General features: G+C 44.7%; 35 protein-coding genes and 1 non-coding gene across 50 annotated transcripts; 14 read left to right on the forward strand and 22 right to left on the reverse strand.

The window, feature by feature from the left end:
* Window positions 795–5858, reverse strand: LOC8071077 (AT-hook motif nuclear-localized protein 10). 2 transcript variants are annotated; one of them, XM_021463801.1, is made up of 6 exons: window positions 4643–5858; window positions 3888–3940; window positions 3142–3273; window positions 1672–1833; window positions 1328–1562; window positions 795–1248 (listed from the first exon to the last, which is right to left on the reverse strand). In XM_021463801.1, exons 1-6 carry the CDS (start codon window positions 5208–5210, stop codon window positions 1217–1219), a joined length of 1182 nt encoding a protein of 393 aa, XP_021319476.1. In that variant the 5' UTR covers window positions 5211–5858; the 3' UTR covers window positions 795–1216. The 2 variants fall into 2 exon arrangements, with proteins under 2 accessions (XP_021319476.1, XP_002448422.2); XM_002448377.2 differs by having other exon boundaries at window positions 795–1562; window positions 4643–5855.
* On the forward strand, window positions 7625–9302 carry LOC8071078 (heavy metal-associated isoprenylated plant protein 4). The gene is made up of 4 exons (XM_002446971.2): window positions 7625–7972; window positions 8129–8304; window positions 8515–8599; window positions 8693–9302. Exons 1-4 carry the CDS (start codon window positions 7846–7848, stop codon window positions 9217–9219), a joined length of 915 nt encoding a protein of 304 aa, XP_002447016.1. The 5' UTR covers window positions 7625–7845; the 3' UTR covers window positions 9220–9302.
* Window positions 11853–13597, reverse strand: LOC8060466 (AT-hook motif nuclear-localized protein 23). The gene has a single exon (XM_002448378.2). It carries the CDS (start codon window positions 13133–13135, stop codon window positions 12197–12199), a length of 939 nt encoding a protein of 312 aa, XP_002448423.1. The 5' UTR covers window positions 13136–13597; the 3' UTR covers window positions 11853–12196.
* On the forward strand, window positions 31953–32555 carry LOC8071079. The gene has a single exon (XM_002446972.1). The coding sequence runs from the start codon at window positions 31953–31955 to the stop codon at window positions 32553–32555; it is 603 nt and encodes a 200-aa protein (XP_002447017.1).
* On the reverse strand, window positions 41482–44783 carry LOC8060469. Its single transcript, XM_002448379.2, has 7 exons — window positions 44601–44783; window positions 43744–43879; window positions 42953–43043; window positions 42485–42601; window positions 42287–42409; window positions 41839–41972; window positions 41482–41739 (listed from the first exon to the last, which is right to left on the reverse strand). The coding sequence occupies exons 1-6, from the start codon at window positions 44632–44634 to the stop codon at window positions 41886–41888; spliced, it is 588 nt and encodes a 195-aa protein (XP_002448424.1). The 5' UTR covers window positions 44635–44783; the 3' UTR covers window positions 41482–41739; window positions 41839–41885.
* LOC110436582 (transcription factor bHLH96-like) lies at window positions 51738–54695 on the forward strand. The gene is made up of 3 exons (XM_021463930.1): window positions 51738–52783; window positions 53006–53569; window positions 54361–54695. Exons 1-3 carry the CDS (start codon window positions 52433–52435, stop codon window positions 54475–54477), a joined length of 1032 nt encoding a protein of 343 aa, XP_021319605.1. The 5' UTR covers window positions 51738–52432; the 3' UTR covers window positions 54478–54695.
* On the forward strand, window positions 63124–66549 carry LOC8071080 (transcription factor bHLH96). Its single transcript, XM_021464107.1, has 3 exons — window positions 63124–63792; window positions 64046–64603; window positions 66044–66549. The coding sequence occupies exons 1-3, from the start codon at window positions 63457–63459 to the stop codon at window positions 66188–66190; spliced, it is 1041 nt and encodes a 346-aa protein (XP_021319782.1). The 5' UTR covers window positions 63124–63456; the 3' UTR covers window positions 66191–66549.
* Window positions 70201–73915, reverse strand: LOC8060470 (E3 ubiquitin-protein ligase Os04g0590900). The gene has a single exon (XM_002448380.2). The coding sequence runs from the start codon at window positions 73297–73299 to the stop codon at window positions 72103–72105; it is 1197 nt and encodes a 398-aa protein (XP_002448425.1). The 5' UTR covers window positions 73300–73915; the 3' UTR covers window positions 70201–72102.
* On the reverse strand, window positions 77784–81570 carry LOC8071081 (28 kDa ribonucleoprotein, chloroplastic). 2 transcript variants are annotated; one of them, XR_002454236.1, is made up of 5 exons: window positions 81195–81570; window positions 80959–81057; window positions 79088–79354; window positions 78479–78744; window positions 77784–78021 (listed from the first exon to the last, which is right to left on the reverse strand). XR_002454236.1 is itself a non-coding variant. In XM_021463212.1 (4 exons), exons 1-4 carry the CDS (start codon window positions 81507–81509, stop codon window positions 78589–78591), a joined length of 837 nt encoding a protein of 278 aa, XP_021318887.1. In that variant the 5' UTR covers window positions 81510–81570; the 3' UTR covers window positions 78345–78588. The 2 variants fall into 2 exon arrangements, 1 of the variants encoding a protein (XP_021318887.1); XM_021463212.1 differs by lacking the exon at window positions 77784–78021 and having other exon boundaries at window positions 78345–78744.
* On the reverse strand, window positions 85749–87918 carry LOC8071082. Its single transcript, XM_002448382.2, has 4 exons — window positions 87648–87918; window positions 87342–87542; window positions 86758–86973; window positions 85749–86629 (listed from the first exon to the last, which is right to left on the reverse strand). The coding sequence occupies exons 1-4, from the start codon at window positions 87699–87701 to the stop codon at window positions 86345–86347; spliced, it is 756 nt and encodes a 251-aa protein (XP_002448427.1). The 5' UTR covers window positions 87702–87918; the 3' UTR covers window positions 85749–86344.
* On the forward strand, window positions 102496–103404 carry LOC8071083. Its single transcript, XM_002446976.2, has one exon. It carries the CDS (start codon window positions 102602–102604, stop codon window positions 103157–103159), a length of 558 nt encoding a protein of 185 aa, XP_002447021.1. The 5' UTR covers window positions 102496–102601; the 3' UTR covers window positions 103160–103404.
* On the reverse strand, window positions 104906–105628 carry LOC8060471. The gene has a single exon (XM_002448383.2). The coding sequence runs from the start codon at window positions 105524–105526 to the stop codon at window positions 105116–105118; it is 411 nt and encodes a 136-aa protein (XP_002448428.1). The 5' UTR covers window positions 105527–105628; the 3' UTR covers window positions 104906–105115.
* On the forward strand, window positions 128907–128993 carry TRNAM-CAU. Its single transcript is given in 2 exon segments — window positions 128907–128944; window positions 128958–128993. It is a non-coding gene; the product is annotated as a tRNA-Met (tRNA).
* On the forward strand, window positions 132728–135845 carry LOC8071087 (WEB family protein At5g16730, chloroplastic). Its single transcript, XM_002446977.2, has 3 exons — window positions 132728–133063; window positions 133220–133475; window positions 133567–135845. The coding sequence occupies exons 1-3, from the start codon at window positions 133044–133046 to the stop codon at window positions 135568–135570; spliced, it is 2280 nt and encodes a 759-aa protein (XP_002447022.1). The 5' UTR covers window positions 132728–133043; the 3' UTR covers window positions 135571–135845.
* LOC8060472 lies at window positions 136725–140199 on the reverse strand. 2 transcript variants are annotated; one of them, XM_021464081.1, is made up of 11 exons: window positions 139831–140199; window positions 139369–139417; window positions 138981–139100; window positions 138804–138898; window positions 138432–138637; window positions 138093–138284; window positions 137809–138018; window positions 137451–137604; window positions 137268–137331; window positions 137102–137176; window positions 136725–137000 (listed from the first exon to the last, which is right to left on the reverse strand). In XM_021464081.1, exons 1-11 carry the CDS (start codon window positions 139894–139896, stop codon window positions 136921–136923), a joined length of 1311 nt encoding a protein of 436 aa, XP_021319756.1. In that variant the 5' UTR covers window positions 139897–140199; the 3' UTR covers window positions 136725–136920. The 2 variants fall into 2 exon arrangements, with proteins under 2 accessions (XP_021319756.1, XP_021319757.1); XM_021464082.1 differs by having other exon boundaries at window positions 138093–138281; window positions 139831–140118.
* On the reverse strand, window positions 140784–143585 carry LOC8071088 (uncharacterized membrane protein At4g09580). Its single transcript, XM_002448388.2, has 4 exons — window positions 143196–143585; window positions 141765–142035; window positions 141435–141605; window positions 140784–141327 (listed from the first exon to the last, which is right to left on the reverse strand). Exons 1-4 carry the CDS (start codon window positions 143354–143356, stop codon window positions 141166–141168), a joined length of 765 nt encoding a protein of 254 aa, XP_002448433.1. The 5' UTR covers window positions 143357–143585; the 3' UTR covers window positions 140784–141165.
* Window positions 148862–154964, reverse strand: LOC8071089 (transducin beta-like protein 3). The gene is made up of 14 exons (XM_002448389.2): window positions 154478–154964; window positions 153406–153588; window positions 153102–153251; window positions 152283–152488; window positions 151911–152196; window positions 151693–151827; window positions 151416–151534; window positions 151178–151334; window positions 150579–150825; window positions 150412–150488; window positions 150199–150318; window positions 149774–149904; window positions 149524–149698; window positions 148862–149389 (listed from the first exon to the last, which is right to left on the reverse strand). The coding sequence occupies exons 1-14, from the start codon at window positions 154817–154819 to the stop codon at window positions 149054–149056; spliced, it is 2664 nt and encodes an 887-aa protein (XP_002448434.1). The 5' UTR covers window positions 154820–154964; the 3' UTR covers window positions 148862–149053.
* Window positions 161016–162514, reverse strand: LOC8071090 (transcription factor MYB41). The gene is made up of 2 exons (XM_002448390.2): window positions 162127–162514; window positions 161016–161937 (listed from the first exon to the last, which is right to left on the reverse strand). Exons 1-2 carry the CDS (start codon window positions 162396–162398, stop codon window positions 161217–161219), a joined length of 993 nt encoding a protein of 330 aa, XP_002448435.2. The 5' UTR covers window positions 162399–162514; the 3' UTR covers window positions 161016–161216.
* Window positions 176120–180217, reverse strand: LOC8060473 (pentatricopeptide repeat-containing protein At4g38150). Of its 5 annotated transcripts, XR_002454174.1 has the most exons (4): window positions 179292–180217; window positions 178751–178833; window positions 178134–178226; window positions 176120–176366 (listed from the first exon to the last, which is right to left on the reverse strand). XR_002454174.1 is itself a non-coding variant. In XM_021463089.1 (2 exons), the coding sequence occupies exon 1, from the start codon at window positions 180110–180112 to the stop codon at window positions 179297–179299; it is 816 nt and encodes a 271-aa protein (XP_021318764.1). In that variant the 5' UTR covers window positions 180113–180217; the 3' UTR covers window positions 176120–176366; window positions 179292–179296. The 5 variants fall into 5 exon arrangements, 2 of the variants coding, with proteins under 2 accessions (XP_021318764.1, XP_002448436.1); XR_002454173.1 differs by lacking the exon at window positions 178751–178833 and having other exon boundaries at window positions 178159–178226; XR_002454172.1 differs by lacking the exon at window positions 178751–178833.
* LOC8071091 (S-norcoclaurine synthase) lies at window positions 176632–177810 on the forward strand. The gene is made up of 2 exons (XM_002446978.2): window positions 176632–176911; window positions 177032–177810. The coding sequence occupies exons 1-2, from the start codon at window positions 176722–176724 to the stop codon at window positions 177346–177348; spliced, it is 507 nt and encodes a 168-aa protein (XP_002447023.1). The 5' UTR covers window positions 176632–176721; the 3' UTR covers window positions 177349–177810.
* On the forward strand, window positions 181947–185968 carry LOC8071092 (S-norcoclaurine synthase). 3 transcript variants are annotated; one of them, XM_002446979.2, is made up of 3 exons: window positions 181947–182315; window positions 185122–185385; window positions 185473–185968. In XM_002446979.2, the coding sequence occupies exons 2-3, from the start codon at window positions 185175–185177 to the stop codon at window positions 185760–185762; spliced, it is 501 nt and encodes a 166-aa protein (XP_002447024.1). In that variant the 5' UTR covers window positions 181947–182315; window positions 185122–185174; the 3' UTR covers window positions 185763–185968. The 3 variants fall into 3 exon arrangements, with proteins under 3 accessions (XP_002447024.1, XP_021319683.1, XP_021319684.1); XM_021464008.1 differs by having other exon boundaries at window positions 181969–182286; XM_021464009.1 differs by lacking the exon at window positions 181947–182315 and having other exon boundaries at window positions 182498–185385.
* LOC8063893 (S-norcoclaurine synthase) lies at window positions 186109–187138 on the forward strand. Its single transcript, XM_002446980.2, has 2 exons — window positions 186109–186467; window positions 186567–187138. Exons 1-2 carry the CDS (start codon window positions 186263–186265, stop codon window positions 186860–186862), a joined length of 501 nt encoding a protein of 166 aa, XP_002447025.1. The 5' UTR covers window positions 186109–186262; the 3' UTR covers window positions 186863–187138.
* Window positions 189660–194642, forward strand: LOC8063901 (E3 ubiquitin-protein ligase RNF14). Its single transcript, XM_002446981.2, has 7 exons — window positions 189660–190431; window positions 191164–191238; window positions 191312–191846; window positions 192315–192700; window positions 193216–193430; window positions 193517–193676; window positions 194137–194642. Exons 1-7 carry the CDS (start codon window positions 189985–189987, stop codon window positions 194266–194268), a joined length of 1950 nt encoding a protein of 649 aa, XP_002447026.1. The 5' UTR covers window positions 189660–189984; the 3' UTR covers window positions 194269–194642.
* LOC8063902 (potential E3 ubiquitin-protein ligase ariadne-2) lies at window positions 194745–196140 on the forward strand. The gene is made up of 3 exons (XM_021463701.1): window positions 194745–195121; window positions 195476–195608; window positions 195813–196140. The coding sequence occupies exons 1-3, from the start codon at window positions 195054–195056 to the stop codon at window positions 195969–195971; spliced, it is 360 nt and encodes a 119-aa protein (XP_021319376.1). The 5' UTR covers window positions 194745–195053; the 3' UTR covers window positions 195972–196140.
* On the reverse strand, window positions 197035–200257 carry LOC8071093 (E3 ubiquitin-protein ligase RNF14). Its single transcript, XM_002448393.2, has 7 exons — window positions 199985–200257; window positions 199397–199471; window positions 198716–199256; window positions 198107–198492; window positions 197812–198011; window positions 197516–197666; window positions 197035–197411 (listed from the first exon to the last, which is right to left on the reverse strand). Exons 1-7 carry the CDS (start codon window positions 200255–200257, stop codon window positions 197313–197315), a joined length of 1725 nt encoding a protein of 574 aa, XP_002448438.1. The 3' UTR covers window positions 197035–197312.
* LOC8063904 (E3 ubiquitin-protein ligase RNF14) lies at window positions 208954–213433 on the reverse strand. Its single transcript, XM_021462379.1, has 7 exons — window positions 213101–213433; window positions 212423–212497; window positions 211796–212339; window positions 210794–211179; window positions 209936–210135; window positions 209687–209828; window positions 208954–209571 (listed from the first exon to the last, which is right to left on the reverse strand). The coding sequence occupies exons 2-7, from the start codon at window positions 212492–212494 to the stop codon at window positions 209437–209439; spliced, it is 1479 nt and encodes a 492-aa protein (XP_021318054.1). The 5' UTR covers window positions 212495–212497; window positions 213101–213433; the 3' UTR covers window positions 208954–209436.
* On the reverse strand, window positions 215385–217346 carry LOC8071095 (myb-related protein Zm1). The gene is made up of 3 exons (XM_002448395.2): window positions 217065–217346; window positions 216805–216934; window positions 215385–216650 (listed from the first exon to the last, which is right to left on the reverse strand). The coding sequence occupies exons 1-3, from the start codon at window positions 217201–217203 to the stop codon at window positions 215789–215791; spliced, it is 1131 nt and encodes a 376-aa protein (XP_002448440.1). The 5' UTR covers window positions 217204–217346; the 3' UTR covers window positions 215385–215788.
* LOC8071096 lies at window positions 233233–233986 on the forward strand. Its single transcript, XM_002446984.2, has 2 exons — window positions 233233–233612; window positions 233695–233986. Exons 1-2 carry the CDS (start codon window positions 233402–233404, stop codon window positions 233745–233747), a joined length of 264 nt encoding a protein of 87 aa, XP_002447029.1. The 5' UTR covers window positions 233233–233401; the 3' UTR covers window positions 233748–233986.
* On the reverse strand, window positions 234600–237867 carry LOC8063905 (binding partner of ACD11 1). Its single transcript, XM_002448396.2, has 5 exons — window positions 237721–237867; window positions 236207–236319; window positions 236058–236133; window positions 235581–235664; window positions 234600–235493 (listed from the first exon to the last, which is right to left on the reverse strand). Exons 1-5 carry the CDS (start codon window positions 237724–237726, stop codon window positions 234828–234830), a joined length of 945 nt encoding a protein of 314 aa, XP_002448441.1. The 5' UTR covers window positions 237727–237867; the 3' UTR covers window positions 234600–234827.
* On the reverse strand, window positions 238862–240607 carry LOC8071097. The gene is made up of 3 exons (XM_002448397.1): window positions 239966–240607; window positions 239046–239849; window positions 238862–238945 (listed from the first exon to the last, which is right to left on the reverse strand). The coding sequence occupies exons 1-3, from the start codon at window positions 240605–240607 to the stop codon at window positions 238862–238864; spliced, it is 1530 nt and encodes a 509-aa protein (XP_002448442.1).
* LOC8071098 lies at window positions 243117–244976 on the reverse strand. Its single transcript, XM_021464138.1, has 3 exons — window positions 244338–244976; window positions 243436–244230; window positions 243117–243322 (listed from the first exon to the last, which is right to left on the reverse strand). Exons 1-3 carry the CDS (start codon window positions 244974–244976, stop codon window positions 243221–243223), a joined length of 1536 nt encoding a protein of 511 aa, XP_021319813.1. The 3' UTR covers window positions 243117–243220.
* Window positions 247832–250832, forward strand: LOC8071099 (oligopeptide transporter 4). The gene is made up of 6 exons (XM_002446985.2): window positions 247832–248411; window positions 248521–248618; window positions 248718–249281; window positions 249409–249661; window positions 249764–249946; window positions 250027–250832. The coding sequence occupies exons 1-6, from the start codon at window positions 247911–247913 to the stop codon at window positions 250636–250638; spliced, it is 2211 nt and encodes a 736-aa protein (XP_002447030.1). The 5' UTR covers window positions 247832–247910; the 3' UTR covers window positions 250639–250832.
* Window positions 251486–255401, reverse strand: LOC8063906. The gene is made up of 6 exons (XM_021463645.1): window positions 255342–255401; window positions 253554–253560; window positions 253030–253404; window positions 252527–252612; window positions 251664–252404; window positions 251486–251587 (listed from the first exon to the last, which is right to left on the reverse strand). The coding sequence occupies exons 1-6, from the start codon at window positions 255399–255401 to the stop codon at window positions 251486–251488; spliced, it is 1371 nt and encodes a 456-aa protein (XP_021319320.1).
* LOC8071101 (UV-B-induced protein At3g17800, chloroplastic) lies at window positions 257205–261073 on the reverse strand. Its single transcript, XM_002448401.2, has 3 exons — window positions 260780–261073; window positions 258664–258941; window positions 257205–258246 (listed from the first exon to the last, which is right to left on the reverse strand). Exons 1-3 carry the CDS (start codon window positions 260909–260911, stop codon window positions 257448–257450), a joined length of 1209 nt encoding a protein of 402 aa, XP_002448446.1. The 5' UTR covers window positions 260912–261073; the 3' UTR covers window positions 257205–257447.
* LOC8071102 (protein AE7) lies at window positions 261543–265928 on the reverse strand. 3 transcript variants are annotated; one of them, XM_002448402.2, is made up of 6 exons: window positions 265660–265928; window positions 263207–263376; window positions 262939–263044; window positions 262736–262835; window positions 262178–262223; window positions 261543–262092 (listed from the first exon to the last, which is right to left on the reverse strand). In XM_002448402.2, the coding sequence occupies exons 2-6, from the start codon at window positions 263328–263330 to the stop codon at window positions 261992–261994; spliced, it is 477 nt and encodes a 158-aa protein (XP_002448447.1). In that variant the 5' UTR covers window positions 263331–263376; window positions 265660–265928; the 3' UTR covers window positions 261543–261991. The 3 variants fall into 3 exon arrangements, with proteins under 3 accessions (XP_002448447.1, XP_021319710.1, XP_021319711.1); XM_021464035.1 differs by having other exon boundaries at window positions 265639–265916; XM_021464036.1 differs by having other exon boundaries at window positions 262939–263376; window positions 265660–265913.
* On the reverse strand, window positions 269455–275917 carry LOC8071103 (HBS1-like protein). 4 transcript variants are annotated; one of them, XM_021463475.1, is made up of 11 exons: window positions 275671–275916; window positions 274872–275002; window positions 273943–274092; window positions 273707–273841; window positions 272831–273162; window positions 272611–272721; window positions 272028–272527; window positions 270794–270962; window positions 270261–270500; window positions 270058–270189; window positions 269455–269955 (listed from the first exon to the last, which is right to left on the reverse strand). In XM_021463475.1, the coding sequence occupies exons 2-11, from the start codon at window positions 274996–274998 to the stop codon at window positions 269821–269823; spliced, it is 2031 nt and encodes a 676-aa protein (XP_021319150.1). In that variant the 5' UTR covers window positions 274999–275002; window positions 275671–275916; the 3' UTR covers window positions 269455–269820. The 4 variants fall into 4 exon arrangements, with proteins under 4 accessions (XP_021319150.1, XP_002448448.1, XP_021319149.1 ...); XM_002448403.2 differs by having other exon boundaries at window positions 273707–273847; window positions 275671–275915; XM_021463474.1 differs by having other exon boundaries at window positions 273707–273847; window positions 275557–275915.

The following is a 276273-nucleotide window of genomic DNA, read 5'->3' on the forward strand; positions in this document are numbered from 1 at the left end:
CCTCGTCGAAACTCTAGCCACCACCGTTGTCGTCTTCGTCTCCGGTGCTCACAGATCTAAGAGGAGGAAGAGGCCTACCTTGCCGCCGCCAAAGAGGAGGGAGGGAGGAGCTTGTTGGAGCAAGTGGGGGCGAGTGCACAAGGAGGGCGGGGGACGGGGCGCAGCGGCAGGGATGTCCACGGCCAGTGCCAGACCCAAGACTAGGGCCACTAGGGCTATGGCCCTAGTCTTAGTCCTTAATTGCAGTGGATAAATTATTATTTTTTTCTACAGTCAAGCATAATTAGCATGGATGTCTAATGTAATGGCTCTAGTCTTTAGCTAATCCTGGGTCCGCCCATGTCCGCAGCGAGGATGACAGGCTTGTCGCTTAATAGATTTTCCAGTAATGTAAACACCCATTTCTCAAAAAAAAAAAAAAAAAACTCTGCTGATGGGTCATTGCCGCTTGAAACAAGAGAGTGAGAAAAACGAGCATTTTTGTTTTTCAGGTTACACTATTCCACGATTATCATGCCACTTTTTTTCGCTGCAAGCACATGCCTGAGACTTCATGAAAGGTTGAAAGGATGGAGATGTGCTGTTAGTTGGCTCTGTTTCATACTCCAACTCTTTTGTAGCAAGCTATCCTTAATAACAGTGACATAACTGCCAAAATATGAGGGGATTTGATTTTTGTCACTTTGTTGTCTGAAGTTGAAAGCTGGTGTATTATTTGAAACACAGGAAAACATAACCTTTTGTAGACATCAAGTTTCAAAATAAAAATGAAGAAAACAGAAGACACACTTGCAAATTAAATAAGAGTAAAGTCCGCTTGAGTTCATTCAAATAACAAGTGCACCCCTGTCTAATATATAGTCTATCTAATGCAAAGGCGAATTGGCTTTTGTGTGAACCCCAGCCCCCAGGGGAGAATTACAATACAGCGATGAACAAATGGCATACGGCGATGTGAGCAATACCAATCCATTGATAAGAGAATCGTTGCACTACGCTGATACAGGTAGAAACCAGAAGGAATGCTGCATAGACTCCTGACAGTGAAACCACACAAATACAAACTTTTACTAACTACAACATAACAAGGCAAAGGCATGCACTGGTACTACTTATTACTCGTGATCTACTCATTCCTGAAGGCTTTATCACTCTCAGGATTCCTCAATTATTGTCAGATGCCGCGCCACTGGAGCCGGTGCAGGAAGTCCTGAGCCTACTCAACTAGGTCAACTGCTAACAAGGAAGCTGCGAAACGGCACCCATCAGTCGGTCATCATCTTTAGATCTGGATCATAGCGGCTTTGGTTCCCTGATAGTGACCAACCAGCTGGAGCAAATGTGGAGTGCAGAGGAAGCCCCGCGTTAGTGAATGTGCTGCCGTTTGGTCCCATGGGGCTCCCTGGATCATCAGAGTGCTCGCTTGATGTACCATCCGATGGGGGGCTGGCAGTCGAGGCCGCCCCAAAGCCAGCTGTGTGTGGTGGCACCGATGTTGGCTCGCGTTTCGGTTGCTCTTCTTTTGGCTTTTTACCTTCAGCAATGAAACTGCCAACTACAACCTGAAAAACAGAAGGCTTAGATAGTTGTAACAGAAGGCATTGGCGTCCCTATCCCGGCACATTTGCTAAATGGAAATGAAGGGTGAACAACCATATAGGAATAGAGAACCTGTACAGGTGTCGCTGCCATCAGCATTCCAGCAACACAACCCCCAACTATGCGTCCATCACTTCCAGCCAGTGCCACACTCAAACCACCTGTTCTGCTGCGAGTATCACCATCCTCTGCAAGCAGGAATGAGCCTGACAGAGAGAGTATATCGAAGTGTCCCTGCAACAGGTCACCAAAAAGGAATTGATATGATGTGAATGAATAAATTTATCAGAGTTCTGAAAATAAAAATTAGAATATTGTGGATGGGTTTTGCAATCTGTCCTTGTTGATTCACAACTGAACTGTTGCATTGTATTTAGTTATTTGCAGTGAATCAGAATAAGAAGCTATTCAAACCTGTCATTTAAGTTTTTTTACTGTATCATCCTTCCTAGCTGAGATGGAAAGCTTATAACTAAATACTAATCAAATAGACAAAGATTGAAGGCAAATGGAAACCAAAGAGAAAAAGTAATGGAAACATGTAAAAATTCAATGGATGATTCCATATGATTGTTACTACATTAAGATGAAAATATTGTGACATGCTCTTTCAGTTTGCGCTCAGAGGCACCAATGAATATGCGGTCCTAAGTTCCCTGTTTGATCCTGCCTAGATGAGATGAAAACTTTAAACAAATAGCCATTTTATGATATCGTCTAAAACCAAGTTGACAAAGAAAGCAGGCAACAGCTACCATATATGTGCTTTCCTAAAAAGCAGGGTATACCTTTATATATAAAAAAGCAAGAATGCAGACAAATGTAAACATGTAATAGCCAAGAGAAAAATAATGGAAATATGCAAGTTAAGCAGATGAATGCTAGTATATGGTAGTTAACTTTCTAGAAATTTTATTAGAGCACAATGCAACTGAAAAGAGATTGCTGATAGTTGCAAGGCCTCTCTGGTCAATTGCAGGGTCGGATCCAGAGTACATAGTTATTGATGTCACTAGTGTTACAAACATGATTATTAGCATTGTTTTCTCGTAACTCAACAATAATATAGCCATGAATTTGTAGAATTTAATGCTGTCAAGTGACAGCACAAAAAGACCCTGGTTCTGATGCTACTCAGGGCGTGTTTGGATGCGAGCCACTGCTAGCCACGCCTAAACTGCGGCTGGGTGTGGCGCGCCGCTGCTGCGGCGAACTTTTTGAGCGCCACAGTTGTGGCGAGTTTTACGCTAGAATCTGTGGCAGCCTAAACTGTAGACCCAACCAAACAGCTGCGTCAGAATCTGTGGCTCGCCACTGCTGTGGCGTGGCGGGGTTTGGCCGCAAACCAAACAGCCTCTCAATTGCACAGAGATGCTTACTTAAATGGCATCACAGGAAAAGCCTGCCATGTTGTCCGGCAAAATGTAAGAAACAGAAATAAATCAGCTTCAATTTTAAAAATGTGTTATTGCTTCAAAAAAAAGACCCAGCAGTAAACTAAAAGCATCGCCTGTGCTCCGAGCAGTTGATCTGTGAATATACCTCATATGTCACTATCCCACCAGAGGTTGCTGGTTGACGCAATGTTGCCGTGCACAGAGCGCCGTTTGCTGAAATTATGCATGTAGTGCGCGGGCCTTGTTGAGAAAAGGCCATTATTTTGGACGCAACATCCTGAAAATACAGAGATAATTTCGTGCATAATCTCTCATTAGATTGTCAGTGGTAGTACAACAAAACAGCAGGCTCAAAAAACACCAAGCCATGGATGCCACTAAAGTAGTTGCCAACTGGTAAATATATGATCAATGCAAGTATCTACAGAACATTCTCCAAAATTTGTAAAATTATCCCCTGAGCAATATGTTATATGTACTATACTAATGAATTCTGTAATATGTTGAACAGATGTGTCCTAATTCATTGATGGAACAGAAAACATGGGAAGCTTCACGGCAGTTAACAGCAAGAGAAAAAGGTATAAAAGGATAATGCTAAAAATGCTGAAAAGACCATGCAAGAAATGTTTTGAGCTTATTCTAGAAGGAAAAAAAAGGCATATAGCCCTCTCTTGTTGCTCCATTATTAGATATAAATGTGACTATGGATTATGGAAGCTCGTCAGTTCAGTAGAAAAGCCTGGAGAGTAGCTGCAATTTGCAAGCCAAGGGATAGGCAAGAACATTTCAACAAAAAACAGCATGTCATGAACATCAGTTCACTCAGTCATGAATACAGAAATATTCCTTGAATGTAACTTAGACACATCACATGATGGTTTCAATTACCTCATTAGGCTTCACAGTTATTATGTGGGGAGTAAATGATGTCCCCGAAGATCCTGAAAAGCACATACACAGTGAGAATTGCTGCAACAAATTCTTTAAATTTTAAAAAGATACCTGTAAATGACATTATCATTAACATTCTGGCAATGAAATATGGTGGTGGTGAAAAAAAAATCAAAGTAAAAACAAATATCTACTGCCCTTATCGGTTGGCAAGGGTAAAAGGACAGAGATTACTACAAATCTAAGCATGATTAAATTACAAGGAAAAAAAATATCCATCTTCGGTCGGTATGTGCACATACATGAATCCTTATTGTAAAAAGAAAAAAAATGCAAGCAACCTACGATGAGAAATACAATATTTAAAGACCAGGCTCGTGTTTGAATAGATGCTACTTATCCTGTTTATACAGTGCATAATAATAAAGGCAATGCCAGTACTTCACCCAAGATATTAAAATGCCTGCACCATCTCCATTAGTCCATTCTATTTTTAATTCCTTCAGAATGTGGGGGGAATCCTTTAAAAACAAATTCTTGCGCCCAGTCCTCTAGTTAAAGGCACAAAAAAAGGTGACATAATAAATAAAAATTTATTCCAGAAATCACGTCATATACCTCCAGGGCCCAAGCACCACGTTTTCAATGGCTACAACTACGGGCCAAGGCATGGCCTTATGTAAGCAGTAAGAGAATACTTTTGAGAATTGAGACATAAAAGCAAGGCAGAGAGCTGGTGCATGCTATATTACCCAAAGCATCGAGCTGTTTCTTTTTGCCGGACCCAGGGGGCCGTCCCCTGCGCTTGCCGTCGGGGTTAGAGCTAGACCCGCCTCCACCACCGGATTGGCCGCCCGCCGCTTCAGTGCCCGCCGCTGCCGCGGACTTGAGTCCCAAACCGATGCTCCCGTCCGGGCCATACTTCCTCGGCCTCCCCCTTTTCTTCTTCACGAGCTCCCCACCGCTGACGGCGACGATAGCGCCACCGCCACCGGAGCCTGGATGCTGTTGCTGCTGCAAGCCCGGCGGCGCGCCGGAATCAGCGCGATACATAGCCCCCGGCGGCATGTCCGTGGGCTTCATGTTCATGGGCGACGAGGCGCCCGGCGACGGCGCCATGGGGTTGCTGAAGGCGAGGGGCATCCCGTGCATAACGTTGCCCGCCGAGGCCGGCGGCATCCCGGGCGGCGTGGCGGCGGCGCCGAACGCGGCGGCGTGCTGCATCATGACGCCGCCTCCGGCGCCAGCCTGCGGCGGGGATCCCACGCGCGGCGCCGCCTGCGCCTGCTGCTGGTGCTGGTGCTGGTCCCTGCCGTCCATCTCCCGGCGGGTGGGCGGGCGGGCGGGGCGGTGAAAACCCTAGGCCTGGCCTCCCAAATCCGACGCGGGCCCTCCTCCGCCTCGGCGCAGCTCACCTCACCCGCGCCCGCGCGCCTCGTCGGGCACAGTTCACATGCGCGGGTCGCGGCGGTTGGACGTGACCTTTCTCTCTGCCCTCCTCTCCTCTGCACCCGAAAAACGACCTCGAAATCGAATAAAATACGGCGGAAATGGGGAAAGCAGAGGGGAAAAAGATCCTGCTGCGAGGAAGGGGAAAAAAAAGAAAATTTGGGGAGACGAATGGAGCAGCCGAGGAGGGGGAGGTGGCGAGGTGGGCGTGGGAGGGAGAGCCTGGGAGAGTTTACCTGACCTCTGCGGTCGGATCAGATCTGTAAAAACTGACGAGAAAACGCGAGATATATCGGGTAAAATAAATCGCTGCCTCCCCTCTCTTCTTCTCGGACGGTCGGTCCTGTCTCCTGTGGTGCTTGGACAGCAATACCCTGTCCGGTTCCGTACCTCCAGCTTGTTTGGCGTGAGCACGTGGTCCGAATTTCGTTGGAACAGAGTTTGCACAATTTATCGTGATTGTCACAACAACGAAAGATTTGATTTTGAGGCCTCCGAACTTTTTTTTTGATTTTTGTGTACGGTAGTGTTTTTATTTTTATTTGATAATTATTATTTAATTATAGACTAACTAGTCTCGAAAGATTAATCTTATGATTTACGGAAAAACTATGTAATTAGTTTTTATTTTCGTCTATACTTAGTGCTTCGAGCAAGATTTGATGCGACCAAAAATTTTGAAAAGTTTTCGATTTCTAAGACGTTGTTTTAGTTATAAACACTTTTTAGATTTTAATTTGACACGGTAGCATCATATGACGAGAAATAAAAAAATTATAGTTTTTGTTGGGAAATAAAGACCTAAGATGAATTAAGGCCTTGTTTAGTTCCAAAATTTTTCAAGATTTCCCGTCACATCAAATCTTGCGGCACATGCATGAAGTATTAAATATATACGAAAACAAAAACTAATTACACAGTTTGCCTGTAAATCGCAAGACGAATCTTTTGATCCTGGTTAGTTTATGATTGGACAATATTTTCCACAAACAAACGAAATTACTACAGCAGGAAATCAAAAAATTTCGTGAACTGAACCGGGCCTAAAGTAACGAAGGACAAGCGGAGACCTCGCACCGGCTGTGTCGTGCACGTCCTGCGAGCGACCGACCGAGCGTGCGTGACACGACACAACAAATTAAAAAGGCAGGGGCCCATCAGGCATCAGCGTCGTGCACGGGGACTGACGGGAGAGTACGAGTACGGTGGCCGGTGGGGGGGTCCCGGGCCCCGGTCCAGGCGGACGACGTGAGAGAACAGCGCCGGACCACTGGCGCGGGCGCGGCCCAACGGCTCCACTCCACTCTCCACGGGAGCCGGGCAGGTACCTACGTACCGCGCGTGCCGCCGATCCCGCCGAATCCCATCCCCCTCCGCGTGCGACGCCTCGCACTGCCTGGCCGGCTGGCCCTGGCCCGTGTGCCCTCGTGCGGCTTGTCGTGGCGCCCGGCCGGGCTCCTGCCGTCCTGCGGCGGCACGGAGCGGGGACCACCCGCGGTGCCACAGCAGCTCGTGCCTGCTGATGACGTCGCGTGGGGGCCGCCAATGGCTGCCGTATGATGTGATGTGATGTGACCAGCTGTGCGACTTCGATGCGGGTCCCTCGCTCGCCTGCCGGGTGTTTTCTTGGCCGAACGCGCGCGGTGGGGGCGGCACGGCCGGACGCTGGGCCGCGGGCCTTGCTAGGAACGGTGCGGAGAGGGGTGTCGGACGTCTCACGGCCTGTCTCTCTCTGTGGGCATTGCGTGGCGTGGAGCATGGGCTTAAAATTCGGCCTATTTTTTCGTGGGCCTAAGCTGGAAAACGATTTGGGCTCGGCCTCTTCAGCCTCAACGCCCGTTTCGTGCAGAGGCAGAGCGCTGAGTGTCAGTCTACACGAAAATGACCTGGAATTCCTTTTGCTTCCTACTGTTGGGAATTCTGATATACTACTAGAGTACTATACAAGGTTGAAGATTTCTCGACTCTATCGTGCATGCTGGTCCAAGAGTGGACCAGGAGATTTAGTCAAATTATTTTTCTTTTAAAACACGAATACATAGGACCAGCATGTACTCGCAAAATTTCATATACATCTCCCTCCACATTGACCAACCGGTCAATTTCAACAGCCCAACCACTTTGGGTGTTAGCATGGGTTTGGATTGACGAAGTGAGCTTCCAATTCAAAAGCATAGTACCAAGTAGATCTCCACCTCACTGCTTTTTTCCGGTTTTTTCTCAACCATCGCATTGGATCCGTGAACCACCTCCAACAAATGCCCAACAACCCCCCTTCCCTGCCCATCTCATCTGAAGAGCCACGTCGCAGCAGAGCAAAGCCCCCCATTAACCCCACCGGCCCCCTTCAGCTCTGCTCTTGCATATCAGTTCCAGTGTCGCCCGAGCATATTACTAGCGCGCTAGCCATCTGGTGGTGCTGTGGCGACGAGCCAAGGGGCTCATCGATCAATCGAAGAAGTGAAGTGAGTAGCGCCGGAAATCGTCGTCAGAAATCGGCGTCGGCATGGCAGACAAGAAGAAGGTGGAGGTCAAAGAGACCAAGGTGGAGGTCAAGACGGCCACTTACAAGGTGTTCGTCCACTGCGGCCAGTGCGCACGCGACATCCAGACGGAGTTCACCGAGTTCCCAGGTGCGTTTTTCTTTTGACGTGCTGTACACATGTCGCTGCACTTTGTTGCTTGGAATGGTGCATATGCCAATATGCCGGCCAAGGGTCATATGCATGCAGTGCAGACTGCAGACAGACACAGGAGCATGCGTATGATCGATCATACTGATGTGGCAGGGGTTGAAGAGGTGAAGGTGGATGCTGGGGCAGGGAAGGTGACAGTGAAGGGCTTCGCGTTCGACGTGGAGAAGCTCAGGAAGAAAGTTGAGAAGGGATGCCGGAAGAAGGTCGAGCTGATTCCACCGGCGCCTCCCAAGGACGACATGGTTGTTGACGTCAAGACCAAAAAGGAGGTAAATGGGACTTCCATGTACACCTCTGATAACACAGCATGCATGTAGCAGATTTCTAATCGTTTCGCCTGCCTTCCAATAGATCATGGCGAGCACAGCACGTAGCGTGCAGTGCCTGATCAAGAACACTGCTTCTTAATTATGCTGGGTTTTCCGCGATATATAGCTCCATCGTTCACGCATTTCTTTGGTTTGTTATTAATGCCACAGGAGCTGAAGGTCATCACTGTAAAGCTTCCATTGCATTGCCCCGACTGTGCAGTCAGGGTCAAGGAGATGTTGCTTGAGAACAAAAGTAATATCTCTCACTATCTCTCTCTACTTCTCTAGAGCTGTAATCTCATAATTCCATCAATAATGACATGTTCACACACGCTAATTAATATAGGTATCTACGAGGCCAAGACGGACTTCGGCAAGAACACGTGCACCGTCGAGGGCGTCCTTGAGGAGGACAAGCTCGTCAAGTACATCTTCGAGAGGACGCGCAAGAAGGGCGTCGTCGACAAGGTCGAGAAGAAGGTGATCGTCAAAGAGGAAAAGGTCCTAGTGAAGAAGGCGGACAAGGAGAAGGAGAAGAAGGAGAAAGAGAAGGAGAAAGAGAAGGAGAAGGCGAAGGAGGTCGTCGCGAAGGTCGTCAAGGATGTCATCGCCCCCTACTTCATCCCCTGCACGCACCCGCACTTCGTCGACTACTCGCACCCGGGCCACCGCCACGGCTGCGGCGGCTGCAGCTATTGCTCGCCGTACGACGGCGGTTACGGTTACTGGGGCGGCGGCGGGTACCCACCGTACGGCGGTGTCAGCTACACACACACTGAGCTCAAAGGCTACCAGGAGACGGCGTTCTTGCACTGCACTCACCCCAGTGAATTCATCAGCATGGAGAACCCCTATGCATGCGCTGTGATGTAGACCTTTTTTTGCAGTTGGATTATTCATGTGGAATAATTTGAACACCAAGAACAACGCCAACGAGGCTCAAATCTTTTGCTTCAGCTCAGATTTGTTAGTATTAGGCTATTAGCTTGCATTAATTATGTCTGCAACCAATCTGATGTCTACTGCATAGTACTAAACCAATGACAGTAGCCAGCCAGGAAACTTGATCCTTCTTCCAAGCAAATCTTTCAGGTTTTCAGGTTGAAACGTACTAAGTGGCTTATACCCATGCATGAGTAAGCGTAGTATTTCAAATAGGGAAACTGTGACGCTTTGATAGTATCATTTGTGTATATAACGTTCGGTAGAAACAAAGAAGCAACTTTACCTAGCTAGCTAATTTACTGGATTATTAATAATTGACATCAAACTAATGGCAACCAACATTGTAATTGGAGGTTCCAATCAATTAGATCGGTTTTGTAAACACTCTTTGACTTAGAAAGTTAGGCTCATGACTCCTGATGGATAATATCATAAATTCATAATTTCAGTTACTAGACAAATTAAGTTTCTGTTATAAACTATTGCTGGTGGCTTTCGAAAAGATAAACTATGCATATCATTAAGTTAGCAGAAAATTAAAAATTATGGTCTGACCATCATTTTCATTCCAACTGCTTGAAACCATTTTTTTTTCCAATCAACATCAATCATGAGCCCTTAATCAAATCCAACCACCTCAACTGATAAACAGTTGGATGCAGGGTTCTGGAAATCAAATAGCAAAAAAATCATGACCTGACAGAAATGGATGAATCTTGGAGATTTTAGACAATACTTATTTGTGTTGACTAGTGAAAATGGTCATGTTTAACTAATATTTAGCTGCATTCTAGCCAAAATCTGTTCCAAAGGCACGAAGAGGAAATGAATGAAATATAGTTTGATAACTTTTCACTTTTAGATCAAATGAAAAACTTTTGGATTTGTTTGAACTCTATACTAGACTAAAAATTCAAATTGGACCAAACTTTCTGATTGTTGGTACAATGTTGTTTCGGGCCACACACCAAGATGGATGAATTTTGTTGAAATTTGATTATTCCAAACCGAATCCCGGAACCCTTGTTGGATCTGATTTTGAGTTTCTGACTGAAAACTAATTGGTTTTAAGCACATACAAATTGCAAAAATATTAAGGATCATGAACAGACAACAGAGCTGACAAGAGTAGTTATTACAGTGAGATGAGAGCCTGTAATAGTATGTTATCCAGTAGAGTTCTTTAAAAAAAATATTTTGCTATTCAATTCATGTACATGTGCACAACAAAGGGTTACAATTAAGTAGTTCATCAATCTATTGAAGATATAGTTTCATAAATAGATATATGTGCAGATAATCATGGGAACAACTTGAGAACAAGAGACTTTATCAACACATGAGCATATAAAGAGATGGCAGAGAACATTATAATAGCCATAGACATCTGAAAAGGGCAGATAATTAAGTAATACAGTTGAATAGGTTAGATAGTGCTACATGTCATTTCTCGTCGAGTTAGTCATTGGCTCTTCAGTGAAGTTGATTATTTTGTTCAGGTCAAATTTTCTTGACAAATCTAGCTAGCGCACATAGAAATTTCATGTTGTTTTTGGCTTCTGCCTGCTCGTTTGCTTATGTGTCGCTAATTATAGTAACAAAGCAGCTGCAAATTTGACACGAAGGACTACAAATTGGTTGCAATTTTAAGAACTCTGCAGACTGAAGGAACGAAAATCTCAATCAACAAATATTCATCATGTAAGAAAAGAAATGTGACTTACGACCTGAACATGTTATTTCAAGACACGCTGAAGGCAGTCAAGCTTGGTGCACACAGTGACATAGACACACCATCAAATTAATTCTATAGAAATGGTGTGGAGTGGGAGTTTTAAGCTATTCATTCATATAGCACTAGTCCTCCTAAGCTCTGAACAGGGATGCAACAGCACAATCCAAAGAGGCCATAATAAACACTCGATGACATATGTCATCATATGAAAACCTAAAGAATCTTTGAATGTCCAAGTCCCAAGAACTTAGGGAGACAACCATCTTGCAATCTACGCATATGAGACAACGAAGAACAAGGGAGAAGCATATAGGCAAGTAGTTGGTGACTTTGTGAGGAGTCCCCATGAGAGCTGCTTGCTTTGCGAGATGCAATTTACTATAGCTGAATCGAGTACTAGCTTCGTGATTTTTAAACAAAGGCAAAGCACGCACACGTGTGAGCAGAAAATTGTGTGGTAACTTGTGACGAAGCAGTTCCCAGACTCCCCACAATAAACTTAGAAGAAGAACCAGAAGAAAAACTGATTGATGATACGAGAAATAATTTAGTATGCACGCGTCACTCTAATTGTTGTTGCACACACAGGCAGGTAACACCTTTGTCTAACTCAAAAAACAATTGTGCCCAAAAGTATATATTCACAACACAACACACCTAGCTACATGATGATAAAGTAAGAACTGACAGCTTAAGCCACTAGGATACGCTAACTTTCTCAACACAATTTGGTTGGAGATATATATTATCTCATCCATAGGAACAATAACAATAAGCACAACCCCATGCATGGAAACATCGATTAGCACACTTGCATCCAGTCCCAGAGAACAATTTTTGAATACTACTTATTAAAAGCCAGATTAAAAATTAAGACAAAGGTTACACCACAGATCGATCAAGTTTCAAGAGGCACTTGAGAGGAGAAAAGGAAAAGAAAGGAGAAGAAATTGAAAACACAAAATCAGAGAGACCGAGCAAACACTACACGGAGTTTTACAGAGATCGAGATAGAAATAGATAGATAGAATCCTTGCAAGCATACGTGCGCTAACCTTTTGCAAGCTGCCCTTAACCCTTGTGCCGTTCATTGCTTTCTTCTAGACATCTTCCTGTTCTCTCAAACCTGAATTACACCACGCACCGTACCGGCCATCATGGACTTGCTTGTCAGAACGGCGGCCGTGCACCGGCCCAACCATGGCCGTCGGCGCCGGGCGGGAGCTGCGACCCGCCACCGGCCATGTTGTTGAGCGGCAGGTTGAAGAACGGCAGCCCGGCAGCCGACGGGTCGGGAGGGAACGGCCCACCGCCCATGCCTCCACCAGCGCCATCGACACCACCGCCGGGTGGCTGCATCTGGAGGCCGGGTGGCGCTGCCTGAGCCTCTTCCTCCTCCAGCGGGAGACGCTCGTAGGCGACGTTGGCGAAGGACGCGGCGATGACGATGACGGGGCCTGCGGCGTAGAGCGCACCCACGACATTCCCGCCGACCACCTGCCCCTGGCCCCCCGCGAGGAAGATGGTGAGGCTGGTGGCGCCGGGCGGAGCCGGCGGCGGGAGGAAAGAACCCGAGAGCGACAGGATCTCGAACCTCCCGTGCAGCGTCACGACGGCGCCCGTGGGCGCCGACGGCTGCCGCAGCGTCACGTTGGTGACCACGCCGCTGCCGCTCAGCACGCAGACGCCGCGCTGCCGCCGGCGCGCGTACGTGGAGACGCTCTCGAACACGTCGCAGCCGCTCCCGACCTCCAGGATGTGGGCGCGCAGCGTGTTGGCGCTCTCCCGCGTGATGATCACCGGGGGCTTGGGCTTATTCTTCGAGCCCGGCGGGCGGCCGCGCGGTCGGCGGGCTACCATCTCCCCGTTACCGCCGCTGCCACCGGGGGCGTCTCCGGCGCCTGGGCCGGATGAGGACGACCCGCCGTCGTGCTCACCATACGGCCCGCCGTTGTTGCTGTTGCCGCCGCCGCCGCCGCTGCCATGAGGGTCATCCTCGGAGGGCTCCGGCTGCTTGGCGTAGCTGTGCTGCAGCTGGAGGTCGGGGTGGAGGTGGTGGAGCTGATGAACGTAGCGCGTCGCAGCGGTGCCGAGGTCGAGGCCGGCCATGCTTTTCTGCTAGCTCATGTACTGATGTAGCTAGCAAGCAAAAATTTTAAAACCAGAAAAGCAGCGAAAAAAAGAGAGAAAAATACTCCAATTGCAACAGAGTGGTGTTTTGTTTTTTAGGTTAAAAGGAAGTGTTGGAAAAGGAAGCAATGATTTTTAAAGAAGGGGATTGTTTATGATTCTGCCTGTTTTAAAAGCTTTTGGATGCAGAAAGAAGCAAACAGGCAGGGGGGAAGAAATTAAAAACCCAAAGAAGAGAGTGCTGCTTGCATGGAGAAGAGAATTGGAAGGAACACAGGCACCAATACTGGGCTGTGAGCTAGCTATGAACAGAGTAGGGAAGGAGGAGAGAAAGCAAGAAGCTATAGAGGAGAGAATGAAGGTGAGGCAGGCAAGATGGGAAGAGAAGGGTTCGAGAGCTGCTTCTTCAAACCAGTAGTAGGAGGTGCACCGCATAAAATAATGTGGGGAGGAGGAGAGAGTTGGGAGAACAAATTCTTGTGCATCCTTTGCAGCTACGGAAAAAGACATCAGGCTACAACGCTGACACGTGGGCCTCATGATTTTGGGGCCCACGGGTCAGTTTCGCAGGCGTCCTCCGTGATAGTGACAGCAGGGGCTGGGGAGGCATCGGAGAAAGAGAGACGGATCGAGCGGGAGGAACTATGATGGCCAAAATGTGATGCATGGTGTGATAGCGATGGCTTAGCGTGTTCATCGCAAGATTATGCTAGTTAATCAGGGTTAAGTGCCTAAACCCGTGGTTTAGGACCACTAATCCTGGTTAATGCGAACGGTGTAGAGGTTTCTCATGACTACACTCAGGTGGGGCCCATGCTAGCGCGTGCTGCGCTCGGATCAATTGCATCTGCAGTTAGGTCTAACCCTTCCTGTAGTTTCTTTTCCAAATTATACAAAGCGGATGCTCATGTACATGCATACACTCACCGGTCACCATACAAAACACATATATTCCTATCTAAATTTATAAATACCAAAATAGAGTTACCATATAATATAGTGTAGATTAATTAATTTCTTTCCAGTAAATCAATGGAAACATGAGCACACGTGATAACACAAAGACATTAATTAAATCAGGCAGGCAGGTTCTACCATATGTAAAAAGTGCAATTTTTTTTAGCGAACGTGCGTAGCACCTATTTTATTAAGTAGTAGTAGAGAAAAACCAAATACACAACGAGTCCGAAAAACAAACAAAAACAAAAGGTGAACAAAGGCACGCGTAGGACCAAGAGCCCTGCCGAAAAGTGCAATATTGTTCATCATGTAGCATTGTTCTAAAAAAACAGACAATATTAACAAAACCCTAGAGTTTAACTAATATAATATAATACGCTAAGTACATACCACAAGCCTTCTTTATATATGATCAGTTTAAACTAATTGAGATCGAATTGATATTTGCTGCATGTTTTAGCCTAGAGTTTGGCATATCAAACTAATATAATGCGCTACATACCACTGTAGATGATGTGCACGTACGGCATGTACAGGCATATATGTGAGACTTTTGTGCCTTTCTCTCGAGCATGAATAATATTAATTAGTTTTTTGAATTGATTGATGCTTTTTGTTAATTGTCCAATTGTCCTTTCTAGCATAATTTTAGACAAGAACATATTTTAAAATTTGATTGTATGTAGTTTACTAGTAATAAACTATATCAGGTCAAACGGGGATGACCCACATCATCCAAACTCTTAACTTATTTTTATATGCAATATCTTATCAAATCGTATAACTGTAACAAGCATCCCGGTACTTTCACTGATCACCACGTATGATGAGCTGAAAACACTTTGTTGGAAGCTATCTAGACTACCTTTTACCATCTTTTCAAGACACCAATTAACATGAGTAACACCTCACCCAGTTTGCCCAAAGTTACACATCTTTTTTAATGCTTCTCCTTCTGGATCTTTTGGAGAGATTCGTTCTTCCCGACAAATCAACGCAGTAGTTTTATTTTTCAACTACATGGTGAGACTTGATATGTACGTACATTGAGCTTTTCATTAAACAAAATAGGCTATAATAGTAAAGAGAGAAGCAATATAGTTTATGTTCTCTATCAAGTTGTGTTAGTCTCGCTATTGTTTATGTAACTAAAATATGCCAAGCAATCATGCAACTTTATAACAATGAGTACAGATCGTACAGCCATGCATGGTTAGTGTTATGATATAAGCAGCATTAAAAATCTATACTGATCAACTGTAACTAGCATATGCACTTACAAACTCTAAATAACAAACTGGAAGTATAGCATGCATACTGACAATATTATGTCAATACTATATGATTCCATGATCTACATGAGATATATATATACATTTTTGGTATATACGCACATCCCTCGTCCTTCTTAATTCTATAGTTTTTTTCTGATAGCTTTCATTGTTAATCTAATTGCATAGTAGGGCTTTCCAGATCAGGAAGAGAAACAACTATACACAACTAGAATATGAATTTTCTCCAGTGATGTGGGGTACGGTACGGTTCTCCTAGTGTTTAGCATTCAATATTTAGTATAAGCTTTTTCCCTACCAATGCCTCATAGCGAGGATTCTCATGTGCTACGACTGACAGTAATGTTATTATTACTACATAAAAACACTAGGAGAACTTCACTATTTTGGTAGTGATAGATCACATATTCTATACCATGAAAAGTGGTACATAATTTAACATATAAGTCTTAGATTAATTATTCCTTTCGTCCTCAAATACAAGGTACCCTAAAAACTCTAAGGCAAATTTAAATTTAGGATAAAACAAATTATGCATGTGTTGATGTTTTCTAGCGCCGACTAGTAAATCAAATTTGTAACCATGAATACAGTTCGGATGGCTTGGCACTCAAGGAATCAAGGGTTAGACTAGTTTAGGTAACATGGCCTATATCTATTGTGTGGTGTACGTTTGTGTTGTTGAGCTCAAGTTTGCAATAGGGGTTACAAACAAGAGGTTTGAGTGTTAAGAGTTACAATGGAATGTCTAAGGAGCAAAGAACTACCATGGAGAGAGAGAGAGAAGGGCCCCATATATGATTTTGGGAAGTACATCACTTCACCTAGTCTGACTAGAGCCTTCGATCCTCCTTATCCATTTGGTGGTCTCATGTTTGTTATACTTGTACTTGGAGCTAAAAATTGGGGAACAGTGGCTTCCCACATCAAACACATATCATTGGTTTGTTCTTTTATGGAAATAGTGCCCCACATGTGGTGTCCACATCCTCTATTTCATGTGGTAGTATGCCTGTGGCTATGCACGTCATATCAGGGTGATCGTTTCATACTATGGGACTTGAACCCTTCTGACAAAAGTAAAGATCGCCCAAGTACCCCTCGTTTTATTGAGGTGGTGTCCCCAGTCTCGCAGTGCCTTTGAGCAGGATTGAAGTCGGGGCTGGCGGTACTTAGGGCATAGACGGTTGAACCAATCATGGTTGGAGATCTGTTACCCGAGCCGCAAGTTGAGCAAGCAAAAATATATGTCTCCTTTGTGGATGGAGGAACATAAGCATGGTCCTAAGTAAAGAGGGTGACTATGCTAGCCATGTAGCCTGTTGTGGGATGGAGCTCATATCATAACATGTATATCTCATGATGACGCATTGCCAACTAGCCTAAGATTTGAGGTGTTGCTCGTGTTTCATATGACAGACCATTGACCCTTTTGATGTAGGGAAAGACTAGCCAAGTACCCCTCGTTGTATCAGAAGAGGGTACGGGCAAAAGGGGACCCTAGGTACTATGAGCATGAGTTCTCCAGTTGATTAGTGCCTTAGCAAGGTCGAAGTTGGGGCTAGGCCCCTTAGCTCAAGTTCCCAAGTCCTTGCCCTTGGTTCCTAAGTTCCCATGCGAGGTAGCCACAATGTTCTAGGAACTCAGCACCATACATTGGTCTAATGCCAAGGGGATGAGGGTACCCTTGGTATAGATATTCATCACTAGCCCTCGAGCCTTGCCTCGTGGAGGCAGGACGTTACAACGCTCCCACTTTGCCGTGCTGAGAGCTTGAGAATGAAGTGAGAGCCACGCGATGACACGAGTCCCTCTACAAGTGGGCCCGGCCACGTAGCCCCATGCTGCATGCGCTACAGATCGTGAAAGGTAAAACGGAAGAAAATCCTAACCCTAGGAATGCTCCAAAAGTAGTGATGAGAAAACAAAATTATTGTCGATCATGCATTCACCATTTTGTGAGCTACTCACCCTATCTCAAAATAATTGTGCATCTCCCACTTCGAGGAGTTGATCAAATTCAAATTTAACTAGATTTATAGAAAAAATATATTACAATACATTTGTATCTCTAAGTTGATTCACTATAAAAATATATGACATGGTTAATCTAATCATGTTTATTTTATATCATAAACATAAATATTGTAAATATATATTTGCTAAATGTAAGATGTGTTAACTCCTTGAAATACAACATGAACATTTATTTTGAGATAGAGGGAGTACTAAATAAATCAACTCTTAGATAAAACTATCTTCAATTTCACCAACTCTTTATTAAAAAATAGTTTATTATTATTATTATTATTATTATTATTATTATTATTATTATTATTATTATTATTATTATTATTATTATTATTATTATTATTATTATTATTATTATTATTATTATTATTATAACAAATAAGTAGGTTATAAAAATATTATTTCATTGTAGTACTAATTTGATGTTAAAATATTGGTTTTATTTTCTATAAATTTAGTTAAACTTAAAATAATTTGACTTAGGATAATTTTAGAAGTTGATTTGTTTTAGAATGGAGAGAATGTTCATTTTGCAATCTAGTAGCTAGTAACGCTCTCCTAGAATCACCATAAGTCTAACTATCTTAAGTTAGAGTTTGACCATCTTTATATAAAATAATAACAACATCTATCACAATAAATAAGTACATTATGAAAATATATTTTTATGATGTATCTAGTGCTACTAATTTGGTCTCATAAAAAAATTAAAATAGTTTGACTTAGGACAACTCTACAAATTAAATTTGAACTTGGGACATTAAGATAAGTGTGGACAAATAATCGTCGTACTCCATCAATCAATGCTAGAGTTAGGATTGATGATAGATATCCTTCATCTATTAATGTATGCATTGTTGGCATCAGTTATACAAATGTACGTATACTACAAATATATACAGTGATGATGTAGTACTTTAACTATGAGTATTTCAAGGTTTATATCAAGTATGGGGAACAAAGGAGAAGAATGAACTATATTTTGCCTACAAGATTTTCTTGAGAGTGTTTTTTATTTTCTAGGACACACACGCAAAAGGGCTGGTCACAAGGGTTGAAGACTGCATGATATGTAGTGAGTTGAGACACAGGGACTGCAAACTAGGTATTGATGGTAAGCAAAGATTGTAATCTATTCTAGTGTGCAACTACTGGTGATAAAGCACTAGTATAATTGAACTATTCTTGTCTATTCAAATGGTTCCCTCCTTATGCCACAACTCCAGTTTCACACCCACAGGACAACTTGACACACCCCATCACTGTCCTATTCCCCAAATAACGACGACACACCAACTCTATCACTCTATTGCTTTTTGCAATATATTACCCGTTAGAGCTCCTCAGATGTGTTTCTCGAAGTCCATAGATCATTTGCTCTCGTTTATCATACTATCTAAGCTAAACAACTTATGCTACTCATGAAATCAACCAAGAGAGACGACATACTATGATTACATGTCTATTTTTGTTGATGATCTAGTCACCTCGACTAGGTTCACAACTATGCATCTACTCCTAGAAACTAGATAAGATAAATGAACATCATACAACACACAACACATGTTATTAGAGGTAATAAGATCACAAGAAACATAACTCATGTATAAGTAACTAGATACATATAGATGTCATCGATGGGTTATACCTTGAGGCTAATCTAGATGGTGATCAGAAGCTCCAAATGATCAACCACACAAGGAGATCAACTAGTAGGATGAATCCTTGCACCTAGACAAAGTATCATTAGTGCCTTCCTTTGGTAGTTCTAGATCTACAACCTTCGCGTGGTACAGTACTCGAGGGCTTCTTTCACAACCATCTAGTCATGTAGAAAACGTCTCTAGCTTGGTAGATGTATTCTTATGTCGTATTAGGAGAGGCCGGGGGCGCGCGAGCGCACACACACACACACACGTGGGTGGGCCACCACCGCCCATGTGCCTCCATCCACTGTTCGTAGATAGAGGAGGGGTGGGACATCGACATATTCCTAGGAGAGAAAGAGGCGGACAGAGTGAGAGAGGGGTGGTAATGGGGAGAGGATGGTGGTGCTTGAGGTGAAAAAGGAAGGAATGAGTTTGAGCTGGTGGGAACAGATGTACGGCTTCCCACCTATATAATCAAGGCCAATTTTCACTAATCGTTAAGCTCTAAGAACAATTTTCACCATCGATTCTATTATGAACTGACGTTAATATATTGTGTGCTCAATAATTTTAACAAAAATACCATTGGAAAAAACCATTTATGTAGCGGTAAATGCCCTATAAGCGTATATTCACAACTTGTACAATTCTTGGTTGCTACTGCATAATTTATCTTTCTAGGATTGACAGCTTGTAGCCATCTCAGATTCTCAATATACAAGGGGGTAGATCTGTAACACTAGTGCCTACCTCGATCGATCACTAACACTGCATGATTAGTAACAAGTAAGCAGTTCCATCGTGAGGTTACAAAGGTAGTAATAATAATAATTAATAATTAAGTAATATAAAAAGGAATCAACATTTGGATAAGACGTACGTAATTAAGTACATTACACTTTTTTTTTTGCTTGTCTTCTCACTGCTTTCTGGTATCTTAGATTGTAACCACCACTTTTTTAAGGATAAAATTTAAAAAACCGAGCCTGTCAATCACAGGTGCGTCGTAAATTAAATACTTGCATTGCAGGTTTCATGTTGTCTTGGGCGAAGGTAACGAGTGCCATAAATTAATCAACCACTAATCATGTGTCCAACACTTTCACCGAGTAGTATATGACTATATGTGACACCTTATTAGGTCTGTATGGATCGGATGAGCTAACAACCAGCAGCAGCTAGCTAAGGTGGTCAGTCAATTACCCTTTGTCCAAAAAACAGCAGCAGCTAAAAATTAGCTCTACCTCATCAGGAGGGTATAAGAACAGCTGAGGATCCAAACATGCATATACTAACAACTACTGGTTGAATAATTTTTAGTTGACTTAGTTTTAGTCACAGCTAACAACTAGCTAGTGCATCCAAATAGACCCTTAGTAGCTTTTGATACCCTATATTCAAACACTACTACGATAATTTTAATCGAGACGGATATTTTGTATTAACAGATGCGGATAACGAAAACGCTTCGGACCAAAGGTCATGGTAAATCGGATCTTTTTCGTGGCATTTTGGATGCCCATCTTGGTTAATAAAATAAAAAACAAAAAAATCAGCGAGCCTGTCGATGAGCACACTGAGCCCATCAATGGGCCCGCCAAGCCCAATGTCACCATCGCTGCCATGGAAGCCAGATCCGCGCCATTCGGGGACGTTGAAGAGGGAGCCGTAGCCAGATCTAGACTCCCTGTGCATGTCGTCGCTGGATACGCACTGTCCTCGCTGGATCTGGCCTCTATGCTCACATCACCAATGGATCCGTGTTGCTCGCTAACGACTACGGCCAGAGGAGGAGGCGATTGCGCGCGCACGCCACATCGGAGGAGGCCGCACCCACCGCGCCGAAAGAGACGGCCGCGCACGCCACGATAGAGGAGGGGGCCACGCCTGCCACACAGGAGGAGGAAAAGGGGAGCCGCCGTCGAGGAGGTGACTGGCGCGAGGAGGGGTGCCGCCGTTGAAGAGGTGAGGCCAGCTCCGGGGAGCTTGGGTCCAGCTCTAGGGAGGCCAACTTTGCTGCTCGCATAGGTAGACGACGAGGGGTCGGGGTCTCGGGGAGGGGGCATCGCTGGAGGAGGGGAGGAGCAACACGGACTAAGAGTAGGGGAGGCATCGGGCTGTGGAGTGAGGGGAGGGGGGGTGCTGTGCGGCGGCTGGTGTGGAGTGAGGAGAGGAGGGAGAGTGGAGAAGTTAGTGTTTGTGATTTGGTTTATATATCAGATTGGTAGTGGGTTGGTCTGGGCTAGTGGGCTGGGCCTGATTTGTCGAGGCGGTTGCATTAAAATCAATCGCCTTGGTTAATGATTTACCGAGGCAGTTGCATTAGAATGACCGCCTCCATAAATTGATTAACCGAGATGGTTTTAGGCAGTTTATTATTACCACCTCGGTTAATAAAAAATGGCCATCTTAGCTAATCCCAGACATTAAACAAGGTGGTTCAAATTCATGACCGCCTCCAAGCCCCTTTGTAGAATATCTTGGTTAAGTTTTTTTGTAGTAATGAAAAAATCTTTAAATAATTCCTTAGACATGGTAGCTAGTTAATACATTCTAAATACTAGCTAATTTTTAGGGTATGAAATTGATATCTTGGATTTCTTGCTTACCTTCTAAGGTCTTCACGATAGCTCCTAGTCTTTTACTTGAGATTTATCACTTGATCTTCATCATCGCCTTGCCAAGTACATCCTTGCATCCAAAGGACCAAAATTTTATATACTAGTGCATATAGTTCAATAGATTATATTGTCACTCAATCACCAAAATTATTTAACACCCTGTTAAAATGCGCAGCGGATCCGAACTCGCTATACTATTTGACAAGTCAGAAAACTATCTTGTACTTTCTAGATTGGAACTGCCCTTAGGGCACTCACAATGCAAGACTCTATCATAGAGTCCAAGACAATTAATGACATATTATTTATGGTATTTTGCTGATGTGACAACATATTTATTGAAGAAAGAGGTAGAAAAAATAAGACTCCAAGTCTTATTTAGACTCTAAGTCCACATTGTTCGAGGTAATAAATAACTTTAGACTCTATGATAGAGTCTGCATCGTGAGTGCCCTTAGTGATCCCTAAACCATGAGGACGATGTAATTAAAGAAGGGATAGGGAAGGACCAATCTAAAAGTTGATTTATTTTGAGATAATTTTTTTGCTAGGAGTTAATCTATTTTGAGACATACAGCTCAAGCACTTTGGTACTCTTAACTTTCTACTCCACGTGAAGGAGTATTTGTGTATAATACAGTACATTTAATGCATGTAGTTCTTTATGCCTGGCTAGGCATAGCATTATAGTCTTGTCTAGAATCGCTCCACTCAAGGTTTTCTTCTTTGCTCCAAAAAATTCACTGGAGAAAGAGAAAACAGAATATGTGGAGCAATTTTTTTCTGTTCCACAAAAATGATCGAGCGAAGAAATTTTTTGCTCCATGGACAAAAAAAATGGTGGAGTTGGGGTGCATACTTGGGCATTGGTAGCTCCACAAAATCCGTGCGCGATACATAGAGACTGAAAAGTTTGAAACTAGAGGAGTTGGATCCAAACTGACCTAGCTAGTACTGCTTTTATTCCTAATTATGTTATTCCAATTTTCTTGAAGAGTCAAAACAACTTAAATTTAACAAAATTTATGTAATAAAATAATAATATTCATGACACCAAATAAGTATGTGTGGGGATCTCCCCCACAGTTTTTGCCTTCAAAAAAAGACACCAAATAAGTATCATTGGGTTTTCATTAATTATATATATCTTCGTAATAGTATACCTATTCAATGTCATAAATTTTATAATTTATTCTAAGAAAATTAGAATGACTTATAATTTGAAATAGATGGAGTATTATTGTTGAGATCAACACATGCGCTTCTTGATCTGGTTCTTGAACAAGTCAGGTCGTCTTTATTTTAGAGACTGCCTCTTTGATCGTAATAAATTTCTAAATAATCCTGCTAGAAATATAATATTGCACTTGTCGAATCAACACCACCAGTTTTCCATGTCCACACTGAATTCGTAGTTAATTGGTACAGTAGTATTATGTACGGAAGCACATACGTACTCAAGTGATGAATCGATCGACGGGGCGTGAATTCCACACCACCAGCTCATGGATCGATCTGCCCGGCATGGGCGCGCGCACCGCACAAGCACCAGCCTGCCGCGCGCGCTAGCTAGCTCGAGATCTCCGGCCGGCCGGCGAGCAAATGAGGTGTCGTCGTCGTTCTTTTGGCCGTCTTTTGACCGGTCCGTTGGGGCGCGTCGTGGTGGCCGATCGATCGGTCATCGGTGGAGATGCCCTAGCAGCTAGATCTTGGGCAGCTAGCAGCTGCATGCGACCAGTGGTGGTTCCAAGGACGGTGACTGGTACCCAGTTGCGCTATTTTTAATCCGTGTGACAACTTTATTATTAGCTTTAAAGAAAGCTGGCTTAGCGATCCGGCGCTCTAGGTAAGCAAAGCAAGCAAGGTATAGTAGCCCCCAGCAGCACCAGCAGGCTCAATGGCAATTGTTTAGTCGTCGTCGCTAATTGTGCGCGTCATGGTCCCTAATCCCGACAAGCACGTCGCCTTTTCGCCAATGGCGTGAGGATAAGCCCGAGAGCGAGGGCTACTAATGGCGTGATTAAACCTAACTTAATCCCTCGTCGAGTCCGCGACTACTGCTGCTGAGACCAAAGCATGGCAGCAGCTGGTTGTCTATGCATGCGAAGGAGCGAGGAAGAAGACAGACGCCGCCGCTGCCGCTGCCGCCACACCCCCACCAGGAGGCGAGAGGCCAGTTTGGTAAAGCTAGCTCATGTCGGGACGGAGGCGAGGGTGTTCAGATGGAATTTTCGATGCATGCAATATTTCTGCAGACAGCAGGGTTAACTCTGCTGATTCACACATCAATCAAGCGCAGGTCATATAATTTGGTTTCGTGCCACTACTAGTCTGCGTGTATTGGTTGGCCTGTCGCTGTTCTCCGGCCACACAAGCTGAAAGCAACACCGGGAAAGTCCAACCTCCGGGATGGCTGGTAGCCCCTGCCCATGGTCGTTCGTGATTTCGGATATGTCACCGAGAAATGCTGTCGGCTAGCCGGCCAGCTTCATCCCTGGGCGGCTTGCTGGTTAATTTCTTCACCCTTTACTTTTAATCGAGTACTACATCATCAGCTTGGAGACACAGCACCCAGACCACACGCAACACCCACACGCATCCATATGTTGTCAAAGGACACCTAACTTGCTAACTCATACTCCCTCCATTCCAAATTATAAGTCATTTTAATTTTTTTAAATATATTACCAAAAAAAGTTAACATAACTTATAATTTAGAAGAGAGGGAGTATAATTTTTTTTGAAAAAAATAGAGTAACCATAACATGCTAATATAGAAAAAAAAACGTGTGAACATAAACATATGAATCATAGAAAAAATATGTGGGCTTAATTAGCTTTTGATGAAGAGTTATCTTATCACTCTCTCTTTTTACCAAACAAAATGTTCTATAAGCTATAGTTGTTTTATAACTGTTGGAGCTGCCATTGTACCAAAAACAAAGTGAGAAAATAACTGATTGTGTAGTGTGTATAGTATTCATACCGTAAATGCCAAAATTAGTAACATCTAGAGAGTACGAAAAATGCATCACGAACAACAATGAATGTATGTGCTTGTATATATTGATATAGATGACTTTTCTTAAACATATGTGTACTCTTGGCTATGAGAAGCTATATATGTGGCTATTAGCTGAAACAACATTGTTGTTGTGTGTGATAGACAACAAAAAATGCATTCTACTCCCCAGTTTCGAATTATAGGTCCTTTTGGCTTTTCTGACCAGCAAAATATTTTTTACTACTATACATATATCTAGACATAACATCTAGGTACATAATTAAAATGAAGTTATATGTGGTGTAGAACTGTAGAAGGAGGATTATTAAGACTGTTTACGAACGTATTGTTCTTTGGAAGTCGATCGCCACAATAGAGGTCTTTGTTAATCATGGTTGGATATATATATATATATAGCTTGTGTTTTGGCAACTGATTATGCTAAAGGCAAACATTTTTTTAAGATCTTTTTGTGGAGAACAATTAAATTTGACCGGAGTTTCCCTGCCGCCATCTGTGCAAACCTATGGTAATAAGTATCAGCCGTATGCATTCTTGGATGTAGAGGATGAGATATTGTTTAATTCGATCTTCTAAAATATGTTGTCGTCTCTGGCTTTTTAATTATATATGAGATGTACGTCCTTTCTTACTGATATATACTCTATTTATAGATGCCCAAAGGATTGGAAGATTCCGTTGTTCAATCATCAATGATGAGGATACTACTACATACTTAATATAGTGTCACCAAGAAAGTAATAAGTTAATTAAAGGAATAGAAAATTCTACACTAACTCTCATGTTGGTACTAAAAGTAACTTCTAATTCTAGTTTATCTCTTCTTTGCCGGTTCTTTCTGCTAGCTTTAGTTGCTGTTACAAGTAACTAGTGCAAACAATTCGGCCACATGACCTAACAAATAGTTTATGTTCATTAATTCCTTGAATTAGCAGCTAGCACCATGTGTTGACGTTTATAAAAACACTGCAAAATCTAGCTCCAATTCAAGTCAAATACTAGACTATTGCCACAAAAGTTCATATAACCACGGATAACATTATATATGAGAAGGGTTACCCGTCAAGCAAACTGCATAGAGTTACAGCCTTATGTTTCTTTTTTAATTATATATATTATGTGTCGTTGGTGATACTATCTAATGAGTACACGAGCACCTTGTTTAATTTATGTATACTATGTGTGCACAGAAGTCTAGACAAATCAACTATATTATCTGACTAGGAAGGAAACATTTGGAAAGTTGGTTATCGTTAGACGCTTTTGTACTAGCCAGTACATTATATTAAATGGTGAACAGCAAAAGATCATTTTGTAGGTTACTAGTACTTAAAAAATGTGGTAAGTAGTTAAGTACTACTTGATTACAGCCCAGAACACATCAACATCATTTGTTGTGTCAATCTTTATTTTGTGGTCAATGTGCAAGCAACTTCTTTAATCTATCACCTACCCACGGTAAATAATGGACATATGAGGGTAAAAGTGCAACTTGCATAAAAGTTCATATGTATGAACTGAACGATATGTTTGCTAACATTGGGCAAGAGTTTCCTATAAAAGTAGTGCAAAGTCATATTATATGGTATAAAATAGTCAAAAGAAGCTAGCTAGTATGCACTTCATCAGTAATATATATGCATGTGAACCAGCAAATTAAATATATGGTAATAATAGTTAGATGAAGTACTTAAAAAGGCTTTTGTTACAATTTATTTTTGTTTTGTGAATCTTTAGACTTCTAGAATCACTAATATTTACATATTGAATCTTTTTTTTATAATATTTTTGTATCAAACATACATCACCAGATCTAATCATGAAGCCTTTTGTGTACTAAGGATTAATGTATACAATATGTGAATCATTGTTTGAGTACAACTAGCTAGTGTACAACTCAAGATCCAACAAGGTGAATCCACCTAGATGAGAACCTCATAAATCCAAGAATAGTTTAGATTTAGCGTTGTATTTGTGAGTTGTATAAGGAATGATTATATATATTTGAAGCATTTGCGCCATGTAAAGCAGTGGCCAAAGATGGCCATTAACTTGAGACTTACACGTACGACACTCTAATTAAATGATAAATAAACTGGAATAGATGTACTGTAGTTGTTCAAGATCGATGAAGGCAACAAAACATGCCCCTAATCAGCATGCGCAATAAGCATCACAGAGTGACGAGGATGCCAAATGAGAGGAAAATGAATGAGAGCTCGCGCACATGTACGCACAACAGACAGCCGGTTATAGTTTATTAGGCATTTGGGACAACCGAAATTAATAAAGAAGAGGGAAAGATTCTGCATAGACTTTATTTGCCCGGAGGCGCATCACCTAATCATGTCGCCATTTGAAGCTAGCTAGCTTCTCTCCCTCGCTCCACACCCACTATATATTATCAAAAGCCAATGAGCGATTAATTAGCTTGCGATTATTTTAGGGTTCAACGGCATCTTTGCCAGGGTGGATGGAACCTTTAGCTAAATGGCCACTAAAGATAAGCACTACACCTATTATTAAGACCGCTATATAGTAGCATATGGACGAGACCTTTGCATAAAGTGACGACACTGGACATGAAATGAGGCACGAATGGGAGGATGGAAGCAAATGCGTGTGTATTTTTTTACATGTATAAGGTCGAGAGAAAAATACTAACCGACCAGGAGTTGATGGTGTGCACACACACACACACACCCTTTGTGATTGATAATGATTGATTGAATTGCCACCCCTTTCAACTCCATAATTTAGTGATTTAAATAAATTACTAATATGTCATGTCAAATCTAGCTAGCTAGCTATGTATTCGCCCCTGTCATCTCCAGCTAGATATCCGATCCCTCTCCACACATGACATAGTTTAGATATACTAGCTAGATTTGCACCAAAAATGTTTATCTTTGTGTTGTTTATTTACCTACGGCCGGGAAAGTGGTGTGTGCGTGGCTAGCTAGCTAGCTTGTGCGCGGCTGTGTAGGTAGATGATGATATGGATCGATGCTTGATTCTGCAAACAGAATATGTGACCAATGCAAATAGTTAATTAAGTTGTACTATATGCTCTCTGCATCCCTCTCTAATATTACTATATGGTTAATTAATTTCTACTCGATCAGGTCATCGTCTGTCATGTTCAATCCCCTGTTCCAAGTACAATTGTTAGATTATTACTCCAAGCCAGCGCTTAATTTATCACTTGATGAACCATATAAACACGTACGCAACGTACGCAATTACAAATTACTACTGAGTAGTACTACCGATGTGACTCTTGCCATACAGCTCTCGATCTATACCTCTGCCAGATCCGAATCCGACAACGTACGTTCGTGCTTTCGCTTGGTCATTATACGAAGTATAGTAGCCATCAGTCGATCGGGACCTTGGCTGTCATTTGCCTGTGCGTGTGATGAATCGTCTGTGCTGGCCGTGTCCTGCCGGCAGCCAGCTACAACTACTACAATTGAACCACAGATCGATCGATCCTCCTCCGCCATGCACGTGATGGCATGGCGTTTGTGCATGCAGTCATGTGCGCGCGCGTCCCATGCATCTCCGGACCACCACCTCCCAGCTAGCTCCGCGCGCGCATCCGCGGCTGCCGGCCGGCAGCCCGGCCGGGCGCGGCTCTCTCGAGATATTCGAGCGCCCCCTAGCTACGACCTAAACGCGCGCGCGCGCGGGGGGGCGGGGCCACCACAGACGCACGCATGCGCCCTGGAGTGTCCACGCAGCATCATGTCATGGAGATCGAGAGAGAGAGAGAGAGAGAGAGAGAGAGGGAGGGCCGCCGCCGGGCAGGGCGCTGCATGCCCGTCGCACGTTGCGCCGTGCAGCCGGCGCGACCGCCGAGGCGGGGCGCATGTGCGTGCATGCTGCGGCGTCGCGTTCCACAGCCACAGCAACCTCCCACGCGCCCCGCCATGTTCCGCGCACTTCATTGGCCCTTGGCCGTCGACGCAACGCAGTGGTGGAGGAGAGGACGAACGAGCGTCTGCCCCGGCACAGCACAGTGAAATCATGGTTGCCGCGTAAAAAATGCTGCCTCTCCTCCATCTTCCCCTTTGGCGCAACATGTGGCGTCCTCACAAGTCTGGCCCAGTTGTGTTAGACTGGGCCGTAGTAAGCATTGAGACCAGTTAGTTTCGTGGGCCTGTACATTATGGGCTTCTACCGCCAAAAGAAAAACATTATGGGCTTCTTGGCATTCTGACAGATTTACCTCTTTTTTTTTGGAAAAAATATATTTTACCTCCCTGAACTATCCTCAAAGTCTAGTTTTCCTTTCTGAACTTCAAAACCAGGTAAAGCACCCCCTCAATTTTTAAAACCATTCATTTTACCTCCCTCGTCCGGTTATAGGTTGTTTGGTTTTATCTTTTTTATTTTTTATTTATTTTGGCTAAATTTCAATAAATCATTGTAAATCACAGAAAAATTATAAAATAGAAAAATCCAATTTTATTAGACTCCACATGAGTAAATCTATATAGTAAATATAGAATATAGTATGCTTTAATACAAATTTTTTACTATATCTATAATTAATTCAAAGCTATAGTTTCTATTGTTCAATTGTGATGAAACTGGGATAATTATTATATGGTTGAACTATAGTAAAAATTCATGCTCATTGGATCATGTATAACTAAGTTATAGATTTAGTTTTTTTGCTAGCTAAATAGTTTTAAAATAGTTAAAAGTGCACAAAAATAGAAACAAATATGAAATGTTTACTACCACTAAAGCATATAATAATTAGACTGCCATAAAATTTCACCATAAATAGACCATAGAAACTGCAGTTATGAATTAATTACATAAAAGCATAAATTTAAAGCTATAACAAAATTTTGTACTAAAGCATACCATATTATATGTCTATACTTTGTAGGTAAAACCTTTCAAAACCACCTATAACCGGGTTATGGAGGTAAAAATGTACTGTTGATTTACCCCATTTTTAATAAGTTCATGGAGGAAAACTAAACTTTGAGGTTAGTCTAGGGTGGTAAAATAAACTTTTTTTAATGTGATTACCTCTGTTCTAATCTAAGGCAGCCTGGACCTTTCTTGTTTTTTTCTGTCTTTAGAACTGGGATACCAGTCGGTTTATGCACCTTGGCCGGCTGGCGGCGGATACTTTGGGATGTTCGTGCCGAACAAATTGATCCAAGATGTGTCTGCTACGTGTGGATTCTCAATCTCATCGAACGTCTGCTTATTTATGACGTGTCTGATGACATTTGGTTTTGTTTCGGGGGGGTTACCTAAGTTCAACGCTGGCATATGCCTGGGGACTTGGTACAACAAAAAACCAGAGAAGATGCACCACGCACATACAGTTCTTGGCTAAAAAGTGACAATTTTTTGCCCTAGTTTTGACCTAACATGCAGAAAGCGGGCAAAAATTATTAGTGAATTTAAATAACTGATGACACGGGTATTCTTCAAAAGCAAAAATAGAGTAGCTCTTTCAGGAACAGAATTCCATTATATTGTTAACCAATGGACGCAGCTGAATTGCTGGCCAAAACTGGCCACCTGCAGGTTTTGCACACCAATAGGCACGCCACTAATGTTTCTACTTGACTCTGTCCACTACTATCTCTGAAACTGTCTTTTTCCCTCTGATGAGAGTTGCTAACCTAACTACTTACGTATGCATACATCATGCGTGCAGCATATGTATCAATGTCAAAATAATATCAGTTGATACATATACTCCTCTAATAATAAAAATTCCCCTCGTTTTCTGCTAAAAAAATGGGGATCTAAAGCGGCATAGTTTCGCAGCATATGCCGGCCCCCAAAATACAAATAAGACTTTACAGCTAGAGACGAGGACGACAAGAAGGCACAGGCACTAACTGTTGGACTCTCTCTTCGGTCGACAGAGATATTTTGACCTCATTGACAACGTAACCTTAGTTAACTAGGACTACTATACGCACCTGCACACTGTATCTATATTAGATGAACATGTATTTATATACGCTATATATATGTGCTAGTATATGTCATCTATGTTGGAGGAAATGGAAACAGACATGTAAAGCTGAATGCAACTCAGTTGGAACAAGCTGAAACATGCATTCTAGAAGCTATGTCTGAGGGAGTTCTTGCGAAGACATGCAGGCGAAGTAACCAAAGATCTATCAACAATATAGCTGTACAGGACACTATGTACAGCTTGCTGGATAAATTATTTTAAGAACAGACATGGTTCTGCCTGTGATTGTTATGTTAGCTTAGTTTGTTTACTCAGGAAAGATTCACTCGGCTTGTCTGAAACTTTCAGTCCAATGGCAGCTCAAAAAAGTCCTAGTTTAAGCGTACTGTCAGACTGTTACCTTAGTATTCAGTACTAACTTTTCTTGGATCTTTTTCTTGCAAGTACATGTTTGCAGGACAGGAGGTCATCGTTGTCTTCGTCACTATAGTATTGTATAATTGATCCTTTCTACTTATCTGCAAATTAATACTGGTATTCTGAAATTGCTGTATACGTCGCTGGCACCTGAAGCTGCTGCCCTGGTTCTGAATGTAGACAGCATTATGCCGGACTACCGGATGCTTGTTAAAGGTGTGATTGAGCATTATTATAACAAAAGGTTGCCTTTGCTGAGGATGTATACTTCTTAGTTCTCAACCTTGTAGACTTGTTGTTATTGCAGTGATTCGTGTCTCTATTGATTAGCCATACGGAATAGTAACAAAAGCATAGGGCACCATGCAAGAACAAAATGCTGCTAATACTATTACTGGATGGTGACTACTTTTCAACTAATCAGCGTCAGCATCAGTATCAGCATCGGCAGCAGCCAAATTTCAACTAAACAAACAGGTGCGAGATTCTAGACCTCATTGATCCCAACACAGATGCAAAAGCGTACTGCAATCAAACTGAAGAAGGCAGTGCACCACAGCTGTGGCTGGAGCTCCTACCCTAGCTGCTCCAACGGCTGAGCCCCCAGAATCCACAGGTGATACAACCCATGGCAGTTGTGCACAGCCTTCTCCGTGTCTCACCTATGCAGACAGGAACAAAAGCACAATAACACGGTGACACAACCAAAGCTCTCCTCCTCTGTCTCTTGCTCACTACAGCAACCACTGTGCCAGTATAAATACCCGGCAATGAAACCGCTCGCATGTCTCGTCGCCGTGTAAACTGAAGAAAGCACGAGAGCTAGCTCCGATCCATCGATGGCGCCTACCAGCAGCACAGAGCATGCACACGTAAAGCACATCACGCTGCACCAGTTCCTGAAGCAGCAGCAGCTGCTGCAGCACCGGCTGAAGCCAACCGTGATGTGGGGCTGGCCAGCGACGGCGGCGGCCACCATCGGCCGCCACGTGCCCGACGATGTCGTCGCGGACGACGACGACGCTCTCGGCGGGTCGTGGCCGCCGCGCTCGTACACGTGCGCGTTCTGCCGCCGCGAGTTCAAGTCCGCGCAGGCACTGGGCGGCCACATGAACGTGCACCGCCGGGACCGCGCCAGGATGCGCGGCGGCCACCATCATGGCGGCAGCGCCGCGGCGAAGCTGCAGCTCGGAGGCGCCGCGACGTCGCTGGCCGGCACGGACGAGACGCCCCACGGCGCAACGGCCGCGGCGAAGTACGCGGTGCTGTACCCGATACTGAACTCCAATGCCGCCGGCGCGGTCCTCATTCCCAGCGGCGACGTCCTGCTCTCCGGGCCGGTGGCGCTGGCGCCCGCGCACGACCGGTGCCACGTGAGCGATGATGACGACGAGGAGGAAGACAAGGACGTCGACCTGGAGCTGCGCCTCTGGTGGCCGTGATCGAGACATCATGGAGAGCTGATTTTTTTTTTGGTTGTCTTCGTGATGATGCATGTGTGATTTTTTAGCTGTCTCTTTCATAATTATTTCTCATCGAATAATTAATGGCATGAGATTTGCGAGCTGCCATTGATTGGAAACGAATGCCCAGCGTTTTAGCACAGGGTGTAAGAGGACAAACAGTCCTCCGAATGGTGGAGACAGGAGGAAAGAGAGGCTGGAGTTTAAATATATACCAGTCAAACATAAAAGGGCCCTGGTTGCCTCGATTTAATCAGAGATTTTATTTACATAATATAGGAGTAGTCATCAACAAGCTGGTGTGGTTGCATATTTTTCCGACAGTTTTGAGGCCGCAGCGAGGATGCCGAGCTGCCAACTATGAAGTCTAGAAGCCCAATAAGTCAGCGTATACCTTGAATTGTTTAGTGTTCATGTAACTTAGAAACGGAATTTATATGTATTTATATGTAATAGCTGTATATTTTTATTTCATTTCACTTCGTGGTGTCAGGGGCGGCACACCCTTCGTGACTCAAATAACCTATCCTCGAAGGTCTACCGTACCTGCCTCACTGGGCACGTCACGAAGCAGCTGATGGGCCCGACCTTGCCGGAGGGTCACTGAAGGCGGAGAAGGAGCTGCTGCGGCTGAATCTGCATGAGAAGGCTTGGCCGCCCCGCCATGGCACGGCTGTCCTCCTCGGGGGTGCCCCCAAGCTCCTGTCATGGTTCCGGCTGTGAGTTCTCCTCCTTCCCCGCCTCCCGGCTGATGGCGCCGGGTCCTGTTCTTCAGCTGCCAGGGCTCTCCTTTTTCCCTGGCATTAGCATTCAATCTGAAGTTTGGAATCGTCTTTCCAAGCCCATCTCCCGACCTGTTGTTGATTCGCTTTCCTTTGCGTTGGTCGTTTTCTTTGGGAGGTGTTCTTTCAAGCTTTCACCGGATTTTGTCGGTTGCATCCTGCAAGCCACCATTGGTGGCTCGCATGAGCACTTTCGGGTGCTTGAGCTCAGTGATCGCTGTTTCAAGTTCTTTGTTTCGGAGCGTTCAGTTGGATTCTTCATTCATAATCTCCGATGCTTCTCATGTGATCAATATGTCCTCTTCTTCCACCTTTGGGGCAATGGTGGACCGAACTGGAGAAGCGAGCTTCGAGCGTTCATGGCGGAGGAGGAGAAGTCGTGGTCCTTGGTCCGCAGCACAGCACCCAAGAAAACCTTTGCTGACGCTGTCAGATCCCCCCCTCTGTCGGGAGCTAACCGGGAGCCCATCGGCAAACCAAAAATTTCGAATGCTTTGCGAAACCGTCTCTCCTTCCCTGGTTCTGTCTCGGTGGTGGGGCCAAGTCTGTTGCTGACCGGTCGCCTAACCGGGTTTTCGGTATTCGCTCTGACACCTTTAAGCGTCCCGCTGCTTCAGTTTCTTCTATTTGCTGCGTCCGCTGCCTAATGTTGGGACATATCAGAGCCTCTTGCCAGCGGCCTATCAGATGCCGCGCCTGCTTAGGATGGGGGCACATTGCCATGATGTGTCCTGCCCCGGCCCGATTTCCCGCTGGACAAGTATCTGCTTTTTCCCTGACTAAATCCAATGCTGATAGGGCTAAGGCCACGGTCAAGGCTGGCCATGGGCTTTTTCTTCGGCTGAATTCCTCCTCGCCCTCGACCTCGGCTCCCCCGGTTTTTCCGTCGTTTGGCGCTTTTCTCGGAAGAGCTTCTCGGTCTGAGATTGGGAATGGGCCTGTCACTGTTGTCCCCTGGCCTCTCTCTCTTCCTTCTGTGGCCCAGCCAAGGCCCATCTCGGACGTGGAGTCTTCATTGAATGCGCCTGATCCTTCTGGTTGGTCTCTTGGAGTCCCTTCGCCTTCCCCTGGTCTTCTCTTCGCGGGAGCTCCGCTCCTGGAAAACCCCACTCTCGCTTCTATTCCCTCGCTAGCTCCTCCCGACGACCATCCTGTGCCTTGTGGGGGTCTTTCGGAGGTCATGGCATATCAGCGTGCGGATCCTTCCCCGTTCATCCCGGAAGGCCTTCAGTACCTGGACATTCCCAACCGCCGGGTCATGGTGCGGGCAGTGGCTCCCTTCCGTCCGCCAGCAAGAAACGAAGACCTCGCCATCGTCAGCTTCAACCCGCTCCCCAACAATGAAATGCAGTTTGCTGCGGTAAGAGCTATCCTCAGAGATTTTCTCCGCCATGAAAGGCTTACTGCTTTCCTGGATATTCAGCCCACTCACTTAGGCCAGGCTCTAGTTCAGTTTGTGCATGCTTATGATCGTGATGAGTTGATTGCTCAGAGTCCAATAGTGTTTGGGGATGTTTCTGTGTCTTTCTACAAGCACAACCAGGGTAGAAATTGGAGATTAGCTCAGTTCAATCATGAATGTTGGTTACTTGTGCTTGGGCTCCCAAATGACTATTGGACTGAGCGTCACATCCATGGGGCCATTGGGGAGTTTGCTAGAGTTCTTCACTTTGAGGCAGACCCTCGTAAAAAATGTCGCCTTCTAATAAGAGCCAGAGTCACTCATTTGGAAATGATTCCTCAATTCATTGTCTACTCTGACCCAGACTCAGTTAATGGAGATTCTTGGACACTGCAGTGTGAGATCTTGCAACAAGTTCAGCAAAACCTTCAGCAAGCTCCGCCAGAGGAAGAAATACCCAATGAGCTCAATATGGAGCCAATAATCCCCTTTGATTTCTTTGGATTGGGGCAGCCGATTGATGGTAACAATGGGCTCTTAGACCTGAATCAGAATGTTGCGGACTTGGATGTTCAGGATAACCAACCAAATAATGTTCAGGATGATGCTCAGCAGCACAACTTAGCCTGGGATCCCTGGGCACCGTGGCCAGAAGCGCAGCAGCAGCATCCTCTGGCTCAGGAGCAAGGCCTCAATCTAAATGTGGTCCCTGGAGGTGATCAGCAGTTAAACCTTAATCTCCCAGCAATCCAAGACCCCAACCAAGATCTTCTCCCAGTAATTCTGAACCCTGTTGCACCAGGAGGTTTTGACCCTCAGCTTGGGATGGACCTAGTTTTTAATATGCATGAAGAGCACCTTCCTCAGCTTCAAGATGAGGTTTTCTTCATGAATCCACTAGAGGAGGAACTTGATCAGATTGTAAATCAGGATGCTAATATCAACGTGGGCCTGCAGCTAGTTGTTCATGCTCAGCAGGAAGAAGCCCCCCCCCCTCCCCAATAAATCTCCTTGATGAAGAAATCCCTTTGGATCAGCTTTTGAACCTGGATGGGGAGGATATGGAAGGCCAGAATGAAGTTTACTTAGGGGACCAAGCCCAAATGGAAAGGGCTGAAAATGTACAGATCCAGGGCCCAGCTCAAGAGGTCCAGAGTCCAGCTCAGGAGATTCAGAGCCCAGCTCAGGGGATTCAGAGCCCAGCTCAGGAACTTCAGAGTCCAGTTTAGGAGGTAGCCCAGATTCAGAGTCCAGCTCAGGAGGCTCAAAGTCCAGCTCGGGAGATTCAGAACTCAGTCCAGGAGGCAGCCCACCAAGTTCAGACATTAGAAGTTGGGCCAAGTCAGGGGAACCAGGTGCAAATTCAGAGCTCAGAGCAGGGTAATGCTACCCACCTAGATCATAATCTGACAATGGTTCAAGAGGTGGATGACAACAGGATTAACCTGATTTCTCAGTCTTCTGCTGAGGATGAAGGTTCCCACAGCAAAGACACCAAAGAATGGGCTACCCAGTTCCTGTCTTCTCCTGCTGCTGCAATTATTTCCAAGAACAGTGAAAATCAGAAGGGTGTTCCAGTATGGCAGAGCCCTGTACCAAGCTCTGCTGATGAATCTCAAGGAGAGAAGGCAGGAGACCTGGAGCAGGAGAAAGAGAAGGTGACCCCCTTCAAAAAAAGAAAGGCCACCAGGAGATCTTCCCCCATTGTTGAAACACAGCTTTGTGATCTGAAGGAAGACCAGCTCACAGAGGAGGCTCTGATGACCATCTCCAGCAAAAAAAAGAAGGCTGGCTTGATTGCTAGGAAGGAGAACCAAGTCCAGGAGGTCACTGTTCATAGTGATGCATCTGTAGCCAGCAAGGCAGAGCTGAAGAACATCAACCCCAATGACAATGCAGATCATTAATCCCGCAAGAACAGTCGAGGGGAACTGGCTGAGGTTTTGGGTCTCTGTATTTTGGTGGAAAGCAAGTAGGCATATGTTGATGCCTATAGATTGTAGTCTGGTCAGTCTAAGGGACTTGAATCAGTGTCTGCAAAATGAGGAATCTTTTTGTAGCCCTGGTGCTTTTGCTCAATACTGTAATCAGAAGTTACCATGGTTCCCTGTTAATCTGGAACCTAGCCAGTTTTATCCCTCATCCTGCCTTTATGAATTGTAACAGAACCTGGAATGTTATGTCCTGGAATGTCAGAGGTATAAACTCTGAGTGGAAGTGGGATCCTATTAAAAACAAAATTGCTAATTCCCTTTGTGATATTATCTGTCTTCAAGAAACAAAAAGGGATTCTTTTGATGCTTTGTTTCTAAAAAAGTTTTGCCCTCAATACATTGATGATTTTGTATTCTTGCCCTCAAATGGCAACTCTGGGGGTATCCTAGTGGCATGGAACAGTAACCTCTTCGAGGGGGAATTGATCTTTTTCAATGGTTTTGCTACTTCAGTCCAGTTTTGGTCAAAGCATGATGGTACAAGTTGGATTGTCACTTGTGTTTATGGTCCCTGCACACCAAACGGTAAAAATGCTTTTTTGGACTAGATGAAAAATATAATTATGCTAGATAACATCAACTAGATGGTCCTTGGGGATTTCAATCTTATAAGAAGCCCAGAGAACAGAAACAAACCAGGGGGTGACATCTCAGAAATGTTTAAGTTCAACTCAGTGATCAGTGCTCTGGGCCTAAATGAAGTCAATTTAATGGGCAGGAAATTCACCTGGTCTAATATGCAGCCACAACCTCTTCTTGAAAAAATTGATTGGATATTTATCTCAAATTGTTGGCTAAATAATTTCCCCATCACTACTGCTAAAGCTTTGGATATGATACCCTCTCATCATTGCCCCTGTGTAGTCTCCATAAGCTCTTCAATTCCAAAAGTCAAGATCTTCAGATTTGAAAATTATTGGTTAGAGAATCCTGATTTTCTAAACATTTTAGCCCAAAGCTGGAATTCAGGGCCTGCTATACCAGATAGTGCAATGAACCTTAATGCCAAGTTCAAGAGGCTCAGAAAAATCCTAAGACAGTGGAAAGCTTCAATGACCAGTCTAAAGTAAACAATTCTAAACATAAGAATGATAATCTTCTTTATGGAAGTTCTAGGGGATCTCAGGGACCTAAGTCTGATGGAAAGGAACTTTAAAGCAATTCTTGAGAATAAATTGCTAGATCTCTTGGAGAAACAGAAAGTGTACTGGAAGCAAAGAGGTAACATTAAATGGGTTCAGCTGGGAGATGCTAACACACGCTTCTTTCATGCTAACGCCTCGGTCAGATATAAAAATAAGTTAATCACTGAGCTTCTGTCTGAAGACCAGACGCAGGTTTCCAGCCACAGTGGGAAGGAGAAAATTATATGGGATGAATTCAAGTCAAGGTTAGGGGTCTCAGAGTTCAGGAACTTTTCCATCCACCCAAATTCTATCATCACCCCTTCAGATCAACTACAGCAGTTAGAAGCTCCTTTTACCCATGAAGAAATTGATGCCACTGTTAAAGCCCTCCCCTCCAACAAGTCACCTGGTCATGATGGCTTTAATAATGAGTTCACAAGAGCAGCCTGGTCAATAATAAAAAAAGACATCTATAAACTCTGCCAAGATTTTCATGATGGCAATGTCTGTCTAAAAAGCATAAACACATCCTTCATTACCCTGGTTCCAAAAGTGGATGTTCCAAGATATGTGGGAGACTTTAGACCCATCTCCCTCCTGAATACTTCAATGAAGCTAATTACCAAAATTCTAGCAAACAGGTTGCAACCCAAGGTTATCCCACTGATCCACAAAAATCAATATGGCTTTATTAAGTCAAGAACAATTCAAGATTGCCTTGCTTGGGCCTTTGAGTATCTACACATTTGCCATCACTCAAAAAAGGAAATTGTTGTTCTCAAGTTGGACTTCGAGAAAGCATTTGATAAAATAGAGCACAATGCAATCATTAATATAATGCAAGCTATGGGTTTTGGGCAAAAATGGTTGTCCTCGATTGAAGGCATATTCCAGTCTGGTACATCCCAAGTTCTCTTAAATGGCTCTCTTGGTAAGACAGTGCACTGCAGAAGGGGTGTGAGGCAGGGTGATCCTCTCTCCCCTCTCTTATTCGTTCTAGCTGCTGATTTCCTGCAATGTCTCATTGATAAGGCAAAGGACATGAATCTCCTGAAGCTTCCTATCCCCCTGCAGACATCCAATGATTTTCCAATTATTCAGTATGCAGATGACACATTAATCATAATGGAAGGGGACCCTTACCAGCTATTCTTTTAGAAGACAGTGCTCCAAAATTTCTCTGACTCAACTGGGCTAAAAGTAAACTACAGTAAATCCATCATGCTACCAATCAATATCAATGAAAGCAGACTCCAACACCTAGCAAGAACTTTTGGGTGTGGCACAGGAAGTTTTCCCTTTACCTATCTGGGCCTACCCCTAGGGCTAACAAAGCCTAAAATCCAAGATTACCTACCCCTTGTTAATAAGTGTGAAAGAAGGCTGGGAGGTATCTCTTCTCTGTTAAATCAAGCTGGGAGACTACAGATCACAAATGCAGTGCTATCAGCCCTTCCCACCTACTACATGTGCTCCCTTGAGATTCCCAAAACAGTGGTCAAGCTAATTGATAAGTTTAGAAAACACTGCCTCTGGAGAGGGTCAAGTTCAAATGGTAGGACAATGCCAAAAGCTGCCTGGGAAATGGTATCACTTCCAAAGAAGAAGGGTGGACTAGGGATAATTGACATCTCTATACAAAACCAAGCCCTACTGATGAAAAATCTGGACAAATTCTATAATAAGAAGGACATCCCATGGGTCAGCCTTATTTGGGAAAAGCACTATCCCAATGGAAAGCTCCCAAACCATGTGAAGAAAGGGTCATTTTGGTGGAGGGACCTCCTAAAGCTAATCCCTCAGTTCAAAGAGCTGACAAAGGTTCAAATAAGAAATGGAAAAACCTGTTTGCTCTGGAAGGACAAATGACAAACACAGCCTCTGCAAATAATGTTTCCAGAATGCTATTCATTTGCAAAGAATCTGAATATCTCCTTCGCTGAAGCAAAAGGCCACTCTGACATCTCAGCCCTGTTTCACCTTCCAGTGTCCCAAGCTGCCTTCATTCAGATGTCACAATTGCAAGTCTTGATGCAAAACACACAAGTTTAGGAAGACACTGACCATTGGACTCTACAGGGAAGGACTTCGATCTTCTCTGCAGCAAGAGTTTACAAAAGTCTAATTGGAACTCACAACCCTGACCAAGCTTTCTTATGGATATGGAAGAGTCCCTACCAGCCAAAACACAAAATGTTCTGCTGGCTGCTGCTCAAAGACAGGTTGAGTACAAAAAATCTCCTGAGAAGAAGAGGAATGCTCCTGGAAAATTACAACTGTGAATTCTGTGGCTAGGGAATAGAGGAAACTAATGCTCACTTATTTTTGCACTGCCCTTTTGCCTTGCACTGCTGGGGATTTCTTAATTTGATTACTCCAAACTCAGACTCCATCTCCCAATGCTGTGAAGCCGTCAAAATTCAGCAGAACTCTCAGTTCTTCATGATTACCTTCATCTTGATTTCCTGGACAATATGGACAGCCAGAAACAGCATGATTTTCAACAACAACCAAATGTCCTCTTCAGATTGTAAGGCCTTTTTGCTGAAGGAGTTTAGGCTGGTTCGATGGAGAATCAAGCCAAGCCTCTCAACTCGTTATGATCAATGGATAGAGGACTTAGTACCCTTGCTGGGCTAGTTACTAGTTTTCCTGTTGCTGCTGTTTTAATTTTTTTCCTGACCTTCTTTGTTTCCTAGATTGTAAGCTTCTTCCCCCCTTGTTTGCTGCTGTTTGTAAACCCCTTGGACTGCTTTTTCAATAAATTCCTGTAGGGGCCACGGCCCCTCCAGATTCATCTAAAAAAACCTATCCTCGATGGTAGGTAGTGTGTTGGCTCCATCCACGGATTTTTGCCGCGTTGATGGTCTCGTTGCTTGGGGTAGATGTTGCCTACAGAGTCTAGGCCCCCTTTCATGCAGATGCTTTGCTGCTGCGAGTGTGTCGGTTCCATCTGCGGATGCTTTGCCGCGTCGATGGTCCTCGTGCTTCGGCGGATGCTTTGCCGTCGGGTGTTTCTAGCGGATGCTTTGCCACTATTCTCATCTACGACTTCACTTTACTGCTGGCTTCCAAAGTGTTGTGTTCTTTGTATTTGGTTCAGTTAGCCATGGGGTTGTTAGGTGGAGGGTCCCTTCCCTCATGTTTCTTGCTTTTCATTTGTGTTGGGGACTTCGTTGGTAATCCTTAGATTACTCGTGAATCATTTGTATCGGTTATTTTGCCGTTCTGTCGGCTCTTCTTTTTAATGAAAAACGCGTGAAGTCGCGATCTCGAAAAAAAAAAGATATTTCATTTCATGAAAAAATTAAGAAGTCAGTTTCAATACGTACGGCTGTGTACATCGATGGATAGTAGAGTCTGGAACTTCGTTCACTTATCTAAAAAAGTTTCGATACGTATGATGATGTAAAGGTAACTGTTATTTGATGTCCAGTAGGCTAATTTTTGTCCCCTCAATTGCAAGTCTAGAGTGTCCAGGTCGCCCGAGTTTCAGTAGTATTCTCTAACCTCTAGCACCGTCCTGACTCTGCGCCCACAAACTCATTTCGGGCCAAATAGGGCACCGCACAAGACACAACACGAAGCTGAGAGGCGACAAACATCCGAAATCACGAAACGTCTATAGCATCACCAAACAAATAGAAAGTACATTGACTGCATCAAGCTAATCCATACAACTCCTTGGTTTCCTCTGCTTATCACAGAACTACGACTTCAACACGACGGCTAAAAACTTTAAAGAAAATCGCACTAGTAGAAAAAGGTACTAGTTGCTAATGCGATTCGTTTCCTTGCTACAGTTGGTTAAACATACCATCCAGCTTCATCTCTCCAGTTTGCATCCAGACTTTTTCCCTGGATTTAAGTCCAAAAAAAAGTGCATGCCTTGTCTTAACACTTCTTGATCTGAGACTCAGCAAATTTTGGAAACTCTAACGGTGCATTCCGTCTCACCTGATGAACCTGCAGCTCTATTGCTGCACTTTTTTTCTGCATGATGATCATGTAGCACTTTCACCTTGCACAAAACCATGTTCGTTTACGTTTTCCACAACATGCTCGTCATCGCTCGATGAGGAAATCCCAATCTGCAATTCATTTGAATGAGTATCCAATTAGTTGACATGCAAAAGTTTTAAAAGATACATGCATCCCTTTAAATCGATTTGATTTCTAACAGAATCTCACATGAAAATATTTACAGCAGAAAACTGCAGAATTTACTGAGCAGCTGTTTTTCAATCAAATGAACAACTTGTAAATTAGTGTGTAGAGTTGAGACTCAAGAGCAAAAAACATAACTCAAATACGGAGTACTATGTGTTCAGGGAGTTGAATTTACATAAATAGAAGTTCAGATAATAGAAAACTGAAAAGGTACAAGTTCTTAGGATGGTTCTACTTCTGTTTTGTCTTTCAGTGCCTCATTCTCCCCATTGCCAGTGACACGTTTCAACCGCGAGGCAGCTTTGTCAATCGCCAAGTTCAGTTGGCTTATCTTGTCGCCCAGAGTTTGACGAGTTTTCTGGATGCACTCAGCATATATTAGCTATAAAACTTACCTGTCAAACAAAAAAAGTAAGTACATTCGGGTTCATACCTCTAAACCTTCATCATAATATTGACCTTGCCGTCTTGGCACCCTCTGGAGGTCAGTTTCATCAGATTCGCTATCTTGTCCATTTTCATCCAACAAAGAATCCAATGTTCTGCTAATCTGCTCAAGTATGTTGAGTAGTTAGCAACCATTTTTCAAATTAGCAGTTATATGACAAGAAAATCAGAAAACAATAGCATCTAGAGCAAGATTAGTATAGACCAACACAAATATTTCTTTCGTCAGTTATCAACTATTAGTAAGTAGCTCATATGCACAGCATTTTAGTTAGAAATCTGCCATGGCGAATTAGAAGCATATATTTGAGTTTGTTGAGATCAGAAATTGAGAAACTTTCTTTATGCCTTCAGGAAGACATTGCATCATAGGTGCTAAGCAATTCTACAGGCATCTTTTACAGGGATTTTCTGTACATGTGCCAGTGAACAATACTTGAAGATTGGGTAATACCTGAGGAGCAAAGACATATCCAAGTGTTCCAAAGATTGCTCCCCCTATAAGAAACCCAGCCAAAAATCCTCCCCCACCTTTAGAATCTTCACTGTATAACAGGATAGTTCCACAAATGGTATAAGCATGAAGCTAAAATGCATTGCACACTATATGCGGATTTAGATGGCCCTGATCTAAAGACACAGTGAAAGAAGGGGGAAAAGATCATACAGGAAGATGCTTTCAACACTTCTGCCAAAATGTTACAAAGTAATTGGTCAGACCTAGTTGAAAGTGAATGTTGAACCAATTCAAGATGCTCTAATGTTATACCAGGATCCAAGCTTGCTTGCATTTTAAAGATTCAAGATTGCTTACATTTTAGCCAGACATGAACTGTTCAAGTAGAACGAAACTTCAATTTCTAGTTGGTGTTCAATTGAAATCTGACTTAGAGTAAAAATTGAGCATTGATAGTCACACTTGAAATCAACTAACATGTAGTTTCAGCTTAAAAGACAACTCAACTGGGCAGCATGCACTCTTGTCAAATCAAATGATGTTCAATTGTTATGCGAGTAGAGTGGAAATGAACACTTAAAACCATCAATTCCTAACAAATCAGGCATAATTCCAGCTTAAAAGATAACTGGATTGGGAACCCTTGTGCATCATGCTGTAACACGGCAAAACAATGTGTTGTATCTAAAGACAGAAATTAGGGGTAGCTCTGTCACACCTGTGTCTATGCCTACATTCTGTCTACAAGCATATATGGAGAGAAAAATGTCAAGGGTGAAAAACACAACCTCTGTGCTCTGCAGATGGTTAACTTTCTACAGTAATTTGTACTCTCAGAACTTGAAGGAACTGCAAGATGTAAACGATTTCTGTTTGACTTTAGCTTCTTGTTCCTGCAGACGAATGAATTTGTATGCGCCGCACCTTGGACAAAACACAACAAAAGGAATGAAAAGTTAAAGACAATAAGAGCATGCAACAAATGCACTTTGGATTCAATACAACTCACAAACAAATATTTAGTAACAAGCTCCACCTTGTCGCTAAGCAAACAAACACATCTTGAATTATTTCGTTCAGAATGGGTCAAATTCACTTTATATGACTTAATCAGTGACAGTTTTCTGCAAAGTTCCCCAAAAAGAAATAGCGATTCGCTAACCTTCTATACATAACATACTTTGGCACTTTAAGGTCCTGTTTGGATACACATGGCTAGTAGATACTAGTTGGGGCTAAAAAATAGCTCAAATTAGGTTGGCTAGCTATTTGGATACACTAGAGCAGCAATTAGCCTTGTATCCAAACAGGCCCTAAGTAGCACACGCTTCAATCGCACTTAATTTGTTAACAGACCACGAAAAAAATCCCACCCCGCCACACCCACACACACGCCCTTTTTTCCTCCCTGACTCCCTCCCCCCTTCGCAATATTTTTTCGCTGTGCATCTGTTCCTCACCAGTGAGGACTGCCGATAAAATACAACACAGAGCTAGCAGGATAGCTACTTGAAGCTCTAGATCCTCAGCAAAGAGTGATTTAGTGATTCCTGAGACTGTGGGCAGTGGAGACGGCCAAATATGCCTCCACGCTACGCTATGCAACCTGAGCAATATATGAGCTGCTGAGACTTGGGGCACTCACCGGAGACGGAGAGGGCGGCGGAGGGAGCGGCCATGGCTGCCGTTGGGTTCGGCGAAAGGGAAGCTGAAGCTTCGCCGAGGGAGACGATGAAATCGGCTGCCTATCCTGCTGCCCGCCGGCTTCTAGCTGCATACGCCGTACGTGGCCTGGCCTCCTTCAGTCCTTTCGTCAGGGCCCAAAAGGTCTCTCCGTTACTTCTCCGCGCCATGCAGACGGTTATTAGGCCGGGGCTGTGAAGCTTGTACTCGTTAGGCCCACTCAGTCCTTTCGTCAGGGCCCAAAAGGCCTGCTAAGGTTTTGCTTATAGTACTCGTTAGGCCACTCATCCTTTCCTCTGTGCTTAGAATTTGCTCCGTTCACTTTCAAAAACAAATACGTACTCCATTCGTTTCAACACGTAGGATATTTTAGATTTGTTCCGTAGGATGTTTTAGATATGTTCGGTGTTAGTTTGGTCACTTTTTATGTAAATTGTAACATTATTTCTAAAACTAAACAAATGTACTATAAAAATATATTCAATGGTGATTTTTTTAATGAAAACAAGAGGGGTGCGTTCAAAGAGTACTTGAAATAAGTGTCATTTAGTTTTTTTTTCATTTTGCATATAATGGATGTTCTTTTGTGAAATGTCTCCGCCTCTAGTTTAGAACCTTGTAATAATAAGTTAAAACATTGTGTGTGTTTCCTTGTTTTTTTACGCTCTTTTCTAAGAAGTCGGAAGCTGAGACTATTTTCCATTATTATATATAATAAAAAGGTAGAATCCGTTCAGTAAAACTCATATCTGAGAAAACTCATCTCGTATAATAAAGTTTGATCCCAAGTTCCTAACGATGCGCTATTGGTAGATTCTCCGGCGACGCTACCGTTCACAGCGCACACCATCGTTGTCAGGGGCTTAGGGCCAAGCGCTGTTGTAGAATCGCACTGAGGCCTGCCTGCCGCCTGCTTCGTACCAGTAGTACTAGTACTCTACCCCGGAACGTACGTGCGCCCCGGGGCGCCGGCCGGGTTACACGCCACGCGCGGGTGGCTGGCAGCCCGGGCGAGGTGGTGGGGGACTGGGCGCGCCAGCGGTGCCGGCCGGTGCGCCATGGCACGCGAGCGACTGATGAGCGAGCACCACAGAGTACCTCTGCTGGCTCTGCAGCTGCAAGCGTCTCCATCGACCGCGCGCGCCTGCTCCGGTGTCCGGGCTGCCACTGCCACGCCATCGGGGCGCCCCTTTCCATGCGCGGCGGATCGGCCCCGGCCGGCGGGCGCGCGGTGTCGCGACGCGCGCATTCAATAATACAATGCAGCATGTACATGCTCAGCATTGTTTATCTGGACCATCCAAATATGCTATGAGATTCGTGCTGCTACACTTCTCTCCACTGTGTTCACGCTTCTTCCCACTGTTTCACACATCTCGATGCATATTCAACGGTGCAGATAAGCAATGCCCAGCATGTAGACCTAAAAAACTGCTTCCGCGCGCATTATTGGCGGCCGGCCGGCCGGATGATGTGGCGGTGGTGCACGGCCGGGCCACCAGCCTGCTGCCGGTGCGTAGGTAGGTGCGTCGCAGCTGAGCCCGTTGGAGAGAATCTCCAACGTCCTGCGCTGCGCCTGCTGCCCGGTCGCCGGCCGGCCGGCCGGGCGGGCGGACTGCTGGCCCGATCCATCTCGTCACCAATGCATGGAATGCAAAAGCTGCACCTGGTATCGGGCTCTCGTACCGTTGTACGTGCAGATGCAGATGCAGGGCCCGTCGTCAATCGCATGTGCATTGCTCGCAACTTGCTGATTACACTACACTACACACTACACCAGCTTATTAGTGCTACTAGCCTATTATTAGTAGGCACCACTTGCACGATAGCCACCACGCCATGCTCCGGCGACAACATGCATATGCATGCACGTACGAGGTGGTGTGCTTTTTTGATTCGACTGTCTCAGTTACCCGTGACGCGGTCCACATGACACCGATCCTTGTTCCTTGCACTGGCCGGCAGCAGCTCTGCTTCGACGCAGGGAGGCACCGGCGCGTGATCGAGCTCGCTGGGTTTTTTTTTTTTTTTGACGTTTGTTTTGTACCGCTCTGCACTGCATGCCGAACTGGGCCTTTCTCTGCACATGCACATCACAGACAGATAATTTGCACCTCCCCTGCTCCTGCTTGGCCAGGCAATGGCGTCTAGTCTAATTGAGCAGGTTTAAGTGCCGCGTCTCTGCTGGCCGGTTAAAGCTGCTCAAGCACAAGGCTCGTGTCCGCATGCATCAGACGATGCTGTCTGCCGGTGAGGGCCCCGAGCGAGCATAAAAATTGTCTTTAGAAACGCCTCAGCGTCCGGAGAGAGATTTGGCCATAGATTCCGTACATGCCGATATGGTACCCAAGTCCACTTGTCACCGTTCGATCGCGCACGTGGCACCAAAAACACACTGACTTCCAGTCGTCACGAGCCGCCCGGACGACCCGACCGCGCACGCTGCATAAGCCAGAGGAGTCAAAGATTTTTCTTGTTTTCAAGACCTTATTTAGTTCGGTCTAAAATCCAAAAAGTTTTCAAAATTTCTTATCATATCGAATCTTACGATACATACGTAAAATATTAAATATAAATTTAAAATAATAAATTGTATATTTTACTTATAATTTGCGAGGCAAATCTTTTAAACCTAGTTAGTCTATGATTAGATAATAATTATCAAATATAAATTAAAATGCTACAATATCTAAATTACAAAAAAATAAATCTAAACAAGGCCTTAGACGACAAAGGAGTCAAAGATTGGGTAACTTTTCTTTTGCCTGGTGATTGAAAGTAATAACTGTTGGAGGCTGGATTGGCACTACACCCTCGGTCCCGTATGATCTGTCATGGAGTCATGCACGGAGACCAATGTGAAAGCTAAAAGACATAAATAACCCTATAAAATCAGTACACATGACATGGCATCGATAACGCCTTGTCAGGAGTTGGCTTCGTGGGATTAGGATGGTTTATCATCTAAAATCTTATTTTAACAAGCTTATTCATCGTCTCCGCACATGCATAGGTTATCATCTAGAATCTTATTTTCACAGGCTTTGGTTGGAGTAGCATCATTACAATTAATGCAAGCAGTCACACTTATCAAGTCTTAGGATTCATAGTCATTAGAGTGTCAGGTTCTTCTTTTGTTTTAGGCTGTGTTTTTATGTAGAGGTCAGAAATATGATTATTGATTTCTACATCAACTAAATGTAATAATTGTGAATTAGTAAAAAAAATCATGAAAAAAATGTTGGGGGTACCCTCTGGCCCTCACCACCTAGCCATTGTTGAAGCCCATTGGAAATTCTAGCACTTATGGCCTTGTTTACTTCTAAATTTTTTTGCAAAATATGAATAGTGATACTTTCGTTTGTATTTGACAAATATTGTCTAATTATGGACTAACTAGGGTCAAAAGATTCGTCTCGTCAATTTCGACCAAACTGTGCAATTAATTTTTATTTTCGTCTATATTTAATACTACATGCATGCGTCTAAAGATTCGATGTGACGGGGAATCTGAAAAATTTTGCAAAATTTTTTAGGAACTAAACAAGGCCAAGCTTCATCATCAAAGTGATTGTCTGATCACGCATTCACGCATAGGAAACATGCATACGCATGGTTACTGTCGAATGTTCATCTAGAAGCATATACTCCGTACAACAGATGAAAGCCTCCAGATCTACTTAGTACGTGCAGGCGAGCGAGCGAGCGTACATGAACAGTTAGTAGCTTGGACCATGGCATGGCCCATGAACAAGATTGTGAATGTGCCACGCAGCACACTTTTCCAATAGCCCTCGATTAATTTCGCTCAGAAATAATTACTACTCAGTAGTAAAAATCACAGTTGCTTAATAATGTTGACACAACGTGTACATTACGCTGCAAGGGTGACGATTGTTTCAGGAGTCACGAGTCAGGACCCCAACCCTACCAGATAGCTAGTGTTGATGGCATCACACTGATCATGAGAGCCTCACCTTTTCTCATGCATGCATGGGAAATGCTGAAGATACTTTATTTAGGGATACTAGGATGCAATGGTACTAGCTACGTAATTAGCTGATGTAGAGATAATAGACACAAACAAATATTATTTTATACATTCTTGTATTATTGGATATACACGCTCCTCTCGTATATTTTTTAGACTAAGTAAATTAGATCAGCTATTTGTTCGTCACTAGTGACTACTTTCTCTCTCTTTTTTTCTTGACACATGGGATACTAACTAGTCAAATAGGTAACTATTAGGAGACCCTAATAATGTACTGTTAATATTTTAGTAATACTTACATGTGATCCGACCGATGGCTTTGCCTGTACTAAACGCAGGCAAGACAACAAGAGAACGAAACCACTGCAGCTGCAGAGGATCAGATCGAGATGAGACGACGACGACCCGAGACCTTTACATGCTTCAAGATTAATTTGCGTGTGTGTGTGTGTGAGTAATCAATACGCATATCATATGGGCATAAAGCTGGCTATTGTTATCGAAGTTGTATCCTATTCTGATATTGTTTCTTAGTGTTCTGTGTTGTGTCAGCTAGTTGCCGCGCGCATAGTCTGTTCATCGTGTGGTTGCATCCCAGAAGACATTCCAAAGGGGTATCTGTGTCGGTACTCGGTACTAGTTTGGTACTATTGCTATAGTATACAAACATACTCCGTACATTGCTAATTATAGAATTTGCACATACAAACATTGCTAGGTAGTACGTGCCTATAGAGCCTAGAGTCTGCATCGCATCTACCAAAAAGTTGGCGAGCATGGTGATGACCAAAGGATCGGCCGGCGAGTTGCTGTAGCTACCGTGTGTCCACGACCACAAGAATAATGCTCGAGGCACCTCCCACGGTAGTACGTACGTTTCCATCGTTTTGAGCGTCTTGTGCATGATTTTTGGTGCAGCATATATATACTCCCTTCATTCCAAATTGTAAGTCATTTTAAAAATCTTGAAGAGTTAAAATATTTTTATGTTTGACCAAATTTATAGAGAAAAATACTAAGATTTGTAACGTGAAGTGAGTATATTATAAAAATATAATTAAGGAGGAATCTAATGATACTTAGTTGGTATCATAATAATTATTATTTTATCATATAAATTTGGTCAAACTTAAAAAAGTTTTACTCTCCAAGATTCTTGGAATGACTTACGATTTGGGATAGAGGGAGTATATCCCATGGGTTCTTGCAACTCACGCTTTGTTTTGTACCAAAGCTTGATATCATGATATGCATGGTTATTGTTTTCACAAGTACGTACGTCGAAGAAATGTTACTGTATTCGATCGATCGTGTACTACAATTATAAGACTACATTCTTACTTTTTTTTGTCGGCAGATATGGTCGAGCATCGTCCATGCATGCTAATGTTTGTACGTGTACCTAATCAGTACGTTTTCTCTACTAGTATAATTTAGGAACGAATTAAGCAAGTATGTACATGCATAAAGGTGTGCATGTACCCAGAGCTGAAGCCTTCCTTCTAATATAAAAATGGCTACATTAATTGCTCTAGAGCTTATCAGCGGTCTTGTTTAGTTCACACCAAAAACCAAAAACTTTTCAAAATTTTCTTGTCACATCGAATCTTGCGACACATATATGAAACATTAAATATAGATAAAAATAAAAACTAATTGTACAGTTACCTATAAATCGCGAAACGAATCTTTTAAACCCAATTACTTTATAATTAGACAAAGTTTTTTAAATAAAAATAAAAGTGCTAAAATGTCAAAATCAAAAAAAAATTGAAACCCTGATAAGTGATCTGTCATCAGACGCCAAAAGTGCGGTATAGTACGCATACACAGCGCTTTATTGTGGTCTCCTTGTCTGTTGTCGTTCAGCTCACTGTTAAACCATGTGCCTATGTTTATCCTATATCATTTTCACCTTTCCATACATGTGATGTACTATTGTCGAGTAAACAATTAATTACTAATCACTTATTATATATTAAGAAAACATTAATTTTTGGATTGGATCGCCGGATATATATACAATTCGTTTAGCTTTTTTAAATATATATATACAATTCGTTTAATTACTCACAAAATTAGGGAGTGTATTTTGAAACTCAACACGATGATAGGAAAAAATAGCTGTAAATAGAGCCACATTTAATATTTATTTAAAAAACTCCTTATCATAACAAACTAAGCCTGACAAGGGGCACGCTGATTTTTGGAATGGCCAAAGAGAAGCGCAAATTTAAGATAAAAGAGTAGACAATATGAGGCTTTTGGGTGATGGGGGTAAAGTGGGGCATTGATGGATTTATTAGGTTATTGTTGGGTAGACGCTTTTAGCAAAAGCCTATAATCAATTTGTACGATTTTGGTCTGCTGAAAGAATTGCTCTTACTAAAGGGAGCATGCCATTGCTAATACAGGGGAATGCGGTAGCTTTGGCATTGGCATAGAAAACGCCACTGATCGAGGTGAATCTTCACGGAAGCTGGTAAAAAAACACACACACAGGGGGAACGGAGCACAACGGCCGTAAAAACCACGATAAACTGGCACGAAAGAATTCCGGTCCGCTCATTCTGAGGGACTATACAAGCTTTGGGCCCCCATGCTAACTTCTGCATGCATCCATATCGGTTCGTTTGGTAACTCTCACTTGGCATTTAGCATCTCTAAGGTTTTTGCGTTTGAAGTTTGCATTCGAGTAATTTGCTAAAAAAGCTTCAAGAGAGGTATCCAACGGTTTTGTATTTGGAGTTTGCAATTTAGGCAACTTGGCAAATGAGGGAGCAAATTTGGTAAAAATGCCAAGCTGTGGACGACTTTGCAAACCCGATCGCGCGAACAAAGTCACGCGCGAATAATGGAGACCTTCTATTTTTATCCTTTACTAAGTCCAAATATCAATTACTAGAAAGTGTCTATTTTTATCCTATGCATTTTGTTATGGGAGTTTGTAAATAGCAACAAATCTCAAGTTAATTTTCCAAATCCTTTGAAAATGCTCACACGGTTCTAAAACTTTCATTTGCCATACCAAGAAGGGACGTCGCCACACTCCCATAACGGAATCGAGCTGCGGCGAGAGCAGAAATCACCCACAACGCAGAAGGGATCAGAGGCGCGCCCACTGGCCACGCCACGCACTCCTATGCTACGCTAGTCCATAGAGTGGCAGGGGAGGTGAGGTGAGGCCACTCTTCCATCTCTCTCTCCTTTTGCTTCCCCTCTCTTGCTCACTTTTCAGCGGAGGAAGAGAGGAGCAAAAGCGAGCAGCTCATCCCAGAGAGATTTCAGTTCCACCGCGACGTCAAAAGAAAGCGAGCTTTTGGTGGTAATCCCTTGGAGCATTGCGGCGGCGAGCGAGATCTGCCACGACGCGCCGCCAGCTGCTGCAGCGGCCTGCCACTGCCACTCACCTGCGCCGCTGGCTGAAGAGTCGCCGCCGTCGTGCCCATTGCCTACTGCGCCGTCCACTGTCCCTCGCCGGCGTCTTATGCATGGCCTTGCGACCCGCGCACTCACGCTGGAGAGTAGAGACACGCAGATAGCACCAAGACCAGCATCGGCTGCGTAGCTGCTGCTGCTCGGTGCGGCGTCTCTTCTTTCTAGGGGGCGGGGGAAGGAGGAGGCAGACGGCCAGGCAGCCAGGCGGCAGCGAGGAGGGGCGCGTAGCATAGCGCCGTAGCGGCGTAGAGAAGAGGCCGCCGGGCGGCGAGCGCGTACGTCCGTTGCAGAGCGTGCGCGCGCGAGCGCCGCGCGCTCTGGCCTCCGTGCGACACCATACGGCGCGCGAATCGCCGATCGACATGGCGCTGGAAGCTCTGTGCACGACCACCAGCGACGTCCTCGTCTACGACACCTTCAACGCCGCCGCCGCCGCGTGCGCCGCTTCTGCGGGGACGGGGAGCTTCCTCTTCGGCAATGCAGCACCGGTGGAGGTGCCGCCGGCGGCGGCGATGGCGTCCCAGGCGAACGGGGAAAGCGGCGTGCAGCAGGTGCGGAGGAACCGGCGGCGGCGGCAGAGGAGCGCCAAGAACGCCGTGGACGCCGAGAGCCAGCGGATGAACCACATCGCCGTCGAGCGCAACCGCCGCCGCCAGATGAACGAGTACCTCGCCGCGCTCCGCTCGCTCATGCCGGACTCCTACGTCCACCGGGTACGCGATCCTACTACGCTACTTTTTCTTATAAACCGGCAAAAGAATCTTTGCTTGCGAATCAGATATTCAGATAGTGGCACTGTTACCGTTTGGTCATCCCGCGACTTTTCTTCTTGCCAAATCACACCTACGTGTACTGCCAGTCTTACCACCCCAGCTGTTGCTTTGATTTATTCAAATGTTTTTGTAATAAAAAATAGAAATTTTGATCATATGTAGAGTGATCAGGCGTCCGTGGTCAGCGGCGCCATCGATTTCGTGAAGGAGCTCGAGCAGCAGCTGCAGTCCCTGGAGGCGCAGAAGCTGGCGCTGAACCAGCAGCAGCGCAGCGACAAGGCGGCGGAGCGCGACGCGGCGCAACCGTCACCAGGTCGTGACGACCCAGCGTCCGCCGGCAACAACAGCGGGGACGCCGCGGCGCGCGGCGAGGTGTCGGCGCCGGAGCTGCAGCCGCAGCCGCAGCCGCAACCGCCTCCGTTCGCCCGGTTCTTTCGGTACCCGCAGTACGCGTGGCTCCACGCCACGCCAGCGCGGGAGGACGCCGTCGTGGCCGTCGGCGCGGGCGCGGAGGAGAAGGCGGAGGCGAGCCGCGCGTCCGCGGTGGCGGACGTGGAGGTGGGCACGGTGGTGGACTCGCACGCCAGCCTCCGCGTGATGGCGCCGCGGCGGCCCGGGCAGCTGCTGCGGATGGTGGCCGGGATGCAGGCGCTCGGCCTCGCCGTGCTCCACCTCACCGTGGCCACCGCGCCCGACGCCACGGCGCTCTACACGTTCAGCCTCAAGGTACGACTGCGACACCTACCTACACACTTCCCTGATGAGTATCGGTTGCAACGGCCTCTTTCTCCTTCCGTCCACGGACCAACCGTCATCGTCAATGCCCTCATTACCACTGGCTCGTTTCGTTGTGCTGCCTGAAATGGTGGTGCATCTCCGTGCTAACCTGCACTTTGGTCACCACACACCACTGTCACTGTGCAAGTACATGACCAAATCCTCTGTTGATACGGTTTTATGTAAACATCACACGTCCACCGAAATTCCAGGAGAGGCATTTGCAAGACACCGCACTCCACCAGCGCAGAGGCCATTGTTCATCACACTGGCTTTTGTGCCTGCTGGGCCAGCACCACTGCAGCAGGAGCCATGGGCGCTCGCTTTTGACCACGAGATTCCAGGGCGCGAAAGCTGTTTGCTGCGTTTGAAAAAGCTGTAGCACTGGGCTTTTGACGTCCCTGTACTCCCATCGTCTGAAAAAATCGAGCAGATAGGGGAGTACAGTGAAAAGGAAAGGCCGTGTGTTTTCACCGTTTCTTGGTGAGCGGAGCAGGCTCAGCTAGCCTGACATGGCGAGGAGATCCATCGATATCGATATCGATCAGCAGCGACGAAAGGCTATGGACTGTGCAGAGAAAAGATTGTGTTGTGTGCCGCTGCCGGCCGCCGCCTTTTTTCTAGTATCATGTGTTTGTGTGCCCAGGAGCCGGACACAACGACGCAGTAGGCTTTTGCTTGCCCTTTTGCCTGACTTCACGAACATGTACTCATCGTCTCTCGCATGTGGCGCTCTGCAGGTGGAGGAAGGGTGCGGCCTGGCGACGGCGGAGGACATCGCCGTGGCGGTGCACCATGTCCTCTGCATCATCGACGCCGAGGCGAGCAGCAGGGCAGCCGGGCCTCGAGCGGTCTAGCTAGGCAGGAGAAACCCACCGCCCAGCCTCCCGACGAGGTGGTGTGCCGGCGGCGCAACGCAATGGAGGCGAGCCGGGGAGCATGGACTGCAGGTGTCTGCTTTCGTTTTTCTTGTAAAGTGCAGTGTCGTGCGTGCGTGGCTGCGTGCGTAGCTGGCCAGCAGGGGAGCCTGCTGCCGTATGTATAACGGCAGGCAATACTCACGCAAGTTCGTTTCTGGACTTTGTGGTCTATGGTCACGTTCGTGCATGCCGACGGCGTATGGTTATGCGTGCCCTTGTCGCGTTCACTGCGATCGGGCGGCGGCGTCTCCCTTGCATTGGGCCGGCTAGCGAGAACAAGAAAGCCCAGGCCAGCTGGAATCAAACATCAAACGAAGATCCAAAAAAACCAGATAGGTAAAGTGGGATCACATTAGGCTGGTATTGTTTGGCGTGGATTAGAGCAGGTACAATAATTGGTTTATAGCTAAACTAATGCTGATGTGGAGGAGAGAAGAGCGGAGAGATAATAGTTTGGCTCTTATGTAAGCATCAAGGTGGACACGGATGCATAGCTAGTGGTGGGTCCAAATAACAAGTGTTGTGAGAAAGATTAGAAAAGAAAATGTGTTTTAGAGACAAGTATGAGACAACTTACTGTATAACTTGACTTTAATCACTTATAGCTTATAGTCAACCACTTGACTTTATTATTGACCTTGCTCTTATGAAACAACAGGAGCCCTCCTCACTTTTGTGCACATGCCAAAACAAAGAGTAAAATACGCTGATGGCCCTTAAACTTGTGGCTTTGTGCCACTTACGTCCACAAACTCGAAATCCAACTCCATTAACTTGCTAAGTCGTGCACTGCAGGCTGACTAGGATAAATTTTATAAAAAACACCTTCCTCTTCTTCACCTTCTACCAGGCCACAAACCCGGTCGCGCCGCCAGCCTCCATACCGCTCCTCCTCTAGCTCTCATGCAACGCCTTCGCGTGGAGCTCCCGCGGGGAAAGTACATCCCCACGGCAAGGGCCCACATACTGGATGCGAGCGTGGCCCTGTAGAACTTCATTGCTTCTGTCAATGGGCTAACGTGGAGCTCACGCCTTGTTTAGATCTGATTTTTTTTTTATTTCGACAATGTAACACTTTCGTTTTTATTTAACAAATATTGTCTAATTATAGAGCAACTAGGTTTAAAAAACCCGTCTCGCGATTTACAGACAAACTGTGCAATTAGTTTTTGTTTTCATCTATATTAAATGCTCAGCGCATTTGCCGTAAGATTCGATGTGACGGAGAATCTTGGACGGGGAATCTCGAAAATTTTTTGGATTTTAGGTGAAATTAAACAAGGCCTCATTATCATCGTCTAAAAAAGTTAGAATCCCCGTCAAGTACGGGGACGAATTGGGATCCATTCAATAAAACTCCGTAACCGTAAGGATTTGAGAAAATTCATCTCGTGTAATAAAGTTGATCCTAACGATGCTGCTATTGGTAGATTCTCCAGTGATGCTACCGTTCAAAGCGCACGCCATCGTTGTCAGGGGCTTCGTGCCAGTACCTGCTTCCGTGCTTCGTGCCAGCAGTACTATCTAGTACCCCGGAACGTACGTGCGCCCCGGGGCGCCGGCCGGGCCACACGCCACGCGCGGCGTACAGTACGCTGGTGGCACCGGGCGCGAGCGGTGCCGGTGCGCCATGGCACGCGAGCACTGCCGTGTACCTCTGCTGGCTCTGCAACTGCAAAGCGTCTGCGTCTCCATCGACCGACCGACGCCCGCTGCGTCCGGCACCGCGCCTGCTCCGGCGTCCGAGCTGCCACTGCCACGCCATCGGGGATTCGGGGCGCCCCTTTTCATGCGCGGCGGATCGGCCCGGCCGGCGGGGCCGCGGACCGCGGTTTGGCGGTCGGCCGGTTGATGTGGCGGTGCACGGCCGGGCCCGCAGCTGAGCCGCTTGGAGAGAATCTCCAGCGTCCTGCGCCTGCTGCCCGGTCGCCGGCCGGCCGGACTGCTGGCCCGATCCATCTCGTCGGGTCGACGTCGTCAGTCGTCACCAACGCATGGAATGCAAAAGCTGGACATGGGCCTTGATTATTTTCTTTGGTTTGTGTACTGTTATATTTTTATTTTTATTTAATAATTATTATTCAAGTATGGGCTAACTAAACTCAAATATTCATTTCGTAATTATAGAATTTTTGTTTTTTCATCTATATTTAGTGCTTCATGTATGTGCCGCAAGATTCAATGTGACGTGTAATCTTGAAAAGTTTTGGTTTTTGGGTGAACAGGTCTTGTTTAGTTCACTCTGAAAACTAAAAAGTTTTCAAGATTTCCCGTCACATCGAATCTTACGGCACATGCATAAAGTATTAAATATAGACAGAAATAAAAACTAATTACACAGTTTGCCTATAAATCGCGAGACAAATCTTTTGATCTTAGTTACTCTATAATTGGACAATATTTACCACAAACAAACGAAAGTGCTACACTAGCGAAATCTAAAATATTTTCACATCTAAACAAGGCCTAAGGTCGTGTTTAGACCCAAAAGTTTTTGGATTTTGACGCGATAGAATTTTCGTTTTTATTTAATAAACATCGTCCAATCATGTACTGACTAGGCTTAAAAGATTTGTCTCGAGATTTTTAGACAAATTGTGCAATTAGATTTTGTTTTTATCTATATTTAATACTCAATGCATACCGCGTAAATTTTGATGTGACAAAAAATCTTTAAATATTTTTGATTTTTGAGTTGAACTAAAATCTTCTTCTTTTCCCTCCTCCTACAAGCACATGCCCTCGACCTTTGCCTCCGTTACTAGTATCCATCGGCATCAATGCACCCCCGCCAGAATCAAAGGACTCGCCACCAATGCCCTATCTTGCCCACCATCAGCAACCAGTGTCGCGCCACCATCGGCAGTTGCATCAACTATCCCTGTTGCCACGACCTCTGCCCTCCTCTAATCTCGGGAGGAGGAAGATGTGGACCTCTCATTCCTGCCGCTGACTCCGTCTGCGTCTCTCCGATGTCTCTAGCTGCTCACTTGGCGGTGTTTCACCACCTCGCTTGCCCCCTCCCCATTGTTAATAGGGGGGAACGGTAGCCTTGGCATTAGCATGGAAAACGTCACTGAGATGAATCTCCACGGAGGCTGGTAAAAAATCACAGGGGAATGTGTTAGGCCCTGTTTAGATTGTAGATAATTTTTTTTTATGTTATATCGAATGTGTCGGAAGGATGTCGAAAAGGTTTTAGAAATTAATAAAAAAACAAATTACATAACTCGTCAGAAATCTGCAAGACAAATCTATTAAGCATAATTAATCTGTCACTAGCACATGTGGGTTACTGTAGCACTTAAGGCTAATCATAAAGTAACTAGGCTTAAAAGATTTATCTCTCAATTTTTAACTAAACTGTGTAATTAGTTTATTTTTTTATCTATATTTAATGTTCTATACATGTGCCCAAAGATTCGATGTGATGGATAAAAAAATTTTGGGTGGGAAACTAAACAGGGACTTAGGGTGTACAGCTTGGTCGTTAAGTTTTATGTGCAAACAACTTTGATTTAATTTATAAAATATAATATTTTTAATTTCAAATAAAAATATATCAAAACTAAAACTAAATGTACATCAATAATACTAATTTTGTATTATAATTATTAATATTTTTAAATATAGATTTAGTTAAATTTATTTTTCAAGAAGCGAAAACGATGTACATTAAGAAATAAAGAAAGATTGATCATCATGTTTTATGCACAAACAAACAAGTTTGATTTAATTTATAGAAAATATTTATAATCTTAAATGAATTTATATCAAAACTACAATTAAATATCTATCTAACAATATTAATTGTATATTATAATTATTAATATTTTTGAATATATATTTAGTCAAAAAAAATTTACGTACTTTTAGAAACAGTAGCAGCTGCTGCTGCACACCTGCCCGCGTGCTGCATAAAGATGTCAATGGGGCCCGCGACCCGCGACCCGATGGGTATTTACTCTATTAGGGTACCAATATAGAGTGAAACCAGTATCCATGAATACACAAACGGAGTAAACCCTTCACCCATTGGGTATGCGGGTACGGGGACGTTCTAGTAGTCCCCATACCCATTTACCCATGGGTGAAAAATACCAAGTCCAAAACTAAAGAAGCCTACCAGCCACCAGTCCACCGGCAGCCCATACACTGAAATTCTATGTAGTGCTAGCAAAGTACTACTCTCTACTACGTGATTTGTATGGATAATAAACTATTATGGTGTTGTGACTAGTGGTTGCAGCAGAAATTATTATGTTGCTATTTGCTAGGTATATGGTGAGATGGCTATGTGACGATGCTTGTGAATGGCTATGTGACGATACTTGTGAATTGCTACTACGTGAGTGGTGCTTGTGAATTGCTGATGTTTGGCGGGTATGGGTGACCCGCCGGGTCTAATTTACCCACCTGGGTATGGGTCTGGGGTAATTCTCCCACCCATCACTGTATATGGGAATACCCGTGGTGTCATATTGTTGTCACGGGAATGAGTCTGGGGATTCATACCCGATGGGAATTTACCCATTGCCAACACTAGTGCTGCTGCTATCGTTTCTCATGGCTGCTTTGATGGTTCGAGCCTGACTGACCGCATTGAAATCCAATAATATTAATTTTATATTATAATTATTAACATTTTTAAATATTTAGTCAAAGAAATTTTTACGTACTTTTAGAAACAGTAGCAGCTACTGCTGCTATTATCTCCTGTGGCGGAGTGGTTCGGTCGCGTCGAACATGACCGGCTAATATTTTTTAATATATATTTTTGTCAAAGTCTCTGTTTATTTCCTCATCTAAAATTTTTTTATTTATCTTATCGAATATTTAAATACATGTATAAAACATTAAATATAAATAAAAAATAAATTAATTACATAGTTCGGTAGAAAATCACGGAACGAATTTTTTAAACCTAGTTAGTCTATGATTAGCCTTAAGTGCTACAGTAACCCACATGTGGTAATGACAGATTAATTTTTCTTAATAGATTTGTCTTTCAGTTTCGAGACGAGTTATATAATTTGTTTTTTTATTAGTTTTTAAAAACCTTTTGACATTTTTTTCGACATATTCGATGTGATATAAAAAAGTTTTTCATCTTAAATCTAAATAGGGCCAGAGTTTTTCACATACTTTCCTTGTTTAGTTTTTAAAAAATTTTACAAAATTTTTTAGATTCTCCGTCACATTAAATCTAACGCATGCATAAAGTATTAAATATATACGAAAATAAAAACTAATTACACAGTTTAGTCGAAATTGACTAGACGAATCTTTTGAGTCTAGTTACTAGATGATTGGATAATATTTGTAAAGTGGTACTATTACTATTTTATAAAAAATTTTAAACTAAACCAGGTCTGCTGCTGCACTGCTCTGATGGTTCGGTCGACGTCGAGCCTGACTGACCAGCGAATGCATTGTTCCAGGAGTATGGCCTTGGGTAGGGCTTGTTTAGGCCTTGTTTACTTTTCGAAAAAAAATTTCAGATTCTTCGTCACATCGAATCTTTAGACGTATACATGGAGTATTAAATATAGATAAAAATTAAAACTAATTACACAGTTTGATCGGAATTGACGAGACGGATTTTTTGAGCCTAGTTAGTCTATAATTGGACAATATTTGTTAAATACAAACGAAAGCGCTACTATTTCTATTTTAAGATTTCTTGTCACATCGAATCTTGCGACACATGCATAAAGCACTAAATATAGATAAAAATAAAAAACTAATTATAAAGTTACCTATAAATCACGAGATAAATCTTTTAAGCTTAAGCTTTGTTTAGATATGAAATGTTTTTAGATTTCGCTACTGTAGCATTATCGTTTGTTTGTGGTAAATATTGTTCAATCATGGAATGACTAGGATCAAAAGATTCGTCTTGTGATTTATAGACAAACTGTGTAGTTAGTTTTTATTTTTTCATCTATATTTAATACTTCGTGCATGTGCCAAAATATTCGATGTGATGAGGAATCTTGAAAACTTTTTGGATTTTGGTGGGAACTAAACAAGGCCCTAGTTACTCTATATTAGACAATGTTTATAAAATAAAAATGAAATTGGTACAGTTCCGAAAACCAAAATATTTTCGGAACTAAACAAGGCCTTAGTTCCCACCGAAATCCAAAAAGTTTTCAAGATTGCCTGTCACATCGAATTTTGCGGCACATGTATGAAGCACTAAATATAGACAAAAATAAAAACTAATTACATAGTTTGTCTGTAAATCGTGAGACGAATCTTTTTACTCTAGTTAATTTATGAATCGATAATATTTATAAAAAACAAACGAAAGTGCTGCTGTATAGAAATCCAAAAAAGATTTCGCAAACAAGGCCTATGGGTCGCTTTGACCACTGTAGGGAGCTTAGGCCTTCTTTAATTCACCCCGGAAACCAAAAGGAAACTAAAAAGTTTACAAGATTTTTTATCATATTAAATCTTTCGACACATGCATAAAATATTAAATATATATGAAAATAAAAATTATTTGCATAATATAACTGTAAATTATAAGACGAATATTTTAAACTTTGTTAGTTCATGATTAGATATTATTTGTCATAAACTAACGAAAGTGTTACAGTAGCAAAATCAAAAATCATTTCGCATCTAAACAAAGCCTTAGGCCTAGTTTAGGCCTTGTTTAGTTCACGCAAAAACAAGTTTTTAAAATTCCTCGTCACATCGAATCTTGCGGCATATTAAATACAGACGAAAATAAAAATTAATTACACAGTTTACCTGTAAATCGTGAGACAAATTTTTTGACTCTAATTAATCTATGATTAGACCATATTTTATCACAAACAAACGAAAATGCTACAGTAGCGAAATCCAAGATTTTTTCACATCTAAACAAGGCCTTCACCGTCAAAATCAAAAAGTTTTCAAAATTTTCTGTCACATTGAATCTTACAGCATATGCATTGAGCATTAAATATAGACGAAAACAAAATCTAAGCACATAGTTTGCCTGTAAAGCACGATAAAATTTTTTTGATTTAGTTAGGCCTTGTTTAGATGCACCTAAAAACCCAAAACTTTACAAGATTTCTCATTACATCGAATCTTGCGACACTTGTATGGAACATTAAATATAAATAAAAAGATAACTAATTGCACAGTTTATCTGTAAATCATGATACGAATCTTTTAAGCCTAGTTAATTCATGATTGGACAATATATGTCAAATAAAAACGAAAGTGCTACGGTGTCAAAATCCAAAAAAAATTTTGGATCTAACCAAAGCCTTAGTCTATAATTAGATAGTATTAACACAAACAAACGGAAGTACTACTATAACGAATTAAAAAAAAATTATATCTAAACAAGGCATTAGGTTTTGTCATAGGCCGAGGCAGCCGTGGCAGCTTGCAGCACAGAGAGAGAGAGAGCAAAACCGAGCGGATCACAGCTAGCTCAGCCTCGCCTCGCAGAGAGATTGTTCCACGGTTCCACCGCGACGCCAAAAGAAAGCGAGCTTTTGGCCCTTGTTTACTTTCTAAAAGGTTTATAAAATTTTTTACAATTCTCGTCACCTCGAATATTTAGACACATATATGAAGTATTAAATATATATAAAAATAAAAACTAATTATACAGTTTGGTCGGAATTAACGAGACGGATCTTTTTAGCCTAGTTAGTCTATAATTGGACAATATTTGTCAAATACAAATGAAAGTGATACAGTGTCGATTTCCCAAAATTTTTTAGACAAAAAGTTTTCAAGATTCTCTATCACATCGAATCTTGTGGCACATACATGAAGCATTAAATATAGACGAAAACAAAAACTAATCATACAGTTTGACTATAAATCACGTGACGAATCTTTTAACCTCTTTAATCGAATAATATTTATCACAAATAAACGACTACAGTAGCGAAATTCAAATTTTTTTCACATCTAAGGCCTTGTTTAGTTTTCCATCCAAAATTTTTTCATCCATCTCATCGAATCTTTAGACGCATACATGAAATATTAAATGTACATAAAAAAATAAACTAATTATACAGTTGGTTTGAAATCGCGAGACGAATCTTTTAAGCCTAGTTACTTCATGATTAGCCTTAAGTGCTACAGTAACCCACATGTGCTAATGACAGATTAATTATACTTAATAGATTTGTCTTGCAGTTTCATGATGAGCTATGTAATTTGTTTTTTTATTAGTTTCTAAAAACCGCTCCCGATATTTTTCCGACATATCCGATGTGACATCCTAAAAATTTTTATCTTCAATCTAAGGCCTTGTTTAGTTCGCAAAAATTTTCAAGATTTCTCGTTACATCGAATCTTTGGTCGCATGCATGGAGCATTAATAAAAACTAATTGCACAATTTACCTGTAATTTGTAAAATGAATCTTTTAAGTCTAGTTATTCCGTGATTGAACAATTTTTGTCAAATAAAAACGAAAGTGTTACAGTAGTTAAAAATCAAATTTTTTGCGAACTAAACAAGGGCCTAAACAAAGCCAAGGCCTTGGTGGTAATCTCCTGGAGCATTGCGGCGGCGAGCGAGATCTGCCACGGCGCGCCGCCAGCTGCTGCAGCATCCTGCCACAGCCACTCACCTGCGGCGCTGGCTGAAGAGCTGCCGCCGCCGCCGCCGCCGCTACTGGCCTTGCGACCCGCGCCCACGCTGGAGAGTGAGACACGCAGATAGCACCAAGACCAGCATCGGCTGCGTAGCTGCTGCTGCTGCTCGTCTCTTCTTTCTTTCAAGGTTGCGGGGGAAGGAGGAGGAGCCAGGCAGCCAGGCGGCAGCGAGGAGGGGCGCGTAGCATAGCGCCGTACCGGCATAGAGAAGAGGCCGCCGGGCGGCGAGCGCGTACGTCCGTTGCAGAGCGCGCGCGCGCTCTGGCCTCCGTGCGACACCACCGATCGACATGACGCTGGAAGCTCAGTGCACGACCACCAGCGACGTCCTCGTCTACGACACCGCCGCCGCCGCCGCGTGCGCCGGTTCTGCCGGGGCGGAGAGCTCCCTCTTCGGCAATGCAGCACCGGCAGAGGCGCCGGCGGCGTCCCAAGCGAACGGGGAGAGCAGCGTGCAGCAGGTGCGGGGGAACCGGCGGGGGCGGCAGAGGACCACCAAGAACGACTCGGACGCCGAGAACCAGCGGCTGATGAACCACATGGCCTTCGAGCGCAACCGCCGCCGCCAGATGAGCGAGGCCCTCGCCGCGCTCCGCTCGTTCTTGCCGGACTCCTACGTCCACCAGGTACGCAATCCTTCGCTACTGTTCGTTCCAGAACCCCGATCACTCCGCTGTGGCCAACTGGCCATGCATTTCCAATTCCATCCTCCGTTAGTTTCAATGGGATTCAGATTCTCTAGTGTATGCCGCTAATCCGGCGAAAGAATGTTGGCTTGCGAATCAGATGATGGCACTGTTATCGTTTGCTCATCCCGTGACTTTTCTTGTTGTCAAATGTTTTTGTAATCTAAAAAATATAAATTTTATTCATGTGTAGAGCGATAAGGCGGCCGTGGTCAGCGGCGCCATAAATTGCGTGAAGGAGCTCGAGCTGCACCTGCAGGCCCTTGAGGCGCAGAAGCTAGCGCTGAACCGGCAGCAGCTGCTGCTGCAGCAGCAGCAGCGGCGCAGCGACACGGCGGCAGAGCGCAACGCGGCGAAACTGTCACCAGGCCATGACAACCCGGCGTCCGCCGGCAACAACAGCGGGGACGCCGCGGCGCGCGGCGAGGTGCCGGCGCCGGCGCCGCAGCCGCCTCCGTTCGCGTGGTTCTTCCGGTACCCGCAGTACGCGTGGCGCCAGGCCAAGCAAGCGCGGAAGTACGCCGCCGCCGTCGTGGAGGGGGAGGAGGCGAGCCGCCGCGCGGCCGCGGTGGCGGACGTGGAGGTGGGCATGGTGGACCACGGGCACGCCAGCCTCCGCGTGATGGCGCCGCGGCGGCCCGGGCAGCTGCTGCGGATGGTGGCCGTGATGCAGGAGCTCGGCCTCCACGTGCTGCACCTCACCGTGGCCACCGCGCCCGACGCCACGGTGCTCTACACGTTCAACCTCCTGGTACGACTGCCACAGCTACACACTTTCTGATCTGTATAGCTAGCAACGATCTCTTGCTCCTTCCATCCATTGACCAACCGTCGTCGTCAAAGCATCATTATCCCCTGGCTCGTTTCGTCGTGCGGCCTGAAATGGTGCATCGCCGTGCTAACCTGCACTTTGGTCACCTCACACCACTGCCACTATGCAAGAACTACATGACCAAATCCTCTGTCCTTTATTTACACCAAAGGCTCTCTGATACACACTTGCTAGTTGCGAAATTTTTTTTCGGATTTCGGCACCGTAGAATTTTCGTTTTTATTTGACAAATATTATCTATTTATAGACTTATTAGGCTCAAAATATTCATCTCGTGATTTATAGACAAATTGTGTAATTAGTTTTTATTTTCATCTATATCTAATGCTTTATCCATGTGCTTCAAGATTTGATGTGACAGGGAATCTTGAAAAGTTTTTGGTTTTCGGGGTGAACTAAACAAGGCCTAGATTAGTTTCTGTACTGGTAGTTTGCAAAAAATTTTGGGTTTCGCTACTGTAACACTTTCGGCTTTATTTGACAATTATTATTTAATTATAGACTAACTAGACTTAAAAGATTTGTCTCTCAAATTACGGATAAACTGTGTAATTAGTTATTTTTTTTATCTATATTTAATGCTTTATGCATGTGCCGCAAAATTCGATGTTAGGAAAAATCTTAGAATTTTTTGGAAACTGAATGATGTAGCATCACGTCCACCCAAATTCCGGGAGAGGCATTTGCATGACACTCATCACACATTGGCCTGTTCCCCTGCGAGCCCAGCACGACTGCAGCACGAGCCATGGGCGCTCGCTTTTGACCACGAGATTCTAGGGCGCGAAAGCGGAACTGCTGTGTTTGGCAAGCTGTTGCACTGGGCTTTTGACGTCCCTGTACTCCATGCGGTCTCGTCACCTTCAAAAATCGAGCGGATAGGGGAGTACAGTGTAAAGGAAAGGCCGTGTGTTTTGACCGTTTCTTTTTGACGTAGGCCTTGTTTTAGAAAATTTTACAAAATTTTTTAGATTCTCCATCATATCGAATCTTTAGACACATGCATAAAGTATTAAATATAGACAAAAATAAAAACTAATTGCACAGTTTGGTCGAAATTGACGAGACAAATCTTTTGAGCCTAGTTAGTCCATAATTAGACAATATTTGTCAAATACAAACGAAAGAGCTACAGTGTCGATTTTGCAAAATATTTTGAAACTAAACAAGGCCGTAATAAAGGAGAAAAGAACCACCATGTAGAATCTCTTGGTGAGCGGAGCAGGCAGCTGGCCTGACATGGCGAGGAGGAAGCATGCCCAGGAGCCGGACCCCCAACGACGCAGTAGGCAGAGGCGATTGTCACGAACATGTACATGTACTGTACTCATCTCCTCTCTCGCATGTGGCGCTCTGCAGGCGGAGGAAGGGTGCAGCCTGGCCACGGAGGAGGAAATCGCCGCGGCGGTGCACCACGTCCTCTGCATCATCGACGCCGAGGTGACGGCGCACAGGCTGCTCGCCGCCGGAGCTGCAGGGCACCCGGGCCTCGAGCGGTCTAGCTAGGCAGGAGAAACCCACCGCCCAGCCGCCCGACGAGGTGGTCTGCCGGCGGCGCAACGCAATGCAGGCGAGCCGGGGAGCATGGACTGCAGGTGTCTGCTTTCGTTTCTTGTAAGGACTTGTTTGTATGTTGTCGGATTTACCTCAATCACGTGTGTTGAAGTGGATTGTGGTGAAATTTAGTTTAAGTTTTACTCCAATCCATCCATCCCAACACATGTGAATTGATGCGAATCCAACTATATCCAAACAAGGCAAAGTGTAGCTGCCAAAGTGTAGCTGGCCAGCAGGGGAGCCTGCTGGCGTACTTATGTAACGCAAGTTCGTTTCTGGACTTTGTGGTCTATGGTCACGTTCGTGCATGCCGACGGCATATGATTATGGGTGCCCTTGTCGCGTTCACTGCGATCGGGCGGCGGCTCCCTTGCATTGAGCCGGCTAGCAAGAACAAGAAAAGCCCAGGCCTGCTGGAATCAAACATCAAACGAAGCCCACACTAGGCTGGTCTTGTTTGGCGTGGATTGTGCAACAACGGGGGTCCCTCCTCACTTCTGTGCACAGCAGCACATGCCAAAACAAATAAACGTGTGCAATCTCCCGTCGTTTGGTTGTCCTGCATAGGTAAAGCCGCATTTGGTAAAATTATGTTTGGTACCTAGTCCCTCTATATATATCTAAAAAAAATAGTTTTAGATAAGGTTTGGGTTAGAAATTGGAAATATAAATCGTGAATAACTTTTAAGTTGTTGAGTTTGAAAATATAAAACCACATTAATAAATTTATCTTGAAAAAACTTTCATATATATATATATATATATATATATATATATATATATATATATATATATATATATATATATATATATATATATATATATATATATATATATATATATATATATAATTTCATCGCCCATAAATATTTGAGGGGTCTAACAATATTTATTTTATTTTGATCTTCAATCCACATCTATATCTCTCATAAAGATAAACCTCACTAGCTCATTCCCTTGACATGCAAAGCATCCACATCATCATCCACAAGAGCATTTCACTAACTAATTCTCTTACCATGCAAAGCGTTCACATCAGCATCCACTAAATCATCCACTAATACATTATTATCCCGTCATGCAAATTGTTCACATCATTATATAGTAATAAATCAAACTAACACATATCATTTATTTTGCATCTATGTTATTCACATTAGCAAACCACATCATTTTCTAACATATATTTAGGTGTCCATGCTAGAATACTAAAATTCATCCACTAGCATATATTATGATAGTATAATTTTACCGGTAATTTCCGCAGCAACGCGCGAGGCATTCTTCTAGTTTATAGGTGATGCAAAGCCTTGCACGGATGGGCGTTTTTATTGGTGTTGAATGTTGTTATCAAAGCATACAAATTTTATTATATGTCTGTAATTTTGTTCGAACCTACATACTGACCTTGCTACACTAAACTGAGTAATTGGCATAGAGTTTTTCCATATCACTCTGAATCATATTCAACAAATCTCAGTCAATTTCACTTATGTTTTAAATTGGTCTCAATTTCAAGGTCCGTCTTTTGATGTGCGGCCTGCATATTGATCTAGCAGCGCTAACTGACACGAAGTAGCTCCCTATTATATTGATGAATTGTCTCAAGTAAGATTTAGGCCTTGTTTAGTTGAGAATTTTTTTAAATTTTGATTACTATAGTACTTTCGTTTGTATTTGGTAATTATTATCTAATTATATATTAACTGGGCTCAAAAGATTTTATCTCATAAATTACAGGCAAAATATATAGTTAATTATTTCTCTTATCTATATTTAATGTTTAATGCCTGTGTCAAATTTGAAGGTGTGAACGCAGTGTTTTAAATCTAGGCCTGGCTTTTGAGGTGACGTTCAAATCTATATGTTTTATTATCGAAGGCTCGCGTGTTCAACTAATTAGTGGATTTATTAGTTGGATTGGATTTAAACAATAAGATTATGTAGTAAGACAAGTTAGGAAGAGAATCAATTTGTTTTGGGTTGAGTAAAGGATAGATGAGCTGGAACCAAAACTAGGACGAAATGTACGCCATAGCCCATCCTGGATAACCGAAGCTCCTGCTCGCTGCTGGGCTTAGCCGAAAAGTGTAATCAACTCCGAACAATTATCCAAGGCCTTGTTTAGTTCCAAAATATTTTGCAAAATCGACACTGTAGCTCTTTCGTTTGTATTTGACAAATATTATCCAATCATAGACTAACTAGGCTCAAAAGATTCGTCTCGTCAATTTCGACCAAACTGTGTAATTAGTTTTTATTTTTATCTATATTTAATACTTCATGCATGTGTCTAAAGATTCGATGTGATGGAGAATTAAAAAATTTTGCAAAATTTTTTGGGAACTAAACAAGGCCCAAGTCTGGTTTAGCCTCGGAATCCTCACTCACAGAAAAATGAAAAGAAAACAAAAATCAGCCTGGCTCTTGATGGTGGACACCGAAAAGAGAATCAGCTCTCGGCGAGCCCACGGCCTTTTTGACTTTGCTTTGCTACCGCCTCATTTTTCGAAACAAAGGCGGAGAGCGGGGGGAAAAGGAGGGACGGGCCGACGACGGCCATGGCCGCCCTTGCCGGCGCTGCGGCGCGCCACCAACGGCGTCTTTGCATAATGTAATGTAATGTAATGTAATAGAGGCCTGATCCGCTGTGCTAGCTGCTGCAGCAACCTTATTACAGTACCTAGCGACAGCGAGCAACAAGCCCATGCAAAGCCTAGTAACCTAAGAAACCAGACCAGACGAGCTCTGCTCTGAAAAATTATGGTTGAAAATACGGTTCGCTAATTTATTATGAAAAAAATATACTAATAGTTGATAGAAAAAATACGGCTTATAAGACAAGCGGCTCGAGACCGCATCAGCGAGTTGGAAGCTTCCGAATTTCCGAGTGCAAGTCCAGGCGCCGGAGAAGCGAGAGGAGTCGCCTAAGGCTAGTCTCAATGGGCATTTCATGGGCGTTTCATGCGTATTTAATATAGGGACACATCAGCACAGAAGGAATATTTGCATGAAACAGGAAGGAGAGAGAATGCAATCGTTTCATCCCGGTGAAACGCGGGCGCGCTGTTTCCAAAGTATCGGGAACCGGGTGAAACGAAGTGAAACCAGCGCTGTGGCATTTCATTTCATCCCTGATCCCGTGCGGGCGGGATCCGCGCCGTCCTCGTCGTCTTCGCGCGCGCAAGCTGAATCTCCCGCTCCCCGTCCCTTCCATGCCACCGTATCCAGCCCCGTTGCCGCCCAGAGAGTACTCCATTCTCGCGCGTGAAGAATACGGCGCCGCCGGTCGAAGGGGCCCGCCGTCGGCCGCTCCCCGTCGTTGCGACCCGCCGCCGGCCGAAGGGGACCCGCCACCGTCGTTGCGACCCGCCGTCGGCCGCTCCCCGTCGTTGCGACCCCATCCTTGCGGCCGTCCGCCATGGATCCGCCGGGAAACCTCAGCGGCCTGGGATCCTCACCGCCCGGGGATCCTCAGAGGCCTCGCGGTGGAGGGAAGGCGCCGCCGGTAGGGGACGGTCCTCGGCGACCCGCGCCTCGCAGTGGAGGGAAGGCGCCGCCGCCCGCCATATTTGGAATAAGTTTGGTGGTCATGCACGTAGAACTGGAGTTTGAGATATAATACATGTAATTGTTTTATATTTTTGTATCATTTATTTATATATATGGATGGTATGTCTGAATGCCCATTATCAATTACTTTGGTTTCTGCAGGGTGCCATTGTGGAAGTGATCTCTGGTTTCTGCAGGGTGCGGAGCAAGGTTAGTGCTGGGAACCTGATCACTGTCAATGAACCTGATAGCACTATGGTTGGTTTCTGAAGGGTGCTCGATCATGTCAATGAACAAACTATTTTTTTGTCTGTACAGGATGAAGCAACGATGTCCATCCAATGTGTTCTAGTTTATGGGTTCAACTGAAGGCTATCGGCTGCACTACTATCGTTGCTTTTTTTTTATTTCGAACTGCTCTATGTATCGGTTACCTGAACTGCTCTACGCCTCTACTATGTTTTAGTGACCTGAACTACTATCGGCTGCACTACTATCTTGGTTATCTATGTTTCGGTGACCTGAACTGCTATATATGAATATGGGTTCCTGTCAAAACTCTTTATTTTATCATTGTTCCTATACCGTTTCTGCTGCAGTGATTAACATGCAACGTTTGGGTACAAATGGCTACATGGCCAACGGAGCATATGATCTGATCGTTTGACAGCAATTAAATGCTTTAGTTTGTTTTGGAAATGATGAGATGAAACACTGCATTGTGGAGTATAGTTTCATCAATTATTTCATCCTGTGAAAGCTGATGTGGCGTTTTGGAAACCGTGAAGTGAAACAAGCACTGAGATTAGCCTAATAGTGCAGCAATCCACGTCGCAAATTGCCGAGCAAGGCAGTCACAACGATCCAAATCGCCGGCAAGTGCGATCGCGACGGATACCGATCACCAAGAGGGAGACATACTCCGTACAATGATACAAACGGTGCCAAAAACCAGGCGTCAGGTCCTAGTCCGTGTGATGCATTCCACTGACAGCATCAGACGACCAAACCCATGTACCTATCTGCTACCATGTATGTATGTCCACGCTTCACGGTGGCACATCAGTAGTAGAGCCGTTTCATGGCAGGCAACCCGGAACAACTAAACAAACACCGGAAACACATCGTGGGCTCGTGGCTCCAGCACAAAGTTCTCCTTTCTTTCTTTCTTTCTTTTTTTTAAAAAAGGATAATGATAAATAAAGTTGTAGCTGAAACGACCAAAGATGGCTCGTGTTGAATCGACCAGATGGAGTACCAGACGTAACCTAATCCCCAGCCACGGATTTGGAATATCAAACCACATGTTGTCCAGCCAGGGCATCGCCTAATATCTAAATATTCCAGCATCGTTTCTGTCACAGAAACTTCAAGCATCTGTTTGGGTCAAGGAACAAACTAAAGAAAAGAGAGAGAGAGAGAGGCCATTGCCAGTGGACAGTGGTGCGTCGTGGCCGATAAAAGGAACCGTTTTTTTTTTCCAAAGCAGAGGGGGATCAGATTCTGATCGCCCATCACAGGCTAAGATCTGAGTATGGATCACGCAGTAACACTGCAGGAGTATAATACGAGAGTAACGAAATTAAACAAGTCACTCTAATCCCAGGACCGGGAGTAAAGCACCGTCGGTTTGCAGCTTTGTTGCTTGTTGGGGTTCATGGATGATGGACCACAGGCAACTTCAGAGACAACAGAGCTATAGCACACATGCTTATCTGGCTATGCAATAGGTCCACTACTGCTATGTGCTATGATGATGAGAAATTCCAAACGCAAACGGGATTCCAGCATTTGTTTTAGTGCAAAAGATGGGTCCCTAGCCCATTGCACAGTCGGTTTTCATACTATGTGCTCAGCATTTAGTAAAAGCGAAGGCTCAAACATTGACACGTCAAACAAAACGAGAGGAGCAAAAAAGACCACCCAGAAAATGGCAGGGCAATACCAGAAGGCAACAGAAAACTGTTGGACTAGTCTTGTACTGAATGAATTCACAGTAACAACATGTTAACTGAAATAATGGATGTGGGTCTTCGTAACCTTCGTAATACGTAGGATGGAAGAGCAAAAAAAACATGATCCAAGGCCTACCAACTAGAAGCAGAAGAAGAGGCCTCACCGAGCAATGCAGACGAACTATTGGACCCTGGCATCACATGTTGGGATGAACATTGTCACCAGACGACACACAGACTATGATGTCGGTCCCTGCTTTTTTTCCATTCGACATTCCGTCTTGCAAGCAAACAAGAAAGCCTGCCCAGTAAGCTAAGCATCCTAGGTAAAAATCTGAAACAACTCTGATGAGCTCACATCGGAAGATCTGAATCCCTTCCCCTCCCACTCTTGCTGCTGAAGCACGACCGCCCAGCAGGCGGCAACCGCTTCATCGCCGGTGCGGTGTCCATGGCGTCCTGCGGTGCGCGCCGGCTGTTGCGTCCCCCCTTGCTGTTCTCGCCGGGACACCGTCTTGATGTGCCGGCGCCACCTGCAAGGATGCCGCTCTCCCTGGCTGCGAAGAGCTCGTCTTCCATGCTGGCCTGCAGAACGTCGGCGATGGACATGCGGATGTCATGGTCCGGGTCTGACGACGAAGGCCCTGGCTTGAACTTCAGCGGCGGCGGGCATTCTTCTCTGATCTCAGCCTTGCTGTCAGCGTCGTCCGTTTCCTCCGGACTACCACCATTTGCCTCCTGGTCATCACCATCACCATCACCATCTGTGCTGCCCGCCATGCTCTGCTGCTCGTCGCACAAGATTTCCAAGTCATCCATCACCACAACCACCTCATGGGCAGCGTCTCTCCCAACACTCTCGCCTGGACCACGGCCCTCGGCCTCCTGCGTCGCCGTCCCCATCCCCACAGTGATGAAGGTGATGTTGGAACGGCACAGAGGGCAATTGGAGTGCGACTTGAGCCACTTGTCAATGCACTGCTGGTGGAAGGCATGGCTGCACTTGGGCAGCAGCCGGAGGCTCTCCCCGTCCCGGAACTCGCCGAGGCAGACCGAGCAGTCCGTGGTGTGGACCGAGGCATCACCACGCTTGTACTTGCACAAGGTGATCTTGCTGATCAAGGTCTCATCCAGTCCGGTCGACGGCGAGATGTTCCACGATTCTTGGCTCCTGGATTGCCCTTGGCCTCCGCTGCTACCGCCACCGCCGTTGCCACGGCGGCGGGCACCGCCACCTGAGTTGGAACTGAAGACTCTGCCCCGGAAGGAACCGAAGGTGCCACAGTACCTGGAGACGAAGGTGTAGTAACTGACGAGGAGGAAGGCGATCGCCAGCACGCCGATGATGGCGATGACAAGCGGGGAGAAGACAGGGCCGGAGGAGTCGTCGGGGCTGGGGCCGCCGACGTCGAACGGCGGAGGCGGAGGGAAGATAAAGTAGCACCACTGCGGGCAGTACATGCTGCACAGGCCCTGGGAGCAATCTTTGGTTGGCTCATAGGGGACCCAGGTAGGCTGTCCCCCCGAGATTGCAAGCGGTGACGAGGCCATTGCCTCCCACCACGAGCTCTGGGCTCTGGCAGCAGCAGCAGCAGCAACGGCAGACTGGGAGAAACGAGGCGAGATGGTAGCTACTTCACTCCTCAGTCTGTGAGACTGAGTCTCCAGGTGCTAGGAGAGCATCTCTGTGAGCTTCTGGGATAAATCATTGTGATGAGCAGAGAGAGGACATACTAGGTGCCTTGGATCCATGCTCCTTTCTCGGTGTTGGGAATTGTGAGAGGATACGGGGAGAGATCAGATGACGCTGCTGGCTTTGAGACTTTGAGAGCCAGGGAAGAAGCTTGTTTACAAGGGAAAGTATATGGGAGGGATGGAAGGAAACGTGGAGATGATGGTGGTTGGGACCTCATCTTATTTGCTTTTGTTTTTGGTGCTGCAGCTCTTCTTTCCTTTCTTTTTTTCTCTTTTCCTTTGCCCCTGCTGCTGTTGCTTTCCTCTTTTAACTACGATGCTCTCTTTGCACACTGACAAACACAGATCAGATGAGGAAGACAAGTCCGTCTGATATGATAATAAGAAATGAACAGTAACAGGAAAGATAAACAGAATAGTACACGTCTGGGTCCTGGCACATGACAACAAGATGAAGAAACAGAGCAATAGCATCGATGAAGCCTACCAGTGCAAGCTTCAGCTGAAGAGGGAGCAAATAAAATTTCTTATTCTCTTGACGCCAAAACGTCTTAAATCTTAAGGGTTTTGTTGAGTGAAACCCAATGTTTGCACTCATTGCAAGGTTTTTTTGGTTTCAGTTAGAGATGTTGTAGGCTTTGATCAGTCAAATTCACTTAAACAAATAGTCAAAATGAATATGTGAAACCATTAAGTTGCTATAAAACAAATTCAAGGTTTCCATAAAACATTAAGTTGCTAAATTTCCATTTTGTTTTTTGGTGAACTGGTAAAAATCCACTATCTTGTAGCCCAGCCAATGACAATGTTGGCAGTGCTATTGTTTCCCCTCCAAAGAAAAGGACTGTCCTGTACCATAAACCTTGAAGTCTCTCTTTCAGCAATCAGGTTTTTCTTTCTTCAAGTCAAGTAACTAAAGATAATGATTACTCGCACTATTTCAACAGCTTTCTTTGAATTTACTTCTCTCTTTATGACACTTATCTTGTTATAGTGTCAACATAACCTTAATAGCTTGCACTGGTATGAAAGGGACCAGCCCTCACATTTTATGTGCAAGGACAGTTCAAACCGCAGTTATATGAAAATTACTTTTCTTGAAAACTATGTTTTATGGAAGTTTGGATTAAACGATCAGCATACATCCATACAAAACAATGTAACATTATGACATATGCAAATCAATCTAATGAAGGCACAAACCACATGGTGACGATCATCTTACAGATAAGAAAGGCAGAACAGGTTAACATTTTATCAAATCTAAGTTGGATAGAGAAAATTGACAGAAGTAGTTGAAAATCAGAAGATTTCCCTTTTATTTTGAAAAATCTGATGAAAATTTTCTCCTCTTGTGATTAGCAAATAACTGACATGTTTGTTTTAAAAAAGCAAATGACTGCCACATAACAGGGATAGCAGATTAGCAGTGCTGTCAGCCAATGCATAACAGAAACATAGAGAAGTGACAATTTTGGGACACATGTAGACAGAGGGACCTGTATGGTTCCATTCAAGTAAGCTACGTGCTACCATATTCCTGGCTAACTTACAAAAGACCAGCCAATTTCACTCTTTCCCTTAATTAAGGAAAAACCTTGGAGGAGTATAAATTCAATTGTGATACTTTCTCTTTCAGATTCATGGTTCAAGGGATTTGAAGAGGCTAACGTGTAATGTTGTTCTCATTTGGAAGGCAATTGAATAGTTATGCATCTATAGAACAAATCAAGATGTTAGTAACCAATGTGCAAAAGTTACACAATAATTGTTTGAACAGAACAGACCAAATGGTTTGCACGTCATAAGTAGTCATAAAGTAAACGAAACACAACATGAGGCGAGGTGGAATATTTTATACAAGAGGATGAATGAAGTAGTTATGAAGAATATGGTCTGACATAAACAAGAGCATTGGAGGAAATCATTGATGTCCACCCTGCTTCTGAAAGGAACTGAAACCGAAATGCAAAATGGGCATAACGTATGAGCCTTTCTTTAATAAACAGTGAACTTATTCTGTGATATAAATCACTGGAGACGTCGATGTTATGCTGTGCAGATAGGACAACTTTGTGCATAATATATTACACTATATTTCTCTAGTCATCCAGTTGCTTTTATATATTACTATAAAAAATCTGGATCTCATTTCTAGTGCCGAAATGAATAAAGATGCATGGCACTATGACAGTATTGAGCTTCAAATTAATTTTACCAAGAAAACCAACTCGGATGGTAATTAGTAGATTAATCGTTCAGGGGTCCAAAAGGTTAAAACAAGACAACCAAGTAAGCTGATTCTGATTTCCATCACGAAGGGCGTTCATTCCACAAAAGAATGCTATATTTCCAAATTCCTCTTTTTTCCCCTGTTTGTCAATGGAAATGGATTAATAGAAGGTTTGTAGGAGAAGACAGATGAAGTGGTGGACCAAAGAGGAACAAGATCATCATCCCTTTTCCCCTTAAGAACTAGTCCCACCAATAGGAGTAGCTTTAAGACTTTGACCCCTTTGAGGTTAGAAAGGAAAAAATATATATAAAATAAACCACCTGAGTTTGCTTTCACCTAAAAAAGAAAGAAAGAATTTCAATTTGCATTGATCTGGCCCACTTTAGTCCCTTAAAATTTGAGGGAACAGCTGCTTTAAATTATGCGGAGTAAAATATGCTCCTCTTTTGCCACTTTGCTTCCCCTTGAACAGACACCAGGAAAAGGTAGTGTGTGGAAATTATAGTTGTACCCTTCATCATAACTATCTTATACAACTTATCAAGAGGGCCACACTGAACTCAATTCTAGCTTTTTAACAACTGTTCTAAACAGTCTCACAGCAACAGCTTACACGTATTGTCTGTTTTAATGAGGTATTGAAACAGTTTTTAACATACATTACTTAGAAAAACTGTGTTCAAAAGATCTTTTTTTAAAAGAGTCAGACGGATTTAGTGTAGTGGTTCTCAACAGGCGTCTCTCTCTAGTTCCTTGTTTTGGTTGTGTTTAAACCTATGGTATGTCTGGGCCTTGCATGTTCTTCGCCCGGTCTACTATGCTGCTCTGGCCAGGGCTGTTACTTGTTTGTCTTAAAACTCTCTTTCCTGTCTTATTTGAAAGGAAGAGCTCCTACATCCTACCATTTTACTTCAAAAGGTGCCCATGGAAATGGGGTACTTGAATGCTCCAACATATCTGTGAACATTCTATCCAGCGAGGATTTGTTGAAGCGATTTTGAACAGGTGCCTATGGATTAGAGGAACTGAGGAAGGTCGAGGGCCCCCAAAACCAATGATGGGTTTTATCTTTTGGAGAGCATTACAGAAGCATTGCTGGGGAAAAAAAGAAGTCTATGAAAGTTTAGATGAAGTGATTACAGTGAGATGGAAGTACTGAAATATCAATAACAGATTAACAATCCATAGGGCTGGATTAGAGGAACTGAGGAAGGTCGAAGGCCCTCAAAACCAATCCTGCTGGTTTTTTCTTAGTTTTAGCTTGCAACTGCCAACCTTTTTTGTGCCAATGATTCCATGGAGAATTGAACTTCAGAGCCAGCAGCTCATTAGCAAATGGAAAATATGAGCACTAAGCATGCACTAGGTGCTATGGATGCACCCTAATTCTCTCCAGTAGTTGATATAAATAACTAAATGAGTATGGCTGAGTATAATAACATAAACATGAATACATTGGGGACAAGAGAGAAGGAAGGCAACCCTTCAGCTACCAAGCCGAACACTAGTAAAGCTGAGAATATTCTGTTTGAAGTGTCTTTAGCGTTTATCTAGGTCACTGATTAGTGCTTGTTGAATGATCACTTTGGCTGCACTAGTAAGAGTTGAAGATAATTACTATTGTTCTCCAGGGTGACAGATAAACCTATGCTGTTAGGTTTTTAAAAAGTAAAGGAAAAAATCCACATTTCAACTTAACTATATAACCTGAGAGAAAGCGTAAGAACTTCAACATTTTTGCAAATGAACAAGGAGATACAACTTTCATGGCTAAAGCATGGAGTTGCAATTAGATAAGATATGGCCATCTACAGTAAATACTGAACAATAAGTACTCCCGCCATCCCAAAAAGAGTGTCGTTTTTGGGAGAGGGAGTATATCTTTGGGTGCAAAGCCACCTGTCTTTGGATTCGAGGGTTGAAAGAAACTGAAGCTTTTCAAGGTTGAAATAAAAATCAGGTATGTCAAGAAACAACCCTAGTTACAGACTTAAGTAAAGAACACATGCCAGCCAAGGTTCCCTGAGAGAAAGAGTTGTCCATAAAGAAAGTTGACTGGGAAACTAAACTAATGAGAATTCATCCAAAAGAAGAAGATCGCAAGTGTGTCAACAGGAGAAACTTCATCCATTATGTAATATAAATAAGTACAATATTGTCACAATAACATAACTGAATTTGAATACAATTGCAAGCTACAAGGACATTACTTCACCTGAAGTTTTAATGCCTTTTGTTGACCTTTACCTTAGCAGGACCAAGGCAGACAATAATAATTGAGTGTTGGTTATGATTGCCACCTCTTATTCCGCATCCAGATATAAAAAAGGCAGGCACTAGATCTGAGTTCCCAAGAAATAACACATTAATAACTTGCCTATTAAAATATATTGAAGGAACATAATTTTTTTCTGGATGCTCCTGGTATGATAGTGTATGACCCATGGCAAATTCCCCTCAAGCTTCAAATTTCAATACTATAAGTGAACTGAGCATTATGGTTTTGCTTCCCTCATCATTACAAAAGGAAAATGAGCCTGAAGCTGATTACTAACTGTTCATGCTGCATGAACCTACTCATGGTTGCAAGGTAAATGATAAAATACATAAAATTTCCGAAAGCAGTATTATTCACAAGTAGTGAAGCAAACTACAGCACGTCAAAGATTCCTCAAAAGTGTAAGATCAATCAGAATTGTTCCAATGATGTCGTGGAAATAAATTTTCCACAGAAACAAATTAATTCAAGTACCAACCATGAGTAGTAAGTGCAATTATAGGCACAATGATCTCACGCACCAGGGAGTGTCAGAAAAAAACTTGTAACTGTACAACAAAGTTCCACATCTGTGTTTATATCAATAAGGCGGATGGAGCTTTCTTCCTGTAGGCCAGTATAGTATGTTTGACTATTCCTGTTTATCTTCACCTCCATCTGTGCTGGCATCATCAACGCTTGCTCCTTCAATATTTACAACTTCAACTTCACTGTCGGCCTTTGCAACTTCAACCTTATCATCACCACTTTCCCGCCAATACAAGCGTACAGGTCTTCCCATAAGTTCCTAAATAAAGGACAAAATATAAATCTGATACCTTAGTACCTTAATGTGCTTGTAGTTTAATACTGCATTCGATTTTATAAAAAGATGGAATGGAAAAACAGGACACAGACAGACAATTCATCTAACTGTATGATAACACTATAGCAGGTCTGTTGATGCAAGTCAATGGCAAGGGTCCTCAAAATTATTATAAAAAAAAGAGGAGACAAGGCATGGAGAGAGAATACATTTGATAATTGATAAGACATTTTTATTTTTATCAAGTGGAGGCATGTGTCGAAGGAGGTATGCTGTATATCTTCACCAAAGAAAAGAATGTAAGGCTGAAGTTTGTATGTAACACCTTTCCATCAAGCTCAGTGAGAGCAGCCTCTGCTTCTTCTTTTGTCCCAAAGGAAACAAAACAATACCCAGCTGCTTTTCCATTATCGAATATAACGTTAGCAGAAAGCGGGTTAAACTTTGCAAAGAACTCTTTAACATTGGGAGCCCTTGCTTTCCATGGAAGATTGGACACGTAAAGCTTGTGCCTCTCTATAATGGGAGGAAGCGGAGCTGGTTTTCTGAAGCTTCTTGAAAACTCCACCTTGATTGTCCGCCCCATTACATCCTAGAAAATATTATTCTCAACGTTAGTACTTATTTTTGGAGAAACATTTAGGTGTCAAGATTTTAATTACTAGCTCAATTATCATGACACAAGACTGATAAACTCGGCCCATGTTATAGAAAACTCAATATTATTACAAGTAAATCCATGTCCACATGAGAAAATGGCTATTATAAGACTCCAATCGTTGTGGTTTCTCCTAAATAGGACTGCAAATATTTGTTTCTCTCAAATAGAACTCCAAACATTGTTTATAAGCTCTAATGACATTTTAATATAATTAATCATATTTTAAGTTCTAAATACATGTATTTGGTCATGGCATGACTCTTTTGCCCCCCGAACCTTACTAACGTGGTCTGACTGCCTGGCTGGGCTGGCTGGCCGCCGTGTGTACAGCTTCCTAAAAAAAACTCCAGCACCCAGAGTTGAACGTCGGCGACCACGTCTGGGTATGAGTGGATGGGAGGAATACACACTCGTCACCCATCCTGAGTACCTGCACAAGATCAACCACACCGATCTGCTATCTCTACCAATTTATCTATGTTTTGCTTTTAAAAATCTGCCGGATTGCTCGTCAACGCCACTAATCCAATGTCACCCGCCACCGTCGTCCAGGCATGCCAGGTCTCACTGCATACGCTGGCTTTTTCGAGCTCGGCAAGCCCAAGAAAGGTGACTTCGTGATCGTCCGGCGTCGAGCGCCGTCGATCAGGTCATCGACAGCTTGCTAAGATTGCTGGCAGTGCTGCCACCGACGAGAAGGTCAGCCTGCTAAAAACCAAGTTTGGCTACGACGCCGACGCGGCAGGGGCGGATCCAAAGGGGGGGCTGGGTGGGCTCCAGCCCCCCCTATAAGTATGATTTGTTCATTAAATTAGGGTTGATTAGCCTTAAATTTTTATTGATCTCTAGCTTTAATCCTACATATCCACTATTTAGCCCCCCCTTGGCCTCCATCCTAGATCCGCCACTGCCGACGCCGACGCCTTCAACTACAAGTCCGAGACCGACATCGGCGCCGCGCTGAAGCGGTCCCTTCCCGACAGCCGACACCATCGACATCTACTTCGACAACGTGGGCGACGCGACGCTCGACGCTGCGCTGCTGCAGATGCGCCATGGCGGCGGGGTCGCCGTCTGCGGGATGATCTCGCAGTACAACCTGGAGGAGCCCTACGGTCTGCACAACCTGTTCTGCATCATCCCCAGGGGCAAAAGAGTTATGCCATGGCCAAATACATTTATTTAGGGTTTAAAACATGGTTAATTGTATTAAAATGTCATTAGAGCTTACAAATAATGTTTGGAGTTCTATTTGGGAGAAACAAATATTTGCAGTCCTATTTAGAAGAAACCACAACGATTGAAGTCCTATAATAGCCATTTTCACTGTCCGGATAAAGTGTGAGCCGTTAATATCCACTAAGTTGCTGAAAGCCTCAGTGGAGGAGAATGCAAGTGAGGTCAATGGATGGATTCCCTAAGACGCAATTCAGATATCATCTTCTACTTCACATCTACTCTGTCTATCTGATGCTTAATCGTGAAACTACAGCATGGTGCAAACCAAACGCATACGCATGAAGGCAACCGCTCACATGGGAGTTAAGCTTCTCAGCTGCCGCAGCTGCCTCCTCCGTCGTCGACATCGTCACGAACGCGAACCCCCTGTTCCTGCCATCCTTCCCCTTGATGACCTTCACCAAACAAACACAACAAAAGCTGAATATCGCAACTGGAAAATTCAAACTCGGACAGCCTAAACGCACGCGGGCCTCAACGGCTCGCCAGGGCATGCGGCATTGCGTTCACGGAAACCGAACACGCCTCCCACCTCGACGTCCTTGACGGTGCCGTGCTGCGCGAAGAGTTTCTCGATCTCCGGCGCCGGGAAGGACCAGGGCAGGTTGGCCACGTAGAGCTTCCGCCGCTTCTCCCCCTGCTCCTCCTCCTCCTCCGCCACCACGGGGGCGGCGGCTGCCTGCGCCGCCGGGGGCGAGGATGCCGCGACGCGGAGGCGGAGGCGGAGGCGCGCCTGGCACTGGTGGCGAGGGGAGCGGAGCGGGAGGAGAGGAAGGGCAAAGTGGGGAACCCGCGCGGCGGGGAGCGCCGCGCCGGGGCTGGGGCTGCGCGCGAGCGAGAGCGCCATAGCGAAGCGGAGCGGATGGTTCGGGCTGGGAACTGGGAATTTGGGGAATTGGGGGTGCTGGGCGGCTGGGCCTTTGGAGGCCGTGGACTGGCTGACGATTCTGCCCCTGACCTGACCGTGAGATTTTTGGGCCGGCTTGGGTTTCGTTTCGGATAACGTGTGGGTGCCGCTCGCTGGATAATTGGCGTTGATTGTCTGTGGACGCCCAACACTTCACATTTCATCTGAAAAAAAAAACACTGCCAGCTCTGTTTTTTTGTTCTGCCAGCTAAAAATAACAGGCTTTAACGTTTAATGCTAAAAGACTGAGGCCTTCGGCACTCACAAAAAAAAAAGGCTTTGGTGTAGAGATGACGCCCAACAACACATTGGAAAACGTTGAATCGGAGTCTGAGTTTTCCATGTCATCTTCTTCACTCCTTTCAACCAACAGGTACAATGCGCAGCAGCAGGTCATCTGAATTCAAGAGGAAATACTCCGTATTATTCATCAGTTGGTATACACCTTGAGGGTTCCATCAAAGTTGTTCTTCGGGAGGCAGAACAGGGAGCTGGACATTCCAATCGTAGTCCTCCGTATTTGTTGGATCTTGTCACGTTGGTCAATCTATCACGGGCTCTACTATTTGAGACTCAGAGATCAGAGATGGGCGATTGAATGATCCTTTCTCGGACAAGTGTTACTGATAATAATAATAATAATAAGGCCCTGTTTAGTTCCCCACCCAAAAATTTTCCATCCATTCCATCGAATTTTTGGACACATGCATGAAACATTAAATGTAGATAAAAAAATAAACTAATTACACAGTTTAGTTGAGAATCGCGAGACGAATCTTTTAAGCCTAGGTACTCCATGATTAGCCTTAAGTGCTACAGTAACCCACATATGCTAATGACAGATTAATTATGCTTAATAAATTTGTCTTGCAGTTTCCTGACGAGCTATGTAATTTGTTTTTTTATTAGTTTCTAAAAACCCCTCCCGACATCCTTCCGACACATTCGATGTGACACTAAAAAATTTTCGTTCCCAATCTAAACAGGCCCTAAGGCGCGCCAGAACTGGTCCCTTGTCCTAGTAAATTTCGGTCCTACATACAAAGGTTAAGATTCTCTTGAACCATGCAGCGTCTCTGAATTGTTTTGTCGTGTTTCCTTGAAAAAGATAGGCGCCATTTTTGTGCACAGGTAGCAGGCTAGCAGCCCAGCACTAGCAATAGCAGCATCTGCTCTCTTCTCTACCACGCTGGCCACTATTTATGTCAGTTAGTCCTTATGTAATTGTTTCCACCTACTAGTGCTTTCTAGTATTAGTATCGAATTGGAGTCTTGTGCAATGTGGCAAGTTTCTTCGAGGGAACCTGATGGTGATTTGGGCCCAGAGCTTGAAAAGGCCAAGATCCACTGCCTTCTTCAAAGTAGGAACATGGCAAATACAGAAACTGGAAGCCAACCAACGCGAATGTCTTCATTGACGAGCTACTGACCTCGCTCTGCTACTGCTACTGATGATGTAACGAGGATTTGTGCATGCTTGCTGAGTGATTTTTTAGTGTTCTAAAAAAATCCAATAATATATGCAGGAGAGTAGTAGCGATTACGATGATTGCCATTTGATTCAGGCCTAATTTCGTAGGACCCAGAAATCATTCAACCTTTGCTGCTTTCTTAAGCAAGGAGCTTCCTGGCAGCAAGGCCGGATTCCTGGGACCTAGTAAAGGCCTAGAACCCTTTCAAACGTCTCCTTTTGAACGAGACGCGCACGCACTGGATGACTGGATGGACGAAGAAAAATCTGACACCACTTGTTGGCCTCACTCACCAAAAGTCACACGGCCTTTCAGAATTTTCCTCGTTAAAAATTTCAGATCGAAGCACGGGGGAGAGAAAAAAAAAAAAACCGACCGGTGCCCTGTGATGTGAACTGTGCTGGGACGAAACGAAAGCGATCTCGATGATGTGCCATAAACACGAGGAAAAGCGGCGATATTGCCACCCAGCAAATCAAAAGTGGTTTGATAGGAGTTTCGTTAGGGTTCCATCTGATCCGATCGAAAGGGCACCGATTCGTGTCGTTGTGCATTATACACGCCCTCCCTTTTCTTCATGCTTCCCTCGTCATTGTGGTCCTCGTGGAGATTACTCAGAATCTGTCTCCACACACACACTGAAGCACAGAGTTGTTTATATCGCTTTTCTCTTTTTAGCGAATTTTGTTTTATCGCGTTGCTCATGTTGCTGTTAGTTCCTGCTGCAAACTTATCGGATCAAAAGCGGGTGCTCGCACGACGGCACGAGGCGCCGGAGTGGGGGCAGTACTGACTGTCTGTCACCATACCACTACGCAGCTCCATTATCACGGATTCACGGTGAATTGGAGGGATAGGAAGCAGTGGTGGTGGCCATGAACCCGCCCACTCGCCGATGGATTCCTCTCGCAAAGCAACGGAGAAATGCGCCTCGAAAGCGTGTGCTGGGTGAGCACGAACCGTACGTACTACACCCTCGTGACACCGGGCACCACCACCACCACCGCACCAGGCACTCAAGGCAGCAGCCAGCAGGCCCTTTCCTCAAATAAAATGTGGGTCTTTAATTGGCAGGATGATGTACGCGTCGAGGGGGGCCCGAGCATCGGCCATTGTTTGGCAAATTTCAGTAGAAGAAGGAAGCTCGTACGTACGCCGAACGTTTCGCGGAAAGGAACCGAGCAAGTACGGTGGTGTGGCCCCTCCCCCGTTGCTTTCGTCGTGGAAAACCAGCAGGAACTCCCCAAATATCCCCCGGAATCATGACTCGCCAGCGATTCGATCCAATCCAATCCAATCCACATCCAAATCTTCTTCGCCCAGTTGATCTACGTCTACGAGTAGTAGTATCTACTACCTGCCATGGCCCATCGGAGGGGCCTGGTGAGTCCCACGGTACTCCCTCCGTGCCGAAAGAATCAATTCCTAGAATCCATGTCAAAGTTTGACTAACTTTATAGAAAAGAGTAACAACATCTATAATATAAAATACACATTATATGAAAATATATTTTATGATGAATCTAATAATACTAATTTGATACTATAAATCTTAGCATTTTTTTTAGAAATTTAATCAAAGTTTAAAAAGTTTGACTTATGACAACTTTAGAAATTGACTATTTCGTGGACGGAGGGAGTAATTTAGTGCCGGCCCGCCGCAGACCATAGCTAGGACTGGCAAGGAGGACACAGCCGTCCGATCGCGTCATGGACGGCCGGGTGCGAGGCCGAACCGGGGGGGTCCGTACTCCGTAGCGACGGACGAATGGGGGGCAGGAGGCGAGTGACATCACGCGGCGGCAGAAAGTCCTCGGGCGTGCGTGTGCGTGTGCCTGCGCGTGCGACGCGGGCGGGCGGGCAGCCAGTGGTGGGTGGATGGCGGCGTTGCCTACGGCAGCGCCACGCGCGGGGGGGCAGGGCACGGTGGTGCTAGTGGCGGTGATGGTGGCCCTGGTGGGCGCGGTCGCATTTTCCAGCCACTTCGCCCGCGCGGCGCGCGCGAGTGGCGCGCGGCACGGCACGGCAGGGCAGGCGCCCACAGCAACGCGGGTGCCCGTCGGCCACGGCGAGCATGGACGTGCTCGCCCCCACACTCTCCTGTGCGCTCCCCGCACACACAAATGCCAAGCGCTTTGCGCCAGCATCCATCCCCCTGGGAGGCCGGCCGGCAGGGCCAACCGGGGGCGCGCGCTCCACGTTTCGCCTTTTCTCTCATGGGGGACGGATTCTTTCAAAAGCCCGGAAGCCGCACGTGGACCCTGCCAGTACACGGATCATTGGGCGCCGTACGACCCATGGATCTGGGCTGCTAGATCGATCCGTCTTTATTGCGTCTGACTGGGAGAGGGAGGGCCCTACCGTGGTTGGGCAAGGGCGGGCGGGTGGTGACTCTCTTCCTTTCCGTATGGGCGGAACACACCCAGCCGGCCGGCCGGCCGGCCCGCCCAGCGGCGACGAAATCGGCCTACGATGACGACAACGTCGGCATCGACCGGCGGGTCAACCAGAGTTAGGCAGCGGGCACGGCTCACCTCGCCGTACCGCAGAATCACATTCCATTGCTAGCACCGTTTCAGCCCCCCTGCATGGCACCTTGCACATTTGCACGGTGGATTCTAGCATCCGGCGGTGGATGGTACAGAGGAAAATAAAAGAGGGGTAGGAGAAGAGAAACCAAGCATCAAAATCAAGCAAGCAACACAAGTACTACACAAACCCTTGACATTGAAGGCCATCCAGGAGCAGCATTCTTTTCTTATCCTTTTTATTACAGGCAACAAAGGCAAACACGAATATGAACACTGGGAAGCTACACTCCTACACCATTCCCCCCCATCTGTGACAGTATTATATGTATATGTACATTTCTACTACTTATATCAAGCACCGCCGGTAAAAAGTAAAACTAGGAAAACACCTATATAGGTAAAACTTGCAAAACTTAGTAGTGACTGGCTGATGACGACAAGAGTAACTGCTACAACTACCTCGTTTCCTTTCAGAGGCACCAAACCCAAACCGTTGTTACTAGCACAGTGTGAACTTGCATTATGTAACTGCTATGGAAGTAACCGTACCCGTACGTGCCGCATTGCACCGGCCTCCTCGTCTCGTCCAGAAGCGCGGGCGTGCAGTGGGACCCTTGGTTATTGCTTGCTACTACTAGCTCCTTTTGGCTGGCTATGTATGTAGACCGGTCGATCCGGCAAACACCTATAGATGGTATGTAGAAGTGCGTATGCTACAGTGGTGTACCGCTGTTTCTGGTGGAATCGGAGCCGCGCCTTTGGTATTGGTGGTCTAGAACTCCACCATGAGGTTGCCGAACGGCGACCGGTGCGGCACGCCCTTGCGCCGCTTCCCGGTGCGGAAGCTGTTGGCAGTCGCCGGCGGGGTCGACGGGGTGAAGCTCTGCACCACGCTGCTCTTGTCGCTGCCGCCGCTGGTGCTGGTGGACGAGTCGTCCTCCGACTCCGACGCCGCCGCCGCGCCCCTGTGCTGGTGCTGGTGCTGGGCCTGCTTCTTCTTCTTCGTAACGACGACGTGCTTCTTCCGGATGCGGAAGTCGCCGGAGGTCCCGACGATCTGCGCGGCGCATCGAGGGGACATTATTAGCGCTACTACAGTGCTGCCGTTGCAAACCACACGTGCGAAGCTGGAAGCGGGAATGCTAGCTACAGCACAATGGGGGGCCTTGAATTGGTTTGGCGTACCTTGCAGCCGAGGGAGCAGAAGCGGAAGGTGTCGAGGAGGCTGCGCTCGCATACCTCGCAGGTGTTGGTGACGCCCTTGCCGGGCCTCGGCTGCGGGCGCTCGTTCAGGAACACCACGCGCGCGCTGTTGATGATGTACGTCTGCACGCCGGTGATGTCCAGCACCTTCTGAATCTCAGACACCCGGATCACGTCATGGTAGGAGGACCTCCGTATCTGCACACCACCAACACCAAGCGAACAGAGCATGCATCGCCGTCAGCGAGAAGCCGCAGATGGAACAGGCACATTTGCTGCCACTTCAAGAAAGTCAGTTATTCTCATCTTTGGAATTTTTTTCACCTCTCCTTAAAACGTGAAACGAAAGATTGGCCGTTGCAACCTTGGATTGGATGCAACTAACAAGAAGAGAAGTCTCTGCGACGGAGGAGAGACCGATAACAAGAAGACTCTTTGGATGGAAGCAGGGGCGCCGGCCGGAGCTGCCGTTTCTTTCAAAGAAAGGGCCCGGCGCCGGCTGCTCCAATCCGACGCCAAGAAATGTCACTTTTTTTTTCCTCCGAGGCCGCGGAGTGTGTGCTCACCTGGATGGCGTGGTGGTCGCGGTGGTAGGCGAGGCACTGGGAGCAGAGCGCGCCGTTCATGCAGTCGAGGCAGTACATGTTGCACTCGCTCTTGTGCGCGTCCGCGTGCACCTTGCATTGACCGAAGAAGCTCGTCCCCAGCAGCGGCTTGAGCCACGGCGGCCACCGCTGGTTCTCCGCCCCGTCGCACCCGCCTCCTCCCTGCCGCATTCGATCCGGCGCCGCCATTAGCGCCAGTCCAACAGAGAACAAAGAAACCAGAGCACAACACCGGAAGGAAAAAGGCAAGAAGAGAGTACACGTTACCATGGCGCCGCCTCTGGTGTTGACTCTGAGCGGCGATTCATCGTCGATTGCCATTTCCGGCGATCCACAACCGAAACTACAAGGTGCACAGAGCAGGGAGAATGTGGAGAGAAAGCTAGAGAAAGAGTAGGGGTAGGGGGGGATTTGGAGGGGGAGGGAGGGAAGACGAGAGGAAAAGGCGAAGGCTTTGGAAGAAAGAAGTGGAGGTAGGAAAGCTGAGGTCTTTGTAGACCGGGGGAAAGCAGGCAGCAGCAGCTGCTGCTGCGACAAGTATCACAGCACTGGTATAGGCTAAGCGCTAGTGGTGGTAAATTTTTCAACAGGAAACGATGCTCTGTGTTCGTGTCATGCCCAGTCGAGGCCTCGGAGCTCGTCCTTATCCGCTGCCCAGCCGTTTCCGGGTCGGCCGCCCGCTTGGCCGCGAGACCCGTTCTGCATCGTGCCCTATAAACAACAATTTTTGCCTTCTCACCATGTCAGCTGTCACGCTTCATGTTCAGGAGATGTAACCTGGTCCATCAGATTGCTGTTGCTTCACCGTGACACCTCTGTCACGGTGCTCGATGCAGATATCACAGTGAAGAAGCTCTCACTGCACTGGCACTGGCAGTGAAAATGTGAATCACTGCACGCCAGTCGTGCTGTCGAGTGGAGTTTTCGTCCGAGCTCCTGCAGGGCACGCGGCCATCAGCAGTGACGTCGAGTCGAGGTTCCATCTGGTTGCGGGCACCGGTCAGGCGGTCACAGCTCACAAGTCACAACCTGAGACCCGACCCGACCCGTCTCGGCACACATGCATGTTCTAGCTCGTTTTCTCACCTTTAACGGTGTTGTTTATTGGTCAGAATTACCTGGTGCTTTGTGCGGTTTCTTCGTCACTTGCTCCACCAATGCTGCTGCTGTAGCCTCTAGGAGTCGCCCATCCGTTCAGGGCGGCGGCTAGTGCAGATGTGCCAAAGCACCCAGCCACGATTTTCCCGCGGGAAAAGTTACCACTAGCCACGCCGTTTTCTAGTCACGCCACCGCCAAGCAGATCATCCACGTACGGCCGCACCGAGGGAGCTTCACCTGGCCAGGCGCCCAGGCCAGGGGAGGAGGCGCAACCGATCACCACCACTGTGGATGGGGCAGGAGGAGGGGATCAGATGCTCGCTTTCACATTCTCCAGTGCGTGTGCGTGCTGTCTCGGATGGAAGAATGGAGCTCACTGTTTGGAGAACTTGTTCAGTTGTTCTCGATATGCTCCGTACTGTACAAGCAATGAAGATGCATTTTCTAATGCGCACCTAACCTGTTCATTCATGTGTTGTCAAAAAAAAAAACCTGTTCATTCATGGCTCCATGGCCACTAGCTAGCCCCTTCCATATAGAGACGTCAATAGTAACTGATTGGTCTATGTAGATGCTTTTAACTAACCCGATTGTTTCTTGCCATAATCATCATCACCTGGGTTGGCTGGGCAAGTAATGTAGCAGGTTCAAGGTCAGCAGAAAGATCGCATCTTTGTTTTTTTTAGAAAAAAAAAAGAGTAGATTATCTCTTTTCCCCGGCCAACGTACGGCATTCGGTAGTATTGGTCAACCACCCTTGCAACGCCCTTTGGACTAGTCTGGCCGCTCGATCGCAAGCAAACGCTATGCCACCTCCCACGGGTTGCGTCTCCAATTATTTAGCTTTTTTTTGTTTGAGACTTCTACAATTATCTCTTCTTCTTTTTTCCTTTTTGAAGAAAGACTTCTTCAAAAAAAAATTTGACATCACGCCCCCGGCGCGTTTTTCAGACTTCTTCAATTATTTAGCTGGTGCTGTCACATTGTTCAGCTCAGGTTTACTGTGCGGACATCATGATTTCCATGCCACCGAATATAGTAGTACAATTTATTTGGGTGTTGAATTAAGGATCGGTTACAACAAAGCCCCTGTCGAGTAATTTATTCGTGCTGCGGTTACGCATCACATCGATCGATGGCTTGGCGCCTGGAACCGGTCCTGATGATAACCCCCCTTGCCCGATAACGATGCACTAACCAATTAATTAACAATTATCCGGCCGGGTGATGATGAGGCGATCGAGCCAACCGGTCCTAGCCTAGTCGCGCAAGAAACAAGGGAGGGAGAAAAAATATTGGTTAATTAATTACTGCGTGATAGGAAATGATTTATTAGTATTTGTTACATCACACTGCGCTGCGCTGCTGCGTTATTCACGCACGCATTATGGGCGACGTGTGATGTAAGCCTGATGCATCATCACCATTTATCATCCCCCCTGCTTCACGGTCTCAAGTTACGGGACGAAGCAACCGTGTGCTACGAAAGCTCAGAAACGGCCAATGCGAGTGTGTGTGGAAGCTACGCGAGCCTAGCAAGCTACCATTCATTCGTCCGTCCTTTTTCTTCGGTATACTCCATACTACTACTACTACATGCTACAGGAGTGGAAGCATGGATGGGCACTGGTCTGGCTGGACAGCATCGCGGTTGCGAGGAAAGGCTCCTCGAGAGCTTGCCGCCGCGAGGAGCCTTCGAAAAGGCTACGGCGTGTCTGGCTAATCATGCCGTGCAAGCATATATTATTTGGGGGATCCCGTGGAAGCGCTTTCATAATCGTGTGGAAAGATGCCTGTGTCCTGTTGTTGGTTCCGGCGGGCTGGGACTGGGATGGATGGGACCCCGGACCCGGAGACGGAGAGATCCAGGCAGGAAAGAAGGGCAGCTCTAGCCTGTAATAAAGGAGGTGAATGAAACATGCACCCATGCCCGGGGGCATCCCTCGATCATGCTATCATTGTGCGCCCGGTTCGGAGCATCATCGTCATCATAATGACTGCAGCAATGCGATCCGATGCGGATGCACTGCTCGATCGATCCATTCATTGACCAGTCCCGTTCGAACCAACAGAGCCGGCTAGTAGGATTACAAGATCACGTTCATGGCAGCATAGAGACTTTTGCTCCGGTAAAAAACGGATGGGACGACTCCAAGACTTTTTGTTGCTCTGGGGGGACACGACGAGACGACCATGTCGTGCTGCTCATTTCATGGCGGCTGCTGGGTAGTTGGGTCAACGTCAGTAGTAGTATACGGCCAAGCAAAATCAAATACGTACTCCAGCACTGCAACGAAATTATTCTACCGGCCGCCTGCCTGTCCTTCCAGGACTCTCGTCGGTTGTCGCCAGCGGGCCAGCGGGCAGCACCGGAGGTAGCCGTAGCCGTCATGGTTCAGTGAAGCGTGTGAAACTGGGAAGCAACCAGAGCACCACCTGAGGTCACCGCCGGTTCGCTCGCTCTCGGGCGTGGCTGAGAGCTGAGACCGACTGCACGCAGCAGCGATCGAACAAGGCAACGACAGCAGCGAGGGCTCTAGCGAGCGAGGCCGCGTGACGCCATGATGGCTCCCTTGCCTGCCGCAGGGAACGGCTGTCCTGGCGCCGCGCGCGCGGTGGTGCGGTGGCGGGCCTTGCGTGGCCCCCGGGATTAGTTAACCGTGTCTCCGCCGCCGCGGCTGGCTTCCGGGGAGTTTCCGGGGTCGTCGATTCTTTCTCTTCTCGGCATGGCAAATTCCCGGGCTGGCTGACACGCCGCCACCGCTTGGGTGGGCTCGTTGCTTCGTTGGGCGACTGCTTCACTTGCAAGAGACGACTTTTTTGCCAACAAGTCTCAGATCTGCGACGAATGGCGACGTTGTGCACGCTCCCGATCGGTCGGGACACCGCTGCGGCCTGCGGCGCGGCAACCCAGTCGGCCAGTTGCCTTTTGTCTCGAACGGCGGCTGCGGATGTAGTACGTGTGCACCACCACGTCCTTGTTCGTGTACATGTGCGCGGTCGTAGCTGGTTCAATTGTTTCTGCTTGATTTTATTTGACTTGCACGTATAATGCACTGGGCGGCTGTTTTGGTCAGGTCTCGTGCGATGCAAAGTCCAAACGGGGACCCTGTTCTTCCGCACTAGGATGCGAACTTTTGTTGACCAACACCTGGAAGTCAACTGTCGCTCCAGAGATTTCTGCTCCAGGCATCTAAAAATTAAAAAACTTTTTAAACTTCCTCGTTACGTTAAATCTTGCGGCATATGTTTAAAGCATTACGGTAAATATAAATAAATAATATTTATGTAACACTCTCGTGTTAAGCGAACTAAAACATGACATGTCATCATGAGCATTGCATCGTAAATTCGTTAAGCACACACTAATGCATTAACTTAAAATAAGTTTAAATTGGATGAATGTGTTTAGGAAGTAAAGTGTGTTTATTTTATGTATGGATGTTTGTTTTGGAGTTTAAAAACCTTGGGTGAAAGTTTTTCCGAAAAGCTTAGGGGGGGAAACCCTAGTTTTCAAAACCTTAGATTTGTCCCCTTTTATGCAATTCAAAAACCAAGCAAAATTTGAAGTTGAGTTCAAAAGCAAAGTTGTAGATCTTGTCAAGATGTACAACTTTGGTGTTTTGAGTTTTTGAAGATTTAGTACAAAATCCAAAGTAATTTTAAAAATACAGATTTCCGGAAAGTGTCCCCTTTTCAAACTTAAATCCCCAATTCAAAATCTGTTTGGAGTTTTGAAAAATGGTCAACATGAAAGTTGTAGGGCTTGAAAAGTTGAACAACTTTCATGTTGGAAGTTTTTCAAGTTGTTATACAAAATCAAAAGTAATTTTAGAAATTCTGTTTTGCCCCAATTCAAAATTTTGGAATTTAGCTTGAATTTCCAACTGTTTGGCTCAAATTCATCCCTTTCCATTTGAAATCAGCTTGGGACACCTAAATATGTTTTGTAGCTCACAAAATTTTGCACAAGTTTCTTTTTGGTAAAAATTTGGCTTCAGTTCACTTTTTGGTCGAAATTTTTGCAAAACAGACAAAAGGAGGGGGATATGGTTGGCTACAGTGGCCGATGTGGACCTCGGCGCCCTGTCCATTGCGGTCGCCGCCCGTGCATCGCCGCCTGCGTGCGTGAGGGCACGCAGCTGCTTGGCTGCCTGTGTCGCCAGGCGACGTGGAAGCCGGCCGTTGCCTCCATTCGCGCTGTAAGCCGCGTCACCGGTCGACGCGTCTCCGTTTACCTCCGAGGGCGCCGATAAGTGACAACCGTGCCACCGCGAAATTCGCCGTCGGCACGCCCTTCCCATCTCCCCAGTGTACCGTGTCCGCTTCGCCCACGTCCTAGCTACTTCCTGGATCCCTCACCCCGCGCTCTAACCCCTTGAAGCTCTCAGTCGAGCCTTTCTTCCTCAGCTCCGGCCATCTTCCGTCGCGAGTACCTCACCGCGGCTAGGCCTGCTCCGAGCTCCTCTACCGCCGTCGTTTGCTTCGCTGAAGTCGCGGTGAGCCACCGATACTTATGCGCCATCCTTTTCGCGTTCTTCTTACTCGACGTGGCTGGCGTTGGCTCGGCCGAGGTGGCCGTCCGCCGCGTCCGTGGCCGTGGAAGCTAGACTAGGGGAGAGCAAGTGTTTAGGGGGTCCAGAGGTGCGCCTTGATGTGGGGAACGCGACCAGCGAGTCGCGAAGGACGATGATGGCGCGGGTGGGCTCGGTCGCGCCGTCGAATCGGCCGGCGGGAGCTTGAAGGCGAAGCTGACAGCGGGGGCCCGCTGTCAGCGACGTCCTGAGGGGGGGGACGAAGGCGCGGGCGCGCGCAGTGTTCGCGCAGGCCGTTTTGGGAGTGGGCTGGTCTGCGGCCCATTTTCTGGCTGTCCACTGTGCAGTTCTTTTTCTTTTTCTTTTTGTGCAGTTTATGATATATGTTTGAAATTGTGTAATAAATTAATTGCTGGTCCAAAAATGATGAAAATTTTTGTGTAAGTTACATAAATTTGTTAGAACACAGGAAAAATGTTAGACTTTATTTTATGATAGTTTGCATGTATATTTAAATTGCCTCTATTTAATAATAAATAAACATTCCATGATTTTTAACAATTTATAGATTTATCCAAAAAATCATGAAATTTAATATGTGAGCTTGTGTTACTGTTATTTAGCTTCATGATTAATTTCAGCTCTGTTTGATCAAGTATGCTCTGTTTCTTGATAAAGCTATTTAAAATGCTTATAAAAGAAATAGAAATAATTAATCCCTTTAGGATTTGGGTGATATTTTGGATTGTTTGACAACCATGGTTACTTAGCACGATATGCTCCCTGGTTATGGTTTATTTTCATATAAATAATCTTTATGGTATGATAGATTCACCACCTTGCTTAATGAAGATGATAAAATTTGCTTAGTAGTAATCTATGCTTTGTTCACTAAGTTAGTTTGTTTCTCTACCATGAAGGTAAGTTGTACTCGAGGTAGTTATGTTTGTTGTTATCATCCAAGAACATGTAACCTGTCTTTATCATGTCATGAGTATATCATAATCATGCATATGCACTTTTACGTATAGAATACACTCCGGAAGAATCTGATCCACAGTGGGTTTCTTCCGAGTTTGTGGATCATTCGGGTGTTGTTGAATTTCCGAACGTCCCCTCCGACCAAGGCAAGCCCCGGACATTAAACCCTATCCTTGTATTTTCATAAAGTTATTTATATCACTTGAGTTAATATGATGCATTAGGTGAATAGGAGTTGAGTGAATCCTATTTGCTGCATTATCTACCTTGATGATTTCCATATTAACATTGATACCTGCTTTATGAAAATGCTTAGTATGCTTAGCCTTGCTTATTAGATAAGTTTTCAAATGAGAACGTTTGAAGGGTCGTTGTGGAATACTTTTATGGTTAATAATGTTTGAACTTGAGACCGGTCGGTGGACTTGCTTTAAGAATGGAGTCTTAAAGTAGTGTCTTCAACTGAGTCGATTAAGGACCGTACCGTTGATTGGCCTGTTGTGATTGAGACCTTTGAGTACAGCCCACATGCGCTGGTAAGCCTTACCTATAGCTATTCCGATACTTGAGAACGGCTAACCGCGTACTGGGAGTGGAAAGATGGCGAGAGTAGCGTGTACCCACCTTACGGATCTGAGATGACCGGGAAACATCTAGATTGGCTGTAGGATGGTGGTGTACTGTACTCTCGGGTGACGCTGGACCCGTTCTTGTATGGGAGGATCTATAGAAAACAGGTTGACATATGCAAGATTAAGTTCTACATATGTCGTGTGGTACTGAATCCCCAGCTGGGTTTAATCGATTCGAATCGCCGTGTTTCCTCGGATATGGAGCCTCAATCCTCGTACCATCATCGTAGTAATAAGTGAATCTTTGGTATAAGAAAGAGATGTTTTGTTTATGAAAGTAGGATAATGATCTTGGTTAGTTATAAGTGAAAATCTTGAATTAAAACTTGAAAGTAGGCTTTACTCTTAGTAAGCTTATATGCAAAAGAAATACTTGATCTTGATTAAGCCTTACCTTGAATCCTTTTAGCCTGCATACCTGAGTCTTCATCTCTTTTATAGTCGGTTAAGTCTTGTTGAGTACTTTTGTACTCAGGGTTTATTAACCCATGTTGCAGGTGAACCTCTTGATTATCCTTTTGATGGTCATGGTTATTTTACTCTTGTGGAGGAGAGTGGTGATGATGAACCTGATGTGTGACCTTGGGCAAGTAAAAACTTGTTGCGTGATCTATGGTTTATGTAATATAAAGTTCCGAAGTTTTATGTATCAAATAATTATGGTTTGTAAACTATGAACTTAAGTTTCAATCTATGTTATGTAACCTTTCCGCTTTTACTCTGATTTCTCTTATCTATGAAATGTTGTAATACTGTGATGCTTGATGAGGGAATTCCTGAAAAGAAAGTTACGTGGATGATTCGGGTTTCCCGAGGACACCCGACAGACTTCTTGAGTCATTTGGAACTCGTGCACGTCGATCAGAAGTCTTTGGGACAATGATGTGTGCATGTGGGCCACTTAATTCAGGAGGTTCTGCCACAATTTAATTGTAAAGTTTATCTATAATTTATAAAAAAATAGTTAGTTTATAATTAAATAATAATAATCAAATACGAACGCAAATACTATGACGTTTCCAAAAAGTTTTTGCATCCGAACAATGGCCTTGTTAGTTTTTACAAAGTTTTACAAAAAAATTTAGATTCTCCGTCACATCAAATCTTACAGCACATGCATTAAGTATTAAATATAGATAGAAAATAAAAACTAATTACACAGTTTATCTATAATTTGTGAGACGAATATTTTGAGTCTAGTTAATTCATGATTTATCAAATACAAACGAAAATACTACGGTACCCAAAATCCTAAATTTTTACCAACCGAGGCTTTGTTTAGATGCACCCAAAATACTAAAACTTTACAAAATTCTCCATCACATCGAATCTTGCGGCACTTGCATGAAACATTAAATATAGATAAAAAAGATAACTAATTGTACAGCTTACTTATAAATCACGATACAAATCTTTTAAGCCTAATTACTCTATGATTGAACAATATTTGTCAAATAAAAACGTCGTGTCAAAATCTAAAAAGTTTTTGATCTAAACAGGTCTTGTTTAGTTCTAAAATTTTTTGCAAAATATAAATAGTACCACTTTCATTTGTATTTGACAAATATTATCCAAACATGTACTAACTAGACTCAAAAGATTCGTCTCGTCAATTCCGACCAAACTGTGCAACTAGTTTTTATTTTCGTCTATATTTAATACGTCATACATACGTCTAAAGATTTGATGTGACGGAGAATGTGAAAAATTTTGCAAAATTTTTTGGGAAGTAAACAAGGCCTAAGGCCTAACCTCATATAAAAGTTGCTGTTACTATACGACGAGGCCAGCATCCGAGTTTGACCCGGCGGCGCTGTGCCGGAGCCCGGGAACCGAGGGGGATCGGTGGCAGATGGCTGTTGTCAGTTGCCTGTTGGTGAGGTGACGACGGCCCGGGAGCCGCCACGCGAGGGGCGTTGTGCGGCGTCACGTGTCGCTCGAGCACATGGCAAGCGAATCGGGGCGGCACGGCTCGCGCACCGGGGCAGATGGCTGTTGTCAGTTAAAAAAAAAGTTTAAGATTTTCCGCTTGTGGCACCTATACAAAATATTAAATATATACGAAAATAAAAACTAATTAAACAGTCTATTTATATTTTGTAAGAATTTTTTTTAAGTTTAGTAGTTCGTAATTAAACAATAATTGTCAAATACAAATAAAGATACTACTCCTACATTACTTAAAATTTAAATTTTTTGCCAACTGAGCAAGGCCTTAGTTCTCTCGACCAAAAGTTTTTATATACTCTAATAATTTTATTTGTATTTGATAATTATTTTCTAATTATAAATTAATTATATTTAAAAGATTTGTTTTGTATATTACAGTAAAACAATTAGTTACTTTTTTTAATCTATATTTAGATTCAATGTGACAGAAGTTTTTAGATTTCAGGTGTAACTAAACAAGACCGTACACCTTCTAATACTTATAAAGCAAAACTTCACTACCTATTTCTCTCAACATGCAATCTATTCAACTAGACAATCCATTGTTACATTCCAATATATAAGTTTTCTAACTAAGCAATTTACTATCACATATAATTAAAAATTTACTAGCTCATGTAACTGTAATATCTATATCAATACAAGTTGTCTAACTAAACAATGCATAATTTTCCTTATTTATATTCTTTCTCCGAGAGAGCGGCAGCACATGGTAAATCCTTTTAGTGAAAACACATCATGACCACCTACCGTGGTACTCACGGCTTTGCCTGAAAAGAGGAACAGCGACCGTGTGTTAAACTTTGGTCTTTAGATTTAATTACTGTAGCACTTTATTTTTATTTAACAAATATTGTATAATTATGAAGTAACTAGGTTTAAAATATTCGTCTCGTGATTTATAGTTTTTGTTTTCGTCTATATTTAATACTCCATGCATATGTCCCAAAATTTAATGTGATGGGAAATCTTGAAAACTTTTTGGTTTTTTTGAGGGGGGCTTGTTTTGTTCTAAAAAAATTGCAAAATTTTTTATATTTTCCATCAAATCGAATCTTTAGACGCATGCATGGAGCATTAAGTATAAATAAAAACAAGAACTAATTTTCGAAATGAATCTTTTAAGTCTAGTTAGTTAATAATTGAACAATATTTATCAAATACAAACAAAGTGCTATGATACCCATTTTATATAAAAAAAATGAAACTAAACAACAATCCCTTTCTTTAAAGATCCCGCGGTTCTTGAATGGTCAAGTTGTCCTAGGCTAGAGCCACTGTGCTTGCTGCTTTGGAGGAGAAGCCGCAGGTAGTTATCATCATCCTAGCTCTTTGAACTGAGAAGCGTCCGTTCCCACGCAACCGAGGTTTAACTGTCGCGGTAACGGTACACCACTGCGCTTCAGTGTGAACTTTTTTTATGACAAAGTGTGAACTTTAAGGATCGTCAAAGCTTGATCCTTTTCTTGTGGCTGTCGAGAACGAAATTAGGGGGGGGCAAACAATGAAGGATTCGTTCCGAGGATTGCACCGGCCGATTTCCAAGGAAAAAGGAAGGAAACTCGATGCTATGGATCACCAGTTCGTCATGGTGAACAAAACACATACTATATTCTCCGCCCGGTCCTCCTGTTCCTAGTCCACGCCGAACACGAACAATAATATGCGTACGGGCCCGTCGCCTGGACGGCTGATCGATGCGGGCCACAGGTTCGGTGGGCGAGCGTACGTTGCCGTTGCCGTTGCCGGTGCCGGTGCCGGTGCTGCGCTCGGCGCGCTCCACCTCGTCCTCCCGTGCGCGCACTGTGCACCGCCCGCGGGGCACGGTGCAAAGCGAAGCGTCAAAGCATGTGGCCTGCGTCGATCTGCCGGCCGGCTCGCAGTTCGGCGACGATATGATGCGGGCGGGAGAGGGTGGGTACGAGCGTGTGGTTAGTTTTTGTAGGCGACCGGTTGGGAAAGCGACGCCTGCCTTGTTGTTAGGGGGAAGCCTTTCCCCCTCCTCCCGCGCCGGCGTTTTGTCATCACTCGCCCTGCAACAGCGGCGGGCGGCCACCCACCAGGGTCCAGGGAGCGTTGTTTGGTTCCCTCTCTCCTCGCGGGGGCAGGGGCAACAGTCCGTCTGCTGTTCGTTGGTTGCGGGGCGTTGTCCGTCCGATCCGAGTCTCTGTACAGCTCGCGTTTCTTCATTCCATCACCGCGGGGTGGAGCAATTGACAAGAAATGCATGTGATAGTTTGATGGAACGCTGATTTGAGCAGAGTGACATCTTTGTCGGAATTCAGATAAACTACAAGTAGAACTATATTAAGCTGACACAGAACAAAGAGACGAGCGATGTCAGGTGTACGTAAAGGATAGGGAGTTCTGTTTAAAACTCGGCAATAAAACTTTGACGAGTCGGACATGAAAACAAGCTCAAGTGAACCATAGAAATAAGCTCAAGTGGACTAATTTTCTGGGGTTAAGAACAGAAAAGATAAAATAGAGAGGAAGCGATAGGGTAGTCCTAGAATAGTCTTGTCGGTGGTCTAAAAGTCACTAGTCTCGTTCTCGTCGATTTGGAACAGATCGATTCGGCCCATAGACAAAATGACGTAGAGATATGGTGGCCCAAATTCCATGTGTACCACACCCCCGTAGCTACAGGCCTTTCAAACTGAACTATGTAACCCAAGATGTGATGATGATGGGCTGGGCTTGCATGTTAGGAGCGGACTGAGCCCGTTTGCAGAGATTATAATGCAACACGGGATGCCCTTTGGCTCTTTGGCACAAGCAGCAGCCTCTGCCTCATGCTGAAAAGGTGAGACTCTGAGCGGTGAGAAGATGGAAACGCCCTGAGAAGAACTATATATATCAAAGTTAATTGCGATGCCGCATATGGCTTCCAGTCTGGGAATGGTGGATGGTGCTGCGTTCGGCGTGATGCGGATGGCGACGTCGTTTCTGCGCAACGTGGAAGGGTGGAAGCTTTGATGACCGCTTTTCAAGGTGAGCTGATCGCCATCATTCATGGTACCCAGGCGGTGGCTGATGCAGGTGTAGCCGTGTAGGGCATGTCATCATCATTGAGACGGATGTCGAGGTTGTGCAAGCAGTCTACTCTGATGCCTTTGTACCCAGCGCTGTAACCGATTTGATTGCTCAACTTCGTAGCTTGTTAGACTTCAATTTCATTTCGTAGCATGTTCAACATTGCCCGCGTTCTTGTAACAACGATGAGCTCGCTGCGCGAGGCAGTGTGTGTGATCCGGATGAGGACCATGTTTTAGCCTCTTTGCCGGCAAACATCATCTGTGTACTTGCTGAAGATTCAGGGAAGTTGAATTTCCCCCTAAAAAAAAGTGAAGCACATTAGTACACCATTTCCTTCGCCTCGCACTAGTCACAACTCACACACACACCGTCCGGCGTCTGCTTCAAGTGAAACTAGCATCAAGCACATTAGTACTATATCAAACTAACATCATGACACGTGCAACTAGATCAGCACCGGGCGGCGTCACATTAGCACACCATTTCGTATCATAATATCGTGGGATAACTTAGCTGCTAGTTGAGCAGCTAATAACCACCTAACATGCATCAAATCCCAACCAAAATAAGCATCGCGGCGGCCTGCCTCCTGCACAAGAACCTCGCGGGGCAACGTGGCCAGATCTTCGTTACTGTCATTATGCACAGCAGCACGAGTGGTTTCCTGTCTTCCGGGTTATGGGCTCGTTCTGGAATCTGTATTTGCAGAGGATATGATACGACGTTTGAGCAGACGGCTTCGACCATGGACCTTGTTTAGATGCGAAAAGATTTTGGATTTCACTACTGTAGCACTTTCGTTTGTTTATGACAAATATTATCCAATCATGGACTAACTAGGATCAAAAGATTCGTCTCGCGATTTATAGGTAAACCGTGCAATTACTTTTTATTTTCGTCTATATTTAATGCTTAATGCATGTGTCAAAAAATTCGATGTGACGAAAAATCTTGAAAACTTTTTGATTTTTGGGGTGAACTAAACAAGGCCCATATACATATGCTTAGGCCGACGGCATGTGCCGGTACCCACCATGGATGGGCCCGTGAAACTGCGCCGCCGCCGACCGGGTAACCAACTGATGGCGAGTCAGCCAACATGGCAATCGAGTGCGTATATATGGTAGGAACAGCAAATATACATATTAGTTCCATGTAGGAGTAGTCGATTTTCTCGGGTGTCTCTAGAACTCGTCATATCCAATAATTGGAACTGGACGCGCCAGCTCCGTAAACTCCAAACGCTACGCTCCCTTTTGTTGGATTGGACTATTGGATATAAATATCAAAAGAAGATTGCACAGGAATAAACAAAACGGAGGGATCGATGAACTCTTTCGCCCGTAGCTCCAAGTGATTTCACAGGAGCAAATTAAAAACATCTATTCCGATCTGTTGTTTTTTCCCCTTCGCAGAAGGCCGAGGGCTGAGGCGCCGCTAGTCCGCTACGACGCTACGTCGTGCCTGAAAGTGCAGAAGAGGAGAGAAAAGAACGAGCGACTCCGACGACAGAAGAACCTGGTATGTAGTATGCAGGCGCGTGATTGTACACCAGCCTCGTCGCCGTTCTGATTCGCGCTTTTCTGTTTGTATTGGAAGTTTGGAACGACGCGCTCGGCGCGCGGCGCTCTGCCGCACATCGCCCTCTGTGCCCTACCACCACACGGCCACTATCGCCATCGCTATGCACGTTATGTCGGCTGCCGCTCAACCTAGCTCGGTTGTCCGCGAGCACTAATGTGTAGCAAAAGCGCTACCATCCATTGCTGCCCACGAAGAAGACCATAATTTTGGGGAAAAAACCCTAGGAGAGTTCGCAAGTATTCATCTTTTTTAGATGCTTAGGCCACTTGGACATAATCCTTCTCAATCTACTATATTAAGCATTCTAGTTCAATCTTATCCCCCCTACTTGTCAAGCCTTAAAGTTACGTCGATGTCGATACACACTCTGCATACCACATCGACAACTGGACATGGATCCGGACCCGTTTAGATGACCAATGAGACCTAAATATAGATTATTAGTAAAGGCTTAAAGGACGTAACTTTTAGAGTACGAGGGCAGGCACGACACACCTTGATATTTAAGGACAATAATTTATTAGTACGAGGACTAATATGACACATCTAGATAAAATTTAGGACCAGCTATGAACTTTACTCTCTTTTTATTTATTCGCTTCCAAACTTAGGATGTGGTTTTTTTAATATTTTGCTCTAGTTAATTCATGTGTTTTTATTAGTTTTCTGTTTTACATTCTTACGATACTGTTGTGTTGAGTTGCATTTGAAAGGAAGTTCTTTTATTTAAAGCACATGACAAAAGACGAAGATAAAGTGCGACCGGAACACGCAACCATGCCGTCCTCACTTTTGTCATTGTCTTCCTCATTGCCTCACCCTCGCCTCTCGACCTCACCCCACCCCCACCCTTTGACCTCATGTCCTCGCATAACCACAGGGCACCGGTGAGCTCCGCCGCTCCATCTTGCTGTTATCTCGCCTGCATCCACCGCCGTGTCACAATCCCCCTCCTTCTTCCCCTGAAAGAACTTTCTTCTAATCCTGGTGGTGAATCGATCTCTAACCTCATCGGAACCCTAGCTGTTAAGGTCATCTTCTTTCTCTCCGGATGTGGTGGGTCGCGGCAGACCGTATTAGATGTGGTAAAAGCATATGCGAACCAAAGGGTTGACCCCGTGTAACCAAAGCTGTGCCGTTTGGCCCGTTACTCCCCGACAGTGGGACACCCACACCGTGCTAACCTGAACACACGATGGCTCTATCGTAAATAGTAGAGCCGAAGAGCCCATGCCCTTCACCGTCTCCTCGTTGCGAAGCGCCGTCACTAAAAATATAAAGAGCGACAGAGTCGGGCTCCTCTGCCTCCCGCGCGTCTCTCTCCCTCCCCTTCCCGCGATCGCGAGCGGACGCACTGCCCTCCAATCCAAACCCGCACGGAAAACGGATCGTGCGCGCGCGATGGACGATTGGCGCTGCCGGAGGCACCCGCCGCTGACGCTGCCCGGCGGCGGCGTGTGCCCGCACTGCCTCCGCGACCGCCTCCTCCGCCTGTGCCCCGACTGCGCCTGCCCGCGTCCCTGCGCCTGCTCCCCTTCCTCCCCTTCGTCCTCGTCCTCCGGCGCCAGCGCGATCGGCCGGGTCCACAGCCTCATCGAGCGGGAGCACCGGGTCGCGCGCTCGCGCTCCGTCGCCGCGCACGGATCCGTCGGCGTCGGCGGCGACCAGCGGCGGCCCAAGTCCGGGGTGTGGGGCTGGGTGTCGTTCCGCAAGCCTCCACCGCCACCGCCACCGCCGGCCGCGGCCGCGGGGTGCAGGGACGTGGAGCAGGAGTACGACGACGCGGTGGCATTGGCGAGGTCCAGGTCGGTGTCGTCGATGGCGGAAGCGGCAGTCCCGGAGGCCAAGGGGCCGCCTAATAAGGCGGCGCGGTGGGGGAAGCTCATCCCAGGGAAGATCAAGGCGCTGCGGAACCGGAAGCCCCGCCCCGCCGGCGACTGGCGGGACAGCGTGAGATGAAACCCATCGCGTTGCAGTTCAGGTGACTTTGCTGTTCATTCATTCCACGATCTAGGTGGGTGTTGGCTGATCGAGCGAACGTGCGTGCATCCAGTTTGCGCTAATTTGCTGATTCAATCTGTTGCTTTTGTATTCTAAAGTTTATTTGGTACTCCTGATTACGATCACAGAAAATGTAAATATGCCAGTGGTTCCCAATTGTGCATTTCTCCGCTTATCACAACACATTTTGAAGAAAAAAAAAATCTGACCTTTTCGTTTGAGATGTGATATGATCATATGAATGAATATTACTGTTAAGAAAGAATCCTAAACACACACACACGGGATGCAAAACCTATCTGACGTTCCAGTGGTTTGCGCCCGTGTCTCTGGGGCAGGGCCAGTGCAGATGCTTGTTGTCTTGCACTCCTAGTCCTAATCATGGATCCTGGCGCAGATGCTTGGTTCCCATCGTCTGCGGCTTCGATCCACGGTCCGTTTGATTTGGATCCGTCGATGCGTTCCATGTCCCGTGCGATGGCGAGAAAAACTGTTTCGGTCTCATCAGAGAGCGAAAGCGTTGGCATGCACGTCGGACTGGTCGGGGGGCCGGTTCGCGAGTCGCGACCCTTCCGTTTCGTATGTTTGTGCTTGTCACATCCGCTGCTCCGCCAGGACCGGACGGCACGTCGTACGCGTGTGTGGTCGGCCATTAATGTCGACGGTTTGTACGGGGGAACGGGGAAGAAGGCCTTGACTCTCTGCGGGCCGGGACGCGCGCACGAGTGGTACGGATTCCCCGGTCGTGCGTGATTCGGTCTCAGCGCGTCAGCAGCGACTAGCGAGCAGTGACCGCGATCAGGTCGGCACCACTGCGTGAATTCTTCCGTACCTAGTACATTGGTTGCGTTGCGTGCTCACGTCGAATCACGTACTAGCAAGGAATGAAGGAATCATTGTCTCCGGTTGCAGTTGCAGGACGTGGATTGGATAGCCTCGACAGTACAGGAATCGCCAAGCGTAGACTGACGAAAGCCAATACCAAATTACCAATGGTGCGGTCATGCCAGGGCGAGTATGTTCTTCAGGCCGTGTCCATTCGATGGGTGGTGGAGTGTGTGTGTCTTCTCTGTGTTGTTTCGGCCCCTCCCTGCCCCCTAGGCAGCTGGCCCCGTAGGGCAGGCACGCACGTTCGCGAAAAGAAAAATGGACGAGCCAACTCTCTCGCGATTCTTTGGCGTAGCACGTGCCAGCATGCGACGCCATTTATAAATACCGGAGTGCAAAAAGAAAAGGAGGAAATAGGACCGAAAAGACACCAATGTGGCCCCAGACGTGCTCGTTACGCGACATAAAAAAAACTATTTCGAGGAATTGATGAAATCAACAGATAAAACGAAAGTACAGTATAGTACTCAAGTATCAAAGATCTTGGCAGCGAAGAAGCTGTGGACGGCTGGACAGGGACAACCGATGCGCCAACGCTTTGCGTGGACAGGGAGAGAGAAGAAAACAGGCCGCGGGCGATAGCTGTTGCTCATGTGTTTCGATAGCAACCTCGGCCAGTTTAGATCGTGGGCTACCTAAAATTAGATGTGCCAAGTAGACCACATCTTCCACCTAACTGGGCCGAATAGTATTAGGGCCTGCAGCAGTACGTCACCCCAAAAACTGCCGCGTCTCGTCCAATTTGGATCGTGGGCTCATGGCCATAACTAAAAAAAAATTATGGGCCTAATCGTAGACGTTGGCATCCAAAAAAAACAGCTCACCTCCTGGCCTGATGAAATTCAGTGTTACTGTGTGCTAGCATGCATCTCAGTATTCAGAGGTGCTGAATTCAGAAAACGCCTTCTCCATTTCCGAACCAAACCTTATTTGTACACCAAATTTTTAGCATGGAAGCAACGGAAGGTGCATTCATCAAACCGACGACAAACCCAAAGCCAAGCGCACAGGCACAGCAGCTGTACTTCACTTCAGCACGGCGAAACCGCCCAGTCCGGCGACGATGACCAGTGGAACAACGGACACCCAGATGACCCGCCTCCCCCAGCCGCGGCGGCGGTCCGGGTCCCCCGCGACCCAGAACCCCACGGCCACCTCGACGCCGCCGAAGAGCGCGACGGCGGCGAGCACCCCGTAGTAGGCGCAGAGCAGCAGCGTGGTACCGCCGCCGCGGTGGAACACGCCGCCGGCCGGCGGGGATGACCTGGAGGAGAGAGCGAGGAGGAGCGCGGCCGCGGCCTTGGCGGAGCCGCCGGCGATCAGGGCACGCCGTAGCTTCGCGCCGTCGTGCCCGGCCGCCGTGGCGTCCGCCATCTGCGCCGCGACCTCCGCCGCCGGCGCCGTGGCGGGCATGCTGACGACGCAGAACGAGTCCATGGGTCGTCCGGTCGGGTGCCCGGGTAAGGTGAGCTTCGGAGTGTCTCTCGGATCGTCGCTCGGTCACTGGCACGTACGGCAAGTGCTCTCGGGCTGCACTGATCGCTAGCTGTGTGTGGAAGACGACGTGCTTGAGTGCTTCCACAGTTGCAGTTATATATAATAGGGAGCACCGGCACCGCCCGCCCGAGGCCCGAGCCAGGTAGTGGTAGAGGCAGAGGCAGGCTCACCCGCCCGACGGCCCGAGGCCCGAGCGTGTGGGAGTGGCAGCAGACGACTTTGTGCTTCGGGGCATGATGTGACAGCGAGGGCCCGAACCAGAGCGGGCGAGCCCGAGCAGCCCGCTGGTAGTCTCCGAGTTGTAGGTGGCACGGGCGCTACAGAGTTTTTGTTTCCCGAACGAAGGTACTGTTGACGAAGAAAACTATATTCAGCTGAAAGCAACGGCCCGGGCGCTCGGCATGGATAGATTACTCTGCTTTTGCGCGCTCGGCATGGACAGATTACTCTGCTTTTTGCATAGGTTGGTTCATCGGGCTCGCCCGGCTCAAGTTTAACCTTTTCTCACAAGAAATCAGTTTTCACATATATGCCTTCTACTGTACACAGCCACATGTTTAAAAAAAAAAAGAACGAACGCTACTTATTACAGAGCCACAGTATGTCGAGGGAAAATCATACTATCTGCAGTAGCATTTTTCTTCACAAAAAAGTGCCACGTCAGTTTACTTATTACACCTTACGTCAGTTTACACTTCCATCGTTGTTGCCGTTGCAGTGGTATTTTGATTCATGAAAAGAGAGAACAAAGCATCAGCTGCACCACGGCAAAGCTCAAGCTGTAGTGACTAGTGACAACAGACTAGTACCAAAAACGGCCCTCCGTGGTAAAAAACGATTTGCCCGTAGGTACTCCTTAAAAATCTTGAAGAGTTAAATAATTTTAAATTTAACTAAATTTATATAATAAGATAATAATATTTATGACATTATTAAATTCTTTATTAATTATACTTTCATAATATATCTATTTAATGTTATAATTTTTTATATTTTTCGATAATTTTGGTATACTTTGACTCTCTAAGATTTTGAAATATCTTATATAGAATGTCTAATAGAGATAATAGCCAGTAAATCAAAGCTCATACGGTGCACCTTTGACTCGGTGACACTCTGATAGTCTAGTGGGGAAATCATATGCCGGGCCGTTTTGTCTTGCACCCGCACCCTCGTTGGCCAGTTGATCCCCCACCAAGCCCGTTCGTTCCCTCTCGAATTCCCAATTCATACAAAGATCACGAAACAAACGGATGCAAGTAAGGGACCAAATTTATTTGAAATTTAAATTTTTCAACATGTGTGTACACTCGCTATATATATGGGAACATATATAAATAAATAAAAGCACATTTCTCGCAACTCACGATTCGGCACATACATGGTCCTCCGTACGTAGCGTTCAGTAACATATCGAGACAGCATGGAACTACGCCATTGCCATCCAAAGTTCCAAACAAACCCAAAGAGGCCAACAGAGTGTACGTTGCAAACTTGCAATATTCGTCACTTCAAGACCGCGAACCCTCCGACCGCGGCCAGTAGGAGCAGCGGCAGGAGCGACGCCCAGAGCACGGCGACGCCCACCGCGCGCCGTCGGGGCGGAGGAGTAGCAGGGTCGTCGTCGTCGTCGTGGGAGAGCCAGAGCCCCGTCCACGCCTCGGCCAGCCCCAGGACGACAATGGCAGCCAGGACGCAGTAGTAGGCGCGGAACAACGGCCGGGACAGGAGGAACAGCCCCGCCGGCGCCCTGAACAGCATCATATACAGCGCCGCGGCGGCCTTGCCGACGCCGCCGCCCACCAGGACCCGCCGCAGCTTCGCCACGTCCTGGGTTGCCTCCACCATGTCGGCCGCGGCGGCGACCGCGTCGGTGTTGTTGGCGTTGCCGCCGGCCTCGATGTCCATTGTTCGTCGGGTGGTCTTTGTGGCTTCGGAAGTGGACTGGACTGTGGGAGCTGAGCTGCGGTGTGCAGCGGCTGCTGGCCGGTGAAGTGGAGGACGATGGTGGTGGTCTGGTGGAGGACAGGGGATTTATAAGCTGGCCTTCGGCCCGTAAACGTTCGCCGACGTGGATGACTGGATGGAGACATGGCCGGGCGGGCCTGTAGCTAGCCCGAGGGTGCAGCTGGAACTCTCGGAAGCAAAGCCCGGTTGGATACAGAGCAACAGAGCAGGCACAACAAGGGCGGGTTTGCTGTTTTTTCTATTCAAAGGAAACGATCCCGCGCTGATGTGGAGTCGTGGACGCTGGAAGCCCGCTGGAAATTTCCACGCGGAGGCAGGAGGCAAAGTGGGGGAAAGGAAAATGCGCTGGCATGTCAGTAATAAGAGGGAAAGATGATAAAGCAAATTCCCTTTTCATCAAGGTTCGTATTTCTAGCTTTGAACAGAATTTTCTATGCAAGAAGAATCACCAACGTTTTTTTTACCAAAGGATCAGGAACTGATGAGAGACCTAAATAAGCAGTGAATTTCAAATAACCTGTAGATAAGAATATAATCTATTTTTTTAATCAAACCATATGTTTACGATCCAAAATAGAACAAAGAATCCCATTCACTCTCGCGCAAACATGAGATTTTAATTTCTGGTCTACATGTGTATCCATAATCTAAAAGCTCATCCACATTCCTTGGTGGATGTGTAAACCAGAAGTAACATGAACCATTCTCCAAACAAATCTTATTGCATGGTAATAAGACCCTGTTTAGTTTGAGTCCACAAATTTTAACTCTCGTTATATCAAATGTTTGGACACATGCATAAAATATTAAATATAGATTATTTATGAAACTAAAAACACAACTAGAGAGTAATATGTGAGACAAATCTTTTGAGTCCAATTTAGTCCATAATTGGACACTAATTACTAAATAAAATGAAAAAGCTACAGTACCTATTAAATTTTAGGTTTTTTTTTAGATTTAGACTATTACAATTTTCCAAGTCTGAAAATATACCATTACAATTCGTCTATTTAGAAAATTACCATTATAATTTCATCCCTCCTTCGTTTATGCCATTTTCTACGCCTTTTCGTGTACATGGGCCCATAGTCAGGTCGTACGCATACACCGACGCGTATGGGCGTGGGATCCGTCTGCTCCGTAAGCACGCCAGCGGCGCTCGAGCAGAGCGGCAGCGTTCGCCCCCATAGCCTGCGCGCGGTGCCGTCCCTAACCTCGGTATCGTAAAGAATCTGGTGAGGTCGACGGCATCGTCGAGGGCGGCTGCCGTTGGTACGCACAAGGTCGTAGCGGAGGGCATCTTCTTCGCCTGGCCGTGGCGAGGAGGCTAACGCTGTGCACCGCCCACGCGAGGAGGCTGATGCTGTTCCGCGCCTTGACGTCCCCGTGCACGAGCAACCGCCCGTGAAGGTACGCCAGGCCCCTCGCCACGTCCGCGAGCGAGTTGCCCGGCGCGAACTCGAGGAGCAGCTGGCAGCCCCCGTCGACCGCGGCAGGGGACTGGAGCGCAGACAGGATGCTCCCCTCGCCCTCGCGCCACAGATGCTTCGCGGGCGCGGACTTGACCGTGAAGAGCGCGCCCGAAACGTCGGCGGCGGCGAGCGACACCACCGCGCCCGATGCGCCGCGGCCGAGCGTGCGGACACTCGTTTGTTCAATTCAGTTGGCTCACCGGCGAACAGGGAGGAGTCGTGGATGGGCAGTGGTCCAACTAGCTGGAAGGAGTCAGTTGGGTGCTCGAATCCTTGTATTGTTCCATTTCCAAGCCCCGTACACCCGCTGGGACTGGAGGTGCTCGCGCGTGCGTATTGCTCGACCGCGCGGCCGCGGCGGCGGCTGCTCACGCACGCGCCCGCCCCATCGCTCTCGCGTGCAGGCTGCCGCGGGCGAGCGCGGCCACTCTCCCTTGCGCGTAGGTCGCCATTGGCGAGTGCTCATCAGCCGTGCGTGCGCTCGTCGGTCTGACGGATCGGAGGAGGTGAGGACTTCACGTCCGTACCCGCAAGGCAATAATAGAAATATCGGCGTCCGTATGACTCCCTGTATGCATACGTGCCTGACAGTGGGCCTGGTATATGACAACCATAGAAAATGGTATGCATGTGAGAGAGATGAATTTATAATGGCAGATATCTAAATAGTTGAATTGTAATGGCGTTTCTCAAAACTCGAAGAATTGCAATGGTCTCGATCAAAAAAGCCCTAAATTTTAACATCTCTAACCAAAACACACTCTAAGAAGATAGGCTTTCAATGGTCTTAGGACAAATACTCCCAAAGTCCCGACGTTGAAACTCATATGTCACTTTAACATTGTTCTAGTTTAAAGTTTTCCAACTTTGACCAAACATTTAGATGTCAACAAAAATTTAATGAAACTAATTTTATGTTGTAGATGTCGGTGTATATTTCCTAGAAATTTAGCTAAAACTAGAAAAGTCTGATCTAGAATAAAGCTAAAATTGCTTATAGTTTGAAACAATGGAGTCTACAAATTTGCATTACAACAAAATCCAAATCAGACATAACAATGTTTCTGAGATGAAATTTCATGGTTCTTATTTGTTCATATTTTTTCACGAACATGCCTGAGCATGTGTCTCATTTAAGAGGAAGAGAGAATTAAATCCAACAATGATCCATGATCTAGAAAGTCTAAGCCAAGGATGAATCTGACAAGGATCACGGTTATTGGATCATTCTATATCTTTGTATATAGCGTATAGATTACGATTGAGCTGAAAGGCCTTTGAAAGTAAAATCATCGATCAATTCATCCGAAAATATATTATGGTTTTCTTTTCGTGACCAGACCATTCACTCGTTTTTCATTAAGAGGAGGAAAGTTTAAAAGTTGCACAACATTGACAAGTTCTTGTTGTTCTACGTCCGCTAGCAAGACACTAGCGCACGCGACCAACCAAAAAGCATCGACAACTAGAGCAAGAGTTAAGCAATTACAATATATTCTAAGGACTATATGACACTATATTGTGACCGTGGGTACAATAAGGCTAAGTGTTAGGATCGTTTGGCCTATTCGACGTCCATCACCAGACCATGACGACGACATCTCTCTAGAAAGAGAGCCTCCATGGCTTGCCGCCTTATATGGAGTGTCATCGTGGCGACAATCTACTGAAACTCCTCAAAAGATGCCTCATCAGGCTTCTCTGCCTCGACCTCAAGCCCGAGCTTTTTCAAGAGCACCTTTCTCGCTTGGGCATCCGGCTTTCGATGCTCAAAATTTGCTCTTAGCACCTAAACGGGCGCTGCGCTTAGGGATGAAATCATCATCACCAACAGCTTTGGGGGTCCTTGGTGACGTGCAATTTACACGGTGACACATAAGCGGCTGGTTGAGCAGTAGCTTGAAGGTGTCAATAAAGGACACCATGGCATTATCCCAAGAGGAATCCAATACAAGGCCATCCGTGTGTGGTGACCCACACAGGGCATCGTGCACAGCAGGAGCAGCAAGCATGGGAGATAATGGCCCCATTGTCGGTGCTTGAGCAAGCTGGGTGATAGGAAGCGAGGCAACGACCTCTACCACCATCAGATCCTCGACCACATCATGGTTGATATGCCTAGCATCTGGGCACACAGACATAGATCGCAGTTCAGGGGATCGCTCTCCGCGAGGGCAACAAGCTCGAGAGGTGGTGCTCTAGGTGTCTGAATAACAAAGAGCAAGGCAATGAGCTCCACCAGCATTAGATCATCTGCCATGTCTCGACCAGTGTGCCATGATGGCAGTGATGGTCGGGCTCAAGGCGAGTGATAGGGTAGAACAGGCGGCCTTGGGTAGAGGAGGACATGTTGGGCTAGATAAAGATCAGAGGGCATGGTGGTGGTGGTGTGTTGGGGTCGCAGTAGAAAAGAAAACACACCGAACATGGTGGTTCGAAGGCCACCAAAGACATATGTCATATATCTGGGTGCAAATAGGCTCGATCCATTCCATGTCTACCTAGAACGCTACTTCAAATCCTCCATGGCTTAGGTCTTGACCAATGGATCCAATATAGAAGGTAAGGCCCACATGTTATCCTCTAATGATCCATCTTTGTGTTACATCTTTTCCCTCCCCTCACTTTTCTTCGTGCTCTAATCTAGTGTGGCACCACCTCACCATCGTCAATTCCACCTCACTTCCTATTTTATACTCCAGTACTCCACCTCAAAGGCCATAAGGAGGCCGAAGATTATGCTGCTCCTTAGACAAAAGCAGAGGGTGGATAGTTATTGTGTTGTCAATGATTTTTCACCCTAGTCAAGAATGAGATGTAGGTCAACCACTCTACCTGCAAAGGGAGCAGTTCAACCCTCCGCACAATAAGACCCACTCCTCGTTTCATCCCGTGGACCAAAGCGGTTCGATCCTAAGACAAAAAGGGTCGATAAGGTTCTGAACCCTATGACCCCAATCGATCCTTTGGGTCGCTCTATCGAGACAGTAGCTGAAACGACCTAGATTTTTCCACAAAGGGAAAAATCCACAGATTCGAATTATAATGTGATAGTTCGGAAATTGATCCATCACATTATCATATATCAGCTGTTATCATAGTCATACATCGTGAAAAACAAGATTACAACACATTTACTTTACAACTCTTGGTCAACAAGCCTATTACATCATTTTTCTAGCGAAAACACACGCGAGTCTTTATCAGAGTCGATGTAGCGCGTCAACGGTGAAGGCTCCTCCTTCACGGGCAATCATCAGAGTCGGCGTAGTTGATCAGCGGGCGTAGCCTTCATCTCCGAACCAAACTTGAGCGCAGGAACGAGACCACCTAATCCTTCTATTCTCCGTAGTTATCGTCATAGACCACGTTCAACCTGCTAAACAATTTTCAGTACGATTTGTACTGGCCACTGGCTCCCACCCTATGCTTTTGCGTAAGCTTTGTGGTAAGTGGAATGCAAAGGGTAGATCAAGAGGCCTATATATATGGCTGTAGTTTTTCCTATGCAAGTTCATCAAAATTTTATAATAATAATTCATCAAGTTTTATTCCATCTCATCCTCACATCCGTCCATCCATCCCATCACACACATCTCACCACACTCTCACTCTCTAGGCGGCAAGTACGACTCCCGCTCGTGCCTTGCCTCAACGGCCAACGCCGGATCCAACACAACCCAGGGGAAGGTAGAAAGGACTCCTCTCACTAGTCAAGCAAAGCGGAACATAGGAAAGGTCCATAGCCGAGAAAACGGCATATGTATCGATCGATCAACCAAACTCTGCAGAGGTTTACACTAACCACAAGATCACCATCATCGACGAACCGGCTCGTCTAGGCTGATACCGGGCTGCCTTCCAACTAAATACGATGCCACCCTACCACTCAGGACTGGGGCCATACCGGAGTACCACCGGCATGCTGAGACTGTGAGGCATAGTACCGGGCCCCCAAAGGTCACTACGCTGTCTTAGGAGGGTGTGGGTCCTCATGCCCGTACCTCCCTACACTATCCGCTATCAACCTAGTAGTAGTGGCACCGCACTAGCTGGTCGTACATCCGTCCCGCACCATAATAAGGCGAGTGGCGTGTAAGGCTTCCTACGAACCGGTTCTCAGAACATCTCAGTCCTTAGGGTAACCGAACAGGACATCTTCACGAGGGGCCAGCCGATGCCCCTCTCGACGGGACACCCGGCTACCCCGTGCTAAACAACACCTCCTATCCCGGTGCTTCGTCCCACGAAGACACTCCACTCCGGGACCTCTCCCTGTCACATGTACCCGCCACAGGTACCTCTCGTGGAGAACGCCCAGGTAGCGTCCTCTGGCAAGACTTGTCCCCAGGACTCGTCGTAGATCCTGCTCGGTCGACTCGACCCTCACCACACACCCAAGACACACGCCAAGATCTCCCCAAGTCCATTATCCATTTCTTATCCAGTTATCGGCACCACGTGCCTTATCCACTCACATCCAATCCTCCACAATGCATCACATCACAGATATAATGCGTAGTAGAAGCAGTAGCAAGTAGTATGCAAGCGTCTAACCTAACAGCAGGTGTGCGAGGGTTATAGGTTGCAACAAGGCAATGGCTCACAAGCGTTTCTACCATGCAACCTATCTCAATTTATTTGCATAAAAGTAAAGCACTAGCATCTACATTATTGCATGTCTAATAGGATTCTACGAGGTTGGGTGGGACGTGGCAGCTGTCGTGTGACATTTCCAAGATCCTCAGTTCACTTGTAGTTGTACTCATCCAAGGTCTTTCTCCTATCTGCATGTCCTTCCTTCAACGGGTCCTGATCCGATCAACGCTAACCCCGAAGCAACTACCTCAAAAGCGACAAACACGGCGAAACAATCATACCACTAGACTTAGAAAGACTGCGAAAAGAGACGACAAAACACTGAAGAACAACTACACTAAAAGAGCACCGAAAGGAAAACAACTTAGCCCTCTCGGCGGATGTCCGATCCCCGGGCTAAAAGAACGGGAATGGTTGTTCACTAAGTACAAGCTTGAGTTTTTGCCTAGCCGGTACTTCCCGGGTCGATCATGCCGACCTGTACGGCTTTAATAACAAGGGCGTAGACCCTAACTTATTCTAAGTAAACACCACGGCTTACGGTCTTCCGATTCGAGTGTCATAGAGATCGACAGGGATCGAAAAGACTATGAGCACGAGAAGTTCCGGTCTGTCTCGATCCATACGCCATTGTAGTTGGCGAGAGCCAAGAGAGGGTGGAACAAAGAGAGAAGAAAAGGGGAGTGGTCTACTCCTTCCAATCCACTTGCCATGGTAAGAGACGGGGAATCAGAAAGAGTGACACACAAGAACACAAGTGCTCAAACTACTTGTAGGGTACCACAACCAAGGTGCACTAAATGCACCAAGACATCCCTAGGGTTCTTAGCAGTGCGGTTGTCACCGCGAGAACCAAAGAAATGCTATGGTTGAATAGGTACAAACATACAAGAATTTAAACACGAGGAACCAAAAAGGCAAGAAAAGACACGGGCTTCACTTTCCATTGATCCGCTCGCCAAAGCAACAGCGGGAATCGCAGAACTGGAAACAAAACATCGAACAAGCAAAAGGGGCTCAATCCACATCTTACTGGATCAACGGGGATTGAGAACAAGAGAGAAGAAGAACGAATCACACTCTTTCAACCAACTTGCCATGGAACAAACGTCAGTTGGAGAAATAAACACGACCCCACGAACTACACCAACTCATATCACTTCGCGACCTAGGTGCTTCTGAATCGGCACAAGGTCATTTCAATAGTTCCAGGCAATGTGGTTGTCACTGCGGGAACTACGGGAAATGCCCGAGTCTAGGTGGCATAGGCATATGAGACGGATAAGATAAACATGCGAGAAGCAAGGTAAAGCCCGATGACCATGGCGAAGCGACTCGCGGCCATGAGCTCCACCTAACGAGTTGGCTTCCGACTGTTCCACAAGGTTGCTCCTAATCTGTATCCCACTAGACTAGATCACAGAGGACTCGAAGGTGCGGGTAAGAACCGCGTCGTTATGAATATCGAGTCCGCAATGATCAAACCCTAGGGACGGGGATAGGAGCCAACAACCGTAGTTCAACGAAGTCAACTAAACACGAGGAATGCGTTACGCTCGACATCGCGATCACGGCGGGACGAACCCACGATCTAAATGGTCGAACGCACTACCATTTCCCTAACCGGCTCAAAGGCACGGTCCAATGACAAATAACACACGGTCAACGACAACACGAGAGAAGGGACATGCTTGGCATTACGGCCATGACGAGACAAACTCGCGATCGCAACGTCCAAACACATCACTCCCTCAACCGGCTCGACGGCACGGTCCACAGACACGACAAATACACAAGGAATCACGCCTCGATCATTAATAACACAAAGGCACTATAACAACCCGGAGTAGCACATTTCCATAGCGACCAAAAGAGATAGAGATAGATAAATAAATAATTAGACCGGCGCGAAGGCACGGCACAGGCATGGATATGGTTAAATCATGTAACAAGTTTATACAATGATACGAGAAAGGACTAGGGTTTTGCCGACGTCGGAGACGATGTCGGCTAGGTTCAAGGTTCAACCTTGCTGACCACGAGGAAGGCGTAGACCAGCTGCAAGCCTGCTGCTGGCCGGGATGTGCAGCAGGCATCGGGAAGGCGTCGCATCTTCGACAAAACACAACGAGGCCACTGTTTCCCTGCACAGTGGATGAATTGCGGCACGAAGGCCGGTCTCAGCAAGGTGAACGCAAGAAGGGGAAATCTTCGGTCTTGGCGAGGCTCACCGGTGCTGACGGCGCCACGGGCTCGGCGAGGGCGCGGTGGTCGATGGGGAGCTCCGGGCGGCGTCGCGAGCTCTGGGGGCGGAGCGGTCGGCGTGGCCGAGGACGAGGCGCGGCTGCGACGGGCTCGCCACGAGCTTGGTCCGTGGCGTCGCGGTTGCAGGCGATGTCGACGTCGCGAGCGCAGAGCGAACCGGTGGCGGAGACGGTGCCACGGCAGCACAGCTTCGGGACGAGGCCATGGCGCGGTCGTGGGTGGCTTCGGTGTGGTCGTGCTCTGTGACGTCCGCGGCGAGCTCGTCGGCGAGGTGACGCAGTGGCGCTGGGCGGAGGGAGAAGGAGCAGAGGGAGGTGACTTGCGGCCGCTGGATCGCGAATGCTCCAAGCAGCCGCGTGCTCGCGCAGAGTGGCCGTCGCGAGGCTCGGGCGCAGGGGAAGGGGCGCGGGGGCGAGGTCGCGGCCACGGTCGCCGGGGTTCGGCCGGTTGACGTCGTCGCTGCCATGTCGTGGTGGTTCGTCGTGGCGCCGGAGGTGGAGGTCGAGTTCGCAGCGCGGCGGCGCTGCTTGGGAGCAGAGGAGAAAGGGGAGGGCGGTGGCGTCGCGGGGAAGAAGAGGAGAGCGGCGGCTCGGGCTCTTATAGCGCGGGCGCTAGGGCTTCGGGGTAGGGCGACCATCCTCGGCGTCCGTGCCGTGGGCGGGCCGCGTGGCGTGAATCGCGAGGCGCGCGTCGAGGGGAGAGGGGCAGGTGCGCGCAGAGGCACGGGTGCAGGTGGCGCGGGCGCGCCTCTGTCCACCCCGGAGCGGTGGCGGCGGCGCCTAAGGAGCAGCTGCTCCCTAGGGTTCAGGTGAGGGCGCGCCTGGTGGGCTGGGCCGCGCGCGGGATGGGCTAGGCGGTGCACTTGCGAGCTGGGCTGGCGGCGGCGCCTGTTGGGCCGAGGCAAGGAGGGGGGTAGGGAGCAGGCCAGCTGGGCCGCGAGAAGAAATGGAGGGAGATTCGGCCCAAGAGAAATGAAAAAGGAAATCCTCCATTTATGAGCAAGGGAATTTGAGGGAGATTCAAATATATAGATATGGAATCGGACTCGAAGGAATACGATAGAGATTCGAGAGGACTTTGCTACGGATTTGTGCACTCCAAACCCTAATTAAGACTCAACTCCAAATCGACTCACGAACAAAGGCACTCGTCTACAAACAAATCTTTATGTATGCCATGATTTGTTAGCGAGTTAGGATCGATTTAGACTTAAAAACTATATGCTTCACACGATTACAGGAAAATTTTTTAAAAAGCTCGTATTTTTGGTTTTCGTAAAAAATCTGGGTTGTTACAGTCCACCCTCCATACAGGAATCTCGTCCCCGAGATTAAGACGTTGCTCGGTTGGTGAAGAGGCGAGGGTGTCGTTCCCAAAGCTTTTCTTATTTCTGAGTTGTTTCACTTTCAGTACGATCGCTCCAAAAACCTTTTCCAAAATGGGAGTGAGTCATGTTCCGGGTATATCCAAGGCTCAGTCGTGGGTGCTGGGTATCCAAAATTCGCACCGGGTTTATGAACATCTAGCTCTCAAAGTGTGCAGGGCAGGCTTAAACATAGCTAGGGTTGTTGGCTTTCACAGTTGTTTTTCATGCATCACTTTTTGCAAAAAGCTTTTGAGAGAAAGATTTTTCAGAAAAACAGGCTTCAAAATTAGAGTGAAGGCGCTTTTACAAAGTCAAGTTTTTGAGACTTCAAAATGAAGAGAGCTTTTGAAGAGGGTTGAAATTGATGCAAGTTTTGAAAACCGAATCTTTTGATATATTCTTTTTGAGTGATTTCAATCAGGAGGGTTGAAACTCATTTATTTTATTATTATTATTTTATTATTTTTTATTTTTTTTTTTGAAACTTGTAAGTTCTTTCTATTTTTGCTAAAAAATTTTTCTTTGAAAGGTTGCAACAAAATCTTTTCGCAACAATTTATTTTAGTTAATAAATCAGTTAGAGATTTTTTTTAAGGTAAGGTTGATTTTTGAAAGGAATTTGGCTCTCGAGGTAAAATCAAAGGCCTTTAAAACAAAACTGAGCCAAAATCTTTGGTTGAAAATCCACTTTGTTGGTTGAAGGCAAAACTTTTGATTTTCAGAAGAGGGTTGGTGACACCTTTTGAAAGATAACTTATTTTTAAATCATTTCATAAAAAGAGTTTGAATGAAATTGAGTTGAGAAGGGAGTTAAAGTTGCTTTCTTTTTAAAAAGGAAAACCATAAGAGAGTTTTGAAACACTTTTCCATTTGAAACCAAGATGTTTTTGTAAAAGAGGGAAACTTTTTCAACCAAAAAAGGAGGCAATTTTGAAGATATGTTTTGTTGAAAGCCGAAAGTTGTTTTGAAACAGATGGGCAAGACATGATGCATCAGCTTTACCTTACTTTTAAGTCAGTTAGTCAAGGTCACTTATCTAGTCTCGGGACGGTCTTAGGTTTAGCCGACTAGGTTGAACGGGATCCAGAGTCTTTCCCGCATAAAACAAGTTCTATGACCTACACTCAGACAACAAGAAGCAGAAGAAATGCAACAACATAAGACCCAAGCACTCAAACAGCATTACCACTCCTAATGCATAGTGTTGACTTGAGGCGACTCTCAGACCTTCAAAGTCTCACACAACTATCGATCTAGCGTGGGCGGGTATGGGGAAAGATTCCAACGGTCAACTTTATGAAATAGGAAGTCAGTTAGCAGCAGAATTCAAGGCGGAGGGGGAAAACAAGTGTTAGCACCTATAACTCTACAAAAGATAGAATGTTTGGCTACTAAACTAGTGTTTGGTACTAATGGTCTCGTCCTAGGGTCAAGTATGGCTCTGATACCAACTGAAACGACCTAGATTTTTCCACAAAGGGAAAAATCCACAGATTCGAATTATAATGTGATAGTTCGGAAATTGATCCATCACATTATCATATATCAGCTGTTATCATAGTCATACATCGTGAAAAACAAGATTACAACACATTTACTTTACAACTCTTGGTCAACAAGCCTATTACATCATTTTTCTAGCGAAAACACACGCGAGTCTTTATCAGAGTCGATGTAGCGCGTCAACGGTGAAGGCTCCTCCTTCACGGGCAATCATCAGAGTCGGCGTAGTTGATCAGCGGGCGTAGCCTTCATCTCCGAACCAAACTTGAGCGCAGGAACGAGACCACCTAATCCTTCTATTCTCCGTAGTTATAGTCATAGACCATGTTCAACCTGATAAACAATTTTCAGTACGATTTGTACTGGCCACTGGCTCCCACCCTATGCTTTTGCGTAAGCTTTGTGGTAAGTGGAATGCAAAGGGTAGATCAAGAGGCCTATATATATGGCTGTAGTTTTTCCTATGTAAGTTCATCAAAATTTTATAATAATAATTCATCAAGTTTTATTCCATCTCATCCTCACATCCGTCCATCCATCCCATCACACACATCTCACCACACTCTCACTCTCTAGGCGGCAAGTACGACTCCCGCTCGTGCCTTGCCTCAACGGCCAACGCCGGATCCAACACAACCCAGGGGAAGGTAGAAAGGACTCCTCTCACTAGTCAAGCGAAGCGGAACATAGGAAAGGTCCATAGCCGAGAAAACGGCATATGTATCGATCGATCAACCAAACTATGCAGAGGTTTACACTAACCACAAGATCACCATCATCGACGAACCGGCTCGTCTAGGCTGATACCGGGCTGCCTTCCAACTAAATACGATGCCACCCTACCACTCAGGACTGGGGCCATACCGGAGTACCACCGGCATGCTGAGACTGTGAGGCGTAGTACCGGGCCCCCAAAGGTCACTACGCTGTCTTAGGAGGGTGTGGGTCCTCATGCCCGTACCTCCCTACACTATCCGCTATCAACCTAGTAGTAGTGGCACCGCACTAGCTGGTCGTACATCCGTCCCGCACCATAATAAGGCGAGTGGCGTGTAAGGCTTCCTACGAACCGGTTCTCAGAACATCTCAGTCCATAGGGTAACCGAACAGGACATCTTCACGAGGGGCCAGCCGATGCCCCTCTCGACGGGACACCCGGCTACCCCGTGCTAAACAGCACCTCCTATCCCGGTGCTTCGTCCCACGAAGACACTCCACTCCGGGACCTGTCCCTGTCACATGTACCCGCCACAGGTACCTCTCGTGGAGAACGCCCAGGTAGCGTCCTCCGGCAAGAGTTGTCCCCAGGACTCGTCGTAGATCCTGCTCGGTCGACTCGACCCTCACCACACACCCAAGACACATGCCAAGATCTCCCCAAGTCCATTATCCATTTCTTATCCAGTTATCGGCACCACGTGCCTTATCCACTCACATCCAATCCTCCACAATGCATCACATCACAGATATAATGCGTAGTAGAAGCAGTAGCAAGTAGTATGCAAGCGTCTAACCTAACAGCGGGTGTGCGAGGGTTATAGGTTGCAACAAGGCAATGGCTCACAAGCGTTTCTACCATGCAACCTATCTCAATTTATTTGCATAAAAGTAAAGCACTAGCATCTACATTATTGCATGTCTAATAGGATTCTACGAGGTTGGGTGGGACGTGGCACCTGTCGAGTGACATTTCCAAGATCCTCAGTTCACTTGTAGTTGTACTCATCCAAGGTCTTTCTCCTATCTGCATGTCCTTCCTTCAACGGGTCCTGATCCGATCAACGCTAACCCGGAAGCAACTACCTCAAAAGCGACAAATACGGCGAAACAATCATACCACTAGACTTAGAAAGACTGCGAAAAGAGACGACAAAACACTGAAGAACAACTACACTAAAAGAGCACCGAAAGAAAAACAACTTAGCCCTCTCGGTGGATGTCCGATCCCTGGGCTAAAAGAACAGGAATGGTTGTTCACTAAGTACAAGCTTGAGTTTTTGCCTAGCCGGTACTTCCCGGGTCGATCATGCCGACCTGTACGGCTTTAATAACAAGGGCGTAGACCCTAACTTATTCTAAGTAAACAGCACGGCTTACGGTCTTCCGATCCGAGTGTCATAGAGATCGACAGGGATCGAAAAGACTATGAGCACGAGAAGTTCCGGTCTCTCTCAATCCATACGCCATTGTAGTTGGCGAGAGCCAAGAGAGGGTGGAACAAAGAGAGAAGAAAAGGGGAGTGGTCTACTCCTTCCAATCCACTTGCCATGGTAAGAGACGGGGAATCAGAAAGAGTGACACACAAGAACACGAGTGCTCAAACTACTTGTAGGGTACCACAACCAAGGTGCACTAAATGCACCAAGACATCCCTAGGGTTCTTAGCAGTGCGGTTGTCACCGCGAGAACCAAAGAAATGCTACGGTTGAATAGGTACAAACATACAAGAATTTAAACACGAGGAACCAAAAAGGCAAGAAAAGACACGGGCTTCACTTTCCATTGATCCGCTCGCCAAAGCAACAGCGGGAATCGCAGAACTGGAAACAAAACATCGAACAAGCAAAAGGGGCTCAATCCACATCTTACTGGATCGACGGGGATTGAGAACAAGAGAGAAGAAGAACGAATCACACTCTTTCAACCAACTTGCCATGGAACAAACGTCAGTTGGAGAAATAAACACGACCCCACGAACTACACCAACTCATATCACTTCGCGACCTAGGTGCTTCTGAATCGGCACAAGGTCATTTCTATAGTTCCAGGCAATGTGGTTGTCACTGCGGGAACTACGGGAAATGCCCGAGTCTAGGTGGCATAGGCATATGAGACGGATAAGATAAACATGCGAGAAGCAAGGTAAAGCCCGATGACCATGGCGAGGCGACTCGCGGCCATGAGCTCCACCTAACGAGTTGGCTTCCGACTGTTCCACAAGGTTGCTCCTAATATGTATCCCACTAGACTAGATCACAGAGGACTCGAAGGTGCGGGTAAGACCCGCGTCGTTATGAATATCGAGTCCGCAATGATCAAACCCTAGGGACGGGGATAGGAGCCAACAACCGTAGTTCAACGAAGTCAACTAAACACGAGGAATGCGTTACTCTCGACATCGCGATCACGGTCCAATGACAAATAACACACGGTCCAATGACAAATAACACACGGTCAACGACAACACGAGAGAAGGGACATGCTTGGCATTACGGCCATGGCGAGACGAACTCGCGATCGCAACGTCCAAACACATCACTCTCTCAACCGGCTCGACGGCATGGTCCACAGACACGACAAATACACAAGGAATCACGCCTCGATCATTAATAACACAAAGGCACTATAACAACCCGGAGTAGCACATTTCCATAGCGACCAAAAGAGATAGAGATAGATAAATAAATAATTAGACCGGCGCGAAGGCACGGCACAGGCATGGATATGGTTAAATCATGTAACAAGTTCATACAATGATACGAGAAAGGACAAGGGTTTTGCCGACGTCGGAGACGATGTCGGCTAGGTTCAAGGTTCAACCTTGCTGACCACGAGGAAGGCGTAGACCAGCTGCAAGCCTGCTGTTGGCCGGGATGTGCAGCAGGCATCGGGAAGGCGTCGCATCTTCGGCAAAACACAACGAGGCCACTGTTTCCCTGCACAGTGGATGAATTGCGGCACGAAGGCCGGTCTCAGCAAGGTGAACGCAAGAAGGGGAAATCTTCGGTCTTGGCGAGGCTCACCGGTGCTGACGGCGCCACGGGCTCGGCGAGGGCGCGGTGGTCGATGGGGAGCTCCGGGCGGCGTCGCGAGCTCTGGGGGCGGAGCGGTCGGCGTGGCCGAGGACGAGGCGCGGCTGCGACGGGCTCGCCACGGGCTTGGTCCGTGGCGTCGCGGTTGCAGGCGATGTCGACGTCGCGAGCGCAGAGCGAACCGGTGGCGGAGACGGTGCCACGGCAGCACAGCTTCGGGACGAGGCCATGGCGCGGTCGTGGGTGGCTTCGGTGTGATCGTGCTCTGTGACGTCCGCGGCGAGCTCGTCGGCGAGGTGACGCAGTGGCGCTGGGCGGAGGGAGAAGGAGCAGAGGGAGGTGACTTGCGGCCGCTGGATCGCGGATGCTCCAAGCAGCCGCGTGCTCGCGCAGAGTGGCCGTGGCGAGGCTCGGGCGCAGGGGAAGGGGCGTGGGGGCGAGGTCGCGGCCACGGTCGCCGGGGTTCGGCCGGTTGACGTCGTCGCTGCCGTGTCGTGGTGGTTCGTCGTGGCGCCGGAGGTGGAGGTCGAGTTCGCAGCGCGGCGGTGCTGCTTGGGAGCAGAGGAGAAAGGGGAGGGCGGCGGCGTTGCGGGGAAGAAGAGGAGAGCGGCGGCTCGGGCTCTTATAGCGCGGGCGCTAGGGCTTCGGGGTAGGGCGACCATCCTCGGCGTCCGTGCCGTGGGCGGGCCGCGTGGCGTGAATCGCGGGGCGCGCGTCGAGGGGAGAGGGGCAGGTGCGCGCAGAGGCACGGGTGCAGGGGGCGTGGGCGCGCCTCTGTCCACCCCGGAGCGGTGGCGGCGGCGCCTAAGGAGCAGCTGCTCCCTAGGGTTCAGGTGAGGGCGCGCCTGGTGGGCTGGGCCGCGCGCCGGATGGGCTAGGCGGTGCACTTGCGAGCTGGGCTGGCGGCGGCGCCTGTTGGGCCAAGGCAAGGAGGGGGTAGGGAGCAGGCCAGCTGGGCCGCGAGAAGAAATGGAGGGAGATTCGGCCCAAGAGAAATGAAAAAGGAAATCCTCCATTTATGAGCAAGGGAATTTGAGGGAGATTCAAATATATAGATATGGAATCGGACTCGAAGGAATACGATAGAGATTCGAGAGGACTTTGCTACGGATTTGTGCACTCCAAACCCTAATTAAGACTCAACTCCAAATCGACTCACGAACAAAGGCACTCGTCTACAAACAAATATATATGTATGCCACGATTTGTTAGCGAGTTAGGATCGAGTTAGACCTAAAAACTATATGCTTCACACGATTAGAGGAAAATTTTTAAAAAGCTCGTATTTTTGGTTTTCGTAAAAAATCTGGGATGTTATAGTAGCTCTCGTCTGCGACACGGGAGGGGGGTTGGCCGTGAGGCAGTCGCACTGCCTCATCCTCCCATGGAAGATGACGTCGAGGCTGAAGTGATCTATTTCGTACCATGTCTAGTCGGCGAACATGGCGTTCGTGTTATCCATTGGCCAGCCGCGACCGCCGTTCTTGAGGTTCATTCACATGTCGATCCAGGATGCCTATTACATTGAACCATGGCGGGAGGTCATGGATGTACACGTACCGCCCCTGGCGGTAGTCGACATCGTCGCGACGTCACTGCTCGCCCCATGCCGCCGGGAGCGCGTTGCCGTGCCAGCGTGCAGGGCCTTCACCTTGCTGAGGCGTTCCTCCTACAGGAGCAGGAAACATTGCTCGTCCTCGCCACTGTTTGACTCGACCTTGGCGAGGGACTCGTTTGGTGCGTTGATGAACGGCGGGCTGCGGGACACGGCGAGATGGAAGTAGATGATGAGAAGCCACGACGTGGCAGTGAGGAACTTCCACGTTGCTGAATGCTTTGCTAATACTGTGCTTCCTGTGTTGTCTGGACGGTTCGAACATCGGAGCACCGTGGATGGTTGGCATATCAGCAAAAGAGGTTCGGGTTGACCCTGACCTTCATTTATAGATACGAGCGGAGCGCAGGGTCGGGATGACCGACCACCACCAAACATATCTCACACAACTAAGCACCTTTCACTGGCGTCTTGCTTCGTCACCATTAGCAAGTTCTTTCCACTATGCCTGCTCTTCACTGGCTTGTACTGTTGTACAGGGATAATCAATGACAGTTTGACATAGCGATCTCTCGCAACAACTCAATGGGGACACTCGCGTTGTTGACCTGCTCAGTCCCGAAGGAGCAAGAACACAGATATGGAGTGCCATATGCCGGTGTGTGTGGGTGTTGGAGTCGTGCACCCCACTTGCGGGCCAAGAGCTAAGCCACATGGGATCTACCATGGCATGTGAGGAGAACACAGATTTGGATAACATCATATGACAAATTGGAGACCTAGGTGACACCCAAGATGTATTTTTTTTTATTTCTGAACATGAATGATATCCAAGACAAGTTTGCATTGAGGACACAAAAATAGATTTTAATGGTTCAAGTACCAGAATGTGAATGTGATCCTTCAAGACAAGTTCACGGACCGTTCAAATAATCAAAGAAATTAAATAAGTAGACTAGCGTGGTGAATTAGCACCAACTATATATTCCCTCGAAACAATACATTCTCAAAAGTGAAATCTGGATCATCTGAATCCATCATCTTCATCTCCAGCACTTGCTGCATGTCCTTGGGTAGCTTCTGCATGATGCGGACCAAGAAATCCATGAAGCACACGGTGTTGAGCGCCGCTTCCTGGCCTTTCCTCCTATCCTGCTCAGCGACGGGCTTCAGGGCCTTCATCATGTACGTCGAGCTTTCCCGGCACCGGTCCTCGTCTTGCTGGAGCTTGCCAACGACACTGCTTGGTGCCTCAAGCGTCGGCCTGTAACCCCAGCAAAATGCGTAATTTGATTCCGATGACCCTGAAAAACATTCTGGGGTCACGACGCTTCGCAACTTTGCCCTGAACATCTTGCCGGTGGTGGTATCATCATACAGAAAGAGCCTGTCGCGATCGCCCATGCAGTCCTTGTAGTATAGGAACAGCACGCCACCACAGTCCCAAACGCCCATGACTGAGCCAGGATAGATGCGGTTCTCCGAAAAGCAAAGGTCGCCGATGTGACACCTTCGGTGCCACTGGTGATCTACAGAGAGCAGCCAGAGAGCACAGCCACCACCACCACCATAGTTCGTCAGCACGCATGGACCGCCGGACAACTCCATGAGCCCGGACATCATGTCCATGTGCCCATGTGGATTGCGCGTGACCGCCGGCAAGTCGATGGAAGTGAGCGTCTCATCATCGACGTCGAAAGCAAGGATGGCTGCTGGGTTTGTCTTGCTGTGCCTGAGGAGGAGGTAAATTTTGCCGTCGATGTAGAGCGATTGCTGGCTGATCATCTCTTCGTCCTGCACAGCCGGTAGCTCTGTCTCTGCCGGCTGCTTCCCAAGGTCAGCGAGCGCGTAGGTAATCAGCGAATATTCACCAGCATTGACACGATTTCCTGGTGTCTTCTTGCGGCGGCGGCACAGGAGTATAAGCTTGTAGGTTTTACTCCTATGGCCGTAACCCAAGCCGAGCGCGCGGTAATCTTTTACCACGTCCCTGTCCCTTGAAGCAGCAGCTGCATCTGGGACGGGGACGGATACCGCCTCCACGGCGTCGTCGGCGACGGCCGGGTTCCAGAGGATGCACCTGCACCGGGCAGAGTACTTGTCACCGGCGGCGGCGGCAAGGAGCACGACGCCGTTGCATGTGTTGACGTATTCCATGCCGAGGTACCTCCGTCCCGTGAGCGAACGCATCGGGGCGACGACGTTGCCGTTGAACCCGGCGCCGGCGACGTGGAAGCCCTGGAACACGCTGGCGGGCACCTCGCGATCGTCGGGCTCGTCCAGCGCGCGCCTCCTACTTACTTGCGCTGTCACGAGGTACGCGATGTGCGGGCGAGGCAGCGGCGGGGCGAGCCGGCAGTGGAGGCGCCGGAACTCGGGGCTGCGGATCAGCCGGCGGTGCCGCCTCGAGAGCGTCATCGACGCCACCGCGGTGCGCGCCGGGACGCGGGCGAGGATGTTGCCCACGACATCGTCGCACAGGCCTGCGCCGGGTGACGCGCCATCGTTGGCCGGGCTCCCGCTCCTCCTCTTCTTCGCGTCTGGCGTGGCCGCCGCCGCCGCCTTCTCTTGCTCCTCGGTCTCCCGCTCGCCTGCCCTCTTCCCCATCGTATCGTATCGTACCGTATCCGGCTCGCGCGTTCGTTGCTGTATTATTACCAGATACCGGAACTCGCGCGTTCGTAGCGTATAGTACCAGATACCAACTGTCTTCGTCATTTTATCTCAAATAAAAAAAAAACTGTCTTCGTTATTGGAAAGATTTACCTTTTGTGATAAAAAAAATAAACTTTTTCAAGATGCACCAATGCACCAGCATCTTTTATTAGTTTTGTGGGAGCAGGAGTTTATGTAGGAAGGTGAATGGGAGCTAGAGGGTTACAACTCCCACTAATCAATTCCATGAAAAGGGGTGGTAATTGGGTGAATATAGTTGTGCTCTTAATGAAAGATAGATATATCCTAATAGTTCATCATGACTTGTCATATAATTTCACACTCAAAACCCCCACACCTGTAACTCCCTCTCTTATTTCCCTTCACAAACCAAATAAGGGATTACGACTAAAAGTCAAATTCTCACAACAACTCACTCCAAATCCCACTATAATTTCTCGTGTCTCTTTTGATGTAATCCCTTCGTTTTAAATTATAAGACATTTTGACTATAAGCATTACTTTTACTATGTATCTAGAGATAGTGTATATCTAAGTACATAGCAAATGCTATAAATCTAGAAAAAAAACGAAACGTCTTATAATTTAATTTAGAATAGAGTGAGTAGTTGCCAAACACACCTTAAAGGGATATGGTTGTGCATTTTTTTTATAAAAATCCTTCCTTTTTCTATAAACTATTATTATGTAAACGTCTTGGTGGATTGTTTATGTGTTGCACTTTAATCACCATGGTTTTAACATAATTGTACCTCATAATGCTCATTTTAGACCTTAATCAATCTCGCTCTCTCCCTCAGCCCATCATCATGTACTCTTAGGCCAGTCTCAATGGAGGTTTCATTGAAGTTTCATGCACATAAAATTATATGCTGACGTGATACTATATTGATGAAGAGAAAGATGATGAAAGTTTTATGCAAGTAGAGGTAGTTTTATGGAGATGAAACTATTCTATATTGTTTTCAAAATATAAGTGTTTTGAAAACTAGACCATAAAACTTCTATTGAGACTAACCTTATACTCTTCCACCTTGAGTTTGAAGCTAGAAAACCTTCGTCTCCATATTACCACTGCTGTCATATTTTGTCACGGCATACTTGCAGGCATATGAATGGTCTTTTATCTTCTTTTAACTCACAACAAGCTAGTGCACACAAAACATAAGGATTAATTTTTGTTGAGCGTTGAAATTTGTTTGTTGAAGATTGGGATAAACCCAATTAAGTCCAACAAAAACAGGTAGCTCATTGTTATTGGCATGAGCACTAGAAATAAATTGTACCTCTCACAATGTAATAGGTTTAGTTTCAGGTCTGAGCTGGGGTTTTGGTGGCTGTTTCTAGCCTGAATTATTGCTTTTTTTTGCCTAATGGCTGTCTGTTTGTCTGGACCTTTAAGAGCACTGTGGACTGTAAAACTTATTATGGCTATAAAGCTGAGGAAACCTGTTATTCAAAAAAAAAAAAATGTACCTGTTCAAACGCACGGACATGTTTCCAGTGTATTAATTAAAAAAACCTTAGCTTAATCATCAAACAGTACATTCTCAAAAGTGAAATCTGGATCATCTGAATATGTCATCTTCATCTCCATCCTGCGGACCAAGAAATCCATGAAGCACACGGTGTTGAGCGTCGCTTCCTGGCCTTTCCTCCTATCTTGCTCAGCGTAGCGACGGGCTTCTTCAGGGCCTTCATTATGTACGTCGAGCATTCCCGGCACCGGTCCCTGTCTTGCTTAGCCCGCCAACGAGACACTGCTCGGTGCCTCGAGCGTCGGCCTGTGACCAAAGCGCGAGGTACGGTCCGATGACTCTGAACAACCAAGTGTGACGACGCTCTACAAATCCGCCGCCGGTGCGCGCCAGGACGCGGGCGAGGATGTTGCCCACGACGTATTCGCACAGGGCTGCTGCGCCTGGGCCTGACACGCCATCGGTGGTCGGGCTCCCGCTCCTCCTCTTCTCCGCGTCTGGCGTGCCCGGAGCTGACGATGGAGATGTCCTGCCTCCTGTGTGTGCGTGGCGCGAACGCGGTGAGTGTATGCACGTGAACGTCCCGGACCAGCCCAATGACCGTCGTCGTCGCCGCTGCAGAAGTGCAGACCGTCGTCTACGTAGGTATTGACTAAGATAAAACTCTCAACACGAGCACAGCGGGGTGGTGGCGCAGTTGGCTAGCGCGTAGGTCTCATAGCTAAATTGAGTTATCCTGAGGTCGAGAGTTCGAGCCTCTCTCACCCCAATTTTTTTCCCCTTCCTCATTATTTTTCCGCCAATTCTGTGGATGGGCCTATTTCGCCTCGAGCTGTCGAGCATGCTGCCTTTTCCTACCGAATTCGCGGCCTCCTGCACGCAGCCGGCCCAGCACCACCCGGCCTTTTCTTTATCCTTTTTTATATTTGCGACATGGAACAAGAGAACTCATCATAAGCACATGGTCCGAACCGAGATGCTTTTGCACATGCCCAGTTGGAGTCGCACGATACTTTATTAGCGTATAAACTGCACAAACATTCTCTTATCTATCTGCAGGGATCAAAACTTATACCGTTATTATATATATATATATATATATATAGTCGTATGCATTTGCCTACAGTATGGGATTTGCAATGCACGGGCGTCGTCGTGTCCGAAGTCAAATCGTGGCTGACTAGGGGAGCATCGACCGTGCGTGCTGCGCGCGCCGACCGCCGGCGCCCACATGGGCGACTACGCCGGCCCGACGGACGACGGAGACCATCCAACAGAAGCACGGCCTATATGGCTGCTGCGTTCGTCCCGGCGCGCGTTCGGTGGCGTGGTGCGCATCACGTCGTCGTCCCAGCTACTAGAGCTAGCCCATGCCGATGCAGCAGGAACCTGCAGAACCACAGCTGGAACGGAGTGGGCTGTGGACGGACGACGTCGACCGGGTTTCTTGGTGGAGTTTCGGCGTCAGGCGAGAGAGGGAGAGGTGTTTTACCATCTCTCATCACTGATTCACTGTACTTCAACGGTTCCACCTGCCAGTGGTTACTGTTATTTAGTGCTCGACGACTCCTACATCCTTCTATCTGCGTGCCATTTTTCTGTGCCTGCGGGTCGAGGCGGAGAGCAACAACCAGAGGGCAGTGCCAGATCAGGGTTGTGGTTATGAGCTGGAGGGAAAAAAAATTGCATGGAGATTGATGTCCGCTCTATATACGTTTTGAAACTGCTTTTTATGGCTTTGGCTGTTCTTCCTACCGTGTAGGTGTAGTACATTTCAGCTACTCCATCTATTATGCATTAGGGCATCTCTGACAGTGTTAAAAGAGCCAACTCATAAAATATTTTATTAACTAGCTCGACCGTAAAGAGCTAAGCTCATACACTTTCTATGATATTTTTATGTTCTATACGTACTAGGATGTTAAGTTACTGTATTTTTGTTTTTTTAGTTCATATAAGCTAGCCAATTGACTACTATATTGTTGGTGGTGTCCTTGGATCAGTCTCATTAAAAATTTTATAATAAGGCTTTTATATAAATAAACTGACATGATATAGTGCATATATATAAAGAGAAAAATTTATTTACATCGTTGCATCCCTAGAATTCTCGTGTTATAAGTTTAAGCCCATGAACCATACTGTAAGCTTTATGAGACCGAGAGGAATGTTTGCGTTCCTCTTTCCTCATAGAAAAGGACTACATTGATGCCTCATCCTTTAGGTGCCCAAGGCGAGTGTTCTCCCAAGTCTCAACATCATGATCAGTTGATCACTGCATCTTTAGCCCATGTTTGGTAGAGTTTCATCTAATTCTGATTCTTTGTGAAAGCTGATTCTTTGAAAGAAGTTATTCTATTTTATTCTTTAGCATAAACTTCGCTATGAAAATCTGTATGGCAAAGCCCCTGCTGGATTCAATAGAGAATCAACTCTGAGAGCTTTACCTAGCAGGACCTTAGGCCTCGTATTTTATGGCAAAAAAATCTGGTTCCTTGAATATATTTTTTTTTACAAGAAAAAAAATCTTTTCATAATAATGTTTTTGGAAACTTGTGATGCCCAGAACCACAAGAATGCATTGTTTGGAGGTAAAACAGGTTAAAACTAACACCAAGTGCTTTGCCTATGCTTAGAGTTGGCAGTAATCCAGGTTGGTTTTAAGAGACGAGAGGGAAACAGGAAAATTGCGACACACTCCAGTCCCATTTGTAGTTTGATAAGGTTGATGCTACTACATTCATCATGAAAAATATATTACATAAATTTTGTTCACATTCTAATAGAAAATCGCTAGACCTACTTTTGTTGTGACCTGCTTATATGTAATGGGGAATGGTGTCACATTTCAGAAAGAAATATGGAATGATGTTTTTTCAGGGATAGACATGCGAAACCTGCGTGGATTATAAAAAGATTAGGCCTTGTTTAGTTCAAAAAATTTCAAGATTCCTCGTCACATCAAATCTTGCGGCACATGCATGGAGTATTAAATTTAGACGAAAACAAAAACTAATTACACAGTTTGTCTGTAAACCGCGAGATGAATCTTTTGACCATAATTATTCTATGATTGGATAATATTTGTCACAAACAAACGAAAGTACTATAACACTAAAAATCCAAAAATTTTGCCAACTAAACAAGGCCTTAGTAGGAGTAGTATTCTTTTGTCTTGCCTAGGACTAGAAGGTTAAAAAACTCTATTTCGCCGTTTCGCAGAGTATGTATAGAGAAGCGTGTGTTTTAAAGGACCGAGGTGTTAGCCTGGACCGAGTACAGTCCCACACCAACGCCAACTTCCGAGGTTGAATTTGCTCGTACTACGAAAATCATGCTGTTGTCCTTGGCATTTCAGGAACCGCGCGTCGCAGGCGCGGTGATTACTGGCCGGAAATCGTCGATGGCCATTCATGTGATGGACCGGCCGGGCCCGTTCGTTGAGCGGCACGAGTTTCCAGGAAAAACCCGAGGAGCAAGACGACACACCGACCTGGGAAAGCCTCGCGATCATATCCAGAATCCGATGCGAGCCGCCGGGCGGTTTTTAAAACAGACAGGCAACCGGATCCCTGCACTGATCGACCGACGATTGAACGGAGTATGTGTCCCAGTATCAAACACCGTACGACAGTAAGTCCTTGTTTAGTTATTTTTTTTCGTTCTATTGCATCGAATCTAAATAAAACGTTAAATATAAATAAAAATAATTAATTATATAGTTTATATTTAATTTATGAGACAATTTTTTACGAACTAAACAAGACCTAAACTCGCAACAGATCTTTCTCTCCTTCCTCGAAAACAACATGGAATCAGGGACCACCACGCTGCCTCCTTCATCATTATTGAAAAACTAACACGACAAGGAAAGCGAAAACAAGGCATCGGCAAAAGGATTGCGTCTGCTTCTATATGATAGATAGATAGATAGATGTTCTCGCAAAGGGGAGGGGAAAAAAAAAAGAAAGAGAGATGGGACGCAGGCACGCTGCACGCAGCGAGAGTGACGTGATACTGATACCACAGCCGCAGCCAGCAAGGCCGTAACGTATAATTAGGCCTTGTTTAGTTCACGCAAAAACCAAAATCTTTTCAAGATTTCCCGTCACATCGAATCTTGTGACACATGCATGAAGCATTAAATATAGATAAAAATAAAAACTAATTGCACAGTTTATCTGTAAATCATGAGATGAATCTTTTAAGCCTAGGTACTCCATGATTAAATAATGTTTGTCAAATAAAAACGAAAGTGCTACAGTTCCGAAAACCGAAAAGTTCTTCGAAATTAAACAAGGCCTTAACCAGTGAAAAAAACGACGAACGAATCCCATTCCAACCCGGACCCGTTCTGTTCCGTTCCGTCTCCCTGGCCACCCCCAGCCCGAGCCCAGCATGCTTGCATGGCTGTCCTGTCTGGTGAGCCGGCCACTTCGCCTGCGTCCCGTTCTCTGTCTTCCAATAAAAACCTGCGAGGAAAATGTGAAGAGGCCACGCGACGCGACCCAACAGCAGACCCACAGGGATACTGATCGGAGGCGGTGTCTTCTAGTTCTAGCCGCAACGCAACCGCAGCAGCCCCACGCCACGCCACGCACCGCGGCGCCCGTCCATCTTCTTCTCCAACTAGTGGTGGCAGGGCGGCCGCAACCGCTCACCCACCACTCCTTCCCCAAATTTCTCCGCATTCATAGCGCTCCACTTCCCTGCCTGCTCGTTAGAGAGCGACGCCGCCCGGCCCGACGCACCAAAGGGACGAGAGCGAGAGGAGGCCAAGCCAAGCAGCAGCTGCGGCAGAGGACAGACAGGCGCCGCAATGCAGGGCTCCAAGACCAAGTAAGCGTCCGCCCGTCCGTCACACCCCCTTCTGTGCTGGTTCTTGATCACTGTGACTCCGCCCGCGCGAGGTTGGATCCCCGCCGCGGCCGGCGGCGGTGGATCCTTCATCCGTTCATCGTCTGACGGTGGTTCCGTTTCTTGGTTGGACCGCAGATCTGGCTCCGCCGAGGCGAAGAGCAACGGCAAGCCGAAGCCGGACAAGGAGAAGAAGGGCGGCGGCGGCGGTGGCGGCGGCACGCCGCCAACACCCAAGGACAGCAGACCGCGCAAGCCGGCCGTGCCCAAAGCGAGCGCCGCCGGCCATGGCACGCCGCGCTCCGCCGACAAGTCTCCCGGCTCGGGCTCGGCCGACCGCAAGGCGCCCACTCCCAAGGCCGCCGCCGCCTCCCGCCTCGCCACGCCTCCGGAGGTATGGCAATCCGCGACGACTACCATACCACCGCCTGCGGTTAAATCCGCGTGCTTTTTCGCGGAATTCAGACTTGTTTTGATGGTTTCAGAAGCACGGGGGCAAGCCTGCGAAGCCGCCGCAGGAGCAGCAGCAGGCGGCCAAGCCTGCTCAGGAGCTGCAGGCGCAGCTTGCCGCGGTCCGAGAAGAGCTCGTGAAGGCCAAGGAGCAGTTGGTGGAGAACGAGAAGGAGAAGTGCAGAGTCCTTGCGGAGCTGGAGCGTTGCAAGAAGGCGGCTGATGAGGCCAATGCCAAGCTGTGGGAGGCGCAGGAGACTGATAAACTCCCTGCCGGTGAGTCGGAGCAGGCAAGCTTGCACGGCCAGCAGGAGGCTGATGCTGCTGCGCTGCGGTCGACAGTGGAGCAGCTTGAGAAGGCCAGGTATGAGCTGGCCGACGCAATTGATGCCAAGAATGAAGCGCTCAGCCAGCTAGATGATGCTGTTAGGGCCTCTGAGGTGAAGGCTCAGGACCTTGAGCTTCTCACTGTGGAGGTTAAGCGCCTCAAAGAGCTGGTTGATTTCAAGATGGATGGCAAAGGGAAGAAGGCTGCAGTGATGATTCAGAATCTTGAAGCAGAGAACTCTGCATTAAAGCTCGAGCTTGAGAAAGCAAAGGCTGCTGAAGAGAAGGCAGTTCAATTGGAGCGCTTGGTTAATGAACTTAAGAGTGATGCTGATGATGCTAGGAAGTCTGGTTCCGAGTCGGAGCTGTTAGCTGATGAATGGCAGAAGAAGGCAGAGCTGCTTGAGGTCAGATTGGAAGAGGCTGATCAGTCTAATATTTTGAAGGGTGAGTCTTTGAATTCAGCAATGGAAGAATTGGATTCAACAAGTAGTTTGCTTCGTGATAGAGAATCTGAAGTTGCTGCTCTTCGGGACAAAGTCACGTTCTTGGAGGATGAGCTGGCAAAGCTCAAGGGTGATATTGATGTGTCGGGCAAACGGGCCAATGCTGCAGAGAAAGAGGCGGCAGATCTATGGACAGAGGTTGAAGGGCTTAGGTTGAAGCTCCGTACAGCTGAAGAAGCGAAAATGGAGGCCCTGAACAGTGATAAAAATATAGAGACCTTGAATGAACAGAAGCAGCAGCTGGCTGATGAGCTTGAAGCTACCAAAGATGAGCTTGAGAAAGTTAAGAAGGCAATGGATGGTCTGGCCTCAGCCTTACAGGAAATGTCAGCTGAATCGAGAGAGGCGCAGGAGAAGTACCTTCTCAAACAAGATGAGATTGAGCGTGCTCAGGCACAGGTAGAGGAGCTTAACTTGAGTCTGAAGAATACTAAGGAGAACTACGAGCTAATGCTTGATGAAGCAAACTATGAGAAGGTTTGCCTTACGAAATCAGTTGAAAGACTGGAAGCACAAGCTAAGAGTGCGCATGAGGAATGGCAGTCCAAAGAGCTAAGCTTTGTCAGCTCTATTAAGAATTCAGAAGAAGAGGTAGTCGCTATCAGAGTTCAGATGGACAGGACCTTGGAGGTTGTTAAGGAGAAAGAAAATGAAAACACTGAGTTGCAAGAAAAGCTGCAGCAGCTTGAGTCTCAGCTGATGGAAGCTAACAGAATCAGGGAGGTAGCTGATGCTGAAACTATCCAATGGAAGGAGAAGGTATTAGACCAAGAGAATGAATTGCAGAACATAAAACAGGAGAATGATGACCTGCAGGCAAAGGAATCAGCTGCTTCTGAGAAGATTAAGCAACTCGCTTCCCAGCTTGCAAATGCAAAAGATGGCACGATAAATGGTAACACCAAGGAAGGAGATAATGAGAAGGGGGACACTGAAGATGAAGATGAACCTGTTGTGGTAGTTTCCAAAATGTGGGAGAACAGCAAGTTTGCTGACTATGATTCATCTAAGGAGAAGGAGAATGATGGTGAGTCACAGGTTGATTTGGAATCAAACAAGGGGGATGCAGGTCTCGACGGCAATGGGCTGCACTCAGCTAAGGAGAGCAGTGGCAAGACATCACCAACTAAACAGCACCAGCAGCATAAGAAGAAGCCTTTGCTGAAGAGATTCAGTGGTTTGCTGAAGAAGAAAGGCGAAAATTAGCATAAAACCATTTTATGATAATTCTTTGTTCTGTCCTTTGTGACATATTTCTTTGACTAGCCATCTAGTTCCTGAGTCTTCTTCCCCCATGTTATGGTAACTCAAATGATGGATGCTTCAAAGAATACAAAATGTCGACTGTATTTACATAATTGCATCCGCCGAGTTCATGTCTTACATTTTTGTATGTTTGATGATCATTTGTATGCCAGCTCTTGTAAGTGTTTATTATATGCTTGGTTAATGTTGCTGTCTGTGAGGCAGAGATTTTTGAATGAGTTATACTACTAAAATATCAAATAACCTGTATGAGCAGAACTGACGATCCCCATGTTCCTGAGCTGACATTACAGAGTGATGATAGCAACTCCTCATGATGCATTATTGGATGGAAAAGGCCTGTTATGAGAGCCAGTAGGGTTCTTGATGAGGCTGTTGGCCTTCAATAATCGATTTGCTCCGGGTACCCTTTTATTTTTATTTTTATTTTTATTTATTTTTTTTCCCTTTGATAATTCCCCCCACTCCTACATTGTAAGGTGCATGCTATTTCCAAATTATTCAGTTGGCTCACAAGGACCTGGAGTGATGTGCCTGAATAAATGAGTCCATCAGCAAACACCAAAAGGCCAGGTTCAGTTCAGATGAGCAACTTCCGCTGCTCACCGCCTTATCAGTTGAAACTTGAATGCATGCCAAAATACGTGAGTTATATGGGACTATGGGATGGATACCAGTAAATGCCAGTCTGAACATGGACCATGATGCAGAGGGACCACCGCACCGGCCTTCTCAGTGAAACCATGTGAGGCAGCTCCCGCGTGAAATGAAACGGTAGGATTGAATTTCTCAATGCCGACGGTTGACGCCTTTTTGTATCGTGTCCTCCAATGTTTCGCAGTTCACTGCACTCTGCACTCTAGTTGCCCCAGGAGTAGTAATGGTAAAGATGCAACAGTCTTGTATGGTACAAGCCGGGAACACTGCAGCATGATGGAGAGCAGTTTTGGACCTTTTGGTTGTTATTATATATTGGGAATCTGAAGCGAAGCGATTCACAGAATATAGTACAGTCTGATCTCTGCACCTCACAGTCACACGTGACATGTAGGAGTATATACTGAAAGGTTTCTACTTTCTGCTGCTTAACAAAATTGACTGAAATAGAAGTTTTTTTTTAATCTGAAACTGAAATAGAAGTGCACAAGCCAATTCATGCTTGAAGATGTAAGGTAATGGAGTATTGTTTTTTAATTCAGACAAAATGGGATTCCTAACTCTTCTTAACTCCAAATGTAAACCTATGTCAGTAAAGATACATGTTCACTGCAACCTCAGAGTATCTCTCTCCTAGAAAGAGAATTCCTCGGGAAAACATTTGCCAAACTTGCTGGATAGAAAGTTCCTGTACTTCCCCTTGAGTTCCCCAACTGCAAACCAAAGATGTATTTCTGTCGGTTAAAATTGGACTACACTTTATGGATATCACTTACCAAGATATTGAGTATGTAGGGCGTCAAGAATTATTTACCTCTAAAGTCTTCAGTTTTGATGTCGGGAAGATTGTGAGATAGTGCCAACTTTAATAATTTCATAAATCCATTGTCTGCCACGTGCCACACAATATTTGTCATCTTAGTGTCCATTCCAGGAAGGCAAAGTGAACAATACAAGAAAGGAATGTAATGTTATATTACCATCAATGTACTTTCCAGAGTGCTTAGCATTGATCAGATATGCTGGCGTATCATCTTCTTTCAACTGCAAAGGCAGCACATCAATCTTCAGAGCCAATACCAGACAGTAATGGCCAAAAGGTAGAGAGCTAACACGAGATACTAATAACCAGAGAGAAAAAACCAAGAAATAGAGCCACCTACATGTGAGAATAAGGAACTTGCAAGTGCAAGTGGGTCAGCAGGAGAGGGGGCTCTGCTGTATGCTGGGACAAATTTTCCATTATGGTATCCAGCCAAGAAATGGTAAGCAGCCTGACCAGGAGAGAGCTTCGATACAGATGGTATGGCACCAGTGCTGAAAGTAAAAAGGACCAATACGTTGCTAGCAAACTTAGTCTATTCTTTCTTGTCACAGCTATAAATATATATTTTTTCATTTTAACTATCATATAAGATATGTTAATGTTCTTGTTTAGCAAAAAAAAAAGTTGTAACACTCCACAGACTGCATGTTTTAGACAAGACAAATCATGTCATCAAAACAGGGACTCTTAATTACCTATCAGATGATACAATAATTACTGCAGTTGGTTTGGTAAACAATTTTGGCTCCCTTCTTTCCTTTGTGGGGAAAAGCACAGTAGACCCTTTAGAAGAGATGACTGCACCACAGTCAATGGACAATAGAGCATTGTGGATTTCCATGCAGGACATCATGATTTCCACTGGGGCAAATAATAATACAATAGAACCACCAAAGCCCAGAAGCCTGATATACACAATACAGGGAAAATAAGAACTTTACAGAAACAGAATAAACGAAGAGTAATAAGCTGACTTTACCAGCCTGGAACCGGGAGGCCTCCTCTTGCAGACAATATCGGGGCTGTCATAGCAGTAAGTGCATCTTTCACAATAGCTGAATCAGAAAATGCTTTACCGCATAGGATTAGAGATGACCGTTCAATATCAGCCACTGCAAATCCATTAGCATATTGCGTTCCAGAACCAAGAACACTCTTGACATTGTTACTGCTTCAAACATTCATAAAGAAGATAGAAGATATTAATTAGTCTTCCATTATAGCCAATTACAAACTTCGGTTCTTGATGGAGAAGATATTACTTGAATGAATGAACAAGTTAAAATCAATATGTAAAAGAACGAAAAAGATAATGTACCTTATTGAACTGGTAGCATATATAGTCAAAGGGGATGTGTCATGGGAAATCGCACGATCTGGTATTTTCCAAAGGACATTGGACAGTAACATAACAGCAGAGGGGTTGTCACTAATGACTCGAACCTTTGCATCACATTCTGCCGAGGAACCAACGGCGCCATCTTGAACATATAGACATGAGATGGATGAAAGATGAAATGTCACCTATACATGCAAGCAGTCTGTCAACAAACAGGGGGATGTTATGACTAAATTAAGAGTAAAAAAAATGGATGCTGAAAAAAGAGGCTAACAGTATTTCAGCTCTATTCATGATAATCAGCATTGAATACCATCCCATTAAGGGGTGAAGCCAAAACTTAGAACCTACCAGTTTCAGAAGCTTTGCAAATTGAGCTTTTGAAACACCAGGGACACCACCAATGACATCTCCTCTAACATGAAGTGGTATACCAGACAAACAGTCTGCATGTTCCAGATGCAGTCAGTATCATATATCAGTTGTACATGCACATCATTACAGGACAACAATAATTTGCACACACACCTGGGTACGTAGCACCTCCTTTCTGAAGCTGGGATGTTTCCAAGTTATGGAAGACCTTATCTTTCACAATGACACCTTTTGAAGCAATAGCCCACTTAAGACCATATGAAACTTCTTGGTCTTCTCTGTGCAATAAAGAGTAGATGAGACATTTTGCAGATATTTTGGAATGACTGGCCAAATAGAATAAAATGAAATCAAGCTCAACATAGTTAGCAGTAAGTGACATAGGCATTCCTCAAGTCGAATTTTAGGGTGCGTGCCATAGCTTGTCGTTTGGGAGACCCATACTTAGGTACGAGTTTATGAGAAGCTCATAGGCCTAAACATAGACACTAGATAAAGAAGCAACTAGGAAGAGGAGACTATGGCCATTGACCACACTTACCTCGGATAGGTGATAATCTCTTATTGCTTCTGTGGTAAGCGTGCTGAAACTGCAAAATTCAGAAACCACAAGTTTTGTCAGGCTTCACTCATAGCACTGGCACTGCTATTTTTCACAATCACAACGAGCAGAGAGTCGTAGTCACAGATTCCCTGTTTACAAGGAAACCTTGTTCATAAACTGATATACTCGTAAACAGCTCTTAGACCATCCAGCCGCGCGCCACCCGAAAGTGCAGCACTCTATACTACCACCCATCTATTCGAATGGTTTAGTGAACACTGAACAACACCTCCCTCTCCCTAATCATAAGTTCAGTATCAGAGCTACACGCTTCTGGGTCCTCAGGATGTAGGACGGACAAACCACGTCCGAAATCAACCATACCAGTGCCGGTCGCGGAAGGAATGCAGCGAGTCGCAAGCAGAAGCACGCGCCCTGAAGAGTGGGAATCGGACGCACCTGTCGGAGGCCCGCCGCCGGCGACGACGCTGCGGCGAGGGCTGCGCGGCGAAGAACCCCGAGCATATGCGGTGCACCGGTGCTCCACTTCCCCTCCACCGCTCCCCGGCCTGGCCGTGTTTGGCTGCGGCGGTCGCTGCCTGCTCGCCGCAGCGGCGGAGATGGGGACGATCCCAGTTCAACTCGGGTAGGCCAACAGTGCGGCTGCGGGGTAGCCCATGTAGCGTCATCGGCCCATGATGATTTGCTTGACTGGTACGTGTGGCCACAGGCCCAACAATGGATGAATCCCAAAGACGAGTTGCGCGCAACGTTGGCCCAGCTTCAAATAAAATGTTCTAGCTTTAAAAAATTATCGGTTTCACGAGAAAATTGGTCCATTTCAAATAAAAACTTTAGCTTAAAAAAACTTAACTAGAAAAATGAAGCATTCTATCTAAAAAATTACAGACACTTGCAAGATCATCGGAACTAGCAAACTGAGCGTAGGGTAGCTGTTTATATTTCTGATGGTGAAAAATTATTTAAGAATTTAACGATGTTATTCTTTTATTAGTGTGTTTATAGTGATGAGTGTATGCACACACATGCAGCACGTGTACACTGTTTAGTGCTATTTGGGGAAAAAAATCGAACCAGTTTTGTTTAAAAAACTGTACGTCGGCTGGTGTCTCTCCCTTAATGCTCAGTTGCTCACCAAACAAAAATAAACGCCGGATTATCAGAAACAAGCTCTACAGTTTCCTTTTGCAAGTCGCGCATTTGTCGAGCGCATCACTTGGCATGGAAAAGGAGGAAACAAGCTCTACTGTTCCCTACCGACAGGGAAGGCATCATCACTTGCCAAATGCCAAAGTGATGCGGACAACAGAACCAGTAGGCCATGGTCAATCAGGCACAGAAGGGAAACTAGAAATGGAGCAAGGCATTCAGGAGCACAGCAGCTGGACAGGGATCTTTGAACCACTGAATATGGATTGAATGAATCTGGTCTATATATACAGGGATTGGACTAAATGCCTGTTCTATCCGAACAGCACTACTCGTTTACACATAAGAGCAGCTTGTCTAACGGGCATTCTGCTTCCCAGGTTCATTCATTCATTCATAATGTGGTGAATGGCCACCGAATCATGTTCTGATGATGGTGACACAGGTGCCTCTGTAGGCCGGCGGTGCGACGGAGTTTAGGCCGAGGACCCGCCAAGCTGTGTAGCCATGCCAACCAGTTCTGTCATCCAGCCACAAGGGCCTGTGGATCCGAACTAATGAAGCCACTGCATGCTGGATGTTGATATATACAGGTGAGGTGGACACCTCTCGGTGCTTTGGTGATCATGACGCGCCTACCACCATTTCTGATGGTTTTTCTTGTGCCTCGTCCTTGCCCAACAATGCTGGTGTGACTGAAACAACACCGATCAGGAATAGCAGTGCTATAGACTGGGTGTCGTAAAGGTCACTCAGCGAAGTTAACTCTCCTAGAGCAATTCCAGCCTGAATGCATGACAGTAGGGGGGAAATAGCAGAACTGATATTAGCACAAAAAGGGGACACTAGATGGCAACAGGTGAACAAGCATAATATCTGACACTAGAACTTACCCTGACAGTCACATAAGCAGCTGGGATAAGACCAATGAGAGTTCCCAGTAAGAATGTATGGTAGGGGACATCTACTATGGGTGAAGCTAAGTTGATGAAAGTATTTGGCAACGTTGGGGTCACCCTGAGGAAAAGTATGTAATTCAACAGCTTCTCTCTTCTTTTAGCAACCTGAAATGAAAGACAATTTACCTCTCCTCAGTTATGAGATATATAGATGAGGGGCTTAATCAAATAGCCTAACTGTGGAGCAGTTCAGAATAAACAATCTAAGCCTGAATACAGACTTTAGAAACAAAACTACATTGGGTGAGTTTGGTCTTTAGATACCTGTCTCTGGAAGAAGCTGAGCTTATCTGGCCACAGTGTGAACACCAGTGGCTTCCCAATCATCTTCGACAGGAAATAGCACGAAGAAGCACCAGCAGTGGCAGCAAAGACCACCAGGGCCAAGCCCCGGAGTTGCCCAAATAGAGCACCAGCAAGCAGAGACATGAATATTGTCCCTGGGATCATGAAGGTCTGCATGAAGATGTACACAGCGCAATAACCTACTAACACCTGTAGGGTGTAATCACTAGTATAGTTCTCAAGATGGCCACTGCAAAGAACCAAACTAGTGGTTAGAAAACAAAGGAAATTTCCATTTTCAGTGGTACTAGCAATTACTAAGTACTGTGCACACATCTGAACTTTCATTTCGGCAATATAAAAAAAACAAAGGGAATGTCCAATTCGGAAGTATATCAACAAACGAGACTTTCATTTCAGCAATATTAAAAAAAACAAATTGCATGTCCAATTCGGTAGTATATCAACAAACGAGAAGGCCATGTGCAAACGGCAAAGCATTAGTATGGGAAACAAATAGCTGACGTGTGTAGACAGATCAGATCATGTGTGATTATCGGCTCAAGGCAGATGGAACACGCTTCGACCAAGTCCAAAAGCATATGGCAATTGTGGCTGGCACGAAAGTGACATGGTAATTATTAGGAAAATAAAGTGACATGATTAAGTTACCCTTTTAAAAACTTTGCCAGGAGAAATGTAGATTTGAATAGGAAAACCAGGTTGTAATTCAAGTGCCCTCGGATCTAAAATCATGGTTCAACTAACAGCACAAACACTAAGCAAGCAATACTTGAATATGGCACCGGTCATGCTATTGAAAAAATCTAATCTTCCTAATTTCAAAGAAGTTCATAGTGGTCTAGAACACAAACAAATCATCCGTTTGAAATTTCGAATTAACACAAGGGGAAGCAAAATTCACCAGATCCATGCTATACGTCTTTCAGAATTTCCACCAAACTAACGTTGAGATCCATTCCCGATCACGAGATAACCGCTAACTAATTCCTTGCAAAGCTGCTACCACTACCAATCAACTGTTTCATTGCGTCAAACGCCAGTGTCATTTGGCATTGAAATCGCAGACAAAGAATCAAACGTTTGCTATGCACATTATTATTCTTCAATCGATCCACCGATACAGATTTTTGCCTTGTACGTACAGAAACAAAAAAAAGAAATGGAAACCGAATTCTGCCTTGCAAACTACTCCATTTAGAGGATGTATGACAATTTGCGTGCGGAGATCAGCCAATAATCATGGGAATCTTGGCATCAAATTCCGGACCCAAAACAAAAAGGCTGAAGCTTTCGTGAACAGAACTGACAAGGCACCAAGTCACCAACCGGGACAAGAGAAAATGAAGAGCTTATTACGGTGGCAGGAGGAATGGAAAGGAAACATACGTGAGGATTTGGAGTTCCTCGAGATTACGTGGCAACTTGAGGAAGCTGTAGTCGGAGTCCGGCATGGAAAGGTAGACCCCGACGAGCCCAGCGGCGAAGGCGGCGGCGACCCCGGCGCCGAGCGCGGCCTCCCACACCGGGAACCTCTCGTCCCGCCCCATCCCTCCCTCCTCCGCCTCCGCCTCCTCTTTCCCCTCTCAAAAAACGGGGGAAACCGGGCGAGGAGGACAGAGACCAGAGACGGAATTCGAGAGGAGGAGGAAGAAAGAAGAGAGCTTTCCCTGGCTCCCTCTCTCTCTCCTACCTTCCCACTTCCCTTGCCTTTCTCCTCCCTCCGGTTGCTTTTCTTGGCCAAGTTTATACAGGAGGGAGGGAGGGAGGGTGGAGACCAGCACGGAGAGGGGGGGTCGGGAGCTGAAATAGAATATTCTCTCTCTCCCCCCTGTTTATTTAGCTGATTGCCTTTGCCTGAACAATTTTCTGCCCGTCTTCGTGTTTCTTGCTTGGCTTTGGCGTTGCCGTGGCGTTGGTGTAAAGATAAACAACATGCTTTTTGGCCAGGTTTTGTTCGGTCTGTGGCGTTTTGGCAACTTTTTCATCAGTTATCCGCCCATTTCATATGGTTGCTTGCTCCTGTTTATCTTGCTTGCTTTTTTTTTAGCAAAACTCCAGCCAGTTCATAATAAGAAATAAACTTCAAATTTTTTTTAAAAAAAAGAATCGTGTGCGTGGGTTTGCTTTTACGGCGTTGTGTTTGTTTGGGTGTATTCTGATGTGCCATCGCCTAGGTTTGTTTTTTTAAAAAAAAACTTTGACATCGTCTAGTTGGAAAAGGAAAGCACGTAGGTTTTATCTCACGTTTTTAACAAGCTGAGTTGAATACAAATGGACCGTTGTCTTGCTTGGAGATGTGGCCTCCGCCCTCCGCCAATTTTTAGCCTATTTTTAAGAAATTGAAATACCGTATATAGCTGTGAATGCTCTTTTGCTTGTCTGGTTGGTTTGGGGGGCTTTGGCTTCCGATATTTTTCAATCCATCGGTGTCGTCCGTTTGGAGGGACCGCCCGCGCCCGCTGTGACTGTGATTGCCGCTTGGGCGCACGCGCACCACGACGTGGCTCCTCGTGCTCCTGTTTCGTCTCTCCTTTTTTTTTTTGTCATCGACAGCAGCGGCGCGCGCTTTGCACTTGCAGCGCCCACCGCGTGATGTGCCGACCGCCGCTCTCCCCTCCAAGACAACTCGCAGTCCACAGCTTCAAATTTCAAGAACAACAAGTGGCGGATTGAAGATTGAAATTGAACTGAACCGCCAGGTTTTGAGAATATCTTGCGAATTTTCCGGCGATGAGATGGATTTGTTTGGCGAAATGATCAGCAGACTGACCACATCACATGGGCTGGAGCAGCACGTAGAGATAATAGTACTCCCTCGATTCGGCGGTCACACCCCGCTTGACCCGCCGGCCTTGCCATGTGTCGGTTCGTTTACAGGTACCCTGCTGACTGTAGGCATGCAGCATGCAGTACCGGCCACCACCTCCCCACTAACCGCTAACTGCCACTGCCATGTTCAGTCGAGAGAAAACAATGCAACCAACTCCAGCACCCAATTCCATTTGTGCATGTGCCGCACGATCGTTGTAGATCGCAGCTCAGCCGGGAGCGGGCCGGGACTGTGCTCCCGTACGTCTGGCGTGGAACGCTGGCAGATTTCAGACACCTTGACGATCGAAACCAAATTGAACCTGCAAAATGAACGGATTACAGATCTGAATCTCATGTGGATACTATATTTTGTTGTCATGTGCTTGTCACTACTCGTCTACTCGTACTACCTAGGATCCAACTCGACGAAAACCAAAGGTGGTTGCAAATTCTTCTACAACAGCCGCAACGGAGGATCTCTCGCCATGGCAGTGGCAGATCTGTAGCGCTTGTGCAGCGTCAGCAGTGACTCGGAACGAGATCACGAGTGACAAACGGAGGGAGAACGTTCGTGCTGTACGTGATTTGGGCCTGCCTACCTGCACTGTTTGAAATCACAGCACGTAGGTGGGAGTAGGACTGCCGAAAAAGGCTCCTCGCCACAAATTTTCAACACAGTAGGGCGCGCGCCGTAGCAGTGGAAACTACCTCCAGTTATTACTGTTTGTTTGAGATCTGAACCACAAGCAACAATGAATAGTACTCCGTGGCGTGCACATGCATGGTTCCCGTCAGGTTCACCACGGTCAAACTAATCCCACGCGCCTTTTCCTACTGATCCAGCTCTTTGATTAATTAGCCTACCGATGAGATAAACATGCAATGCAAAGGGACGAGCTTAACTTAACCATCAGGGAGGCTGTCCAAGCAAAGCTGCTGCCACCACGGGTTAAGTTGTGTTTTTAACTGCGGTCGCCGCCGGCCTCTCCGCGCGTCCACATGCAGGGAACGTGAACCAACGCCGTTGTTTTTTTGTGTACCAACAGGGCGCACCAAAAGCGTCCGGTGCAAAAAAAACATCACTTTCTGATTGTTTTTTTTTTCCTCTCCTTTGCCAGTATTGCTTGAGGTACACAACACCGCGTCGTCTGTACGTGCACCCACAGAGCACAGCACCGTGAAATCGACACCCAAAGATGTCCGTTTCATCTAGAACAGAGAGCACTGTTTGCTGTAAACGAGGATGGATTGGGATGGCATCATGCATGGCAACCCGTGCTTGTCACGCCGCTGGCGGGTGGCGGGTGGCACAGGTCGCCACCGGCCGTTGGACAGAGACCGAGAGCGAATTCTGTAGGGCGTGCTGCCTGATCGTGGATCCCTCCTCGTGGCGTGATCGTGGACGGTGGACCAGCCTCGGATCTCAACAGTGAGTGGGGAATTTCTTCTTCTTTTTTTCCTTTTTCTTTTTACCGTCCGGCTGGTGTGGGTGTGGGTGTGGCTCTCACATCACATGGTGGACCAAACAGCTTTGGCCGCTGCTGAGATGCGAATGCAAGCGATTCCGCAGACTGCAGTTCGCCTGTTTACGACGAGGGAAAGAGGTGCTGCTTTCAAAGTTGCAGTCTTTCAGAGTTTGACAGCAGGTGGTTTCTCTGACAGACTATTTGCGGTTAGTGTTCTCCATTCATCTCACAATTATAACTTACACGGTTGGTTCTTGTGAGTTGGGTTTGGCTTGGGAGCATATCGGAAAGAATATGCAATATGCTTGGCTTGGATCAATGGATTGGTTGCTTTCTGGAGGAAACGATCGGGTGGCGAGGTCAGTGAGCTTCAGCAGTTAAGGAGAAAGCAGCAACCACTGATTGGTGCATGGCATCTTATAAAACATCGTATTCCGTTCGACTCGCAGGGCATCTTTCTCTTGTAAGTGCCACGCATATTCGAATTACAGAACCCTGTCTGTCCCCAAAGGCTGAAGCAACGAAGTGTTGCTGGATTGTAACTGACGAAGATGAACCGTTTGTACTGTGTGCCAAGCGGCAAACCATGGCAAAACCAAAGCGATTTCTAATGCGCGGCCACACTGATACAGCAGCAAAAGAATCCAATACAAATCTATAATAATAAGAAAGCTACCGGTATTAAACTACCAGCATAGGACACAGCAAAGTCCTTACTGATAACTAAATCATTCAGTATGTCAGTGCAGCGAGAAGCACGGATGATCCACCTCAAAAGCCACAGCATTCGGTACAACCATAAAAAAAACTTGTGCCAAACGACAGGGAATGAAATCATGCAGTGCCTCGCCGACATCCAGATCGCAGATCCAACAATTACAAGTGGAGTTATTGCTGGGCGTGGTACTCTTTCGGTACCGCACCCAACACACATGGGAAACAATCACAGCGGGAAAACCAACCTGGACAGTGTGGTAGCTGCAGCAATCAAACACTGTACGTTCTGAAATCTAAGCTGAAGTTTCACTGTATGGAGAGGAAATTTGGAACAGATAAGCGATGCCTCAAGGCACCGGGGTCTTCTGAGCTCACCAGCGAATGCATTGACATCAGAAGTGATTCATGTCGTTCGTTGGGCACTGTCAGTTACAACAGCAGCTAGTACAAAATTCAGGCTTCAACAGAAACATCATTGCTGCGTCCACCCGAAGCAACCTTCACCTTTTTTGCTTGATTTGCCGGATTTTCTTTTCTTGCACTTGTCCGGTACATGAAAACGGTAGACCGAATTCGTTTAGAGAGGTTCAGATCTGTCCGTATCCGAGTCTGAATTTTCAATATCTGATACCATATCCATATCCGAACACTTAAATCGTATATTTATGATGTTAACGTCCAATCATATCTTATTCGACATGATTAACATTATCCGTATTTGAATCTGAATCTGACCAAAAATATAAAAATAAATATAATGTTAATAATATTCGTCCGTATACGATTTGTTTTCATCTAGGGAGACCGAGGCTCTGCAAGCTCACCCAAGCACACACGAACTTTAACCCAGAGCGCGGGAGAAGGCCGGTAAGAATGACAAGCTGAAGCTGTCGAGGCCCAATGAGTTCTTCATAGGCCCAAGAGAGCAACGAAGCCCAATCCTCTACTGTACACTGGCCCAGAATGGGTGGGACAACTGTCCAAGAGCCATGATCGGGAGGAGAACGTTCTTTTTTTTTTAATCTGGGAGGAGAACGTTAATTAGCCGAGAGGGGAAAAGGAGAGCGCGGCGAGGACGAACACGGAACTGGCCGGCTGCGTCCGGTGAACTGGCGAGCGTTGCTCGATTGTATCCCCCAAATCCGCCATTGTCGAGTGTTAAATCCGCCAAGTAGAAGGCACCTGAATTGTGATTGTACGTACCTTTACTTTGTGGAGCTGTGTTGTTAAGTTCACACATGATGACACCAGCATTTTTTTGGTACGTTAATTCATGCATGCCTTCAAAGCAGATGTTCTACCAAAATTCGTCCCAACAGTAGGTAGATAGTAAAAAAATACTTTTTATGGAATGTAAGCCATCTCTAAAAACATTATAGCTGCAGTTTGTGCAGTGTGTACAAATTTAGATGGAAATATCCATCCATGAACTATAATCTGCATAACATATGAACTATAATCTGCATAACATATGATGTATATGATTCCATCTCTTCTAAACTATAAGTCGTTCTAACTTTTCTATATATAAAGCTTTTATTATGTATTTATACATAACGTATATTTAGACACATAACAAAAGTTATATATCTAAAAATCCAGAATTACTTACAATTTGGAATAGAAGTGTTATTGTGTTGGCATGATTCTTAAATAAATAAACTTTTGCTGTATTGCTTCAAAAAAATTATGATGTATATGATTCGGAATGTCGTATTTACGCAAGCAATCAACGATTAATTCCATTCGTGCAGAGATGGAATTTCCTCGAAATGATTATGCAACGGTACTGCTTCCGTATCACAGCACACGTGATTTGACACATGAGAAACAGTCACAAGGGCTGCAGCAATCAAGCAATGTTGCTTCTGAAATCTTGAGCTTGACTAGTTAACGGTCATAATTTGGTTGCCAAATCCATTTGGTTTGCTAGCAAACCTTTGCCAATCTCCCATTTGCCTGGCCAAATCTATGTAAACTATTTTCGCAACTTTTGCTTACCAAAACCTTTGGCATGCAAAATTTGCAAAAACATACTCCAGTAAGTTGAGAAGGAAATTTGGCCAGTAAGTTGCGAAGGGAATTTGGAACAGAGAGGCGATGCCTTAAAGGCTCTGTGGTCTAAATAAACGCAGCACAAAAATGCATTTACATCAGATGCGATTCGTTGTCATTGGGCAGCGTAAGTTACAACAGCAGCTACAAAATTGGCGTCATGCATCAGCAAAAATCAGATTCTCAGCTAGATATTCAGGCTTCAACAGAAACATCATTGCTGTGTCCACTCGAGGCAACCTTCACCTTCTTCTCCTTACCCTTTTTACTTGATTTGCTGGACTTTCTCTTCTTGCTTGACTTCTCTGGTACAGGTGAAGCAGGCCGAGGCTCTGCAAGTTCACCATTCTCCACAGATGAACCATTCATTTCATCTTTGATTGTGCCCGCATCTACATCTGAATCTACCACGGACATTCGCATCAGTGTATAGTCCAACAGAAACGTGCTTCGAACTAGTCTGTCGACTCTGCTGAAATGCCTCTGCGAATACGGAATAAGGCCCTCAAGGAGCTCACTGATGCCCTTTATCTGCAGAGATAAAGGCACAAATCATCTCATGAGAAGCAAAAGTTTGTAAGACCATGAACACATTCTTAATAAATGTTAAAACGCCTTAGGAAGAGGGAAATTAAAACGCCTTAGGAATGGGGAAAATTTATTACCTCCAGGATATCAGTGGGAGAGAAACTCCTCAATACCCGAAAAAGCACAAACTGTGCAACATGACAGAACTTGGGCTTCGTATTCCATTCACGAACATACTCAAGAAGCACGCGGAGGCCATCCTTTGGAAGACCAAGAAGAGCCTTTTCTATTGGATCCTCTGCATCAGCTCTCCTGCAAACCCAATGATGTATAACATCATGTTAATAATTTAAAGCGGCTGATTTCATTCGAATCAAGAAATAGTACCTGGCAAGCTGTGAGAATAAATCTAGAAGCCTGTGTGGTCTTCTAAGCTCAAATGCAAGTTGTATTGCCTTTGCATAGTCAGAATCTGACACAGCATTTTCCAATTCCTGGCCTCTTAAAACTTCTTCCTCCTGCAACAAATGATGAATTTTAGTGAGTGTTGCAGATGCCTGACATAGTGGCAGAAGGTTTCACTTGTATAGATCCCTAAACCCAACAAACAGAGGCAAAGATGAATATATCAAGAATATGGTAAACTCATAGATATATCATATGCCAATGATATACATGCCCACGTCTTTATACAAGGTCTAACTCCAGATATTTCACAGTTTTTCTTCCAGCAATATATATTACATAAAAGCAAGCACATCTTGTTTGCAGTTATATATTATGCTGAAAGTGTAACAGAAGGTTTCACTTGCCTTCTTACGGAAATCTTCCTGCTTATCTTCCTTGGTACAATCATGCCATAGGTTGAGGACAGAATCGGTTCCACCAGTTGCAACCATTTCAGTTTTCATGCCAACAGCCAATGCCCAGACCTGTGGAACAAATAATAGTGAGTTTTGAGTCCTCTCCAGCAATGAGACAGGAAAAAAAAAACTCTTCCCTGATGCATGGCAATGATATCATACCTTCCCATCATGCTTATCATAAGTAGCAATGCATTCATTTGTCTTGATTGTCCATAACTTCACTAGGCCATCACTTCCTAAATTAAGGAACATCAGAAGAACAGAGTCAACAAGACTCCCTAAAAGCTAAAGATAATAACTTAGATGAACATCTTATTTCCTATTACCACAAGAAACAATTTGAGTTCCACGTGAAAGGAAAGAAGCTCGCAGAACACTTGATGTATGGCCCTCAAATGTCTTCAAGCATGAGCCATCAGCAACAGACCATATTTTGATTGTTCTATCACCAGAGGATGTCATGACACATTGTTCAATGGGAGAAAACTCAACTGACCAGATTCCTCTTTTGTGTCCCTTAAGGACAATAGAGGACACTAGGTTAGGGAGTTTCCATATGCAGGCAGTTCGGTCCTACAAAAAAAGGTGATAATATATATAATGAAAACAACATGATGTAAGCCAGATAGAAGGATGTGTCACATCAAAAAGAACTACACCCTCATTTCCAAATTATAGGTCATTTAGCTCCATCCTAAGCCAAATTTATAAATTCTGGCCAAGTTTTTTGAAAAAAATATATATTAGCATATATAATACCAAAAAAAGTATCAAGACATATTCCATGGTGGATTTAATGAAACTAATTTAATGTTGTAGATATAGTGAATTTTTCAATAAAAATGCTCAAAGTTAGAGAAGTTTGACTTAGAACAAAACCAAAGTGACCTATAATTTGGAATGGAGTATCAAGCTACAATCTTACCTCAGAACCACTGCAAACAAGGCCATCATTAGGTGAAATTGCCAGAGAATTAATATCTTTATCATGTGCAGCTACAACAGCCTTTGCTTTAAGAGAGACTTCATCCTCAGCATCACCAAGTGCATCGTCCCAGGTCCATACCTTGATGGTCCGATCGCTAACAAAAAAAGGTTGTCTTAATAACAATTTTGGTGTCACTTCAGGCAAACAAAGATCACAAAGAAACTGAAGAGCAAACCTGCTGCCACTAACAAAGAAGTTCTTTGTTTTCTTTGAGAAGGCAACAGAACCAACAGCACCCAGATGGCCTTTGCCAATGCCAATACAGCTTTTTCTTTCAACATCCCATAACCTCACCTGTGTAGTGTGTACAAAATGTCACACTCAAAAATAGGAAAAGCAGCACAAAAATGCACTCAACAGCAGTAAGGATTATCAAAAGAAACCACAAACAAAAACGTTATGGTAAGTCATAAAGTCAACATAGTTTTTCAAGTCCAGACATCACAACTTACAGTATTATCCTTGCTCCCAGTTACAACAAGTGTCTTCCCAGAAGCAGAGACACAGGTGTCAATGCAAACAACTATTTCGGTGTGGCCAGCAAGTACATAAGAACATGACATCGACGCAACATCATAAACACGGACCTGAATATGTAGGTAATGGTTTGATAAGTTTCAAGTGCATTAGCCAACAAGAACTGTGCAGACATCATTTATGAATAGCTCACCTGCTCCAAGTTGGTAGCTACAGCAAGATATTGTTCCTCCTCCCCAACAAACTTCAAGTCAAGAATCTCATCATTATAACCTATTAGTCGTCTATATAGAGACAGTTCAAAGGTCCCATCATCAGTTCTTTTGGGACAATAGAACAAAAACTGCTGATCGGCAGTAACACATAGTAATCCTTGATCATTTGGCAACATAACAGCAGATGTAAAGCCCCTCCTGGTTTCCTCGTTCTCTGAGTTAACAGTTACATCAGATGTTTGCTGCTCGAACACGCAAAGCGAACTGCAGAAGACCAGAAAAGCCATTGATTGCATGTACTACAGAAATATGCAAAGAACAAAAGAGGATGTAAATACAAACTATTGTACCTCTCCAAGCACCAGATGCGCACGACCCCACGTTCACCAACTGTAAGAAAATAACTGGCCGCTTTCTCCTTTATATTTGCCAGTTCTATGCCCAAACAAGCCAAGAGCTCACTTCCTGATCCAATGAAGGAAACAGCTTCTATCATTTCATATGTCGGTATTGTCTTCTTTGAGCTGTACTTACGAATATCCCATGCAGTAACAATCTGCAGATGTTCCATACATTCAGAATAACCAGTAACTCCACACAGAAAATGCACACCACAGTAAATGCCTATGTTAGAAATATCAAAATTCAAACAAAAAGGGTACTCCTATGACCACCGTTTTTTAAACACAAAGGTCCACATACAAAATGGGAGGAAAAGCTTCAACTTCTGACACTTCCAGCAAGTTTTGACTGTTTTGAGCCCCTCAACTTACTCTATATAGTTCTGAAGAGCCCATGGAGCCCTAAGAATATACTACCTCTGGTCACAAAAACATGCTGTTTGAGACAAAATTTGGTCAAACCTTAAAAACTACAGACATCAATAATTATTACATTATTAAGTTTGGAAACATGTAAGCTATATGTTTAGATTTGTAATCAAATGCCTGTAAAATCTCTCAAGTTGAAGGATTTTAGGAAGAAAAATTGTTGGTCAAAGATAGACATCAAAGACTGTGCAAAGTCAAATTTGACAAGCATTTTTTACCAGAGGGATTATGAATATATTCCAGTATACAAGGGAAGTATAAATGTTTCACTTTGAAACATGTGTAATGATAGCAGAATGAAAGTTCTAGAATGAATAATAGACATGAGACCATTCATACCTTATCCCTTCCAGCACTGAGCAATGTTTGTCCATCATCAGACAATGTCAATGAAGTGACTGCCGAAAAATGCTCTTTAAGCACAGCAACACATTTTTTGGTTTCAAGGTTCCACACTCGCACGGTGCCATCTTCACTTCCTGAAAACAACTGGAGATCCAGCACACAAAGGTTACCTTGGGCTCATCAAAAGGAAGTGGAATACACTGCATAAAAATAATGCAGTGATTTGAACTAACAAGCTCCCAGAGCCATTTTCGGAGATCCAGTTCAATAAAACTCCTTATCTTGAAATTGTCCTCACCAGAAGGCGCTTTGGATCTTTGTGGAACATAATGGTCGTCACAACACCTGTATGGCCTCTAAGGAAATGGGTGCAAAATCCACCATCGACATCCCATACGCAGACCTTCTTGTCTGCTCCGGCAGTTGCAAGCAAACCACCAGAAGCATGGCATGCCATGGCCATGATAGGACCATCATGCCCCTGTACGGCATAAGTTAAATACATTAGTTTACCTCACATGGCAGTATACTAGCATAGTATTAACATAATGGCATGAACAAGTTTCATTTGTAAAAGATGGTAGCCTGTAGTGGTAAATCAGCCATACAGTCTCTAAGTTAACTAATTAACACAATAATCAGTATGGCAGGATTAAGATCAAAGAATGAAAAATTGAAAAGCTGTGCACATGCTCTGCAAGAAATTACTATGTCTGATTGTAACATCAAGGTGGTTAGTGGATAAAAATGGTATCCTTTATCTTTGCACAATTAAACAGAAAAGATAAGAAGGTAACACTAAGACATTACAATACAGCATCACATCACATTTAACTTCGCACAAATCACAATTTATGAAAAGCAGTGCATGAGTTCTAGTATTCTAAAAGTGTGCGACAAAATACTATTTGTAAGGAAACTACTAGAGTCTCATAGAATTATTGCAAAGCTCTTGAAGAGCTTCTAAAACTTCAATCCATTTAACTTCCCGGTTCCCATGGTTACTATATAATGACCCTTAACCCTACCAACACACTGTAACCAAAATATCAAACGAATAATGTTCCAGGATGAGGAGCTGAATAGCTTAGAATATGTGCAGTTGGCAGTTCTGACATTCACACAATGATACAAGCCTCCTAAGCTTGTGGCAATTACATTTGAGATGTTCTTTCAAACTGTCAAACCGCTACCAGAACTCCCAGTTGTTATACCTTGAATAAGCTCCGGATTACTTTCTAGCTAGATACAGGGTCATCATCTAGCAGCATTCACATAAAATTGCTTTCCTGTGGTCGAATCCACTAATCCGTGCACAGCAATGTGGATACCAGGGAGCACGACCAAACACACGACAGCCAACCACTCACCTTCCAGCTGCGTATGCAAGTTCGGGACGCGAGGTCCCAGACCCTAATAAGCCTGCTGTGGCCCGCGGCGAAGATGAGCCGTGAGTCGGGGGACAGCGCCAGCGCGGTGATGGCCTCCGAGTCGCCGTCGACGGGCTCCCCTATGGCGGAGGCGTCCGCGGCGGACACCACGCGCACCTCCCCACCGCATGCGCACGCGAGGAAGGCCTCAGCCTGGGCGCCGCCCTCGCCCTCGCCATCGCCGCCGGGGGCGAGCCCGACCGCAAAGGGCCCGCCAGTGTAGAACTGCTGCAGGGAGCGGTCGCAGCGGTAGTTCTTCTTTAGAGCATGCGTCGAAGCCATGACTGGTTCCGGTAGCCGCGGCAACGGCGGGGGGGTCGTCGGAGCTAGGGTTTTGCGGCGGGAGCGGGGACGGCGGCGCGGGAGGAGATGGAGAGGAGGAGGGTTTAAGCAAAGTCAAGTGGCCGGACCGAGCAGGGAAAGCGAAGGGGCTTGTCGCCGAAGTGTGGGTCCTGTCGGCAGCCAAACAACTTGGGCTGCACGGTGCCGCGGTTGGACAGAGGACAGTCAGGTGGAGGGAACTGGGCTTTTTTTTTTTTTTTGAGACAAGGGAACTGGGCTGTTGGGCCGCTCTCTGCTGGATACGGCAAGTCGTGGGTTGGAACATCTTGGAAATCAAGTCCCGAAAAATTTAGTGGAGTTTGTTCACCAAGACAGGCACTCTAATATTGATGTTCATTGTTTAGCTATAAGCTATATAAACTTCTTGGTAGGAAAATATATTTGGTTTGTTTCTCCACCTGATGGAGTTTGTACCAGTTATCCTCATGAATAAAGAAGGGTTTTGCTCAAAAAAAAAGTCATGAGTTGGGACAGGGTCACATTTTCTTTCCACTAGTTTTTTTAATAAGTTATGGTAAAAAAACAAAAAGTAGTTTTTTAAGTCTTATTTGCCTCTTGAAACATCAGCTTGTCTAATTTTATCCTTGTAAATTCTAAAATCCGATTGCATCGGCGGCAGAGGCGTATGCTTTGAAAGAAGGGCTGATGAAGAATGAAGAATTTTCATGGAGGGCTGATGCTAGCGCAACATCAGGTGGATACAACCTCCATGCAATCCTCCATTCTAAAATCTTATTGTCTAATCAGATTGCAAGGAGGTTGTAGAAATGATGAAGAAAGGAGGATTTTCGGGAACGTCAATTGCCGCATTGTATGACGAATGCAATATATTTTTTTGGAATGGTTTTCAGTACATATCCATTGAGCATTGTAATAGGGATGATGCAGAGGAGGTGCGCATGAATTGTCAAGAAGTGCTATGCAATCTAAACAAAGTTGTACTTGGGATGATGAGCCTTCTAGTTTTATGCTTATTTTTCTGATTAACAATGTAACTACTCTCAATGAATGAAGCTTGCCGAATGGTAAACAACTCTAACTTATTTAAACACCGATCAGATTTTTTTCAGAAATTTCTCAAAATTTCTAGATTTTTTTTTCTTTCCTATAACTAAATCTATTTTCTTGGAAACTTTTACATATACCTTCAATCTGTATAAATATATTATTTGTGTTTATCATGTTCTATCTATTTCTAGATTGTTAAAAAAGTTGTTACTTAGATGCTTTTTTCTGGTTTAAAAGCCTTACGAGGTATGAAATTGTCTTGAAAATCACTTCTAACCTGAGTAGAATGTAGGTAAGTGTCTGGTTTTTTTGAAAAAGGAATAATACTCGGGCTTCTGAAAGGGTTTGCACACAACCATCCATTATTATAACGAAGTAGACTTTATCTAGAACTAACAAACTAGCAAAAACATTGGAAACAAAAAGAGACAAGTCAAATGGCCAACTAAGCCTCAAGCCTATTAGAAGACATCATGCTTGGCAAAGATATCCAACACAGTTGTTTTGAAAAAAAAAACAATAAGCCCATTTCGTAGTCCTTTTGTAATTGACATCAAAATCAAGTCCAATATATAGCTCTAAAGATAACCTGCACATAAGAGTGTTTTTGTTTTTCTTATCAAATACAGTATCATTCCCACTTAGCCAAATGGGCAACAAACAACAATTGTTCCCGCCTAAACTTGAAAGAGTGTTTTTCTGTCTATTCTCTGCAACCATTTCCCAGTAAATGAGCTACACCATGTGGTGGTCTTAATAAACCAAAAGTAGCTTGAATAATTCTCCAAATAAAATGTGAAACATGACAACCGAAAAACAAATATTGAATGCTTTCACGGTTGTTACAAAAATAGCAGTGTTGACTCCCAATCCAATTTTACTTTATTAAGATTGTCTTTGGTTAAAATTACACCTTTGATTAAGAACAAAACAAAAACCTTAACCTTAAAATTTAAGGAACGAAATCAGGTAATATGTAAATCAGAAAGGTAAAAAGAGATTTTTCTCTCTCTTTTTAAGCACTACTTCCTCCGTCTCACAAATAAATGTATTTCTTTAATTACTATGATTCATGTCTGACCATTCATTTTATTTAATTTTTTATGGAAATAATAAAATAAATAAATTATTATAAAAAATATATCTAACAACAAAATAAGTTACGAAAAAAATAAATAATAGTTATTAAATTTTTTTAAATAAGACAAACGATTAAATATGAATAATAAAAGTCAAAGAAATGCAATTATTTGTAGGATGGAGGGAGAGGGACTAGTAACGAAGGAGAGACCAAATTCTTCTTCCGGCCTTGAATAGACTAGACTCATCCACATCCTCGGGCTCGAACGCCTTCCGTGAGTCAAACCGGGCAGCTGTGTTCTACTGCCCAAACTGAGGAAGCAAAAACTAAAATTTTATTGAAAAAAGTTGGAGTCCATCATGATTCATGACCTCACGATTTTCTGCTAAACATGGCGTTCCGTTTCGTCTCAGACGTATTACGAGTACGACCAAGGCTCCAATCTTTACGTGGTAGATGTACTTAAAAGCTAGATCTACTTATTAACACGTCGGTCAGTCTCAGGATGCATGAAATCGCATCGCACCATCTGATGATTCCGTTCCGCTTCTACCGTTCTCGTCTCCTGCCTCCAAATTCCAGGCCGTGACGTACGCGCGACAGCGTGACACGGAGGACGTCCCTGTCGTCCCGCGCTTAACCTTAACTAATAAACTAACCGCGCGCAAAATCTCCCCACGCGACTCGGATCGGGAGCCCCTCGGAGGAGCGCTTCGCGGATCCGATGCGACGGGTAGATCCACCTGTTTCGAGGAAAATCACGCCCCGCCGGCCGGCGTACGTCTCCGACTGTCGCCGTCGATGGCGTGCCCTGCCTTGAAAATTCCTCAAACCCCTTTCCCTTCGGCAGTTAGCGGTTGTCAGATTCCGCAGGTTACAGATCGAGCAAAAGGCCCCCGGCTCGCCGTCGCGCGCCGCGACGAACAAAAAAAAAAAAAATCGTCGCGGCGTGAGACGCGTGCTTGCTCTTGCATGCGTTTCATTCCGTGTTCCGTCTCGCTCGCCCTGTCGCTCAACGGGGACGTACGTACGTACGCCTGCGTTTTTGTTAAACATTCTCTCGCAGTCGCAGCTAGGAGTAGTGGTTTGGTTCGCGCGTCGGCGTCGAGCGATCGGCTTAGGTAAACGCGGCTTGAGACATCTCTCTCGCCGTCGCCGGCGAGTTGCGCCGTGCGTCAGGCACCAGCGTTTTTTTTTTTCAGCTGCGCCGGGCGTCAGCGGCGACGACGGACGACGGCGAGCACCATCATCCACCGTACCACCACGCTTGCCTTTGCCTTTGCGTTAACGACCCCAACAACAACGGCGGTCAAATCCGGGCTCCCTTGAATATGATATGCACGGACGTATCCATCGGTTACCGGTGCTCAGCTGTTTGCTTGCTGCTGGTTAGCTTCACGCACACGAATCTCCTCCCCGTCGCTCGCGTTCATAAGCATTTATCTGTCCATGGTCTTCGCGGGTAATCAAGCAAACGTCAGCATTCAGCAGCAGCAGCAGCCAGCCAGGGTCTACAAAAATTCAGGGTGTCATCAACAAATGTCGCCTTCGTGCCATCATTGTTGAAATTGAAACCCATGCATGTACGGTACTCAGCAGTACGTGGCTACGTACGCATGCAGAACATCAGAAGTAGTCCTCTTCTTGGAGACAACTAGCGAGGGGGGAAATGTGTATTTCTGGGGTGAAATTTGATGGCGTACATATATTGCTTGTGAACTGAATATAGATAAGGGTCTTTATAAATTAATTATACTATAAGTGAGTAGGATTACACACGCTTTTCACGCTCACCAGAATTTGGCTTTAGTTCATCTGTTCGGTGTATTAATTATTGTCATCTGCAATATTTGAAACAGTAGAGATCTCAATAATAATATGACTAACTTTTCGATCGACCATGCATTCACACTAGATATTCAGAAAACAACTTTCAGTTGAACTCCCGTTTTCCTCTCTGGAAATACTGTAATAACACTGAAAGAAAGCGCTAGGTGGATAGGACGTGTCTAGCTTGCAGCTACAAGCAAACCAAAGGTCAAGCGAGTTCGTTTTACCTTCTGCATAAAAAATGGCTCCCGCCATCGTCATATCCTCTGAAATTGCCGCGAGACAGACTTTCTCAAAGTCTCGAATCAGAATGAGACTCAATGATAAGTTGATGATCACTCACATCGATCGATCCATCGATCGATCGATCATCGATCGCCCATACCCTTTTGGAGACGGTCAATGGCTTCAAACCTCGGGCAACCCTTTTACTGACCCAACTACTTAATAAGCAAGTGGTGACCCCTTTTTTTGCTGCTAATGTGTGGGGATCATCATCATTCATTAGGACGCCAAGTCATGGATGAGGTCATGGCTTTTGTATATACCGTCTGGTCTCGAGTTGTAATCGATGCCGTTATATGCTCGATCGGTGATTGACTCTGCAGTCTGCAGGCTTAGCTTCCAATCTCTAGAAGGCCGTCGCCCTCTCGCCGCTTCTTCGCCGTCACAAAGCAGCTTCCTACTCTAACTAATGCAGTCCCCAAGATATCTGTGAGAAAACAGGACATGGATAACGTTAGCATCAATATCACCAACAGCGACACGTCAACCTGATTTTCTGAGAAAAGAAGTTTTTAGCGTAAAACTTAAAATTATTATTTCGCATGTTTTTGGACAAACTGTTGTGAAATAAATTCTACGAGTGCCATATGTTGCATATGCAATTGTGTGTGTACCCTGCATATACATACATATATCAATATGTAATTTTATAGTCATTTGTTTGGACTTCTTTTAGCCTTACTCCACTAAAGTGTATCAAAACTTAAAATATTCTGGTAAGTGTTTTTTAGAGAGAAAAAAATCGGGAAATACCAACTCTTTCACTAACCCAAACGATAGCAGTCTAGTATATGCGTTTTTTAAGGGAACTGGAGGGGCCGTAGCCCCTATAGAAATTTTATTAAAGAAAAAAAAGAAGAGACCAGTTTACAACAAGTTTACAACAAATAAGCAAAGTGACTTAGGAAACAAAGAAGGAAAAAAAAAAGATAAAGATCAGCCAGGAATCTATTGCAGACTTCGGGTCCATTGCTCGTAGGTTTCCCAAAGACTATCTTTGACCCTCAGGGATACTAGTCTGAGCTGCTGTTGAAAGAAGTATTTGCACTGCTGGATATTCATCTGATTATTGTTGAAGATCATTTCGTTTCTAGCTTTCCAGATAGTCCAAGTCATGTGATCGCCACCATGAAAAACTGAGATTGCAACTGTGTTTTGAGTGCAACAATGTTTTTTTATTAAAACTGGAGGGGCAGCCCACCACTACAGTGCTTTATTGATTATTAAAAAACAGGGTCACCAGAATACAAAGATAGCAAGAATGAAAAGAGTACAGGGGGATTTAGGAGACAAAGAAAGAAATAAAGAAAATATAACAAGAAATGACCAAGAAAAGTGCTAAAGAAGATTTGTTGTCCATAGGTCGATAAGCGGATGATAACTTGACTTAGATCTAAGGAGCAGCCTCCATTCTTCTCTAAATTTGAACCTTGCAACAATGTTGTCCATTGTATTACTCTGAAGAACTGTCTATAGGTTTAGTGACCCCCAACATTGCTGTGCAAATGAACATTCCCAAAGGAGGTGTTGTAAAGTTTCCTCCGTGTCAGTTGTGCAGATTTCACAGTTATAAGTTTGAAGATTCATGTGCTTTCTTCTCAGCATGTTTCTTGTGTTGAGTCTATCTTTAATCAAGAGCCAGCATAAGACTTTATGCACTTGCGCTTTGCTTTCCTAGCCGCTTTCTCTCAAAGCATCCATGGGATTGGCGGCCGTAGAGGGGGCTTGAGCGCCCCCTCCCCTCCCCCCAATACACATTGCCATGTGAGCGTACTTTTGTTTTTTTTTTTTTGCTACGATCAGATCAATTTCAGTCATACGTGGGTTATTATATAGTTGATGATATATATTGGTGTTTTAATATATAACATGTCAACGTAGTCAAAATGAGCAACCTTAAAACTCCAGCATCATTATGTTTTCAAGCTTCATTATATTGACAAAAAAAGGAGGAATCTACATATATATTACAAGAATAAACGTTGATCACACAATTAAGCCGCATGATCCCTGATATATAGATAGACCAAGTGAGATAATGCGAAGCTGCTAGTTAAAATATTAAGATAATAATCACACAATTTTGTACAAGGCGTGGAACCACCCGTCCTTCCGTTTCCTAGCATGGAAATTTCATAGCGGCAAGCTGCTGCTCTCTAGCAGCATGTTCTTCCAGAAAGCATCTTCGTCGTCCTCCAGAGAGCACATGCTCGGCATCCCAATGGGCTCCGACAGAAGCTCGGCAAAACCCTGCACCGGCCTGTCAGCTGAAGCTGCCACTTCCTGTGGTGGATAAGTCGCAGCAGACGCCAATGCAGCAGCCAGCGGCTCTGCATAGGCGCCGCCGACCACCGGAGCTGCCGAAGAAGCGTTGTTCAGTCGCTGCACTACCACGTCGTGCTGCTCTGCAAAACTTGCGATGTTGCTCAGATGATCAGGTGACGCGTAGTTCGCGTGAGACAAGATCAAGTTCATCTGGTCCTGGAAGCTTGGGACGATGCTACGACGATTCGCGTTCAGTATGGCGTTATCTGCGGCTGCTGCATTGATGCTAGGGATGAGACCAGCAGCAGCAGCAGCAGCAGCGTTTCCTCCGCCGCCATTGACGGCCTGCAGCAGAAGCTGCAGCGCCTGGACCTGTATCAGAGCGGTGTTGAGGCCTCCGAGGCTCGCGGCCGCCGAGAGTATCGCCGCCCCGGGGACGGAGGCGATGGCGATGTCGTCGGGGGGCAGACGCTGGTGCGTGACGGGGTCGACGCCCATGCGCAGCAGCTTCTTCCGGATGTGCGTGTTCCAGTAGTTCTTGATCTCGTTGTCCGTCCGCCCGTCCAGGTGCGTCGCGATCGTCGACCACCTAACCCAGGACAAACAGCGTGTAATTATTACTCCTAAGACTAGATCATCGTATCGATCTGCAGAAGATATCTTCACGCACGCCAAGCCAACTGCTGCAAAAAGCTAGCAGGTGGCCGGCCGGCGGCTATGCAAATGCATGCATGGGTGTCATGGTGATGGTGATGGAGCGATGGGTGTCGTGTCGTACTTGTTGCCGAGCTGGGCGTGGAGGCGGATGATGAGGCTCTCCTCGTCGTCGGTGAAGTTGCCGCGCTTGATGTCGGGGCGGAGGTAGTTGGTCCAGCGGAGGCGGCAGCTCTTCCCGCAGCGGTTCAGACCGGCGGCCTTGGGCAGGTTGCGCCAGCTGCCGACGTGCCCGCCGTGGCGCTGGATGTGCTCCACCAGGGCGCGGTCCTCCTCCTCCGTCCACGGTCCCTTCTTCACGCCGGCGTCGTGACAGCAGCACGGGGACCTCCCCATCTTCTTCTTCTTCTTCTTCTTCTTCTTCTTCTTCTTCTTCTTCTTCTTCTTCTTCTTCTTCTTCTTCTTCTTCTTCTTCTTCTTCTTCGCGCTGTGTGTTTGCGTTTGGATGTCCGGCCGGCCTGCTATCTGTCCAGGAGAAGGTAGTAAGGTGTATTTATAGGGAGGGGGTTAATTAGCTTGCAATGGATGTTTCGTGCATGGCAACATTGATGAGCTTGAGCTTGAGGAGGTTAGGAGAAAAACTATTTTTATTTAACCCGTCGTTGTTGCTTCGTCTGTGGATCCTACGAAGTCAAAGAGAGCAGTTGATGGAGAGATCTTGCACCACGTAAGATTGATATATTCGCGCATGCGGTGTTTCACACTTGGCCTGTCGTCGTACATGTGCATGTCTCATCAGAGGGTAGTCAAACAGATAGATGGGCAGCTAGTGTGGCTGCATGCATCAAGCTATAAAACATCGAAAGCATAATTGAGAAACGGGTCTAAAGTCTAAACCCGATCGCGAAAAAAAAATAAAGCATAATTGAAGCCGTCATGTTTTTTTTTTCAGATGTGAGACGTGACAGAAGGAACAACAAAACATCCGACACTGTACTGATTTGATGAACTCTTAACTCTACCTCTGTAGCTAGTGTTGCTATCTTGCATCATCGATTAATTAGTTTCACTTAAACAGTTACACAGCTATATATGGTCCTACATGATAAGAAAAACACCAAGACAAAATTTTCTCTTCTAATACTTGTATTATTAGTAGTTGCCCACCTTAATAAGGTGTGGTGCCGTTCAATCCTAGGTGTCGTATCCACGACAAAAGATGGCCAAGATCGAGCCACGTCACCAGAGACTACCCTCTTCGTTTCGATAGGCTGACAAGAGTCTCAGTTAATGCAAAAAAAAAACAAGAATAGTGGGTAGTATTATTATAGCATTATCAGGTGTCAAATGTGCATGCAGGCGGCATTAGCAGCCCCAGAAACCGAGGAAGCGAACCTTCCGAGTGTTGATTCGGCGATGTGGACTGTCGAGTATGCAAGGATGGCCGTTGGCCGCAACACAATAAAACTAACAATATACTACTGTATTGTGCTATTCAAATTGCGTTGTTGCTTTGACCTCTCGACGCAATAACCAATAAGTACATATAAAAAGAATCCATTCGCAGTCACGTACGGCCCTGACGTGTGTGTATATATATGCGCTACTAAATCCACGGGAAATGCGGTGTTTTTCCGTAACCAACCCGATGTGCAGGTTGGGCTTGAGGTTCCAGGAAATGATTCGGTCGTGAATCCGGTGAAGAATCCACTAAATATAGATGGAAAATGGCGCGTACCATGAGATTATTGACGAGTCATGAGAGAGAGAGAGAGAGAGTCGTTGTTCCTCGAGCGCCAAAAAAACTGGGGAAAGTCGTTAGCTAGCTACTAGGATTGACTGATGTTTCCGTGTTCGAAGCAGTCACGGCACCGGGTTCAGTCCACCGGCTCTTGAAATGCTGCTGCCTGCGAGTGCGAGTGCGAGCTGACCATGCCAAGGCCGCACGCCGCAGCGGGCAGCGCGCGGCAGATGCCGGGCGATCCTGTTCCCGGCCCGCACCAGCTTCCGTACGTGGAAAAAGCAAGCGGTGCATGCTTGGCGCGGCCGACCGCACGACGATCGTCCATCAATTCTGACTTTCTGGAGTCGCGGTGTGCCGGACCTGCCGCGCCGGTGTTGCTGCTGCTGCTGCTGCTGCCTCCTCGGCTTGTGACCGGACTACCGGAGCTGTGGCACCGCGGAATGGGCCCAGTGGCCAATGCGAGAACTGACACGTCTGTCCGAGCGGGCTAACAAGGACTGAAAGGCCCATCAAACTGCAGGCTGCAGGTGGGCCGAACGGTTGTGTAGGTTGGGCTGCTGGCTGAAATTCTAGGGAACGATGTCCCATTGATTTAGGCCTTGTTTACCCCAAAAGCCAAAAACTTTTCAAGATTTTTGTCATATCGAATTTTACGGCACATACGTGGAGCATTAAATATAGATAAAAATAAAAACTAATTTCACAGTTTGCCTGTAAATCGCGAGGCGAATCTTTTAAGCATAGTTACTCCATGATTGGACAATGTTTGTCAAATAAAAATGAAAATGCTACAATGTCATTTTCCCCAAAAAATTTGGAACTAAACAAGGCCTTAGCTACACGCAAACTTCCACTCAAAAAAAAAAGCTACACGCAAACTAAAAGATGTGATTGGTCATGTATTCGCCCACTCACATGATCGAACCACGTTCCACCGTCCAAGGAAAAAGAAGGGTCAAGAATTAGGGTTCTTATTAATCATTTACAGTCCTAGAAGTAGGTTTAGAAAGATGACCACAACCCAATATATGACTAAGGCGTCATAGGCCGGAGTCATGAGTGGCTAGAGAATGGTGGATAGAGCTGGCAGCGGAGATATCACGCCTCAAATAGCTAGGTGAGAGCTTAGAAGAGAGCTAGTGATCTAGAGGAGTATGGAGAGGGGGTGATAGTAGGAGCCGCTGACTACTGGTGGTGGAGGAGGGGAAAGGGCTTCGAAACGGAGCAACCGAGGCGAGATCGGTTGCAAGCGACGTGAGATCCATCGGTGATTATTTTTATCTTCTTTTGAGTTTAAAGAAAACCATGTTGAATCGATAGACTCTATGGATAGATATTTTGTATACTAACATGTTGGGTGATTATTTTTTTATCCTTTTTTAGTTTATAGATGAGCTAAGCTAGAGCACCCTCAACAAGCCAACAAAGGGTTATCTCTGCTCTTTACAAGAGTCCACATCAGCACCTAAGGAGAGAAACAAAGAGAGGAAGAAAGTCGTTGTTACCGTTAGGGCACCCTCAATAGTTAATCTAGCTTGCTACCTCATAGTTTGCCACATTATCTAAGAGCTAATGCAAAAGCTAATTTCTTCAATAAGCTATCTCTTAGGCTATCTCTTTGTTGTGTTTTAATGATTGTATGTAAAGAAAACGTGAGGATAAACTAAACACCATCTCTGGCATCATGTGTGCTGCTAACATCTAGGAGTATACACATCTCATTAATTTTTAAGAGCCGTGAACAAAAATAATTTACTTTGTGAATGAACTTACCTCTATTAGCTCACATCATTCAGCAAGGCTGAGAAACACACAAAAAAATAGTCGGGAACATATTGGGAATGAAAAAAAAGCAATTATTTTGATTTGTTCGATTTGAACGTGTGTCATCTACGAGATTTGGTTTGGATTAGAATCAATTTTGATAGAAAATTGGATCTAAGCAATAAATCACAAAATAACTCTGCCTGTTTGTTTAGCTGATAAACCATGATTGAAAGTATTGTTCGATGATTTGTTAAAAGTATTGTTCGATGATTTGTTATGAAAAAAAAATTACTGAATGACTGACAAATTTGACAGATAAACTCAAATGAACATGCTAAGTTGTGCGAGTCAAATCAAAAGAGAAGGAGCTGATGAGGATAAAGAGAGAAAAAGACGGTTTGATTAAAAAATTGCTCACCAAAATTTTTTCAAGATTCTTCGTCACATCAAATCTTACGGCACATGAAGTATTAAATATAGACGAAAATAAAAACTAATTGCACAGTTTACCTGTAAACCGTGAGATGAATCTTTTAAGCCTAGTTACTCCATGATTGGACAATGTTTGTCAAATAAAAACGAAAGTGCTACATTTCCAATAATCAAAAAGTTTTCAGAACTAAACAAGGCCTAGAGCGTCCTTCACATCAAGCCTCGTTTAGTTCTAAAAAATTCGATAAAATAGACACGGTAGCACTTTCGTTTGTATTTGACAAATATTGTTCAATTATAGACTAATTAGGTTTAAAAGATTCGTTTTGTAAATTACAGTTAAACTGTATAATTAGTTATTTTTTATTTATATTTAATGTTCCATGCATGTGCCGTAAGATTCGATATGACGAGAAATCTGAAAAATTTTCAATTTTTTTTGAACTAAACAAGACCTCCAATAAAACTGACGTGGTAGTAGGTCACACCATCCGATGCACTAATTGTCCAACCACCACACGCTGACATGGTGCGTGCTAGGGGTCGCATAGTTTATTTTTATTTCCAAACTAATCCTTTGATTAATGCAATGTTGCATGCATAGATATGATAAGATATATTTAAGAAAAATGATACCGATACGCTATATATACGCTTAATAATTAAAACAAATATTTGATGCCAAAAGCCACGTTGTTAAGAGCCCATGACAATATGCCGCAACATGAGATATAGTGGCAGTACCCGCACCTACTGTACTAAATATAAAAATATAACCGATAAATTATACTATGCTTAAAAAATACTTGATGCCAAAAGCCATGTTGTTGAAGCAGAAGCCAATATTTAATGCTGAAAGCCTTTTTTTAGATATATTTGATGCCGAAAACCACGTCGTTGAAGCTGAAGCGAAGATGCGGTTGAAGATAAAAAAAAAATTGATAGCTTTCTTATAGTGTGCTAAAAGATAAACTTCACGCCAGAGCCATGTTGTTGAAGCTGAAGCCAAGATACGGCAGTAGGAGATTGTGGCGGCGTCCGCACCTGTTGGAAATTTATAAAAAAAAATCAACTTTCTTACAGATTCTTTATAGTAGAATCCTTACGCTAGCGTAAGCTACACAACAAATTCTTTTTACGAGTTAAAAGAATGTTCGATTGTTATTTGCCCATATGTTGCATTAGGGTCATAATTTTCTTAATTAAACACTGCTGCATGATCGGGCATTAGCACCGGTCGGGAAGGGCCTGTTGCCCCGGTTCCCGAGCCGGTGCTGCCCTTCCGGGACTAAAGGCCCACCCTTTAGTCCCGGTTCGGCCAACCGGTGTTAAAGGGTTTCTTTTTCTTTTTTTTTAATTCACTTCTTCGGTTCTGTTTATTGTTTATATATAATATATAATAATAGGTTTTTCAATACATGTTTTGCTGATACAATAATATATTTATATTACACGCATATTAAGCATATATAAATGAAAATTATAGGCTAAGCTTAATAGTTAAGCTTTGCCTATAATAAAATGAATAGACCACATCAAAAATTAAATAGATATGTAAAAAGCTTTATATATATATAGTTTTATATGTACAAAATTCGTAACACATATATACATAGAGTTTGTTCTCCCAATGTCTACAAACGATACAAATGATCATCGTTGTTTGGTATAAGAGTTTCGTTGCCGTTGAAGTGAAACTCGCCGTTTGGATTGATCACTTGGTCGCGGAGAAATCCTGCTATCGTCTCTTGGATAGCTTTGATTCGGTCTTGTTGTAGGACCTTTTCCCTCAGCCATTCCGTCTTTAATTTGAAATAAATAAAAAAGGTATTAGTTATCTAAGTTATTCAATATAATTCAGGAGATAATGAAAAGAGACATGTAACGTACTCTGAGCGTCTCTGTGGGTGTTTGATTGACTTGTGCCATCATGAATTTGCACACGTAATATGCACATAGATTGTTCCCTCCTTCTTGTCTTAAACACCACTGTACGATGTATATATATATAAAAATATTCATAACCACGACAATAAGAAGGCTAAAAGTTAGCGAAAGTTTGTTAGCTAGTAGAACCTACTTGTGGATGTATTATGTTAAGCGGCGCTTTACATCCACTGAGATGTTCACGGTCAATGAATCTTTCCCAAACCCTATACACAGCCATTGTGGATCGTGAACTAATAATTACAGAGTCATATTATGATATTTTTGTAGCTGAGATCGACATTACGTACCTTTGAATAATGTTTACCATTTGTTGATAATTTTCTTGTGGTTTTCTCATTGAGTCAAAGATTATCAATCGGTTCTTGGGAATTTCAATGACCATGAGTATCCAGTGAAAGCTGTTTACACACACATATATAGGGTCAGTCCTATAATGTAAAATAAAATATGCATGCACTTAATAACTATATAACTCACTCGAAGTTGAAGGGGAAGAGTATTTTTTGTTTTTCTTTTTGGTTTACAAAGAACCTCATAAGATTGGTGCAGATTTCTGTCTCATAATCTGCTGTCCACACTGCCTGCGGAGCCTTGAAAACAATATAAGGGTCAACGAACCCAATACTATTGTCATTTCTCATTCTGAGCTCTCTCATTTGGTGCCTGCATCTCATTTGATCCGCTCTGCCTCCTCATCCTTCTTTCTCTGGCGGCTTCTGTAGGTATCTTGATCGGCTTGGAATGATTGCAGCCACGGAACTGCCCCATAGCCTCTCGTACGCCCACCGTGCTCAGGATTTTCAAGCGCATAGGTGAGTTCATCCTTCTCCCTGTTAGGCCTGAACTCACCAGACTGAACCGCCTCACGTGCACGGACTAGTCTCTCTGCTGCTCTTGAGATTTCTTGGCCCCAAACTAGCGCCCCGGTGTCTGGGTCCACGCTTCCCCCATGACCGTAGAACCAATGCTTGGAGCGCTCGCTCCAATTCTTTGCTAATGTCTCGGGTGTGACCCCCCTAGCAAGCATCTCCTGTTCCATTCGGTCCCACTTGGGAGCAGCACTCTTATAACCACCTGATCCCATATGATGGTGGTATGCCTTTTTACTGGCATTCTCTTTGTTTCTATTGGCTCGTTCCTCGCCCTCTTCTGATGTTTTGTACTGCACAAAGTCATCCCAGAAGGCCCTCAGCTTTACATATTGCTTGAGGTTGAAATCTGGAGTCTCGTTTTTCTTGACATATTTATTGTACAAAGACTTCTTCCAATTCTGGAAGAGTACTGCCATCTTCTTCATAGTCCAGTCATAAATTCGCACCTTTAACTCTTCATCGTTGGTGTCGAAGGTGAAAACGTCTGTGACGGCTTTCCAAACTAACTCCTTGTCACGATCAGAGACAAAACTGATCTCAGGAGCACCTCGCTTCTCTCTCCATTCACGACAACTGATCGGTATTTGATCTCTCACAAGATATCCACAGTGATTAACATATTTATTTGCATGCTCACCAAGTGGTCTGCCTGTAGCTATCTCAAACTCAGAGATTACATAGCGGCCCTCCAACGGCTTCTTTGGTCCTCGTGGAGGTACGCTTCTCCCCGTAGAGGTCGATCCAGAAGGCTACACGTACATATAGAAACAAAAATACTAAATTAATAACCAAGTAATAAGTCTAAAACCTAATGTAAGAGATGCATTATTTATATATGTTTACATTTACATACCTCGCCAGTATTTTCTTCTTGTTGCACGACAAGTTGTTGCTCAGGGGCATTGCCCTCTTGTTGCTCAGGGGCATTGCCCTCTTGTTGCTCAGTACGATTGCCTTGCATGATGTCGTGGTAATCAACGAAGTACTGACTACCGTCGTCGATTATATTTTGAATGGCAGCTTCCATATAATCAGGATCATCATGAGGATGGTCAGCCATTTCTATGTCTGCAACCATACATATATATATATTCTATATAAGATAAGAAATACACTAATACTACTACAAATGAAAGTGTTGGAGTGCTCTAAAAATAATACTAGGATCTTTTAAGCCAAGTAATACATTAATAAAAAAAAGTAGAATAATATATAGTACAAACAAAAATATATACAAAACCCTACTAGAATAAATTTAGTGGCTAAACACTACTAGAACATATATTAGAGACTTATATACTACTACTAGTACTACTACAAATTAAAGTGTTGGAGTGCTTTAAAAATAATACTAGAATCTTTTAAGCCAAGTAATACACTAGAATAAAAACAATACTAGAATAATATAGTACAAACAATAATATTTACAAAACACTAGAAAATAAAATATGATACAAGAATAATATACAACAAATATATACTAAAAAAACTACTACAAATAATATATTAAAAAAATAATACATTCATACATACAAACTATATATATGTGTGTGTATATATGTACAAAAAATAATACATATATACAAAAAATAAAACATACATACATACTATATATATACTACAAATAATATATTAAAAAAATAATACATACATACATACATACATACATACATACATACATACAAACAATTATAATTCATACATACAAACTATATATATGTGTGTGTATATATATGTACAAAAAATAATATACATACATACAAAAAATAATACATATATACAAAAAATAAAACATACATACATACTATATATATATACTAGAATAATATATTAAAAAAATAATATATACATACAAACAATTATAATTCATACATACAAACTATATATATGTGTGTATATATGTACAAAAAAAATATACATACATACAAAAAATATTACATATATATATATATACATATACATAAAAATATATACAAAAAATAATACAACAAATCAAAACACCATATATACATAAAAATATATAAATGTATATATATGTATATGGTGTTTTGATTTGTAGTATTAATTTATGTATATACATAAAAATATATACAAAAAATAATACAACAAATCAAAACACCATATATACATAAAAATACATAAAAATATATATATGTATATGGTGTTTTGATTTGTAGTATTAATTTATGTATATATATGTAATATTTTTTGTATATATATTTCTGGTCTAGCTAGTCTATATAAATACATAATTAATCAATGGCGTTCTCGATCTCTTGTTTGTACTCATCCCACACGCGAACTCCTGGTTTGCTCCATAAAAGTTGAAGTTCCTCAACTAATGGCCTAAGGTAGACATCTATGTCATTGCCAGGTTGCTTCGGTCCTTGGATAAGCACCGGCATCATAATAAACTTCCGCTTCATGCATAGCCATGGAGGAAGGTTGTAGATACATAGAGTAACTGGCCAAGTGCTGTGACTACTGCTCTGCTCACCGAAAGGATTCATACCATCTGTACTTAAGGCGAACCGCAAGTTTCTAGCATCATTTGCAAAATCTGAGAATTCTCTGTCTATCGCTCTCCACTGGGATCCATCGGCAGGGTGTCTCAGCATATTGTCTATCTTACGGTCTTCTTTATGCCACCGCAACAACTTTGCATTGTCCTTATTTCTGAACAGACGTTTTAATCGTGGTATTATAGGAGCATACCACATAACCTTGGCTGGAATTTTCTTCCTATGACGTTCTTCACCCTCAACATCGCCAGGATCATCTCGTCTAATCTTATACCGTGATGCCTTACATACTGGACATGCATCCAAATTCTCGTATTCCTCCCCACGGTAGAGGATGCAGTCATTAGGACATGCGTGTATCTTCTGGATTTCTAATCCCAAAGGGCAGACAACCTGTTTTGCTTCATACGTAGTGGTGGGCAATTCGTTGCCTTTCGGAAGCATCTTTTTTATGATCTTCAATAACTGCCCAAATGCCTTGTCAGATGTACCATTCTTTGCCTTCCATTGCAGCAATTCTAGTGTGGTACCCAGCTTTTTTTGCCCCTCTTCAGCGGTGGGATATAGCGATTTCCTGTGGTCCTCTAGCATGCGCTCGAACTTGGCTTTCTCTTTATCACTTTCACATTCTCTTTGTGCATCACGGATGGCATCACCAAAAGCATCATCGCCCCGATCATCTTCTGCCGCCACCTCTTCTTCATTATCTCCCCCCATTGCAACATCATTGAAGCCACCGTACTGAGCAATAATATTGGCATGGTCCAATTCTTCTTCTTCTTCACCTTCATCCATTATAATCCCGCTTTCTCCATGTTTGGTCCAACAAATATAGTTTGGTACGAAACCAGACTTTAATAAGTGTGAATGAAGAGTTCTTGAGTTAGAATATTCCGTCAAATTCTTGCACACGGCACATGGACAGCACATGAAACCGTCCCTCTTATTTGACTCGGCCACACTTAAGAAATAGTGCACGCCATTAATGAACTCTTCGGAGCGCCGATCGGCATTATACATCCAATTACGTGTTACCATCTGCATTAAAGATAACATATATATTATGAAAACCATGCACACATATAGTTTCTCATCTTATTGCACAACATGTCTAAGATACATAGTTGATTAATTTAGAAAAGCTTGGCTACAACAAATACAATCGCAACTAGCATTAAAAAAAATAAAACTAAAATGCACTTAAGCAACATAATTAGTTCGCGTCCGATCCCAACTATAATAGATAGATCATTCGCTTGATCAACTTCATTGAACTTCTTTCGTCGGCTCACTGCCTCACCACCTTCAGCCTCAACCACCTGTGCAAAAGATTTCTTAATGTGTTCAATGTATTCTTCCTCCCAGTACCAACCTGTACATCCGCCGGTACCGTCCCACTGAAATTAAAAGAGAGAATCAAAAGTTTAATTAATATCATTTAAAAAAATATGCACATATATAAGCAAATGTCTGGAAATAACTCACATTACGATCTGGACACTTGTAGAATATACGACCCTTGTTTACTCCCTCTTTCGACACTTTGTACTCCATCAAAATCTTCTGCCCACACTTGCCACAAGTAATGAGAGGGAGTTCCGGACGGTATCGCTTTTGAACCCGTTGAGAGACGGAAGACCCGGTCACGGTTGCCATCTACTATCCATACTCAATTTTAAAACAATTATAAATTCCACATTTACTAGTAAACATGTATGATACAATGGACATTATATGTAGTAATAAAAATAAATCAAGTGATATTAACAAACCAATTAATTTGAACTATCCTACTTTCTATGATCATAAAAATATACTATAATTCATTCTTGCAAAATATATTAAAACTAGGTCAACCATGAAATATGATATATATATATGGATAATAATTCATGTGAATGATTCAAAATAACAAAGTGGATTTGAGCTAAAAAATGATGGGAACATCACAAGCCAAAAACAACATGAAAAAGATAAGAAAGGCTGAAGTTAGTCACCTCTAAGCGCGAAGAGACGATGACGGAGTCGAAGAAGATCAACGATGGGCGTTGGAGATGAAGAACAAATGAAGAACAAGCAAGAAGAAGCTCCAAGAACAACAATGGTGCTCTCGGTTTCAAATGGGCAGAGGGGAGGAGGGAGCCGGCCTATAAACCGGACCTTTAGCACCGGTTCAGAGCAACAACCGGTGCTAAAGGGTTACCTTTTAGCACCGGTTTGTAACACAAACCGGTGCTAAAGGGTTTGCCTCGGCCCGGGGCTCTGGCCGGTGCTAAAGGGACCCCTTTAGCACCGGTTTGTAATACGAACCGGTGCTAAAGGGTCTCTGCCCCGACAGCACCTGTCAGTAGCCGTTGGGCAGGACCCTTTAGCACCGGTTCATGTTACGAACCGGTGTTAAAGGGGTCTTTAACCCCGGGCCGCAAAATGGCCGAGGTTTTTGGCCATTTTAGGCATCAACCAATGCCTCATTCTGTAGTAGTGAAACCTTAGTAATCTGACGCGGACGTGAAAGCTGCAAGGACTTCGTATCGGACGCAAACACATAGATCTAAGGCCTTGTTCAGTTCGCAAAAATTTTCAAGATTCTCCGTCACATCGAATCTTTGGTCGTATGCATGAAGCATTAAATATAGATGAAAATAAAAACTAACTGCACAGTTTACCTGTAATTTGTGAGATGAATCTTTTGAGCCTAGTTACTCCGTGATTGGATAATGTTTGTCAAATAAAAACGAAATGCTACAGTACCCAAAAACGAAAAATTTTGCGAACTAAACAAGGCCTAAGACTTCGTATCGGACGCAAACACATAGATCTAATCTTCGTATCGTAACTAGGTAGGACGCAAACATATGAGCTCTGAGTGAGGTATGATTTGTATCAGACATGAAGGCGTAAGCAAAGGATCAAGATTTAATATCACCAGATAGATAATGACTTTAGAGTCTGAGCACTTCGTATCGAACGCGGACACATGGATCTGGTCTTCGTATCATAACTGGGTAGGATGCGTACGTGTGAGCTTTGATCGAGTGCAGCGTGATTTGTATCGGACGCGGAGGCCTGAAGAGGGATCAAGATTTAATATCACCAGGTAAATGGTGACTTTAGAGTCCGAGGACTTCATATCGAATGCGGACACGTGGATTTGGTTTTGTATCGTAACTAGGTAGGACAATATGGACATGTGAATTCTGAGTGGAGTATGATCCATATCGGACGCGGATATGTGTGAGTAGGAATTAAGATTTGGTATCACCAAATAGACAACGACTTATCCTTTTAGATGTAGTGAAGTGAAGAGAAGATATTTTTAAAAGTTATCATCGTCTATGTCGAAGGGTCCTGGCCAAAATCTTAGAGCTGCTCCAGTGTTGCTCAATAGTCGAACCTTAAGATGAAAAGACGATCAAAAACACCGGAGCATTCGGACGTTGGTTGTCAATGTTAAATTCGGACCGAAGAGATGAGTCGATCCATCCCAACAAGTATACCTACTGAAATATTGGCGCAGAGGACAAAGAGATGCATGAGCTCGAGCAACCCGTCAATTCTGAATTTTCTATTGTTTTCTTGTGCAATGATCGAAAAAACACTAGGGCCTTGTTTAGTTCCGAAAAGTTTTCGAATTTTGATACTGTAGCATTTTTGTTTGTTTGTGTCAAATATTGTCCAATCATAAACTAGATAGGCTTAAAAGATTCGTTTCGTAAATTAAAGACAAACTGTGCAATTAGTTTTTGTTTTCTTCTATATTTAGTGTTTTATGCATGTGCCACAAGATTTGATGTGACAGAGAATCTTGAAAAGTTTTTAAATTTCGGGATGAACTAAACAAGCCCTAGAGCCTTGGAACCGAACTCCATCTCATCAGACTTTTGTCAGGTTCGAACGAAAAATGACTGGAGCAACCCTTAGTGCACCTGAGGCTGCCTATCTTCTGAGGGCCGAGGCCGTCAAGGCCTTCTTTAGTTTCAAATTTTTTTACAAAATAGATACTTAGTACTTTTATTTATATTTAATAAATATTATCTAATTATAAACTAATTAAACTGAAAATTCGTCTTGCAAATTAAAAATAAATTGTATAATTAGTTATTTATTTTATTTATATTTAATGCTTTATGCATGTGCCGCAGGATTTAATATGACGAAAAATCTAAAAAAATATACATTTTTTTTAAACTAAACAAGGCCCAAGTTAAAATCCCTCGCACCTTTGCCACAGTACCTGCCTTAAAAAAGTATTTGTACTTGTATTGCTGGTAGCTAGCCTCAATCAAGGCTCCGTATGGCATCATAAGATCAGTCTCAATGCATAGTTTCATAGCACAGTTACCAAAACTATAAACTATCGAGCCAGATGAGTTTCATGAGGATGAAATTCCTCTCTCATTTGATGAAACTCCTTCATTTAATGACTCTGCCAAGTCAGCAATTTTACTTATGTGGCACCCTATTTAATGTGCATGACACTTACATGAAACATGTATTGAGACTGGTCTTGTGCAGCTGTGCTGTCAGGACTCAGGATTGATCGATCGCTGTGCATAAATCCAGCACGCCTAGCCCATGTGGACGTGTGGTAGCCGATGCCGATAGCATATACACGCAGATTTGATCCGCTGAAGGAAGCCGCACAAACCAGCTCATCAGAGAAGGACGACGCGACGTAGGCTAGTTATACGCCGGCGAGGAGCAGTGAAGCATCGTACGTATGACAATTAATAATTACTCAACACTTCATTCAATTTTCTCGTGATAAATTTTGAAGGCAAAGGTGTGCCGCAGGTCAACACATGCATGCACATCAGCACCTGCATTGAGTGACTCAGAATTCGCAATTAATGTAGCGAAATTCACAATTTCACGGTATCACTGATTTTTTTCCCACGACCACGCTCAAGGAGTAGTATGTTTTTCATTAAGAGGGTACGGTTACACAACGTAAGCCACGGCTTACGACACTGAAGGAAGAACTGTAAAGAAACTGAAACTCTTCAGCAGCAGCCACGCTGTGGAACAACCTTGCGACGTGCACGGGCGCCCAGATCAGGCCACGTGCATTCGAAACCTGCATGTTTTCACAATTCATTTGAATACCAGCAAACGTGGGCAGCGAGGCTAATTAAACAGAAGCCTCCTATCACTGATCGATAATGCAATAATGTCAACTCTCCAACCACCAACTATACCGCGTCATTGCTCGCGTGTCGATCATTGCACTGCACTGATCGAGATTATTCCATTCCAATAAGCAAAGAGAGCTAGCGAAGCGAGCTACTGACAGTACTGCCACCCACACCCCGGCCAGCCGGCTTGCCTATATATACGCGCACTCGACAGCTCAATGGTACGGTATCCACAGCTTAATTAGGATCGACTGATCTGAGAGAGTAGTACGTGCTGCAGCTCAATCTCGATCGATAATGGTGAAGGGAAGCAAGCACCACGAGCTGGAGGCCGACGACGTCCCGGCGTCCGAGCTGTGGAAGATCTACGGCACGCTCCGCTTCGTGGAGCTGGTCCACGAGCTGCTCCCGCAGGTCCTCCACCAGGTCGAGGTCCTCAGGGGCGACGGCACCGTCGGCACCGTCATCAAGGTCACCTTCCCTCCAGGTGAAAGAGCCCGCCATGCAACAACATCTCTGCATGCATGAATAATTAATCCTGGTGGTGTCGACGGACACGGTAGCTAATTAAACTGTGTTTGCCATGCACGCACGCACTTGTTGCTAGGGAACCCTGGGGTGCAGACCTACAGCGAGGAGTTCGTCAAAATCGACAACGAGAACCGCGTCAAGGAGGCGGCGGTCATCGAAGGCGACCTTCTGACCCTCGGCTTCACCACGTACCTGACCCGTTTCCAGATCATCGACAAGGGCCCCAGCTCTTCGGTGATAGCATCGACGGTCGAGTACGAGTACGACGACGGCCGTCCTGAGCTCGAAGCGGCGGCGTCCACTGCGCCCTTGGCTGCCGCTGCTGAGAGACTTGTCCAGTATGTCAAGGAGCAGATGACGACGACGACGACTGCCCAGGCAACCGCCGCCTGAAACGAAACGAAAATACTCAGAACTGCGACTAGCAGTCTAGCACCGGTTTCTGAGGACGATCGAACAAAATGAACGTGTGATTCTGGTACTGTAAAACTGAGCATGCAAGCTGTTACCATGCATGCCTACCATGTTGCGATCTATCATCTGTGTGTGTCGTTGTCTGGTTACCTCTGGTTTGAATAACGGCATTTTCTAATTTTCCATTCATATCAATTTAGTGACACTTTTCGTTTATACCACCAAACCATATCATTGGCACAATATGTGAACTGGCTTTGCTTCTCGCTTCTATCATCTGTGTGTGTGTGTGTTTTGTCTAGTTACTTCGGTTTTGAATAATGGGAATTTTCTTTTTCTTTTTCGTCATTCATATCACTTGAGTGACACTTTTCGCTTTTTTATATATACCACCAAACCAGCAGGAGATGTATAATAATAATAATAATGTCTACATCTGTACTCTACTGTACTGTATTTTTCATTATCATTGTCCTTTCCTCCTGTTATCAATATATTTGATTGGAGTGTTAATCATTGGTGTGGTTATTGAATTATTGCTTACTGAATCTCTTATGCCTACAGGAGAGCATATTGTACTTGCGTAGGTCAGATGATAATCCACGTGATGTATTATCTTTCTGAATTCTGACGCACACTCTCTGAAGGGGAAAAAAAAGATCCAGCTAACATCATGGAATAGACTATCAGGTAATCACTATTCAACGTAATCCTATAGAAATTCATATATGAAAAAATTGCAGAACTAATGACACCATCCTAACCTGATAGATGTAGATTATGTACTACCTCTTGCTTCTCTGTTGCCGCTGATTCCGTCCATTTCTGTGCACTGAAGTTCCATGCCGTGCTTAGGCCTGATCCAAAGAATCCCATGTGTTCTCAGGCTCAGAGCATAGATGTGGTTAGGTCTTGGAGAATAGAAAGCTAAAAAGTTGTTCTGGCTGCTTCTTTGCTTGACTAAGATGATGATAATGATAGAAGTGAAATGCTGGATAAAAATAGACAGGTGAAAGTGAAATTTGCTTCCTGTTCATGGTTGTCCGTTTTCTAATTTTCTTTGATTGTGTAACTAACATATCATTGCTCACAGCTGCGACCTAGCTGCTGAGCAGCCAACAGGGCTCGCATGATTATGAGATTTATGTGATTCTTGCTATTAACCCAAGGTGTTCCAAGGTCACTACATGTGGTATATAAAACTGCAGTACTTTCATGAATAGCTCATAACATATTTATTGCTACAGCATGTCTAACAATTGTTATGTGCATTTTGGTAAAAAGAAAATGCAGGAGGATCATGAGGCAGAAGAACAGGCACCATAATCTGTCTCTTTGAGGGTGTAAAATGCATAATAAATCAGTTTGATGTTAAACTAACCATAAAATTTTGAAAGCCCAAATTCCTTAGATTTCCTTTGACCAGCTTTGTCGAAGCATGGTTCAGCTTGCCTCATTATTTTCCTGCTCATTTTCCACTTTTTTGTAGCAATTTATCAGTTCACCCCTTTTGCTTTCCTCCATAATTTATTTGAACAAATTGCTACTCCAAGCCAAAAAAACAAAATAAAGAAATAACTAATATTGGAAAACTTCTGTTATATAGAACTTACATGTTATGTGAGGACTTAATAATATCCACAATGAATAATGTTGTATACTACCCCGCAACCCAAAAGGCTTGTCATTTTAGCAAACAAAACTTGTTGGTTTAGCCTACTAAACAAGGAACATTACCCATAGCCCTGTTTAGGACAAACAATACATATTTCACATGGAAATCCTGAAGACTCACAAGCACATACTATTCTGATTCAAACATTCCCACATGAATCAAGAAGCAAGGGGTACCACTATTGCCAAAACAGCAAATACTATTTTTGATTCAAACATTCGAACATGCACCAATCAGCAGAGCGTACCACTATTACTTGCCAAAGAGCAAGTTCATTATGCCGTCGAACACCTGCCCCCGCTTCACAGTGCCGCCACGCACAGCCTCCTCGTCTGGCACGAACCCCTTCCCCTTCATCGTCTCTAGCAGAGCTTTCCCCTCTTCCACTTTCTCCATCCTCAGATACGCCTCGAAGGCGGCCAAATACGTCGCCACATTCGGCCGCATCCCACGGTCGAGCATCTCCACTAGGTACTTGCCGGCTTCCGCACACCGGTTGCTGGCCGCGAGCCCCCTGACAAGCACGGCCAGCGTGTACGCGTTGGGCACGACGCCGGACGCGAGCATGCGGTCGTAGGTGCGCACGGTGTCGCGCCAGTGCGCGGGGCCGGCGTTGGCATAGGCCTCGAGGACGGCGGTGTGGGCGACGACGTCGGGCATGGAGCCCTTATCCTTAATGACTGCGAAGAGCGCGAGAGCTTCGTGGGTGAGCCCGTCCTTGGACAATCCGTCGAACATCTTGATGGCGTAGTCGGTGAGGCCCTCTTTCCGCATCCTGTGGAAGATCTCCTGAAGGTTGGTGGGGTCGGACGGCTCGGCAACGGCGGGCTTCTTGCTGAAGGGGTCGTAGTAGGGGGGAGGCAGTTCATCCTTCTTTGCCGTGGACGGGGGTGGATGTGAGGAGGTGTCAGCGTCGTCGTCGGACCAGTCGAAGGAAACTGGTGAGTTGGTGTTGGGACTCCGGTGGGGAGGTGCGGAAGTGATGGAAGAGAGGAGACGGCTGGTGTTGGATACGGAGGTGGAGGAAACCCCACGCAGGAGGCGGCGAACGGCGGCGGCGGCTGCCATGGGAAAGGTGAGGGGTGAGACTGGTTGAGCAGAGTAGGGCGACACCGTGACAAGGGGTGTAGTCACCGGACACCGGTAGAGTCTGGGTGCTGTTGTACTGTGGTGCCACAATAACTAGGCCTTGTTTAGTTCCCAGAAAATTTTACAAAATTTTTCAGATTCCCCGTCACATCGAATCTTTAGACGCATGCATGGAGTATTTAATATAGACGAAAATAAAAACTAATTACACAGTTTGGTCGAAATTGACGAGTCGAATCTTTTGAGTCTAATTAGTCCATTGGACAATATTTGTCAAATACAAACGAAAATGCTACAGTGTTGATTTTGCAAAATTTTTTGGAACTAAACAAGGCCTTAATAAATAAGTAATACTGAATTTCTTTTTTTGAAATACTGAAGAGAGGTAAATTAAAGCATTTGAGTTTGTCCAACCTGAAATCAGGTTCCTCGGGACATACTCCCTCAATCAAAAAATAGACATAACATATTCTCATTCTGCAGAGAGTTAAAATAAATTCGAATTTGACCAATCTATAAAATATAAGTACTAACATTTGTAAGACCAATAGTACAATATATTATATAACAAATCTATTTTAAAACATAAATCTTAGAACTATTTTATAAATTTAATCAAACATAATATTGATTCTCCTCTTCTTGAAAATAGTTATGTGTGCTCTTTTCGCTTTTCGGACATAAATCAGCATTTGGTCGTTTTAACTCAATTTAAAATTTTGTTAAATACTCAATTCATCCCAAATTGTAAGTCGTTTGACTTTTTTAATATCAAGTTTGACCACTCGTCTTATTCAAAGTTTTGTACAAAATATTATTATTTTTTTGTTGTGTATATGTTTATTAATAAAAGTTCTTCAAGAATGACTTAAATTTGACTATATTTGCACAAATTTTTTGAATAAGACGAGTGGTCAAATTTTGGATAAAAAAAGTCAAACGACTTACAATTTGGGATGGAGGGAGTAATAAATATTGCATCACATGAGCCATTTGAACTACTCCCCCCTCGTGAATACAAGGTATTCAAGCAATTTTAGAATCAAATAAAGAATCTACCAAAAGACTAATTTGTCTATCACTAATTAATTAGTTCAATTTTGGCTTATTTAATTTCCTATCAAGGCATAGCACAAAAAGACATGCATGTGTCGTTTCGGGCAAAAGGGTGTTTAAATAGAAGACATACAAGGATGAAATTTTAATTTTAAATTTTTAAGACAAACAAGCACAAAATGAGATTGAGCAATCCATATATCTTATAGGGATTACTTTTGAAACAAATTTCAGACTTACATATATCTTCTATTTTAGGACAGGCGAGTAGTTATTTTCTAAATATTATTATATACTCTATCTGTACCAAATATATGACACTTTTGACTTTTAGACATCTTGTTTGACCTTTTGTCTTTTTTAATTTTTTCTATAACTATTATTTATTTTGTTATGACATATTTACCAACATAGATACTTTAATAATAATTTATTTATTTATTTATTATGTATATAAAAGACTAAATAAAATAAATGGTCAAATATAATATCTAAAACTAAAACATTAATCTATTTTACTACCTTCGATCCATTTTATCTGGCACATATATTAAGATTCAAATTTTAAAAACTTTGACCAATAATTAGACTAATAATTTTTAATTATTATAATATAACTTTTATATAATTAGATTTATAAAAAAATACTATTTAGTGATTATAAGTTTACGGACATGATGACGGTGTGATTTGCGCTAGATAAAATAGATCGGAGTGTATTACTTAATAATAAAGTAGTGACACGCTCTCACAAAGGCCCAGCTAACCCTCGCGACACCAGCCCATCTCGAAGACTCCAACACGCCTCGGTTGCTGTCGCGTCTCGCAACTTCCTGCGACTCCCCGCGCGAGCGCGACCACGCTCCAGGGCTCGACGGCGCCCGCCGGGCCCCCGTCGGCCGTCGCCCCAGCCGGCGCACCGCATAATCCGCGACCTCCTCCTCCAGCTTCCTCCTCCTCGGTGGTGGTCGGCCGGCAGATCCGCCGCCCAGCAGCCACTTACCCCGGCGCCCCACACGCCCAGAGTCCCAGACCCCCAGCAACCCTGCTGCAGCCTGCAGTGCTGAGCGGCTAGGCGCTACCCGGCCAGTGCCCAGGTCCGGCTCTTTCCCTTGATTTTGCTTAGGTAAGCAAGTTGAACATATTGATTATACTGAATTTGGTGGAAAGAAGGTTTTTTTTTTTCCACGACCATGTTAGCATGTACTATATCGTTAAGAAGGAGTTTTACAGTGGTCAGTGAATAGCGCTGATTGGTCTTGAATGCGAGCGGCACTACAAGAAACATGTAGGTTGTGCTAATATATCCTCGTGTTCATTTGTTGCTTACTAGAATATTTATGCAATTATTAATAACACTTTCCGTGTGTGTATATATTAATTGTACGAATACTCAGAAAGATGGTTTTTTGTTTTTGAATTTGGCATCATTACATGTTCAAATGAACTTGTTCTCAGTTACTAGTGTCAGTATACATGTTTAAAAAGTCCCCAAAATTAGGTATGGTGTTAAGTCATGACAAACTTTGCATAGATATGTAACATGGAAATTAGCCCCTCCCTAGCCTCAAGCCCTCAATCCTGGATCCACCACTGCAGCATGAGAGACACTGACACAAAATTCTTGAAAGTACTCTTGACCTTTGCATACCATGATTCACACAGCTTACTCAAGTTTAAGAAAACACAAACACGCTAATTGAGATGTTATATTCTTAACATGACACTGACTTCTCAAATTTTTGGCCATAAGATCTCATTTTGTTGCGGCCTGGTGCCTGCGACAGTAACAAAAGAAAAGAAAAAACTTGTGGGGTTCTTTGAAATTTACTTAGTTCTTCTGGTTTATAGTGAGATAGGCTGATAGCTCATGACAATGCAAGGGTAGAGAGCCTTCTCCATGAGTTTAACAAGGAATTGTTCATTCTTATAAATAGCTGATTGTTAGACATAACTGATGTCATGGGCATAAAGAGGGGCGCCATAGGGCGCAAGTGTCCTAGTTGGGCCTTAAGCCCATTAGTGTTAATTAGTGTCTCTCTTAGTTATTTGTCTATAGGAATAGTACCATATTGTCTAGGCATAAGAGGTGTTAGTCCTATGTACCTTTTATATTCAGCCCATGAGGCACAATGGAAATCAAGCAATGAATTATGAAGAAACAATTCTAGTCTCCCTCAATCTCTCAAGCTCTTGGCAAAGCATAAGGCCTAGTTATCCCAAAAATACCCACGTTCATAACATGTGGTATCAGATAGAGTCCAGCGATCCTCCTTCATCAGCCGGATCCTCCATAAGCCGAATCCTCCAGCACTTTCGATCCTCCATCAGCCGTTTCAAAAAAAAAAAAAGATACCGGTCCAGATCGCTGCGTCGCCTACCTCATCCATCGTGCCGCGCCGCCATAGCAACGCCACCAGCCGCCGCCGCAGCCCCATCACCACCATCCACCGCCGCCACAATCATCGATCCAGATCCGCCACAACACACCGCCGCTGCCACGCTTTGCCTCGATGGATTTCCCTAAATTTGCGGGGAAATCTGATCCTGTGGGCTTCGTCAACCAGTGCGACTCCTACTTCCGCCGAGAACGCATCATGGAGGAAGAAAAGGTATGGCTGGTTTCCCATAATTTGGAAGATGACGCCCGGGTTTGGTTCCTACAAGTCCAGCACGCTGAAGGCACCCCGGCGTGGCGTCGCTTCACTGAGCTCCTGCACCTGCGCTTCACATCGCCCTCGTGCCCCGACCTGCTCCACCATGTGTCCCCTGCTGCCAACGACACTTCCCGCATCTTTGCTGATATATTCACGCAGCTGGATCGGATCAAGGAGTTGCTCAACGCGAAGGATAAGAAGGACCGTGAATGCCGGGCGGCTGTACGTCTCTAGGCAGCAGCACGGAGACTCCTGGCACGTCGCCGAGCGCAGGCTCTTCGTGCCACAAAAGCATCGAAGGAGCAAGTAACGGTGCGCCTCCAGGCAGCAGTGCGAGGAATGTTTGTCCGTCGCATGGTGCGGCAGATACGCATGCTTCTCAGCTCGACGTTGTCGTACGTGTTCATCCACTCGGACTCGCCGATACGGCCTGCGGCTCCAATTGCAGTGGAGGTCCAAGTATGGGCGTTTCCAGTGCAGCGACCTCGCATCAGCATCCAGCATCAGGCATCAAAGGCTATCTCATTCATCCTTGTGCCTGCCGTGGTGCTAGACACTTTCAGCATAAGAGCCAGCTGCTTCACACTCCACCCTTCAGCCTACAGGAAGCCAGCAGAGGCGCTCTTCCCATGGGATCCAGGTGGACATCCTTGTATTTTAGTATTCAATAAAAAGGGGAAGCCGAGGTGTAAAAGGCTTAACCCTATTTCGCGTCAACTCTCCAGCTCGAGGACGAGCTGGGTCTCCAAGGGCGGGGGAGATGTCATGGGCATAAAGAGGGGCGCCATAGGGCGCAAGTGTCCTAGTTGGGCCTTAAGCCCATTAGTGTTAATTAGTGTCTCTCTTAGTTATTTGTCTATAGGAATAGTACCATATTGTCTAGGCATAAGAGGTGTTATTCCTATGTACCTTTTATATTCAGTCCATGAGGCACAATGGAAATCAAACAATGAATTATGAAGAAACAATTCTAGTCTCCCTCAATCTCTTGGCAAAGCATAAGGCCTAGTTATCCCAAAGCTCTTGGCAAAGCATAAGGCCTAGTTATCCCAAAAATACCCACGTTCATAACAACTGACAAGGTTAGGTCTACGCTGAAAAAATAAGGTGCTAAAAAATTGGCAAACTGTGCTTTGTTAATGGCATCCTATGGTCGACCATACCATATGAATAACAACTTATTATTAACTAGAGTTCTCTACTGACACTGTCATATTCTTTGGGTGTCATTGACGTCTGAATAAATCTCATATCTCCTGCCTGCAATTTCCACAGAAGAAAAGTCTATATATGCACAGACAGAGAATTCACATTGCGGATGCCTCAGCATGGCTAAAACAGAGCTCACCAAAGCAATGAAAGGGAGCCTTAGCCACGAGTTTGAGACTGGACTCCCAGCTGCCGACGTGTGGGAGGTCTATGGAGGTCTCCTTGTTGGGGATCTGATTCCCCAATTGCTTCCTCAAGTGTTCTCAAAGGTTGAACTTGTAGAGGGAGATGGTGGCGTTGGAACTGTTCTGCTTGTCACTTTCCCGCCAGGTTAGAACCTGAAAACATGAGCTTCTTTGAGGTATGATGCGGTCTCAGCTCCAAATAACTTTGCTTTCTTCTGATTCATGTTTGTAGGAACTCCTGGATCAGAAGCTTTCAAAGAAGAGTTCATCAAGGTCGATAATGAAAACTGCATCAAGGAGGTCCTAGTAACTGAAGGAAGCTTTCTAGACCATGGCTTTAAGAAGTACTTGGTACGAATCGAGATCATAGGAAAAGAACAGAAGACATCCACCATAAGATCAACCATTGAATATGAAGTTGATCCAGAGCATGCAAGCAACCCCCCTGTTGTCAGTACCAGTGGTTTAGCTACTATTGCTAAGGCCATCACAGAATATATCAAGAAGAAGAAGAAGGGTTAAGTAAGCTCCCAAGTAATTGACTCTGGAAATAAAAGGATGATAGCACCATGTATATGTTTGATTAATGAAGATTGTAACCACCAATGAACAAATAGAATATATTAATGAACAAAAGATTACCATTTGATCCTTCCATTGCATTTTGTGGAATCTGTGGTCAAGTCAGCATGTATCCAGCATGAGGTGTAATGGTGATGTTAGATTAATATAAGCTCTTGTTCTGAAAAAAAACTAACAGCTAGCCCAAGTTTTTCTTGCAAGATGTTCAGGTCAAGGCCAATTAGTCCGAAATGGCAGCGTATGGTTGACAATACCATATGGCTAAGTTTATTAAACTAGAGTTCTCTGCTGACACTCTTCTGACTTCTCACGTTCCTCGGGTGTCGCAGACATTTCGAGATCTCGATCGGCTATAAAATCTCGTATTCCTCCTGCTTGCAAGTGCAAGTTCCACAGAAGAGGTGTCTGTGATATATAACTCAAATTGGGGATACCTTACCATGTCTACAGAGCTCAAAGCGATGAAAGGGAGCATTTGCCATGAGTTTGAGACCGGGCTCCCCGCTGCCGACGTGTGGGGTGTCTATGGAACTCTCCTTTTTGGGAAATTGATGCCCCAACTGCTTCCTGAAGTGGTCTCAAAGGTTGAACTTTTAGAGGGAGATGGCGGTGCTGGATCAGTCCTGCTTATTACCTTCCCTCCAGGTTAGAACCTGAAAACATATATTCTTTGAGGTATGATAATAAAATGCTGTCTCAGCTCCAACTAATTTTGCTTCCTTTTCTTGTGATTCATGTTGCTAGGAACTCCTGGATCAGAAACTTTCAAAGAAAAGTTCATCAAGGTCGATAATGAAAACTACATCAAGGAGACAATAGTCACTGAAGGAGGCGCTCTAGATCATGGCTTTCAGAAATACATGGTTCGAATCGAGATTATGGGGAAAGAAGACAAGACATCCATCGTAAGATCGACAATGGAATACGAAGTCGATGATGAGCATGCAGACACACCCCCTGTGTTCAGTACCGATGGGTTAGCTACTATTGCTAAGGCCATCACAAAGTATATCAAGGAGCAGAAAGGTTCTGACTTCTGAGGAAGCTCCCAAGTAATTAAACTCTGGGAAGAAGAAATTAAAGGACCATATAGCGTCAATATATCTATTTTTTGGATTACTTCGTGCCTTGTTCGGCACCTATTCTCTCGTTCAGTTAGTTGACTGAGTGATAGCAATTAGAATATGAAACCGTGCTGCGTTCACGCGGGGTGTCCACGTTTGTTTCTTCTTCCGTAGTTGAATCGTGAGTGAGTTTTATAGATGCTTGTTTATTACTCCCTCATTCCAATTTATAAGTAGTTATGTGATTTTTTAGTAGAGATTAAGGTAAGGTGTGGATTAGACTTGATCAAACGTGGGTTGGAAAAAAACTGTCGAGTAAATAAAAATCTTTGGACCGAGTCTAACAAGACGCACTGGCAGGTCGGGTCGAGTCGGACGATTCCTCAGAGTTTTTGCACTTTGGTTTGATTTTTTTTTTGGTTAGTTGAGTCAATGGGTTGAAAACCATGACCTAATGTACTTGCTAAGTCACGTCAGGTGGTCCATGATTAAGGGGATGTTTGGTTGCTAGCCACAATCTACCGCAACTAACTTTAGGCAAGTGTGGCAAGCCACAAAAAGTGTGGCTAACAAATTGGTTGCCACACTTTGCCATGCCTAAAGGAATCTTGCCACACTTTTTAACTCTATGACATGTGGAGCCCAAAAGAATCATGTCTAAACTTAGTTGTGAACCAAACACTTGCCAACTTGGTCAAACTTGTCTAAGGTAAAGTGTGGCAAATTGTGGCTAGCAACCAAACAGCCCCTAAATCTACCAGTGGGATTGCCACTTCTGTCCTTCTGTCATTGAAGTTAGTCACAAGCAATTTGCGGTTTTGCATGTGACAATAAGCACACATATATATCGCTCAACAAAAAGGTGACGGTAAGCACACCACCATAATTTTCAAAAAAGAAATTACATGAAGAACCCCTGTTACATTACATACGTAGACTGACAATTTCAAATTTCTCTTCCGTGCGGGCACAAAGCATCTCATTGCTAGTGCTAGGAAACCATCACCACGACGCGTGATCCATTTCTTCATGTGTGACCACTCGCTCTTAAGCATAGCTCCCCTGCGCCGGCCACACCTAGCCCCACCGCATTTGTACCAAAACTAGAGCTCCCTACATGTGATGACTAAGGCTTTGTTTGGATGTAGTCGTATTCACATCAATCCACATGTGTTGAGGTGGATTGGAGTGGAACTTGAACTAAATTTCACTCCAATCCACACCAACACACATGGATTGAAGTAAATACGACAACATCCAAACAAGGCCTAAGTGAGCTCCTCGAATGTGATCACCCTCCACCAGTTGACCTTCCTCTTGTTCTATAGGTGTAAAATGGGGTGGTTGGATTTGCAATTCATCTCATGGCAGCTAATGTTTTTATAGACCTTAATTGTCTACATATCTAGTGCAAACCACAACCTCCGTAAAAACATGTGCAAACCATAGCAAAAAAGTTGTCTAAATTCATCAAAAAAATCACACATGTAGATGATTTGATGATACACAACATTGTAAAATATCTTGTCCAAACTCAACTTTGTTTGTGAGATATAAAAATAACAAATTTCAAGCCAGAAAGGTGTCCACAGGATTTGCTAGAAATTTGTTATTTTTATATCTCACAAACGAATTCGAGTTTGGATAAGATATTTTACAAGGTTGTGTATCATCATATCATCTACATGTGTGATTTTTTTGGTGAATTTAGATAACTTTTTTGTCATGGTTTGCACAGGTTTTCACGGAGGTTGTGGTTTGCACTAGATATATTCCCTACATGAAGAAGGCTAAGTCTATAACCACAAGGACGCCAACACTCTAATTCAAGATGAAGGTGTGGTGACTCTATTGTTGCAGATATAAATTCTACCTTTGTCTCTTCCTTGATGATTTAAAAATCTTATTGGAAGGTGAATGGTGAGTTAGACATTTTGATCCAAGCGACAAATACAAAATCAAACATGGTCATGGCTAAATAACATCACCATGCTATCAATTCTCATGTGCATTTATATATAAAAAAATGGCTTTGCCAATCCAAATTTTTGTGGATGAAAATCAGAGTAAGTGGCTTATCCATAAATGATTTCTGAATAACGTGTTGGCATGCTGTTGATTCAATATTTTAGAACATCTTGAATCATATATATACACATGAATTCAACGAGAAAGAGTAACAAAAGATTTTTTTCATGAGATCCAACTTTAGTAAAATTCCTATAAAACAAGTCATTTCATATGAATTTTATAGGACTTATAGGTGCCCAATCCTCTCTTGTTCTAAGGGATCGTATAGAATTTATTCAATTTCCTTTTGTCTCAAAAGGAACTTTGTATAGGATGTTGGAAAAAAGATTCCGACATTTTAAACGAGGCTGTAGATGTACTCCCTCCATCCCAAATTGTAAGTCATTCTAAGAATCTTGAAGAGTCAAAACATTTTCACGTTTGACCAAAATTATAGAGTGAAATACTAAGATTTGTAACGTAAAGTGAGTATACTATGAAAATATAATTAAGAAAGAATCTAATGATATTTAGCTGGTATCATAATAATAATTATTTTGTCATATAAATTTGATCAAACTTTGAAAAGTTTAACTCTCCAAGATTTTTGAAATGACTTACAATTTAGGATGGAAGGAGTACATGTGAGAACTGAGAGGCAAGAGTGGGTGGTGCTACAAGACGGTCAGTCAAACGTGAGCGAAGATCCGTGGACGAAAAATCCTAGCGTGACCGGGGATTTCCTCAAATGTCCACACCACTCAAGACAAGCGAAACTTCCGCCTTTCCCAGCGCACAGCGTAGCGCTAGCGCCTCGCGCGACCGCCGCGAGCCGCGAAAGAACAGGGAATCCGGCCTCTTCCAAATCGAGCGCGTCGAGATTCGTGTCCGTCGTGCCGGCAGCCCCGGCAGGGCCGGCACCAGAACAGAACACCCACCTTTACTGCTGACGCGGGCACGACTCGTCGCCGTCGCCGCCGCCGCCGTCGCCGCCGCCGCCGCCGCAAAGCGCGGACCAGTTCCTCCCGGGTCGAATCTGTCGACTGTATAACACGCAGCAGCCTTAACGGCCGGCCCGCCACCGCGAGATGCCTCGGAAGTCGCACAAGCCGAGGGGCGCGGCCGCGCACGCCCCCGTTGGTCTCACGGCCGGGCCGAGGCCTCCCCTGAAGGCCGCGGCCCCAAACCCTAGCCCCGCGTCCGAGCTTCCCCAGGCTGGCGTAGCAGAGGCCGAGGGCCTTAAGGCACCTGACGCCGGGGCGTCCGCCGCCGCTGAGGCCCTGGAGCGCCTCCACGTCGGCCCTGCTTCTGATGGTGACCCGCCGTCGCTGCCGCCTTCTGAGCCCGTGGACGAGGCCTCCGCGCCGCCTCAGCCGCCGCCGGTCGAGGCGTCGTCTTCCGGGAGGTCTGCGGCGGGCGGGAGTTGGGAGGAGGAGGCTGTAAGGAAGCTGCACGAGCTGGCGGAGGTTGGTGGGGATGAGGTGGAGTTGACCGAGGAGGAGGTGCGCGCCAATGATCAGAGGCAGGAGGACGAGGTGATGCCATGTTCTCTCTATCTGTGTTTGACTCGTTGCTGATATTAGTTGGAGAAGCATTTTACTTAGCAGGTTTCGGTCTCGTTGTTATGGATGATTAACTGAACTTCAAGAGTTCTGCATTCTGCCTTACTGATTATGGTGACCAGCTGATAAATTGAGTGTTGTTTCTGTCTCTGTTTAGTAACTGACCTAAACCTATAGCCTCCTTCGTTCAGAGTGAACTGTCATAGTTCTTGTGTTATATCTGGGCGTGATTAACTTTAGACCAATGTGGAGAAATGCACTTTGCAAATTGTCCTTCTCATACATTTGCATTTATGCCAATCTAGTAAATACTTATTACTGCTTAAATAAGTATTTTGGGTCTGTTCCCTTCACCAGCGAAAATACCATTTTACAAAGTGTCCCTATAATACATTTGCATTTCTGCCAATCTAGTAAATACTTTTTATTTTTTATTTGTGCCCTTCACCAGCAAAAAAGATTTTTCCAAGTAATGTTGACTAGCTATAACAAGAAGCCAAATAGTACTACTACTTCCGTATGTCAATACTTGACGTTCCGACGCTGAGATTGTACTGCAGGAAGGTAACTGGAGGGGGTACTAGAAATTTAGAATGGAGTGTGTTTGGATGCTGCTAATTATAATTACAATTATCTTTGTTTTCAACAATTAAGCGTGTGATAATCAATTATTTTAGTCTGATAGAATGTAAATCCATTGCTCAGATCTGTGCCCTCGAAGCAATTTTTGGAGATGCTGTAGTGATTTTGGACAGAAAGGGAGGCCAGCGGTCTTTCCAGGTATATCCTTCATTTCAGTTTTCAGGTCATATTCTTTGGGGAGCAAGGATGTAATTTGCTAGTGTAATTACAGGTTCTTGTGCATATTGAGATCCCAGATTCTATAGATGTATCAACAAAGCTCAATTATGGTGATGGAACATTAAATTATGGGGCAACATGTGATGATGATGATGACCTTTTCTACAAGTTCAGAGTTGAGCATTTGCCTCCAATCCTGCTAACATGTCTCCTGCCTACATCATACCCAAGTCACCGTCCTCCCTTTTTCACTATATCCACATATTGGCTTGATAAACGGATGATTTCATTGTTATGTCGCATGCTTGATATGCTTTGGGAAGAGCAACAAGGGATGGAAGTAGCATATCAATGGGTGCAATGGCTCCAAAGTTCTTCCCTTTCTCACTTAGGGTTTGATAATGGAGTAATTTTGAGCAAGAGTGATGTGACATGTGATGCAGATGGTGAAGATAAGCGTGCTTGTCCAGACAATGCTCCACCAGATGTTATAATTCCAAGGCTGATGAGATACAATGACAATAAGCATCATGAAGCTTTCTTACATGCTATCCATGATTGCATGATTTGTTTCAGCGAGTGTCCTGGTAATTCTTTCAATTCCGTTGTGTCTGCAGTAATGTTTACGGTGTTGCTCTGTAGAAGTATTGTGCTGTGTTTTACTTAACAATAAAGGTGTTTGTTATAGGTTGTCCCGGCACAGTATGGACCTATTTGTCTATATTTATCAATTTATCATATTGCCAGTTGCCACTCTGCATACAGTTTACTCCCCAAAGTTCCTTTTTTATACAGTTCACTAGGTACTGGAGTTGTAACTTGTTACATTTTTTCCCCCATTACAGGTAGAAATAGACCTTATTCTGATTCCTGTGTTAAATAGTCTTTGAAAAAACATTTTTCTGGTTGTACTTGTTGTATAACTTTAAGAGCCTAGTGAGGTCTTCATAACTATCTCCAACTTGGATATGCTCTATGTCCATTTCTTTTAATCCTCATTATCTGAATTGATGCTGCTTCAATTTTTCTTTAAATCTAATTTGTTATCTTGTCAGGTGTTGATTTCATCAAACTTCCGTGTCATCATTTCTTTTGCTGGAAATGCATGCAAACATACTGCAAAATGAATGTCAAGGAAGGAAATGTAGTGAAGTTGCTATGTCCTGATACAAAATGTGAAGGTGCTGTTCCTCCGAATGTATTGAAAAGGCTGCTTGAAGAGGATGAATATGAACGTTGGGAGGGATTACTGCTTCAGAGAACTCTTGATGCCATGAAAGATGTTGTGTACTGTCCAAGATGTCAAACTGCTTGCTTGGAGGATGTAGGTAATGAAGCAGTGTGTTCAAGTTGTTTGTTCAGCTTTTGCACCCTTTGTAGAAATCGCCGCCATGTTGGAGAGCAATGTATGTCTCCAGAAGAAAGACTTATGATCTTGGAGGTACGAGAACTTGATTACCTGTATATTTAGCGTATACCTAATATATGATATTTAAGGCTTGATATGATCACAATATAGAAACTTTTAGTACTAATATATGGAATATAGAAACAGAAAATGGGAACTACTAGAAAACAGTTTACATATGCTCGAATCAAATGGATGGCATTCCATTGTTAAGATGTTTATTGTTTTCTGTTCTGAGTGTCTTAAGCAGAAACTATCATCAGGAAGGGTTACTGGTGGTGGTTACATTTTTTTTACCATAGTGTCCACAACGATTTCTGGCTAGATGCCTATGTATCTTGTGACCAGCAAACAAGATATACCTGTAGCTGTCTTTCCTACCACCTTTAGGGTGGTTATAGTAGACAGCATTTTGATATACTCTCTGATGGCAGTGATGCTTTAACTAATGCTTTCTGGAGAAAGGTTGATTAATTGAGGGGGGCAGTTTGGTTATGGTCTCTATAATATTTTTAGGAATCTCAATTCTTATCTTCATTTTTATACAGAAACGCCAAGAATCTGGGAATGTGCAAGGAGATCAGATGAAAATTCTAGAGGAACTACGCAGCCTGAAGGAAATTATGAAGGATTCAAAACAGTGCCCAAAATGCAGGATGGCCATATCTAAGACAGAAGGATGCAATAAGATGCATTGTGGGAACTGTGGGGAGTACTTTTGCTATCAATGCAACCGTGCGATCACTGGATATGAGCATTTCAGGTGAGTTATCTTTCAGTAATAACCACATTCTGTTGTTTGCTATATAGTGGTTTGACAAAAAAAAAATGATCCATTTTTGCATACAGGGGTTCTTGTGTGCTTTTCCCTCAAGAGGAACTGGACAGATGGGAATTGCAAATGAATCAAAGGGTCCGACGCCAAGTTGTTGCACATGCGCATGCTGAAATGCATGGGCGGGATGGTCAAGCTCATCCTTGCCCTACTTGTCGGCAACCGTCTCCAAAGGTAAACACCTACTTTGTTCAAAACAGAACTGAGGACTAAGGACAAATCCAGCAGCTGTGTATCTCCACATTTTGTTCAAAACAGAACTGAGCAATAGAATTTTGTTTCTGGCCATTTAAGCTTTTAAAATTGTGTTGTGATTATTTTGTTTATGAGATTCCAATTATTATTATTAAATAATGAGATTAAATAACAATGAGCCATGTCTTGATTGAATTTCATAAGTGCTAGTATTACACTATTACTTATTTGAATACTATATATAAAGTAAAATTGTTGCTGATCTCTAGGTCACTTTATTTTATTTATCGTTTGAACTATGACGAGCCTGGGCTAAACCACAATAGTGGCTTTTCTTGGACTCGTTACAGCTTGAAACTGTATTCTGATTTGCCCCAACCAGAATCAAACAAATGCCTTGGCATTACCTCTTATGTATTTGCTTTGGTTACTTTGGCAGATCGGAAACAACAACCACCTCTTCTGTTGGGCATGCCAGAAGCATTTTTGTGCCCTGTGCCATAAGACTGTCCAAAAGCCTGCACAGCATTATGGTCCCAAAGGATGCAAGCAACATTCGGCGGATCCCTGAACGAGGTTTTCCCATATGTGCATCAACACCATGGTGGCAGTGCAATTTCCAAGTGTTTTGTGCAAGTGCACATATATACTTATCCTGGGACGTACTTTACTCCTGGATTCCAATTTTTGGCTGCGAGCATGTTTTGAAGCTTCCATTGTCATTGTACCTACACTAACAGTTCGGCAGTTTACATTCGTGAACATGAAGGAACTATTCATTCATTCAGTACCGGATGAATTTTTTAGATTACTCTGTATATTGAAGATGCGATTGAACACCAAGTCAAAAACCAATAGAACCTTGCAGAATTCTGAGAGGGAAGATTATTTGTTGTACTGTTGGATTGATCAATATATACAAAGAATATGCTACATGTTTTCTTATTTTAACTTGGCGTTCCCAATAGTTGGCCGTGTGGTTCAAGTAAGGATGGGGATGTCCCTCCAAATGGATACCTGCGGTTCATCTTTAGTGTAAGTTAATGAACTAAATATACAATTTCTTCTCTTATTTTTTTATTTAGTTACACTAGAGAAGAACCACAGGTACCTGTTTGGAGCACCATCTCCATCCTTAGGTTCGAGTGACGGTTCTCATTGAAATATTGAATGTTCTTGCTGGTTGCCTGCATCTTCAAATTTTTCCCCTTAAGGGCTCGGTCGCTTGGCCTTTATTCCATTGGTAAGAGAGTTGACCTGGTCAATTAACTAGTCAGCATCAGCGAGGCACTTCATGACGCCATTCCATGTGCCCATTGCCGTACTGCCATCTCAAGGATCTCAGGCTGCAACCACATGCTTTGCAGGAACTGTGGGAAGGGTTTCTGTTATGGCTGCGGCAAGCCATTATATAATCACAAAAGGTAAGCTTGTCTGAACTTCCGATGACCCTAGTCAGAAGTGTTGTTTGCTAAGGCCTTGTTTAGTTCCCACCGAAATCCAAAAAGTTTTCAAGATTTCCCGTCACATCGAATCTTACGGCACATGCATGAAGCACTGAATATAGATGGAAACAAAAACTAATTACACAGTTTGCCTGTAAATCACGAGATGAATCTTTTGAGCCTAGTTAATCTATGATTGGATAATATTTGTCAAATAAAAACAAAATGCTACAGTACCGAAATCCGAAATCTTTTCGGAACTAAACAAGGCCTAAGTGTCCTCTCCATATCTAACCTCCTCATACTGCTTCTGAAAACAATCCTCCTTGAAAGTGAGCAATGTATACGTGATGAGGAGCTGAAGTCAGTGAGGCAGGCTGATGTGGTTAAGCAGATACAGAAAGAAGTAATGGCGCCCGGGGTCAGAAATTATCTGTGCCCGAGTTGTCACCAACAAAACCCCAAGGTAAAGTTGTTGCTAATTTTGCAGACTATAGGATTCTAGATGAGCGATAGCTTTGTTGTCATCTGAATACCAAGTTAGACGTTTTTTTTTTTTTAAAAGAATACCAAGTTAGACATGTCGTAGTCTCTTATGAAACTGAAAACATAGACCAATATTTTTATAGCTGAAAACGCTGTGGTGCTGTGCTGTTTCTACTATGATCAGATGGGAAACAACAACCATATTTTCTGCTGGGCGTGCCAAGTCCATTACTGCGCGCTGTGCCGGAAGGTGGTTCGGAAGAGCTCGGAGCACTATGGTCCCCGGCGCTGCAAGCAGCACACTGTCGACCCCGAGATCCCCCCAGCAAAAGAAGGATGGTGAACCGGGTTTTCAGAAGTTCAGAGAGGTTCATGTTCTACTATAATGATTTGCAAGCCACGCTGACGTTGTCACTTGTTAGAGCAGGAAGTGGGCCATGTTTTACTGTGCCAGTGTCATACCATGTAATTGTAAATACATATATTATGCAATTTCAATTTTCAACGGACATGGTTACAGTTATTCTCGACCCCATTGGGTTCCATAACACCAAAATTTTTAGAGATGTCCGTCAGTCTCCGGAAGCGCAGGAGGATCCTCCAATCGTGTGACTTTCAGCACCCCTGGGACTTCTGCTCATTTGGCAAAGTATTGGCGGACGTCAATACGTTGAAATGTACGTTGTCGATTCTTTTATCCAAACTTGTAGGTTGCATATATGTAATATTAGCATGGGCTAGTATGGATTTAGCTCACTTGATAGTCGACGGGCCTGGTTGTTGGTGATGAACGCGCTGAATAGCCCAAGCTCACTCTCATACGTTGCGCTCCGTGCTGCTTCGACGCTGAGGTTCAGGAAAACACGACAAGGATCAGTACAAAATACAGGGTAAACATAGGAGGTTTTCCTCTGGATTGGTGGTTTGGAGAGATCCGTCTGCCATGCAAACCTGCCGAGCACTTTGGCGAGCAGGCGGTTGTTGTACTCCTCGACGTCTTCCACGCCGGTGTCCGGGACGCTGACCGTGGCCTCGAACAGGTGGATCTCCTGGCCTCTCCGCTTCGGCGGGCCGACGGCCGCGGCGTGGGCAGCGACGGCGAGCGCCACCAGGACGGCAACGACGGGCGACATTCTGCCGCAGGTCGTCTTCATGTTTGCAGTTGCTCGGTTGCAGGCTTTGCAGTCGCAGCTACTGAAGATTTTCCTTTTTGTTTCTGTTTCACTCGGTTTGGGATAAGGAGGTGAACTAGAGCCATTTTTATAGGGTGCCTGTGCTGATCAGTTACTTCTGATTCGGGAGTTTGAAAACTGTGATTAAAAAGCTAGCTAACTGAAGATCATTCATGAATATTAACGTTTCTACTGTCATTATAGCAGTAATGCAACATGTCATGTCAATCGCCAGCAACAGGCAAATGCATTCAAATCGAGCAAACTGCTCCGTGGTGGATCAGGTTCTGATCTGGAAGACAAGGGTGCTTTTTTGTTGAACAAACGAGACACAACATGCTGCACAAACTTGGGAACTGAGAGAGAAAAATGTCAGGAAAAACTTTGATTCCTTATGCATGACACTAATCAGCTGACGCATGTCAATGAACCAACAAGAGGACAGTCATATGGCTTTTTTTTTCCTAGCCCGATCATATGCCTACATCAGTTACCCATTTAAGCTAAGTCTTTCAGATGCACGAGTGCCCCTTCCTATTCTGGATCTTCCGTCTGCAGAACATGCAGTAGTCGGTCATGCACGCCCAGCAGAAAATGTACTTCTCATCATCCTGTGTGCACAAGATAATGTACCCCTCAGCTTCACATCAATTCACCACCCCTAAAAATACAGATCGAAAGCATATACAATTACTATGAGTCTAGGTTCCCTTACCTTGAAGTTCTGTGCACGGCATTTGGGGCATCTGACGGTAGAACCAATTGGGCGTGCTGCATTTCTCATCAGGCGTTCAGGTTGTATCTCTGCCATTTGCCTCTCCCACGCCGCTATGTCTCTCGCCGCAAAGAGTTTGCAGTCCTGATCCCTGCAATGCAATGAGTTGTGGTTTCATGCTACATCATGTCAAAATCGTACTTGTGTTTGCGTAAACATAAGTAGACCAGAAAACATAGAGCTCTTCCCTTGTGTTTTAGAAAGAAATAAGGATACTTGATGCCCGAAAGGCCTACCTGAAATGCTGATAACCACTGATGGCCTTGCCGCAGGCAAAGCAGAAGAACTGGCCACAGTTTCCGCACACCATTTTGTTGCACCCTTCTGTTTTGGCGATGGCCATTCGGCATCTCGGGCACAACCGCACATCCTTGTACAGTTGTCTGATGTTGAACAGTTCCTGCGCCATCTCCTTCTCAGTCATCCTGCCTGAAACCTGTACATTGTCAGTAAAATCATAGCATGCTGCGACATTCTGGAGCGGAGAATAAACTGCACACTACAAATCAAGGATCCTATATAGGAGTATACCTTTCGGAGCTGTATCTGTTCTTCAGGAGTAAGACACTTCTTCCCTGGATGACATGGCCCCTTACAGAACGAACAGAAGACAAAGGAGCATTTTGGGCATTGTGCATTGTTGTCCTCATCTTCCATGCAACCGATCACACAATTTGGACAGTAAACCACGTTTGACATTGAGTCCAGTGTTTTCTGAAGGAGAAGCCTATCCCAACGCTCATATTCTGCTTCTGTAAGAAGCCTCTTCAGCACATATGGTGGAATTGAATCTTTGCACTTGCTATCAGGGCATATCAACTGAAATACACTACCTTCCTTGACATGCAGTCTGCATAAGGTCTCCATACACTTCACACAGAACAAGTGTTGGCATGGAAGCCTGATGAAGTTTGAACCTAATTGTTTGAATAGTAGGGTAAGATTTACAGGAGAAGAAACTTCTTTGTAAGCACATTTCGGGTTCCCTGGCTCCCAATAAATATAAATTGTCTACTATATTGCACTTGCACCCAGGTAATTGGTTACAACTAAGGCACAGTTGAACAAGGTAAGGGCCTAACATGACACAACAGAGTAAGTGATAGGCTTAGTCGCTTAGAGGTGGAGGAAAGTGTTTACCTTTGGTCTGGTTAAGACATATCATGCACATATGGATAGCCTCAAGAAAAGCTTGATAGCGCTTCTTACTACTGTAGCTCAGCATCAAAGGAATTACAGACTCCAGTGAGTTTGTTCTTGAGATTGCACGGTGATCTGCGTTGTGGTTGACAATATCTGGACCCAGTGTCATGTTTCCATCAATCCAAAGATAAGACATGGAAGAATTATGTAGCCATTCAACCCATTGATATACGACTTCCTGCCCTGGCAGCCCTGCCCAAATAGTGTCAAGCATCTGACAGAGTTGAGAAACATAAGGCCCATCCATCCACTTAGCAGTGACAGTGAAACTTGGGGGGTCTTTGCTAGGATAGGACCGTGGAAGAAGACATGTCAATATCAAAGGAGGCAGGTACTCGAAATTGCAGGTGTACGAGAACTCATCAGGTCCATCGTCATGTTTATAGTCACACCATCCTACATCCCTGGGGCTAGCATTAGGTGCTGAAAGCTTAGCGCACACTTCGATGCCATCAGGTAAATGATAATGTATGTAAATCTGGAATAGATAAATAGACATAAAAACCATCAAGATCAGATTCCAGCCATCCAAGATTAACTGAAGCAACGACATTCAAATGAATTAACATTCATATGAATTAAATGAACAGATGATCATGCATGACCAGCTCAAGAAACCTGGAAACTTCTAAGCCCTCCTTTGTTTTCAAACACAATGAGATCATCACCATATATTGCCTCCAATGCCGTCAGCTGCAGCGGAAAATCATATATCAATTATAGGCGAACAGATGATCAAGCTCAACAACGTGATCTAAAGAAAGAAAGTTTGGCTCTGTAGTATGATCAACTCCGTGAGATTTTGAAGCACTGCAACATATATCAGAACTGGAGTCCCAACAAGCTAATTTTTTTCTTAGACAAACAGCAAAATCAGTATTCATATTAGTAAGTAAACAGCCTTGCAGCCTTGCTCCATGTCATGATCAAATGCCTTTTTATCTGGTCATTTTTTGTTTCTTATATAAATTAAATTCTACATGTCCCAGCAGCATCCCAAACCCAAAGAGTTATAAACCCTGCGACACAAAACCATCTCATCATTACCATCCTGCAAACTGATCAACTAAATTAGAACAAGCATCATAGCACACATCACGATCATGGATTCCGTCCCAAAAATTCCAATCTGATGACTAATAAGTATACTGAACCTCGTCCAATTCTAATCTGATGACTAATAAGTATACTGATGAATTACTGAACCTCGTCCTCCTGCCGCTGCTGGTTGTCTCGTATCTCGTATTCCTCCAGCTCCTCACCGGCGAGGAGGCTAAGTCCAACCCCCGCAGCTGTACCCGCCGCCTCCAGCCTTGACTCCGCCTCGGTCGCCGCCACCCACGGGGAGTCAAGGTCGAGCACGCCCTCCTCGGCCTCGTAGCCACCCTCGGCCGCCACCGCACTGGACCCCGCACCGTCCGACGATGAGGCCTTGTCCGAGAAACGCCCGCTGGTGCTGCCGGAAGCTAATGCCGCCATAGCACGAACTCGGGCTCTGGCGCCGGACGTGCGCTCTCGTTCGTCGTTCCGTTAGGTATTTAGACTTTTATTTTTGCGACGTTTATAACGAGCCTTCTGAACAATTACAAATGACTTCTCGTCCATAATTTTTTTTAGTAAAATTTAAAAAATTCTCTTCAATAATTTGACATCTCAATTCTCTATTTTTTCTAACTTGATATATCTTCCTGTCTAATGCTTAAATGTGCCCGCGGGCTACGTACTTGGCATCTGTCTTTCTCTTCATGCTTAGTGAGGTTCTTCGTTTCATTAGTGTTTTTTTGTGTTTTTTAAAACAAAATTTACCAAACTGTTGAAAGATAAAGATCTTTTTTTCTTCCCATATTATTTTGGGAGTTAGGAAACAACAAGATTTAGAAAACGAATTTTACCAAACGGTTGGAGATGCTTTGGAACTTTGGATGGTCTATACAACTAAAGTTTAGATGTGGACTAAAATTTAGTTAAGTTAAAGTTTATCTAAATCATCTTTAGTTAAGTGATGTTTGATACATGGACTAAAACTCTAAAAGTAAACTAAAGCAAAATATTCTCTAGACTTTAGTCTACTTTAGTCCAAATTAGAAACTAAAGTTTAGTCCACTTTAGTTCAAATTTTAGACTCATAGACACCTTTTAATCCATTTTACTGCAAATTTTACTAACTAATGGACTAATGTCTAAAGCCCACTTTCAGGCCTTGTTTGGTTCCCCTTGCTAAATTTTAGCTAGCTAAACTTTAGTCACTTTAGTAGCTAAAGTTCCAAATACATTGATTAAAAGGAGCTAAAATAGTTTAGTTCTATTAATCGCCTAAGAGCAACTCCAACACTACCCTATATGCACTTGGCAAATCCTAATTTTTGGCAAAACATAGAAAAAGCTCCTCCAACACTACCCTATATGTACTTGGCAAAATAGAATGCTTGGCAAAAAGAGGGCCAACTGGCTCAAATTTAGGAGCGTTGGGAGCGCTTGGCATCCTGCCTACGCGGTGGGACCCACACATTTAGCATGCACGCATGCCTTAAATAGATTGCAACTTTTGCATAAAAGTCTCTCTGATTTTTTCAGGAATCACAAGATAGTCCAAATTTGCCAAAAAAATAGCTAATTGTTGGAGAAGCCTCTTTTTTTCACTTGGCATTTGAGCTTTACACTTGGCAAAATCCAAGATTTGCCAAGTAAAGTTTAGGGTAGTGTTGGAGTTGCTCTGAGTACATATTTAGGTACCTATCGACTCAAGTTTAGTTGGAGTATCCAAACATACTATAAGATTAGCAAACATATGCATGCATGTTGTTACGTAGCCTTCTGGACGACTTATGACTAAAATTTATTATTTAACTAATGTATAGTGTGTCTAATTTGTTTTTGTTCTAAACTCTTTTATGTTGTCTATATGTGCGCTTCTTTAATTCGTATGAATATGAGAATTGAAGATTAACCAATAACTATGAAATCACCACAATCTTCCTCCGTATAATTCCTTTAATTCATATACGAGGTGGTTTTTGACAAAATATAAACCAAAATCTTTTTTGCAAGTTCTTTTCAAGGGAACGCATTGGCTTCGACAATAGACATGATTGCAGCGGCATGATAATCTAAAGGATCAACTTATTCTTGCGGGACAACATCTGGAGACATCAGCTCTACAATTTTTTAGATCTACTGGATGGTTATCTACAAGACATGTTGATCTTGCTTAGGCCTTGTTTAGTTCCTCCCCAAAACCAAAAATTTTCTAAGATTTCCTGTCACATTGAATTTTTGAACAAATGCATGGAGTATTAAATATAGACGAAAACAAAAACTAATTACATAGTTTGCCTGTAATTTGCGAGACGAATCTCAGTTAGTCTATAATTGAACAATATTTGTCACATACAAACAAAAGTGCTACGGTGGTCATTTTCCAAAAAAATATTATTAGGTAAATTGTTGAATATATTCTTATAATAAATTTATTTAGCGATATAAATATTACTAATATTTTATACAAACCTAGCTAAACTTAAAACCAATACAAATTCCATAGTGACACTTTTTATGGGACAAATATAGTGAATAATAAAATCATAAAAAACATAACTAGATAATACAATCCCTACGAATACCTCCGAAATACTAAGTTGGTAGATCTTGAGACTTATGAAGTCATCATAGAGCCCTGCTTCAATGCGTATGTCGCTTTTCATTGAAATAATAAGGCCATAGATTATAGAATACATATAAAAAATATGAGCAATGGCCATAGATTATAGAATACATATAAAAAAATATGAGCAATCGCGTCAAGTCGATGATTACTATGAGAAACCTAATCAATTAAGTCGCGCTCACCTTTTACAAGTTGTTTTTTTATCCCTTTCTCATGTATAATTTCTGGCTCTGCCCCTGTTAACTTATGCGGGGCACAGGAGAAAGTGACAAACCAGTACTTTGATAAATCAGCTTTTCATACAATGTTAAGAAATTACTCTAACTCGATGATATCTAGGGTTCAATTTTGCTGAAAATCACTAAGGCATCCATATTGAATGGATCGTTCTGGCCATGTCCACCTCCGACAAGAACTCTCAAGTTTGTCAGTTCATATGTTACACACCGGGAAAGTGCAACGCAGCTAAGTTTGTCAGTTCAGATGTTAGACACCAAGAAAGTGAAATGCAGCCAAGACAATAATAGCCTCATATTCATTACTTGGTTTGGAGATTGTAGCTGAAATTGTGTCAAATTGATTGGACATAGTAAATCCGTGATAATAGCATTACATTTCACAGAAAATTTCACTCAACATTATGTGGCACTCATCAGTGACAAGAAGGGAGCAAGAGGAACACGTCGGGGATGCCGGAGAACCGGCCGGCGGCCGGCAGTGCGGTGGTGCTCACTTCCGCTGCCATGGTCCAGGAGACCACCAGGCTGCGCACCAGGGCTGTGCTGCTTGTGGCACGGAATAGGCCGCACAACATCGACATCACCATTGGCGACGTCTCCAGGGTGGTGGCTGGCTGTGTCCGCATGCCGCCACATGAGATGCGCACCATGCGCCATCGCCCAGAGGACTTCATGATCATCTTCGACGCTGCCCATCAGCGGACCCTGGCGCTCCGGGTGGGGAATGTGCGTGTCAAGGAGGTCCTCTTCAACATTGTCCCCTGGACAGAGCACGCCCATGGTGGGGATGTCACCTGGTGGTACCACGTCAGGATGGCCATCGAGAACCTGCCGTCACACGCCTGGAACCTGGACGTGCTCAAGGAGATGCTGGGAGAGGTCTGCCTCTTCGACAAGATCGACCGGGCAACATACCGTCAGCAGGCCTCGGACATCCTGTACTGTTGGGCATGGATGTGGTTTCCTGACGCCCTGCCGCGCTCCAAGACGGTCACCTTCTTCTCCAACGGCGCAGGCCAGACACCACCACCTTTGGGCACCAGCCAGCAGCCCAGAGAGGTTGCACCACCACCACGTGGCAAGAGCCACAACCTGATCATTCACTTGGACCTGGTGGAGGACTGGAGCCCGCCAAGGGAGCGCACGCCAAGCTCGGGCCAAAGTGGGATACCCTCCTCGGTATCCTCCGGGCCAGATGAATGCCCAAGGATCTACAACTTCGACGACTGGCAGCCGGGGGTCCTGGATGGCCTTCAGGCGCGCCCAAGGCCTGTGGCGTGCCGGCCCCCCCAAAGAAGCTTCGCCCCCAGCCCCGACGACGACAACGACGATGAGCGCCGACAACGGGACCCCTCCCGCGGCCTTCTGCAGCAGGGCATACAAGCTTTTAGCCTGCTGCGACGCACTACAGGCTCCAGCAACAACGGTCCGGGGGATCGTCAGCGTACCCGCTCCCCCCCACCATCCCGGCGCTGGGCCCGCGATGCCGAGGATGACGCTGGCCAGGGGAGGGGCAGGCAGCTGGCGCGCGACGCGCATACCTCTCCGCGCAGGCGCGACCCGATGCGACTGGAGGATGCTAACTGGGAGCGACGCCGTTCGCGCTCCCCGCCGGCCAAATCAGCACATACAGATTTGCAAGATGCTGCGTTAGGGGCGATTGGCAAGGGTGATCTTGGCTCCGCCCTGTTCTCTGGGACCCTTGTGGCAGCAGAGGAAGCACCTCCCCCACCGCCCAGACACCCAGACCCGATGATGGACTGGTTCAAGGAAACCTGCACTGGAAACATCTGGACTGATATCTCCTGCTCCTTTGGCAACTATGACCCGATGCTTGCCGAGGCAATGGCAGCTTGCTCTATGGCCACGAGCAGGCCTCTATCCTTCTCCACCGACGGCAGTCCTTGGGAGGAGCTCCGCTCGCCAGTATACACCCCCAACAGCACCAACTGGGACAAGATTGCTGAGCTTACGGAGGAGGCACAGGCTCTTGGGCTTGGCAATGTGATTCATTTCGGCCCTGGCGTGCAGCGAGAGGAAAACGGGCGTCTGATCACCACTGGCATCACTGAGCAGGCTGCAGAGGAGCTGCTGAACGCGCGCAGGGACACGATTGTTAGCAGCATGTCCGTTCCTTGTGAGCAGCCAGTCCTGGCAACTCCATCTGCACACATGCAGCAGGGCAAGACCTCCGGGAAGACAAAGGCAACTAAGACTGCAGTGGGCACACTGAGGAGGAGCACCAGGCAGAAGGCAAAGATCTCCTCAGTCCCAGTCTCCAAACGCGCCTCACACCGCCTGATCAAGGCCTTCGGAGTGGCTGGCAACAATGAGCCCATCGGGGATGAGGCCCTCCAGGCATATGTCCAGACCTTTGCCACACCGCTCTCCCCCGAGCACATTGAGGCAGTGCGGCGCCTCACTTCCCTGGACAGTGGTCCGGTGATGGCAGCGACAGCTCAGTTGGCAGCGGCAGAAGGGGACCCTGCTGCAAAGGAGTGAGAAGATGACGCTGCCCAGCCAAGAGAGCTTTTTCTAGTCCATGTTAGTTATCCGGGATTTGTCCCCAGCTGTTAGATGTCAATGCCCAGGAGGGCTGTTGAGTGTTGTACTGAGTCTTGTGTGCATGGCAGTTGCCCAGGTTGTGTCCTCTAGTCAGCGGTTGGTAGTAGTATGTGGTGACGGTAAGCGTCGTTCTGGTGCGTGTGGTAGATGCAGTTTCAATGGTCCTGTTGTGGTGGAAAACAAGTATTGGTTCGCCTGGTGTTTGTTCAACAAGTGTATCTGCAACTCAGTGGCTTTAATAGTAGCACCTATGTTGTCCAATGCATAGCAACGATCTCACCATCCTAACCTGGAATGTTCGAGGTTTAAATGATGCAGCACATAGGGAACTGGTCAGAGAAGTGATAACCTGCTCCAAACCGAATATTGTTTGCCTACAAGAAACAAAGATAAGCACTTTCAATCGAAGCCTTGCGTACGAAACACTTGGGCAATGCCTTGACTCTTTCCTTGAGCTTGGTGCACAAGGGACCAGGGGTGGAATCCTGCTTGCTTGGAACTCAGACACCATCTCAGTGTCAAATGCGACCCACAAAACCTTCTCAATCACGGCAACCTTCTCTTCTGTTACTTCTAGCAGCCAATTCATGCTGACAACATGTTATGGCCCAACAGACGATGGGAGAAAGGAAGATTTCCTGGCTGAGCTACAATCTATCAAGCCTCAGGCGCCTCGGCCTTAGATGATCATTGGTGATTTCAACTTGATTTACCAAGCTGCAGACAAAAGCAATCTGAACCTAAACAGACGGATGATGGGTAAATTCAAAAGGACATTAGACAACTGTGAGCTCATGGAAATAGCACTACAAAACAGGAGATACACTTGGTCAAACGAGAGGGTGAGCCCTACCTTGGTGCGCCTGGATAGGGTATTCTGCAATTCAGACTGGGAAATGGCCTTCCCCAACTTTGGGCTCCACGCCCTGTCAACAGGTGCTTCCGATCACTGCCCGCTACTACTCAATCGACAAGAACAGATCCTAAGGAAGGCTACCTTTAGATTTGAGAATCACTGGATCAAGATCAATGGATTCAGTGAAGTTGTACAGGAGGCCTGGGCCAAGCCACAGCTAGGCTCAGCACACACAGTACTGAGCAAAAAACTGTCTGAGACAGCGAGAGCACTAAGAAACTGGAGCAAACCACTTTTCAGCAATGCTCGCCTACAGCTGCATATTGCCAATGAAGTGATCCTCAGGCTCGACATAGCACAAGAAAGCCGGCACCTCTCTGAGGCAGAAATAACCCTCAGACATGACTTAAAAATCAGGACGCTGGGACTGGCAGCGCTTGAAAGGATCAGAAGAAGACAGGCGTCAAGGATCATCAACATCCGGGCTGGCGACGCTTGCACGAGATTCTTTCATTTGAAGATGTCTGCCAGGAAGAGGCGCCAGTACATTCCCTCGCTCAAACGACCTGATGGCTCCTTGGCGTGGAACCACGAGGACAAACAACACATCATTCAGGGCTACTTCGATGACCTGATAGGGAAGAAAGCTAATAGAACATCCACACTGCACTGGCCAGAACTACAGCTAGCGCCACTGCAACAAATCCGAGGCCTGGAACTGGACAGACCATTCACAGAAGGTGAGATCGAGTATGCTGTCAAGATCCTGCCCTCAGAAAAGGCACCTGGCCCAGATGGCTTCACTAGTGATTTCTATAAGCACTGCTGGCAGATCATCAAGGCTGACATCCTTAGCGCTTTCCACTCTTTCCACATACAACACTGTGGCACCCTCAACCGACTTAACCAGGCCCAAGTGGTGCTCATCCCAAAGGTGGAAGTGGCAGCATAACCAAAAGATTTCAGACCGATAAGCCTAATCCATTCCTTTGCAAAACTACTAACTAAGGTCCTGTCAATTAGGCTGGCACCATACATTGACAAGCTCATCTCCAAATCCCAAACTGCTTTCATCAAAAAAAGATGCATTCAGAAGAACTTCATGTATGTAAGGGGTCTGGCGAGGTACTACCACAGAACAAAAACACCGGCATGCCTAATCAAACTAGACATAACTAAGGCCTTTGATTCGGTCTCTTGGGAATATTTACTCGAGCTGCTACAGAAAAGAGGATTTCCCACCAGATGGCTTGACTGGCTGGCAGCCATCCTCAGGTCATCAACCTCCTCCATCCTCCTCAATGGCTGTCCGGGTGACAGCATAGCGCACAGAAGAGGGCTCAGGCAGGGCGACCCTCTGTCACCCTACCTCTTCATCCTAGCTATTGATGTGCTTAACAACATATTTGATATAGCCACACAACAAGGATACTTATCGCCCCTGAAAGGAAGGCATGCGAAGCTGCGGATCTCAATGTATGCAGACGATGCTGTCATTTTCACTAACCCAACGAATGAGGACATTTCTTGCATCATGGAGATCATGAACGCATTTGGCGAAGCAACTGGGTTGAAAATCAACATGCAGAAGAGCACCATAGCACCAATTAGATGCGTTGACATCAATTTAGATGTGGTGCTACAAAATTTCCCAGGACCAAGAGTCTGCTTCCCAGTCAAATACTTAGGATTGCCGCTAACGCTCGGAAGGTTAAGAATGGCTCACCTACAGTACATCATCGACAGAGCCAAAGGCAAGGTTGCCGGATGGCAAAGACGCTTAGTCAATGTAGCTGGGAGAAGAGAATTGGTGCGGTCAGTCCTTAGCTCACTACCTGTTTATTTGATGACGGTCATTAAACCTCCTAAGAACTTCCTGAGGGAGCTAGACAAACTGAGAAGAAGATTCCTATGGGCAGGTGACCACGAACTCACTGGTGGAAAGTGTAAAGTGGGCTGGTTCAAGGTATGCACGCCAACTGTTAATGGAGGCCTAGGTATTGTAGAATTGGAGAAGTTCAGCAGAGCCCTACGACTAAGGTGGCTGTGGTTCTCCTGGGAAGACACAGAAAGACCATGGAAAGACATGCAGATGCCAGTGGACAAGGATGACATAGCACTCTTCAATGCTGCAACCAGAATTGAACTGGGAAATGGTGCTAAGGCTACCTTCTGGACCTCGCGCTGGCTGCAAGGTGAGGCTCCTGCAACCCTATTCCCAACACTCTTTAACCACAGCAAAAGGAAAAACAGATCAGTTGTCGAAGCGCTAACCAATGACAAATGGATCCAAGATGTCGACCATAGTATGACACAGCGGACAATTGCAGAATTCGTGGCCTTATGGCGGCGCCTTCAAAACATCACACTCCTCCCACTGCAGGAAGACATGATCATTTGGCTGCACACTACTAATGGGCAATATACTGCAAAATCAGCATATGACCTGCAATTCGCAGGCACAACTAAGTCGCTGGCTGCAGAGAACACCTGGCGAACGAAAGCACCGCCAAAATGCCGCTTCTTTGTCTGGTTGATGCTCCAAAACAGAATTTGGACAGCTGCACGTTTACAGCTCAGAGAATGGCCCAATGAATATTTCTGTCAGCTCTGCGTTAGAAACTTAGAGACCACCTCCCATCTATTCCAGGAATGCAAGTTCTCAAGAATGATCTGGGATAAGGTCAGCACTTGGACTGGGGCAGTGAATCTCAAACCGTCTAATTGGGGATGCATAGATGATATGGAACAATGGTTCGTGAACATGGGGAACAGCAATAACAATGAAGTGAGAGATGGGATACGCTCCATAGTCATTCTGACTATCTGGGAAATATGGAAAATATGGAGAGAACGAAACAACCGTGTTTTCAACAATTTCTGCAGCACGCCGAGCCAAGTACTAAGTACAATCCAGGATGAAGCTAAAACATGGATACGATCAGGGAACAAAGGCCTACAAACTCTGCTGCCAACGTTTGTACCTTTAGGGCCTCACCTCTCATGAGTAGCACTTTTCTTTCTAAGACTAGTAGGCTCCTCTGCATTTATAATCTAGTCTGTAATTAGTAGGGGTGTTATGGCCTCCAGAAACTGCGAGGCCACAAAACCTTGTAAATAGCTCTTGTAACTATTATTCTCTCCACTTATCAATGAAAGCCGGTAACGGATCTTTCGAAAAAAAAGACAACACGCTATTTTTTATAATAAACTGAACTAAAGAGGGTTAGTTGATGGAGACCTTAAGGGCACCAATCCACACCCCTAATTTTATTATATATATTTCCAAACGGACTCTTGCGCTATATTATGAAGAATTGTGCCAGATCCAGCGCTAGAAGTTTCCAAGCCCCACACACTCCGACGACCTGTAGTGCCCTGACTTCATGTATTTGTCGTCAACCCTCATCCTGCACAATGAGCAGTAGTGGATCCGGCACGCCCAGCAGAAAATGTATTCCTCGTTGTCCTGAATGCATATGGTCATTGGTCAGATTATGCATATACACACTAACAAATCAATGCTCGTAACATTGGTGATCAACAATCACCACTCCCGTGCAATCAGCCGAATGCTGCTTCACCTTGAAATTTCTCTGGCGACATTTAGGGCACCTGATAGTACTGCCGATTGGGCGGAGACCAATTTGAACTTCTTCCATATGTCTCTCGAATGGCGTTACATCGCTATACTGACGTAGCTCAAAGAGCTCACAACCATCCTTCCTGCAATGGGCCGATTTTGCTGTACTTTGTCAAATCAATCGTGCATAAAAGGTATGCCACGGCACTATCATTGATGATTTGATGCCTTAAAAGTTAGAATCACCTACCAGAAATGGTCATAGCCATCGATTGCCCTGCCGCATCGGAAGCAGAGCAACTGACCACAGTTGCCACATGACATTTTGTTGCACCCTTCTGTTTTGATGATAGGCATTCGGCATTTTGGACATAGTTGGATATCACTAAACATTTTTCTGATGGTGAGCAGTTCCCGGGCCAGCTCTTTCTCGGACATCCTGCCTGATGCCTGCAAAGTGCAAATAGAGAAATTGTGGTAACAAGCTGGGGATGTTCAGTTAAGTATTCTTAAACAGTCAATGCATAAACCAGTAGCGAGTCAGTAGCAAAAGGTTGTCAGACCCTTAAAATCTTTATTTGAGTGCATGTCAAATGCACATATTGAATGACTTAGTAAAGAGACTCCAGATGTTTAATACACTGGTGTTACAGCGTCGAACTTTCCTGCGCAGGAAGTAGGGTGGAGAGAAGGGAGCTCGCGCGCGAGGGATTTGGCGGCGTGTAGGCGCCGTGGCAGGAAGCTGACGTACAAGAGGAACGGGAGCAGGGGGCTGGGCGCCCAAGGGAGATGTAAAATCTCAATCCCAGGCTAGTTCTCATTGATCACAAATTGGACTCTTATACAAATGGACTCTAACAACCTTATGCTGAAAATAAGGATTCTAATTGGTAACCGACACAAACTCTAACTAGCCAACTCAGACTTTCTAACAAACTAAATCTTCTAGTAGATCTCTCCTGACAGCTAGGCGACTGACTCAGCCACCTTGCTGCCTATTCCTCCTCTCATATGTAACACCGACCATAACAACTGGTTGCTATGCAAAGATGAGAATCAACTGTGAAGCATAAATGGAAGTGATCTTAGTGCATATCTCAAATTTTACCTGCTGCCTTTTGATCTTGTCTTCTGGAGTTATGCACTGCTTCCCAGGATGGCATGGTTCCTTACATAACGAGCAAAAGATAAAGGAGCATTTTGGGCATTGTGCATTGTTACTCTCATCTTCCAAGCAACCGATCCCACATCTTGGACAGTAAACCACATCTGACATTGAGTCCAATGCTTTCTTAAGAACAAGCCTATCCCAACGTTCAAATTCTTCTACCGTAAGAAGCCTCTTCAACACACATGGTGGAATGGAAACATTGCACTTGGTATTGGGGCATACCAACTGAAACACAGTACCTTCCTTGACATGCATTCTGCATAAGGTTTCCGTACACTTCGCACAAAATAGGTGTTGGCATGAAAGTCTGATGAAGTTTGAGCCTAATTGTTTCAGGATCAAAGTTAGTTACAGGAGAATAAACCTATGTGAGTGCAAGTCAGTTTCGCAAGATAATACTAGGAACATACAGGCTCAAAGGATTCTGGCCTTCTAGGATTCAACTGGTGAAAAAAATTTGGACCAGGTCAAAATGGGTGGATATTGGAAATTTTGGACTGGGATTTGGTAGTGTTGACCAGTCAAAATGTTCATGCTTAGCTAATATTTGGCAAAAAATTGACCGAGAGGCACGAGGAGGAAACAAATTGATTATAGTTTGATTGTTTTGCACTTTTATATTGAAGCAAGCACTTGTGGGCTTATTTAAACTCTAGACTAGACTAAATGTTCAATTTGGACCGAATTTTTTGACTGTTTTAGGCCTCACCGAGACAGGCGAATTTTCCCAAAATTCCATTGGTTTGGACTGAATCCCAGAACCCTACTAACTCCCAAGAGGTACTATGTGAATTGTGAAACATTATTAAAATTTCACTCAGGTGGTATTGATTACAAGGCACATTTCATCAACAAAGGAAAGGACTCAAGGAGTAACACCGGACATTACAGGATAAACGAGCATGATATAACCACCATGGTTAGCTGGAAAGAACATACCTTTGCTCTGGGTAAGGCATATCATGCACATATGGAGATCCTCGAGAAAAGCTTGGTAGCATTTCTTACTGCTGTAAGTCATCATCAAAGGGATTACAGACTCCAATGAATTTGTTCTTGAGACTGCACGGTTATCTCGGTTGAGGATTATAATATCTGGGCCTAGTGTAATTTTATCATCAAACCAGAGATGTGACCTTGAAGAATCCCGCAACCACTCAACCCACAGATACACAACCTCCTGCCCCTGCAGCTCTGCCCATATATTGTCAAGCATCTCACAGAGCTGAGAAACTTGAGGCTCATCCATCCACTTAACAGTGATTGTGAAATATGGGGGGTCTTTATTAGGATAAGACGGTGGAAGTAAGCATGTCAATACCAGAGGAGGCAAGTATTCAAAGTTGCACTTGTAATAGAAGTCGTCTGATCCATCATCATGTCCTGTACCATCAGAGCATCCATCATCTTTGGCACACACAATAGCTGATGAAAGCTTTGCGCACACTTCAATGCCATCAGACACATCATAACGAATGTAAATCTGGGATAAAATTGACAAACCATTAAAGCTTAAAAAAATGTACTATAACAGTTGAGAAAAGATTATAAGGCGACTTAAGAAACCTGGAAATAGCGGAGGCCTCCTTTGTTTTCGAACACAACCAGATCAGGCCCGTAGATTGCCTCCAATGCCATCAGCTGCAATAAACGGTGAGAATACCAACAAACATCTCAGCAGTCAGCAACGCGTTTTTTAAAGTCAGAATCTTAACCCCCCATATATAACTTAGAAGCGAAACAGTCTCAAAGTCACATATCTCACGGTGGACGGTACCATTAAAACACTATTTTTATAATTGCTAATAAATAAGCAATCAATATTACTCGTCAACCTTATAATCAGCTATCTTGATGCAGTCTACTTCTTCGAACTTGAAATGATTGAGTATAAGCAGCAGGTTTCTTATATATATAAAAAATCATATAAGGGGGTTTTGCAATGCATATCACTAGGACTCAATACAATTTCAGATTATTCAAGTACTAAATTCACCCAGAGCAACGCCCCACTTGCAATCAAGGCCTAAAAGAGGGGGGACAAAATAAAAGACAGCAACTTTGCAAGTTTATTTCCCCAAATTAAAAACCTGGGACAGTCCAAATTCACTGTGATGATCCTAAGAAAGTTAACTGCATTGCAAGTTGCAACCATATGCCTCACGCTCACAGTTCGCAGCACAAATCAAGATCATAAGTCAGTGCAAATTCCCCAATTGAAATCAGTAGATCACTGTACTAGACCTCGTCCTCCTGCCGCTGCTGGTTGTCTCATAACCCGTCTACCTCCTCCTGCTCCTCCTCACCGCTAATTTTAAGTGCCGCTGCAGCATCTACCGCCGCCGCCTCCCCCAGTTTCCGTTCCGCCTCGGCTGCCGCCGCCCACTGGGCGTCCAGGTCGAGGAGGACGCCCTCCTCGCCGCTCGCATCGCACACCACCGGCCTCAAATCAGCACGGAGACACGATGAGTAGGACGAGGAAGCATCGTCCGAGGATTGCGGGGCTGGCGCACAGTGGAGCTCCATAGGCCGCGCCGACGCGGCGCGGGCGGACGCTGCTGGCTCCATGGCTCGAGCTCGCACTGTCCCGGTGTCGTACGTGTCGGCACCTGGGTTTTCCGTTTTTAGCAAGCTTGCGCTCCCTTCGTGGTTGTTATTGGGGCCGTGCTTGTTTGTGGACTGAGGAGAGAGTAAGATGGGCTAATGGGCTATATATAACTGCGAATACGGCCCATAAGGTTGAACCGTAGAGATGACAAGGCTAGAAAAGAGGCTAAGGCCCAGTTTATTTGGGCGTCTATTGACCTCTGCACGGCAAAATAAAGAAGCCGTTTTATGAGCAAGTTTCAAAAGCTTTTGGTAAAAGCTCAAATAAACAGTTGCTAAATAAAACTCAAACCAAAAACAAAGATAGTAAAAATAGGAATACAAAACATATTAATATTGACCCAAAACAAAAGTATAATTTGCCATTAATTTCAGTAGCATCATGTACTCCTCTACCACAAAGTATGATGTTCGAGGTATGGTACTAAACTTAAGTTGTACTCCATCCGTGTAAAAAAAATACAATTATGGAGTTGTACAAATCAAACTGAATTAATTTTGATCTAGTTGTAGTAAATAGTATTGACATTTATATCTTCAACTAGGTTTACTATAAAAATATATTTCATAATTAATTTAATATTTCTTATTGTGTACACTAATGTTTAGTACTTTCTATATAACCTAGGTCGGATTTAAATTGTTTGACTTCTCAAAAAGTGATAGTTACATTCTGTTGTGGAGGGAGGGAGTATAAGTTGCAAGGCTTTGTTTAGTCTTTGCTGGGCATGGTCCATGGCCACCACAGGATCCCATGTGCTAGTGAGGGGTGAATTCTCAAAAAAAAAAAATGTGGTAGTGAGGGCTTGTTTGTTTTAGCTTTTTTTTCTACCGATCAGAAGCCAAAAATTGAAAAGAAAATGACCATTATTGTTGAGTTGGGTTTTAGAAAGCTGGAAAGTTGATTTATGAGAAAGAAAAGTAAAAGTTGGAAAGTACATAAAGAGAGGGGTACTTTTTTTACTTTTGGTCCGCTGAGAATCTAAAAACCATATAAAACTAGCTTTTGTGTAAAATACCTAAAAGTTACATTTTTTTTTTAAGATTACATAATACAATATAGACGTCCACAACGCCCACACACTCACCACTATAAACATATGCCCCAAATTCTATCCCTATGATTATTTCCAAAAACCGAGCCGACAAGCAGAACTATGCTGTGTACTAATTTTGTTTGTGGCCTCTTGTTTTGCGACAAACTTTGCCGATGTCTAGCAACCTGTGAACTTGAGCGTACGAGTTACGAGTTACGACGACCCAATCATGGCAGACACGTACCTCCTCTTGGTTTTGGTATTGTTTTTGTTAGGTAACCTACTTCCCTATCGTGTTTTATGGTGACGTCCCGATCCCCAGTCATGCAACTTGCTCGACCAAATTAAAGGCATGGCCTTTGGCCTGTGGAGTGTGTGAACAGGACTATGGCACATCATCGAGTAGAAAACACAGGAGCAGCTAGCGAATGAGAAACGGGGACGAGGAAAATACAGAAAAGGCCACATCGTCACAATGTCAAAAAGGCACGACACAACTGGACGTCCATTGCGTGCGTAGTCTAAAGCCCCAAAGCCGCAGCGATTGGACCGGATAATAAAAATGGTAGTAGGAACCCCCCCGGTGATCACAGCCCATGCATCACGCTGACGTCATCCATACACTTCAGTGGTTTGCACAGACTGAAAAACTACATAACATGCTGGAAGTACTCATAAGTACTGTAATGTACTTAGAGTCATTGTTTTATATTCTCTTTGTTTTAAATTATAAGTTGTTTTAACTTTTTTTAATACATCTATTTTGCTATATAGATACATAGCAAAGTAGATATATATTAAAAAAAGTCATAGCGACAATACATAACAAAATAGATATACTAAAAAATTAAAACAACGTAGTATAATTTGAAATAGGGAGAGTAGTATATTTTATTTATATATATTAATATATACCAACAGCCAACTGAAGGTAAGTTACATCTTTGGGTTAACTCAGTGAGTACCGGAAATATTGACTCTTTTGTGAATCTATGACTGCGCATTGCTCAATGCTGCATGCCTGCCCAAAAATAGCATCTTTTTAGATCTTCTGTATATGTGCATACTAGCCTAACTGATCTCCCTTTAGATCTTCTGTATATGTGCATACGCCGGTGCTGGTTCCGTCGGCGTATTCGTATTGAGTTTCTGCTCCTCTTGAGCTATATCATGCACTTGTACAATTATACAAGTATAAGTATGCTGGTGTCGACGGTTGCCAGGCATACGATCGTTTGAGGATACCTGTTTGCTATATCTAAAAAATCACAAATGAACGACGATAATCTCACAACCCCACATGGTTACTGCTTGTAACTGCAGCAGAGTATGCGGGTTCCTGGAGCATGGCGGAGGCGGGGCCCGCTTCGAAGTAGCAGGACACTGGGTCATCCACCATGGCAGGAAGTGGGTCCGGCTGGTCAGCGACCAGACCATGTGGGCCCATTGGGTACTGGTACTGGTACTCCTCCACAGGGCCCCACAGGCCCAACTCCCTCTCCAGGTCCTCCAACCACCACTCCTTTCCCTCCTCCGCTCCGTGGCTGCTCGTGTTGGCGCCGCCGTTCGGCGGCTGCGACGCATTGCTCAGCTGGCAGCACGGCGCCGGTGCCTCGGCGTCGGCCACGGTGCAAGCGTCGCCGTCGATGATGCTCCACAGCTCATGATCGATGTCGATCTCCGGCAGCACGAGCAGGTGGTCGTCCACGCCGGACGAGGCGCAGGGCGACGTGGGAGAGGACACGGCCGGGCCGTACGGCGCCGGCGGCGGCACGGGGTCCACCAGCATGTCGAAGCCGAAGGTGATGGGGTCGTCGAGCATGCGCATCATCTCGAGGTTCTCCAGGTCCAGCTCGTCGTCGTCCGGCTCCTCCTTGCTCGTGTTGCTCTGCTGCTCGCCGGAGTCGTCGCCGCTGGAGCAGTTGGTCGTCGTTGTCGTCGTGGTGGACGAGGACGGCGACGGCGACGGCGACGGGAGCGGCTCCTCGGCGCCACCGCCAGCGGCTGCTTCCTTCTTCTTCTTCTTCTTCTTGGCGCCGCGCTCCTCCCCGCCGCCGGCCGGCGACACCCGCTTCTTCAAGTGCGTGTTCCAGACGTTCTTGATCTCGTTGTCCGTCCTGCCCGGCAGGCACGACGCGATCTTGGACCACCTGGTAGGAACAAAACCCAAACGGAACTCGATCAGTCTCGACGACGTCATGGCTGGGTCTGGGTCCAAAGGACGACGACGACGTGTAAAGCTAGCTGAACTCCGATCCTCGAAGTCGGAAAAACAAAAACGCTGCTTGCACCGTATGTACGTACTTGTTGCCGAGCATGGCGTGGAGCTTGATGATGGTCTCCTCCTCGTCGGCGGTGAAGTTGCCGCGCTTCAGGTCCGGGCGGAGGTAGTTGATCCACCGCAGCCGGCAGCTCTTCCCGCACCGCAGCAAACCTATGGATGGAGTCGAAGAACCAAGGATTAGAGCTGAACGAACTCGCAGTCCCCTGTATGCATGTGCAGACGACGGAATCCATGCCATGACCGGCGGCGGCCGGAGCTCCCGCGTCCCGTACGTACGTACCTGCTTGCTTGGGCAGGGCGCGCCAGTTGGCGTGGCCGTACTTCTGAATGTAGGCGATGAGGCGCATGTCCTCCTCCGGCGTCCAGGAGCCCTTGTTCAGCCCCACCTTGGCGCAGCACGGTGCCCGCCCCTTCCCCATGGCTGTTCTTCCCGAGCCCCCCAGCTGCTGCTGCTGCTGCTGCTGCGCGGCGGCAACTCGAGCTCCTGCTCTCTTCTCCTGAATTGTGTGACCGATCGCTCGATTCCGCGCGCGACAGTGCCTCGCCTGTGCCAGGGGCCTGTGCGGAGCTGCTGCAACCGGGACAGTGGCAGGGCCAGGCGTTTATATACACGCACGCACACACGCACACGAACACACGCGGCCCCCCGCGGTGAGACGCCGGGTGACGCCGACAGCGCGCGACAGGTGACACAACATGTAGCCGCGCGGCCGTGTCGCGCTCGCGCTCGCCCGCGGGTCCTCACCGCGGACTCCCCCTCACCATTTCACCAACCAAAACCCCCACGCTGTCAGGGGCCCTAGCGCGCGCGATCTCGGTGGGGGCCTTGCTTGCTCAGCTGGGTGTCCGAGGTGGCCGCGCGGGGGGCGCCGACTGGCATCGCGGTGGCGTCCGCCGAGACTGGACATGTGGGATTGCTTGGTGTGCCGTCAGTTGGACAACCGCGACATGGCTGCATCATCTGCATCAGACCGTGGGTTATGGGCTAATAATAAAGCATGTTTTTGGGAAAGCGAGAGAGAAAAAAAAGGGGGAGATTAAGCGGGACAATGATGGCTAAATATCGAAATTTCTTTGCCCACGATTTGTCAAGATCAGCATAAATGGCGGGGGACAGAGAGCGAGTTGGGGGCACTTTGCTTATGATCAAATCTATTGCGAGGCTTGGAGCAGTCCGTGTCCGTACCACTGTGCGCAAAAACTTCCCAATCAAATGGCGCTTCCTCTAATAGTAGCTTGGAAATAGGGTAATTTTTAGAGTTAGGTTGCCCAGCTCCTTCATCTCTTGGGGACACAGGAGAAATCAAAAGGTGGATTGCAACCTGGTAACAGAGAGTTAAATGCTCAGTTTGTAGCTCTCCAAAAATAAAATTCAGCTTGTTTATGCTTCTTATACTTGCAGTACCACCTAATAACAATTAAGTTAATGACTGGATAAAAAGAGGGAAATTCCTGGGGTACGGATGGGGCGTGAATATATGATCCACAGCAAGTGGATATGTGAAAGTGTCAAAATCTACAGCTAATTTGGGACCTTTTCAGAACATTTTTCGTGTTTCCTTTTTCCACCACCGGTTGTCCTTTTTGTAGATTCCGCCGACAAAGAACGCATCAAAAGGAACGAGAAGAAGAAGAATATGCGCTAATTATATATTCCAGTTGAAATATTGCATTGTCAAATTTGGTAGTTTCACATTATCTTAAAAAAGTGGTGGCATTTGTTTGGTACGTACCACTCAAATTATTTGATCAATTCCCCCCTAGTTAAGCTGTTGATATCAACAGGCCATAGAAATTAACAAGTTGTTCAAAAAAAATGGCTGCACTCTAACAGAAGCGAATAAACCGTACTTTCCCGGGCTCATGTTTATGCCTTTTTTTCCCTGTGAAATCATTTCTTAAAAGTTGAAACTATGCCTTTTGCATATATATATATTTGCTTTCGTCATATCAAGCTCCGTCGCTTCCTTCCAAGACCTATATCTACTAGATTACTACCTGCTCGTCAGTCGTCACTGTTGGAAATGGAAAGAGTAGTAGAAAAAAGACGACTACCTACCCGTTTATTTTTTCCCTCTGTACGGCGCCTCTCGTCGTTGATCAAACATCAACGATCTGATTCGCCGATCAATTGAAATTTAAAATTTTAAACCTCGTTCTGGACCTCATCGCTTTGATTACCGGTGCTAGCACGCAATGTGCACCTGTTGCAATCCACAAGAACAGGCCAAATTAAACTACTGCATACAGGACAAATTGGAGTCCAACCTCACTTGTGCATCCACCCATCCATCCCAATTTGTGTGAATGGACATAGCACACTCAGGTTATACGAACGCTTGGCCAATTAATGAATTAATCAATGCGCGTTGCATCCAATAAGAACATCTGATCACTTCAGAGTAGGGTCAGTTCGGAGTTCACTTGTTACCTCAAAGTGAAAGGGTTCTCGTGAAAGCGAATTCTTGAGTAGTGTAGGGTTGATTAGCTGCCGAATTTAGCAGGAGAGCACTTTGACCAGCCAACTACATGCATGCATAGTAGCAAATACAGATGAACGACCGCTGCCACGTCGCCTTTTTAAACTATTTGGTAGAAAGGTGGAGAAAGATGTTGTTATCCTACTCACCATGTCAACGAGAAAAGATTACTATATGTATATACATGTATCATGTACTCATGCATATATTATATACTAGTACTAATAACTCACGCACCTCACATTTGGATTTGGAAATCAACTTGCCTGCTTCGTCCGCTTTAAAAAAAGTAACCGCACACAGTGCACATGCAAAATATACTATTTCCGAGAACAGATATGACTAAATGAGGGGATCACATTTTTGTTGGCATCTTGATTACTGTATGTAGGGTGGCGACAATACTCCTATAAACTGTTAACGAAACAACCATTAACAAAGAACCGAAGCTGTTCGTCAGTCTTGGGTCAACAAGTTAATACTAGTATATGCATAGTTAGAGTTTTTTTTCTCGAATACGCAAAAGGTTTGCGTATCTTTGTATTAAGTAGAGCAAAGTTTTTTACAAAAGCGCCGTAGCGCTAGCGGCGGAGGTTTAACAGGTGTTACTATGAACTTGGCCTCCCCGCTTTTGAACATGCTAATTACTCGCGAACTAGACAACCTAGGTTTTGGGCCTCGGCATCAATCCAGAGGTCTCTGTTGGCCTTGATGGTAGAAAGTAGCTGGCTGACGGTGGCCGGGGAGCCCCTGAAGCATCGTGCGTTGCGTTCTTTCCATATCTCCAATGTAATCAGTGCGAACAGCGTGTCGGCTCCTTTACGCTTTTCTCCGTGCCATCTGTGCCTCCAGCGTTCCCACCAATCCAGTAGGCTATCAGTTCCGATCTGTGACGACACCTCACGTTTGGATTTGGAAAACAACTGCCTACATCGTCCGTTTTTTTTAAAAAAGTAACCGCACACACTGCTCATGCAAAATATACTAGTACGTATTTCCGAGAACAAACATGAGAGGATCAGGTTTTTTGTTGGAACCGTGATTCCTGTAGGGTGTCCGACAACACTCCTACTGAACTGACACAACCATTAACAAAGAACCGAAGCTGTTCATCAGTCTTGAGATCGTCAGATCGACCACTACATAAAAAACCACTTTCCTTAAAAAAAAACAATTGCACTCAATTACAGCCGCAGTTCCTTCATCGAGCAAGCATGGTGCGTGTGTCTCTCCGGTGATTGCAGGCGGGGAGAAAATCTTTTTAAAAAAGGGTTTTTGGTGAAGACTAAACTGACGCCCTTCAACAACCAGCAGTCCCTTTCCATCATCATCACCCGGAGACTGCAGATTCTGCTAGGCCTTGTTTAGTTCAAAAATTTTTTAGAAATCGACACTGTAACACTTTCGTTTGTATTTGACAAATATTATCCAATTATAACTAACTAGACTTAAAAGATTTTTCTCGTCAATTCCGACCAAACTGTGCAATTAGTTTTTATTTTCGTTTATATTTAATACTCAATACATACGTCTAAAGATTCGATGTGACGGAGAATCTGAAAAATTTTACAAAATTTTTTGGGAACTAAACAAGGCCTTGCCTTGCCTGTGTGGCAGCAGCCAATGGCTCAAGTCTGCGTTAGGGTAACCAAACCTTTTATTGCCGTTTTACCTTCCCTGCACCTAACCTTGACGTGCTTTATATATTTCTCTCGCCGTGGAACCCACACTCGGGTCGATTGCGCACGTTGTCGCATTTGGACTTGTATTGTGTCATTGTGTGTACAGAGCGTAGTTGTAGAAGCTAATCAAAAAGAATGTTGAAGCCGATGCTTTGATTAAAGTGTTTCTTGACCTGCTGCTACTAGCTAGCTAGGCTCACTCAGCTGATCTTCTACCTAGATTCGAGTGACATTGTAGCTAACCTCATCGGTGACATGTTAGACCCGGACGGCAGGCAGCATCGCGTGAGAAAGATGAGAGAGAACAGCACCTGCAGCTGCAAAGCAGAGCCACAATTTTTTTTTCATCGTGCATTAAGTATGTTTTTCATTAAACAGAAGGGAGTTTTGTTACAACTTTGGTGTCAATGGTAACCCAGGTTACCAAACGCACCGAGGCGAGCTAAAAGTGAGCACGAGGTTGTAATTAGATTAATTTTACGACGCAAAGGTAAGCTAAGCTAAGCTCCTAAAGCTTCAGTCAACCGCCATCAACAAACTTAGGTGCTTGTAACCCGCAAAGCACCAGAAGTCGACCTATTCCTGAATCACTGCCTGCACCATAGCAGGTGAGGTCGCGACCCTGCCAAAAGTACGTGCGTTCCTTTCCTTCCAAATCATCCACCCGATTAGGAAGAAAAGGGAGTCGAAACCGCATTGTATGGCCTTGGGAACAAGCTTTCTGTAGCGAAGCCACCACTACAAAGATGGCTCCTCTGGTATGACGATAGTATCATCTTAGATGGAGTTTCCTGAGCCAATGATCCCAAACCCTGACGGCTGAAGCAACAGCTGATCACTGCTGGCTGCTGCAGTGCTGGAATTAGTTTGTTTTTGTTCCTATTGCTTTATTGCTCGTAGTCACGCTCGTTGTTTATCTAAAACAAGATTCGAACAACTCTAAATATAACACCAACAGATGATAGACATTTTTAAAAGAAAAATAAACTAGTTTAATGTTTTTATGATTTATAACATAAATTAGGTATCAATTTTTTAGAGATCAAAACAGTTTCTTTTTTTTTACCATTTTTAGAAAATAGAAACCATTTTTAAAACCAACTAGAAGACTATATTTATTCAGTTTCGACAGTTGAATGGTGTGAGTTAGCCGGTTTTATAGTTGAAGGCTCAAAATCAGAATATGTTATTAGTTGTTAAAAATATACTTTATGCAATAAAAAAACAACATAAAGCAAACCTCTGAACCCACATCTAAATTACCTAACTCTTCCATTCCATTACGGAAGATAATTCAAAGCAACTACCTCAATTTGCATTTGAATCACTTATATTGTAACCTCTTAAGTCTGCATCTAGTTGACCCCATGTTTATTATTATTAGAAATGAACTAAAATATCTCCTCGAATATATATACCTAAATTGCCAACATCCGTTATTCACGAAAGTATACCTGTATATATATAATATTTCAAAAAATAACAAAAAAAAACATGTTGGTGCCACCTTGCATCCACCGTGAGCGGTAAATATAAATATAAATATAAATATTATTAATCATAATAATAAATTATGTAAGTTTTAATTTATATTAGTTTATACATCTTGACTAAACTGCTATTAGTCCAGCAAAGTTGATATTTTAATTGTGAGCAGGCTGTCGTTTTATAGAAGTATAAGTATAACACGAAGACAAACTAGTAGTACATTGTTTAGTTGTATCAATGATTTTCGTATATAATAGGAGACAGAGACTGAGTACAACCACGCATAACGGCTCATGAGTGATGAATAATATATACTTAAAATCAAAGCAATTACTCAATGACCCAACAACTGCATACTGCAGTGGAGGAGAGCTCTACGAAAAGACGAGACGAGGAGGTGTGTACTGTGTACACCAAAAGCATGCAAACAAAACACAACACCGGCCTGATAATTAAAGGGAAACACAACGCATGAACAATAATGTAAATGGATTATTAACTATAACAGAACAACAGATAAGACCAAGGGAATACACGTAAAGACTAGGTCCTGTTTGGATCCCCAATTCTATTTACGTTCACTCGATTCATCCGCACGTAACTTGTCTTTTCCGTGCCACTTATTTTCTTTCCTTTCTTTTATTCACTCTTAAATATATTGACCACCTTTCGTGGCATATGCAGACACATTCCACGCATGCTGATATTTTTAGTGCAAGCATGCAAACAAAACACAACACCGGCCCAATAATTAAAGGAAACACAACACATGATCAATAATGTAAATGGATCGGATTAACTGACCAAGGGAATACACGTAAAGACTAAAGACTAGGTCATGTTTGGATCCTCAATTCTATTTCACGGACGTCCACTCGATTCGTCCGGACATAACTTGTCTTTTCCGTGCCATTTATTTCCTTTCCTTTCCTTTCCTTTATTCACTCTTAAATATATTACCCACCTTCTGTGGCATGCAGATACATTCCAGGCATGCAAATATTTTTAGTGCATGCCGGTCGGTTTCCTCTTGTGACATTAGTTGCACTGTACGAATGTTTCTTTTTTCCTTTTTTATCTTTCTACCATTTTTGTTCTTTTTTGTTACATATTGATAAGTTATAATAATACATACTTTCATATTTCTCCAATATGTTATAATATTATAATTTGTGCGTGGAGAGATATTAACATAGGAGGGGAAAGAGGAGAGAGCCAAAAAAGACATAAGTCTAATATAGGTAGATCCTACTTATTATTGAAGATTGGTGATATGTTGCAGCATCTCTTCTAATAATAATAATAAAATAATATTAGACCACATCTGTTGGCCTGAGAGAGAGAGAGATACTGTGAAGCTGCTGGAGATGCTCAGCATCGCCCATCATCACAGTAGTAATTCTCTGGTGATAGTGATCTACTGCTGCTTGGTGCCAAGTGGTCGCCTGCACACCCATAAACTATCGCCCGTGTGGGTCTTGAGCCCTTGACTCGCCGCATGCGCCCCATATGGCCATGCAATGCATGCGCGTATATACGACCAAAACAGCTTTCAACTTTCAAAGACCGCTTTGCGAGCCCAGCCATTTGCACAACAAAACGCTGCTCATACATATTCAGCACAGCGTCGTCATATTTAATGGCCGGTTTTCGATCCGCATGGCATTTCAGCATGAGGCGTTTCGTCCGTCCGTGTCGCACGAGTCCACGGCAGTCGTTCGACCTGAGCCTTTCTGGGTGCCGGCACAATCGATGCATGCATGGGTCGCGGGGCCGGGCCGGAACGCGACCTTTTGGACCGCGCCACGGCGCGCCAGCGCGCACGCGAGGAAATGACGCCAAAAGCGATGGATATATATCGCCTCGCACTCGCAGCACCCGTTCGTGTGAATCCGCCGACGTTAGGGGGAGCGGAGACGGAGACAATCCGCGGCTGGATCCCCCCACATCATTCGTTTGACTGACCCACCGGCCGGCCGCCCGCCCGCCCGCCCGCGGTGCACCGTGCACGGAAACGTACAGGCGCATCACGTACGGCTCCCCCGCGCACGGTGCACCGCGGCCGCTTCCGACACGTGTGTGTGCTACGTACTACAGTGCGACTACATTTCCGGTCTAGCCTGACGTGATGCGTGCGCTGTGCCCCCGACGCCCGACGGGCGGCGGGCGAGACGAGACCTGTAGTTTGGCACCGTATAGTATACCGTACGCCCTGCTGCATGCCTACCCTATGCCTGACAGAATTGATTGGGCTGTGTACTGTACGTACGTGCCGCTCGGTGCTTCCAGATCGGCGGCAGAAGGGTCTCGCCGGGGCGGCGGCGCTGCGAGGCATGCATGCATGCTGCATGCATACGCATACGTCTCATTCTCATCCCGTGTACGCAGGCTGCGTCACGGCCGGCCGGATTCAACGGGGGAGCAGCGCTGCCTATCCGTGGTGCGCCACACAGATCATCCATGTGTCATGTGTCCAAATGACACGCGGCACGGCCTGACGCGGCCTCCTAGCTACGAAATGTCAGCGTCACTGCTGACTTCTTCTCTTCAGGCCTCAGACAATGGTGCCAGCTGCGCATTTTTCTTTTGCATCGAGACAGTCGTTGGACCAGTACATTGGATCACATCGGACGGGTCGATGGCGCCGTTCTCGGAGAAGAAACTATTTTTTTTTGTACGGGTCCGTGTGTGCAGCGAAGTGTACGTACCCGTCACGTACGTACGGTCACCAGTAGTCGGTGTCCGGTCATGGCCCTCTTAGGGCCTGTTTAGATTGGGAACGAAAATTTTTGGGGTGTCACATCGGATGTGTCGGAAGGATGTCGGGAGGGGTTTTTAGAAACTAATAAAAAAACAAATTACATAGCTCGTCAGGAAACTGCAAGACAAATTTATTAAGCATAATTAATCTGTTATTAGCATATGTGGGTTACTGTAGCACTTAAGGCTAATCATGGAGTAACTAGGCTTAAAAGATTCGTCTCGCGATTCTTAACTAAACTGTGTAATTAGTTTATTTTTTTATCTATATTTAATGTTCCATACATGTGTCCAAAGATTCGATGGGATGGATGAAAAAATTTTGGGTGGGGAACTAAACAGGGCCTTATCTGAACTTTTGCTACCTGTCAGTCATATAATCTACATTGCTCTGATGGCTCGCGCAATCGCGGCAGATGTGATCCACTGGTCACTCATCTTTGATTAGGGCCTGTTTAGATTGGGAACGAAAATTTTTTGGATGTCACATCGGATGTGTCGGAAGGATGTCGGGAGGGGTTTTTAGAAACTAATAAAAAAACAAATTACATAGCTCGTCAGGAAACTGCAAGACAAATTTATTAAGCATAATTAATCTGTCATTAGCATATGTGGGTTACTGTAGCACTTAAGGCTAATCATGGAGTAACTAGGCTTAAAAGATTCGTCTCGCGATTCTCAACTAAACTGTGTAATTAGTTTATTTTTTTATCTATATTTAATGTTCCATGCATGTGTCCAAAGATTCGATGGGATGGATGAAAAATTTTTGGGTGGGAAACTAAACAGGGCCTTACACTTCAAGGCACCAATCCTCACCAGTAATCAGGAATTATTCGTTCATTATTTGTCATCGTTCCATCCTAGTCTATTGGGTTCGTCTTTATGTCGATTGACCTTTTCTAAAGAAAAATGTCTAATCACCTACAATGATGCTCTCTCCATTTCTAAATTCTAATTTATTTTAATTTTTCTTAGAGTCAAAACGTCTTAAATTTGACCAAATTTATATAATTAAAATATATTTATGATACTAAATAAATATCACTAGATTTTTTTTATTAATTATATTTTCATAAACCTAGTCGATGTCATAACTCTTTGTAAATCTTTCTATAATTTTGATTAAATTTGATATGCTTTAACTCTTCAGAAAAGTTTAAATGACTTAAAATTTAAACATGGGAAGTATAATCTAGGGTGTACCATGTATCACATAACGACGAGCTTCCTCTTGAACTCTCAATGCGAATCCTTCATAGGTAGATGCAAAACTACTATGGATGATGAAAGGAGATGGAAAGAATTACTATACCCCTTCCTATTCAACAATTGCAGGTCTCATATTATATATGGAAGGCAAACGATTGCCTTTGATCTACCTAACATATTCTCAGTATAATTGGGGGCACTTTTGTCTTTTCCAGATCCAACGACCTCGATCCATGCTTCTATGCTCCCATGCTTGGTGTATTGCTAAACTCCAAGAAAGCCCAAAAGACAATCATTTATTATAACAGCATGACTTGTGATGTACCTTTGAGAACCTCAATATACCTTTGAGACTACTTTTATGATGTACCTTGGAGGCCTTTTGGCAATCTTTGGAGAACCTGCTTGGCAGCAATAGTGCGGTGATTCAAATGGGCGGAGAGGGGGTGGCACACAGAAGGTCGAAGTAATAGAGAAATAAGTATAATAATATTTTAACTCCTGTGTCATGGTAGTAGCGGTATAATGTAATATTGGGTAAATGTGAAACATGTATAAGGGTTTGTAACTAATTTATGCATAGAGCCAGTGGTAGGTAATATGTAGCATGCAAAATGGTAATTTTATTTTATTTATTTGATTAATGTGGTAATTTCTAGCACTTGAGAAATAACATGTATATTTTTTATTAACCCAAACAATCCAAATAACCTTTTACTAACATAGTTCAATTTTAAACACAAAAAAATAGAAAAATAGATTCTTGATGTTGAGTGGATCTTATCTTGGAATAAAAAGATATTCAAAACTACAATTCAAATTATCTTTTAATGTTGAACTTAGTATAAAAACAACATATAAATCATATAAAGAGTTTATAAAGGGTTAACATATAAAGAATCCAAAAAATAAGACATGTTCTTTCTAAATAAAAAACAATGTAATTTCTTCTTGCAATCTTGATTATGTTTTGACATCAAATATAATAGAAAAGGAAATATAATTAGAGTAATGATGTCATTAAAATCAAAATATAAGACGACACACACAAGCAATCTATTCATATCTTGAAAAATGCAAGAGCTTCCTCAATGAAAAAAAAACAATGTAACTTATCCTCTTGAATAATGGAGATGAGTTTCACTATGACTAGGTAAATTCCCCGCGCGTTGCTGCGGAATTTTTTTTTAAATAAACCATTATATACATAGCATTAATATATGGTATTCAGTCTATTATGTATGTATACATATGAATTTGACTTGCATGTATTTTATTGCATTAGATCTAGTAAAAAATTGCTAAGCTAATAGAACAAAAACTAATATTTAGTTACATTATAGAGGAATTAATCGGTGATGAAACAAATAGTATATGTACATCACTTGTATGTTAATAGATTAAAGATTTAAAGTATTTCATATGATATAGATGACATGGTCATTTTTTGTAATTAATATGGGATGACATGGATATAGTGGGGAATGATGTGAACACCTTGTATGAAGAAAAAGAATATTTGGTGGGTTACTTAGTGGGAAATGATGTGAACACCTTGCATGAAGAGAAAATTCATATAGTGGAATTTAACTTTATAAGAGTTATAGATGCCCGCCACTCTGTAGTAGGGAAAAAGGATAGCTTACTGTTGGATAAGACTATGTGACCGAGATAGATGCAATATAAAAAATGCCTATCGTTCCATATATATGACTACCACCATTGTTGTAAATTGTTGCCTGCACCATGCTGACCCTTAGCTCAAGACAATAACTTCAATTAGACAACTAAGTACGTAGAGCTGATGGTAGAACAACAACATCTAGAGACAAAAAGAGAACATTAACACACTGATGATGATAAACCATAGGAGTAAATGATACGAGAAGATATGAGCTACCGCATATGAAAACTCTGTTGATAAAAAACTAAAAATAAACAGACATCAAGTACAACATGGGTACCCCTACCTTTTTATTCCACTTTTTGACTATGTACACCTTCAAGTAATTAAATAAATAAAAGAAAAAGGAGCAACTATCTTTCACGCTAGAAATGTGACATTTTATTTGACAAAATATTGCTATCTTTTTTTAAAAAAAAAAAGATGAAAAGATCCCACTTTTGACCTGACACTAATATAATCATCAACCAGTAGATACATTTCTGATCTCGATTCTCATATATATAAAGCATACCATTGTTGTCGTGTTTTAGTGGACGAATGTATTATATATATATAACCAGCTTTTTAAAATAAATGATGTTCACCCTAGGAGGAACTAGGTGTTTTTATTAAGAAGGAAATAGGCACCAAAATTCAGCTAGTCCAAGACGGCTTGAGAAGACTTGAACCTAAGAGAGATTGGGTGCATTGCCACACCTTTCACCCAGTTCAGCTAGCCTCACTTCCTTAGCTTTTAAAGAAACAATAATGATACATCAACCGGTGCAATAATCATCACTACCCGTCTTCGTCTACCGACGCCAGCGGCCAGCCGATGTGCCCTCCACCAACATTTTTGTATGTCCTACGATTCATCGGCCAATGGGCGCCTCCGCAATTTTTTCGGAGACACTCATCCAAGGCCATTGGCTACAGAACTCGGAACGGTTGCAACAGGCGCATCAGAGAACTTGATCAGACGAATTCAGCAGAGAGCTGGCGGTGATGAACGGAACGGTGAACCGATGTGAGTGTGAAAGATCGCGGAGTGCTTTACAGCGGACGCTGACGACCTGTCGGAAAGATTCCTCCGGTCGCCGGCCGTTCGCCGTCCCCATCGCCGCACGTTGACGCGCGACGGCGCACGTCGCTGGCTCGCCGTCGCACGTCACGCGACCTGAAGCTAGCTTTGCGACTTCGTCTCTCGCTGGCTACGCAACTAGTAGCTGCACTGCACAGCCATCTCCAGCTCCATCCCTGTACAATCATACTGCACGTCAATTTCTTCAGGTTGTTGAGCTTTTTCCTCGTCTACTACGCACGTCAGTCGACTAGCTTGATGATCATTTCGTCCATGGCAGAGGAAGAAAATGGACTTCAGGAGTTGAGCATTGCTGGCTTGCTGCGCAATATTCTTGCCGACGACTACTGGTGATCCGGTGAGGTTTGAACTGTAAAATTGTTTGGTTGTGCTATTCTATATTGATGAGGTACTACTGGCCTATGCCTGAATGATTCAGCAGGATCTTGTCAAGTGACGGCAGGTAAATACCTCGTCAGATCATATTTCTTTCATGATAGAGAAATAAAAGGCAGCATCTTGGATTACGCAAGGTCTCTAGTAGTAGCCAATCTGTGCCGACAGCTACAAGGAGAGAACTGGTTCATCGAACTGAACAAGTCTGAAACTCGCCTAATCAAGTTAGATACCAAGCCAAACCTGAGAAAAAGAAGTTTACCAAAGACTTGTCGGTAAATAAAGCAGTAAAATATACCACCGCAATGCCAGTGATTGATGAGGTAAAAGTTAGTCCTACAACTCTACAAGTTTACTGCATCGAGAACGACCTGAGTTCATCTTCAACCTCGGCGCCGCGTGGTCGAGTGGTCGACGATGGCGGGGCGCTGCCAAGATCTGTATGTTAGTTGCTGATGATTGGTAATCAACCCGAGATCAAAAGGATAATGACGATCGAGTGCGTGGTAAATGGTGAAAGCTCCGGAGCAGATTAAATATGATAAGCGCCTGTGGTCCTTGATTTTCAACAGGCAATTGCTAGTAGCAGTAGTTTTCAGTAGAGATTAGGTAGGGGGAGGCTGTGGACTCCATCGCCCAGATCGTATTAAACTAGTCTAAAGGGGCTTTCGTTGTTAGCGAATTGGTGGGATTTTATTTACGTCCTCCTCGAGTTTGTTGGATGCGACGCCCCCTGTGTCTGTATGACATCCTGCTGCTGTAAGCCGATCGTAACTTGGTGTCTGTTTGTCGCCGCTGCTTTGCTTCGGACAAGTGCCTGGCTGCCTGCACATCACTGTTCATCGTGCTGCGCCACCTGAAAACTAGATGGTCTTATTTTGGCGTCAGGAGAAAACACATTTATCATTTCCCTTTTTTGTCCTTTGAGGAAAAAAAAACACTTCTTCTTTACGCGGAAGATAGAAAATGAAGGGTTTTGTGTAGAATTTCTCTTGTTTGCTTTTTTAAAAAATTACACAATACAATATAGTACGCACACTCATTCTTACAAACATACCTTTATATGCATCTCCGAAAGACTCCGCAATACGTATGCATACTCAACCCTATGAACACACGTACATAAATCCTACCTCTATGAATATTTTCGAAGGACTGAGACGACAGATCTTGAGATTCACGAAGTCACCGCTGGCGCCTCACTATCGACAGAGACCTCACGTACCACTGAAAGCATAGCGTTGTAAATAAGCCCGCACACTCACCACTATGAATACACGTATGCAAATCCTACCCCTATGAGGAGGGACTCGCTGTCGATGGGGACGTCGTGTACCACGAAAATATAGCCCCGTTAAATCCTAAAATATAAATTCATAAAGATATGAGCATCTGTGCCTCCAGGACTTGAATATGGATGGATAGAGCCTTGTTTAGTTCACAAAAAATTTTGTAAAATTTTTTAGATTCATCATCGCATTAAATTTTGCGACGCATGTATGAAGCATTAAATATAGATTAAAAAATTAACTAATTACAAAGTTTAGACAATATTTGTTAAATACGAACAAAAATACTATAGAGTTCATTTTGTAAAAAAATTTGCAACTAAACAAGACCTAGATTCTACTGCAAGGAATTTAACCAGCTGATTATGATCACTTTGCCTGTCTTGTTTGCTTTTGATTGAGAAAAAAAGGATTTCCTTTTGGAGGATGAGAGATTCAGAACGTACGGGTGTGGGCTGGAACGATAATGAAAGGCCGTGCACCGTGAGCTGCTCTGTTGCCGGCCGGCAGAGGTCTTCTTTTTATTGGGCTGGATCGAAATATTGGGCCTACTGGTAAGCGAGTTTGCCGTGTGTAGGCTGTCACTGATCATCCGCATCGCCGTATCGGTATGTGTGTACGGACAACCAAGAGATAACCTTAAAAAAAAAAGAGATAACCTTATGTGCATTTTCTTCTTGCGTCTCTGGACGACGTCGCTCTGCTGATGCCTGATGATCTGGTCACAGGTCACTGGTGGGCTTCCAGTTTGGGTTTCGATTCCTGCCCCTTTGCTACTTGCTAGTGTACGTATGCCTTGTTTAGTTTCTAAAAAGTACTTAAATTTTTTCACAATCTACGGGAGCACTAAATATAAATAAAGAAATAATTAATTACGCAAATTATCTGTAATTTGCGAGACAAATTTTTTAAGCCTAGTTAGTTCATGATTGAATAATATTTATCAAATAAAAACGAAAATGATATAACAGTCAAAACTAAAATTTTTCTCCAACTTAGGACTTGTTTGGCACAGCTCAACTTCACTAGTAAAGTTGTTTTTTTAGAAAATAGCTTCATGAGTGACTTTTTAGATGAAGCTAAGCTGTTTTGGAAAAAGTGTTTGGCAAAATAGCTTCACCAACTACTTCATGCATAGTTGAGAGAGAGAAATGAAGGAGAAGCTGCAATAAGCTACTTTTTTCAGCTTGAGGAGGGAAAAAACAGCTTCATCCATAAAGCTGTTTTGGAAATAAGTGTGGCGCTATAAAAAGCCCGAAGGCCGTAGACACGTGTATGGACACAGAGGTCAAACATGAAGAAGTGTAGTGCCGCTGCCGCCTGACCTGGTACAAGTCGCGCGCGGTACCAGTACCACTATCCTTTTTCAGCAGCAATCAGCCACGTACGCAGCTGAGCGCTACGGATGAACGGCAACTGCGCGGCACGTGAAGGACCAGTACCGCCGTCACGTCGCCGGGCGTCCACCTCGCCTTGACATGCGCCGCCGGCGATCGGGACGCCTGTGCCCAACCGGCGATCGCGCGGTAGCGTGTTTATGAGCTCGCGACTTGCGATCCCGGCCGGTCAAATGGAGTAGTATTAGTAGCGGCAAGCTATAGAGCTATTCTACCAGAGAGCCTACGGATCGTTTCTTTAAGCGGCGGCAGCTCTCGCTAGCTCCACGTTGTCACCAAGAAGCACCTCCACGCAGAGGAAGTCGTCGCCATCTTGTTCCTTTTTTTTTTTCCTTTCGCCGGCGTTTTCACATTGCTATTGAACCGCCTGCACTGCTAGTGCAAGGGGTAGCTAGCTAGCTTGTGCTTGTCTCAGGCTCAAACATCGAGCACACTGCTTGCACGTTGGAAACGCTGGTGACGACGTTCTTGGCCACTGCTGGAGAACAGCCATCGCTGGTACATACTTGGACGCGTGCAATTGGGTTAGTACAAGTCAGTGGTTAGAACTGGGGTTTCCCCGTGCTCTTTGCTTCAGAAAATGAAAAAGGCTTATAGGGACGGAGGCTTTAGATAAACATCTGTGGATTCACCTGCCCATGTACTCAAAGCACCAACCTGTGCCCTTTGTTTACTGAGCTTCTGATTTATATATGAAGCAACGCGAGGTGGTAGTGACGCAAAGCAAATGCTTCAGAATATGTTTTCTGAAGATTCAAATGGGTCGCTTCAGATTAACAACATCTGTGTCAAAACGGGAAAAAGCACGAAGAAAAAAAAACGTACTAGCAGCAGCCTGTTGTTAACTGAAGCAAAGCGACGTACTAGCAGCAGCAGAAAGCAAAGTGAGGCACGTGAGGCATGCGTGAAAACGGGAAAAAGCACGAAGGAAAAAACTTTTTACGTAGATGTGCTCCTTTGAGAATACTGTTCCATGAGCGATTGAGCGTATATATACACGATAATCAAGTGTATTGTTAATGTAGTACACACACTCACACACTTGCACATCACTGGGCATATACCTTCCCTGGCTCGTAGTCAAGGTAGCCAAATTCATTCCTTGTTTGTTGCAGAAGGTGACAGTGATTTGTAGGCGTAGGCGCCGCCTACCTTATTCCGACAGGATGCAGAGGCAGCTGAGCATCTCTTCGATGCCCAAGCTCCTGCCGGAGGAAGGCGGCCTCGGCGACGACGACGACGACGTCGAGGCGAAGCCCGAGAAGGCGCCGGCCCCGCGGCTGTCGGGGAAGGAGCGGTCCGTGCACCTCATACCGCTCATCGTCGTGCTGTGCTTCCTCCTGCTCTTCCTCTGCTCCCACGACCCCTCTCCTTCTGGTACGTGCGTGTATTTATTTCTACATAGATGTGCTTCTTCATGTTTCATCTCTGTTCATAATCTGTTGTTTTTGGTCTTCAGATATCTCGAGTTTTGGGAAGAAGGATGGGAGCGTGAAGGCAAGGTTGCTCTGACAGTGGGAACAACAACTGAACAAGTTAACGATGCAGCAAGAACATTCGAGATATTTGCCTTTTTATTTTCCGTTTCTCTCTTCATCCAAATCGTGTATTTGATGTTTTCACCTCAAATACGAAGCATAAACACGGACCTCTATGGAGCTTGTCCATGCCAGTAAAAAAATCCAAAGCACACTGGAAAGTATCAGAAGTTCAGAACTACTATGATCGTCTGATAACATTCAGTTCTGTTCTGTGGCTTTCGTTTGCCTTACTCATTGACAACTGTGGGGACCTCCAAAGAAAACATGGATGTGCCAACACATGTCTAATGTAGCCCTCCTGATCTTTGCAAGCGTCGGCGCCTGATGCTTTGTGTCGCATGGTGGTCCAGCTTGCCTACCATTTTCAGGCATTACTGTCGCTGCAAGCGCTAGCTATACACAACAGTGGTCACACGCGTTGCAGAATCCGATCTTTTGGCTGAAGCCTGAAGGTTAAAGAGACGCAGAACGAAAATACTAACGAGCTGGGCAGCTTGTGCTTATCGTTACCGGACTCGGCAATCTACCGGATATCAGAAAATGAACATGGGCATTCCGGCAGTGTCTTAAGTTTCCGACCTTTCAGCCTCAGTGACATCATACTCCAAAATTGAGATTGGTCTTTTTTATTCCCCTTGATACCATGGGTTTTTAAAACTACAACATCCAAACAGCCCAACTGTCCAAATAATTCAGTTAGGTACCAGAAACGCTGCTGCTTCAGGAACGCAAATGATTACTGATACCAGGAAACAATAATAATCTCTCAAACATAAGCAATTACTATACCAGGAAACAATAGATGGACCAACAACAGCACAACTGCAGAAGCATCATTTTCCCACTGCCAGGTAATAACGATTAATGGTTAATTGATAAAACGTACCAGGTACAAATTGCAAACTCCTTTAGGTCCCAATAAATTTCAACCTTAAAAAAAAAGGGGTTTCAATCTGAAGATGGCAACCACAACATCACGGAATGAGTTCAATGGCTACCTCATCTCATGTCTATTTACATTACATGCATGTATGAGGCAAAACTGTATCACTTATAGTACCAAACCCTGTGCAGCTTCTGGCTTTGTAGGAACATCAGCTGGTGGAGAGGCCTCGCTGAGCTCCTCCTCTGTAACAGCAGGGACAGTCACCGTAGAGACGGGAATTTCTTCAGGGGTTTCAGCAACATGTATCTTCGTGAATTCGCTGTCCAATTCCCTGGGTGCTGCAGGGAACTCTGAGATGTTTGCTTGTGCAGGCCCGGCCTCAGCATTCTTGTGCTCCTGCTCGACTGCTATTTTCTCCTTTGCCTTTGCACCAACATCGTTGGCTGCACTGGTGACCTTGCTGAAAGCACCAGTTACCCATGCTGCTCCGGTGAGGACATACCTGTTCTTCATGATAGCAGATCCGGCAGTCGAGACACTCTGTTCAGCAGCTGCCAGTGCTGACTTTGTCTTCTCAGAGACTTGGTACTTCTGATCCATTTCCTTCACTTTGTCATTTACAACTGAAGTACCAACACTGATCTTCTCACTTAGACCAATTCTCTTGTCAAAGGAAGATACTCTGGCTGTGGCAGTCGACGTGAGCTGATGCTTCTCATCCAAAGCTTTTGCTTTGTCCAGTGCATCCCTACCAAGGATAAATCCCTTTGCCAGCATGGTCCCAACAATGTCTTCAGCCTTTTGAAGGGCAGAAGGTTTTGTGTCTTTGGGCTGGAGATGAAAACAATGTTAGAAAGCTGTACAGTAATTACAGCAATACCATGTTGCAATTTGTAAATAGTATGGCTCTAATCATACCTCAAGAGCAGCTAAAACAGAAGCCGGTAGCTCATAATCATTGGCTGGCGTCACGATTACAGCCATATAAACTATTGTGGCCCCCTTTGATAGCAATAAAAGCATATTAGAATTTGCCTGATGTCTATTTTGCAAACAAAGTTCTCATTGACATCAAAGATAGCTTGGCTTTCAAGCTACAGCTAATAGGTCAAGGTAGACACAATGTTGAAAAATCAGTTGGAATATTTGACTATGTAAAAGGAAACATTCAATAAGCAAGCAAAGATATCACATGAAACAACCAACGAAAGAGGAATACACAGTCATTGATTGGGACAGTTAAGAATATCATGGCAACAAATTGCAGTACAACAGCACATGATTAAAAAAATGCATACCATAATTTCATGATAATACAGCCAGCAAATCATCAATCCGTGAAAATACACAAATTTTTGAGGCCTCCAAAACTTTCAGATGAGACAGAAGAAATACCGTGAGAAGCATTGCAGTCTCAGCTCCTTGATTGTCTTTAAAAGTAATGTAGGCAACTTGAGAAAGCTCATCGCCACTGCACAGCACTATATAGTTAAACACATGTCATAGCACAAGTGAAAAATAGGCACCATATATATGGTACTAACCTCTGCATTTCAACATGCACAATGTCACCAGAAAAGGAAAAGAATTCCTTTATATCACGCTGTGCTGCTTTCAGTGATACATTGCTCACCTTCACAGTACTAAGCGTGCTTGCCTACAAAAGTTAAATGGCAGAAAATGAACGGCTAATAAGCGGTATTGTAGATTTATAGTGCCATAGTGAATAATCCACCCCAGCAGGCATTTCTTTACACTTTGAAAGAAGAAAGAAGATAAAATGCTAAAATCAGTTACACACTAGCACAGGTGCATAAAGTTAACACATACTGGCATACCGCACACATAAGTATGAACTTCTTCATATAGTATACAGCATCAACATGGAACTCTGCTTCACGCATAGAAAAAATCTTCATCTCAAATTATTCCATTCAAGCTAGCTACAATTGACGCATGGCATAGTCAGGGCCATTTTCTCACAAAAACCATACGACCAATTAGGTATAATTGAGGCCTTTGTCGCAATATTTTTAGATAATTTTAAACAGGGCACAACCAAAAGTTATTTTGGGTAGCGTTGACGACGACTCTACATTGAATGGCTAAAAATAGTCAGGTACAACCCTGCACATAATCAACCATGCCCCCTCTTCTGATTTGAGTGCTAATAGAGGTCTTTATTTCCATTGCTAAAATAAGGAATGCACTTTGGTAAAAGGTTTTCATGTTCTCATATACATATATGTATCATTGATTATTCTTTTTTTCGTCGCATTCGTTAAACTTCACCACTGAACTCACTAGACAACGGCATATCAATAGCGCATTACACCCCCACAACTTAAATACTAATGTTGTATTGCATATCAACGTAATAGGTGGACTTTTGGCAACTTTGCTTAGAGGACTATACCCATTTTATGTATACATAGGCAAGCTTGATATTCACCCGAGTTTGTTTTTTTCCTCACTTTCTTGATACCCTCTTAAAATGCATTGGAAAAAAACGGTAATGAAATGGAAGTCAAAACACACACACCCCTAAATCTTTGAGCATAAGCAAGTAGACAAACAGAGAATAGGCCCAAGATATAAACTAGACACTACAAGGTAGACAAATCAAGCACTAAAAACAATGATATGACCAAGCATTTCAAATCTCAACAGATATTTATGACTCCAAGGTCCAAACGCCACATTTCCTGGACTTGACAAGGTACAATGTCTACTGAAATGAACGAGATTTGACTATCACCAACAACCATCCCGCGTGTCAATTTCCCAGTTCCACAGACGCTCTAGTTTCCCCCTTTCGCTCCTTGCCAACAGTTTCCCCCGTCTCTTTGCCACTAGGACATGCTGGGGAGATGCGGCTAGCACTGGAGCATGATCCACAAGTCAAAACCTCCCCCCCAAGCTCTCCGACTCCGAAAACGAAATTAAAAAAAAAAACGGCGAGCAGGTGCCCCCGGATCGGAAATGGCGCGGCTCACAAGCTCGCGGAAGAGATGAAACGGGAAGCGGCGAACAAGGAAAGGGGAGACCCAGTGCTCACCGCCATGGCTTCCGCGCGATGCCGAGATCTCGAACCCTAAAACCGCTGACTTGAATCGGGAAGCGGGGAGTAGAGTAGAGTCCAAACTGGAACGGCCGTGTCCAGTGGGCGGGGTTTATAGAGGTCCGAGCGCGGAGGCGGAGCACGCGGCACGGGGAAGGGGGTGGGGGTGTGACGTGGCGACGTGTGGGGAACGCCCGAAGTGGGCCCCACTAGCTTTCGTCTTTTGCTTTGGGGTCCGGTCCAAGTCCATGGAGGCTCTTGCGATCTGACCAGACTTGTCGCCGCGAATACGATGTGGCCTGACCGGGCCCTGGTGGGTCGCCGTGCCTCCACGAAGATCCGACCCGTTAGCGATGTGAGTCGCGATGGGCCTTGGAACTTCATGGGCCGAAATATGCCTGGCGGTACCTGCTTAATAACGGAAATAGTACCTTTTTATTTTTCTTGTGACGGGATAAGACAAGATAATACCACATGGAGGGAATGGTGAGATGAGACAGCAGAAATGGGGAACAAATAAAACACGGGGTACCTAGTCCGTCTCAATTTTTTCCCAGAGGGACACGCTTCCGAGCGGCCCTACCAACACTCCATTAAAATGTTCGCGACAACATAACCAAGCTTTTTTGGTTTAACAACAAATACGATTATTATCGAAGTGGTGTCAACGATAACTAAAATTCATTTAGTATCAGTATAGCTACAGCTTCAAGATCTAGCTGTTTGGCACAGCTCCACCTAATAAGGTTCATTTAGTATAGCTCCAACTTCTTCTTCTTTTTTTCTGTGGAAAGAGTATAGCTCCAGCATCGAGATCTAGGTGTTTAGTGCTCCAGATCTGCAGTTTGTGGAGAAAATTAAAGTGGTTTAGATAGTTTATGATTGTATTTGATATAAAGTATAAACCAAATAAGTCGTATAAGCCAAATGAATCATGTAAATGCTTTTAATGTGCCTACAGTTTTAGATCCAAATTCTAGAGCAAGACTTCTTTCAAACAAAGTCTAAAATATTATAGGTCACCTCAGCAAGCATTATATTATTTTTTTAGAGTAAGCATTATTATGTTATTATATATAAAGATAAACGGTAACTAAAATCTTATTATAGGTCACCTCTGCAAACGTTATATGATGATTCAGATTCTTCTTCTTCGGAGAGGCACGAGCACAGAGCTGAGAGCGTCGCGACTCATCAGAGCAGCTCTCTGTATCTCCCTAACCTGCAAAAAAACAACGAGTAATTAGTTGAACAGAAAGGAGACAAGTACAACACTACTGTTAGCAAGTATCGCTACGTGAGTACTGAATTGCAATAACGACCTGGAACTTTGTCAGAGTGACTTCCTTCTCCACAAGCTCCTTCATCTCAACCTTGGCATCGCTGACTACTCGTAGGCAGCTATCCAAAGAGAGAGGACTTACACGGAGGCAATCAGTCACCATGAAGTTCTGAGGCTCCTGCTTCACATATGCAGAGTGGTGGTCACTTTTCCCCTCAGGCGACTTTGGATCTAACTCACTTACCTCTGCAGTTTTGGTATATTTTTGACAATTGATGTATCCATATTCTGGATCATAGCCATCCCAACGTATTATTCTTCCTTTTTGGTGACAACGACTATAGCCAGAAAAACCACCAATCTTGAAGCATGTGAAGCAAAAATCGATCTTTATCTTCCTGGGAGCTATTTGATTCACCTGTAGGATCTGGCTAGCGCCGCAACCAAAGAAGGGTGGCAACTCTGGGGTTAGTAGCAGGTTCTTGCATTCTGCTCTCATGCATCCTTCAGCGCAACCATCTATGCTCCTGTAAAGGTTATCGATGCAACCATTTGGTAGCGGCTGGCAAAACGCCTTAGCTACAGATCCAAGTGGAACACTCAACAATCCAAAAACGAGATCAACGAAATCATGGCCAACTTCAGCGTACAGTACAGCGGAGTTTGTCTTCGTCTGAAGAACCTTTATCTTCACAACCTTGTCGTCTACCTCATTCACTTGTTCATTCCACAGGCTCCAATCGACCCAAACAAGGGGTGCATCGTCAGGTGAGATAGGAACGTCGAAATGGAGCCCAGTTAAAGGTTGCTTGGATGTGAGTGATCTCCTGAGCAAACTAGTTATCTGAAAGGAATGTATCGCAAGTAAATCTCAGTCACACCAGGTACAGTGCAAAATTCGGAGTTTGATCATTTGAACGAGAAAATAATCTAGTGTACGTTGTGTAGTGATAGACAAACCTTATCAGAAGTGAGCTGGAGAGTCGTCTTATCAAGATCGTTTGGATCCTGAACTCCGAATTTCTTGCAGAGCGAAAGCATGAGAGACGTGGATGCTGGCGCTACCTGAAGATCATCGGTGGTGATAAACTTCTGGCATCCCTTGACAAAAACTCCATAATCAGAACCAGCAGCCTCAGTTTTGGCACCGTTGTCCGGCGGCCTATCCCCAACAGACTCCATCACTTTGCCGCATCTGCAGACGGTGTCAGGGACCGAGCTAAACGCGAAATCGTCACGAGCGCAACAGCTCGTGTCTTTGCAGACATACACTGCCGCCCTAGGCTTTGTGTCGTCGACGTTGATCTTGAGCCGACAGCAGTGACCGGAAGCCGCGTTGAGCGGTTTCAGAAGCATCGCCTTGCAGGCCTTGATTTCGAAGTAGTCGGCGCTGAGATCCTCCACGCTCTTGTACACCTCGTCGAGGCACCCCATCTGAGACTGCTTATCCAGCAGGCGCACGACGGTGCCGAGAGGCATGGTGAGGAAACCGAAGAGCACGTCGACGAACTCCTTGTCGGACTCCGCAAAGAGCACCTTCTTCTTCTCCTTGTCCACGAACAGCTTCACTTCAATGGTCGGCGGCGCTTCATTCTTAGCCATGGTGGTGATTTGGCTTCACGAAGTAGTATGTGGTCCTTTAAAATACCTGGCGCAGCCTACCTTGAGTGGCCGTGGAATCTGAGCCCCAGAGTAGAAAATGAAGCGCCAAATTAAAGCCCCTTTGCATTTCGGACGAAGAGTCGGGCATTCAAGTGCTAGTTACTTCAGAAACTTCTCGTTCTCCACACGGAGAATTTAGGACTGCCACTGCCATTCAATCCAGAGGAGATCAGGAGACCAGTTTGATAGTCGTGTCAACTGCATTTTCTATCGCCTGAAAATAATAGCCCATGATATGGGCCATACAACCCTTTCAGCCAATTTAGGCCCATAAGTTGGCCCTCTCGTGCGTCCTAAGGCCCTCGGTATAAGCCTGATTATTAGACGCAGGTAAATTTCCAAAAAAAAATGTCAGAGGTAAAAGATGATGACAGGTGTCATGCCAAGTAGCGCATCATCGTGCGTAAATTCATCTGAATGGATCCCAATTTATTATTTGATGCGCACGTGCAATGACATTGGCTAATTTCGAAGGGAAAGGGAGTAGGTGATGGGTGGAATGACCAGCGGCGAGATCATCATGGTTGGGGCGGTGAACGAGGCGCATGCGATGGGCTAGGGTTTCAGAGGACGATAGGCTTAGGAGGGGGCCTGGGACAATGGCTGACTCGACGGTGGTGGCAGGTTGTGGGTGATGAGCAAAGCAGGGGGAGGGTGGAGACATCTAGTTGGACATAATCGATGGCAGGGGTGAGGAATCGCTGACGAACTCTCCGATTGGGATGGGCGAAGAGCGAAAAAAGAGCAGTGAGAGTGGACGGCGAGCGATGAGGTCACCTGTGGCCTAGGCGATGTGAGGAGGGAGTGGCGGGCGTTGAGAAAGAAGAAGACCTAAGGAAGAAAAAACTGTATGTCCATTGGTCAGAATGGATCATATGGGTTTCTTCACCAATATCGCATATGACATCATTTGGCGTGCAATGTCGTAGCGTCCTTAGTTTTCGCTTGGCCTCTCGCGACGGTGCTCGGTGACATACGACGGCCTACTACGACGCACGGTAGCCCATTGCGACGCTCTCATCACCCCACAGTGGTGTTCGACGGCCTGTCACATCACTTGTCTTCTAGCACCGTGTTACCATTTTTTAGAATTATACGGTACACGTATGCAAAACATATCCCTATAAATATCTTTGAAAGATGACAGATCTTAAGTTTCACAAAATCACCATAAATATCTCGTTGCCGTTGAAAACATCACCTACCACTAAAAATATAGCATCGTCATGGTAAGAAAAATACGCGCACACCAAGTCTAGAACTTAACCCGCACCATCCAACCACGACTTTGGTAGCCGTGACTACACCTGACCTCCTATGACGGCACACGGCACGCGGCGGCCTGTTAGGCCATCCTCAATGGGAGTTTCATAACACAGTTTCCAACACATTAATATTTTGGAAACAGTGCATAAGAGTTTCATGGGGATGAAACTCTCTCTACTCCCATGAAACTCTTATCATCTCTCTCTTCATTAATATAGCGCCACATCAGCATATTTAATGTGCATAAAACTCTAATGAAACTACTGGCCTTATGGCCCTCTACGGCACGCATGTGGCCTGACCGGGTCGCCGTTGCTCTAGGACCAGTTAACGATGTGAGTCGTGGGCCTTACAACTTCATGGGCTGAAATATGCCTGGTAGCTCTTAGTAGGCAACGCAAATACCACGCTGTTATTTTTCTTTTCCTTTTATACAGGATAAGACAAGATAATACCACATAGACTGGTGAGACGAGAGAGCAGAAATCGGGAGTAATATCACATATGTTTTTTCTAAAATATATATTAACTATATTAAAATATATCTTTTTTGAAAAATTAAATAAAAATAATTTTTATATAAAAATTGTAGATCTTGACGAGGTCTACAACTTTCTAGTTTTGAGTTTTTTATTTAAAGTCGTTAAGATGCTCAAAAAATTAATAGCATATTTACACCTAAGAGTATTTTTTACTTTTCACATCCACGATTTGACACCGTTAGAGCCTAATCTAACGGCAGTGGCCTAGAGGACCAAAAAAAAATGGAGTAGTGACGCTGAAATCCGTTAAACTTTTCCAATGACTCACAAAGAATCACGATCTTTTATAGTGGCTCACAAAGAATTCTCTCAAATAGAATATGAGGTACCCTGTTATAACAAACACTTTGCACGGCATGTGCAGTTAGCATCGAAAAATCGTATCAATCAGACGGAGCCAAGGGTCAATCTCAAAAGTGGCCTGCGGCCTTGCCGTGTTTCCTGTTGGGAAATATGGACGTCTTAATTTTTGGCAGAGGAGCACGCTCACGCTTTCGAGTGGCCCTACCAACTCTCGATTCAAATTTTAAATTTGTATATGTTAAGCTCGATACATTTTTTATGTTTATGCTCAACTGTTATAGCATATTAGGTAGTACCAAATACTACCTAACTTACAAATTCAGCAAGGGGAACACAGATATTGCTATTGTTGTTACTTATTGAGAAGAGCTGCGACACAGATGTAGTCACAAGGGGAACACATTGTGGTTAATTATTGAGAAGAGCAGCGACTGCTATAGTGCTAATATCTGAGATGGTTCAGCTTCTTAATCTTCTTAGGAGGCAGAAGCACGGAGCTGAGTGTGTTGCGACTCAGCAGCACAGCCCTTTGTAGCCCCATAACCTGTGTTCCAAGTACCAGTTCCACGTAAGTGAATAGTCTATTAGACAAATTAAAGCAAAGAACGTGGAATATATAGGTTGTATTGTTGTACTAAATTGCATAGCACTAGATACCTGGGACTTTGTCAGTGTGATTTCTTTCTCCACGAGATTCGACGTCTGAATTTTGGCCTCACTAACAATCTGCACAGTGGATGCTAAGGATAATGGAAGAATATGCAGGTCATCAGTGACTACGAATTTGGTCTGCTCCCCGTTCACGTATGCTTCTCCTTTTTCGCTTCCGCCATTTTGTTGTTTTGGACTCGCCTCACAAAGTTTGACGGACTTCACCTTATTTGGGCAACTAGGATCATACCGTCGGTAAGTATGGTTGTAAGTGCTCCCATGACAACGGACAAAATCTGAAAACCCTCCGATCTTGAAGCACGCAAAGCAGGCATTGATCGACAGTTCTCTTGGAGCTAATTCGTCAACCTGAAGGATCCTAGAAGCGCCACAACCAAAGAAGGGTGCCAACACTGGGGCAAGTAGGAGGCTCTGGCAATCTTGTCTGATGAATTCTTTAGCACTCCCATCTATGCTCCTGTAAAGATTATCGAGGCACCCTTTTGTTGAGCACTGACCAAATGATTTTATTGCCGATCCCAGTGGAATGCTTAACAAGCCAAAGAGACAATCCACGAAATCGCCATCAACTTCAGCATACAACAGAGCAGAGTTGTCTTTCATCTGAAGAACCATGATCTTCAGGTTTCCAAGACTTTCCTCGCCATCATCTTCTTGTTTAGGATACAGGTTGCCAGCAAGTGTGTCTAGGCTTGCATCATCGTGTGAGACCAGAACATCGAAATAGTGCTCCGTCAGAGGTTGCTTGGATGTCAACGATCGCTTCAGCAAGCTTGTTATCTGCAAGAAATGGATCGTTAAGTCGGTAAGTGCATTGCAATGACAGATACAATGGATCCTGACCCCCCAAAAAGAAAGAAAGAATTGAGTCATTGTGATGGACAAACCTTTTCTGAACTCAACTGTAGAACCTGCTGCTCAAGAACAGCTGGATCGCGCACACCAAATTTCTCGAAGAGAGACATCATAAGAGAGGTCGACGCTGGGGCAACCTGGAGATCATCGGTGACGATGAACTTCAAGCAACCTTTGACAAAAACTCCATCCTCTGAACAAGCAGGAACAGTTTCGGAGTCACCATCGTATTTTGGGCACTGCCCAAAGGACTCCATGACCTTTCCGCACTTGCAGACAGTGTCAGGGAACGAACTGAATGCGTTGTCGCTGTGGAAGCTGCAGGATGTGTCTTTGCAGACGTAAATCACCCTTGGAACGGTGCCATCCACGTTAACCTTGAGACGGCAGCAGTGGCTGGAAGCCGCGTTGAGCGGTTTCAGAAGCATCCCCTTGCAGGCCTTGGTCTGGAAGTAGTCGGCGCTGAGATCCTCCACGCTCTTGTACACCTCGTCGAGACACCCCATCTGAGACTGCTTGTCCAGCAGGCGAACGACGGTGCCGAGAGGCATGGTGAGAAAGCCGAAGAGCACGTCGACGAACTCCTTGTCGGACTCTGCGAAGAGCACCTTCCTCCTCTCCTTGTCCACGAACAGTTTCACGCCAATGGTCGGCGCTTCATTCTTAGCCATGGTGGATTGGTGGTGATTTGGATTGATGAAGTGGTATGGTTTCTTCGTGTGCTACATGAAACATGCTATTGTGATCCCTTAAAATACCTGGTGGCTGGTGCAGCCTGCGCCCTGTGCTGAATGGCCCTGGAATCTGATAGGCCACCACACAGAAAATGAAACGATAAAAGCCTCGTTTCGCACGAAGAGTCGGGCATTGAAGCGCTTGTTCTTCAGAAACTCCTCGTTTTCCACTAGCAGAATTTAGGACTGCCATTCAGGGGGGAAAAAAACTACGCCATAATATGGGCCATAACAGCCTTTCGGCCAATTTAGGCCTACAAGTCGGCCCTCTTGTGCACCCTAATAACGGGAAAGCCCACAAGGAGAAAGGGCCCGTGAATCATCTTGTTTCTGCATATGGAGCAGATTAGATGACGATTTAAATAAAAGGAATAACATATTCCGGTAACAAATGTTGTGTGGCTCCACATTCGATGTAACATTCAAATTTTTTTTAATCAGTATCCAAATACCCCTTCCAACGTCCTACCAAATATTCGATGTGACATCCAAAATTTTTTTGACCACCAACTAAACAAGGCCCTAATAAACTTATACAATGGTGTTGTCTAGGTCCTAAACTTTTAACATTGCCTATCTAGATTCTCAAACTTGCTAATTAGGCTATATGAGATACCTAAACTTTCACGATGGCGCTATTGGTCCCTAACCTCAGAAAATATAGATCTAGTTCCCCAAACCGGGGATACCTAAACTTTCACGATGGCGTCATTGGTCCCTAACCTTAGAAAATGTAGATCTAGTTCGCCAAACCTGGTAATCAAGCCACACACGAGGTCCAATTTACCATGTGACAAGGCGTATGTATGGTTGTTAACTATGTACCTAGCACGTGGAGCCTATACGCCCGTCCCTCTCTCTCATCTCCTTCCTCACTCCTTGTGCAACTCACATGTCATCTCGTTTTCTCATCTCATTCCCCTCCCTATTATCTCTACTCGGTCAATGACAACATCTCCTTGCCTTTGGTCAGTGGTGTCCACGTCTAGATAACACTTTAGAGAAAAGTCTTGCCAGAGTGTGAATCCGACCATCAATAGAACCAAGGGCAAGGAGCATGGCTGGTAACCCATGCCTGGTCACCATTGGGCCTTGGTCTTGACCAAGCCCGATAGGTGTGTTGGAGGATATATAGGAGCGAGCTTAGTAACTTAGATATGCAATTTTAGAATAGCTCACCCATCTGACCTAGCCCCAAAAGGCTTGAGAATAGCCCACACACTAGACCTTAGAATATAAGGATCACATGTGCACCTCACTTGCTAGGTGTACAGTCAACAGTCGTGCAAGTGGCTTATCATATGATAATTTGAACCATAGACCCTATTAATAATAGTTTAGTAACATATTCCCTCTAACCTGCAATATACTATTTTTTTAAAAAAAATTAAGATAGAACATAAAAGATACATGTAATATCATTTTATTTCCTAATTAGACTTTATCATCAATGTGGTTAATGATGATTGGTTGATAAATAAATAATACTTAATATAAAATTGGTTTTGTCCTCTAAAATATATTATATTTGAAGACAAAGTTTAAATGTTAGAATATACTATATTACAAGAAGAGGGAGCACCCTATTAGAATAGCCCACCCATGTGGCCTACTCCAAAAAGTCTATCCCTTTGAGAACGTAGAAGAGTCAAAGTGGTCTGTGAACAGTGTGGCCTTATTAATAAGTTTAGTAACATACAATTTAAAAATAGCCTACCCACATGGCCTAGCAAAAAAAACTCCTAAATAGCACATCGAAGATTGTACAAGAGTCCATGCAAACTGGTCTTTTGAGCAGTGTGACTCTATTAAACAATTTAGTAACATAAATACAATCTTAGAATAGCCCATCCATATCCATGTGGCCTAGGAAAAAAAAACTTCTGCATAGCCTACCACCATATATGTCAGTTACGGTGGAAGAGTATATAGAAACCGGTCTTGTGCTTGCGCAAAAAAAGGAAACTGGTCTTGTGGGACCGTCGGTGCTGCGCAAGCTGATTTTGCCTCGAAACGCGCCGGCACACGCAGGCGCCGCACACGGCACGACGATACGTGACGAGACCGGACCGCTGAGGCCAACCCGATCCACGGATCGTTGCCGTGCCGTGCCGAACGCGATCTCAGCGCCTAGCGATCGATGGTATTTGCACGTACCGGGGAGCCTGTAGCGATGGTTCGGCGCGCGCGCAGGCAGAGTCAGGCGCGGACTAGCTAGGCTCGATGGCTGGCAGACGCGCCGCACAGCCCGCACTTGGCTGGTGGTGCATCATCGTTTAGCCTGGACACAAAACCTCTGCACGCCAACTGGCAGCTAAACGCCACGTCGGATGCATGCATGGTACGGTATTGTTGTGTGATGCACGGTCGTGTGCCAGGTGAACGAACGATGAATCCTGCGCGGCATTACGTCCCAGTACAGTTCCCACCGCGCGTAATTATGGGGAAACAGTTGGGTACATTGATCTTGTGATCAAATTTTCCTAAATTTAAAACACAAAACAGCTGATTGAAAGCTATCTTTCTACTTCGCGTATCAGCTGATCCAGCCGTCCATCCATGGAGCGCCATCCGAGCTGGCCACCCGGTGGCCGTAGGATAGCTGATTCGGTGGAGGCAAAAAAACAGCACACGCTTAGCCTTTTTGAAACAGAAAAACCTGGCCAGCCTGCCATTTGCCCAAGATACCCAATTCGACCCAAGATTCTCTCGTCTTCTCCAACGAACCACACGCGATACGGATCTCCAAGGCGAGATATTTATACTGCGCCGTCCGACGCACACGCGCAGCAGATCTGAAGTGCTGAAGAATCCTCCACCCTGCAGCAGGGCCTTGGAGGCGCGCGCCAACAAGCGGCGGCGACGGCGACGATGGAGATCGAGCGGCACCCCAGCCGCAGGGTTGCGGCTGTGGGCGAGGAGGAGGACGACGGCGACGTGGCGCTGGTGGAGCAGGTCCGGCTGACCGTGCCGACGACCGACGACCCGACGCTGCCGGTGTGGACGTTCCGCATGTGGACCATCGGCATCGTCTCCTGCGCGCTGCTCTCCTTCTTCAACCAGTTCTTCGCCTACCGCACCGAGCCCATCATCATCAGCCAGATCACCGTCCAGGTGGCGGCGCTGCCGGTCGGGCACTTCATGGCGCGGGTGCTGCCGGAGACGAAGCGCTCGGCGTTGGGCAGAGAGTGGACGATGAACCCGGGGCCCTTCAACGTGAAGGAGCACGTGCTGATATGCATCTTCGCCAACGCCGGCACCGCGTTCGGCAACGGCGGCGCCTACGCCGTCCTCATCATCGACATTATCAAGGCGTTCTACAAGAGGAACATCTCGTTCGTCGTCGGCCTCCTCCTCATCATCACCACTCAGGTGCCTGCCGCCGGCCGTCGCACGCATTGTTGTGTTTTCGCACGATCTAGTATCATATCTTTGCATGCAACCGGACATATATTGATGTCGTCCACGCGTGTGTGTATAGGTGTTGGGGTACGGATGGGCAGGGCTGTTGAGGAAGTATGTGGTGGAACCGGCGCAAATGTGGTGGCCGCAGAGTCTTGTGCAGGTTTCTCTCCTCAGGTGAGTGGCACGTACGGACTACCACTGTACTCAAGCTGCAAATCGATCACTGACAATGTACACTCGCACGATCGATCGATGGATCGAGTTGATCATCAGGGCGTTGCACGAGAAGGAGGAACGGGGGATGACGCGTGGCAAGTTCTTCCTGATCGCGCTCATCTGCAGCTTCGCGTGGTACTTGGTCCCGGGCTACCTGTTCCCGACGATAAGCACGGTGTCGTGGGTGTGCTGGGCGTTCCCAAAGTCGGTGACCATGCACCAGATCGGCTCCGGCATGAACGGCATCGGCATCGGCGCGTTCACGCTGGACTGGTCCGTGGTCGCCTCTTTCCTGCAGAGCCCGCTCGTGTCGCCCTTCTTCGCCATCGTCAACGTCTTCGTCGGCTTCGTGCTCTTCATCTACATCATACTGCCCGTCTGCTACTGGGGGTTCAACCTCTACGACGCCAGCACCTTCCCCATCTTCTCCACCGACCTCTTCACGGGCGCTGGGCAGCTCTACAACATCTCCGCCATCGTCAACGACAGCTTCGAGATCGACATGGACGCCTACGCCAAGCAAGGGAAGATCCACCTCAGCTTGCTCTTCGCCATATCCTATGGCCTCGGCTTCGCCTCCATAGCCGCCACGCTGTCGCACGTCGCCCTTTTCTACGGCAAGTACGTGCACGAATTGTTGGCCGTCGTCGATCGATGCTCACTCATCTGTCATCTGCCTTTTGCTAATAAAATGATCACCTGACAGTGACAGTTTTGTGTTATTATGTTTCTGACTGATGATCTGAAGGGAGATATACCAGAGGATGCGAGAGTCGTACAAGGGCAAGCCGGACGTGCACACGAGGATGATGAGCAAGTACGAGGACATACCCAAGTGGTGGTTCTACTTGCTGCTCGTGGTGACCGCGGCCATGGCGATGGTGCTCTGCACCGCGTTCAAGAGCGAGGTGCAGCTGCCGTGGTGGGGGCTCCTCTTCGCCTGTGTCATCGCCTTCGTCTTCACGCTCCCCATCAGCATCATCACTGCCACCACAAACATGGTACGTGCCTAGCTAGCCTATTATTACATACTTACCACACGATCCAACAACAATATAATTCCCAGTCGTACGTGTTGAGAGCGTGTGTTTGTTTGTTTGCAGACACCGGGGCTGAACGTCATCACGGAGTACTGCATGGGGCTGATCATGCCGGGGAAACCCATAGCCAACGTGTGCTTCAAGGTCTACGGCTACATGAGCATGAACCAGTCCGTCTCCTTCCTCACTGACTTCAAGCTTGGCCACTACATGAAGATCCCGCCGAGATCCATGTTCCTAGTTCAGGTAATTGATGATGTCTGATCAAGCAAGTCGATCGATCGTGGTGTCTGACAAATTAATATAACATATCCTTCATCATTCAGTTGATCGGGACGCTGGTGGCGGGGACGGTGAACACGACGGTGGCGTGGTGGCTGCTGACCACGGTGCCGCACATCTGCGAGAAGGAGCTCCTCCCGGCGGGGAGCCCGTGGACGTGCCCCAGCGACCACGTCTTCTTCGACGCGTCCGTGATCTGGGGCCTGGTCGGCCCGCGCCGCATCTTCGGCCCGCTGGGCTACTACAGCGCGCTCAACTGGTTCTTCCTCGGCGGCCTCATCCTCCCGGCGGTCGTGTGGCTCCTGGCCAGGGCGCTGCCGGGGCACGCCTGGTGGATCAGCCTCATCAACCTGCCCGTCGTCCTGGGCGCCACGGCCAACATGCCGCCGGCGTCGCCCATCAACTACACGGCCTGGTGCTTCGTCGGCACCGTCTTCAACTTCTTCGTCTTCCGCTACCGCAAGGCGTGGTGGAAGCGCTACAACTACGTGCTGTCGGCGGCCATGGACGCCGGCGTGGCCATCATGGGGGTCGTCATCTACTTCGCGCTGTCGGGACACCCGCTCGACTGGTGGGGGTCCAGGGGCGAGCACTGCGACCTCGCAACATGCCCCACGGCCAGGGGCGTGCTGGTGGACGGCTGCCCCGTCCTCTGATGATGACGATGTTCAAAATACTTACCTGCGCCTAGAGGTCCAGATGCGTGTATACATATTTATTTATATACTTATATTGTTGGTATTGGCTCTTGACACCATCGTATTCAATCTGTACATATATAGATTGTGAATTGCCATTGGACCTTGAAACAGTGCCGTTGAGTATGGTATACGGTATGGCGTATGCAAAATGTTCCCGTGCTCTGTTTCTTCTTGTTTGTTTGTTCTGTTTGCATTTGTGAATTTGTCCTCCAATTCAGCATATGTAAAACTTTTGCCGTTAGCTTTATCAAAAGGAAACAAAATAAAAACAAATGTCCCTGATTTAGAAACTGTTTCATGGTGCTTCTATGCAATGGTGCCTGGAATCTCAAGTTCATCTCAAGCGACCGGTTTCGGTCGACTGGTCTGCAAGCTACTTCTGAATCTCTTCGCTATGAACTTCAGGGATCAGAAACCCCCAATAGTTTTTGTGTTTCAGTTACCACAAAACTGAAAATTACACTGTTTTGACACATGAATCAAAATCTGCCACAAATTTCTTAAGACGAGGTAAACCCCATTTCCATTCAAACGGAAATACAAGTCATTCATCAAAAGGAAATACAAATGTACGTGGATAGTAGCGAGTAGCGACAAACCAGACAGCACTCACAAGACAACTCGCACACAACAAGATAGCAAAGAAAAACTCGACCAGACTCAAACTTCACCTGCCTTCCTCACACAAGTCCAAAATTGCCACAAAAGACTCAAACTTTTCGAGAACGTGCAATAGACTGCACTGAACTGAAAATTGCCATCAGGAAGAAGAACCCTCCCAGTCCCAGCTTCGTCTTTGGAACTAGTAGTGGTGACGAGGCCGTCTCTTTGGTTTATTGGTTGCCAAGTAGGCGAGGGTCAGCGCATCACGAGAGAGCAATGCAGCCCTCAACAGGTTGAGTGCCTGCGAAAAACAATCGTCACACAAGTAGATTTGTGGTGTGTAAAAAAGAAGATAGAAAAAATGTTACTCTGATCACCTCCACTTGTGTGAATGTGAACTCTTTTGTCTCAAGCTTTGATATGGAAAGTTCCTTGCCCTTCAGTTCGTGCAAGGCGTTCATTAGCGAGAATGGAACCACGCCAAGCTCGTTGGTCACCAAGAACTTGCCTGGTCCTTTTGCATAGCCACCACCCGTCTCTGTTGTCATGGTTGGCACCTTGGGATTCACTGCCAACATTTTCGTGTTGCCGTGGGAGCATTTAATTTCTTTAAGCACCAAATGACTGAAGTTTCTAATGCAAGGAGAGCAGCAAGCGACAGAAGATACAGCTGGCGCCACCTCATAACTTGGGAGCAAGGAATTGCTACAACTGAAGAAGGCGGGCAACCAGGGGCAGACGACCATGTATTGACTTTCATATGAACTTATGCAATCATTCAGGTTCAGGTCAACAGTTTTGTAGAGATTATCAATGCATGAGATGGAAGAAGAACCTCCAAGGAGCTTGATCACACGGCCGAGTGGTAAGGTCAGGAAACTGAACAGAAGATTGCAAAATTCTTCACCCACCTCGGCATGTACTATGGACTGATTTATTTTTGCCACGAGAAGCTTCACTTTAATGACATTAGAATCTGAACTTGAATCATCCTCAGAACTAACATTGACATCCATAGATATTGGCCCAACTGTCCTTGTGGATTCATGAGTTGGATTGAACAATAGATCAGTCAGGGGTTGATCAGACGTCAGGATTTGCTTAAGCAAGTTTTTGATCTGTTGATAAAAAGAGGAAAAATGTCAAAAATCAAGACCATGCGTGCTAAGATAATTTGAAGCAAAATTTTCGGGAAAAAAAAGATAGTAATGTCAAGCAGTCATCAGTTAGTGCTACAAACCTCCTCCAAGCCAAGTTCTAATGTCTTCTCTTCAAGCATGGTTACGTCGTCAATTCCCAAATTACGTAAAAGGAGCAAGAAATTATCTGTATCAGCAGGCATAATTTGCAGATCATCTGTAATGGCATAACTCATCCCGCTTCTTACAAAAACCCCATCATCTTTGGCTTCTCCGTCTCCCTTGGTCAACCTCCACCGAAGGACCAAGGGTTCCCCACACTGCCCGCACGGCACATCTGGGACTGAACTGTAGTAAATCGTATCAGTGACGCACTTAGGCTTTGTTTAGTTGGCAAAATTTTTGGGTTTTGCGTACTGTAGCAGTTTCGTTTGTTTGTAGTAAATATTATCCAATTATAAACTAATTAGGATCAAAAGATTCATCTCGCGATTTACAGGCAAACTGTGTAATTAGTTTTTGTTTTCGTCTAAATTTAATACTCCATGCATGTGCCGCCAGATTTGATATGACGGGGAATCTTGAAATTTTTTGCAAACTAAACAAGGCCTGTGATTCGTGTCGTCAATCCTGACAACAAGATTCTCGCACAACTTCCCGGCAGCGTTGAGGGGCCTGAGCAGCATGTTCTTGCAGGCCTTGGTCTGGAAATGGCTCGCATCAAGTCTCTCCACGCTCTTGTACAACTCATCGAAGCATCCTAGAGATGAATCCTTGCCGAGCAGCCGAACAATGGTGCCTAGCGGCAGAGTGAGGAAGCTGAAGAGCACGTCGACGAAGTCCTTGCCGGACTCTGCGAACACCACCTTTTTCTTCTCGTTGTCCACTAGAAACTTGACCCGGATCTTGCCAGTTCCAGCAGGCCCAGCTCCGGGCCTCCGGCCATGGATATTGGCGACAGAATGTTCACTCAGAGAACCTGAAACTTTGTGGGAGAGTTGTTGAATACTGTAATGGGTTGCTTGAGTTGGGATTCAGAACCCACCTAGTTTTAATGTCGTGATACCTTCAGAACGGTCTCTTCAGATTCAGTGCTCTATTCGTGATGCCAGTGTGTGATAACGATACGGCAAACCTGAAAAGTTTTTTTTTTCATCAAAAAAACTTTTGCAACCAAGATCAACTGCTCTATTCGTGATTGGCTGAATGAGAATGAAGCCTGTTCTGACATCCCCTTTTTAAGAATGCCACATTGGATGGAACATGATAAAAAATCACCCTAAATGCAGGTTTCATTCTATTGTTTCATATACATTTCAATTTCATAACTCATCTAGAGTTAAAAAATCAATCCGAAAGTTCAATTCTTCTCTTTTTTTTGAGAGAGAGAGAGTGGTAGCTGAAAGCTCAATTCTTCTTTCTCTTTTTTGCGAGTGCTACCATGTATGGCAATCAATTTAACGTGGACAAAAACTCTAATTAAGGTATATCTAATAAACTTATATATTGGTCAAATTATTATGACGTCCAGTTCTAGACATGTTAACGGTTAAAATTTTCCCTCTACAAATTATGAGATCCACCCAAAAGAATGGTATATTTTCTGGTAAAATTTAAAATTAACCGCATTAACGTTATTGTATATTAAGCAAATTTTAGTAAATTTACTTATAATTATTAATTTAGAAATTATTAGTGAATTAAAAAAATTAGTAAATTTAATATTTTTTATTTAGTACATGATACATAATATAATTATATAAACTTGTACAGTATTTTGCTAGGGACCGCGCGAACGCGTATCCCTCTGCCATAAATTATGACGTCCACTCTCCTCTACTTGAGGAGATGATAAACTAGTGATCCTTCCAAGTGCAATAAAAGTCACTAATTTAGGCCATGATTCTTTATGATCAATCATAGACCCCGTCCAGGTAAGTATGTTTCAGAGCCTCACCTCCATCTTCCTTTATTGCTTACCCGCTCGATTTTCTCCGGTTGATTAGCCAATGTGGTACTAATCAATCCACACTATAGGTGGTTTGCACCTGATGGGCTGATTACGGCTAGGAATCCTTTGCGTTCCTATTGGACTCAGCTTATCAACACAGGCCTGCCCCGGCCCACCTATGACAAGAGCCAACGCGCGGTCCTTCCAGGTTAGAACAACTGAAAGTTCCACTCACACACCCAAAAAAGTGTTACAGACTTTACAGTGAAGAAGTTGATTGACGGGTAAGATCCAGAACATAGTCGGCTGGTCGAGTGATTTTTTGGAAAACAAAGATCTACTAGTATCGTCCATACTGATTGTTTTTTTAATTGATATTCCATACTACACCTATCGTATTTGTACAGTACATCAATTGCGCTCAGAGGATATAGCTCCCTTTGCTTCCTTATTGATTTGACTGTCTCAGCGCACGCTAGTTGTCATCAGGCATATGCGTCTAAAAGGTCAGTTTGCACCCTAAAAAGTTTTCAAATATTGTAGCAAATATGGAACTAACAATTACTCCCTCCATCTCAAATTGTAAGTCATTCAAAAAATCTTGGAGAGTCAAAGCATTTTCATGTTTGACCAAAATTATAGAGAAAAATATTAAGATTTGTAACGTAAAGTGAGTATACTATGAAAATATAATTAAGAAAGAATCTAATGATACTTAGTTAGTACCATAATAATTATTATTTTATAATATAAATTTGATCAAACTTAGAAAAAGTTTGACTCTCCAAGATTTTTAGAATGACTTACAATTTGGGATGGAGGGTAAATAGACCTAAAAGATTTATCTCGTAAAATACATATAAATTGTACAATTAATTATTTTTATCTATATTTAATGTTGTGTCTAAACATTCAGTAGAATGAGATAAAAACTTTTTAAGTAAAAGCTAAACAAGGCATGGCACAAGCATCACGTAGCTGCCGCCGTTCAGAGCCGCCGGCGCATTTGAGGACGACGAGGACATCCGCCAAAGGTCTCAGCGCCTTCCAAATCCTAGAGCGGGGGAATCCCACGCTACTCCCTCTGTTGTCATGGAATGTGTGCAGATTAATTTTTTTAAACTTTAATTAGATTTATGGAAAATATATACAATATTTTTATTTTTAAATAAACTTATTATGATAATATGTTTAATGATATATTTAATAATATTAACTGTATATTATAAATATTAATATTTTGGTTAAAGTTAAGAAAAACTAACTTCTCGAAAAACGATAGTAACTTCTATTTTAGGATATATGGAGTATGAAGCAACATATGTGCTTTTGATTTGGAGGACTAGCAATACTATTATGGAATGAGAGTAACAACACAATAATAAATAATAGTGCAGCGCGGGTACTATGATGCCATCAAAGCCTCCTCTATGCGTCGTCATCGTTTTAGATAAGCAAGAACAGAGGTAGAGCAGAGAGATTATGATCAAGGAAAGAGATGTGAATGCTACTGTACCTATGGACGAAGCTAGCGATGGGGCTAGGGGGCTCTAGCTCCCCCTACCGCTGCTGATTCAGTAGAGTTTCTAGTGTTTTTTTCTAATTTTAGACACAAATTTATAAGGTAGGGTGGGCTGAGACTTTATTTTTAGATATATTTTGTGAATTAATATAAGACTACTTGAAGCTAATATATATTTTTTTTATTGTGAGAGGTTATAGTAAAATTAAGTCGATGTAGCAATTTTGTCCAGCCCCTCCTACAATTTTTCTAGCTTCGTCTCTGCTGTACCACCATCTTTATTCATTCTTTTCTCCACACTGCACTGTTCTATTAACATCCATAGGGTCCTAGGGTAGAGAACGAGAGACCGTCTAGTCTAGTAATATAAATTTTGTTGGGCTTTAGTTCTACATCGGTAATTAATAGAATATAGCATATAAAGCGGAGGATAATTTTACTTTTGGATTAAGATAGATTCACGAAGGCTCGTAGTGACCAGCAATCCTCGCACGTATCGATGTAGGCACGCACTGAGCGTCTGAGCCACGGCACCGCACGGATTGCACCAGGACTGATCTTCTCTTGCATATGAACGGTTGTGCCAATAATTGTCTATGGTTCACATTATGTTTGAAACCAATAACACCTACATTATGTTTGAAACCAATAACACCTAGGTTTTTCCAAGCAGACAACGGTTATGGCAATAATTGTTTATGGTTCACATTATGTTTGAAACCAATAACACCTACATTATGAAGGTCTCCAACTAGCTAGGAATTCCAAGAGTATCAACCCGCCACCCCACATACCCACTGCCAAGTCCCAAGTCCCGCCTAGAGTGCCATTGATATGGCATACGCACGCAAATGCATCAAATCTTGCAGCACATGCATGAAGCATTAAAACAATTAGTTTCGAATCACGCATAACATTTTCGTTTTTATTTGACAAACATTGTCCAATCATGGAGTAACTAAGCTTAAAAGATTCGTCTCGTGATTTACAGACAAACTGTACAATTAATTTTTGTTTTCATCTATATTTAATGCTCCATACATGTGCGGTAAAATTTGATGTGACAGAGAATCTTGAATTTTTTTTTATTTTGGGGGTGAACTAAACAAGGTCTAAACAAGATATGAAGAGGAACAATAGTACCGAGTAGATAGCCCTGCCCATAGCCCCATAATGACGGCGAGAGCTCCAAGGGGACACTGCGTGCAGTTAGCGGACATGACGGCAAACACAACTGAAGAACCGGGAGATAGTGTTACTGTTACAGTGAACTAGTTGATGGGGGAAGATTTAGAACACGGTACAGTGATTTTGGAAAACATCAACTATTTGTTACTTTTCACTTGCCTGTTAGATTACACTATGGATCGGGTCCACTTCCTTTGATGGAAATCACAAACCTGTTAGAGGAATGGTTCATTGATGGTGATACTTTGGCTGTTCCTGACAGCGAGCAAGAACCATGACTACACTGAGAAACAGATCAGAGATGGATCCTACCTTATCTCATGCACACAAACCATTTCCAAAATTCAAATAAGAAAGACATTCAACTGTTGACAAAATGGTATTTCGATTCTACATAACTCTCAGCTTCCCACAGAAAGGAACCGAAAGTAACTGCCTCCAAGACCAGATGATTCAGCTCTGTAAATGTGATTGTTACCATTCTACCATCCTTTGCATTGACCGAACCATCGTCCAATACCTTGATGTCTGGCCGTCCAAACAATGCCTGAGTTTGCTTCTCAATCAGTGAGACGGCTTCCTTCGATCTGATAGTAGCATATCTTTGCAATGTATCAGCATCCAGTTTCGAGACATAAGACTTCAACTTGTTAGGATTTGATCCTTCGTCGTCCAAACTTATCTCCTCCCCATCAGGTGTAATCTGTACCAAGGACTCCATATCCCAGAATGGATTAGGTTGTAGGTTTTCAAATACTATCTGCTGCTTGGGGTTTGGTGGGAGAGTCTTCATAGTTTTCTCAAGTTGGAATCGCTCATCCACCCTCTTCAGGAAGTAACCATACATGATGGATGCTGCATACAGCTTTCCAAGATTCAAGTTGCTGATTTCAACAACAGTATCCGGCGGTGCTGCTATCTTTTCTCCCATGATAAGATTGAGATGGTTTTGTATCATCTCAAAAGCGTCTGCGGAGTGTATGCTTTGCAATTTATCCTCTTGATTAGGCAATGCAGATATGTCACGTACAGGGCCACCCCCAGGTGATAATGCAGATGTCATAGATATGTCATTATCCATGAACCTATATATAATCCAACAGTAGATAATCTCTTCTAAGGCATTCTGCCTTTCCTTCTCTTTGACTTCTGCAATTCTCCTGTAGTTCAATTAGCTTATCACCAATTAGTAAATTGTTAAGTGCGTGACTATGAACATGATTCAATGGAGGGTAGAACAATAACATCAAAGCCTTCTAGTCCCAAGCAAGTATCGGCAGGCTATCATCGAATCAGTCAATCCAGAATCTACTTAGCTGCACCTTGTTTTCCCCTACCTCTACTGCCAGAATTGTTTCTGTTCTTTTTAAATTATATACTGTCTGAACTCTAGCCTTTTGCATACAGAAACCATTTTTTTCCAATGTTGTGAGACTAAATGTGTATCATTCTTCATGGATAGTTGCCTTGCAGGTTTACATCTTAACATAGAACATGGTGAACAAAGAGCAGATATGATGATTGAGCGCTTGCTGCTGATTTGAAGGAGACAGTTCTAAGGAATTGAGAGAACTTACTTGTAGAGGAGGTCCTGGGGAACTTTTGAGGCTTCTTCGCTTTGGGCAGTTTTCTCTGATTGAAGATTTTCAAGTTGCTGATCAACTGTTGCAGGAATAAGGTGAGGGTGTGATTGTAGTATTTGAACCAGAAGTTGACCACTTGGAGATTCAAATCTAAGTGGAGCAAGCCGTGTGTAGCCATCACCAGGTTCTGCTTTTGCTTTAATCTTGAACGTCCTTGTACGGTAATTATGAATCTGGAATCCAGCTTTGGAACGAATGGTACAAGGGAACCCCTGCAGAACAAGCCATCATCAATTGACCCAGAATAACTTTTAGAAAAAGTGGGATGTAGGTTGCTCGTATATAATACAGTATCATGACGCAAACAGAGAATTGCATAGATAAGTAGGGCCTTAACGAACATCTAGGTTCAGCAAAACAGTTAAAGCATAAGAAAGAATAAAATGCAATGATTGCCACCAGATGTTAAGAGCCACGTAGCACTGAGAAAATCAACTACACAATGGGCACAACACAACCAGCTTCAACAAATGCATTGAAATTTAGCAAAACCAAGTGATCCAAAACATTGAAAGGATTGGCATGCTATACCATTACATGATAAGCATCATGAACAGAAAATCCTCAAAACAGAAATATCAAATGCTAAGACAGCACAGCCCTTTTTATCTATCTTTATGGTCTGAGGAACTTTCAGGGAAGGTTTGTATTCAACTTTTAGCATGCGAGAAACTGCTATTTTTGTAGATTAAATCAAATTGTATATCAGTGTTAAATAAAGTGGAGATAGCTTTTGTATGAATGAACAAAGCACACCTGGCGCACCAATGTTGGCAAAGTTGTTGCAATAGTGGATGCATCACACAGCAGAGGAGCAGCAAACAAAAGCTCAAGCAACACAGCGCAGATTGGCACTAACAACAGGTACTCAAAGTTTACTCAATTTAAGTATAGCCAACCATGTTCCCACAAATTATATATGGCAACCCAATCTACACAAGCATCAGTGGCAAACACATTTACTGGACAAGTGAGCCAAAAAAAAAGTTATATTGTAAGTACCAGAGAGATGTTTTTGCAACTCTACGGAGGGTTGACGTGCTATATCACTATATGTCAATCATCATGAACAGCAAAAATCCTCACAACCCAATCTACACGAACGTCTGTGGCAAACACACAAGTGAGCCATTTTTTTTTTTTTGATATTGTAAGTACCAGACAGATGTTTTTACAACTACTATACGAAGGTTTGACATACTACACTATATGGCAATCATCATAAACAGCCAAAATCCTCACAACAGAAATATCAAATACTAAGGCAGCTCAGGCCTTTTAATCTATCTTTATGATTTGAGCTACTTTCAGAGACAAGTTCCATATTCAATTTTCAGCGTCACAAGACACTACCATTTAAGCAGGTTAGATTGTTTTGCATAACAGTTAGAATAAAGTGCAGTGCAGGTATCTTTTCACTGAACGGACAAAGCACACGCAGTAGGCTAGCACCCTAAACACTGTAGCATGTAGTTCCAGCACTTTGAAAAAAAAAGAATGAGTGAGAAGTTGTTGCAACAGTGGATGCATCGCAAGGCAGAGCAACAGCACACAAAACCTCATGCAACAGTGCAACACAGACCAGATTAGCACCAAGAGCAGCAACTCAGAGGGTGTTCACTACACAATTTGAGTGGTTTCCACAAATTACGCTTCAAACCTTATTCTGCAATCCGATCTATACAAATACAACGTCCAATTCGAGGAACCACAAGCGCCTACCAAAACTTTAGCACAAAGAGGATAAATGGATAATATGCATGCTGTTGCAAGGAATATCACATATCACACATACATGAAATAGCCAGCTGGTTAACTCAGCTAGATGCCACTACTAGTCTAAACGCAGCAATCAACAAGTCAGCAACAGCAGCAGCAGGCCAGCAGCACACCTGCCAATCGAGGAGCGGTACCAACACGGGGCAATACCGGCTGGAGCCATACACGCTCGCAATCGCTGCTAGAGAGCACCAGTACGCCCGCCCGCCTCACTAGCAGCACGCCGTATACAGTAAGAAATGGCCGGAGGCAGGGGAAAGGGAGGAGCCACCTTGCACAAGAGCCTGCCGGACTCCACGGCGGCGCGCGGCCTGACGCCACATGACGAGGTGGTCGAGGAGGCGGTGGCGGTGGCAGGGGATGGCGAGCCGAGCACGAGCGCCGCTTCGGCCCACGCCGGCATCGCGGCGCGGGCAGGGGACGCGGAAGGCTCAGGGCAGCGAGAGCCGAGAGCGACGACGGCCTGGGCTGGGGAGCAGGTGAGATTCCGTCGGCTGTTTGTTTTCTCCTCCGCGACAGCGTGCGCACTGAGAAGTGAGAACGGTCCTTTTTTTTTTTATCGGGGGCGCGTGCTACACCTCCGCTGCCTGCTTCCTGCTGCGCGCTGTGTGCTGGTGGTGTGCGCCGTCCAGGTCCAGGCTCAATCGGGTGCGCTGTGCGCAGCCGCGACGTGCGGGCACGCCATGCGACTGCGACGCCGATGCGATACTTGTGAGGCAGCCAGAGCCAGCCAGCCGTTTTGCCGTAAGCGTACGGGGCAGTGGCGCACGGGACGGCAGAAAAGTTGCCACGACACCGACACGAGGTTGGGCTGGTGCAATGTGTGCCTGTAGACTGTACCCAGGGATGCCGGCTGCACATGATTGCCGTCTTTCCTTTCCTGTTGGCCTGCTACTGCAAGCGTGTCATGCTCATTCGGTGGGCGCTGCTGCAACCTGCAAGCGTATCGTCTTCAAGGGAGAGTGGGAGACGGTTCACAAATCACACAATTATGCCACAGAATTAGCATGATCAGTTGAGCCAAGAAGCCAAACTTGAGGGGAAATCACGATTTTTCTTATGCAAACTTTAGGGCATGCTATACAATAATAATAGTAATAATAATAACAAACATGCTAGAAACTCAGAAACTAAACATTTCCTGAGTATGGAAACAGAAACGACTAATGATTTGAGGATTCTAGGACTCTCCTACCAAGTTCAGTTGATTGTGTAGGGTACACAGCCTCAAAATGGTGTGGTACTGACAAGTGACAACACTCCGAAAGCTACAGCACAAGATCTGATTACATCTCCCTCTGCTCAGGGTCAGGGAGGTCACGAGCACAAAAAAACGTCCAAAAGTGGACGGATGGAAAAAAAATCATGCACACGTCCTTTAACAGCCAAAACATTTCAGTACTTGAAAGACAGGAGTGAACTCCATAGGCAATAAGCTTGTGTGGCTTCTGAACATAAAACGCCATGGCGCCCAGATATGGCCTCAATCAAATGTTGGTGATAAGCATTCTTCAACCATGTCCAGTAGGTTTGGGTTTTCCAATGCAGCTGCAACACGTTCTTTGTCATTCAGTTGCTTATTCACTGAAACAAAGAAATAATTTATATGATGAGATAGTCAGCCAAGCAATTGATGTGGTAACTATTGCAGAAGTTGTCGAACATATACCGGCAGCTTCAGTTGCGTGTGATCCAGGGGCAACTCTTATGTCCACCTATAACAGTTAAGATTCAGATGGCTATCTAAATTTTCTCACAATATAACAAACAATAGAGAGAGCACGGCACACAACAGATGGAAGAAACAAATTAAATAAAATTTTTAAAAAAACTTCCAGATCTGTCTTATTAGATTGCATTCCTGCCAGTAAAATCAAAGATTTTTTATGAAATGTAAAGCAGCTATGTACATGACCTACCAATTTTCTAACCATTCCATGACTAGGTTTTATGCGCAACACAGATGTAATCATTTTATAATTCAATCTAAAAGAGAAATTCCAGGCCCATGTACCACCTCTGAAAAAGTAGTTAGCAACAAAACTATCCCTTATGACAGCAGTATGCTAACATAAAAGCCATGCCTATCAGGCTATCACAGATTTCTAAAACTTGCTAAAATGGGCATGATGGTAACATATCAAACCCTGATTGCTGTGGCAAAATAATATTGATAGTGTAAATCGTAGCATAGTACTTTGTCTCAAGCTCTACAATGACAACAAACCTTGTAACGAGGAGGGAGACTCCGTACAAGTTTCACACGTATGCAAAGGCCAATAATAGTTGCCATACTGCAGTGCTCCACTGTTGGGGTGAAAGTAACCCTGATGCAAAGCAAATATGAATCTCAAGAGTGAGCTTCAGTAACAATCCTGAATTGTACATCCAATGATCCAAACCAAGGAAACTAGTTATATGAGAACTTACCTGACATGATTACTTTCATCATTGAGTTCAATTGAGTTTTCAGTTACCACATTCAGCTGTTCCAGTGAGTATGGGTGCTCTGGATCCTTTATATCTCTAATGTGATGTAAGAACATTAAGGACCAGAACCAAATAGCTAGGATAGAGGGAAATGGGGAACTCCCCCTTGTCAAATAAAAAATATATGTAGCTCGGGTAGAGAGCTCACAGATAAATGGAAAAACAAGCTTCACTACATTTATATAAGGAAAATCATTAAGAAGGATATCAAATATTTCCAGCTGGTCTATGGGCTCTGCTGCATTTTCATCTGTGGTCTCTGGTGCTGGTCGGATGCGCCTTTCTTTTTTCTCATGGATTATAGGATTAGCATTAATCAACCCCATAGCCATTTATATGAAACACAATGCAGCAGCTTTAGATGAGGAAGACAAATTCCTGAAAATCGAAAAAAAATGAAAATGTGTTGGCAACAGTATTTTGTTCAAATTGCACAACTAAATTATACCATAGAATGTTTATCAAAGAATATTTATTTTGCGGGCTGCACTATGAACTCAACCATTTGTGGCAGTTATGCAATCGCTTGCTTGCTAAGATGCTGGAGTGCAAACTAGGTCCTTGGAGGTTATTTAGAATCAAATGTCCTCTTGCTTATAGAAAAAAAGAAAATTGATGTTGAGTCGACCAAACATAAATTAAAAAAGCCTAAAAAAGAATAGCAACAGAATTCATCCTAAATTTCAGTTGAATCCCAGCACCACCAGGCATGCAAGTCAATAACTTTGCAAAACACCACCCAACATCCACAAATGGAACAAGGGGCTTGAAAACATTCACAATATTCCACAGTTGCTTTGCTTTGCTTCACCCCATCCACTTCTGAGTATCCTCATTCAAACAACTCAATAAATGCCAATTCCCAACACAAAGTACCCTAAGCGGACAGTGGTGTCACCCTACGGAATTGCAGATAGAAGAGCAACCAAAGAACCTTCCCTCAAACTTGTGAAGCCAGAAAAAAGGGCCCAGCTGAGATAGAAGCTATTGTTTCTGAACCTATTGTTTCTGCTCTGTACATCAAGAAAATCTCAATTCATGACATGCTACTGCTACTCCAAGATAATTCAGAAGATGCTAGAAGGTACTCAGACTTGTTTCAAGTGGCAGACCTTAGCCAGAAAATATAGGTAGGGCGAACAAGGCACATATATCAAAGCTAACCAACATTTGGGTTCAGCCAATACCCCATATATATATCGGTATCATATACCTATTATAGTCTAAACAGTAAATGGATGGTATAGACAAAAATTCAAGTATTGTCTCTCACATGAAAAGCACACAGGAATTTTGTTCCATCATCCATATAACTCACCTTACATTGAATGATCAAAACACCAGAAGATAGACAGCCTGTATTTATTAATTGAGAAATAAATCTTTGTTTGAAGGTGTTCATTTCATGAAATATTTTATTCCCTAAGTAGATAATTAGGGACCTGTTTGGCAGGATTTCTTGGGGGGCTTCAAGTGTGGCTTCTCTGACTTCTTAGGTTAAGTTCTTCAAACACTAACTTAAGAAACCGCTTCACTAGAGGAATTACAGAAGGGAGAAGCTGTTTTTTCCTTACAAGGATGAAGCCACATAAGCATGGCTTCTCTGGCTTCTTGATGAGTCTGGATACAAAAAAAACCTTACCAAATAGGACCTAAGTGAATATGTAACAAAAAAATATTTGAACATGGGGCTTAAAAAGAGAAGATTCCCCTTCCACTCCCTCATAAACAACAGCATCAGCATTAGCACTTTGTTAGGTACTTGGGTCCGAGCAATTCTACTAATTCGTACTAAAGATGCTCTTTAAATCTATAAAAATTTTGCAATTGGCAGATGAGCAATCTAATTTTGTACTCACCTTTTCCAAGAACCCAACATAATTTGAGTATTCATTCAACAAATAAAAGTTCCAACTAGCAAGTAGCAACTACGGAATGTAGGGATCAGACATGTTTTCTATACTGTTTCTTTCTAAAGGATGAGACAGCCATACGTGCTGATGTGCCAGCGCTCGCTGTCACTGATGCTGGCACCTCTAGGTCCTCACCTCCTAGGCCATGCTCATGCCTGGCTACAGTATGCCCAGAAAGCCCGCACCTGGTGCATGCCCTCAATGAGCCAACTCGGCAGCTCCCTCTATGTTTTCCCTTTCCCACCCCAAATGGCTGAAGCTGGCGGCCAGAATTTGTGTTCACCAATCGCTGAGGTGGCACTTGAACGGTAAGAAGTGATCGGTGGTAGGTGCTCACACTGGATGACACAGACATAAAGGGCTGAAGAGAACCGATCTCTCTCCAAGCTTGGGCTATATCGCAGTTCGGCCATTGCCATCAGACAAGTCAAGTTTAATTGGGCTGACCTAATACAGCAATACACCTAGTTCGTCCTCGTGTGTTCATCTTCCCACAGCGCTCACGCCAGGATTTGGGAGAAAAATTGAAGGGAAATTTGTAGCTGTTTCTACTCTGGAGAATTGTACATCAACTAGCCATCTGTTCCTACAGCTACAGACAGGGGCGGACCCAGTAAAGGACATGGGTGTACACATGTATACCCAATATTTTTTGCAAAGCAATCGAATAGATTCAGATCGGATTACAAATAGTATGTTAGGGTTTGGGCGCACGATTTTTTTTTACCTATGAAAGGGGAGGGGATACCTATTGTTCTGGTGGTGCTCGTCGCCGGGCAAAGGGGCCAGTGGCGAAGTAGGACAGCAGCGACGGTCGCAGGGACACCGGGGCTGCAGAGGGCGGACGCCGTGCCGGAGATGCTGGCCCCAGGTGGTGCTCGAGTGCTCGACCGAGCGCAGTCTCCTCTCCGGTTTGCGGCGCGGCGAGCGGATGGAGGAGATCGGCGGGCGAGACGACTCCAGGCGGTGGGCAAGGGCAATTTAGTCCAGCTTACCTGTCTCTCACCTTGGTGTGGCGATTTTTTTTTTATTTTTAGCCTAAATTTAAAACATATTTCAAATTTGATCCGCTTACAAAAATATTTTTAAAACTAGACCGTTTGGACCCGCCACCATGCATGGCGGGGCAAATGCACAGAACCCCGCCATGCATGGCGGCAGGGTACTACCGCTGACGTGGCATGGTTCAGAAGACAACTTGCTGACGTGGCTAATACGTGGCGGGGTACGTGACAAAGAGTACCCCGCCACTCATCATGCCGGGTTGTAACCCCGCCGCGCATCATGGCGGGGTGCTCCCTGACAAAACAGCTCACCCTACTTTCTCTGCGTTCCCTAGTGGCACTTTCGTTCATTTAATCTTTAGACGTATATTTCTAACTTCAAATAAATTTATTCAAAAATTAGATTCAAATATCTATCTAATGATACTAATTTTATATTATAAATATTAATATTTTTAATAAATATTTAATTAAATTTTTTTATAAGAAGCGAAAACGACAAATATTTAGAAATAAAAAGTAGCATACAACACACTTGAGCAGGCGCCGTAGCAGTGTAGCACTGTAGGAACAGGACATGCACTGTATTAATCTCAAAAAAAAAAGGAGCAGTGTAGCAGGGTACCAATGTGGCAGACGCTGTAGCACTGTAGCTGCTACCTCTTTATTCTTAAATATTTGTCGTTTTTGCTTCTTATAAAAAAATTTTGATTAAATATTTATTAAAAATATTAATATTTATAATATAAAATTAGTATCATTAAAGATATTTAAATCTAATTTTTGAATAAAGTTATTTGAAGTTAGAAATATACGTCTAAAGATTTGACTATGTGGTCACTTTGCCTCTCAGCCTGACCCCTCTTTCTGGTCTTGTTTAGATCAAAAACATTTTAGATTTTAACACTGTAGCAATTTCGTTTTTTTTTAATAAAAATTATCTAATTATAAAAACTAGGCTTAAAAAATTCGTCTCACGATTTACAGGCAAACTGTATAATTAGTGCAACTTACAGACTATAATTATCATAAATTAACGAAAGTGCCACAAGGGAACACAGAGAAAGCAGATGGTGGGCCGTTTTGTCACAGGGAGCACCCCCGCCATGATGCGCGGCGGGGTTGCAACCCGCCATGATGAGTGGAGGGGTACTCTTTGCCACGTACCCCGCCACGTGTTAGCCACGTCAGCAGGTGTTTCCCGAACCATACCACGTCAGCGGTAGTACCTCGCCGCCATGCATGGCGGGGTTCTGTGTATTTGCCCCGCCATGCATGGTGGCGGGTCCAAACGGCCTAGTTTTAAAAATATTTTCATAAGCGGGTCAAATTTGAAATATGTTTTAAATTTGGACTAAAAATAAAAAAAAATTCGGTGTGGCCAACTTCAGTGTGCAGGTACAGCAGACTCCGGGGTGTTTGACTTGGTGTTAAAGTTTAACAGTAGTATTTTAATTTTATTTAGTAATTATTATTTAATCATAAGTTAATTAGATTTAAAAAATTTGTCTTACAAATTATTTTGTGTCTAAGTTTAGTTTCGTAAATAGTTTATATTTTGTACTCCATATATATATATCAAAACATTTAATGTGGTTGAAGTTAAAATTTAACTAGTAAAATCAAACATGGCAGGGTGCCACTGCACACAACGATAAGCGTGCTGCCGTAACGGTGAAACGAAAGAGAAAGGAAGAAAAAGGAAGAAGATAAAAACAATTTAGTTTAGAAAATTATGATAAACGCAGTGATGTATTTTAGAGATATATAAAATAATAATGGTATATCTTTTCAAACTATGATATTTTGAATGGTTATATCAATTAACCCTAAAAAATGTTTACGGCATTCATAGGTGACCCATCTAGAGTTTTGACGCGCCAAGACATTCTTTAGTGTCCTATACATCTACATATATTATTATCTTATTAAATAAATAAAAACAAAAGGTATAAACTTAAAGTTATATAGAAATAGGAATAGAAATGTTAAACAGACCTAGTCCACCTTACCTTTTCCGAGTCAATACTCTATCTAACCTTATCTATCCACCTCCTGCAGTACCTGTTTTCTCTTATCCATGCCTCTCACCTGCCGGCGCTGTCTCTATCTTCTTCAGGCTACGATTGTCGCCTACGCAACCTCATGCTCATCGTCTTTGCCCGTTCTCCTTCCACCATCCGCCCACTGCCTCCGGTTACACTCATGGTGCATCTTCTTTCTGGGTGAGCCTGCCACTAGCCTCCATCAGGCATGCTTGTCGCCTCTGCCGCCACCTGTCGTTCCTTCCTCAAGCAACATGGTCTTAGATATGGGTATGCCGCCTATTCTCCGTCTACCCCCTTAGGTAAGAAAGCGCCCCTCCGACTAGCGCATAAGCGTGCCTAGGCGTGCACCCTATGGAACATTGGGGCGAGCTTGGCCGCAAGGGGAGAAGAGGCAGTCGCCACCCTCGCCGTATAGATCGAGAGTAGAAAGAATCGACTAAAGAGAAGAAGAAAGAAAGTATAAAGACTATAGCAGAACAAACCAGGCTCTCTGTTGAAGATGTGGAGTATCTACTAATGAAGTGCCTCTTTGTAAGACCTACCCTCCAAAAACCATGTTTGGCTCTTTTTGTTCTTGTGGCAGTATCATCATGGTATTTTGAAACCAGGCTCTCTGTTGAAGATGTGGAGTATCTACTAATGAAGTGCCTCTTTGTAAGACCTACCCTCCAAAAACTATGTTTGGCTCTTTTTGTTCTTGTGGCAGTATCATCATGGTATTTTGACATTACTATGTTTTTTTCCCTTCAGGCTCGTCTTATAGAAGGCATAATTGATCAGGTTGATGGAGTTGTCCATGTTTCATGGGTTCAACAAAGGGTGTTGGGCATAGAAGTGAAATCCTTGCGTGACCGGTTGGATATGTTAACTTTTCAGACAAATATGTTAACTAGGGCCTTGTTTAGTTCACCCCGAAATCCAAAAAGTTTTCAAGATTCCCTGTCACATCGAATCTTGCGGCACATGCATGAAGCATTAAATATAGACAAAAACAAAAACTAATCACACAGTTTGACTGTAAATCACGAGACGAATCTTTTGACTCTAGTTAGTATATGATTGGACAATATTTACCACAAACAAACGAAAGTGCTACAGTTCCGAAAACTGAAAAGTTTTCAGTTTTCGGAACTAAACAAGGCCTAGGCCTGTTCGCTGGTCTGATACGACCTTGCTTGCTGTTGAAGCCAAGACACCAGATTTGGTATCTTCGTGATGTTCTACTCCTCTAGAAGGATCATTGTGACATAATCTGATGTGAAGGAAATCATTAGATATTTATCGGGTTGTCCCCCTGTAACGATTGCTGTAACAGTGTAACTTCGTTGCTTCAGTTTTACAGTGTACATTCTTAAGGAACAGTTGCTTTGCAGAATGCTTCGGCTGAGTCTTGGCTCAAGGTGTGATCTTATTTTCTAAACAATAAGACACCGAACCTAAACAGGCATTCAGCCATTCACCTACATATACACTCCAATAAGTGGTCTCAAATCACAAGAGTCACAATATATGACTTAAGCATTTCGAGGGAATTCCATAGCACTTCTCCAAAAGCCAAGGATTAGAAATCAAAACTCAACTGTGACCATCTTACACACATCGCAATACAAGAATGGCGATATGCAAATGCTAAGCAAAATTTGCCAACATCGTGTTCCTAGGGCCTACGCAAAAGCCGGGGGGTTAGAACAAAACTCAGCTGTGACGACTATCTTACACCTATATCTCAATACAATGGAATGGCGATAAGCAACTGCTAAACAAAATTTGCCAGCATCATGTTGCCAGGGTCTACTACAGAGTATAACCGTAAGAACTAAAAGGATTTGGTTCAGATTCCAGAAGAGAGTGGGTCTTCTAGTTCTGATCTTGGCCAATTATCCTATTAACCACGCCAACAGCAATAGTGCGCCCAGACGACCTCAAGTATGCCCTCCCAAGAGCTCGGCTCTTAGAGAATTCCTGAACACAGACAGCTCCATCTAGTGTGACCTGAAAAATTGCAAGAAAAACAGTATACTGGTATATGAATAATGTATGATCGTTGGGTAATCTAAAAGAAAGCCATTCACAATGATCCATTTCATTTATTACCTGTATAAGAGCATTCTGCTTGGATTTAAGAAATCGAGGTGCTGATTTACTTGGTTTGCCAGTCCTGTCAAGTAATGCAACGATTTTGGTTACTCTTGCGGCCTCCTTCACATGATGTATGTGAAACTCCACCTAGGTCCAGAACATTGTTATTTATGACATGCTGGTAAAAGCTAATCAAGCAGAATTTGTCATGTTTTTACCTGAGAGCCAAAAAGAATAGGAGTAGTGATGTCCAAGACTAGAACCTTCAGCTCCAAGTGGTTAGCTACAGCCACAGGGAAACCAGGGTGGCAAAGAACCCCGCCAGGTATTAGTTGATTTCCATCAATACCCTGTAAACAAATTGCCACATTATCACCAGCTCTCGCTATGGTGCATGAATTAGAGTCCCGCTCAATGGTTTTCACAGTTGCCTCTTGCCCAGAAGGTAGAACTAACACCTGCAACAGGAAATAAAGATGTCACGCAAAAATATAAGCATCGCCATATATTCACAAACATTCATCTGAACAGTAAAAACAGAATTGGAAAGGAAAAAATTCCCCAGGACATATTATTAAACAACTTAGATGCAACTACATTCCCGTATCTTTATACTGAAAGGTCAAGGATTAGCATCACATGGCCAAGATCATGGTTTTAATATACTAGAACTAGAACCTTATCCACTTCATATCAAATTTTCAATGCAATAGTACGCATCTGCAGGGAAGAGAAGCCCATAGGAACATACCTTAGAACCATTTTTAATGGCTCCAGTTTCCAATTTTCCATAAGCTGCCAACTGTCCTGTTGACTGAGACTTTATAACATCACAGATTGGAAGAATCAAGGGCTTTGAAACATCCCGAGAAGGAAGCTGCAGGGAATCTATAGCATCCAAGAGACAAAACCCTTGATACCTAACAGGACATCTCCATTTTAGATACAAAATTGAACAGCATACTCCTTGTCAAATAGAAACCCCCCTCACCCCCACCCCACCCCCCTGGGCAATAATAATAATAACAAATAAATAAATTAAAAAACTTTTCATGCATGTTCAAGGTCCACACTCTCAAATTTGACCAAATAGGCACTGTGAAAACAACATTGAACATTTAACTGCAGGTATAGTTCACTTAAGAGTAGTGCGAAGCTGTTCTCCAAAACATTGACAGGTTTTAGTATGAAATTATCCAAACAGCATTAACATGAAAATCCATAGCAGCATAGCTGTTCACAACCATTTGCTCCAGATATGGTTAAGCAAATTGTCCACTAACTACAGTCTCTTTTACTTGTAGTTAAAGAGATGGACAATCTCCAAACACTTCCACCTTTTTTCTGATTACACAGAGAAAAAAAAATAAAGTGTTCAATTCCCTCCAGACAACATCAGTTGTCATTTGAAATATGTAGTTCAAATTCTTAAATTTAATTTCTTAGATCAAACTGATGAAAGTGACATGTAGATTTGTCTTGAAAACCAAATGACAATATTATAGTTATAACAAATATATTACAATGGAATTCGGCATCCCAGTCCAGATTTTATTTTAGAGATTGTATTGATGTTCAAAACGACAATGACCGGACTGAGTATAACTACTTTTAGTGATAATCGCCTAAGATAGTTTCATGCAAGCAGCAAGAGGAACTATTATACATTTCTATACAGTCCAGACAATGTCTATTTTAATTAAAAAAAAAGACTGTCTATTTTGGACTGTAGTAGTATTAGAGATATGAGCACCACAAGACATTTATACTCTGAAGCAACTTTTACATTACAACCCTATTCAATCCATGAGATCTCCATTGGAACAATAGGTTTGACCTTTGAAGTGCCTTCTAAACAGAAAGGAACAAAAACTTCAAGTCATAAATTTCAGACTACTCGTAAGAGGTCATAGGCTAGATAACCTCATCATCATAATGTAATTATTATCCACATGAGACAAAAGTTCACCTGAAATCAAACTTACCAGGAGGTCAGACGAGCATCTGAAGGAGCGCTGATCAAGTTTTGGTTTTCTACAGCACTAAGAGGAATCCAGGTAATAGCTGAGTCCTTGAAGTTGCATGACCGCAGGAAACTACCAAGTTGTAGTTTGATGAAATCAAACCTTTCTTTTGCATATGCAACAGCATCCATCTTGTTGACTGCAATAACAAGCTGTTCGACACCAAAGCTTCTAACAAGCTGAGCATGCTCTTTAGTCTGGCCAACACCTTTTCCTCCTTCACCATCCATGCCAGCTTCAAAAGAACCAGTGGAAGCATCAATGACAAGAATAGCTGCATCAGCTTGTGTTGCACCAGATATCATATTTGGCACAAAATCTTTGTGGCCAGGTGAGTCAAGCAAAACTACACGGAATTTCTTGGTCTCCAAATAAGCCACAGCCACAGTCATTGTCACACCCCGTTCCCTTTCTTCACTGCTCTCATCCATGGCCCATGCAAAAGCAAATGACCCCTTCCCCTAAGAAAATGAAATATAAAACACAGACAGTTAGTACCCACATGAAGAAATAGAGTGGCTTATATGAAAGAGGATCAACATACTTTCTCTTTCGATTCCTTTTCATTCTTGTGCATATCTTTTTTTGATATCCTTCCTAAAAGATGCAGTAATCTCCCAGATAGTGTCGACTTGCCAGAATCAACATGACCGACCTGCCCAAATTGTTCAAAGTCACTTCTCTTCAGACATCGGACATGTAGAAGAACAACAATGCCAAATAATTGATACTATATTTACAACAGAAGTTGGGTGATGACCTACTATTGCAAGGTTTAGTTGGCTCAGCGCCCCTGACTCCGGATCAGCTAACATCCACTTCTCAGGCTTATATTCTTCAGGCAAACAAGGTTTTGTAACATTCACATTGTTCTTGTCTACATTTAGCTGGCCTATGTCAGAAGAGAGTTTCTGGATCACACTGTCACTCTGTGAAGAACTGCTAGCCCCGCCACTCTGGTTACCCTTTGGCTGAAAACCATCGGAAGCCAACAGAGGTATCCTCTCCACAGGTACTGCATCAGAAAGTACAGGAGTTTTCTTCTTTTTTTCAGCACCTAGTGAGCTACCAGCAGATGGTAACCGCATGGAATTGGCTGTAGAGATGTACAAAACAATTAGACTTGAGGAAACAGGAAAAAGGATAACTACCTGTTAATAGATATGCAGCATATTAACTTTAGTTTGGCACTTCAATTAATCTTAACACAAGAACAACTCGATTCAGAAAGTGTGCCAAACAAGATATTGACTGCATTACTGCAAAGCCATCGAACAAGCAAACCATTTCTTTGGTGTATATAGACAATGTTTAGCATCCAAAAATACTTACGGATAGCCCAATGCTATGGATTGCAATAGCAACAAAGGTCTTCAACTAGATTGACAGAAAAAAAGTCCACAAAGCCATGGGAACATCAAACACTGGTCCGTAGTGGGAAAAAAGAAAACCAAGATACTTTTCAGCACATACGAGAAGCAAATGTGGTTATACTGCTAGTCATTAATTTTCCTTTCCATTTTTCCTATTTATTTGGATGACTAGGAAGAAGCAACCAACTTGATAGTACATGCCAACTGAGTTCTTAGTCAGACATATCAACAATTTATACAAATGATGCAAATTTGTATCAATCATACCTTTATCGTAAGACATACTAGCATGCTTTCTCGCAGAATCACTATCAGAATCTGCGGCACGAGTCTTCACTGGCGTCTTTGCAGAATCGATTTTTGATGCAGCAGATGTCCTAGGCTCACTTGACACTGCAACGGCTGCATCTGACAGAACAATAACAACATGTCGGGAAACATTATGGTTCCTAGTATACTTATAAACAGAATCAGAATTGTTGAATCTTGTTTGACTCTGATACCTTTTAAAAGACCATCCTTCGCAGATTTGACAAAGGTCTCACGGAAAACCCCACACATCTCACAATACACCATGCTTTCATGATTACTGAACGTGCACATGGAACACGTCCAATGAACCGGCACTGTAATTGAGGACTTCTTCAATGATTCTATGAAAGATATTGGCAACAAATATTAGAGATCAATGAGCCATATACTCATATTACAGTCAATTGGGTTGTACTAGCAGAGAAACTCCTCAAAACTAAACCATGCAATAAGGACATAAAGTGCAACACATGTAAAGCATAGACATTTGCAGACCCAAAGGATACCGATCAAATCAATTAGCTGGATGACGCCAAAAAATCATTTCCGTAGCTCAGGATGTTAAAAACAATACTATACATATTCACCACATGCCAACAATCCAGCAAATAATCAGCAGAGAAACCTGCTAGATGAGTAGTAACCTGCTAAGCCCCAGACATTTTCAGACTGCACAAGGATTTTGCTTCAATTTGACTACTGACTCGTGTGTGAAAATTGACCTCCAGTCAGAAAATGAAAATATGCATGATGAATCCAGGCAATGAATATGCAACACAACATCTCCATAGCACAGCATAAGAGGATGGAAATTTTGCATGTAATAAATTGTTGTTTCGCTTTGCATCAATACAACTGGGCTGGGCACAATTACATGGAAACCACATCAATCAGTTGAGTCTACCAGTAGTTGGTGCCCAAAATAGGCAGTAGAAATTAATGCAAGGCAAAATAAACACTAATCAGCTGGGCAGCTATTGACTGGAGCAATAGAACAGCTGTCGTGAAAGAAAAAAAAGGCACATTTCCGATTATCTGAATCAGACTATAAAGCAGCTCTAGTAACCATTGCCAGCTCTTTACAGTGATATGGATAAAGCTTGAAGATTCGGAAGTATACCTTTCCCCATCTTAACAGGATGATTGTTGGCGTATTCATTTTCATCATACTCATCATCATCATCATACTCATCATAGTCATCGTACTCATCATCATAGTCGGGTCCAGATACAACCTTGCGAGGCATTTTCCTGCCATTAGGAGATTCAACAAGGAAAGCACTGTGATCCATGCACATGGCTAGTAAATTCAAAATCAAGAATGGCTCAACTTAATAAGGATTCCTATAATCCCATCCACAACAAAATGGCCAGTTGCCAGTGGCATATGTAGTACCAAATGTGGCCCCAGAACAGAGAGGGGTTCCTAATGACATACTACTTGGTAAGACTAACATAAGCTTCGGCTCCAACCAATTGTCATCTCTAACCCAGCCGCACATCCATACTTAATAGATGCAATTGAAATCCACAATTTGAAAAATCCTAACAATCTGATGCCAAAGCAAATAGCTAACTCAATTGCCTAATATAAGCTCTATCAGCTCACCCATAATCTAGCAAATATTTCATGCTAATAGTTGACAAGATCTTCTTTCCCCAAACAAACTGAGAAGTATATCATCAAGTTCGTGTCACGATCTCCAGAAAATCCACGATTCTACTGACAAATTACAGCACATCAAATCAGAGCAAGCTACAGAGATCCCAGAGAACTAGAGACAGAAGATAAATTGATAACTCACCGCGTATCTAGTCTACCTACTTCGCACCCACAAAACTTCAGTCCTCTCTGCAGCCGTAACTACAGCTGCTGCACTCCACCCCAGCAGGAAGGGAGGACCAAGGGGAGGGAATACCTAGTGTCCTGGTGGTGCTCGTCGCCGGGCAAAAAGGCCAGTGGCGAAGTAGGACAGCAGCGACGGTCGCAGGGACACCGGGGCTGCAGAGGGCGGACGCCGTGCCGGAGATAGTCGCGAGGATGCAGAGCCCCAGGTGGTGCTCGACAGAGCGCAGTCTCCTCTCCGGGTTGCGGCGCGGCGAGCGGATGGAGGAGATCGGCCGCGGGCGAGACGAGTCCAGGCGGTGGGCCAAGCGGCGTGCGGGAAAGGGCAATTTAGCCCAGCTTACTCGCTACGTAGTGTTGTTTTTTACTTTTACATTTTTTTTGACCGTTTGTCATATTTATTTTTTATTTAAATAGTAAAATAAATAAATTATTATTAAACAGTCTCTGGAATTTAAGACGTAGAAGTTTCTTAATGATTTAATGATTTAAGGAATAGTTGTTTGTATGCTGCTGCGACTCCAGCTCCGTCAGCAGCTGTGACACCAGAGTCTGGCAAGCCCAACACGGGCAGTTAAATTTGTTAGCCCCATGAAAAAGTATCAGTCCATATAGAGTTGAGTAATTTGGGGATACTATTCACTCAACCCAAGCTATAATTTATGGTCCTATGAAT

The sequence above is a fragment of the Sorghum bicolor genome, chromosome 6 (genome assembly GCF_000003195.3).
Source record: "Sorghum bicolor cultivar BTx623 chromosome 6, Sorghum_bicolor_NCBIv3, whole genome shotgun sequence".
In the NCBI taxonomy this organism is placed as follows: domain Eukaryota; kingdom Viridiplantae; phylum Streptophyta; class Magnoliopsida; order Poales; family Poaceae; genus Sorghum; species Sorghum bicolor.

Excerpts from the sequence above, each read along its gene's own strand:
- LOC8071090 (XM_002448390.2), bottom strand. The coding sequence starts at position 162,398 with ATGGGGAGGTCCCCGTGCTGCTGTCACGACGCCGGCGTGAAGAAGGGA. Across the intron at positions 161,938-162,126 it reads CACGCCCAGCTCGGCAACAA|GTGGTCGACGATCGCGACGC; the intron begins GTACGACACGAC and ends GTCCTGGGTTAG.
- LOC8071098 (XM_021464138.1), bottom strand. The coding sequence starts at position 244,976 with ATGGCTAAGAATGAAGCGCCGACCATTGGCGTGAAACTGTTCGTGGAC. Across the intron at positions 244,231-244,337 it reads TACAGTTGAGTTCAGAAAAG|ATAACAAGCTTGCTGAAGCG; the intron begins GTTTGTCCATCA and ends CATTTCTTGCAG. Across the intron at positions 243,323-243,435 it reads TCACACTGACAAAGTCCCAG|GTTATGGGGCTACAAAGGGC; the intron begins GTATCTAGTGCT and ends CTTGGAACACAG.
- LOC8071102 (XM_021464036.1), bottom strand. The coding sequence starts at position 263,330 with ATGGCTATGGGGTTGATTAATGCTAATCCTATAATCCATGAGAAAAAA. Across the intron at positions 262,224-262,735 it reads GTCTCCCTCCTCGTTACAAG|GTGGACATAAGAGTTGCCCC; the intron begins GTTTGTTGTCAT and ends TAACTGTTATAG. Across the intron at positions 262,093-262,177 it reads ACACGCAACTGAAGCTGCCG|TGAATAAGCAACTGAATGAC; the intron begins GTATATGTTCGA and ends TCTTTGTTTCAG.
- LOC8060473 (XM_021463089.1), bottom strand. The coding sequence starts at position 180,112 with ATGGCAGCCGCCGCCGCCGTTCGCCGCCTCCTGCGTGGGGTTTCCTCC.
- LOC8071088 (XM_002448388.2), bottom strand. The coding sequence starts at position 143,356 with ATGGGGCGGGACGAGAGGTTCCCGGTGTGGGAGGCCGCGCTCGGCGCC. Across the intron at positions 142,036-143,195 it reads GAGGAACTCCAAATCCTCAC|TGGCCATCTTGAGAACTATA; the intron begins GTATGTTTCCTT and ends GGTTCTTTGCAG. Across the intron at positions 141,328-141,434 it reads CTGCTTATGTGACTGTCAGG|GCTGGAATTGCTCTAGGAGA; the intron begins GTAAGTTCTAGT and ends TCATGCATTCAG.
- LOC8063906 (XM_021463645.1), bottom strand. The coding sequence starts at position 255,401 with ATGTCCTCGTCGTCCTCAAATGCGCCGGCGGCTCTGAACGGCGGCAGC. Across the intron at positions 252,405-252,526 it reads TAGAACTTGGCTTGGAGGAG|ATCAAAAACTTGCTTAAGCA; the intron begins GTTTGTAGCACT and ends TTTTATCAACAG. Across the intron at positions 251,588-251,663 it reads TCACATTCACACAAGTGGAG|GCACTCAACCTGTTGAGGGC; the intron begins GTGATCAGAGTA and ends TGTTTTTCGCAG.
- LOC8060469 (XM_002448379.2), bottom strand. The coding sequence starts at position 44,634 with ATGGCCGCTCCCTCCGCCGCCCTCTCCGTCTCCG. Across the intron at positions 43,044-43,743 it reads ACCATCTGCAGAGCACAGAG|TGAAGATTCTAAAGGTGGGG; the intron begins GTTGTGTTTTTC and ends CCTGTTATACAG. Across the intron at positions 42,602-42,952 it reads GATATGTCTTTGCTCCTCAG|ATTAGCAGAACATTGGATTC; the intron begins GTATTACCCAAT and ends ATACTTGAGCAG.
- LOC8063905 (XM_002448396.2), bottom strand. Across the intron at positions 236,134-236,206 it reads GTGCATGTTGAAATGCAGAG|TGGCGATGAGCTTTCTCAAG; the intron begins GTTAGTACCATA and ends AGTGCTGTGCAG. Across the intron at positions 235,665-236,057 it reads AGACTGCAATGCTTCTCACG|GGGGCCACAATAGTTTATAT; the intron begins GTATTTCTTCTG and ends TTGCTATCAAAG.
- LOC8071079 (XM_002446972.1), top strand. The coding sequence starts at position 31,953 with ATGGCGCCTACCAGCAGCACAGAGCATGCACACGTAAAGCACATCACG.
- LOC8063893 (XM_002446980.2), top strand. The coding sequence starts at position 186,263 with ATGTCTACAGAGCTCAAAGCGATGAAAGGGAGCATTTGCCATGAGTTT. Across the intron at positions 186,468-186,566 it reads GCTTATTACCTTCCCTCCAG|GAACTCCTGGATCAGAAACT; the intron begins GTTAGAACCTGA and ends TCATGTTGCTAG.
- LOC8063902 (XM_021463701.1), top strand. The coding sequence starts at position 195,054 with ATGCTTTGCAGGAACTGTGGGAAGGGTTTCTGTTATGGCTGCGGCAAG. Across the intron at positions 195,122-195,475 it reads CCATTATATAATCACAAAAG|TGAGCAATGTATACGTGATG; the intron begins GTAAGCTTGTCT and ends CCTCCTTGAAAG. Across the intron at positions 195,609-195,812 it reads GTCACCAACAAAACCCCAAG|ATGGGAAACAACAACCATAT; the intron begins GTAAAGTTGTTG and ends TACTATGATCAG.
- LOC8060471 (XM_002448383.2), bottom strand. The coding sequence starts at position 105,526 with ATGGACTCGTTCTGCGTCGTCAGCATGCCCGCCACGGCGCCGGCGGCG.
- LOC8071093 (XM_002448393.2), bottom strand. The coding sequence starts at position 200,257 with ATGGCGGCATTAGCTTCCGGCAGCACCAGCGGGCGTTTCTCGGACAAG. Across the intron at positions 198,493-198,715 it reads ATGTCTTAACCAGACCAAAG|GTTCAAACTTCATCAGGCTT; the intron begins GTAAACACTTTC and ends TCAAACAATTAG. Across the intron at positions 197,412-197,515 it reads GCCGTGCACAGAACTTCAAG|GATGATGAGAAGTACATTTT; the intron begins GTAAGGGAACCT and ends TTGTGCACACAG.
- LOC8071083 (XM_002446976.2), top strand. The coding sequence starts at position 102,602 with ATGGACGATTGGCGCTGCCGGAGGCACCCGCCGCTGACGCTGCCCGGC.
- LOC8071080 (XM_021464107.1), top strand. The coding sequence starts at position 63,457 with ATGACGCTGGAAGCTCAGTGCACGACCACCAGCGACGTCCTCGTCTAC. Across the intron at positions 63,793-64,045 it reads CGGACTCCTACGTCCACCAG|AGCGATAAGGCGGCCGTGGT; the intron begins GTACGCAATCCT and ends ATTCATGTGTAG. Across the intron at positions 64,604-66,043 it reads TCTACACGTTCAACCTCCTG|GCGGAGGAAGGGTGCAGCCT; the intron begins GTACGACTGCCA and ends GGCGCTCTGCAG.
- LOC8071092 (XM_002446979.2), top strand. The coding sequence starts at position 185,175 with ATGGCTAAAACAGAGCTCACCAAAGCAATGAAAGGGAGCCTTAGCCAC. Across the intron at positions 185,386-185,472 it reads GCTTGTCACTTTCCCGCCAG|GAACTCCTGGATCAGAAGCT; the intron begins GTTAGAACCTGA and ends TCATGTTTGTAG.
- LOC8063904 (XM_021462379.1), bottom strand. The coding sequence starts at position 212,494 with ATGGCATTGGAGGCAATCTACGGGCCTGATCTGGTTGTGTTCGAAAAC. Across the intron at positions 211,180-211,795 it reads ATGCCTTACCCAGAGCAAAG|GCTCAAACTTCATCAGACTT; the intron begins GTATGTTCTTTC and ends TGAAACAATTAG. Across the intron at positions 209,572-209,686 it reads GTCGCCAGAGAAATTTCAAG|GACAACGAGGAATACATTTT; the intron begins GTGAAGCAGCAT and ends ATATGCATTCAG.
- LOC8071103 (XM_002448403.2), bottom strand. The coding sequence starts at position 274,998 with ATGCCTCGCAAGGTTGTATCTGGACCCGACTATGATGATGAGTACGAT. Across the intron at positions 270,501-270,793 it reads CCATTAAAAATGGTTCTAAG|GTGTTAGTTCTACCTTCTGG; the intron begins GTATGTTCCTAT and ends TTCCTGTTGCAG. Across the intron at positions 270,190-270,260 it reads CTATTCTTTTTGGCTCTCAG|GTGGAGTTTCACATACATCA; the intron begins GTAAAAACATGA and ends TTCTGGACCTAG.
- LOC8060466 (XM_002448378.2), bottom strand. The coding sequence starts at position 13,135 with ATGGCCGGCCTCGACCTCGGCACCGCTGCGACGCGCTACGTTCATCAG.
- LOC8071087 (XM_002446977.2), top strand. The coding sequence starts at position 133,044 with ATGCAGGGCTCCAAGACCAA. Across the intron at positions 133,064-133,219 it reads ATGCAGGGCTCCAAGACCAA|ATCTGGCTCCGCCGAGGCGA; the intron begins GTAAGCGTCCGC and ends GTTGGACCGCAG. Across the intron at positions 133,476-133,566 it reads GCCTCGCCACGCCTCCGGAG|AAGCACGGGGGCAAGCCTGC; the intron begins GTATGGCAATCC and ends TGATGGTTTCAG.
- LOC8071095 (XM_002448395.2), bottom strand. The coding sequence starts at position 217,203 with ATGGGGAAGGGGCGGGCACCGTGCTGCGCCAAGGTGGGGCTGAACAAG. Across the intron at positions 216,935-217,064 it reads CGCCCTGCCCAAGCAAGCAG|GTTTGCTGCGGTGCGGGAAG; the intron begins GTACGTACGTAC and ends CTCCATCCATAG. Across the intron at positions 216,651-216,804 it reads CACGCCATGCTCGGCAACAA|GTGGTCCAAGATCGCGTCGT; the intron begins GTACGTACATAC and ends TGTTCCTACCAG.
- LOC8071089 (XM_002448389.2), bottom strand. The coding sequence starts at position 154,819 with ATGGCTTCGACGCATGCTCTAAAGAAGAACTACCGCTGCGACCGCTCC. Across the intron at positions 153,589-154,477 it reads CTTGCATACGCAGCTGGAAG|GGGCATGATGGTCCTATCAT; the intron begins GTGAGTGGTTGG and ends TATGCCGTACAG. Across the intron at positions 150,319-150,411 it reads ATGATAAGCATGATGGGAAG|GTCTGGGCATTGGCTGTTGG; the intron begins GTATGATATCAT and ends TTTGTTCCACAG.
- LOC110436582 (XM_021463930.1), top strand. The coding sequence starts at position 52,433 with ATGGCGCTGGAAGCTCTGTGCACGACCACCAGCGACGTCCTCGTCTAC. Across the intron at positions 52,784-53,005 it reads CGGACTCCTACGTCCACCGG|AGTGATCAGGCGTCCGTGGT; the intron begins GTACGCGATCCT and ends GATCATATGTAG. Across the intron at positions 53,570-54,360 it reads TCTACACGTTCAGCCTCAAG|GTGGAGGAAGGGTGCGGCCT; the intron begins GTACGACTGCGA and ends GGCGCTCTGCAG.
- LOC8071097 (XM_002448397.1), bottom strand. The coding sequence starts at position 240,607 with ATGGCTAAGAATGAAGCGCCGCCGACCATTGAAGTGAAGCTGTTCGTG. Across the intron at positions 239,850-239,965 it reads TCCAGCTCACTTCTGATAAG|ATAACTAGTTTGCTCAGGAG; the intron begins GTTTGTCTATCA and ends CATTCCTTTCAG. Across the intron at positions 238,946-239,045 it reads TCACTCTGACAAAGTTCCAG|GTTAGGGAGATACAGAGAGC; the intron begins GTCGTTATTGCA and ends GTTTTTTTGCAG.
- LOC8071081 (XM_021463212.1), bottom strand. The coding sequence starts at position 81,509 with ATGGCGCTCTCGCTCGCGCGCAGCCCCAGCCCCGGCGCGGCGCTCCCC. Across the intron at positions 81,058-81,194 it reads GCACCGTCAAGGACGTCGAG|GTCATCAAGGGGAAGGATGG; the intron begins GTGGGAGGCGTG and ends TGTTTGGTGAAG. Across the intron at positions 79,355-80,958 it reads CTGAGAAGCTTAACTCCCAT|GATGTAATGGGGCGGACAAT; the intron begins GTGAGCGGTTGC and ends AATATTTTCTAG.
- LOC8063901 (XM_002446981.2), top strand. The coding sequence starts at position 189,985 with ATGCCTCGGAAGTCGCACAAGCCGAGGGGCGCGGCCGCGCACGCCCCC. Across the intron at positions 191,847-192,314 it reads TTGTTTCAGCGAGTGTCCTG|GTGTTGATTTCATCAAACTT; the intron begins GTAATTCTTTCA and ends TTATCTTGTCAG. Across the intron at positions 192,701-193,215 it reads AAAGACTTATGATCTTGGAG|AAACGCCAAGAATCTGGGAA; the intron begins GTACGAGAACTT and ends ATTTTTATACAG.
- LOC8071099 (XM_002446985.2), top strand. The coding sequence starts at position 247,911 with ATGGAGATCGAGCGGCACCCCAGCCGCAGGGTTGCGGCTGTGGGCGAG. Across the intron at positions 248,412-248,520 it reads TCCTCATCATCACCACTCAG|GTGTTGGGGTACGGATGGGC; the intron begins GTGCCTGCCGCC and ends GTGTGTGTATAG. Across the intron at positions 249,282-249,408 it reads GTCGCCCTTTTCTACGGCAA|GGAGATATACCAGAGGATGC; the intron begins GTACGTGCACGA and ends GATGATCTGAAG.
- LOC8071077 (XM_002448377.2), bottom strand. The coding sequence starts at position 5,210 with ATGGACGGCAGGGACCAGCACCAGCACCAGCAGCAGGCGCAGGCGGCG. Across the intron at positions 3,274-3,887 it reads TAACTGTGAAGCCTAATGAG|GATGTTGCGTCCAAAATAAT; the intron begins GTAATTGAAACC and ends CTGTATTTTCAG. Across the intron at positions 1,563-1,671 it reads TGGCAGCGACACCTGTACAG|GTTGTAGTTGGCAGTTTCAT; the intron begins GTTCTCTATTCC and ends TCTGTTTTTCAG.
- LOC8071082 (XM_002448382.2), bottom strand. The coding sequence starts at position 87,701 with ATGGCAATCGACGATGAATCGCCGCTCAGAGTCAACACCAGAGGCGGC. Across the intron at positions 87,543-87,647 it reads ACACCAGAGGCGGCGCCATG|GGAGGAGGCGGGTGCGACGG; the intron begins GTAACGTGTACT and ends CGAATGCGGCAG. Across the intron at positions 86,974-87,341 it reads GCGACCACCACGCCATCCAG|ATACGGAGGTCCTCCTACCA; the intron begins GTGAGCACACAC and ends GGTGGTGTGCAG.
- LOC8071078 (XM_002446971.2), top strand. The coding sequence starts at position 7,846 with ATGGCAGACAAGAAGAAGGTGGAGGTCAAAGAGACCAAGGTGGAGGTC. Across the intron at positions 7,973-8,128 it reads GGAGTTCACCGAGTTCCCAG|GGGTTGAAGAGGTGAAGGTG; the intron begins GTGCGTTTTTCT and ends CTGATGTGGCAG. Across the intron at positions 8,600-8,692 it reads GATGTTGCTTGAGAACAAAA|GTATCTACGAGGCCAAGACG; the intron begins GTAATATCTCTC and ends TAATTAATATAG.
- LOC8071096 (XM_002446984.2), top strand. The coding sequence starts at position 233,402 with ATGCAGAGGCAGCTGAGCATCTCTTCGATGCCCAAGCTCCTGCCGGAG. Across the intron at positions 233,613-233,694 it reads CCACGACCCCTCTCCTTCTG|ATATCTCGAGTTTTGGGAAG; the intron begins GTACGTGCGTGT and ends TTTGGTCTTCAG.
- LOC8060472 (XM_021464081.1), bottom strand. The coding sequence starts at position 139,896 with ATGCTCGGGGTTCTTCGCCGCGCAGCCCTCGCCGCAGCGTCGTCGCCG. Across the intron at positions 138,019-138,092 it reads GGCCTCCCGGTTCCAGGCTG|GCTTCTGGGCTTTGGTGGTT; the intron begins GTAAAGTCAGCT and ends TGTGTATATCAG. Across the intron at positions 137,177-137,267 it reads CTCTGGAAAGTACATTGATG|ACAATGGATTTATGAAATTA; the intron begins GTAATATAACAT and ends GGCACGTGGCAG.
- LOC8071101 (XM_002448401.2), bottom strand. The coding sequence starts at position 260,911 with ATGCCGGCGTGGGCCGAAGCGGCGCTCGTGCTCGGCTCGCCATCCCCT. Across the intron at positions 258,942-260,779 it reads CCGGCAGGCTCTTGTGCAAG|GGGTTCCCTTGTACCATTCG; the intron begins GTGGCTCCTCCC and ends CTTGTTCTGCAG. Across the intron at positions 258,247-258,663 it reads CCCCAGGACCTCCTCTACAA|GAGAATTGCAGAAGTCAAAG; the intron begins GTAAGTTCTCTC and ends ATTGAACTACAG.
- LOC8071091 (XM_002446978.2), top strand. The coding sequence starts at position 176,722 with ATGGTGAAGGGAAGCAAGCACCACGAGCTGGAGGCCGACGACGTCCCG. Across the intron at positions 176,912-177,031 it reads CAAGGTCACCTTCCCTCCAG|GGAACCCTGGGGTGCAGACC; the intron begins GTGAAAGAGCCC and ends ACTTGTTGCTAG.
- LOC8060470 (XM_002448380.2), bottom strand. The coding sequence starts at position 73,299 with ATGGCCTCGTCACCGCTTGCAATCTCGGGGGGACAGCCTACCTGGGTC.